This window comes from Macaca nemestrina, chromosome 9 (assembly GCF_043159975.1).
Source record: "Macaca nemestrina isolate mMacNem1 chromosome 9, mMacNem.hap1, whole genome shotgun sequence".
Lineage (NCBI taxonomy): Eukaryota > Metazoa > Chordata > Mammalia > Primates > Cercopithecidae > Macaca > Macaca nemestrina.
In genome coordinates, this window is record NC_092133.1 from 67,015,051 (window position 1) to 67,299,505 (window position 284,455).

At 48.7% G+C, this 284,455-nt stretch overlaps 4 protein-coding genes, 1 long non-coding RNA gene and 1 pseudogene across 26 annotated transcripts in view; 3 read left to right on the forward strand and 3 right to left on the reverse strand.

The window, feature by feature from the left end:
* The first annotated feature begins 19,536 nt into the window (after positions 1 to 19,536).
* LOC105466067 (ADAM metallopeptidase with thrombospondin type 1 motif 14) lies at positions 19,537 to 107,350 on the forward strand. 2 transcript variants are annotated; one of them, XM_011714945.3, is made up of 22 exons: positions 19,537 to 19,915; positions 21,603 to 22,042; positions 47,277 to 47,433; positions 53,767 to 53,957; positions 73,494 to 73,577; positions 74,294 to 74,450; positions 76,440 to 76,545; positions 78,060 to 78,203; positions 79,344 to 79,476; positions 80,862 to 80,975; positions 83,022 to 83,170; positions 85,102 to 85,277; positions 87,519 to 87,652; positions 88,036 to 88,159; positions 89,513 to 89,593; positions 94,777 to 94,940; positions 96,409 to 96,577; positions 97,024 to 97,156; positions 98,718 to 98,925; positions 102,856 to 102,985; positions 103,070 to 103,180; positions 105,260 to 107,350. In XM_011714945.3, the coding sequence occupies exons 1-22, from the start codon at positions 19,834 to 19,836 to the stop codon at positions 105,751 to 105,753; spliced, it is 3,681 nt and encodes a 1,226-aa protein (XP_011713247.2). In that variant the 5' UTR covers positions 19,537 to 19,833; the 3' UTR covers positions 105,754 to 107,350. The 2 variants fall into 2 exon arrangements, with proteins under 2 accessions (XP_011713247.2, XP_011713248.2); XM_011714946.3 differs by having other exon boundaries at positions 74,294 to 74,441.
* Positions 107,351 to 114,511: 7,161 nt separating this feature from the next.
* LOC105466065 (thymus, brain and testes associated) lies at positions 114,512 to 128,948 on the reverse strand. Of its 16 annotated transcripts, none has more exons than XM_024788002.2 (12): positions 128,818 to 128,948; positions 128,215 to 128,341; positions 126,603 to 126,750; positions 125,083 to 125,318; positions 122,876 to 123,025; positions 121,842 to 121,918; positions 120,448 to 120,630; positions 119,626 to 119,686; positions 118,484 to 118,565; positions 117,515 to 117,659; positions 115,818 to 115,870; positions 114,512 to 114,759 (listed from the first exon to the last, which is right to left on the reverse strand). In XM_024788002.2, exons 3-12 carry the CDS (start codon positions 126,641 to 126,643, stop codon positions 114,630 to 114,632), a joined length of 1,158 nt encoding a protein of 385 aa, XP_024643770.1. In that variant the 5' UTR covers positions 126,644 to 126,750; positions 128,215 to 128,341; positions 128,818 to 128,948; the 3' UTR covers positions 114,512 to 114,629. The 16 variants fall into 16 exon arrangements, with proteins under 16 accessions (XP_024643770.1, XP_011713237.1, XP_011713235.1 ...); XM_011714935.3 differs by having other exon boundaries at positions 120,448 to 120,633; XM_011714933.3 differs by having other exon boundaries at positions 121,842 to 121,921.
* A 6,303-nt stretch (positions 128,949 to 135,251) lies between these two features.
* On the forward strand, positions 135,252 to 220,688 carry LOC105466064 (sphingosine-1-phosphate lyase 1). 5 transcript variants are annotated; one of them, XM_011714924.3, is made up of 15 exons: positions 158,662 to 158,882; positions 159,559 to 159,628; positions 185,221 to 185,386; positions 191,813 to 191,880; positions 195,345 to 195,492; positions 198,235 to 198,311; positions 199,994 to 200,122; positions 207,552 to 207,640; positions 208,985 to 209,090; positions 210,581 to 210,679; positions 211,369 to 211,518; positions 212,878 to 213,116; positions 214,917 to 215,063; positions 216,060 to 216,180; positions 216,715 to 220,688. In XM_011714924.3, exons 2-15 carry the CDS (start codon positions 159,602 to 159,604, stop codon positions 216,853 to 216,855), a joined length of 1,707 nt encoding a protein of 568 aa, XP_011713226.2. In that variant the 5' UTR covers positions 158,662 to 158,882; positions 159,559 to 159,601; the 3' UTR covers positions 216,856 to 220,688. The 5 variants fall into 5 exon arrangements, with proteins under 5 accessions (XP_011713229.2, XP_011713226.2, XP_011713225.2 ...); XM_011714923.3 differs by having other exon boundaries at positions 158,662 to 158,851; XM_011714925.3 differs by having other exon boundaries at positions 158,663 to 158,793.
* Positions 137,730 to 138,074, reverse strand: LOC112423896 (putative ribosomal protein eS26-like; annotated as a pseudogene).
* A 2,333-nt stretch (positions 220,689 to 223,021) lies between the features above and the next one.
* On the reverse strand, positions 223,022 to 227,876 carry LOC105466062 (pterin-4 alpha-carbinolamine dehydratase 1). 2 transcript variants are annotated; one of them, XM_011714921.2, is made up of 4 exons: positions 227,771 to 227,876; positions 225,004 to 225,135; positions 224,353 to 224,433; positions 223,022 to 223,553 (listed from the first exon to the last, which is right to left on the reverse strand). In XM_011714921.2, exons 1-4 carry the CDS (start codon positions 227,771 to 227,773, stop codon positions 223,455 to 223,457), a joined length of 315 nt encoding a protein of 104 aa, XP_011713223.1. In that variant the 5' UTR covers positions 227,774 to 227,876; the 3' UTR covers positions 223,022 to 223,454. The 2 variants fall into 2 exon arrangements, with proteins under 2 accessions (XP_011713223.1, XP_011713224.1); XM_011714922.2 differs by lacking the exon at positions 227,771 to 227,876 and adding an exon at positions 227,089 to 227,116.
* Positions 227,877 to 277,705: 49,829 nt separating this feature from the next.
* Positions 277,706 to 284,455, forward strand: part of LOC112423888 (uncharacterized) — a 16,530-nt gene continuing 9,780 nt past the window's right edge. Inside the window, exon 1 of the long non-coding RNA XR_003014469.2 lies at positions 277,706 to 277,846. This is a non-coding gene — a long non-coding RNA (uncharacterized lncRNA). The remainder of the gene's footprint in view (positions 277,847 to 284,455) is intronic.

The following is a 284,455-nucleotide window of genomic DNA, read 5'->3' on the forward strand; positions in this document are numbered from 1 at the left end:
CCTCAACAAGACTTTTTTTTTTTTTTTTTTGGGAGTCCCCAAAACTGATAGAGAGCTCCAGGTGGGACCAAACTGAGCCTAGCTGGTCACAGGGCTGCTAAAACCCAAAGCATGGGGGCATTGCCCTCCCAGCAGATGGACTACCCAAATTCCACTACTGACATTTCTTCAGACTGATAAACCCAATCTGTGTCTTGTGTTTGGCTTTCTGGACATTGACAATGGTGCACTTTTCATTACAAAAGCTACTCACCAGGGATTGAATTTCTGACTCTACCTCCCTCCCCACATGCCCCATCTTAGTAAGAATCTTAGGTCATGGGTTGTGGGAGCCTCCAGAGAGAGAGAGAGAGAGAGAGAGATCTCCTCCTCTCAGCTGCTCTCTAGGCACTGGAGCTGGGGTGGTGTGTGCACCTATTTTGAAAATTCAGTGGTCAGTCACTTCCGAGTAGGAGGAAGCTTCCTCTTGGATGGTTGGAGAGGACTCTGGGAAGCACATAACTCAGGGGCCCTGGTTTTGCATCTCATAACGTGCAATCTAGAGTCCTTTTTTAGCTCGTTCCGGATGTAGGCCTTCACACTGTACTTTACTTCTCTGGGTGCTTTGCTCTTGCCATGACCTTGTCTTCCAATGGCTGTCTGTAGCCCTCCACCCAAGGCCTCTGCTCAGCTCCACTGGCCTGAGGTAGCCATCGGCTGACTGAGTCAGGGGCCCTGGGAGAATTCCTGACCTGGTTCCCACCCCACAAGCTCCCAGCTTTCCAGTGCTGACTTGGCTAATTGATCTGGAGGCCTTGCCAAAAATCATACCCTGCAGGCCTGTGGAACCATACATGTGGAGTGGCTGTACAGCCCGGCTGGGCTCAGCTGCTTGGAGTTATAAAAAGAACCGCAGTCTCTGTGGTGGGTGGGTGATTCATGTGGCCACTTGGGGAGTCGTCATCAGCTGTTGGGTGAGGTGATGTGTATTAGGCCACACTCAGTTCCCAAGCTTCGACCCTGGAGGCTGATCTCCTTTCTCACCCCCTTAGTCCGGGCTGCAGGAGATATTTCTGCCTTGGGCACAGAACTTAAAAAGTGGCTCACTGTCTATCCTGAGATATCCAGCTCTAGGCACAGTGGCAGGCCATGCACTATGAGGAACTGTCATGAAGTGAATGATTTGGTGAGAAATGATATGCTGACAGTTTGCAGACACTAAAGGAGTGTGAGGAGTGAGGAGTGGATTTTGGAGTCTGAAGAGCTATCTCCACATCCCAACTCTGCCGCTTACTGGCTGTGTGACTTTGGGCTGGTTATTTAACTTCTCTGGACCTCAGTTTGCCTTGTCTGTGAAATGGAGGCAATACCTACCCCATTAGGGTTACATGAAAAAACATAGTAGAATCCATTTTAATCTGATCTTGAGTCCTAAGAAAAGGACAAAGGAGAAGTTATCCCGGGCTGGGTGACACTTGGCTTATCCAGCTGTCCCGGGTGAAGCTCTTAGCAGAAGCCCTGTTTTTTTTTTTTTTTGAGATAGAGTCTTGCCCTGTCACCCAGGCTGGAGTGCAGTGGCGTGATCTCAGCTCCCTGCAACCCTCGCCTCTTGCGTTCAAGCAATTCTCATGCCTCAGCCTCCCAAGTAACTGGAATTACAGGCATTCACCACCACACCCAGCTAATTTTTGTATTTTTAGTAGAGACGGAGTTCCGCCATGTTGTCCAGGCTGTTCTCAAACTCCTGACCTCAAATGATCTGCCCACGTCGGTCTCCCAAAGTGCTAGGATTATAGGCATGAGCCACCATGCCCGGTCAAACACAGCCTTTTAACAGCAGCCTGCAAGACACACACTTTGCTCCACAAATAGATCAATATTACTATTGTTATGGTGGTAGGAGATGTTGTCTCCTTGGGGACCTTTTTACTTAAGCCTGGACCAGAAACCATGGTAGTAATGGTCCTCTTATTTGTGGGGCACATCCGTACAGGTGTGCAGCAACCTCAGTTCTTGCCTCTTCAGAAGAAAGAATTTGACTGAGGGGCATAAGTCAGAAGGAGAGACCAAGGCAAGTTGTGAAGCAGGAGTGAAAGTTTATTAAAAAGCTTTAGAGGCTGGGTGTGGTGGCTCACGCCTGTAATCCCAGCACTTTGGGAGGCTGAGGCAGGCGGATCACTTGAGGTCAGGAGTTCGAGACCAGCCCGGCCAACATGGTGAAACCCCGTCTCTACTAAAAATACAAAAATTAGCTGGGCATGGCAGTGGGTGCCTGTGATCCCAGCTACTCAGGAGGCTGAGGCAGGATAATCACTTGAAACTCTGCAGTGGGCTGAGATCGTGCGTCTGCACTCCAGCCTGGGATTCAGAGTGAGACTCTGTCTAAAAACAGCAAGAACAACAACAACAAAAAAACCCCCAAAGCTTTAGAGCAGGAATGAAAGCAAGGAAATTACACTTGGAAGAGGCCCAAGCAGGTAACTTGAAGAACAAGTGCAAGACTTGACCTTTTGTCTTGGGGTTTTATATATTGGCTTGCTTCTGGGGTCTTGCGTCCCTTCACTTGATTCCTTTTTTTTTTTTTTTTTTTTTTGGGATGGAGTTTTGCTTTTGTTGCCCAGGCTGGAGTGAAATGGTGCAATCTCAGCTCACTGCGATCTCCACCTCCCGGGTTGAAGTGATTCTCTTGCCTCAGCCTCCTGAGTAGCTGGGATTACAGGCGTACCCCATGCCTGGCTAATTTTGTATTTTTAGTAGAGATAGGGTTTCTCCATGTTGGTCAGGCTGGTCTCGAACTCCCGACCTCAGGTGATCTGCCCACTTTGGTCTCCCAAAGTGCTGAGATTACAGGCATGAGCCACCACACCAGCCTTCTCACTTGATTCTTCCCTTGGGGTGAGCTGCCCGCATGCGCAGTGGCCTGCTAGCTCCTTTGGAGGGGAGCACGCACAGTGTGTTTACCGGAGTTGTACGCATGCTCACCTGAGGAGTTCTTCCCTTTTACTGGTGGAATGCTCCTGGAAGGTCAACTCTGCCATTTCGTGTCTTAATGCACATGCTTGAGTCCACTCGCCCAACTCCTGAGATCTTATCAGGAAACTGATGATCACCAGTTTTAGGTGTTTTCTATCTGTAGGGAGATTGCCTTTCCCTGGTGCTGGTTGCGACCTAGTATTATTTTAGAGAGGCAGTGTGACAATTGTCTAACCATCACCTAATGATTGCCTGACTTGCCTGGTGGGATGTGGGGGCCCTCTTCTGCCCTGTTCATGTCTGACTAGCTACTCACTGTAACACTCTTGAGCACACTATTGGAGCTGGTGGGGTTTACTTTGCAAATGCCACCGTGTCACCCGTAGCTTGGCCTGCAGGTCCCTGCACTAGTGCCAGTGTAGATATTTTCTTTCCAAATCTAATCCCTAATTTACACACCCTTTGTGATGATGAGTTCAAAGTCTTAGAGAAATTGTTTAGCCCCTTGGAGAGACTGCTCCCTCAGTGTGGAGGGCTGGGGCTGGGGTCACATGTCAATATTGTTCAATGTGACATGTATTTACTGAGCATCTACTCAGTGCCAATCCCTGGTGAGACAAAAGGTGAGCGAGGAATGGCCCCTGCCCTTGAGAAACATACAAGAAATGCTTCAGCAAGAAGTGTGTGTCTTTCTCTCCACCACAATATCAATCTCCTAAAACTGGAGTAGGGTTAAGAAATCGTAAAGAATTAGTTCATGCACGTGTTCATTGCTTCATGAAGCCTTTATAGGGTCTCTACTGTGTCCCAAGCTCTATGCCAGACAGTAGGTAAAGCTGAATTGCAGCTTTTATTTTGTAGTTATTAAGCCTGTGAATAATTTCAGCACAGGAAGCCTATTGTGCCTTTCAGCACAGTTGACTTATGTCCAAGGTACAGATGTGGAACAGAAGAGAGAGTATTGAATTGTTTGCTGGTGGGAGAGCAGGATGGTTCTGTGTCTGGGAGTGCTTCACAGAGGAAGTGGCTACTGAAAAAGGATTCAAAGGAAGACTCAGCTTGCCAGGTGGATGCATGGGGAAAAGGCATCCTAGGCTGAGGAAACAGCCTGTGCAAAGGCCTGGGGGCTGAGTCATGGACCAGCAGGGCTCACAGGCTCCGCAGAAGTGATCTCATCCACCCCCTCATAGTTTAGATGAGGCTGGGATGCAGAGAGCGGAAGGCACTGCCTAGAGCTACTCAGCCAGTTAACCACAGAGTTTTGATTGGAACCTGGCCTCCTACCTCCCAGCCACAGCTGGTGTTTTCTCCTGCTGGGGAAATGCTACACATCATACACAATGCCATCTTTACCACTTGATGAATCACAAGCAGGTATACATTCAAGTCATCTGAATTTAGTTCAAAGTTTGCAAATGGAGAACAGAGTTAGAGGGTCTGGCTGTGCTTTCCATGGGTCCAGATATATAGTGGGTGCTCAGTAAGTGTCTGTGCCCTCCTGTATGGCCAGATGTGGTTGGAGTCGGGGGCGGGGGCAGTAAAGGCAACTCCCTGTTCTAGAGGGATACGTGGATGACAACTTCCAACTTAGGATGACTTGAAGCTGGGCTTGTGAAAGCTCTGAGCAGCCGGGCTTGGAAGGCAATAATTTCTCAGGCAGAGTATGAGTACCTCTCTGTCACCCAGTTTGAAAGGCAGCAGGTCATCCTGAAAATAAGCAAATGTCAGTTCACCACTGACCTAGCTGCCCTTTCAGTGGGCAGCGAATAAGGCCTTCTCAGTCATTCCGGGCTTTCAGTTTATGGGACTAAGAAAAAGGCAGAAATGCCAATAATATACAGTCATATCTTATTTTATTGTGTTTTGCTTTATTATGGTTGGCAGATACTCCATTTTTAAAAAACAAAGTAAAGGTTTGTGGCAATCCTGCTTTGAGCAAGTCTATTGGTGCCATTTCCCAATAGCATGTGCTCAGTTCCTGTCTCTGTGTCACATTTTGGTAATTCTGGCAGTATTTCAGACTTTTTCATTATTATTATATCTGTTATGGTAATCTGTAACTACTGATCTTCGATGTTACTATTGTAATTATTTTGGGGTGCCACAAACCGTGCCACTAAGACAGCAAATTTAGTCAATAAATGTTGTGTGTGTTCTGACTGCTCCACCAACTGGCCATTCCTTCATCTCTCCCTCTCTGTTGGCCTCCCTATTCTCAAGACACAACAATATTGAAATTAGGCCAGTTAATAACCCTGCAATGCCGCCTTTAGTGTTCTAGGGAAAGGAAGGGTGGCATGTCTCTTGCTTGAAGTAAGAAGCTGGACATGATGAAGCTTAGTGAGGAAGACATATGGAAAGCAGAGAAAGGCTGAAAATGAGGCCTCTTGTACCAAACAGTTACAAATGCAAAGGAAAAGTTATTGAAGGAAATTCAAATTGCTACTTCAGTGAACACAGGAATGATAAGAAAGTGAGGCAGCTTTATTGCTGGTATGGAGAAAGTTTGAGTGGTCTGAATAGAAGATCAAACTAACCACAACATTCCCTTAAGGCAAAGCCTAATCCAGAGCATGACCCTAACTCTCTTCAGTTCTATAAAGGCTGAGAGAGGTGAGGAAGCTGCAGAAGAGAAGCTGGGGCTGGGTATGGTGGCTCACATCTGTAATCCTAGAACTCTGGGAGGCTGAGGCAGGTGGATCACTTAAGCCCAGGAGTTTTGAGATCAGCCTGGGCAACATGGAGAAAACTTGTCGCTACAGAAAAAAAAAAAAAATTATCTGGGTGTGGTGGTGCATGTCTGTGGTCCCTGCTATTTGGGAGGTTGAGGTGGGAAAGTCTCTTGAGACTGGGAGGTGGAGGTTGCAGTGAGCCGTGACTGCACCACTGCACTGCAACCTGAGTGACAGAGTGAGACCCTGACACACACACACACACACACACACACACATACACAAAGTTGGAAGCTAGCAGTGGTCAGTTTCTGAGGTTTAAGGAAATAAGCTGTCTCTTTGATGTAAAATACAAGCAGCAAGTGCTGATGTAGAAGTTGCAGCAAGTTATCCAGAAGATCTGGCTAAGACCATCAATGAAGGTGGCTACACTGAACAACAGATTTTCACTGGAGACAAAGCAGCCTTATATGGGAAGAAGATGCCATCTAGGACTTCCATAGCTAGAGAGGAGAAGTCAATGCCTGGCCTCAAAGCTTGAAAGGACAGTCTGGCTCTCTCGTTAGAGGCTAATGTAGCTGATAGCTTTAAGTTGAAGCCAGTGCTCAATGGCTATTCTGAAAATCCTAGGGCCCTTAAGAATTATGATAAATCTACTCTGTCTGTGCTCTAGAAGTGGAACAACAAAGCTTGGATGACAGCATATCTGTTTAGAGCATGGTTTACTGAATGTTTTAAGCCCACTGTTGAGACCTACTGCTGAGAAAAAAAAGATTCATTTGAAAATACTACTGCTCACTGACAATGCACCTGGTTACCAAGAGTTCTGATGGACATGTACAAGGAGATGAACGTTGTTTCCATACCTATTAATACATCATCTATTCTGCACCCATGGATCAAGTAATTTTGACTTTCACATCTTATTGCTTAAGAAATACATTTCATAAAGTGATAGCTGCCATAGATAGTGATCCATCTGATTGACCTTGACAAAGTAAGTTGAAAACCTTCTGGGAAGGATTCACCATTAGAGATGCCATTAAGAACATTCATGACTCATGGAAGGAGGTAAAAATGTCAACATTAACAGGATTTTTTTTCTGGCTGCCCAGTGCATATAAAAGTTATATTTATGCTATTACATGTACAATAGCATTATGTCTAAAAAACAATGTATGGACCTTAATTTAAAAATACTGCTAAAAAATGCCAATGATCATCTGAGCTTTCAGCAAGTCATAATCTTGCTCAAATCTGGAAGTCTGGAAGAAGTTGATTGCAACCCTCATGAATGACTCTGAGGGATTCAACATTTCAGTGGAGGAAGTAACTGCAGATGTGGTAGAAATAAGCAAGAGAACTAGAATTGGAAGCGGAGCCTGAAGATGGGACTGAATTGCTGCTGTCTCATGATCAAACCTGAGTGGTTGAGGGGTTGCTTCTTTATGGATGAGCAAAGAAAGTGGTTTCTTAAGATGAAACCTACTCCTGGTGAAGATGCTGTGAATATTGTAGAAATTACAACAAAGGATTTAGAATATTCCGTAAACTTAGTTGATAAAGCAGTGGCAGGGTTTAAGAGGATTGATTCCAATCTTGAAATAAGTTATACTATAGGTAAAATGCTATCAGATAGCATCGTGTGCTACAGAGATGTCTTTTGTGAAAGGAAGAGTTAATCAATACCGCAAATTTCACGGTTGTTTTATTTCAAGAAATTGCCACAGCCACGCCAGCCTTCAGCAACCACCACCTTGATCAGTCAGCAGCCACCATCATGGAGGCAAGACCCTCCACAGCAAAAAGAGTATGACTTGCTGAAAGCTCAGATGATCGTTAGCACTTTTTAGCAATAAAGTATTTTTAATTTAAGGCATGTACATTGTTTTTTAGATATAATGCTATTGTACATGTAATAGCATAAATATACCTTTTACGTGCACTGGGCAGCCAAAAAAATTGTGTGAGTCACTTTATTGCAATATTTGCTTTATTGTGGTGGTCTGGAACCAAACCCGCAACATCCCCAAGGCATGCCTGTATGCTTTTACTGCCCTTGTTTTTTTTTTTCTTTTTTTTGAGACAGAATCTTGCTCTGTCGCCCAGGCTGGAGTGCAGTAGCATGATCTCGGCTCACTGCAACCTACGCCTCCCAGGTTCAAGCGATTCTCCTGCCTCAACCTCCCTAGTAGCTGGGATTATAGGTGCACGCCACCATGCCCCACTCATTTTTATATTTTTAGTAGAGGCAGGGTTTCACCATGTTGGCCAGGCTGACCTCATGATCCGCCTGCCTCGGCCTCCCAAAGTGCTGCAATTACAGGTGTGAGTCACCACGCCCAGCCGCCTTTTCAATCTTAACTAAGCATTTATTATGTACTGTGGCTGTCACTTTTGCAGTTTGAGGTGTGACAGCAAAACTAGCATGAACTTCTTTTTCCTTCTTCGCAATTTCACAGACAGAAGTTCTCAAGAATCTCACTGTACAATTTTTTTTTCTTTCCTAATTAAGTTGAAAACTTTCACCTTTTCAGTTAAAAGAAGCATGATACGGCTTCTCTTTGGCACAGCTGCATTGTCAGTAACACCACTCTTGCGTCTTGGGGCCACTGCTAAGTAAAGTAAGAGTTACTTGAACACAAGCAAGACTGCCTAGCTGATCTGACAACTCAGATGGCTACTGACGGACTAATGGGTGGGTAGTGTAGACAGCACGGGTACGCTGGACAAAGGGATCATTCATGTCCCAGGCAGGATGGATTGGGACAGTGCAAGATTTTGTCACACTATACTGAACAGCATGCAACTGAAAACATGAATTGCTTATTTCTGAAACTTTCTATGTAATATTATTGGACTGTGATTGACCATGGGTAACTGAAACCACAGAAAGCAAAACCATGGATAAGGTGGGACTGCTGTATATAGAATAGTCTATGATATTATATATTAAATATATCATAAGTAATACATTTTATATTATAATACAATGCTTTATAGTATAAGCTATATATATTATATATTTAAATAGAAATTATATATTTAAAATATAAATATAAAATATAATATAAAGACATGTATTTAATATATATATGAAATATTTCAAGAAGGCAGAGCGTAGTACGATAAACACCCTCCCACTCCATCTTAACAGTTTACCCCTGTTGTCTCTACCCAAGTACACAACTATGATTGACTGTAACGCCTTGATGTGAGTGAGAAATTTGAATGCAGGTTTTACATCTGTAGCTTTTTAAGTCCCAAAGCTGCTCCTGCCTCCTCATAGAATCCTCCAGTGGCTACTGAGAGCCCTCTGGATAGGCCAGACTCCCTCACAGGGTCTTTCAAGGCTTGTGAAATTGGATCCCTGCCCACATCTCCCCACCAGCTCCTCATGCTCTGGCTCCTGTTTTGTTCCTTCCACCAGGCATGTGGCCGTCTCTGCCTGGGAAGTTCTCTCCTCCTCTTCCCCTTGCTAACTCCTGATGATCCCTCAGGCCTTGGCTGAAATGGCACTTCCTCCAGGAAGCACTTTCTGACAGCTCTAACATGGCTATGGCTACCGCCCTCCAACATGGTGCCTGCCCCGGGCCTAGCATGTCAGTCCACCCTCCCCCAGGGACTGCCTGACCCCTCATCTTTGACTCTCACTGTTTAGTGGCTCTGGCACAGGGATTGGCCTGCTAGGGTCACCTCTGTACCCCCGTGTCCATCATAGAACTTTTAACAAGCTGGTGGGCACATCACCTCTACTTGTTACATGTTAAACATGAGCTGGAAGGTGGCACAGGGAGTGTGCTGGAGGATGAGGGGACCCTGAATGGGGAAACCTGCTGAGGAAGGCTCAGCCAGCTCTAGCAGCGGCTGAGTTGGCCCATTTTGAATGATTGGAACCATCCTGGTTTCCCAACTAGTAACCATTCACTTTCTTCCCCTCTTTCTGATAGAAACCCGACTTTGCTCATCTTCGTATGAGCAGCCATATGCTTCCAAAGAGGGGGCTCAGCCCTCATCGGGAACTGGCCAAGGCATGGGCTCGGGGCACTCTGGACAGTAACACTTCAGGGTGATTCTGCCGCTGGGGGTCCCTGAAGCCTCACCGTATTCTTCAAAAGGGACACAGGAATGTGGGGGAATTCTGTAGGACAATGTCTTGGTTTTCTCAACTCAAAAAAAAAAAAAAAAAAAAAAAGATGTTGGGGAGGGGAAGAGAGGGAGAGAGGGAAACTGTTTAGATGAGGGGTTAGTATATTTTTTTCTTCCAAATGCCAAGCAGTAAATATTTTAGGCTTTGTGGGTCATATTGTCTCGGTAGCAATTGCTCAGCTTCGCCTCTAGCAGGAATGAACCATGGAACACATAAACAAGCGGAGGTGGCTGCCTTCCCGTGAAGCTGATTTACAGAAACGTGCGGCGGGCTCAATGGGCCCTAGGTGTAGTTTGCCCATCTATGGTATAGACGAAAAGAGACCTCTGAGGTATACTGGCCAAATGTGATGTATGGACTTTGCTTGGATACCGACTTGAACAAATCAAGTCTTTTTTTTGAGACAGAATCTCGTTGTGTCATCCAGACTGGACTGCAGTGGCAGGATCTCCGCTCGCTGTAACCTCTGCTTACTGGGTTCCAGTGATTCTCCTGCCTCAGCCTCCTGAGTAGCTGGGATTACAGGCATCTGCCAGCACGCCCCGCTAATTTTGTATTTTTAGTAGAGACAGGGTTTCACTATGTTGGCCAGGCTGGTCTCGAACTCCTGGTCTCAAGCAATCCACCTGGCTTGGCCTTCCAAAGTATTGGGATTACAGGTGTGAGTCACCGCATCTGGCCCAGACCAAGTCTTAAAAACCAAACAAGACAAAAATGTTTGTGATAGTTGGGGAAATTTGAACAATGATCAAATGCAAGATGATTTTAAGGAATTATTGTTAATTTTGCTAGGTGTGACAAAAACATGGTTTTCATTGTTGTTGATGTTGTTTTGATTTTGTTTTTAAAGAAGAGAGAGTCTTTACTAGCTGCTGATACTAAATGGGAGATAATGTAGGGGGTTTGCTCTAAAATGACCCCAGGTGTGGAGGGAAGGGGTAAGGATGACACCAAGCTGGCCACATGAGCATAATGATTGAAGCTGGGTGATGGGAACTGGGGGAAGGGGCCTCCATACTCTTTTGTCTTCCTTTGTTTACGTTTAAAAATCGGTATAATAAAGTCTCAGCCAGGCGCGGTGGCTCACGCCTTTAATCCCAGCACTTTGGGAGGCCGAGGTGGGAGGATCACCTGAGGTCAGGAGTTTGAGACCAGCCTGGCCAACATGGTGAAACCCCATCACTACTAAAAATACAAAACAACTCGCCGGGCATGGTGGCGAGTGCCTGTAATCCCAGCTACTTGGGAGGCTGAGGGCAGGAGAATGGCTTGAACCTGGGAGGTAGAGGTTGCAGTGAACTGAGACCATGCCATTGCACTCCAGCCTGGGCAACAGAGCAAGACTCTGTCTCAAAAACAAACAAACAAAAACAAAACAAAAACAAAAAGAAAATCTGTATAATAAAGTCTTTAAAAAAAAGGAGAGACAAGAAAGAACTCCTGGCTGGGTGCAGTGGCTCACGCCTGTAATCCCAGCACTTTGGGAGGCCGAGACGGGCAGATCACCTGAGGTCAGGAGTTCAAGACCAGCCTGACCAACATGGTGAAACCCCGTATCTACTAAAAAAAAAAAAAAAAATTAGATGGGCGTGGTGATGCGTGCCTGTAATCCCAGCTACTCAGGAGGCTGAGGCAGGAGAATCACTTGAACCCGGGAGGTGGAGGTTGCAGTCAGCCGAGATTGCACCATTGCATTCCAGTCTGGGTGACAGAAGGAGACTCTGTTTCAAAAACAAAAAAAGAAAGAACTCCCTCTTCCACTGCCTCTGGTCCCCATTCCCTCTGGTGAATATGTAATGCCTGTAGTTCATGCAGTCATTTTACAGCTAAGAGGGAACAAGCCTGAGGATGAGACTAATCCCCAAGTATGACAGAGTGGAAGAAGAAGGGACCGAGATGCTGGAAGATTCTGTCAGGCTGCCAAATTAACCAGGTCCAGAACTGGCCTGCTTCAGGATTCCTTTTTATATGAGATAATAAATTAAGCCATGTTTAATGTGTTTGGTGACATGTAAGCCAAAATCCCCTTACTGATCTAAAGAAAGGAACAGTATGGAGGTCTGGCCCCTCTTGCTGCAGGATGTCACCCATGGTATCTAAGAGGATGTTAGGATTGGAAGAAAAGCTGGTAAGAAATGTGCCCTGGACAAAGCTCTCTGAGTCCTTCCATTATACCATAGGGGCACCAGGAAACGGGGGGATCACTGCTTTCTGTCTTACTTTCTGGAACCCCAGAGGGCCAATGCCAGGGGCCGCACTGGACTTGCTTAGGAGGATGCCGATGTTGCAATCATAGACCTATAGTTTTTTTTTTTTTTGAGACAGAGTCTTGCTCTGTCGCCCAGGCTGTAGTTCAGTGGCCGGATCTCAGCTCACTGCAAGCTCCATCTCCCGGGTTTATGCCATTCTCCTGCCTCAGCCTCCCAAGAAGCCAGGACTACAGGCGCCTGCCACCTCGCCCGGCTAGTTTTTTTTTTTTTTTTTTGTAATTTTTAGTAGAGACGGGGTTTCACGGTGTTAGCCAGGATGGTCTCGATCTCCTGACCTCGTGATCCGCCCGTCTCGGCCTCCCAAAGTGCTGGGATTACAGGCTTGAGCCACCGCGCCCGGCCATAGACCTATAGTTTTAGAAGAGGGAATGGCAGAAACAAAACTCCCAAAGGACAGCTGGCCTTTCTGGCATCCTTCCTTACAAACACAAGGAGACCTCTTCTCCCTGCACTCCCCAACATTCAGTAACCACAACCACACAACGTCTACACACAGGGCACAAACAGCATTGTTTCTAACTGATCTCATGGTTCAGCCAGTCTCGGGGGCATCAGCTGTTCTGTAATGCATGACGAATCACTGTGGTTAACTTAACCCATCCTTGTCTCCTAGCTACAGTTATTAGACACTTGCCAAAAAATGTGCAGAGGGAATGCTGGGGAAACAAAGGAGAAGGGTCATGTGGAGAAGGCCACGAGGCACAGCCCCTCTCCCGCACATCTGGAGGCTTCTGGAACTCTGTCAGACTCCTGGAGTTCAGATGCAGCACTAGCCCAGGCTTTGGAGACGGGGGGTGGGAGATGAGGGTGGCGGCCTTGAATTAGGAGCAAGTCACAGATCCTCAGTTAGTGAGTTTGCTCTCAGTCTTCATTTGGCTCCAATTTTCTTTTTCTTTCTTTCTTTCTTTCTTTTTTTTCTTGAGATTCAGTCTCATTCTGTCATCCAGTCAAGTGATCATGGCTCACTGCAGCCTCGACCTCCTTGGGCTCTGGTGATCCTCCCACCTCAGCCTCCCAAGTAGCTGGGACGACAGGTGCACCATCATGCCTGGCTAATTTTGTATTTTTTGTAGAGACAGGGTTTTGCCATGTTCCTCAGGAAAGTCTTGAACTCCTGGGCTCAAGCGATCCACTTGCCTCAGCTTCCCAAAGGGCTGGGGATTAGAGGTGTGAGCCATTGCTCCCAGCCTGGTCCCAGTTTTCAAGGCTTTGTTTAGAACAGTGATTCTTAAATTTGAGCATGCATCAGAGTCCCCCAGAGGACAGGTTAAAACAGATTACTGGGCCCCTTCCCCAGAGTTTCTGGTTGAGTAGGTCTGGGATGAGGCCTGAGAATGTGCATGTCTAACAAACTTTCAAGGGATGCTGATTCTGCTGCACAGGGGGACACTGATTGGAGAACCACTGGCTTAGAGCTGCTGTGCATGACCGTGGCTCTCAGGTAGCAGCAGGAAGAGACTCAAACTCTTCTTCCTCTTCCTTCCCTTTGGGCTGAGGTAGGAACTAACAATGAATGACCAAAGGCCATGGTCCTGGACAGGGGGAACCAATATCACCAATGCTCTAAGATCACTGTGAACCAGGAACCAGGAGACTTGAGGTGCTATCCTGCCCCTGAATGATCTTTCTGTGTGGTGTTGCAAAGTCACCTCTGCTCTCTGGGTCTCAGTTTGCCCCTCTGTACAATAGGCAGGTGGTGCTTTTCTGTATGTGTTGTCATTTCCACTACCAAAAAGTTTTATAAAAATAAGGAGGCTGGGCACGGTGGCTCACGCCTGTAATCCCAGCACTTTGGGAGGTGGAGGCAAGCAGATCACCTGAGGTCAGGAGTTCAAGACCAGCCTGACCAACATGGTGAAACCTCATCTCTACTAAAAATACAAAAATTAGCCCGGTGTGGTGGTGCATGCCTGTAATCCCAGCTACTCGGGAGGCTGAGGCAGGGGAATCGCTTGAACCCAGGAGGCGGAGGTTGCAGTGAGCCGAGATTGAACCGTTGCACTCCAGCCTGGGCAACAAGAGTGAAACTCCATCTCAAAATAATAATAATAATAATAATAATAATAATAATAATAATAAACAAGGAAAACAAAATGAGCTAAATGATCTCTAAGAAGGTGGAGGTAGGAGAATCTTTTGGCAGTGTCACCGTGTGCCTGGAAGCCTGGGAGCTGGAATCTGACTTGGGTTTGAATATGGCTCTGATATTTACCAGCTATGAGTGCTGTGAGCACTGGGGGAGCTGCCCAACCTGGCAGAGCCTTGGACTCCTCTTCTGCAACTGGGGATGAGGATGCTGACCTTGCAAAGTTGCTGCAGGAGTGGAGGTAAATGTATAAAGGGGCTGGCCAAAAAATATTAGCTATGATGGTTGTTTTTGTTATTTTTAATATCTTTTCAAGGCTTGGCAACTCAGAAAGGCAACTCGTCTCCTGCATCCGTGCCTGACTGTGGAGCCTGGTGATCTTCGCTGATGGTCACTCAGAACTTCCAAGCATGTGTCTCAAGTTTTCCCCTGGAATGATTATTCTGGAAAATGCTTGACTTGCCAAATTTTCCATGAACTGTTCTTTCTCTAACTTCTGTTCATTTGATTACTAATTTAACTAATATTTATTAAGGGCCTCCTGTGTGCCCAACACAGGGTAGCCACTGGAGATACAATGAGGAGAGAACCCCAAATGTGGTCCCTGTTCCCTGTGAAGCTTACAGTCTGGGGGAAGCAGATGTTAATCTGTGAATCACAGAGAATCAGGAGAAACTCAACAGTGAAAACTGCTGTGCAGGGGCCCAGAGAGGGTACAACAGCAGGCGGATTTGACCTGGTTGGGAGGCCAGGACAGGCTTGGGGAAGAGAGAACTAAAAGGATGATGTCTGAGGGTAGCAGGGGTTGACTGGGAGAAGAGAGAGGGCTGGGCATTAGGGGCAGAGAGAACAGCCTGTTGTGCAAAAGTGCCTGCAAGGAGCTAGGCTGGAGGGCGGTGGAGGTATTACTCAGTGTACGTGACCTCAGTGACTTTTCACCCCATCTTAACTCTGCTTATCTTTAGAAAACAGGACATCTGAGGTCAGAAGTTCCCCCTCGTGACTAAGCAGCTAAGACTGGTGGGATCCAAGATGACAGTTCACTTGACCTCTGAAGAACTTCTAACTTCATTATAATCTAATTTCCAGGCTAAATGACACTCTTACCAGTATGACGACAGTTGATAATCACCATGCCAATGGCTGGAAGAAACCATGAAACGACAAAAAGGAAGGTGGCAACTCTGGTTCCCAGAAGTTCTCCGCCCATTCCCAGAAAAGACATGAATATTCCTCCCCTTGTTTTCAATGCAAAACATCTTTATTAAAGATGCCCTATATCTGTGACTTCCCAGCACTCACAAGCTGAGCAGTTGGTTTGTGAGCCATGCTCCCACTTCTCGATTCCATGGCCGTTAAATCAAGCCTGCACTGCTTGATGCTCACTCTCAGTTTTGCATACTGACTTTGCAGCACCGAACAGAGAATAATACCTCATCCTTTTTCTTGAGAGGACCAGCTTTGTCAGTAACAGAGACAGGAAGGTGGGCACAGTGAGTCTGATCTTTGTTCCAAGAGAAACAGAGCCTTTGGAGGTTTAATAGCAGAGAGGGCCACGTGATGTCTTAAAACATCTCTGGGTGTAGTTGGAGGAGAGATTCCGGGGCCCAGAGAGGAGTGGGGATATCTGTTAGAACAACCTACAGCAGTGTCCAGAGAAAGGCTGCTGGTGGCCTGGTGGGAGAGAGGGTTGCATTTGAAATGGAAAGAAGTTACTGTATTTGGAATATCCTTTGGAGTCGACTCCGCAGGACTTGGAGGGGATTGATGTGGTGGGTGAGAGAGGTGACTAGGGTGGTCCGGCTGTCTGACTTCCTAATTGGCTATCCAGGGTGGATGGTGATGGCTTTTACTGAGCTAGGGTGGAACTCCTCTTCTCCAGAGCATTTCAGAGCCCTGCTGGTCACTTGTCACACCATGGGTTAGAAGACAAGGTCCCTCCTCCCGTGTTTCAGGATCCTCATCTCCTCCAGGTGTGGATAAAACAGGTAAACACTTAGCACAGCAGCTGGTTCTCAACAAATGATAGCTGCCTGCTGGACCCCCTGCCTCTGAGTCACTCTCGCAGAGCTGTTGGCCTCTTGAGACCTGTCACAAGCTGACACTCTTACTTCCTTGTGGGGGCATCTGGGACTCCGCTGAGGTGGGGACATTTTGTCTCAACCTTGAACCTCCTCATCTTTGTCTTGCAAGATGGAGCAAGAGAGGACGAGAGCTGGTGCTCAGCAGAGGTTGTGCTTTTACAGGCAAGAGAGCAGGTGCCTTGGATCTGAAGCCAGGGGAACTGGCCCTCCTCTAAACTAGCTGTGTGACCAGAGGCAAGTCTCTTTTCCTCTCCAGACCTCAGTTTACCTAACTATAAAATGGGGTGGGGCACAGGACTGGAGACTGCCTCTGAACCCTTCTCTCTCCAAATCTCTGCAATTTTTTTTTTTTTAGACGGAGTCTCACTCTGTTGCCCCAGGCTGGAGTGCAGTGGCGTGATCTCGGCTCACTGCAAGCTCCGCCTCCCGGATTCACGCCATTCTCCTGCCTCAGCCTCCCGAGTCGCTGGGACTACAGGCGTCCGCCACCACGCCCTGCTAACTTTTTGTATTTTTAGTAGAGACGGGGTTTCACCGTGTTAGCCAGGATGGTCTCAATCTCCTGACCTTGTGATCCGCCCGCCTTGGCCTCCCAAAATGCTGGGATTACAGGCGTGAGCCACCGCGCCCGGCCAAATCTCTGCATTTTTGTTTATGCTCAAAGGAACATGAGTGGAGGCTGGGACCACCTTCCTCCTCAGGGTCAAATCCTGGGCCATTGCCCAAGCCCCAGCCCACTCATTCCATCTGTTTCAAACTCTTGCCACAGTCACCTTTTGGGGATGGACACCTCCACTTTGTCTTTCTGACCTACCTGTCACAGGAGCCTTCCATGGGCTCTAGCTAGTCCAGCCTTTTCTCCTCCTGCCTGGGAGGCTCATGGCAGGCTGCCCCCTCCTGCCCAAGCTCGTGCCATTCCCAACCAGGAACACTGCTTCCTCTCTGTCTCCCCTGTGGAATCCTCAGCTTGATCCACGGCAGTGAAATCTCCCTCTGAGTTCCTCCTTCCCAGAATCCCCAGAGTCCCTGGTGTCCCCACTGGCGACCTTGCATGTTCATCTAGAGCACATTTCTCTACCCTTTCCTTACCTGGTTTTCAGACTTTCTGTTGCCCATAGCAGATTTCTCAATTGGTTGCTGGCTTCATGCAGCCAACACAGACTTTCTACATCCCTCTCCCCCAGGGCCTTAGACTGAAAGTGTTGTATTAGGTGTTGAGAGACACACCCAAGCCATTCTCTCCCGTGGGAAGACTCAAGGAAGACACTGGAAAACCCGGACCTTGACTTCCTAGGAGGATCCCCAGCTTTCACCTGGGGATTTCTTTCTTTGGCCCTGTTCAACTACAAATCTGGGGCCGCCTTGCCCTCTCCCCACCTTCTGGCCCAGACTCTGAGGTATGCTCCCATGTCCCCTTTTCCTAACAAAGCCTTCCTCAGTGGAAGAGAGCTTGGACACACAATACTTGCCAATAAAAGCAACCATTGTAGCCCCAGGGAAGGGGGTGGGGGTAAAGAAACAGGGAGAGGTTTTGCTCTCTGCTTGCCAAGGCTGGCTCCAGGGAAGGCCGCAGCCCACGGCTGGTGAGGAAGGCTGCTGGGGCCCCAGCTGTGACCTGCCCCTCATGACTTGCTCTCCTTGAGGCAGGAAGAAAGGGGTGGAATGGAGCTGAGGCCCCTGAGTTTTCTAGGGGAGTCTCTCTGAGATGGCCCCACAGCAGAAAAGGGGCAATCTTTATTCCATGACTTTTTCCTTCTGTCCCACAGGGTCCCCACTCTGCCCCTTGGAAAACTGAGACCCTGAGAAGGGAAGCCATTTTATCCTGAGATCATTTGGTGGGCTTGGGTTTGCAGAGGGCCAGAGCTGTGAAGCTCCAGCCTGGTTATCTCCCAGCCTCTCCTCTCTTTCTCTTTCTTTCTCTCTTTTTTCTATCTCTCTCTCTCTCTCACATACACACCCTCTAACTTTCTTGCTCCGTCAGTCCTCACACACAGAATCCTGTCTGGACCTTGACTTTGCATGTCTTTTTTTTTTTTTTTTTTTTTTTTTTTTTGAGACAGAGTATTGCTGGGTCACCCAGGTTAGGGTACAGTGGTGTGATCTCAGCTCACTGCAGCCTCAACCTCTCAGGCTCAAGCAATCCTTCCACCTCAGCCTCCCAAAGTGTTGGGACTACAGGCCTGAGCCACTGCACCCAGCCAACACACATCTTAAAAGACCAGAAAGAGGAGAAAGAGGAACTCTATTCTTCCCGAATTTAATATAGATCAATTTGGTTGTGGCATTTCCAAATAACTGGATGCTCTGATGTAGCTTGGAATGCTTGGAAGATAATATACTTTAGCTTTCTGAACCTGCTTCTTAAATGCACCAGTCCTCCAAAACCTTGGCATCATTTCCAAGATTCTTTATTCCATGGTTATTACCAAAAAAAATCTCCTTCCACAACTCCCACCCCTGGATTGCTTGAAATATAGTTTATTTGCAAGTTATTAGTTACATATTTACAGAGTAAAGCAAGAGCATGGATCTTCTGTTGGGTTGTTTGTACTGACTCCTGACCTGGTCTCAACACATTGCAAGACCAGCATCAAGCGCTCATCTCTGACTCTTGGTTCTTTCCACCTTGGGATGCCACAGTTGCTACTGGCATCAGGGATGGAAGTGGAGGACAGTTATCACTTACTGAGCATCTATTATGTGCCATAGTTAACACCCATTTCACAGATGAGGCAACTGCGGTTCAGAGCTAGGATTTCAATCAGGGCTGTCTGACTCTGAAGCCAGGGTTCTCTCCTCACAGGCTCAGCCCTGCTCTTGGCTAGGACCACAGGTTAGTGGTGCACCCTGGCCTGGTGTCTGGAAAACGGGTAGATCCAAGGGGTCGATGGTTAGTGAGGGCATCAAGACCATAGTGAAAGAAAGAGGGAGGCTCCCTCCACCGGGAGGCTCACTGTCCACCACACCCCCAAATGCAGCCGGACACCCCTTTAGCCTCCTGGATCTGGAACAGAAACAGAGAGCAGGCCCTGCGGCCAAGAAAGGGGGCGGAGCAGCCATAGAAAGCGGATTCGGGCCACCACTCAGGGAGCCCAGGCGTCTGAGGGGACAATCGCTCCGTGCGCCAGGAGCCCCTGCTCTGGCTCCGCGTGGCACTTCCGATCCCCGGCCACAGGCAGCTGCACTCCCCAGCCGCGCGCCCCGCCCCCGGGCGCCCGGCGCCCCAGCTCCGACCCGCGCCCGGCCCCGCCCCGCCCCGTGTGCCCACCCCCGGCCCGCCCCGCCGCCCCCTCGCCCGGCTCCCGCGGAGTCCCGGAGCGTCACTGCGCGGGCGGGCTGACCGACCCACCGGCAGTGGGCACCGGGGGCGCTGGCGCGTCAGCGGCTCCGCTCTCCAGCTTGCAGCCTCGCGCTCCCGGAGCCAGCGGTCCAGGCGGCGGCGCCGCGCAGGGGACCCGGAACCGGCGGGAGGGAGGCTGCTAGGCGTGGAGGCGGCAGCGGCGGCGGCGGCGGGAGCCGGCCGGTGCTCCGACAGCCCGGGGCGCACCCTAGCCTCGCCGCCCTCAGCCTGGGACTTCGGGCTTGGGCGCTTGCCCAGCCCGCTTCTCAGCGCGGCCACATGGCTCCACTCCGCGCGCTGCTATCTTGCCTGCTGCCTTTGCACTGTGCGCTTTGCGCCGCCGCGGGCAGCCGGACCCCAGGTGCGTGCGGGTTGGGCGCGCGGGGGCCCGTGGGGCCCGGGGTGCTCGCGGTCAGGGTGGCCCAAGGTTGCTCCAGTTACCCGGTCAGGGTTCCCGCGGGTGGGAGGCAGTGTGCACACTCTGGGCTGATTTGCTCTCTTTTCTTCCCCTGTGCCACAGCACTGTCCAGTGATTTCTCTCCATTTCTAGCACTAGAAGTAGACAGAGACCCCAGGAGAGAATTTGGGATCATCGAGTCTCTTCTTAGGAGCAGCGTGTCTGTCTCTTTGTCTCTCTGTGTTTCTTCTTTCCCCCCTTTCCCAGTTTGTTTCTCTGTCCTGTGTGTCTTTCTCGTTCAGTGTCTTCTCTGTCTCCAACTTGTGTGAGCATGGGTGCAAGGTGTGTGTGTGTGTGTGTGTGTGTGTGACTGTTACATACCCAGAATAAGGCTAACAGGTGATTGCCTCCTACTGCAGACCGTACAGGGCAGTCATGCTCCTGCACAGAAACACACATCCTTCCACTGCCCCCAACCTAGCATTGTCAAACGCTGCGGACACAGGCCTCTTGCATACAGACCAGATACACTCCACTCCTGCCCTGCAGCATGGGGTACCCTCCTGGTGGCTCTGAACATGGGGAGGAGTCTCTGGTCATTTCCAGGCAGGGTGCCTCCTTTTCTGTGAGCCTTGTTCATGCGCCAGAGTGGGTCCTCTCTTGCAGCAGTCTTGGGGGTCCTCTGCTATAATGGGGATGAAACTAGAACTGTGGGCATGGGGAATTTTCAGGAAACACCACTTTCTATGTTTTATCAGTGACATGAACTGGGGAGACGAGAGGTAGAGCTGTGTGGAAATGAAAATTCCTCCCAAACTCGCATTCATGAATCACCAGGCCTGGAAGCCAGGGAGCTGTCATTCCTGCCCAGCCTGGCTGGGCTCAAGGAGAGCTGTGTGAGGATGGGCCTGCTGGCATGTGGCCTGGAGCATGGGGCCATGACCTCACAGTTAATTCAGCCCAAGTGGGCAGGTCATCCCCTGTATATCCTTTTATTTTTGAAGATCTATATTTATCCAGTTTGGGGCTCGGCCATACAGAAATCTCAGTGGCCCCTGTCCTGCTTTAAAAAGTTTTCTTTCTAACCTTGGAAAAATAGAGAACTGGGCATTCCCTCCCTCCCCTCTGCAGCCCCACCTTCTCCTTGACACGCGCCCACGGTCCCCTGGGTTTCTAGGTGTGTTTGTTTTGCCAGCTGCGTTCTTGGAAGCTTGGGGAGGAGGGCCCTACCCCAGCCTGGGGTGGTGACTTCAGCACGCTGCGGAGTTTGGGCAGATCTGCCCTTCCCTTTATTTGCCCTGTTGGCTTTTGGGGAATTTTAGTCCTTTTCTGGGCAGAGTCCAAGGTTGGAAGTCTTGTCGCTAGTGACCAGGCTCTGTCTGGTATCATTTGCTTTCTTCTGCTAAGTTTAAAAAGGACCTGGGGGCTACAGGGAGTGATATTTGCACAAAGTACCTGCATATCCTTCATCCAAGTGTAGGAATCCTGGAGCTCAGGAAGCAATGGATGGAAAATGGGTGAACTCGGGCTAACGGGGCCATCTAAGGGTGACACTCAGGGTTCCTATCCCTCCCTGCCCTAGTGGGATTTCCGACTTCTCCTTACCTCTGCACTGACTGCATTGAAGTGACTCTTTGTTTACCTCCGACAGAGCTGCACCTCTCTGGAAAGCTCAGTGACTATGGTGTGACAGTGCCCTGCAGCACAGACTTTCGGGGACGCTTCCTCTCCCACGTGGTATCTGGCCCAGCAGCAGCCTCTGCAGAGAGCATGGTAGTGGACACGCCACCCACACTACCACGACACTCCAGTCACCTCCGGGTGGCTCGCAGCCCTCTGCACCCAGGAGGGACCCTGTGGCATGGCAGGGCGGGGCGCCACTCCCTCTACTTCAATGTCACTGTTTTCGGGAAGGAACTGCACCTGCGCCTGTGGCCCAATCGGAGGTTGATAGTGCCAGGAGCTTCAGTGGAGTGGCAGGAGGATTTTCGGGAGCTGTTCCGGCAGCCCTTACGGCAGGAGTGTGTGTACACTGGAGGTGTCACTGGAATGCCTGGGGCAGCTGTTGCCATCAGCAACTGTGACGGATTGGTAAGGGATGAGACTTTCATTAAGTTGCATCCTCCCCCTCCTGTGCCCCGCTCACGTGGTTTTGAGATTGCTATGGGCATGTTTTGCAGTCTGGGCCAAGGCAGGGGTGGTGCTGCCTTCCTGAGGGAGTGCCGCCTGCCCCCACGGGCCACTAGGTTCACGCTCTGCCAGTTGTGAAGTGGCCGAGTTGGGATGGTGCCTTTATCATGCCCACCCCGTGGCTTTTTCTCCCGTCACCCTCCATGGACCCCCCTGGATCACAAGCTGTCTGGCTGGTATCTCTGAGTGTAGAGAAACACCGGGGTGAGGAAGCCAGGCTCTGGAGTCTGACTGCTGGGGTTGGAATTGTGGCTGAGCCGCTGCCTAGCTGTGAGGATTTGGATGAGTTCACCTCTCTGTGGTTCTTTCCCTTGTTTATTTTGCACACATTTACTGTTCTAGGTGCTGGGGGTACGGTGGTGCCTGAGGCAGACGTGGCTTCTGCTCTCCTGGAGCTGACCTGCGGGTGTTAAGGATGTGGCCTGCCTAACTGGGCAGTGCACTGGAGGCTGCCCCTGCCTGGCTCATGGTGCGGGCACAGTTAGTGGCTGCTATTATGTCCTATAACATTGTGATGTCATGTCCTTCCTCTTCTCCTCCCTGTCTCTCCTCCCAGAGCCAGCCTGCTCTTTCCTGGCTGCTCTGTGTGGCCCCTCTCCTAGGACCCTCACTGCTTCCACACTGCTTCCCAGAGTCTGGGGCGCCTCTGCTGGTTGGCTCCACATTGCAAACCAGAAAGCCATGGGGGGCGCTGTCTTTCTTGCCCCCACCTGGGGCTGGCTCTCGTTCCCCTCGCTGCTCCTCCTCAGTGTGCAGGCCCTTGTGAGCTGGCACAGCAGCCTCAGGGTCCTGTTCGGCGGCTCTTCCCTGCCCCAGAGACACCAGATGTGAGCTGATGGGTCCCAGGAAGAGGCCTGCTTGCTCCTCTGCCCTCCAGCTTTGAGACCGAGAACATTTGAGATGGGGAGGGCTTGTGGGTTCCTTCCTCACTGACAGGGCGGGGAGCATTTGTCACCATCGTCCCACGTGTAGGAGAAGTCTTACCTGCTGATTTCGTGGCTGCCTCTGTCTAAACCAGCGCTTTCCACCTTTTATCATGATGTACCCCTAAATGTTTTAGACATTTCCCCCCTAATCATCAGTCCACCTCAGGATGAGGTGGGTATTTTTTTTTGTTGTTTGTTTGTTTTGTTTTTTTAGAGGTGGATTTTCACTATGTTGTCCAGGCTGGAGTGCAGTGGCTATTCACAGGCACAAACACAAGGTACTGCAGACTTGAACTCCCGGCCTCCAGCCATCCTCCTGCCTCCGCATCCCAGGAGCTGGGGCTATAGGTGCATGTCACTGTGCCTGGCTTTCCTCACGCAATTTTAATACCACAGATATACTGAAGATCTGTTTCTACACTGTATATCTATCTGGGCTTTATATGTTTTTACCTTCCCCAGAATCAATTTTCACCCCATTGAAGGTGATAGGGCCCTCATGGAGAGGGCTTATCTACATGGTAATTGGTTTTCGTAGTTGAGCATGCGGTAGAATCACCTGAGCACCTTGTCAGGGGTGCAGAATCTGCCTCTCGGGGGAGGGACCAGGATCTGATCGACACCAAACTCTGCAGGTGAACTGACGCAAAAGTTCCTGAGAGCGGGCTTTGAGAAAGCAGATTGTCAGAGCAGCTGGGGGAGCCTAAGGCCTTGTCAGGTGTCCGGGCTAAGCCTCCGCTGACAGCCCACTTTGGCTCTGTGGCTCTGTGCCACAGGGGCCCTTGGCCACTCCGCTGGCTAGAGCTATGCCATGGCCACAAGTTTTGGTTGAGAATCCCAAGTGATGTCAGGAATCATCCAGGGATACAGTATCCATGCAGATAGAGAGACAGAAAGTGCTGGTGCAAGCCAGCAGCTGAACTGAATTAGATGGTGAATTCCTTCTAAAGTCATCACACAGGTAGGCCGTAAGCTCCTCAGTGACAGGGCTAGGGCTCCTGCTTCTCTGACTGCCCTCCTGAAGTGAGGCACAGAGGAGATGTTTAATATGCTGAGAACCTAAACTAAAGATGACTGTCACTGACAATAAGTAACTCCCCACCCCCTTTGCATCCTGAAAACCTCCCTTGTCATTGAACCAGCTTAGCAGCCTGTTGACAAGTAGTAACTGACCGCTAGGTGCCACAGGGATCAGGGCCATGAAGGGCCCTGAGCTAGCACTCCTGAAGCACGAGCACATGGCTCCATGGTGTAGCGTATATGGTGACAAGTCATCATGCTCTGGTTTTGGGGGCTGGCAGATGGTGGAGGTGGGACTGTTCAGTGGGGCTGGGGCTGGACATTCCTCAGAGGGTGTTGCTGATTTTCGGTGGCCTCTGAGTCAATGTTCTTCTTAGCAGTGTGACCTTGGGCAAGTCACCCCCCATTTCTGAGCTTTACTCTTCTCATTTGTCCAAAGAGGGGCTATGCTTGATGTTCCCTGGAAGATGGGAATCGATTCTGTGTGGCATTTGCTGAAGCGGGATCGGGTCTCAGAGGCTGTCCAGGTACAGGCTTCGGGAGGCTTGCTCTGTAGCTGGTACAGAACTGAGGCTCCAGGAATTGACTTTCCTGGGTCCCCCGCCCCTTGGTGAGGGGCAGAAATGGACTTTACTGGGCTGAGCTTCAGGCTGGACCACAACATGTACCCTGGCTGTTTCCAGAGGCCAGTCCTCCAGTCCAGTATCTGGACGCCTCCCCCTCCAGGCCCTGGGAGTGGTACTCCCTGACTGCCTTCCACTGGGGCTGCCAGCACAGAGGTCACCCCAGGCTGGGATTCCTCGACTTTCCGCCCACTCCAAGAAACTGCTCTGTGTCCCATGACAGCAAGGGGCTGTGTCCCAGTGACCCAGCTGAGCTCACCTTTGGACTCAAAGGCCATGGTGTAGCATTTCTGATGATAAGATTGAATTCTGCATCTTTACATGGTCTCTGGATTTTAATCCCATATTCTCTAACATCTCAAATGCCAAAGTCATTCATTTCAAAAAATATGTACTGAGTGCTGACCATGGACAAGGTCCACAGGGAGATCATAAAAAAAGAAAGTGACACAGATAATGACAGCAACAGTAACCAGTCCTTCCTTTGGCCTAGACACAGCATGCATGTGTGTATGGGCTTTTATTAACTCCATCCATCTGTAGATGAGGAAACTGAGTCATAGGCGGAGATACGAAGAACAGATAGCTTCCATTAGCACAGGACTTTATAGTTTACAAAACTCTTTCGCTTCCTTCAATCTTGTGAAGTGTGTTTGCAGATATTGTTATTACTCCTGCTTTGCAAAGAGTCAGGTCCCTGTCCTCGAGGAACTTGGGTGCCATGCAGGGGGAAACCTACCAGTAGTTTCAACATTCACCTGGTTTTCTAGAACACAGTGGGGATGGGTGCTCAGTAAATGAGAGTGATTGTTTTCTTTAATGTCAGAGAAGGTGACATTTGAACTGGGCTTTGAAGGATGAGTAGAAGTTTGCTGGGGCCAGAGGGTGGGGAGGGCCCCCTGGGCAGGGGGAAGAGCTTGAGCAGGCTAGCGATGGTTGGACAGAGGAAGGAGCACCATGTCAGGTGGGGCTGGGGAGTGGACACTAGAAGACACGCTGGGCAGGGGGGCTTGGTCTCACCTTGAAGGAAGGGTAGGATGGAAGAGGGGGTGTGGGGCAGGGATGCGGCAGCTTGCTCTCTTGAAGAGGCTGGGCTGGGAGTTGAGAGATGTGGCTATGTGTTTCTGAGCAAGCTGGCCCCTTCTCTGGGCCTCAGTTGCCACGTTGGTGCATTAAGGAAGCTGGAATGAGTAAGCTCAGACCCATTCCAGCTCTGGCATTGGTGCTTTGTGGCATGGGGCTGACCTTGCTGGAGTTTGGAACCAGGACTCAGGCCCCTGTAAACCTGTAGTTGGCGGCTCCCTCCTGCACTGCGGTTAATTCATGCCTAACAGTGGGGTATGGGATACTTCATCTTAATTCCCACCCACTGTTCTGGAGGGCCTTCTGTGTGTCCTAGCTGTGGGAGGGGAAAGAGAAAGATTTAGGAATGAAAAAGCAGGGCCCTTGCCCTGGAGGAGCTCGTAGGCTAATGGGGACCCAGATATAAAAGCAAACTTGAGAATCTGGTGAGAGGCAGCAGGAGAAGGACCCGTTTAGTTTGGTTAGGGCACCTAGGAAGGCTCCCCGGAGGAGGTAGCAATTGCTCAAGACTGTTCAGACATTGTAAACATGAAAGATAGTGCCAGGCTCCTGACCGGCAGAAAGAATGACCCAGCCAGTCCTGAGGATATTCAGGGGCAGGAAATAAGGGATGTGGGGGCGGGGCCTGGTCCTGCCTGCAAAGTGCTTCCTCTGGGGTTGGGAGCAGCGAGCTTGGGATGTTGTTAGACTTGAGAGTCCCAGACTGGGAATGTGTCCAGGTATCAGCAGTGACCTGATGGGCCACTCTTCAGAGCCACTAACACTCTGCACCTGGGAGGAACATGGGGTGGGGACCAGTTCTTCGTGGATCCTGGAGAAGTTGTGGCGTGCAAGGATGGGGTCAGCAGAGTGGGGTCCCTGCTTCTAAGCAGAGCTGCATGCTCACTCTGCCCGTCTAGAATCCAGGCCACCAGCCTCCTGAAGGGTTGCTTCTCCTACGGCCCTCTCTGCCTCCCTAGGTCCTGGGGCCTGATGCCCTGTGACGGGGTGATGGGGGCTTGGCTGCACCGTGTTTCCCCCTTTGCCTTCAGTGCCTCTGTGAGTCAGGGCCTGGCGCGGAAGCAGCCACACGTGTAAGATTTGTCACCATCTGGTTCTGTTTTCCACTCTCTGCAGATCTTGCATTTTTGATGGGTTATACGGAGTAGACCCTGGCAGACGGCTTTGGGAGGGATGGGGGAGGCTGCATCCCAGCCCAGCTGCTCACCACTGAACACGTCACAGAAGCTCTTTGAGCACCTCCCTTTTGTCTTTAAAATGGGACTACAGTGTAATGTAGGGTAGGGCTGGGGGAGTTGAGAACTTCAGGGTAAGGGGCCTCTTTATGGGAGGCTGAAAATATTCCAAAATGATGGCAGTGGTTACACAATCCTGTGAATATACTAAAAACAATTACAATATGCACTTTAAGTGGGTGAATTATATGGTATGTTATATCTCAACAAACCTATTACTGGCTGGGTACGGTGGCTCATGACTGTAATCCCAGCACTTTGGGAGGCTGAGGCGGGTGGATCACCTGAGGTTGGGAGTTCGAGACCAGCCTGGCCAACATGGAGAAACCCCGCCTCCACTAAAAATACAAAATTAGCCGGGTGTGGTGGGGATGTCGGTAACCCCAGCTACTCAGGAGGCTGAGGCGGGAGAATTGCTTGAGGCGGAGGTTGCAGTGAGCCAAGATTGCGCCATTGCACTCCAGCCTGGGCAACAAGAATGAAACTCTGTCTCAAAAAATAAATAAATAAATAAATAAAATAAAATAAAATAAATAAACCTGTTACTAAAAGCACCTGGCCTATGGAAGGGCCCCATGAAAGGTGGTGTTCGTAATTCCAAGGAAATAGTCTAGGTTGGGGGAAAGAGCAGGATGTGCTCACTACAGCTCAGACAGCTGTGAGAACTTGAGCGAGCGTCTTCATCTCGCTGTGCTTAAATTCCTCATCTGTAGGAAGGGCAGAGGAACAGCTGTCTATGGGGTTGTTCAGAGGACTAAATGAGATAACGCAAAGTGCAGGACGTGGTTTATGGCAGGGCCTTAAAAAATGGATAAAAGTCTGCAACCTCCGCCTCCTGGGTTCAAGTGATTCTCCTGTCTCAGCCTCCTGAGCAGTTGGGACTACAGGCATGCACCACCGTGCCCAGCTAATTTTTTTATTTTTAGTACAGTCAGAGTTTCACCATGTTGGCCCCACTGGTCTCAAAATCCTGACCTCAGCCTCGGCTGATCCACCTGCCTCGGCCTCCCAAAGTGCTGGGATTACAGGCATGAGCCACTGCACCTGGCCAATCATGATTACTTTGTAACAGTAACTATTAATAATGATAAATATTACAAATACCATCAGAGTCCCTTTACTGCAATGATATATAGATCACTGGTGTTATCCCCTTGGCCAGGTCCTGGGGATGCGGGGATGAAACTCAGCCCCCTGCCCCTGTACTCCAGGAGCCCACGGTTTAAAGGGGAGGCTAAACTGCGCAGTAGACAGTAAAAAGCAACACAGACCATACTAAGCTTCGGTGATTTGTGGGAATACAGGGAAGCATAGTGCATACCAGGGGTGGCTTGGAGGTGAGTACTGAGAAGGAGGGGTGCTCAGGAAAGGCTTCCAGGGTAGGGGACATTTGGGCTGGGTTTTAAAGGATCAGTAGGAGTTTTCAAAGCCATGGAGTGAAAATTGTAGTCATTCTGTAGGGAAGGAAATCCTGTGTCTCTGCAGGATTCAGGAAATGGCAGGTCATTTCAGACCTCCATAGGAGATGGGGAGTGGTGAAAATGTAATTGGAAAATGTCAACCTCACCACGGAGCTTGGCCTTTTTCCTGCTATCATGGGGAGCCATGGAGGTTTGTAAACAGGAGTCACATCAGTGTTTGAGAAAGCCACTCATCCTTCCAGCTCGATGCTGCTGCACAGCAGACTTGTCTGTGGCTTTTTGGTCTCCTGTGCCAAACAGCTGTCCTTGCCCCGGGGGCTGCTCTTGACTGGCTGGATGAGTGAGTAGGTGTCCTGGGGGCGCCTTGGGAAGCCACAGTCAGCTCCACATTCCAGCTTGTTTTGGAGGTGTGGAGTGTGGAGGCTTGGAGTCTCACTGTGACCGACCCCCTCCCAGACACCCAGCAGGCTTGTCCCCTTACATCTTGACCTGCAGGCCTCCTGCCCTCACACGTGTGTGCCTAAAGACCCTGGGAGGGGCAGGGGGCACCAGAGCGTTGTGTCTGACCCCACATTGGTGCAGGCCTTGCTGCCTTGCTGACCTGCCTCTCTAGCCTTATGGGCTCCAGCTTACAGACTACTGTCCCCACCCCTGCCCTGCCTAGGCTGGCCTGCTCTCGCCTCACTTTTCAGCCCCCTGCCTTTGCTGTGCTGTTCACACCTTCCCTGTCCCCTCACTTGATGTATCGCCCATTTCAACTACCAGTTCCTAGAAATCAGAGACTGTGTTAAATGTGTGCATTTCCTGGAGCATTGAGCATAAGGCTGGGCCCCTGGGTTGGAGGGGCAGGAGGTGGAAATTTCAGATGCACCAGGAGTAAGTAGGTAACAGAAGAAAGAGAAGAGGACCGGGTAGTCATAGGGATGGTGGGATTATGGCAGACGGGAGAGGAGCTGCCCACTCCTGTGCCACTCTGATATTGTAAGAGCTTTGAGTATTTTAGGAGAAATGGGAAATATGGATTTTTAGGTTTACTTTACTTTTTAATAAGTGTTCTAATTCTTAAGCCATTGTATGAACCAAACCCAGCAAGGCAGTTAGCTGGAGGCCTTGGGTTGCTTGTGAGCTCAGCAGCACGTGCTGGGGTGAGTGTGACCCTGGAACCAGACCGCCTGGACTGAAATCTCAGCTCTGCCTGTTACATGCCGTGACCCTGGGCAGTTAGCTCGCCTCTGTGTGGTTCGGTTTTCTCATCTGTAAAGTGGGGATCATAATAGTAATCACTTCATAGAGTTGTCATGTGTGTAAAGGGCATAGTGCAGTCCCCCGTACACTCAGCTATTGCTATTACATGGTGTGGATTACTGGTTGGTTGAGTCTACCAGGTCTGAGGGGATGGCAGCAGGAAAGAAGAAGTCAAGAGCACCCCATTTACCATCGTGCTGAACACGGTGAAACCCCGTCTCTACTAAAAATACAAAAACATTAGCTGGGCATGGTGGCAGGTGCCTGTAGTCCCAGCTCTCGGGAGGCTGAGGCAGGAGAATGGTGTGAACCCAGGAGGCAGAGCTTGCAATGAGCCAAGATCAGGCCACTGCACTCCAGCCTGGGCGACAGAGCGAGACTCCATCTCCAAAAAAAAAAAAAAGAGCATCCCATTTTCTGGCTTCCACTCCCAGAGGTGTCTCTGAGTTTTCAGTGGGGCACACACTGAAGTGGGGGGCTGGTCCTGGCCTCAAGCCTGTTAGTTTTCTCAGGGTGCACCTTGCTTCTCCCTCAGTTTGCTGCTGGCCCTGAACATTTCCACTTGTAGTTCCCAGAGGCGCAGGGCAGGGTGTGGTCACCTGTGTGTCCTCGTGACCCAGCACCGGGTCTGCTGGACAACCGTCTGGGTGAGGAGGCATAAACTCCTGTTTTTGTGTTTTTAACCCCAGTTAGATGAGGGGACAGCATCTGTCATCCTCTCCGTGGCTGTCTGGCCATCTGCTCCTAGGCCAGAGGTGGTGACTGCTGAGGCACGCACACTGCCATTTGCCCTCCTGTGCCCTGGCAGGCCCTGCAGGCCTGCTGTGGCACGCTGTCCCCGGGCCTCAGACCCCCCTGCACGTGCTCACGCAGTCACTCTCCGCAGTCACTCTCCATGGTCACTCTCCGCGGGCCTCAGATCCCCCTGCATGTGCTCATGCAGTCACTCTCTGCAGTCACTCTCCGTGGGCCTCAGATCCCCCTGCACGTGCTCACGCAGTCACTCTCCATGGTCACTCTCCGCGGGCCTCAGATCCGTCTGCACGTGCTCATGCAGTCACTTTCCTCGGGCCTCAGATCCCCCTGCACGTGCTCACGCAGTCACTCTCCATGGTCACTCTCCGCGGGCCTCAGATCCGTCTGCACGTGCTCATGCAGTCACTTTCCTCGGGCCTCAGATCCCCCTGCACGTGCTCACGCAGTCACTCTCCATGGTCACTCTCCGCGGGCCTCAGATCCGTCTGCACGTGCTCATGCAGTCACTTTCCTCGGGCCTCAGATCCGTCTGCACGTGCTCACGCAGTCACTCTCCATGGTCACTCTTCGTGGGCCTCAGATCCCCCTGCATGTGCTCATGCAGTCACTCTCCGTGGGCCTCAGATCCCCCTGCACGTGCTCACGCAGTCACTCTCCGTGGGCCTACCGGGCATGCAGGGGAAACCCATTTACCTCCCCGCCCTCAGCACTGCCTTCGTGAGCAAGTCTCTGTCTTCAGGGTGCACACCCTCTCTGAGAGTGCGAGCTGGTTTCTCATGTTTGCCACTTAGATAACCCAGTTTACTGGGAAATACTGGGTACCTCTTGGCAATTTGTGTTTGCAGCACACAAAACAAGAAAGGGACTCTTTGGAGAGAAAGGGGGCTTTTCCTGACCCGCCTGCCAGGGTGACTGTGGGTCTTCAGTGTGGAGAGAGGAAGTCACTGCTTCCTGATGGTGGCAATGTGAGGGCCTGGAGGACACAGAAGGACTGTAGTATGCATGGGAGTGTCTTGACCCCAGCCAAATCTCAGGAGGCGGGCAGCACAGGCTCTCCTGGGGAAATAGGCAGGGTGGGGAAACTGAGTAACCATCAGTTCTCATTCTTGTGTAACAAACCAGTCTAAAACTTGGAACTGAAAATAACATTGTGTCCTTCCTCATAACTCTGTGGGTGGGCTGGGAGGTTCCTCCACTGCCTGCTTCCAGCCCTGTTCACTTGGCTGTGCTCTGCTGAAGGGTGAGCTGGGCTGGAAGGCCCAAGCTGGCTTCTTTTACATGACCAACATAGTGCTGGCTGTTGGCCGGGCGGCCTCAGTTCTCTCTGTGGTCAGTCATCCTCCAGTAGGCAGTCTCAGGGTAGCATTCCAAGAGGGGGAAGGTGGAAGCTGGAAAACCCCTTGAGGCCTAGCCTTGGGAGTTGCATGTATTAGTTCATTCTTGCGCTGCTATAAAGAAATAACTGGGGCCGGGTGCGGTGGCTCACGCCTGTAATCCCAGCACTTTGGGAGGCTGAGGCAGGTGGATCATGAGGTCAGGAGATCGAGACCATCCTGGCTAACACAGTGAAACCCCGTCTCTACTAAAAATACAAAAATTTAGCCAGGCATAGTGGCGGGCACCTGTAGTCCCAGCTGCTCGGGAGGCTGAGGCAGGAGAATGGTGTGAACCTGGGAGGCGGAGCTTGCAGTGAGCTGGGATCTCACCACTGCACTCCAGCCTGGGCGACAAAGTGAGACTCCGTCTCAAAAAAAAAAAAAAAAGAAATAACTGGGGCTGGGTAATTTAGAAAGAAAAAAGGTTTAATCAGCTCACAGTTCTGCAGGTTGTACAGGAAGCATAGCGGCTTCCGCTTCTGAGGAGGCCTCAGGAAGCTTCTAATCACAGCAGAAGGCAAAGGAGAGCGAAGTATCTCACATGGCGGGAGGAAGACAGAAAGGAGGGGGATGCTACACACTTTTAAACAACCAGATCTCACTCACTGTCACAGTAACAGCCAAGAAGATGGTGCTAAACCATTCATGGGAAACTGACTCTGTGATTCAGTCACCCCCTAGCAGGCCCCACCTCCAACATTAGGGATTACAATTTGAAATGAGATTTGGTGGGGACACAGATCCAAACCATATCGTGGAATAAGGTCACTTCTGCACATTCTGCTGGTCAGTGCAAGCCATAAAGCTGGACAAAATTTTCCAAGAGTGGGGAAATGGACTCTTCCATTTGAGGGAAGGAGTGGTAAAGTCTCATTGTAAAAAGGCTGTGTACAGAAACAAGAGGACTGAATGCAGCCATCTTTGCAAACATTCTTCCACATTGCTCCTAGGCAAGTGATTTGACATCTCTAAGCCTCGGTTTATGTATCTGTGAAGTGGGTGTCCCTACCTCATAGTTTTGCGGGTTAGAAATTATGCACTTAAAGTGCTGCCACAGTGCCTGGAACAATAAAAGTTAGCATTTCTTCTTCTTATTGCTGATGTCTTAGGGTAAATAAGGAAACTGAGGCAGGATCCACAGCAGGTGTGTCTCTAGCTTTCTGGGTGCCCATGCCAGGGCTCTTCCCCCTGCTTTCCAGAGGCCCCCTCCTGTCTGGGCTGCTGTGTGAGTGGAGGCCCAGGGCCTGGGTCCTGGGTCCTGGGTGGTTTTCCAGTCCTCCAGCCAGTCTGATCTTGCAGTTTTACCTCCCTTGTCTCCTCATGACCATGCCTCACTGTCTGCCTTGGATTAATAACTTATTTATGATATGGAATAAAAGCCAGACATCACCTCACTGCGGCTCCTCCAGAGCAGAGCTGGCCTCCCATTCCAGCAAGGGCTGGTTTTATTTTTCTTCCTCTGTGTCTTCAGGCACTGGCTGGGGGGAAGGCGGCTGGGGGCTGTTCAGCAGGCTGGTGAGAGTGATGGCTGTGCTTGCCTCTGCATCTGCCTCCCAGCCCCAGGGTGGTACAGGCCCAGGGTGGTACAGCCCCAGGGTGGTACAGGCCCAGGGTGGGCTCTCAGTGAGGGTCCAGGAGATTCCACATTCCCAGGCACTGCAATGGAAAGTTCCCAAACTATCCACCAGGCCCAGCATTCCATTTTCAGCATGTGGGTCTTGCCCTGCTTTCAAAGCCCTAAAAACAACAACAGTGATAATATTTACCTGCTGCTTCATCCTTAGCAACACTCAGGAGGTCCCTGTCAACATAAGCTCAGGCGCTTGCAGATACCCTTGTGTTATGAAAACCTACATGGATCCCAGCTCAGCGTAATTTCCACCATTCACCCTGACTTTGGCCTGAGTTGGAGACAGCTGTGGCTGGAAGAGGCTTTGGGGGCTTCTAGCTCCCTCTTCATTTTCCAGCGGAGAAAGCTGAGGCTCAAGTTGGGGAGGAGATCCAGGGTCATGGAGTAGCAGTTGAGTGTCAGGTGTCAGGGTGCACAAGGACCAAGGTTCCTTCCTCCCAGGCAATGTTCCTCCCGCAGTTCCAGGCAGCCTCTCCTGTCAGTGGAAAGACCAAGTGTATGTGAACAGAGCCTCAAGGTCGTAAACTGTGTGCTGTTCCCTGATACGATAGCTGTGGCAACCGCTTCAGCATGATGAATGCTAAAAGTGATTGGTCTAATGGTGGTGGGGGGTGAAGGGGCCGGGGGCACTGCGTAGAGGTGTTTATGAGGCTCCCACTGTGATGGGGAGGGCTGCTCAACTTCTCATGTCATTGTCTTCCCTGAAACTGGGAGGCCAACTAAGAAAAACAGATGTCAACGGCCCAGTTAGTGGGATTTGATGCTCGAATGGAACCTTCTGGTGTTTCTCAGACTCAAGCCACCAGTGCTGCTGTTTTATCCATTTTCAACATATTGGAGGGGGAGAGGGCTGCTGTTATGTACACATTACTCGTCATGGAACATTTAAAAACCCTGCAGTCTAATTTTCTTCTGCTTTCAGTAACACGGCTGATGGGGCAGTAGAACAGGCCCCTTTTTAGAGAAATGTCTGGAGGTGAGATCGTTTGTTAGGACCAGGTTGGTCTGAATGCAAACTCTGTTCCCAACGGGTGGCTGAAGGCCTTTGTCAGCCTTTGCTTTTAAGCCAGCCACATATTTACACCTTTGGTCTGTCCAGAAACAGCCTGTCACTTTCCCCTCCAAGCCACACTCACCCCCCAGGCAGAGGTTCACATCCACCCCTCAAGGCTGGCAGGGTTCCACACTCAGAGTTAGCTCCTCCAGTCCGAAGAGGCCTGTGTTCCACAGCCTGGCCTACTGCTGGCCTGGGTGCATCGTGCCTTTGAGATGTTGTCACTTCATAATTCATAGTCCCTGCATAGGGAGATGCTAGGTAAAATATGCCGTCCCCTAATCCACGGCCACAATTTTGGGGAGGTGGACCTCTCACAAGGGTGGTATGCCCAAGGGAGTTTGTTTTAAGGCCTGACCCAAAGGATGCTTGTTTAGCATGGTTTCATTCCAGAGTCAGCTGCACAGCATCAACCGGTTCATCCCCCTGAAGCTCATGTCTAGAAGAGGGAAAGAGATACTGGGACAGGGACAGAGCACCTGCCAAGAGCCGCTGCCACGGAGCACAGAGGAGGGAGCAGTGATGGGGTGGCCTTTGAGCTGAGTGAAAGGGGCATTCCCAGTGGGGTGCACAGCAGGGGCGAAGGCACGGAGGCCCGTGGGAACCGTGGCTCTGGTACAGAACCGATCCTGTGTGGCTCCAGTGTGGGGATTTTTGTTGCTGGTAATTCTAAAAGGGAAACAAACACAGCATAATAAGAATAACCACCACTGGGGTGGTGTGAGCCACCTCCTGTCTCTCCCAGATGGTGGCATTCGCTTCCCTGCACTCCCTTGCCCCTGCAGTCTGTTCGCCAACAGCGGCCCGGGCACTCCTGTTACAATCCGAGTCCTCCGTGGTTCGCGGCACTCCTCAGGGAGAAGCCAACCAGTCCCCGGGCCGCCATTGCTCCTCCTCACTGCCTTCCCTGAAGGGAACATTCCTCCCCAGGGACTGCCAGGGCCTGCCCCTCAGACCCCTCAGGCTTTCACTCGAATGTCACCTTCGGACGTCCTCCCTGGCAACCATATTCACAGTTTCAAGCTCCAATCCTTTCTCTTCTCCATGGCTCCTTCCACTTGGTATGTCACATATTTCTAGTTATTTATTGCCTGTCTCCACCCTGCTATAGAACGTTAGCTCCATGCAAAGAGGAATTTTTGTCTGTATCCCCAGCACCTAGATCAGGGGCTTCTCAGTCACCATCTGATGAATGAATGAGTGAATATGTGCTATTGCAGGCAATGGTTTAGGAGAAGCAAGTTACAGAGACATAGGTGAACATGCGAAGGGAGGGGGTCTGGTGGCTGCAGTGTGGGCATTTGTGTTGCTAGTGCCTGGCAGGTGAACTGTCAGAGTGGGGCCAAATCTGGAACCTGTGCTAGTGGTGCTGGTCCCTGGGCAGGGTTAAGTATAGGACTGTACCACCTGTCTGGGGTCTTCTGGCCAATTGTGCTTCATCTGCTCCTTCCACCCTTTGCAGAGGAGACTGGCCAGTGATACCTGGAGGATCATTGTGTCATTAGGAGTCACTCGTGGGGCTAGAGCTAGCCTGGCATTCTCCTGTGCTCACCTACATTCCGGAGGGAACCTGTCTCTCGGCCACTGCCAAGCCCCTCATCAGTGGCTCATTACAGACCAGGCTGAGTATCAGATGCAGTGATAAACATTTACGTGCATGGTCTTACGTGGCAGACATGGTTTAAAACTAGTCAGCGACCCCCTGGGCCAGGCTGCTGTAGGGTTCATTCAGAGGGGAGGCCTCGCTGGGACAGTGACCTGTCGGGCCCTCTCTTGGGCCTGCTTTCCCAAGAGAAAAGCAATAGGTGCTACACCTACTGCCAAGGTTGTAGCACCTTTCCTGGTGCTGCTCACCATCAGCTGGTGTGCGTCTGAGCAGCAGGGTTCAAACTGTAAGGCCTCCATGCAGGGTGCTGTTCCTCCACTCAGGGCCTGGCAGCCACACCGCCTGCTGGCACTTGAGGGCTGCTTCCTGTCTCCTCATCCCGGAGCCATGGCTGCTGCCAGCACTCAGGGCCAAGCAGTGGCCAGGCAGAGCTCCTTTGCCGAGCTTGGTGGGCTATGGTGGTGACAGAGAGGGAAGCCTCAGAGCCGTGTGGCTCCTGGGCACTGGGGAATGGAATCTGAGGGCGGCTGCCGGCCTGGCAAGGTCTGCTCTGAGTCTGGATGGGCTCCAGAGTGAGGGGTTTGCAGCAGAAGGCAGTCTCTGAGCACCTACAGGTCCTGCCTCTGGGCCAGGACATCTGCCGGTTGGCAAGGGAAGAGGAGTAGAAATAAAAAGTGACCACTCCTCCTTTAAGAACTTCAAGCTTTTGGTCGGGCACAGTGGCTCACGCCTGTAATCCTAGCACTTTGGGAGGCCAAGGTGGGCGGATCCCTTGAGGTCAGGGGTTCAGTTGGTCATGGCCAACATGGTGAAACCCCGCGTCTGCTAAAAATACAAAAAATTAGCTGGGTGTGGATGCGCGCCTGTAGTCCCAGCTACTCGGGAAACTGAGGTGGGAGAGTCGCTTGAACCTGGGAGGCAGAGGTTTCAGTGAGCAGAGATCGTGCCACTGCACTCCAGTCTGGGGACAGAATGAGACCCTGTTAAAACAAAAACAAAAACAAAAACAAAAAACAGAACTTCAAGGTTTTGATGATCTGAGCAACTCTGTTCTCCAAGGTGCCAGAGGACAGAGCTAGTCATCACCTTCATCATCAACATCAGCACAGAGGGACTACTAATAATTGTCCTCACTCTCTGCACTGTGGACCCCCAGCTTGGATGGCTGTGACAGCATTGACTGGTCCTTGGCCACTCAGCAGGTCACAGCTGCTCCCTCTACCTCCCGAGGTCTAGATGGCCTAGAGGATACATTATATTTGTTTCCCTTTTTTTAAACTTTGTTTAGGGAATGGGAGTTGATTCTGTGTTCATGTGGTAGGCACACACTCGGTGCAGAATAGGTGTGCCTTTTGAGATAAGGACATCATAGAAAAGTCAGAAAATACCTGAAAGTTTAAAGAGAAAGAAATTGCCTACCATCTCATTGCCTAGAGGCAATTCCCTAACAGCTGGGTATGTTTCTGCCCAACCTTTTGTCTGCAGGTCTTCTTTTTCACCTCTAACATCATCCTCTACCAGTCCCTTTTTGGGGGGTAAGGACTTTTCCCCTTAGGACGTTCACCACTGGTATTCTTTTTTTTCTTGAGGACTTCTTTCCACTTACAGGCAGGAGATCTGGCCATGTGTGGTAGTTCATTTTTATGTTGCTATAAGGAAATATCTGGGGCTGGGCAATTTATAAAGAAGAATTTTAGTTGGCTCATGATTCTGCAGGCTGTACAAGCATGGCTCTAGCACCTGCTTCTGGTGAGAGCCTCAGGAAGTCTGCAGTCATGGTGGGAGGGAAGAGGAGCTGGCATGCCACATGGTGACATCGAAAGCAAAATAGATGGGGGAGGTGCCACACACTTTACGCAACTAGATCTCGTGTGAACTGAACGAGAACTCACCACCAAAGAGATGGTGCTAAACCATTCATGAGGGATCTGCCCCCATGGTCCAATCACCTCCCACCAGGCCCCGCCTCTAACACTGGAAATCACATTTCAACATGAGATTTGGAGGGGACAAACATCCAAACTGTATCAGCATGTCAAAGCCAGGCCATAGCAGAGCCAGGAGCTACATACAAACCCTCCTGTGGTTCCAGAATGTCACCCCCAGCACTGATCCTGTGGGTTCCCTTCCTGAGCCACCGGGGCTTCCAGGCATATTTCAAAGTGACAATGGTGATCATGAGAATCATGGCCGCAGATGCAAACACTAACATGGCCCTCGTGGCATGCTTGGGACCATCCTAGGTGCCTTAGGTGTATTGCTTTCTCAGAACAGCCCTACAAGATGGTTGTGGTTATAATCCTGAAGCACAAGGATGTTAAGTAAGTGTCCCAGCATTACATGATCTGAGAGTGGTAGAGCCAGCATTTGAACTCAGGAACTCTCTGGCTCTAGGATCTCTGCATTTACCCACCACATTGCTTCTCCCCTGAGAAAGACTTTTGCTGCAAATGCACTGGGCTCAGCAAGACCTCAGTAGCCTTTCACCCAGCATCTCCCAGGGTGTGGGACCTGCAGAGGTCATGACCTTGGGAACTGTGGCCATGTGGTCATCCCAGATAACTATCTCCAGCTGGCGGAGGCTCGCTGCTTCCTGGTGTTTCTTTGAGCCTTTGGCTTGTGGCAGCGCTGATGCTGCTGGTATGGGGCGCCGTGCAGATGTACGTGGCAGAGCGTGCCAGTTGTGGACAAGCCTGGCAGCTTTCAGCCCCATCCTCCAAGAGCTCCTTCTTCCTGCCTGTCCCCAAGGCTGCAGCTCAGTCTGAATCAGCTTTCAGACTTTCTTTGGCTTGGGCCGAGGACTTGGCAGCCCCAGCCTCCAGCAGAGCTCCTGTGGCTTGAGGCTTCCACATCAGGTTTGAATTAGATGAAATCTCAGTGTCGGCAGGCTTTCATCCCAGCCTCGCTGACTCCCGCTTCCGTGGTAGCAGGCAGTCTGCGTGCCACATGCGTGTCGTCTCTGCATGAATGTCTGCTGGAGCGTTTGTCGTCTGTGTGAGTCACCCCTTTGTGTGTCCTCTCTGTGCCTGTGTATTATCTCTGTGCGTGTTTCTCGCCTCCGTTCATGCATGTTATCTTTTTAATTAATAGCTTTATTGAGATATAATTCACATACCATGCAATTCACCCATTTAAAATATGCAATTCAGTGGTTTTAAAAATTATATTCACAGATATCTGCAATCATCACTGCAGTCAACTGTAGACCATTTTCATCACCTAACAAAGAGACTATGTGGCCTTTAGCTATTCACCCCCAATCCGACATGACCCCAGCCGCTGGCAGTGACGAATCTACTTCTATCTCTGCGGATCTGCCTATTCTATTTGTATGAAGACACTTCATACAAACAGAATCATGTAATATGTGACCTTTTGCATCTGGCTTCTTTCTACTTGGCATATTTTCAAGGTTCATCCATCTTGTAGCATATATCAGTACTTCATTCCTTTCTACGGCAAAATAACATTTCATCGTATGGCTATATATATACATATATATAGTGTGTCCATTTATCCATTGACGGGCATTTGACTTGTTTCCATCTTTTGACTACTAGGAATAATGCTACGAACAACTTTTTTTTGCGTGGGCATGTGTTTTATTTCTCTTGGGTGCTTACACTTTGGAAGTGGAATAGCTGGATCATGTGGTAATGCCGTTTAATCACTGGAGGAGTATTGCCAGACTGTTTTCAAAGTGGCTGTGCTATTTTACATTCCCACCAATGTATGAGGGTTCCAGTTTCTCCACGTCCTTGCCAACACTGGTTATCTGACTTTCTGATTCAAGCCATCCTATTTCTTTGTGGTTTGGATTTGCCTTTCCCTGATGACTGATGATATTGAACATCTTTTCATGTGCTTACTGCTGTTTGTAGATCTTTCTTGGAGAAATGTGTGTTCAGATCCTTTTCCTACTTTAGAACTGGGTTGTCTTTTAGTGATTGTGTTGTGAGAGTTCTTTACATATTCCAGATACAAGTCCCTTATCAGGCGAGGAGAGGCCGGTCTCTCATGTCTTTTTGCACCCCAACCTCACCCCCATCAAGCTCAGCAAGCAGTGTGTGCTTCATAAACACTTAAGGACATGTTGAGGGAGGAAGAGATCTGGGTCACTCTGAAGAGTCCCTGCAGGAGCCGTGGTTCCAGGGTGTGGGGGTGTGAGGGGTGGGGCTGCCTCTCCTACCTGCCGTGAATCAGAGACAACAGCCCCGGATGACCCGTTAGAGATTCTGGCCACTGCAGGTTATGTAGGGCGTTGCTTTCAGCTGAACTGACTGATGGACCTGCCAGGGTTGGGGGACTTGAAAAGACCTAGATCACTGAGCCTGTCCCTCCTCCTTGATTTTGGGGTAGAGCAACTGGGAAAATGGCAGTGTCATTTACTGAGATGGGGAAGACAAGGGGAGGAGTGGGTCTGGAAGTCAAACTTAGAGTTCTGCTCCAAAGTTTGAGATGCCCAGTGGAGATCCAGTCTCTATCAAGGAGGCTGTTGGATAATCATAAAGGAATTCCAGGAGGAGCCAGGGCCGGGGATGTAAATTGGAAGTCATTTGCAGCCATGCAGTACCCAAAGCCATGGACCTGGGGACGTGCCAGGGAGAGCTGATGATTGCAGGAGCTGTGTGAGACCAGGACAAAGAAGTGATTGCTGGCCATGGCCATGTGGTAGTCACAGGTGAGCAGTTTCCAGGAAGTGGTGGCTCTAGAAGGCCACTTGGGGTGGGTAGAGGAGAAGCCAGGGGGCATGGAGGTGGTGCGTGTAGACAACACTTTCTGCTGTGGAGGGAAGCAGTGACATGGGCAGTGGTTGGGCAGGGATGGGAGGTAGGGAGTTTCAAAGATGGGGGACACTCGAGTGTGCTTGGATGCGGATAGTAATGGTCTTGTAGAAAGGAAAGTGTGATGGAACTGGAAAGGGGGTGCTAACTGCAGGAGCTGAGTCCTTGAGGAGGTGACAGAGAGGTGATCCTGAGCACAGAGTGGAAGGGGGACACATCCAGCCACAGTAGAGGAGAGGGGGCCCAGCTGTGGGAGGACACTGGCACTGGCACAACAGGGTGATGGGAGCCTTGGAGTATGAGACTGGGGGTGGGGCAGTGTTGGGGGTCTGAGCCATTTGGGAGAGCTGGGACACAGAATGTTAAGCTGTTAGTCTTAACAGGGAAGTGCAGCAGAACCTCAGCTTCATGCTCACGTGAGGTGAGCTGCTGATTTCAAGTGAGACCAGTAGGCACCTGTGTGCACGCGTAGAGTAGGTGGATGGTCGGGCTGAACCAGGGTGGAGAAGAATGCAGGGAAAGAGGGTGAGAGAGTATGGGTGTTTGCAAGATAATTATTGTGCAACTAGACCTAGATGTCCAAGGTGGTGAGAAGGGAAGTGAGGAAGTAAGGATCATATCTTGGAGGTCCCGATGAAGTTTAATAATAACTGGAGCCAAGTGCTAGGGTTAGGTGAGCAGGGCAGTGGGGGAAGGGAAGGAGCCGCCTGCGGTCAAGGTTTCTGGGTTGTAGCAGCCCATGTGGTCTAGCCAAGGAGTGTGGCTGGCAGTGACTGGGAACAGTGCATGCAGATGCAGGTGGCCCTATTGAGGTGAAGCGGCCACCCGTTGAAGAATCTGGTGGAAGCCATTTCTGATCCTTGTGTGTATCACTCCGGCATCCAGTTGCTGGGTTTTCTTTTGTTTCCTACAGTGGAACAGTTTCAAGCTGGATTTGCTGGAGGCCTAGAACCTGAGACAGCATCAAGGGGTGTCCGTGGAAGTAAAGCCCTTGTGATAGAAGTTCCAGAACAAGTTCAGGCCCAAGAATACACTCTCCTTGGGAGGTGGTGGGATGATTGGCTGAGAGGTGGCCTGCTCTGCTACTTTCTCCTCTGGGGAAGCCCCAGATAGGCCAGCCTGGGAAGGAGAAAGGAGAGGCAATCTGGCCCACCCCTCAGCTGGCTTCACTGGAGCTACCATCTTGAAATGGACCTTCTGGGCATTTGGCAAAGGTAGGCTGGTCCAAGCAGCAGCAAGCAAGGGGACTCAGGATCCCCCTTTCCCAAGGCCTGCAGCTGTCCCCTGAGAGCCAAGCCACTTGCAACTGTCTGGACCCCAGGCCAGGTCCTTGCTCATTGACTCTGTACCTGACGCAGATAGAGCCCTGCCCATGTCCCACACGTCTCCCAGTCCTTGGAGATCTCTTCTGTGCTCCCCTTGGAAATCTCTTTGTTGGCTCCGGGTACCCTTGCCTCCCAGTTTACATCCACATACATGCAGTTTGAGAATAGATGTACTTTTATGTACGCATGTACACATACATACTGATTTCAAAATAATTTGGCCTCAATTACCTGCTATAATATTTGGGACCTTATCCTGATAGTAGACAGCTGTGGGTGACCCGCTGAACTTGTTCAGTTGTGGTTCACAGCAGGACACAAGGTGATTTCTAAGCCAGCACTCACCTCCCTAGTTGCCATGTGACCATGTCTTCTTTGGGTGTCCTGGGCTTACACTTGAACTTGGGGCCTTCCCCTGAGGGAACCCATACCGGAAAACATGTTAACATGGCCTGGAGGCCTCTGGATGAAGAGGTAGGCCAAATGTGTTACCTTTGCAACCAAAACGATGTCATGTTGGAGAATCCACAGTCCTTCCCATCTTCCACCCTCACCACCATTCAGCCACACACCTCCCAGGGAAGGCACCTCAGAAACAGCCACATTAAAGGGAGTTTAGCCCAGCTGAGAGTGGTCAGATTTGTGCACTGGAGAATTTCCATTTGGGGAAATTGGACAAGGGCCTACGGGTATGTGGCTCAATTGGATGTAATCAACGATTCTTTGTTTTAGTTTTACTGTGTGAAGAAACTTTCTAGTACATGTTTCCTATTTATTTACCGTTTGTAAAAGAATAAGGTATAGGTAGAAATTCAATATGACTGACATTTATTTTCCATCCTACCAGAATTTATTTCTCCTTTTTTTCTTGATTTTTTATACAGAAATTTGATTTGATTTTAGCACTTTAAAATTAGCCACCACTTTTCAGAAATATAAACGTTCTATAAATTGAGAGACAGGAGTACTCTAGTGAAGAGGCAGAAAGCCAGAAAGTTCTCATTGCCAGCCTGTCTACGCTGTGTGGTGCCTGGTTTCCTGGCCAGGGCAGAGATTCAAGGGAACTTGGGCCAAACCTCTCATTGTGCAGACAGGGAAACCGAGGTCTGAGGGGAAGGAACTGGGCCCATCTTGCCTCCCGGTCTGGTGACCAAGCCTGCTTTCCTGTCTTCTCTGTCTAGGAGGAGAGTCTCTGTGCCCTAGGAGGAGCCCAGACCTGGATGAGAGCTGCCTGTCAAGGCCTGGGTGGGATGCACGCAATGGGACAAGGACAATCTCTGGGAAGGTTCCGCCCTGACCCCTTGGGGGCTGTGGGGATCCACAGTCGCAAAGAAATTTAGAAATTTATTTCTCGGATTACGGATTACTCAGGACAGGGCTTGGTTCTGGCTTCTTTGTCCTAAACAGTTTACTGGGATGGGGAAAGACAGATCTTTTAACCCTTTCCTGGGGAGAGGCCTAAGGGTGTGGAGGCTGGACCAGACCCAGGGGCCTGGGGGTTCCCATTCTGCTGAGAACAGTGAGGGTGTGATGAGGATGGTCTGTGTAGGGGTAAGAATCCTTTTAGGCAGGGGAGGTCACCTGGGGAGTGGGAGGGACTGTTTCTTTTATGGGCTGTGCCCTGCCCTTCCTTCTCATATCCTTGGTGAGAGGTGTGCTGGCCTCCATGGGAGGGTTTTGCCCAGAGGTGGAGAGTTGGAGAATGAGTGTCCTTGCTCTGCAAGGTCAGACCAGAGGCCCAGGGATTTGCAGGTGGTACTAGGAAAGCAATGTTTTCTTGCTCCAAGTGGCTCCTGAGGGCAGAAGCAGGCCTGGGGGATGAACCCAGGTAATACAGCATTGTGGTTAAGAGTGCTGACACTTACTTCCTGGGTGACTGGGCCAGTTACTTAACCCTTCTGAACCTCTATTTCCTCATCCATGAAATGGGTCTAACATTAGTGCCTACCTTATAGGGCTATAAAGATAAAATAAGACAATATATAAAAATATGAGTGGCAGGTACTGTTGTTAATAACAGTGATAAGAAGACGATTTATAAACGTTGGAAAGTAGGGAAGTGTGTTCACGCTGAATACAATGTTAGGAGTGTCCCTATTCAGAATCTGTTACATCTTGAGGGAGGGAGCTCTCTGTCACTGGAGGCATCCAAGTAAAAGCTAGAGGTCTCCTAACTGGGGATGTTGTCGAAGTATAATGCTTCAGACTGGGATGAGCACGATGATCCTGAAAGGTCTGTAGCCCATGATTGTGGGCCAGAGGAAGGGGCGGGCTGGAAGGCAGTGGTTTCATTCTGGGAACTGTATCCCTCATATGAGGCACCGAGCCCTCGAGACCCTGTGGAGTCTCTGGGCTGTGAGGCAGGGAGTGCCAGGCTTGAAGGATCCTCTTTGTGGAGCCATTTAACCAAGCCCCAGAACTGGGGAGGGCCTTGACCAGGTGCCTGGTGTGTGGGAGGCGCTGAGTAGAGCCTTCCACTTCTTGCTCTGGAGAGTTTGCCTCTGCTAGGCAGCTTGAGAGGTGTGATGGACTGAGACGGCGCAGGTCACTGCCCTGGGCCAGCCAGGTTTGTGTGCCCGTGACCTGGATGGAGCAGTGGCCTCTGACTCATGCTGTCTCTTGCTTGCTTGTTCCAGGGGTACAAGGGACCCAGGGGTCCCTCTGGGTATCAGACACGGGTATAGAAAGGGGGATGGGATAAATCATGCAGGGCTTGGCTGAGAGTTCATCACAGGCCCTCGTGGCAACAAAGCTGTGGTAGGCCTTGGAGGCGTGTCCCGGGCCTGGAGCCACCAGCTGGAAGACAGGCCTCCCGTCGGGGTTCTGCAGGTGCACAGTGGCAGACTCCTTTGGATTTGGCCACTACTTTTTGTCCAGGTTTGGGTTCAACCTCTGTCCCTGAGCCTGAATGCCCTGGTCCCCTCCCCACACTATCCTTCCTGCATTTCCACCCTTACCCGGGGGCCTTCCCCTCTACCTCGTATGCTCTTTCCTTCTCGTGTTGGTTTCTTTTGCACCCTAACAATTTCTCCCTTCTGCCTGCTGTGGAAACCTGGGCTGACAGTCCCTGGGTGACCATGTGACTCAGCCTGGATGGGACTGTGAAGGGAGAATCTCCTTGTCTCTGATGGCAGAGTGGAGATGTGTCTGCAAGGACAGGGGATGTATAGCTTGTCTTGGAGGAGGGAGGATGAAGCTTGTGTGTACCTGTAGTCCCAGCTGCTAGAGTAGCTGAGGTGGGAAATTGCTTGAGCCCAGGTGGTGGAGGCTTCGATGAGCCAAGATTGTGCCACTGCACTCCAGCCTGGGTGACAGAGTGAGACCACATCTCAAAAAAAGAAAAAAGAAAGAAAAAAAGACATACAAATGGCAACTCAAACCCCCTTCAGGTCAGGGGGTTTGAGTTGAATTTCTAATCCTTGCAACCAGGAACCTGATGGATAGTTATCCTTCAGGACCCACAGATGTCACCTCCTTTGGGACACGTGTCCACACTTTGTCATAGCACCGGGCAGGACATTGGCTGCCCTCAGTTCTTGGGCCTTATTTTTCCATTTCTCCCTGCCCATAGCAGGCACACAGTAGGTACAAAGTCAAACTGCTCTGCATGGATACATGTGTGCTCAGTATAAGGTTTGACATGGACATTTTAACAAGCACATCAGAACTTTTGCAGACAATTGAGTGTTACTTGATAAAATGGTTACATGGAAGCCTCAAATTTGTTCCAATAATGCCATTTTTCCCTGGAACATTTCTTGGCCTCTTGATTGGGCCTGTTGATGAAGCACAGAAGGCAACCGTCTTGATTTGGCTCCAAAATGATGCTTTCTGTCTGATCCACAGAAACAGCTAGAAGGGGCACAGAAAACGTTGGCTGCTGTTGGGGGCTTAGTGGTAGGTGTTCAGTCGGACTTGGAGGGGGCTCCTGAGATGCAGCCTCAGAACAGGAGGAGGTGGGAAGTGGGAAGTGGGTGGAATTGGGTTGTGTTGTCACTGGAGTTCCAATTCAAATGGAGAAGGTCCAGTGAATTTATAGAAACGCTTCCTTCATTCACTGCTTTGTGTTCACAGCTGCGCTCCCAGTCCTTGTTATGTAGTAAGCACTCAATAGATACTTGTTGAACAAGTGAAGGAATTCAACAAATATTTATTTGTAAATCATGCCTATTATTTTCCATCCACTGCGGTAGGTACTCTTAGTACTTTGTAGGATGACATGGTATGTGTGTGTGTGTGTGTGTGTGTATATATATACATGTGCATATGCAGACACACATACGTTAACCCACATCTAGTTGTATGTTTCATTGGCCCCTGTGATGACTGCCTTCACTGGGGGATAATAACACATTTGCTGGGCTTTGCCATCATATTTTTTTGTTTTTATTTCCAAGGCCAACACCTGATTTTTTAAGGGAATATTTGATGTAGGGAAACATTAGATGAAAAACACGCACTCCTGGCTCATTTGTCGTGAATGAGCATTAGCTGCCCTCCTCCCTGCCCCCAAACCCCCATCCCGCCATGTGCACACCCATGTGCTTTCAACCTGAAATAACAGCGCTTCGTATTGAAGTGGGGGACCAGCACACCTTAGGGATAATGAGCCTTTGCCCCTAGGATTTTCCTGTCTGCCTCAAGGTAAAGCTAAACCCTTGTGATGTGCTTCGGGCTGGAGTGCAGTGCCTTGGTGTGTGTGCATGTGCCTGATGGCAGTGGCTTTTGTGCCTCTGCTTTTTGTAAGCAGTAGAAACTCTGATGTAATGAGATTTTATGCAGAGCCCCATGGATAGACAACACAGTAAAAGTGGATCTGCTTTGCTGAAAGGAGGGTGGGCCCCTTTGCTCAGCTTTCCTATCACCTCCTCCCATTCCCCTGCCAGGGCCTCATAGAATGTCATGGAATCCCAGGGCTCCTCAAGGCCCTGGAGGAAGAGCCTGCACACATGTAGGGTCACATATGTGTACTCACAGATGCTTGCCTGTCAGCTGTACTGTGTTCATGCTCTTCTCTCTCTCTTCCCCCGTGCTTGCCGTCCCTGGTTCAGGCGGGTCTCATCCGCACAGATAGCACCGACTTCTTCATTGAGCCTCTGGAGCGGGGCCAGCAGGAGAAGGAGGCCAGCGGGAGGACACATGTGGTGTACCGCCGGGAGGCCGTCCAGCAGGAGTGGGCAGAACCTCACGGGGACCTGCACAATGAAGGTAGGCTGTAGGTAGGGGCCTGTGCGCTGCTTCTCTCCCTACCTCTGGAGTGTTTCCCGGTAACTTCTGTCCTTAAGCTGTCCATGCCTGGCCTCAGTCTTCTTACCTGTAAAACGGGACTGGGCCACATAGATCTGCTGTACTGGCAGAGAAACCCCATTGCGTTCTAGGAGCTGCTGTAATTGGCTGGAGCTAGGGGCCAGAGGAGCCACTTGTGTCCTGAACTGTGGTCCCTGGGACTCCAGAGGTCTCTGAGGAGCTCACTATTTCTTCTCAAGGCTATTTCTGAGCCAAGGCAGAAGGTAGAATGCCTGCAGTGAGTTTTTCCCCCTAAAGTCAACTCAACCGTGTGGGAACCACAGGAAAGGAGTTATTAGGGCACCTGCAGGGAGGCTGCCTGCTGTCAGGGCATGATGGTCAGCTGTGTGTCCTGTAGACCATTTTACAATCCTATCTTCAAGTCTGTCTACTGCATGATCCTAGGCAAGTTACCTAAGATCTCTGAGCCCTCATTTTCCTCATCAGCAAAGCAGAGATGATCCATGTCTACCTGTAAATGTTATATGTAATGGTGATGGTGTCTATGAAAATCCCAGTATAGGGCTTGGCATGTAGTAGGTGCTGGATAAATGGCAGCTCTCCTTACAGTATTATTAAGGGTAACTGCTGACGTGTTAGGGTGGGAACCCCCTGAGGGAAGGGGCGTCCCTGCGCCCAGGTGACCAGTGCAGGAGCCTACACACCAGAGGCACTCAAGACTTATGGTTGGGCAAATAAACTGGATGTGACAGGTGCTGGTCCTGGGCCCGTGGTCAGCTTCACAGTGTCACAAAGCTCCTTTGGCCAAGAAGAGATGAGGAGGCCATAGGTGAAATCTGGTTATGACTGGACCACACACACCCTTGTGCCAGCTCCCTGTGGGACTGGGCTTGGCGTGAGAAATGCCTGAAAGCCAGTTGTCCCTACAGATGGTGTATCCATTGAAGCTCCAGTTGCTCTCCAAGTATCACTCACAAGAGAGCTGTGGCACCAGAGCCAGAGGATTCTGCAGGCCTAAGGTGGGGAGGGCAGGGCTGGTGGGGCGTCTGAGCGCTGGTGTGGATTTCAGGGCACCCTTCCCTCCACCAGGGGTGGGAAGAGGAATGAGTCTCCCATGGGCTCCATTTTTTTAGGCCAATTCTGAATCCAAAGACCATAAGGTCCCCTCTTTTGGGAAGAGATGTTGGGGAAGTCCAGCTCCAGAGCTGTGAGCCTGGAACATCTGCATCACCAGCCACCATGGTGGGCAGCTGGGAAGCTGAGACCACTGAGCACATGGAGCTGGAGTTCAGACCCAAAGAAATGTAGCTGCGACTCTTGCCCCACACCAGGCTCCAGGGCTGGAACTCCAGTGAGGCCAGGCCCTGGTCCGTCTATGGGCCTTCCTTAGAAACACCAGGGGCAGGAGAAGACTTTCTTGGAAAGCTGCGACTTGTACTTCTATTTGAAGGCCAGTTGTGGGGCTGAGCCCAGTGTGGGGAGACGCATTTCTAGCCGTGCCTGTCTCCACTTCACATACTTGATTAAAGCCAGAGGCTTCAGCTTGGCTCTTTGGGTCTGGTTTTCCACACAGAGAGGTGCCTTGGAGGCCTGGCCAGGTGCTCAAAGCCTGCCTAGCAGCCGGCCAAAGGCTTTTGGGGAATCTCCCTCAGACTGGGGACCTCTGCATCTCCACCTGTCCCCATCATCCACAGGTGTCCCTCCCCTTGGTTCCTCAGACCTGGGAGTCTCCTGGGTCTGTTCTCTTCTCTTACCCAGGCTAGGAGTCCTGGAGGACAGATGCCAAGTCTCCATCTCTGTGTCACTCACAGCAGCAGGCCTGTCCCTGGAGGAAGGAGAGCAGGGAGGCATCAGAGGCTCCACTACACGGGTTTGCTTACTGGGCTGAGTCTGTGGAGGGGGTTCCAGCCCCCTGCTCCACTGTAAGAGAGTCTGAGGTGCACCAGTGAACCTGGGGTGGAGGGGACAATTCCTCTTGGCACTCAGTAAGGCCACAGCTGCTGCTTCCTGAAAAGGGCGTGTGGGGGGACACACCCCACCCATACACTCATGCTCACACACTGACACAAACACACACACACACCCCCATACACCCACACTCACAGACACACCCCACCCATACACTCATGCTCACACACTGACACAAACACACTCACACACACCCATACACCCACACTCACACACAGACACACCCCACCCATACACTCATGCTCACACACTGACACAAACACACTCACACACCTGTACACCCACACTCACACACAGACACACCCCACCCATACACTCATGCTCACACACTGACACAAACACACACTCACACACCCCCATACACCCACACTCACACACAGACACACCCTACCCATACACTCATGCTCACATACTGACACAAACACACCCACATACACACTCCCACACACCCACACTCACACACTGACAAACACATACTTATACCCACCCACATTTGCACACCTGCATACACACATATAGACCCCTCTACACACTCACACACTCTCACAACCCCACATCTACCCATGCTCACACACATTGACACCCCCCACATACACACCCCTTCACACACTCACACACTCTCACAACCCCACATCTACCCATGCTCACACACATTGACACCCCCCACATACACACCCCTTCACACACTCACACACTCTCACAACCCCACATCTACCCATGCTCACACATATTGACACCCCCCCCACATACACACCCCTTCACACACTCACACACTCTCAAACACACACACACACACATATACACACACATCCATCATGAACTCCAAAGAAGAGTTACGTGATCCTTTCCCAAGGCTCTGGGGAGAAACTGAACTGTTCAGAGTCCAGGGGAAGGAATTCCCAGTGCTGGGCCCCCAGGCTCGAGCTGGCCCTCACCCCACGGCCCTGCCTTGGCCCCTGAGGCTGTGCCCTGAATGCTCTCCTGCTCCAAATGCTGCCCTCTCCTATTTAACCCATGGTCCTACTCTCCGGAACCCCGTTCCCACCCCCGATTCCCTCCTGAGGATACGAATGGGGTATGTGCTCCTGCAGCCGGAGCTCCAGCTCTCCTTGGGGCTGCCCATGCCAGGGACGCCAGCCGGGCTGGGGCTCAGGGCAACTGCTTTACAAACAATTGAGATAAAATTCACCATTTTAACCATTTTGAGGCATACGATTCGCTGGGTTTTTAAAACTATATTCACAATGCTGTGCAGCCATCACTTCCATCTAATTCCAGAACATTCCCATCCATTAGTTGTAGTTGCTCCTACTACTAATGTAGTTGCACCGTCCAATGCCCCCTGACAACCACTAATCTACTTTCTATCTTTCTAAATAAGATATCTATCTTTCTAAATAGGATTTGCCTATTCAGGATGTTTCATAGGATGAAATCATACAGTATGTGCCTTTGGTGCCTGGCTTCTTTCACTCAGCGTGTTTTCAAGGCTCATCCATGGGATTGCCTGTCTTGATGCTTCTCTCCTCTTTATGGTGGAACTCCCGTCCAGCGTACGGACATGCCACATTTATCATTCATCTGGTGGACACTGGAGTTGTTTCTATCTTTTGGCTACTATGAAATGCTGCTGTGAACATTCGTGTCAAGTTTTTATGTGAACATACGTTTTCAATTCTCTTGAGTACATACTTAGCAGTGGAATTACTGGGTCACATGGCACCTCTAGGTTTAACTGTCAACTGTATTTTCAAAGCAGCTGCACCATTTTCCATTGGCCTGGGGCTTCTTGGGTGGCTCATGGCAGCTTCCCAGTGGCTGGCGGGCCCTGCTCTGCCCTGAGGGTTGTCTGCTCCTGTCATCCTGAAGGATGAGGGACCCACAGAAGAGGGTGCGGCTGGAGCCCCCCACAGCATCCAAGGCTAATGCTGGCTGCTCCTCCCTAATTCCCCAGAAAGTCTGCAGAGAGAGAATTATGGCTGTGCCCTGATAGAGTGTGGTCATGGCTGGGGGAGGCCTGAGTTTACTTTCTGGACTGTTGTCATGAAGCTGCTGTGTGATCTAGGGTGAGTGGGGTAACCTCTCCAGCCTTCCTGTGACATGCCTGGCAGGGAGGGCTGTGAGAGGTCAAGTGCGGCATTCCACTGGCAGGGCTTACACTTCTGGGCACAGCCCATGTGTTGAGGGTGACTGTTATTTATTCTCCCTGCTCCATGGACAGAGCCTTGTGCCTTCCCCTCCTCTGCCAGGGGCGGCCCTCCTCTCTCCCAGGAGTTTGGTGATGGGCTGCTGCGCTTGCCATTGGCTCAGACACCAGGGCCACCAGAAACTGCCTGCAGTGTGAGCTCAGAGCAGCGCCAGCCTCAAGGGTAAGTGAGGACGAAACCCACCCGAGCCCTGCTCACCAGGCTGTGCGTCCACCCAGAGGGCTTTCCCTGCCAGGCCAGTAGCCACACATTTTTCCAGCTCTTAAGTCTAGGGCTTTGTTCCTTTGCACTATAGCACCACTCAGCAAAGAGGAGATAAAAACAAACGGTAGCACCGAGCCCTGTGTGTTCCCTGTTACCCGTCCTCAGATCCCCGTTACCTGAGAACCCGTGTGGGTAGCAGCGTAGAGGTGGCTCAGGTCTCTGCAGAGGTTTCCGCGGATGCATCCATGTGCGTCACCCACGTGTGGACGGGGTCTGCACACACTCGCTCCCGTGTGTAACATAAATAATCACAATGGACTGGGCAGGGACAGGGCCCTCTGCCCTCTGTGCTGAAGTGGGTTTTCTCCTGCTCTCTGTTCAGCCCCAGCTTCAGTGTCCCCTCCTCAGGAAGCCTCCCCCAACAGGTCTGGATCTCCAGGGGGCGCCTTCTCTGATCAGTCCTATGGTAGCCTTTGATATTCTTGTATTGTTACAATCCAATTTCTTATTTGTCCCCTCTGCTAGGCAGTGGGCTCAAGGGCAGAGGCCAGGCCTTTATCACCTACCCTTTGTCCATCCATTGAATAGTGCGGGGCCCCTCCTGCTGCCACAGCCCTGATACGTGCTGGGGATAGCATGGTGGCCTCTTTACATCCTCAGTCCCAGCCTCCTATCTGGGGAGCTCTCAAATACCTGTGGATAAATGAAGGTTCTTAGAAATTAATGGTACGAGTATCAAAACTTCAGAGTGAGATGGGGGGAAGTCATTAAGAGTTAAGGCTCTGGAGCCTTCTTGAGAGACCCCAGCCTCCTGTCCTGCCTTCTTAGCTTTCCCTGCGACGTCTCCACGTACCCTCACTCCATCGCCCCGGCAGAGTTTATCTTCATTCAGGCTATAGCATAGATGACTGACAGCGCTCAAGCTGTTACCCTTGTACATGGCGGCATCGATGGTAATGTTTCAAAGCATGGGCTTTTGATTCAGACAGACCCACACGAGAAGCTACTTAACATCTTTGAACTTCAATGTGTTCACCAGTGTAATAGGGACAACAATCTGATAGAGTTGTTGTAAAGATTAGATTAGATTGGTTTGCGTTAGATTAGATTAGAGGTCAGTAAAGGTAAGGCCCAGGGCCAGGTACAGCCTGGCAGCTGTCTTGTAGAGGAGGTTGGATTGGAACACAGACACACTCACAGTCTCATCTGCGGCTGATTTTGTGCTTCAGTGTCAGAATCGAATGGTTGTGACCGAGAATGAATGACCCACAGAGCCTAAAATATTTATCTGGCCCTTTACAGAAAAAGTTTAGTAACTCTTGGATTATATAATACAAGTTAATAAATGCTATTTTGCTTTTAGCCAAAAGGGCAAAGCAGCGATGGTGAAATTTGGGGTCCCTGACAGTTCCTGGGTGGGATTGGAGAGGCTCAGGGCTCATAGGAGTATCCGAGAGTTCCTCAGATGCCCTGTGAGGCCACAGTAGCCCCATGACTTTTTTCCTTTATGGAGATATTGCCAACTTTGATTTTTACAGCAACGTTGTGGGTTAGAGATAAAGGGTGGTTCGTCCTCATGTTATAGGAGAGGCGATGGAGGCCAGAGAAGCGAGGGATGGGGCCTGGGATGCCCAGAGAGATAGGATGAGTGGCTCCTGGAACCCAGGCATTCTGCTCCGGGTCAGTTCTCCCCACTCTGCTACTCATTGCTTCAAAGACTTAGCCATGGTCTCGTAGCAGGAAAATGGTTCTTGCCCATGAGTTGACCTGGTATGGAACAATGCCTCATACTACTTTACTTACAGAGGCAGGGAAAAGGGTGCCCGTGATGGAGCCAGAGGTAGGTGGGGGGTGATGTCACAGTGACAGCCTCTCCTGTGGGTTGGACCTCACTCTCTTCCTGTCTTGGTTCCAGCCTTTGGCCTGGGAGACCTTCCCAACCTGCTGGGCCTGGTAGGGGACCAGCTGGGCGACACAGAGCGGAAGCGGCGGCATGCCAAGCCAGGCAGCTACAGCATCGAGGTGCTGCTGGTGGTGGATGACTCGGTGGTTCGCTTCCATGGCAAGGAGCATGTGCAGAACTACGTCCTCACCCTCATGAATATTGTGAGTGTCCACGTGTCCTGGGACTTGAGGGGAGTGGGGTGGGGTGGGCCCCAGTGCTGATCCAAATGGAAGTTTCTGGGGCCTGGTATTTTTCAGGTGAACTTGGGTGAGTCATTGCTTACTCCTTAGCCCAGCAGGCACGCCCTTGGCAGCCAGGTTCGACGGTATAATGAGCCTGAATTGGCCTGATCCCAGCTGTACATACCTGGGCTGAGGTGACCCACCTGGCCTCCTGCCTGTGGACAGTGGGTTCTGGGCTTGGACACGTTCAGAGTCTGGCTCAGGCGTGGCCTGGAGCCTTGCTTGTGTTGGAGTTGAAGGGACTTCCCTGGGACTCATCATCTGGAAAAAATGCCCAACCCCAGGCTGGGGAGACTGGCCAAGGAGCTGTCAATCTGTAAAGTGGGTCCTGAGGCCCTGACACGGGCCTTGGGTGTGCGCAGACAGGCAAGGACAATCGGGGATGTGGGCAGATTCTAAGACCATGGTGAAGCAGAGAGCCCGTGCCCTCAGCTGCTGCCTGCAGTTGTCCTGCAGAGATATAGGACTCTCGTCACAGAAAACCTAGTTTTTCAAGAAAAATCAGAAATGTAGTTATTTTTAAAAGTGTTTAAAAATTTTATTATGGAAAATTTTAATCCAGATATTTAAGTGAACATTTCCAGTTTTTAAATGTTAAAAGAGAAACCCACTGTGGATGCCAAACAAAACACACTGTAGGCCACAGGTAGCCCCGAGTGAGCATCCCTGGGCTAAAGGGGCAGAGACAATGAAGAGCAAGAGGGAAAGGGGGGTGAAAGCATGGGGCCTTTGTCAGGGTGCCTGTGGCTGTGTGGTTCTGGGAAAAGATGGGGACCTGTCTGGGTGAAGTGAGACCCAAGGTAGAAATAGTGCAGTCAGGGGTCAGATGCTGGGGATGGGGGCCGGACCCTCAGCCCTTCCCTGTGAAGTGCAGTACCGGAGGCAGGTGACCCACTGGGAAAGACCCCAGCTCAGCATAGGATGCTGTGCAGTCCAGGCGGGGAGAAGGTGGGCAGCAGTGTACAAGGGAAAATGCCACATCAACAGGAGGCAGCAGGGCAGGTGCCCTTCACCTCTGAGCCTCTGCAAGGTGACCAGGTTAATGGCTCATCATAAACATTCATCTGGAATACCAGAGCTAAGAAAGAAGATATGTACGTGGTGGGTCCCGAAGAATTTGAGCGAGGCCTCTTTTGAAGGCCAAAGCTTCCAGCCCCTGCATGGGCCCTCACTGGCCTTGATGTTAGGGCCCTCTGCCCCTAGGCCTGTTTGGAGAGGATAAAGAGGTTGGCTAGTTGCATGATCATCCAGACCGACAGATGACTGCAGTATGCCAGGGCTGGGATAGAGTCGCCTTATCCTCAGTCTAACATGGGCAGTGCTGACAGGCTGTGAGGGGTGTGCAATTGATTGTGCTACTGCACTAAGAGGAATATTAGTGAGTCCACCAAAAGCACACAGTCTGACTCGGCCCCTTCCTGTCTTTGTGACTTTGGGGGCGAGTTAAGAACCCTCTGGAGTATCTCCTTCTGCGCTTTGCAAGCAGCATTAACAGTACTTACTACCAGAGGTTTTGGGGAGGATAAAACGAGTGCACGACATAGAGCATGGCCATGCAGAGCATATGCTGTCGGTGGGCGGTGGTTGGTGATAATACTGTGACCTTCATAAAGTGACTGGTCATGCATTTCTGGGAATGGAACAGTTGATGGGGAGAAATGTCAATCCCACGTCATGTCAGTCCCCCTGGAAACATTGGTAGGGCGTTGCCTGGGTCCATAATCTGGCTGCCCCTTTGATGAGGTGGTCACTAGAGGGACAGCCCCTTAATGTCTCTGTGACCTTGGGCAGGGAACCTGTGTTGCTCATCATAGGATGCAAGTGATGAAAAACCAACTCAATCTAGATTAAGACAAACGTGGTAATTTCTTGGCTCATGGGTCAGACTGGGGGAGGGACAGGTTGGAGCTGGTTGTGAGAGTAATTGGAACTAGAGGAAGTTTTCAGGCTCGCTTCTCTCTCTGTGACATCCTGATTCTCTCTGACCAACTTCTCTACCAGACATTCTGGCCGCTGACAAGACAACGCTGACTCCTATCCCCATCCATGGCTGGAGACAAAAGGAGTTTCCCCTGTGGTTGCCAGGCAAAAATCTCCCAGGGCAGGACTCTGATTGGCCTAACCTGGGTCACATGCCACTCTTTGAAGAGCATCAGTGCTCCAAGGCTGGAGAGGGGTTAGACACAGCCATGGCCGCTGGAGAAATTGTTCTGAGCTGTCCTGGCACCCCAGTTTGTGTCTGCTACAGTTTAGCCCCTTAGAGCCTCTGCTTTTTCATAATAGTGTCTGCTCTTGGGTTTGTGAAGATTTAGTATCCAGGGTATCTAGCACATGCCTCACACATAGTGGGTACTCAAGTAATGTTTTCTGTCATTATTATTGTTACATCGTTTGTTTTTGCGTGTATAAGTTGTTCCTCACCTGAGTTTGGGAAGGTGAGTTCCTTAAAGGCGGGGCTTTGTCTTTTTAGGAATCCCAACAGCACACACAGCACAGGGTCTGAGACCTGAGAGGTGATTGGTAAACGTGGAGGTGAATGGCATCTATGAGAAAAGCAGGGGGCTGGCACCCATTGAGATGGTAGCAGCAGAGAGCAGCAGAGTTCTCTCTGCAATGTCAACATCAACAAAAGAACAGGAGCAGAGATCAGTTCCAATTACAGGAGCCCAGGGAGCAGGTGGGGGGCTAGAAAGTCTGTCCCTGGTCGCCTCTGTGTATGGACACTTCTTCCATCCCAGGAGCTTAGTGTGTGGTTTTGGACAGAAAGAGCAAAGGCTACCACATGGAGTTGTTTGAGAAAGAGAGGGGAGGGAGAGGATGCCTGTGAATCTGAACACACCCACCATCCTGGAACACTCGACCACCCACCCAGTGTCCACAAATCACAGGCCCAGCCTGAGGCCACAGCTGGGGACCGACCCCATTAGTGGGAGGCCATGCTGAGAGCCAGGTTTGGCTCCTGGAGCCAGCAGGTGGGGGACAAGAGGAAGGGCAGGAAAGGGGAAAGGGGCAGGGGAGACCTCAGGATGCCCAAGAGTGGTAGGAGCCTGGGTCCTACTGCCCAAAGCTGGGGCTGAAGACCCCAGGACTGTAAGCCAGGCCCTACTGCAGCCCCAGAATCCTTCACTTTGTTAAAAGATAGTTTTCAGGAAAAGGTAAACTCATGACTCTCATAGAGAAATAAAAGGGAACATGTGTTAAAGATTTGACTCTACTCATTAATGAGGGAACCAGGCAGATGTTATAACTCATTCAAAAGAGAACCCAAGGACAGAAACATTATAGATTAGGAATTTTACAATGAATGTGCAAAAGGAGACAAAATTAGTGTTGTGTAGGGTGGGAGGGAAGGCTGTTTAGCCTCTGCCAGAGAAGATGGAACCGCCTGCGTGCAGACAGGAAAGTTGCGTTGCTCTTAGTGACCCATGGTGCTCTCTGCTGTGAGGGCGCTTTCTCTGCGTCTGATTCCGATAAGGGGGAAAGGTGCACTGCGGCAGTGCCTGCCTTCCACTGAAGTACAAGTTTTTATTCTGTGGTTTGGGGCCTGACCAGGTGTGAGGAGTCTGATGACTTGCCCTACTTAAAAACCTCTGCCCCCATTCCTGGAACCAGCGGAGCGGCAGCATCTCCCAGGCCACAGCCCTGGATTGGACTGGGTTACAGCCCTCACAGCAGTGTGGTGGGATTCTGTCTCTTCCACAGCTCTGTTCTGCCACCTACTCCTCACTTCCAGGATTCTGGCTGGGGTTAGGAGAGTGAGAGTGCTTGGGGCAGTGGCGGGGGTGAGTTGTCTGGGGGGGACCACAAAGCAGTCTTGGGTGATATGCTCCATTCTTTCTCTCATCTTTCAGAGAAACTCTTTCAGAGGTACCCGGGGGGACCTCCACGAATTCTGTTGCTCGGCTCCTTAACTCTTGGTTGGACTGAGGTGTCGGCAGGTTCTGGAGGGTGGATCAGGTTTGCTAGAGCCCTGCTCCCCAGTTGGCTTGACTGCCAGCTTCAGCTGACATCCATTCATTTGTTCGGAGCTGGGTGCTGTGCTACCTCTGTGGGCCCTCCGTGGGGCTAGGTATTGGGTGGGGTGGGGTGGGAGTCAGGGTTCTTGTGGTTACAGGTGACAGACCCAGCTCACACTAGCTGAAACCAAAGAGGGGTCTATTGGCTGGGAGCTGCTGATGTGCCCACAGGTAGAAGCTGCGGGGCAGGAGCCCCAGGGACCACAGGACGAGGGCTTCAGGCTCCTTAGGGCACGGTCTCCTACTCTGCTGGCCCGTGCTTGTCAGAGGAGCCCAGCAGCAGATGGGCTTTCTCCCCATGATGGGAAATGGGAACACCCCAGGTGCTCACACTTAGGACCCAAATGCCAGAAGGCTCTTTCTTGCCCTCCTAGGGAAGACTGACTAGGGTGGGACATGTGGCTATCGCTGTACTAATTGCTGTGTCTAGAAGGTTGGTTTGGGTCTGCTGGGCCACAGCTTGCCGCTGTGTATGGGGGTGAGGTGCAGCAGGACCTGTGCCCAGAAAGCAAGCAGCACAGCAGGCAGACAGGAAGAATGGCTTCCACAGTGGGGAGCACAAAAGGAAGAGAAAACACAGTCCCCGTCCTCTGAGCTTATACTGCTGTGTGTCCGCAGACCACTGCAAAAGATCTAATTGCAAGCCGGGTGCCATGACTCACACCTATAATCCCAGCACTTTGGGAGTCCAAGACAGGAGGATTGCTTGAGGGCAGGAGTTCAAGACCAGCCTGGGCATAGCAAGTCTCCATTTCTATAAAAAATTTAAAAAATTAGCCAGGCAAGGTGGTGCACAACTGTAGTCCCAGCTACTCAGGAGGTTGAGGTGGGAGGATGGCTGGAGCCCAGGAGGTCAAGGCTACAGTGAGCTGTGATTGTGCCACTGCACTCCACCCTGCCAACAGAGTAAGACCCTGTCTCTAGAATTAAAAAAAAAAAAAAAAAAAGAATATCATTGTAGAAATTATTAGCATTGTTTTTGAGCAACCACTGGGAGGGAGCCAGACTCTTTGTAGACTCTACCTCATTTACATAAGTCTCCCCATAACCCTACGAGAGGTCTGAGTAGCCTCCATGTCCTTACATAGAAACTGGGGTACAGAGACAGGCTGTAACTTGCTAGTCTCCCATCTGGTAGGCCGCGGGGCTGGGATCTGAGCACCGCTGTGTCCACTCCAGAGCTCAGACTCTTCCCCAGGCCTGGTGCCAGCTGGTGCTGTCCGTGGCTGGTGACCCAGCTGTTATGGCAGAAAAGCGTTTCCCTACACTCTTATGTTCAGTTCTGGAGGGCTTGTGAGTTAAACTGAAAGAGACAGACTGGCAGGAGAAAAGAGTTGATTTGCCAGTTCCTTGTATATAAGGTTACTCTATGATGAGTACCTCAAAGGGGTGGTGAAAACTGAGAGCTTGGCCAGGTGCAGTGGCTCATGCATGTAATCCCAGCACTTTGGGAGGCTGAGGCAGGCGGATCACCTAAGGTCAGGAGTTTGAGACCAGCCTGGCCAACATGTCAAAACCCCCTCTCTACTAAAAATACAAAAATTAGCTGGGTGTGGTGGTGTGTGCCTATAGTTCCAGCTGCTCAGGAGGCTGAGACAGGAGAATTGCTTGAACCCGGGAGGCGGAGGTTGCGGTGAGCCGAGATCGGGCCATTGCACTCCAGCCTGGACCACAGAGGGAGACTGCAGTCTCAAAAAAAAAAAAAAAAAAAAAAAAGAAAGAAAAGAAAGAAACAAACAAAACCTGGGGCTTATATTCTTAGCTTAATAGGGAGAGAAAGGGAGAAGGGAGAAAGGTTTCTTTAGGAAAGACAGGTGGGTCTTTAGGAGAACAGACGGGAGATGAAGTCTGTGATGTTTACTTAAGCCGGGTCAAGTGGTATTTCTGTCTTTATGACCATGAAATTCCCTTAAGGGGATTTCCAACAACCTCTTTCCCAGATGCTGCTGCTTTTAAGGGAAGCTGAGAGGGCTTCTTTCTGCATCTGTTGGCTTTCAGATGTCTTCAGCTTACACTGATCTGTATCCTAACGCTGGGGTTCCAAATGGGCCCTCACACAGGCTGGGAAAAAGACCCCCGGAGACGGAGTGCTTGCATGCACGTATGTCCTGAAGGGGCCGTGACCTGTGCCAGCTCCTACGGTCTCTGCTTGGTGAGGGGCTCCACATGCGTGGCTTCTGGGCACTGTGTGCCCTCAGCAAGGCCCCTCCCAGACCCACTGGGTGGCCTGGTCTGAGCCCCTGATAAGGGTTCTAAGAGAGTCAGCTCAAATGACGGGGGTGAGGGTGGAGGGGATGCTCTTTGGGGCTATGAGAAAAACAATGAAACCCACCTCTGAGGTGGAGAGCTGAAGGCAGCGAAGTTTGGAAGGTAGTGGGGAGAGTAGACGGGAGCTTGTTCCCCAGGCAGAATTTAGGAGTTTCCCTCGGAAACCGGAAGAGGTCTTTTGATGGGCTATAAGTCGAGACGTTTCTTTCCATCGAGCAAAGTGTACTTTTGAAACTTGGCATTCCAGGGCTGGCCTGGCCTGAAACGTGGTGCATTCAGAAGGGGCTGGGAAGCCCTCCAATCTGGAGCTATGAGACCATGTGGATGGTGGCAGAAGCGGGTGGGAAGTTCTCTCTGAGCCCTTGATGTTCATGATGTGGAGGCCAGCTGCCTACCTATCCTCCTTCCCTGGTGTTCCCCCGATGTCCCCAGGACTTTACTGTTGGAGGAAGGGAGGTTCAGTGACCCATTCTAATCTTCTTGGCCAAATTAACACGTTCTGACTTTTGACCCTTGACCTCTGACTCATGCATGACTCAAAGCTGTGGCCGGGGAACTTTGTCAGCTTCCACTGAAGACGGGGCCACGAGCGGGCCACGAGGGCCTGCCTTGGAGACTGCTGTTTGGATAGTCTTGTTCCTACCTTCCCTCTCCCCACAACCTGTCAGAAAGTGGGTGAGGAGAGTAATGATCTTCTCAGAAGTTCTGGAAGGCCGTTAGAGGCTGGGTCTTCTGCTCACTGCTGGGTTGCCCTGTGAATGTGGGAACAGACAGGGCCTGGGATGGGTGAGGGGCACAGTTGAGGCAGAGCTTCCTCTGAGGGGAGCCCAGTTCCTCTTGGGGAGAGAGGCTCACAGCATTGAGATGGACTGTGGCTTAAAGGAGCTGTGACAGTTCAAACCTGCTGCTGCCATCACGGGTGTGTGGGCGGTATGGGGTTCAGGGTTCCCCTGAACAGGTGCAGAGGACGGACAGCCAAACTTCCCAGCAAGGGAAGGTGAGCAGATGGGGACCGACAGTCTGCCTCCCTGGGGACCAGCAGCTCATCCTGTCCATTGTGTGGGAGCTTTTATTCGGCTAGGATGCTTGATGCTTGAATACCCTTAGGGGATTTCCATGGGGCCAGTAATAACAGCTTGGCTTTGCATTCCCCTTGGAGCACCTGTCTGCTGTGACCATTTCTGATCCTGATTTCCGGGGCCAGGTCTGGCCCGGCGGGACCAGAGAGAGGAGATCTAGTTCCTGGGATGGATAGTCCCATTGTGCTCTTAACCCAGGGAGGAGGGGCAGAAGCCATTAGTGAAGCACCCAAAGTTATCTGACGAGGCCCTGGGCACAGCTGTCAGCGGCAGCTGGAGGGACAGTCCGGGTGGCCCTGCCTTCCATGTGTCTTTTGCATTGACCTGGGGAGATGCTGTGGATATTCCTGCAGCTTCAGATGATGTGACCAAGCTCCCCCCTCAACCTTTCCGCACATGCTGCTGGGTGCTGTCATTCTCTGTGCCTGTTTCCCCATCTGTACTGGGTCATGTTCCTTAAGGCTTCTTCAAATCTCAGGACTAGAGAACCATTGGAGCGCTTTGAAGCATACAGGGGTAGTTGTTTGCAGCATTTAGTGGGCACCGGTTGTGTACCTTGTATCACAGACAGAGGCCCCCGTCCTAGAAGTTTTGGTCTGACTGCAAAAACAAGCCTTAGTCCTGTGGAATAATCAGGCAACCATGGAGAATGGTACCAGTACCAAGGAGCTTAGAGGGGTTGTAGAGAGAGGAGGGGTGTCTACAGGGGCTCATTGCTGAGCCTGCCTTGAGGGAGAGGGCAATTCGGAGAGAGGAGGGCATGCAGATAGGGTGGCAGATAGCACAGCAGGGTTGTGGGGGCAGGGTTGATGAAGGAGACCCAGGTGTGTGGTGACAGGTGACAGAAGCCTGCAGAGACCTCCCTGGCACCCAGGTGTGGCGGGATAACTGGGGAGGCAGCAGCGTGGACTGTGGCGCAAAGAAGAGGCATGAGAACAGCTCCCCATGGTGGCATCCAAGGTGGATCTGCCCATTCCCAGGGCCCTCTCCTGGCCCAGGGGTGATGGACCAGTTCTCTGGGGCGAGGACCCCTTTGGACATGGGGAGATGGGGGAACCTCCTAGGGCCTGGAGCTGGAGCACAGGGAGGGTGAGAAGAGAGACAGAGAGGCCCTTTCATCATTTCCTCCCAGCCAGGTTGTAGCCAGAAGCTTCCAGTCTCTGTTTCCTGTAGGAACCCTCTTGGCAGCCAACCTGTCTGGACGATAGGTGCCTGATCCACCTCCACCCCCTGCCCGGCTCCACCTGCCTGACAATACATAGATGTTGGGGTGGTTGCCGGGACAACCCTGGCTAGCAGCTCTGCCAATGGTAGGGTCCTACCAGCTCTGACCTGCCTCAGAGCCCGTTTCTGAGCCTGGGGCCTGCTCAGATGGACTGTGTAGAAGAGCTCGCTTCCCCTTTTAGACCTGGGAGGTTTTGGCGCAGTTGGCTGTCAGATCAGGGCCTTGGCGGCCTCAGCCTGGAAGGGTGGCATTTTGTTTACCCTTGACAAGCGTTACACATCCATCATAAAGGCTGGTTTGGAACACCACAAAAACTGCTTTCCTGCTGATGGAGAGTATGGCTTTGCCAGACATTCTCCTTCTGGGTAGATGAATCTCTAAGGAGCTTATTCTCCTTGACACTGGAAGCAGACAATCCTCTTCTTCCCTCTCTTTTTGGTCTTTTTCTCTTCTCTTATGTCTGTTCCCCAAAACTGCTTTTGCTAAAAGTAAAAAAACTCATTCACTGTAAAGCAGTAGTTCTTTTTAAAGTTTATTTTATTTATTATATTTAAAAGTTATTTTATTTTATTTTTTTTGAGATGGAGTCTCACTCTGTTGCCCAGGCTGGAGTGCAGTGGTGCAATCTCGGCTGACTGCAACCTTCGTCTCCTGGGTTCAAGCAATTCTCCTGCCTCAGCCTCCCGAGTAGCTGGGATTACAGGCATGCCACCACACCCAGGTAATTTTTGTATTTTTAGTAGTGATGGGGATTCGCTACGTTGGCCAGGCTGGTCCCGAACACCTGACCTCAAGTGATCTGCTCACCTCAGCCTCCCAAAGTGCTGGGATTACAGGTGTCAGCCAAGGTGCCCAGCCTTTTTTTTTTTTTTCTTTTAAAGACAGGGTCTTGCTTTGTTACCCAGGCTGAAGCACAGTGGTGCAGTCATGGCTCACTGCAGCCTCAACCTACTGGGCTTAAGGGATCCTCCTGACTCAGCCTCCCAAGCACCACAGGTGCATGCCACCATGCTTGGCTAATTTTCTTTTTTTTTTTTTTTAATTTTTTAATTTTTAGTAGAGACAGGGTCTTACTATATTACCCAGGCTGGTCTTGAACTCCTGGCCTCAAGCAATCCTCCTGCCTTGGCCTCCCAGAGTGCTAGGATTACAGCTGTGAGCCATGGTGCCCACCCAAGCAGTAGTTCTTAACCAGGGACATTTGGTAATATCTGGAGCTATTTTTTGATTGTCACAGCTAGAGGGGATGGGGTGCTACTGGCATCTAGTTGGTAGAGGCCAGGGATTCTGCTAAACATCTTAAAATGCACAGAACAGCTCCCCCAACTGAGCTCATCCACGTCAAATTGTCCACAGTGGCCAGATTGAGACCCCCTGACCTATGGTATTAGTTCCAATTGTCACACACAGGAATTTTCAAAGCAAACCCTCTGGGCAGAGAATGATGTGCATCACAGAAGGAGGAGTGCTGGGAATCTTGGTGCGAGAGATATGTGATGTGAGCACCCTTCCTGCGAAGAGAGTTTTATGGTTCACACAGCACTTTTGCTTTCATGGACAGCATCTCACTCCACACATACACACACACACACACACACACACACACTTTTTAGAGGTAGGGTCTTGCTTTGTCATCCAGGCTGGAGTGCAGTGGTGTGACCATGGCTCACTGTAGCCTCGACCTCCTGGACTCAAGTGATCCTCTTGCCTCAGCCTCCCAAGTAGCTACAGGCATGGCTGATTGTACCCAGCTAATTTTTAATTTAAAAATATAGATATATATAGACAGGGTCTCACTATGTTGCTTAGGATGGTTTTGAATTCCTGAGCTCAAACAGTCCTCCTGCCTCAGCCTCCCAAAGCGCTGGTATTATAGGCCTGAGCCATTGTGCCTGGCTGAAATAAGTTTTAAACTAATGGATGCTGTTGATCGAGCACATGCTGTGGGCCAGGCCTGGTTTCAAAGCCTTGACGTCTGTTTTTCCCTCTATCCTCCTGCCTCGGCAAGCTGTTTCCTCCACACCCACAGATGAGCAGAGTCAAGCTCCAAGAGGTAAGACCATGCAGTGGTGAGAAGCAGCAGAGCTCAACCTTCCCAGGCCTCCACACTGCCTCTGTTTACATACAGGCTGCCAGCCTGGGACGTCAAGGCTGCTGCGTTTCACAAATAGGTTGTGGGGGATAAATGCTGAGCACTGTGGGCTTGTGAAAGAGACTCTGTTGGGCTGGGTGGGTCCATCCCTGTGCACCCTGGAGCCACTCTGCACATGCAGCCTGGGCATGAGGTGGGCTGAGCAGCCGGATCTCTGGAGCACCACCCAGACCAGCCTGCAGGCTCCAGGGAGCTCCAGAGACAGCCACCCCTTTAAGAGGTGTGCCGATTAAAAGGCAGCTAAAAGTGCTCACTTGGAACCCACACCAGCCCTTTAAAATATAGGGCATGATCATGAGCTTAGCAGAGAGGGGAGATGGAGCAGCTGAGCCTGCAGCAACTGAGAAAGAAGTCAGGAGACTCAGCGCTCTCCTTCCACTCCCCTGAGAGCAGCCTCATCCTCCAGACCTCATTAAACACCTCCCTAGTGACCTCGGAGGCAGGTCCGTGGCATAAAATCATGGGGAATCTGACCGTCATGGAGTCTTAGATTTGATGAAATATGGTACACATGTGAACTTGTCTGTGTGTGCACACCTGAGCATGGCATCTTGGTGAGGTCTTAGTGTCCCAACCCGAGGTAAACCAGACCCAGCTCTGCCTACTGTGAGGGTCAGCCCTGGAGGGCTGGGGAAGGCAGAGAGCTCAGACCACAGGTAGTAGTATATTGCTGTTAAACATCCACATACATGCACATGTGTACACACATACAACACAGGTACCCACACACATGCACATGTGTATACACATATAATATGGGTACCCAAACACATGCATATACCTGTACCATGTTTAATCACCCACATGTGTAACACAGGTGTGTTTGTATAGATACATGCACCCATGTGTACCACACCAAATTAGATGTGTGCACACAGACAAATTCACATGTGTACCATATTTCATCAAATCTAAGACCACACTGATGGTCAGATACCCCATTATTTTATGTCCTTAAGAACGAAAAAGTGTTACCAATGAAATTCTGTTCATCTCTTAGCACTGTAGACTTATTAGAAGAGAGTTTTTTTTTTTTTCTTTTTTTTTTTTTGAGATGGAATCTTGCTCTGTCACCCAGGCTGGAGTGCAGTGGTGGGATCTCAGCTCACCACAACCTCTGCCTCCCAGGTTCAAGTGACTCTCCTGCCCTAGCCTCCTGAGGAGCTGGGATTATAGCTGCATGTCACCATGCCCGGCTAATTTTTCTATTTTTGGTAGAGACAGGGTTTCACCATGTTGGTCAGGGTGGTCTCAAACTCCTGACCTTGTGATCCGCCTGCCTCGGCTTCCCAAAGTGCTGGGATTACAGGTGTGAGCCACTGTACCCAGCTACAAGAGAGCTTTTAACCTCAGTTAGACTTAGGTCTTTATCATATGTTACTCTTTTTTTTTTTTTTTTTTTTGAGACGGAGTCTTGCTCTGTCACCTAGGCTGGAGTGCAGTGGCGCGATCTCGGCTCACTGAAAGCTCCGCCTCCCAGTTTCACACCATTCTCCTGCCTCAGCCTCCCAAGTAGCTGGGACTACAGGTGCCTGCCACCATGCCAGGCTAATTTTTTTTTTGTATTTGTAGAGAGATGGGGTTTCACCGTGTTAGCCAGGATGGTCTCAATCTCCTGACCTCGTGATCCACCTGCCTCGGCCTCTCAAAGTGCTGGGATTAAAGGCATGAGCCACCATGCCTGGCCTATCATGTTACTCTTGTATACACACAGATAAGGCAACATGAACAGGTGAGGAGTTCCCCTAACTTCTTCACATTCAGAGCAGTGCCCTTGCAGGTCATGTTCCGGCATCATCCTCAGTGTATGACGTTTCCATGCAGCATTGTCCTGCCTGCCATGGAGAGCAGGGGTGGTGCCACCTGAGGGCTCCACCGGCATCCCTGGATTTTCACAGAACCTACGGACAGCATCCTGTGGATTTGATGCTGGAGCCATATCGATTTTGCTGCAAGGTGTCGATGGGACGTTTTCAGACAACACCCAGGATTCACATTCCTGCCTCTGATGGTTTGTTACCTGAAATGATGAGGGCTGTGGTTGTGAAGCCACCAGGAATGACAGAGGCTCTTGCTTGCACTGGCAGTGACAGTCACACCTGGGCTGCCTCCTGGCCAACAGTGATTGTAAACGTGAAAAAGAGGAGCCTGTTGGACTCAATGGGATGCAGCATGTGTCTCGGGGACGCTGGGGGCTGGAGCACGTGGTCTGCAGAGTCACCTTGTGCCTTGTTAGAAGGGCCAGGGTTGCGCACCAAAGGGCTGGTCCAGGGCCTGAGACTCCATGTTGCTGTCGTCTCCTGAGGACTGAGAAAGGACAGGAGGGGTCATTGTGGCCGTTCCTCTGTCTTCAAGCAATGGTGCTCACATCTGCCCAGGTTCAGAGGCAGTAAGTGATCAGGGAAGGCGCATGAGCAGGTGAGGTTTTCTGAGGCCTGGGCTTGTCTTCTGACCATGATTGCTGTCCTCGGGCAAGCTTCTGTGTACCTTTGGGCCTGCCTGTATCCCTGAAAACAGGGATAGCATACCCTTCTCCTCAGAGGTCCTTGGAGAAACGTCTGACACTGGGACTAGGGCGGGGAATATGCAAGATGACCCCGGAGCATCTCCTAGAGCCAGAAAGTAACGAAGTGTTAAAACATAAACCCCAAATCCCCAAACCATGGGGGTGTGTTTACGGGACACAGGAGCCAACTCAAAGAGCTCTCAACCACCAAAGCTAGGACAATTTGAGCCACAAAACAAATCACAGAGAATTATAGCCCAAGGTGTAAAATAGATAAAAGTCCATACTGATAACATAAATGATGGAATAAATAAACAAAGAAGGGACAAATCACCCATGCAGAGTAATTCCAGTTTATTCACGTCCGTCTTCAAGGAGGTGGATTTTAACTCCTCACCCCCTAGATGTGGCCCGCACATAGTGACTTTCTTTAAAAGAATTCAGTCCGGAAATCAGGGAGCAGAGGGTAACTCTCAGTGAAGAAACCTGACAAACACTCCGTCAGCTGGGTGATGAAGGCCAACAGCAACAGTGATGAGTCATGCTGATATCATGCATCCTTGGCATGGCCTGATGAGGATGCACCTTACCCCTGTGGGCTTCCTCCCCTGTAGCCCCCATCTAACCATGAGAAAACCATCAGACATACCCTAATTGAAGGACACAAAATACCTGCTCAGTGCTTCTTAAGACTTAAAGTCATCAAAAACCAGAAGGCGGGAGAACCTGTCACAGAGAAGAAACAGAGCAGAGGGGCTAAGGAGACAGGAAGATTAAATGGAATGTGACACCCTGGATGGGACCAGGACATTTGGGGGAAACTAGAAAAATCTGAATAAAATGTAGACTTTAGTTAATAACAGTATGTCAATATTGGTTCATTAACAGTGACAAACATACCATAGTAATGGAAGATGTTAACATTTGGAATAAATTGGGTGTGGGGAGTTTCTGTACTATCTTTGCAACTTGTAGCTGAATCTAAAGTTATTTTAAAATAAAGTTTATTTTTAGAATAATAGGAATTCCAGGCCGTTCACCATGAGGATTCAGTAAAGTGATGTGGGGAGGCGCTTGTGGGCTGTGCCAGCCATTAGTGGCGATGAGACCACACCGTTCCGCTTCTGTTTGAGCGCGGGTGGGCTTAATACCCCCAGGGTCTTTTTCAGCACTGGCCTCCACCTCTCCCTGTTTAAGACCTGCCTGAGCCTGGCTGCCAAGCGGTGGGTGGACCTTTTACAGCCTTCTTGAGTTGTAAACTCTCCTCATTCTCTCTCCTGGGCCAGACAAAGCCCACCCCAGCCACCCTGCCACAGAAACTGGTTCTGGACAGCAGCTGAATGTAGTGGCTAAGGAAGGGGGCCTGAGAGTCACAAAGATCTGAGTTCAACTCTTGGCATTCTCACTTCTAGCTGCGTGGCCTTGGGCAAGTTACTTACCCTCTCTGAACCTTGGATGTCTTGCCTATGAGACGGGAATAATTCCTCTCTCCATAAGGTGGTTGTGAGGTTGTATGCCAAGCCCTCGGCACAGTGCCTGGCACACAGTAGGTGCTTGGGAAGTAGAGGTGCCTCCCTCCCTCTGATCCCAGTACCCTCTACCATCTTCTCTTGTGCTGCTTTTTCTCCCCTTGGCCAGAGAGAGTCCTGACCTTTGCTTGTTTTTCTGGTACATACCCAGTGGTTATCTCAGGTCAATATGTGGTACTGAATCCTAATGCAGGGGTCCTGGCAGAGGTGACTTTGAACTTGGCGCAGAGGTGAGAAGCAGAGAAGCTGGACACACTCTCTGTTCTGCCCTGTGAGTGTGCCTCATAGCCATCCTGCCTCATGCCCAACCATGGGAAGCGATCTGTGATCTCCCCTGAGCTAGCTCCCTGGCCTCACCTCTGGCTTTGGGAGGCAGCCATGGAGGGCCAAGGCAGACAGGGCCAGGCCCTGGGTGCACAGCCAGGCTGGAGGCTGTCAGCAAGCCGCCTGTGCGTGTTCCAGAGCAGCTGGGGTCCTGGCTGTGGTGCTATGTGTCACATGGTCTCTGCAGTTCTACCAGACACGGCAGCCTTGTCCAGCCACCTCCTTGGCCCATGCAAAGCCTCAGGCAGCTTGAGCCAAATCAAAGATGCTGAGGTCCCTACTCAAGGGCTGGGGATGGCAGGGGTGTGTGCAGATGAGCATACCAGGGCCCCAGAGGACTGGAACAGGGGACTTGGAATGGAAGGGCTAACTCCACCTTTTTTTAATGGGGGAGAAAGGGAATAAAATAAAAGCAGTTTATTTTTATCATCCTTATTTAGTATAAGAAAAGACCCAACTGTTTCTCATTGCCGAGCTCCTTTTCTATCACAGCCTCAAAACTCTTCACTTCTCCTTGTGCTTTAGGCTTCCTTTTTGGGATCATTTTCCGTCTTCCCTGACATTCCTTTAGTGGGGTCTGTGTAACAGTGTTTGTTTATCTGATAATGTCTTCATTTCACCATGGTCCTTAAAAGATGGTTTTGTGAGTTCAGGATTCTAGATTGATGGTTTCTTTATCTTGGTGCTTAGATGGTGCAAATTCAGGTTTTCCATTTGGTAAGTGATCTCTATTTTCTTTGACAGAGGTGTACTTCGAGGGAAGTCCATAAGAGACTGAGATCACTGTCTGTCCCCAGGAAGGGAGCAGACATGCTCAGTGAAACTTCCAGCAGGAGACTGAAGGCCAGCAGAGGACGTGGGTAGGAAGGCTGAACAGGGCTCCTGCCCCAGGGAACTTTCCAATGATGAAAAGCTCCCCGCTACTGGGCACATGTGAGCGCTGGCTGGGAAGAAATTCCCTGTCAGATGGAGGGGGATGGCTTCACCTGTTTGGGCTGCTGTAACGAAATATCCTAAGTGAGTAGCATAGAAACAATAGAAATTTATTTCTCACAGTTCTGAAGGCTGGGAAGTCCAAGATCAGGACACCAGCAGATTTGGTGACTGGTGAGAGCCCACCCACTTTCTGGTTCATAGATGGTGCCTTCTCACTGTGTCCTCACATGGTAGAAGGAGTGAGGGGGTCTCTCAGGGGCTTCTTTTATAAGGACACTAATCCCATTCAGGAGGGCTCTGCCTTTATGACTTAATTACCCCCTAATGCCCTGTCTTCCAATACCATTCCCTTGGGAGTTGGATGTCAACATATGAATTTTGGGGCAACACCAACATTCAGACCAAAGCAGTTGACTTTAGTTATCTTGGTTGCCAGTGACCCTGGAGTTCTCTTGGTGGCTTCACGTGGCTCTTGCCTTCCTCTCCCCTGCTGCAAGCCTCTGCCCCTCTCCTTTTAAGGGCCCACAGCCTTCTTGGTCCAGGGATCATTCCAGCTCCTCCACTGAGACTTCCCTGAGCCCTCCTGCCCAGACACTGTTTCCCTTTTCTCTAGATCCTGGAGCCGGGTGGTGGGGGTGGGGGGCTTGTGCTGCAGACCTCAGAACACCAGACACCTGAAGCCCTTGGTTTCAAGTTGCTTCTTAGTGGTATCTCCAGATGGGCTGTCCCTTTCTGTTTACATAGCATTTGCATCTAGGCCAGTTACCAGGGAGTGGGAGGTGGCATCAGGGGCCCTCACCCCACCTTCTGCCAGTGTTGGACAGTTGAGCTGTGATTCTATCTCCTGCTCAGAGAGGCAGCAGCCCCCTGCCCAGTCCCGCTGTAAGGACCTCTCAATGTCCTGAGCTGGAGATGGCAGCTATTGGAGCAAGGGTCATTGGAGGCTTTGATGAGTGGGTTTGGCCTGTTGAGTGAGGTACAGAAATGAGTAATATGGAAGGATTCTGGCAGCAATTCACATGGTCTGCCCTACAGGAGAGACATGTGGAGGAAGGCAGCAGCCCTGGGCATTTCCAGATGCCCAGAGGCCCAGCAGATGCCCCCGCTGAATGTCCCAGTGACTCCTTTCTTCTCCTGCTCCCGGGATAACCGATGGGTTTACATATGTGTGCGTGGGGCACAGATGGGGCTGTGCAGAGCGTGCATTGCCTGTGATCCTGTCCTTAGTCTGCTTATAGTGCACTCAGGGAGGTCTGCGACACAGACCCACCCCAGCACAGAAGGAAGGCCGTGATCCAGTGTTGGAGGGGCTGGGAAGTAAGGATTACTTAAGGGTCACCCTACTGCAGATTCATGATCATCTCAGCAATCAGCAAAGACTCCTTAGTTTAGAATTCCACCAGGGAGCCTATGTGTGTGTGTGACTGATTGAGTGCCCCCCACTCCACCCTGAAGTCCCTCCTAGGATAAGTCTAGGGTGTGTGGATTGAGGAGGACATTGTCTCTATGCATGGGAGCACTTTACTCCCACTGGGGAGGGGAAGAGGTTGGGAAGGAAGCCCTGCTGCTCGCTGGACTATCATCATTTCTTGTGATGGGCATTGGCATTGTTCCTTGTGGTGGGGTGTTGGCGGGGAGCTGCTTTCCCATAGCGGCTGCTGGTCTTTGGTCTTGCTACTCAATTGGATCCAGATATGGGTGCCAGGAAGGCCTGTGGCAGAAGCCTGACGCTGGCTGCTGTGAATTCCGTCCATTCATGAACTGGGGCAGCTGCCAGTTCTGGGCACTGCGGAAAGTGGCTTGGGACTGGGGATGGGTGATGCATGCAGCTTCTGCTGCCCACAGTTTGCCCACAAAGCGTACGTCTCCTGATCCCCTCCTGGCTCACCCCCTGCCATGGGACTCTCACGCCTGTATGGTTGGAAGTGCTATTCCTCTTCTCCATTTGGTGGACAATGGTTGCTTTGTGGGTTGTAGGTTGATCACTTTGCTTGTGAATGGAAAGGAATTGATGGCTGAAGGGCATGGGGAGATGGAAGTAGTGAGAGCAAGACTATGCAAGGAGCTCTGGTCCAGCTCCTAGGAAGCCATATGGGCAGGAGGCAGAGGCTGGGTTCCACTTCTGCCGGCATCGCATCCCTGACTGCGCCGGCAGCATTGCATCCCTGACTGGGCTGGTGGCATCGCATCCCTGACGGCGGCAGTGGCATTTTTTTGTAGAGACAGGGTCTCGCTATGTTGTCCAGGCTGGTTTCAAAGTCTTGGCCTCAAGTGATCCTCCTACCTTGGCCTCCTAAAGCACTAGGATTACAGTCATGAGCCACTGCGCCTATGCCCAGTCGAGATTAAGCTTTTAAATGTATTGAATAATGTTCTATGAAACAAGCAACATAGAAACAGTATATTCAGTATGATTCCAATTTTGTAAAATAAGATGCATGCATGTACACACGTGGCAGGATACAGATTAACTGTGGTTATTATATATCTGTCTAATAGTAGTGTTGGTGATTTCATTTTCTTCTTTTTTTGTAGTTTTCAACTTTTATTTCTAGTTAAGGTGTTTTGTATTCATAAACAAGGTTATTTAAAACAAAAAAGCTGGAGTATCCAATGGGACCACTCGGTGAGCTCCCTGTCCTTGGGGGTGGACAAGCAGAGGCCGAGAGTCCACCTCACGGACACTGTTCAGGAGCTTCCTGGCGGAGGAGTGCGAAGGGCTGGAGTCTTTGATGAGCTGTGCAGGACACTGCCCCACAGTCCCGGGCCTGTGAGAGAAAGGAATTGTCTAGAGCAGTGCTCCTCAAACTTGCCTGTGCCTGCCAGTCAGCTGGGGATCTTGTTCAATTGCAGATCCTTATTCAGGAGGCCTGGGGTGGGGCTCAAGGCTCTGCATTTCTCACAAGCTCCCAGGTGCTGCTGCTGCTCCAAGGCCCTGGAGTATGTCTCCTGGAGGAGTGTCCACTGCTGCCTCCCCAGGGCCAGGGCACTGTAGGGCAGACATTATGCCAGTGGGAACTGGAAAGGTACACAGGGATATTAGGGCGAGTGGCCTGGGGTTCCCTGAGCCAGGTGACGTGTCTGGAAGAGGCTCTCCAGACGTGGAAAGATGAGTCTTGGTCAGAGTTGCTGAGTTTGAGACCAGGCCCTCTACACTGTGGCTTTGTGGAAAGAGCTCAGGGTTGGGATTACATGGTCTGGGATGTGAATCCCAGTTCTGCAGCTTGTTAGCAGCATGTCCTTGGGCAGGTCATTTTGCCCCCTCAGCCTGAGTTTCTTTATCTGTAAAGTAGGGATAGGTATCTTGCCTGATAAGGTCATGGTGGGGATACCGTATGTTAGGCACCTGCCCAAGTACCTGGCATGCAGTAGGCCTGTGATGAATGTTTCCTTCCCTTAAACTGTATTTTCTTCTTGCAGGTAGATGAGATTTACCACGATGAGTCGCTGGGGGTTCATATAAATATTGCCCTTGTCCGCTTGATCATGGTTGGCTACCGACAGGTAAACTACCTTGTCAGCAGAAGGGTTGTGGAGCCAGAGTGTTGGACCAGCGATAGTGTGGGCTGGAGGGACAAGCATCCAGGAAACTTTGTCTCCAGAATCAGAACCTGAGGCTATTAGAATTGTGGCTTCAGGGGTGGAGCTTTTGGAGGTGGTAAGCAGTAATTGATGGCTTCCTACAATCTGAGAAACTGATAATTCCACACCTTTATCACCGGGAGATCCCTCTTCTTGGGGAAATTGGGGCTTACAGTGGGGTGGCCATCGAGACAAGTCATGTTCTAGTTGAGCCCTGGTGCCCTGTGCTCTGCAATCTTAGACCACCAGTCACTTATTATTAAATGGGTGTAGCAACCAAACTTTCCTGTAAGAGCTATTGTGAAGATTAAATAAAACAATGAACTCAAAGTATAGAGGAAATTCTCAGAACAGCAGCCGCCTTGCAGGTTAGTTGAGGGGATTGGAAATTGTGTGTGTGAAGTTCCCAGCAGAAATGCATCTCAGCATGGTTCTTGAACCATGGCACGTGAACGTCCCTGAAAGCAGGCAGGGCTGTGTGCCAGCAGCAGCTGAGTGGGGACAGCTGGTGATCTTGGGGTGGGTCCTGCAGTCCTCTGGGCCTTAGCATTCCCATCTGTAAGTGGGAGCAGAGAGGCCTACTGTGTCCAGGGCCCTGACCCTCCATGTGGCTGTTGGTGCTCTCCCGGCCCCTGCAGTCCCTGAGCCTGATCGAGCGCGGGAACCCCTCACGCAGCCTGGAGCAGGTGTGTCGCTGGGCACACTCCCAGCAGCGCCAGGACCCCGGCCACGCTGAGCACCATGACCACGTTGTCTTCCTCACCCGGCAGGACTTTGGGCCCTCAGGTATGCAAGGTACTGTATTTGCCATGGCCAGGTGTGTGCAGGTTGCAGGGCAGACAGAGGCTGGGCCTGGAGGCAGATGGGCTCTCCCTGGGGCCCACCACACGGAGATTTGAAGGGACAGGACCTGGACAGCCAGGGGTGAGCTTTGCAATGGTTTATTGGGGACCATGGGAAGTACAGAGGTCCCTACTCTGGTCCCCGATATTTTGGTGGAGGCTGCAGGCAGCTGTGAGTGGTCAGGCCCTGGGTCCTGTGCTTAATGTCCCAGAGCCTGGCTGCTGGAAGACCCTCCATAGGCTTCAAGATGCTTCTCCCCACACTGTGTCCTTCTGTCCTCATTGCAGACTGTGGGACACCTAGGATGGGCCTTGTGTAGGCTGCAGAATGGGAAGTCTGTGCTCTGCCTCCAGCTCCATGCCTTGCTAGCCCAGTGGTCCAAGATCTCTTCATCTCCCTGGGTCCTCCCAATTGTGGAATGGGGAACATAATAATATTTGTCTCCCCCCATTCCAGGGCTGCTAAAGGCCCTGGGGGTGCATGACATGTGTGTGACAGAGTATTGACAACTGTAAGTACTCTGCAAACATGCAGCTTTGATACCCATATGAGGAAACTGAGCCATGGGGTGGTGAAGTGACTTGCCCACGTGGTTTAGCAGACACGAGGCAGATCTGAGACTCAGACTGGATCTCCAGTTTCCATGTTGAAGGCTTTCTATTTTTTTCTGCTTTAATGCTAGAAATTAGTTGGTCAGCCCTGCCTACCCAAAAGATTTCTTGTCTGAATGACTGAAGCCCCAAATGTGGTTTTTACACACCACACACACACACACACACACACACTTACAGACATCCACACACATGTACAGGCCCATGTACACACAGACACATGCACACATGCAAATAGACATAAGCCGGTGTGTACATGTACAGATATACAAACACACGTACACACAGACACACAGAGACACTGCATACATGTAGAGACACAAAGACACATGTACACATATGCACAGGCACTCACATGGACACAGACATGCACACACATGTATATACACACAGAGCATGTACTTATATCGCATGTAGAGCAAATCTCAGCTTTCCAGGACAACAGAGGCCGCAGAAACCTCCTTCCCACTCAGCCTCTTGTTATACTCCCCAAACCATGTCAAATAAAATAACATTTCAGCCCCTCTAACATGGAGAGGGGACTGCAGGCCTAGGCAGGGACATGCCCTTTGTCATCATCCCCACCTTGCAGGCCCCTAGGACACAGGCTTCATACATGGTAGTGCTTAGCCAGTGCTGGCCCCGCTGCACTGCCATGATTCCTGTGTGGCCTGCCTGCACCTTGGCCGGTGTCCTCCCCACCTCCGAAGAGTTGTCTCAGCTGTCCCTCACTGCCCTCCATCAGCCGTTCCTGGTCCCCCTCAACTCCTTCCAAACCATTCCCTTTCCCCTTCCTCCAGCTGCCTGCTGCAGCCTGTCTTGCTCCTTGAATTCTAGCCCTTCTGGCCCACGCCTCGTCCCTGCTAAACCACAGCTCTTTAGCTGTGGCAATGGGTGGGTAGAGGGTGTTGCAGGGTCAGGGGTAGGCTCGGATCTGAGTCCCCTGTTTTCCCCGTGGTACCTCACATAACGCTACCCCCTACTCCTGCATAGAAAGCGTTTAGAGCTTGTTTGCTGATTGACTGTGGGACTGGAGGGAGGCATTGTGGAAGTAATTGTTTGCAGGCCTGGGTGTTCTCTAGTTTAGAGGGGCGCTGATAAACCCTGGGAAGCCGCAGGCTGAGAGGGAAGCCATCAAGCCCTAGGATGTGAGGGTGGCTTGGCCCAGGTTTGTTCGGCTGCAGGTGGGACTTTGTGAGCATCCTTCTTCCTCCAGGAACGTCCCCGCTCCAAGCACTGACCAGAGGGCTGGGCTGGGCACAGACCTCAGTGTGTCCTGCCTCACCTGCCCTCCACCTCGCTCTCCACCTTTTCTTTCTCTCTTCGGCAGGGTATGCACCCGTCACTGGCATGTGTCACCCCCTGAGGAGCTGTGCCCTCAACCATGAGGATGGCTTCTCCTCGGCCTTCGTGATAGCTCATGAGACCGGCCACGTGTAAGTGGAAGCAGCAGGGTGGGCGGGACTGGCAGCTGTGCCATGAGCTCCAGGGAGTTCTGTGACTGTGGGAGACTTTGCCCAGCTTGGCCTGGTCCTGTGTCCTGGGAGGTGTCAGAGGAGCTGGCCTGCCACTGAGGCATGGCCTCCTGCAGTTGCCAGTAGAGGGAGGCCCTACCCTGAGTTGGGAGGAGCCAAGGGGCGTGGGTAGCAATTTGGGCCTGCCTTGGGCCCAGCCTCCAAATCCCAGGGCCATAGGGGACCAGATGTGGCCCTGCCTTTGGGTGGGTCAGTGGCAGTGTCCCTATCACATGCAGAGGGCTGCTGTTTCTGGGTGGTCTTGATCTCTGGCTTCCTTCCATCATGTCCACATTTGAGGCCTTTCTAAGACTCCATCCAGCCCACCCTGATACTCAGCACTCACTGGAGTGCTGGCCTGAGCCCATTGTAAACAGGTGCACTTAGAGCTTAGGCGGTGGGCCAGGCAGAGGCTGGCTTGCCTGATCTTAGGGCTTTGGGTTTTGTTGAGAGTGTGTTCATTCATTCAATATTTCTTGAGCACCTACCATGCACCAGGCCCCATTCTAGGAATGAGGCTGCAGTGGAGGCCAGGACAGAGAAGCCCTCAAGAGGCTACATGCTGGGTGGACACAAATGAGCTACTGTTCAGTAGGTCATGCCATATCACAATGGCAGAACCAGGGGACACCATCAGCCCCGTCAGATTTTATCCCAGCTTTGCTCCTCCAGGCAGGTGAGACCTCCTCTTCACACTTGCAACATGGGGCTGACACCAGGGGAACCTCTGAGCCCCTCCTTGTGGAGATACAAGGTCAAGCTTATAGGCCTGCATATCTACCTAGCAGTCAAAGCCAGATGCAGCCATCTGGGAATGTTTAAGAACTTAGAATTCTTGGGATTTGGCATTAATGACTAATTGTGAAGAGCAAACTTTTAAATGTAAACTGTTATTATAGTAGGTGCCTACCATGTGCAAAGTTCTGTGCCCAGCCTTGCAGCGTCTTGGAGAGACTCAAGATGCAGGCACCTACAGGGGCTCAAGAAATGAGGTTGAGTTGAGTTGAATGAAACCTGGTCTTTGCACTCAAAGGCTCTCGGTGGGAAGCCAGCAAATGACTGTGAGTTTTTAATGGTGGGATAGATGGCTCCTGCTGTGGACGTGAGCCCACAGGTGAGACAGCTAGGACCAGTGGCCAGGTGGGGCTTGATCTGGCCTTGGAAGCTGTAAGAACATAGGTGGAACTCATGGAAGGGGTGGGTGTCTGGGAGTGGTGAACAGCAGGAGCGAAGGCTTGGAGGGCAGGATGAGCCCAATCCCAGTGGGAGCAGCCTTGGAGAGAGGGTTGGTCCTCCCCACTGCATGGTTGGGAAACTGAGGCCAGGAAGAGCAATCTGAGCTCAGGACAGGGTCTCCTGCTGCTGATCTGCCTGCCTGCCTGCCTGGGGCAGAGCCCCTGGGATGTATCAGGACTCCTCTGTCTTCCCCATTCCAGGCTCGGCATGGAGCATGATGGTCAGGGGAATGGCTGTGCAGATGAGACCAGCTTGGGCAGCGTCATGGCGCCCCTGGTGCAGGCTGCCTTCCACCGCTTCCATTGGTCCCGCTGCAGCAAGCTGGAGCTCAGCCGCTACCTCCCGTAGGTTATTCCTGCCCTCAGAGCTGGGATAGGGGAGCATGCGATCTGCCACTCTGAGCAGACATCACACAGCTGGCTGGTTTCCCTAAGTCTCCCCCGGCATGACTCTTCCGTGACTCTCGCCTCTCTGCCAAACCTGGCCTAAAACATACCCCATTAGCATCGCAGGTGGGTTAGCCTAGTGTTTCGGAATGTGTTCAGGTGACCACTTACATAGAATTCTTATTAAAAATGCAGACCCCCTGGCTCATGGAAGATGGTAAGTTAGATTCTGCTGGGGTTGGGTCTAGGAATCAGGATTTATCAAGCATTGCAGGTGATACTTATGCATGCTAAAGGTTATGAGCCACTGGGCTGAGGCTGGGGCTCTAAACCCAGTGGCTCCTAACGACCCCTTTGAACCCACCTGGTTCCAGCCCGGGATCGACTGCCCGGGATCGACTTCTCAATGGATGAACAGTGCTACTGTGGCTTTCCCCTAGGCCCCAAGGAAATGGGCATGCTGAGGAGGGAGCTCCTCCTCTCCCCACTCCCATCCTTAGCCCCAGCAGCACACTCCCAATTCTGGTCTGGCTGGTCAGCTCCTGGGTCTTTAAGGATGTTCAGGTACAGAACAAGTGTTAGACTCAGGACCTCGAGGCCTGAGAATGGGAGACCAAGTGGATTTAGATGGGGGCAGGTGGAGGCAGAAATGTGGTCACTAGCCCCATGCAGGATCTGGCCAGGGCAGCTCACCCAGGGTCCATCCTGCACGGTAGGCTGGTTTTTCTCCTTTCAGTACAGAGTGAGTCCTCAAATTGTCCATGAATCAACTATTAGTCTTGGCCATAACATGTCCCTCTAAGGTGGGCAAAATGACCTCCTAATCCAGCTGCGAGCTGAGTATCTAATCCCAGTCTGGGTACCCTTGCCTTTGGCTGCAAATGGAGCCCTTCCAGACATCGTCACTGGTGGGAGTGAGGTCCTGAGTGAGGGGGCTGCTCAGGGCAGCCCATCCTCCCTGGAAGAGACAGCGCTGGGCACAGGATAGCGGGTGCAGATTCCTGCAGGCCTTGCTCATGAAAACCCCAGCCCCTGGGAAGGGAAAGCCTGGGACTTCCCGCTGTCAGCCTGGCTCACCTTCCTTGTTTCCACTGGCAGCTCCTATGACTGCCTCCTCGATGACCCCTTTGATCCTGCCTGGCCCCAGCCCCCAGAGCTGCCTGGGATCGACTACTCAATGGATGAGCAGTGCCGCTTTGACTTTGGCAGTGGATACCAGACCTGCTTGGCAGTAAGTAGCCGTCTGGCCTCTGCCAGGCAGTGGGGGCCAGGGCAGTGTCCTTCTGTGGCCCAGGCTGATCATTCATAAAGCACCTTCTGCCCAGCTGGCCAGTGGGCCTGGTGATGGGCCCACAGACACAGTGCCAGGCACCATGCAGGGATGCAGAGTGAACACCTGTGGGGGCAGGTGGGCGCAGTGGCTTGGGAATGCATTAGCCCTGGGAAAGATGAAAACAGCAGAGCAGAGAGGGTGGGCACCTGATGGGATCCTGGCTGGGCTCATTCCCTTCAAGGAAGCCCAGATTTCAGACAAGGTGTTGGGCTTCTGGCCTGGTGGAGCAGCAGGTCCCACACCCTCAGGCGATGTGCCAGGTCTTTCAGTCTAACTCCCCACCTGCTGCACCTGCACACCACCTCTCTCCAGAGCGTCAGTTCCACATCTCTGCTGCCTGTGCCTGAGGACATAGATACAAGGGAGCATAACTTTGTCCCTACCCTGCAGGATGGGGCAGGGGGAGAGCACTGAGCCTGAGATCAGCTAGAGTGCCCCAGGAGAGAACCCAACAGCTGCCACCCAGGGCCCAGGCTGAGCTGTCAGAGAATGGGCCATCTCAGGGGTAGGGGGCTTTCTGAAGGAGGCAGGCCTTGGGGACCCGAGTGTTTCATACTACCCATCTGGGGAATGCAGCCCTCTTTTCACCTCCTCGGAATGGGGAGCGCCCCCAACCATGTGTGGACAGCTTCCCCACTGTCTGGGACACGTGATGTGACAAAGCGCCTGAGTTGTGGGCAGAGGACCAGGATGTGGGATTTCAGGGCCCAAATGCTGTACTTATAGGATGCTTGTGTGGCTGGCAGGGGATGATAAGAGGGAATATTAAGGAAACTATGGCTTTTCTGGACAATCTGAAACATAAAGTCATCAACCTCTGGCACAGCTGGGTGTCCAAGTTACAGGGAGGTGGAGTCCCAGCCTCGTCGGAGTACTGGGGGGTCTGGGTTGAAAAGCAGCAGTTCCCTCAATTCTCCTCATGTGCACAGGGCTCAGGGCAGGGGCACTGTGAACCTAGACCTCCCCAGAGCCTGACACGCTCGTCCCAGCTCAGTGACAAATGGCCTCTGTAAAGCGGGGGAGGGAGGCCTTGGAGAGAGAACGGCGAGAGCATGGGCCATGGCTGGGCTCTTTCTCAGTGCCCTGGGGGAAGGAGGAGTCCCTAGAGGCTGCTGGCACTTGGGGTAGAGTTGAACCTGAAGCAGGTGAGGGGCTCTGGCTGCCTCCCCTGCAGTGCCATGGGTGCCTGCACCCATCACACCCTCTTTTCTCTCCATCACTGCCCTTTGCTCCTTGGACAACGAGCCAGTCCAGCCTGGTGACCCCATTCCCTTGCCATGCAGTTCAGGACCTTTGAGCCCTGCAAGCAGCTGTGGTGCAGCCACCCTGACAACCCGTACTTCTGCAAGACCAAGAAGGGGCCCCCGCTGGATGGGACGGAGTGTGCACCCGGCAAGGTACCTGTGGGGTGTGCAGCAGGAGTGGCCTTCCTGGGGTGCAGGGCATCCATCACTGGCATGGGGCAGATCCCAGGGGGAACCCTGACCCCTCCCTCCAAGTGCTTATATGAGTTGGGGGTGATGCTAAAGGACAGTAGTGAGCCCAGTGTGTGGGTACATACACGTGGCGTCTTCCCATAAACTCATACCCTTTCTTCTCTCCCAGCCCACTGTCCTTTGCCTCTGTAATTGGCTGAGGATAGCATGATCTCCTAGCCCATCTGACAGGAGGGCTTACTTCCATTTTACAAATGAGAAGAATGAGGTCCAGGCAGGTTAATTAAGGAACTTGTTGGGGTTCCACAGGGAGTGATTAGAAGAGAAGGGATGCAGGGAAGCCTCTGTGTGTCCTGCCTACTCACCCACCCCCATGCTGTCGCTGAGCACGAGACACACGTGTTCTCCCCACACCAACCTTCATGAGTGTCCTGTGTTTGCTCCCTCATGCATGTGTGGGTGCCAGGACTTCATTTGCCCGGGGGACCCCGTGGCTGGGTCTGAAACCCAGCTCTGCTCTGCTGCCGGCCCTGCCGTTGATCACTGTGGTGACCTTGGGCCATTCATTGAAGTTTTCTGACTCGCCAACACCTGACAACCTCAGAGTTGTTCTGAGGTTACTGACTCATGTCAAGGCAAGTGAGGGAGGGGGGAAGAAGCCAAGTACAGGAGAGGTGGTTCCCCATCATCAGCAGGAGCCCAGCCCTGGGGCCACCCCACCATCCTGCCCCCTGCCTCCTGCCCTAGCCAGGCTCCCCCTATTCACACCTGTCCTGCTGAGCGGCTCTGGGGCTTGTCTTATCACAGGTGGATGGAGCTTCCCCTGGCCTGGCGGGTCCTTGAGGGGTTATAGCTGTTCCAGGTCTTTCCACTTCTCAAGTTTTCCCAGGTGTTTTCAAAGTTCCAGACCCTCCCCAGCTACAGTTTCACAGGACAGTTCATCAGTGGTTCTTAGTCTGGGCTGCATATTGGAATCATCCTGGGAGCTATAAAACCCCTCCCATAGAACAAAGAGTAACTGCAGATGGGCACAGAGGATATTTTTGGAGTGATAAGAATATTCTCAAATTGGATTTTGGTGACGACCGGGCAACTTTGTGAATTTATGAAAGGTCATTGCATTGCACACTTGAAATGAGTGAATTCTATAGTATGTAAATTACACCTCATTATAGTGCCTCCAAAAGTTCCTACCCCTAGTGATTCTGACTCAGTTGGTCTGGGGTGAAGATCAGGCATCTGAAGTTGTAAAATCTCCCCCAGGTGATTCCAAGGTTGAGAACCACTGAGTTCATCTCTCGGGAGATGAACTTTGCCCAGAGAGCTTTGTGCGCATTTTTTTCGTGCTACCCTACGGGAAAAGGGAAGGGAGTTGCCTCTAGTTGGGCCCTCCTCTATTTCCTGGCCCTGTGCTAAGGCCTGTAGAGATATTAGAACAGTCCCACTTAACAGGTGGGTAAACTGAGGCTCAGCAAGCTAAAGTAGCCACACATAGCTAGTATTGCTGAGCTGGGATACAAACCCAGGAATCCTTCACGCATACCCTCCTTCCACTGCATGCACAGACCTCCCCACATGGCTGGCCTGCCTCCCAGAAGCACATCTTGTGATCCCTGGAAGGTAATTTTGAGATACAGAGCCAAGATCAACTCTAGCTAGTGTGGGAAGATCGTGTTATCTCTCTCCTATCAGCCTTTTATTACTCCCGGGAGTGCAAATAATTGCACATTTATTATTGTTCATCATAAGATCTGCCATTTCTGGAGGGCTTTGTATACCCGGTATGACCTCATCAGATGCTATGAGCAGGTACAGTTACCCACGTTGTCCTGTTGAGGAACAGGCTCAGAAAGGCAAGCCCTTTGTCTAAGGCTGCTCAGCTCATGCTAGGGTGGGATTCTGCCTAAACCCAGGCTCATGCTCTTGCTATCCCTTTTTCTGGCTCCCTGGGTGGGCTCAGCAGCAGCAGCAGCCCAGGGTGATCTCATGCGCTCTGCTCTGCCCCAGTGGTGCTTCAAAGGTCACTGCATCTGGAAGTCACCGGAGCAGACATACGGCCAGGATGGAGGCTGGAGCTCCTGGACCAAGTTTGGGTCATGTTCGCGGTCATGTGGGGGCGGGGTGCGATCCCGCAGCCGGAGCTGCAACAACCCTCCGTGAGTGTGCTTGGCAAGGGTGGGGAGGGCAGGGGCTTGAAGGGGAAGGCACTGGGGAGACAGTGCAGGAGAGAAGGGCCCCTGTGGGTGGTTGTGTATGCTAGTGCGTGAGGACACAAAATTGCTGGTAGAGGCAGATCACTCCTACCTGCATCCACTAAGGACTCTCAGGTCTGCCTTCTGTGCGTTTGTCTGAACCAGTGGTTCTCAAGCTCATGTGCAGAAGATTCCCCAGAGTCTGGGTGGCCCTACTTCTTCATGTATGTAACAAGTCCTCTGATGACCCCGATCCTCTGGCTAAACTTTGAGAAACACTGATCTAAGCTCTTTGTTGGAAGAATCAATTCTCTAACTTTGTTTTCTACCACATGGAGAAAATCATCCTTTAATTTTTCTTAACTTACCTCTTTCTAACATCAAAGGTCCTTCCTCTCCTCCCCACTCCTGAGTTTTAGCATTCTGGGGGAGATGTCCATTCTCCCTTCTCATCCCCTCTATGGGGATCTTCTCCCCTACACCATGGTTCTGGGACATCTGAGCCCTAGTTCTCCATCTCCATCTCCAAGCTGAAGCAGCCTTTTTAGAACAGCACCACGAGAGATGGGGACTGGCCAAGGCTGGCTGCATGGGTCGGTTGGCTCTTGGAATGCAGGGATTCCAAACCCCCACAACGACGAGGCTTGGCCTGACCCCTCACAGCACTGAGAGGTATGATGAAGACTGTGGAATCGCAGCATTGTAGGGTCACAGTGGCTCTGGTGTCCTCAGGAGTGGTCATTCATACTCTGTTATTTATCTCTAGGGATGGGAAACTCACTGCCTATTGAAGCAGCCGTTTCTTTGTTTTAGATAATATAGCCATATAGTTAATATAGACGGCCGTATTGACCTTCTACACACATGAACCAAAATGGACTGCCTTGTAACTTTCCTCTTTCGGAAATACAAAGACTGTGGTTATAGTAAATCACCTTGCAGGCATGACCGACAATTATCCCTCAGTATAATTGGTATCAAAGCTACCATTTATTGAGCTCCTCTGTAATAACTATTTTTATTTTATGAGGCTTAAATGAAATAATATGTGTGCTCTCAGCATCATGCTCACACAATTAAATGCTTAATAGAAGACAGCTGCTGTTATAATAATCATTATTATAGTATGTCAAGCATTTTGTGCTAGGTGGGATGCTAAGCACTTAGGTACAAAAATCTGTGCAGTTCTCCCACATGTCTATGAGTAGGGTACTGTTAACCCCAGCACTTGGACACTTTGTATCAAGTCTTACCCAATCCTCTTGACTTAATGGAGAAGAGAGCATAGATGATTATAAAATACCTTTTCTTACTATTCTTCACAGACACACCAGGAGGTATGTAAAATAAGAGGGATTATTATTTTCCCCCTTTCCACAGCAAGGCTAAGTGGCCTGGCCAAGGTTGTACAGTCAGGACTTGGAAGCCAGCACGTCTGATTCCAAATCCAAGTTTCTTTTACCACTCCTTAGTTTATGATGATGTTAAGTGGAAGTGGATGCAAATGGGAGTGGCCGAGTTGTTTATGGGGGCCTGCTCTATGCCAGGGCCTGCAAAACAGTTGAAGGCACCCACAAAGGCGAATAAGATGGATTTCTCTTCCAGCCCAGCTGGAGAGGGTTAGTCAGTCCCTGTGTCAGTCTGTACGTCTGTCCATCACACTCACCGTGGAATAGGTGGTGTATGTCGGAAGGGTAAAGCAGGGAGGAAGAGGGACCTGGAAGGCTGAGTTCCGTAGCCCCCACCCTGGGAGCCATTCTCTGGTTTATGTCAGTGGAGGGACCTTGTCATGCTATTGTGAATGGCTGAGCTGCTCCTGGTGGCCATATGGGAAGCCTGGCCCTCCCCAGCCTTCCCAGCCAGCAAGGTCACCCATTTCTCTGTGCCTGTCCCAGCCCAGCCTATGGAGGCCGCCCGTGCTTAGGGCCCATGTTCGAGTACCAGGTCTGCAACAGCGAGGAGTGCCCTGGGCCCTACGAGGACTTCCGGGCGCAGCAGTGTGCCAAGCGCAATTCCTACTACGTGCACCAGAACACCAAGCACAGCTGGGTGCCCTATGAGCCTGATGACGGTAAGCGGGCCCCACCCCCCTCCCACCCCATGTCCTTGGGCATCTGCGGGGGCTGTGTGTGCCCAGGCAGGGCCTCCCACCCCCGCACCCACCAGTGAAGGTGGAGGGACAGTGGGGGTACCAAAAGGGAGACTGCAGTCAGCAGGCTCGCCATATACCCTTGTGTAGGCCTGTTCCTGGCATACTTCTGGGGTCATCATCCCCATCAAGGCCATCCCTGATTTGTGTACTTATGATGACAGTTTTCTGGCAGATGCAAGGAAAGCGTCTTGAGGAAGGGACACTTCACACACAGGTGTTGCCATGGCCGGTAGCAGTGTTGGCTGTTAGGGTTGCCTGCCTTTCGTCTTTGTCCTTATCTGCAGGGAGAAGAATCACACAGGTGCAGGCACCCTTCCCGTTGCATGACCAGTGTCCTGAGGAGCTCAGTCCTATTACATGCTGTGTTTTTAGGTTTTACTGACTGGGCTGTGGTTTCTGCAGAGTCAGTGAGATGATTTTGGAAGGCAGGCAGTTGGATCTGGTGGGATCTTCATACTGACTCTCTAGGCTGCCCTGGGACATACACAGGACTTCTGGACTCATGTAAAGAGTCTGAATTTGGGGACCATAGTGGTGCCAGTTCCCGTCTGTTTTTGAGTGTTTCCGGTGATGGTTCCATAGCGGCAGAGCATCCAGGGAAGCGTTGGGATTTGTGGCAAGTCAGAGCCTCGGCTGGAAGGGCCCTCAGTGATCCTCTGATTCCAGCTTTCCCCTGCTAGCCTCTCTGTGGGTCCCGCATGGACAGATGCTCATTCTCCATCACACAACCCTTGACCCAGACAGCTCCCATCAGGACGGGCGTCCCTCCCCGGAGCCCGGGCTCCACCCCGGAACCTTCAGCTCTGCAGCTCTGTCTAGAATGACAGACTCTTCAGGTTGGAAGGGACCTCAGAGGCCTGTCGTTGCCAGATTCTTTCAGAGCATCCCTGCAGGGGGTGTCTTCTCTCTGCTTGGATTCCTCCCACTCTGGGGAGCTCCCCACTCCCTTGGCACTATTGGCTGGCTTCCGTTGCTGCCCAGAGAGCTGCCTGCCTGGGTCAGGATCCTGCCTGTGCTGGATTGGAGCCCCCTGAGACCCGGGTCCCTCCAGGAATCTGGTTCCTGTGCATGAAATCCAAGGTGGTCTTGGAGGCTGTGGCTCCAGACTTGAGCCCTTCCTGCTGGAGACAAGGAGTCACCAGCTGTCCTGGGAGCCCAGGGACCAGAGCAGAGCCCAGCAGGTTCCTTAGTAATTGGCTGAGGGAAGCTTGGTTTGAAAGCCTTCCAGATCTGTTCAGAAACCAAACCAGCAACCACAACATTGGGGAGAGGAGGGACTGGGAGGCTTGTGGGGCAGCTGGACTTCGGGTTTTTCCCAGGACTGTTAGACGAATTCCAGGAAGTTAGCTAAGCCTCCAACCTCCTTTTTTCTAAGAAGTACAGTAAGTGTTTATATGTTCTCTGGAACCTCCTTTTTAGGACATCTATAACCCACATAAAGAAGGAAACATTTAATTGTTAGGACCAGAAAGGACTCTCTTTCTCCCTGACTGTTGCTCCATTTTGCAAACCCAGATACAGACCCCTTTTCTGCCTTACTTTCATGCAGCCTTCTAATGTTTACAAACATGTTAAGACACATGTCATACATGTGCACAGTGAAGTTTTTTAAGGGTCAGAGCAGGACTCAAGCCAGACTGCTTGGGTTACAATCCAGGCTGAACCACTTACCATGTGGCTGTGTGGACTTGAGCAAGTTCCTTAACCTCTCTGGTCCTCAGTTTCCTCCTCTGTAATGCTAGCACCTACCTCATTGAGGTATTGAGAGGGTTAAATGAGTTAATTCATGAAAAGCCATTAAAGCTGTATTTTAAGGGCATATGAAGGTTTTAGAAATATCTAGTACATAGTAAGCATTCACTAAGTGTTGGCTTATTATTACTTTATCACTCGATTTTTCTCAATAAGCTGATGTGACATTTTACTGATTAGGGATAATAAAAATAGGGAACAAAGGCTGGGAGAGGTCGGAGCATTTACCCAAGGTCACATGGCTGATAAGTGACACAGCAGGGATTTTCAGCCCCAGCACCACACTCAGTGCTCCCCCAACTGCCCAGAGCTGGCCCCGGAGCTTTCTGGCTGGACCACGCACTGATCTGTCCTGGGCCACTTTCTCTGAGCCCAGCTGGGGACTCAGCACAGTCCCTCTGCCTACAGATACGCAGAAGTGTGAGCTGATCTGCCAGTCGGCGGACACGGGGGACGTGGTGTTCATGAACCAGGTGGTTCATGATGGGACACGCTGCAGCTACCGGGACCCATACAGCGTCTGTGCGCGTGGCGAGTGTGTGGTGGGTGCACCCCGGGCCACCCCGACTACCGGCAGAGGGGGACTGGAGGGCTGCACTGCAACTCCTCCTGCCTGGGAAGATGAGCATTGCCTCACTGGCCCACTCGCAACACCCTGTTGGTCCTCAGCGTAGCCCTGGGGAGCTGGAAGGGGTTAATTATTGCTCAGCCCCATTGGAGGGGAGAGGAGATGGCAGGAATCCTCGTCATGCCGGGTTTAGACCTCACCCAGGTCCCACGGTGAATTTGTGCCAGAATCCTGTCCAGGGACACCTCTCAGGCCAGAGGTCTTCTCCTGACCAGGGCCTGGGGATGGGAATGGGAGCCCCAGGGTGGCGGTGGGGGCAGGGGAGCCTCCTCCCACTGACCTCACCTCTGGCCTCAGCCTGTCGGCTGTGACAAGGAGGTGGGGTCCATGAAGGCGGATGACAAGTGTGGAGTCTGCGGGGGTGACAACTCCCACTGCAGGACTGTGAAGGGGACGCTGGGAAAGGCCTCTAAGCAGGCAGGTGAGTCGGGCTGGGGCTGGGGGCATGATGAGGGCTGACTGGAGTTCTTGCCGTCCCTTGGGGGGCCCTCCCTCCTTGAACTGTGCCACAGTCTGGGGTGGGGAGAAGGGGTCCTGGGGCCCATCTCTAGGCCTTCCTGGGCTGCCCAGGCTGGTGAGCCAGGTGCTGCAGCCAATCACCTCATCTTCCAGGCAAGCTCCTCCCTGAGTCTGGGGCCCAGGAGCTCCAAGAGGCATTTTCCCGCTAGGCAATGTTTTGTCATGGGAGCTTGGCCATCCCTTGGACCCTGGGGTTACTGGTGGGAGGGAGAGGTCAGACAGGTCTAAAGGGGTAGCCAAGACTGGACTGATAATTTTCTTTTCCTCTCTTTCTCATTTTTTTTTTTTTTTTTGAGACGGAATCTCGCTCTGTCGCCCAGGCTGGAGTGCAGTGGCCCGATCTCAGCTCACTGCAAGCTCCGCCTGCCGGGTTTACGCCATTCTCCTGCCTCAGTCTTCCCGAGTAGCTGGGACTACATTAGCTGGGACTACAAGCGCCCGCCACCGCGCCCGGCTAGTTTTTTGTATTTTTTAGTAGAGACGGGGTTTCACCGTGTTCGCCAGGATGGTCTCGATCTCCTGACCTCGTGATCCGCCCATCTCGGCCTCCCAAAGTGCTGGGATTACAGGCTTGAGCCACCGCGCCTGGCCTCTTTCTTATTTTTTTAAACCTGCGGCACTTGCTGCTTTGAATTCCTGGTATCTTTGAGTCCCTTGACTTTCCTCTCTACCTCCAATCTGACCAAACTTGCTGTGGAAAAGAACCCAATATCAGTCATTCACACTTTAGTGTAAAGGGGACCTATTTTCCCTTGGGAGATGTTACACTTTGTCTCACCTTTGATTGTTGGGGACAAGATTGGTGGCTCTGAGAAAGTCCAGGCCTTGGGTCGGGAGGGCCATGGGGGCTCAGGACAGTCATGTGGGGTCCTCACGGCCTTTATCATTAAATTCCATCAGTAGCAAGTAGTTTAAGGTCTGAGAAGAAATGGGGAGAGAGAGTCAGAGGAGCAAAAAGGGAGGGGGGAAGGGCAGAAGTGAGAGGTAGAGGAAGAGGGTCAGGAAAGAGGGAAGTAATAGCCGCTCTCACACACACAGAGGCCCTTAGAGTTTACAGGACACATCTCATTAGATCCTCCCAGCACCCTTATGGAGAAGGTCTCATCCTCAGTTTACAAATGAGGATACAGAGGTTCAGAGAGGTTCTGTGATCAAATGAGATGTTCCTGGGTGCCCAGCAGGGGAGTGGGGGATGCTGGGCAGTGGGACCACCAGCTTAGAATGCTCACGACTTCTGGATCCCCTTGTGTGGCAGGAGCTCTCAAGCTGGTGCAGATCCCGGCAGGTGCCAGACACATCCAGATTGAGGCACTGGAGAAGTCCCCTCACCGCATTGGTGAGTGCCGGGGTGCTGGGAAGGGACAGCGGGGCCCCAGGCCCTGCCCTCTGATTTGGGGGAGCTGGGAGAGCAGAGGGCAAGATTCTAGTACAAGTGGAATTGTAGTAACTGGAATAATGGGCAGAGATCCCCTTTTCATTTTATTTTAAGTTTTTGCTGCATGGGTAACCCATTCCATGGTTTACATTTCAGAAGGTCTAAAAGGGGACCTAGTAAAGAGTCCCCTTCCTACCCCTGTACCCCGGGGGCAGTTTTCTTCCCCAAGGGCAACTACTGTTAATAATTTCTTGCGCATATAGATGGCTGTTAAAGGAAAACCATTTTCTTTTTTTTTTTTTTTGAGATGGAGTCTTGCTCTGTCGTCTAGGCTGGAGTGCAGTGGCGCAATCTCGGCTCACTGCAAACTCTGCCTCCCGGGTTCAAGTGATTCTCCTGCCTCAGCCTCCCAAGTAGCTGGAATTACTGGTGCCCACCACCATGCCTGGCTAATTTTTGTATTTTTTTTTTTTTTTTTTTTTGAGACGGGGTCTCGCTGTGTCGCCCAGGCTGGAGTGCAGTGGCCGGATCTCAGCTCACTGCAAGCTCTGCCTCCTGGGTTTTTACGCCATTCTCCTGTCTCAGCCTCCCGAGTAGCCGGGACTACAGGCGCCCGCCACCTCGCCCGGCTAGTTTTTTGTATTTTTTAGTAGAGACGGGGTTTCACCGTGTTAGCCAGGATGGTCTCGAACTCCTGACCTCGTGATCCGCCCGTCTCGGCCTCCCAAAGTGCTGGGATTACAGGCTTGAGCCACCGCGCCCGGCCTAATTTTTGTATTTTTTAGTAGAGACGGGGTTTCACCATCTTGGCCAGCCTGGTCTCGAACTCCTGACCTCATGGTCCGCCCACCTTGGCCTCCCAAAGTGCTGGGATTACAGGCATGAGCCACTGCACCTGGCTCAAGGAAAACTATTTTCACAGAGTACATCAGTCAACTTTTGCTGCCTAACACTCCACTCCAAAACTTAGTGACTTCAAACAAGAATTGCTTCTTAGCTTGCAGTCCTGTGAGGCATCAGTCTGGGCTGGGCTCTGTGAGGTGGTTCTTCTACCTGTCTGCCTGGACCGACTCATGCAGATACCCTCAGCTGGTAGTTCTCTGGGAGCTGGTTGGTCTAGGATGGCCTCACTCACATGTCTGGTGGTTGGTACTGGCTGTCAGCTGGGGTCATGGAGGTGGCAGGGCCACCAGGCTAACCCAGTATTATTCACATTATGTCTGTCACATAGTCCTCAGGAACGGCTTGTGTCATGTTTTCTAGTGTGCCACATGGCCAATCCCAGATTTAAGGGGTAGAAAAATAGACTAGCTCTTGATGGTAGAAGTGGTGAAATTACAGTGCAAAGGAGCATGCATAGAGGAAGAGGAGGAATATAGAGGCATTCTGCAGTCTACCACCCATTATTCTCATTATAATTATTACATTATTCTCATTATAATAACACTCAAACACCAAGCCACTAAATGAGGTGACATCCTTATGCTTGTAACAGTTATCCAACTATGAAGCCAGGCTGGATTAAAAATGAGAACCCCGCAATAAATTAATAAATTTAAATTAAGGCCATTAATATAATGTGATAGATGTTTGGTTTCATTTTTTGCTGAAACTAAATTGGCTGTCAAAAAATAGACATGTCCAGAAAGGTAAATCCATAGAGAGAGAGAGAGAGAATAGATTAGTGGCGGCCAGGGGCTGGGGAAGGAAAGAGGCATGATGGCTAATGGGTATCAGGTTTCTTTTTGGGGTGATGAAAATGTTCTGGAATTAGACAGTGACGATGGCTGAATCTACTTAAAAATCACGTCGGGTGCAGTTGCTCACGCCTGTAATCCCAACAACTTTGGGAGGCCAAGGTGGGCGGATCGCTTGAGCTCAGAAGTTTGAGATCAGTCTGGGGAACATGGCAAAATCCAGTCTCTACAAAAAAATACAAAAATCAGCTAGACATAGTGGTGCATGCCTGTAGTCCTAAGCTACTTGGGGGGCTGGAGCGTCTCAAAAAAAAATTTCACTGAATTGCACACCTTATTCGAGTGAGTTGTATGGCATGTGAATTATATTTCGGTTCAAATCCCGTGAGCCTGGTTCAGAGCAGGGTCCCAGTGGCAAGTGGGCAGCAGGCTGCTTCTCCCACACTGGGCAGTGGCGTCTGTGTTCAGACCCCTTTGCAGAGGACATACAGGCCACAATGTCCCCTTGAAATGTCACAGAGGCCCCTCTTACCTATTACGTCTGCCAAGTCACACTGCTTGGCACCAATTTCATCATAAATGGAAAAACAAAACACATATCTCTTGGCAGGCTCACATCACACACGAATGCTGCCATTCATATTTTTAGGTTATCGTCAAAACAGCAATTTGTAAATATCTTCAAAGTTTCCTAGATAACTTGCATTTCCTGGAGAATGCATCTGCATTGGCACCTCCCCTTAATACAGCTGCAGCGGGTTCCTAAACTTACATTCTTGAAGGCACCTGAAAGGCATCGTCCCAACAGACCATAGGCACAAGGGGAAACTGAGAACCAAAGTGGATTGGGGGCCTCTGTATGCCCTGATTCATCCTTGAGGGATGTGGGCAGAGCCAGTCTGGGCCCAGGTCTCCTGCCTCCCAGCCCTGTTCCCTTGCCAGCCATGCCACTCTACCACAGCGAGCCCAGGTAAGAGGACATTGGTTCAGACAAGTCCTGCCTGCTATGCCTGCCTGGCTGTGGGGAATGTGCTGGAGTTAGGGGCCGGGGGAGGGAAGGGGCAAGGAGAGAAGGGACATCTATTCCAAAAAGAGGTGAAGCTCACTGACACTGCATCGCCTGGGGATGATTGCAGAACATTAGCAGCCCCTTCCACCTTCTGCTGTCTCCAGAAACCTAGTTCTTCGATCCCCTCGAAGAACTAGTCTTCTGTGGAGGTCATGGCACAGGCTGCTAGCATCGGGGGCAGGCCGAGTGCAGGCTTGCTTGCCTGTTTGTTGGGTGAGTTCCCTGAAGGGTTAGAGTTTTCCGGGGAGCCTGGTGGGGAGAGCGAAGCAGGGGCAACCCAGGAGCTGAACTCTGAAGTTGGCACAGGTTGTGTGTTATACAGGTGTGAGGCACACAGTGGCCTTCAGTGAAAACGTGTGAATATGTGTATGTGAGTGTGAGTGTGTGCATGTGTGTGCATGCCTGTGTAGGGGTGCGTGTACCCAACAGGATATGTAGAGGCCCAGGACAGGTGGCAGCTCTGGCAATGAAGGGAGAGGCTCTGTCCATTGTCATTAGACTCTCCTGGAATTGGGGACATGGACTCTCTGAAAGGAAGGGTAGAGAAGAGAAGGAGAACTCATGCTGTTTGTGTCTCCCATGCGCTGGGCCATGAGTTGCCACTTTTCATGCATTATGTTTAGTAAGCCTCATGGCCATCTATGAATATTGTTATCCCGTTTTGCAGTTAAAGGAAACCGAGGCTCTGACAGAGGTTAGATACAGAGCAGGTCAGTGGTGGAGCCTGGATTCAGGACTGGGTCTGGACAGTGGAGAGTTTATGGTGGTCCACCCCCCACTGTCTGGAATGAGGGGTGCATAGTCGGGGCTCTGCTACAGTGAGGTGCAGGAGTAGTCAAGGGCAATAGGAGGACTGGAGTCTGCACCTGGCCTGAGGAGCTGCCCAGCCTTAGCCTAGACAGTCTGAAGCTGCTGGGGGCCGAGAGCGGTCAGGGAGCCTGAGGGAGAGGCCTGGGGTGGGCAGGAGGCGAGGGGCATCTCTCCAGCAGCCTCCCAGGAAGGAGCAAGGCTCTTCTTTTTCTACCCCTCTTCCCCAACCCCTCCCACCCCCACATTGCTGCTGTGTCTCTGGGCACCTGGGTTCTGGCCCAGCTCCAACTGTAGCCCACTGTGTGTCCAGGACACTGTGTGTCTAGGAGCCTCCAATTCCCCATCTGTATTAACAATAGCCCAGCCCTTAGGATGTATTTAAGGATTGAACTGAAGCAGTTGGCAGAGTGACTGACACATGGTTAGTGTTCTCGGATCCTTAGCTCTTATATGACAGTTACGACCATTTACATCTGTCCCAGGTAGGAGCTCTGTGGGCCCTTCCTCCTGGACACCCCAGGGCTCTGGAGACTTTGCCCTCCCTACTTGGCTAGGGGGCTTGGGTTTCAGGCTGCTGGGCCCTAGGAAGTTCAGGGTGACCAAAGGTACCACTCAGGGACCTTGGCCAGTTGTCGGCATCTACATGTCTCCCACCCACCTGCCTCCTGGGGTCTTTTGGTAGTAAGTTGTGAGTTACTCACTGACTGGGACATTTAAGGGGTAGAAATTTATGGATTTTTAAAATCTCTGCCTCTGTGCTAGGGCCCGTGCTAGGGCCCGTGCTGGGCCGAGGACACCAAGATGGAGATGAGCCAACAGGCTGCTGGAAGAGGCATGGCATCTGCAATCACAGCAGTGCCAAAGGCCAGCACTTTTCTGGTGGTCTAGCGATAGTGCCCACTGTACGTCACTACTTGCCAAGCTGGCTATGTTTCTGAACTCTTCTCATTGTCCTGAGAGCCTCAGTAGTGGGGGGCGGGGATTTCTATTATCCTCCTGGGGCAGCAGCAGCCCTGTGAACTGGGTACAGTTATCATTCCCATTCTCCAGATGGTGAAACTGAGGCAACACAGTGGGGCTGAGTAGTTTCCTCACCATCAATCTGACTCCAGAATCTGTACTCTCAACCTCTATGCTCTGCTATAGAAATTCTAGGGAGGGCAGAATCCCTGAGGATTGGGAAACCAAAGAAGACTCCCTGGAGGAGAGGGGATTATGCTGAGCCTCAACTATGGGTAGAGATTAGTTAGGCAGGAAGAAAGGAAGGCAGTAAGAGTGGGAGGAATGGTGTGCACTAGGATCCAGAGGCAGCAACGAGAGTGTGTATGTGTGTGTGTGTGTGTGCGCGCGCGTGCGCACGCACCCAGAGATGGTGGCAGGTGTGTGTGTGTGTATGTGTGACGGGGAGTGTGTTGACCTGTCTGACTCAGGAGGGCTTGGGTGGGGAGGAAAGGCAGGTGGACAGGAGCCCAGACGGCTCACTGGGAAGGCCTTGAATATCATATTTGGGGCCCGCCCCCTGTGGAGAGGGACAGAAATCTGTGTGACTCTCTCTCCTCACCGGCCAGTGGTGAAGAACCAGGTCACCGGCAGCTTCATCCTCAACCCCAAAAGCAAGGAAGCCACAAGCCGGACCTTCACCGCCATGGGCCTGGAGTGGGAGGCTGCAGTGGAGGATGCCAAGGAAAGCCTCAAGACCAGTGGGCCCCTGCCTGAAGCCATTGCCATCCTGGTGAGTCCCACTCTGTGTGGTGGCAGCCCCTGCCCAACCCCCTTGTCCCCTTAGATCACTACATCTGCTGCCAAGCCAGCGTGGCACCATTTTGGTGTCTTTAGGAGCCTGGGTGAGGGCAAGGCACCTTCCATCCTGGGGTCAGCTCCTCATTTGTACTTAAAAGGCTGCAGGATGGCAAGTGAGGAGAGATAAAGAGAGTTATCTTCTCACTGTCAGACCCCAGATGCTACATGCAGGGAGCCTGTCCTCTTTAAGGCAGTCTTGGACATGGAGCCTGGAGGGAGGCTGGGCAGGGCTGGGTCATCCTGGCATAATCCCACATCTGTGTGCATCATAGCATGGCTGGCAAGGGAGTCCAGGAGCAGCTTCCTTGGGCTTTAAGGCAGCTGATCCAGGGGCTCCAGCCTCCTAAAAAGGGAACAAGGAGCTGACTGGGGCCCATTGCTGCCCATAACCCCCTTCCTAGAGCATGGGCCAGGGCTTGTGGAGCAGGGATTAACCCAGCAGATGAGACCAGGAGGAGCTCTGTCCATGGTGCCCTCAGCACTGGCTGGTGGCAGGGATACCTTGGATGGATTTTGTTCCTGGTGTCACCCTCACCAGCTAGGGGGCTCCTGGAGGACAGGCTCTGTGGCCTATTGGTGTCAGTATTATCAGTTCAATCCAGCACATATTTTTGACTCACCTTATATTTGTTGACCACTCATACACTTATGGCCAGGTGATTTTCAACAAGTGTACCAAGGCCATTCGATGGGGAACGAATAGGGTCTTCAAAATATGGTGCCAGGACACCTGGATATCTACATGCAAAAGAATGAAGTTCGACCCCTTCCTCACACCATATACAAATATTAACTCAAAATAGATATAAGAGCTTAAACCATACAACTCTTAGAAAAGAACAGAGGGGCAAATCTTTATGACTCTGGATTCTTAGATATGACAGGCACTAAAAGCATATACAGCAAAAGAAAAAATAGATAAATTGGACTTCATCAAGATTGAAAACTTTAGTGCATCAAAAGACATTATCAAGGAAAGGAAAAGACCACCTTCAGAATGGGGGAAAATACTTGCAAGTCATATATTTGATGAGGGTCAGTATCCAGACCATTCTTATTAACTGCCTTCTAGAGCCAGGCAGTGTGGCTGCAGTGAGCAGAACAGACAGACAGACAGCCCTGCCCTCCCGTCCGAACTTAGGTCTATGAAAAGAAGAGCATTCCTAGGTGCACCAGCTGCCCTTGGGCCTGGCACACGGCAAGTGTCCAGCCTGAGTTTGTCCCATGGCAGCTGATCTGAGTCCAACCTCCTACCGCACCCCAGCCATGCTGGGCACTACCTCATTCCAGCTTTCACAGGTTCTCCGACCCTAAGGCCTTCTCTTTGGCCCCTCCCCTCCCAGTGCATGCCACCCTTGCTTCCTTCTCTGGTCCTGTGCCAGCTCCCCATCTCTCCTCAGGTGCTCCCCCCAACTGAGGGTGGCCCCCGCAGCAGCTTGGCCTACAAGTACATCATCCACGAGGACCTGCTGCCCCTCATTGGGAGCAACAATGTGCTCCTGGAGGAGACGGATACCTATGAGTGGGCGCTCAAGAGCTGGGCCCCCTGCAGCAAGGCCTGTGGAGGAGGTACCGATTCCCTGACCCACCAGTGCATTGTTGGGGCAGCCCAGGATCCCTTGAGAGGCAGGGGTGGGGGCTAATGTTGTCTCTATTTGATGTGTCCTTGCCTATGACTCAGTTTCTCCTTGAAGATCTCCAGTGTGTGGGACCCCGTTTTGGGCAGGGCCTTTGGGATGAGGCTGGGGGTGCTAGAGCCATATCCAGGCAGAGCCTCTGCCCTGAAAGAGCTCACCCACTGTGAGGACAGACAGCTGTCTAAAGCCATCTTTTCACCAGCGAGATGGAGCTGATCAGGAAGGTGTCCCTCAGAAAGTGACATGGGCAGGCGGGGCATAGGCAGAGGGAGGTGGGATTGGCCCACAAGGCTCTCCATGGGTACTGCCCCTGAGGCCCCAGCAGGGCAATGGGGGGCCTGGCCAGACTAGGCCCACGGCAGCCTGCCCACCCCATAGGGATCCAGTTCACCAAATATGGCTGCCGGCGCAGACGAGACCACCACATGGTGCAGCGGCACCTATGTGACCACAAGAAGAGGCCCAAGCCCATCCGCCGGCGCTGCAATCAGCACCTGTGCTCCCAGCCTGCGTGAGTGCTCCCGGGGAGGGACAAGAAGTCTGGTTCTATGCCTAGCCCGGGCCCCAGGCAGTGGGGCTGCTGAGCCTGCTCCCCTCAGCACTGGGTTATGGAGACACGACCATACAGGCAACACGGGTTTCAGTGCTTCTGGGCTCCACGCCCAGGCCAGGATGCTGATCTCTACCTCTTCTCTGCCCGATTATCAGGTGTCTAGGGACACGGCTCAGCCCACCAGCCCTCAGCCATGGTCCAGCCCCTAATTGGGATTCCCTGGCTTGAGGCTACATGCTCTTCTGAGCACAAGGATGACCTTGGGATTATTTGGGGGAGAGCCTTTGGGGAGAGGAGAGAGCTGTGCCTGGTGGAGGGCTCATGGCCAGGCCTCTGAACCTGTTGCAGAGCCAGCCTCAAGACCTCCTCAGCCTCCACTGGGCTCTCCTAGTACATCCCAGGCAGACTGAGGCCGAGGGTGGCTGGCGGGTAGCAACTGCAGAGGGCCTTGCCCATCCTCCTGCTTCCCCAGGAGTCCTCCCTGGCAGGGGTAGGGTGCTGCCTGGGTCTCGTCAGCTTCTGCTCCCCTGGGCTGGGGGAATCCCAAGGCCAGGCATGTGATCGGGGCAAGGGTGGGAACTAGCTAGAGGTTGCTGTGGCCTCCTTGTCTGTGCCCAGGCCAGACCATGATACCCAGCCCCTCCTCTGCCCGACAGCTTCATAACCAGCCCCCTGTGCTTCTCTTTCACTCATTCCTTTGTATTGTTATTCAGACTGATTTTCCCACTAATGCCTGTAATCACAGAGCATGCAGGGTTAGCTCTGCCTGAGCTCCTGGCTGGTGTCCCCCAACCCCTACCCCTTTGGGCTTTTAAGGAAGAGCATGACTTAGCAAACCTGCCTGCAAGCGACTAAAAGATGCCTTGGGAACCCAAGGAGGAGTAGGAGTTGAGGCTCTCCCTCCTTCCATCCCCACTAGAGCAGTTTTGTTTCCTCTAATGCACCCAGTGGGTATGTGCTTAAGATGCTGTTGGAAGTTGCTCAGTGGCTAAAAGACACTTGCAGGCCACCAGCATAGCTACTCTGTGCGGAAGCTGTGGGTGATGACGGTGACAGTAACAGTGTTCTTGTCCCAGGAGCCCCATGGAGATTGGGGGATCTACCTTGAAAGTGTGGCTTTGATCTGTTTTGTGCTCTGATGCTTCTCAGCACCCAGGACAGTGCCTGCACCAGTAGGTACTCAAATATGTATGCGGCTTTGAAGTAATCATGATGTGAAAATGGGATAACTGAGGCTTAGAGGGCTAAGAGCTTGCCCAAGGACACGAAGGGTGCTAGGATTTAAATACGCATCATGCCTGTTTTTCAGACGAGACACAGCAGGAGAGAAGAGTGCCCTCCCTGAGGTCACATACCCAGGTAGCTGCAGAGCCAGGTGGACAGTTGTCCTAAGCCTCAAACATTCTGAAACCCAAACCCACTCTCTGGCTCCTGCCTGCAGCTGTCTGGGGATGGGAAGTGTCCTCTGGGATGAAGTGTCCCCGTGGTCTCACCTCCTCTCCTTTCACCCTGTTTCCAGGTGGGTGATGGAGGAGTGGGGTGCCTGCAGCCGGAGCTGTGGGAAGCTGGGGGTGCAGACAAGGGGGATACAGTGCCTGCTGCCCCTCTCCAATGGAACCCACAAGGTCATGCCAGCCAAAGCCTGCGCCGGGGACCGGCCTGAGGCCCGACGGCCCTGTCTCCGAGTGCCCTGCCCAGCCCAGTGGCGGCTGGGAGCCTGGTCCCAGGTGATTGTCCTCAGGAGGTGGGAGGGGCTTGAGGAGGAGGTGGGTCTGAGGGATTTTTTGGTGCTCCCTGCAGGCAAGAGAGTTTCTGCCTGAATTGCTCCCCCTACATCAAATCTTGTTTTTCTTAAAGTAGAATAGCTCCCATAGACCCCAGGCCATGGCTCTGTGCTAGGCCTTTCTGTTCATTCGTTATCGCCAGTAAGCTTCACACAGTGCCGGGAGGCATGGGTTCATGTCCCTGTGTTCCAGATGAGCAGATCGAAATACACTCTTGCATTCCAGAAATATTTGCTGAGCACTAGCACAAGGTGCCAGACCTTGTACTAAGAATGTGGGAACCCAGCATCAACCAGACAGAGCTGATTCTTGCCCTCGTGCAGCCCACAGTCCTGTGAGGGAAACGTATTAGACCATCAGTCAACCCACAGCCAAGCACTGACAGACTGCAGTCGGAGCTGGGTGGGGAGTAGCGGGGCAATGTGGTGGAGGATGAACGGTGGTCAGAGGGCTTCTCTGAGGAGGTGTTGCTCAAGCTGAGACCAGAGGGACAAGCCACAGGAAGAGACCAAGGCAGGAACCATCTTACAGTGTTCCAGAAACCGACAGGACAGTGGGGCTGGAGCTGACTGGGAGGGATAGGGGCTGCAAGATAATGCTGGGGAGGCAGGTGGAGGCAGGTGGGGGTCCGTGGCTACAGGCTTTGCAAGGACTTTGCATTTTTTCTAAGAGCAATGGGAAACCAGGGAAGCCTTTTAACGCAGGCATTACAAGCTCTGATTTCAGGTTGTAAAGACCACTCTGGCAGTGCTGTAGAAGGTTGTCAGGAGGTCAGGGTAGCAAAAGGGAGACAGCAGTAAGCCTGCTTAGTTATCTGAGTGCTCTGTGGCTTAGACCTTGGACGTTACCTAGGAGAAGTTGCCTCGAGGAAATTGTCTTGGGTTTTCTTTTAAATACTCATTTGATGTGAACATTGAGAACATCATGCCAAGTAAAACAAGCCAAGCTGGATGCAGTGGCTCGTGCCTGGAATCCCAACACTTTGGGAGGCTGAGGTGGGCAGATCTTTGGGAGGTTGATGTGGGTGGATCGCTTGAGCCCAGGAATTCGAGACCAGCCTGGGTAACATAGCAAAACCTCGCCTCTACAAAAAATGTAAAAAGTTAGCTGGGCATGGTGGTGTGTGCTGTAACCTCAGCTGCTCTGGAGGGTAAGGTAGGAGGATTGCTGGAGCCCAGGAGGTCAAGGCTCCAGCGAGCTATGACCATGCCACTGCACTCCAGCCTGAGTGACAGAGCAAGACCTTGTCTCAAAAAAGAAAGAAAGAAAGAAAGAAAGAAAAGAGAAGTAAAGAAATAAGCCAGACATCCAGATATGTAAGGACAAACACTATATGAGGGCACTTTGCTGGTGATTTCCAGGGGCTGGGGGAGGGAGAATGAGGAGTTAGTGTTTAATAGGCATGGAGTTTCAGTTGGGAAAGAAGAAAATGTTCTGGAAACAGATGGTGGTAATGATTGTACAACAATGTGAATGTGCTTAATGCCACTGAACCGTACACTTAAAAATAGTTAAGATGGGCTGGGCGTGGTGGCTCACCCTGTAATCCCACCACTGTGGGAGGCCAAGGCGGGCAGATTGCCTGGGGTCAGGAGTTCAAGACCAGCCTGGCCAACATAGTAAAACCCCATCTCTACTAAAAATGCAAAAATTAGCCGGGCATGATGGCGTATGCCTGTAATCTCAGCTACTCAGGAGACTGAGGCAGGGAGACAGAGGTTGCAGTGAGCCAAGATCACTCCATTGCACTCCAGCAAAACTTCATCTCAAAAAAAGAAAAAATTAGTTAAGATGGCAAACTTTTTGTTATATAGATATTACCCCAATTTAAAATCCTCATTTGATCACAATGATGTTTATTGTAATAGCAAAACATTAGGACATATCCCAAATGTTTATCTATAGAAGATTAGACCAAAATCATGGTCTGTTCATACAATACAGTACTATACAACAAGAAAAATGAACAGGCCTGAACTGTACTTACCAAAATAGATAAACTTCTATTAATAGAGGATATATTTAGGTGAGAAAAAGCACTTCAGTATGAAATAAAAAAGCACTTCCAATGGATGTCATTTCCTTAATGTTTAGAGGGGCACAACGCAATTTGTAAAAATTCCGGGATGCTCATTTATTAAAGCTGGTAGTGGCATCTGGATAGGGTTTTGTGAATAACTCCATACTTTTCTGTATGCTTGAAATATTGCATTTTGAGTATTTGTAAAGAACCAAAAATCCGCACACAACGCATGCATTTTATATCCATCTCCATCATATATAGCTTCATTTGTTTTGATATCAAATAGAAAGATTGCTGGTCTTCAAAGGACTCCACAGATAAAAGTAACAGAGAGATGGCAGATAGTGGAAGATACTGGCCCTGTTGCAATAAGCAAAATATAGAGATGAATCTCTAAATGTAACTCTGATTAAGTAAGAATTGCAATTCAAAGCACACACAGACACTGGATGGTCTTCAGTATGTCCAAAGAACAGAGGAAAGGTTGGGGGTTTTATTAGAAGGAGACATAATATGTATTGTGTTGAACACAAACTCCTTGGCACTAGACAAGCTTTTGGGAGCTGGCAAACTCTGGCTGGTGAGTGATGGTGCTATGTAAAACCAGCCTTGGAGTCACAGTAGGTTGTTTCGGCAGTTGCTAGGTAAAACTGGTCTTGGAATTACATCAGCCTGTTTCAGCAGCTGGCCTTGTGGAAAATTTAATTCTTGGAGCAGGTGCTAGGTGCCCTGAGTGCTTTTTCCCCTGGCCCTTCAACTCTGATTTAGTTGGGCGTGACAAGTATGACCCTATTCATGTAATCAACTTTCACAGCCCCTTATGAGACTGACTGAGCAGTCAGGAGCTGTTAACTGCTGTTTGTAATGATTCATCCTGGGAGGATGAGCCGTGTTTGTGTGGCCCCATGACCCTTGTGTCTCAGTGGTCACATGCTCCAGTGTGGGAAGTGGGGTCCTGCAAGTTCCTCTCCTTCCAGCTAGGTAAGGCTATGGTCAGCACCTAAAGAGTAACCCAGTCACAATGGGCAGCGCTGCTTTCCTGGAGTCCCTGCCCCTCCACTGAGGACCTCCACAGGCCCTGTTTGTCAGAGTAAGAGTGGGTCAGGTCCAGCGGACGATGTGTGTGGCCACCCCCTGCAAACGGTGGTCCTCTGCTGCCTCCTGCTCCTTGTACCTGCATGCACCCTTCCCCCTCAGGGAAGAAGACACTTTTGAACATACTTCTGCAGGCCCATGTTTGGTAAATCAAGTCACAAGATTATTGACTATCAGAGCTAGTCAGAGAAGGGTCCATGGAGACCCTGTCGCCCAGCTCTCTCAGTTTACAGAGTTAGACACTGAGCTAGGCGAGGGGGTAGCAGATGCCACAACCCAGGCCCCTACATCCTGTTAATAGGATATCATCACGTCAATCCACCTGCCCCAGGTCACACCATGTAGTGGACTGCAACAGGGGAGTTTGCTAAAGTGATACACAAAATATTTAAGAACCCAGGCACAGACCAGACACAGTGCATGCAGGTGGTAGTAGGGAATGGGGTCCCAGAGGTTCCCTCCTGAGCCAGAGGTTAACCATTTAGATTGTGGAAAGGCCCATGGGGTTATAGGCTCAGGGCAATGGCTCTTCACCATTGGTATCAGGAATATTTGACAATGGGTGTGATGTCCCAACGAGGTTACTTAGAAGCAGTCCTTGCATGTCCCTCTGGTCAAGTGAAGACTCGATGCTCTGTTTCATACCCTTTCTGTCCCCGGGCATTGGCTGGGCTCTGAGCTCACTGGCTCGTCTTTCTTCTCTCCACCTGCCCTGACCCCGGCCGCTGTGCCTGGCACTGACCCACCCATGGCAGTGCTCTGCCACCTGCGGAGAGGGCATCCAGCAGCGACAGGTGGTGTGCAGGACCAATGCCAACAGCCTCGGGCAGTGTGAGGGGGATAGGCCAGACACCGTCCAGGTCTGCAGCCTGCCCGCCTGTGGAGGTGAGCCAGAGGGGATGGGGAGGCCAGGTCCAGTCCCTTGGGACCAAAGTCCCAAATACTAGAATTGCTTCTCCCTGCTCATAGGAAATCGCCAGAACTCCACGGTGAGGGCTGATGTCTGGGAACGTGGGACGCCAGAGGGGCAGTGGGTGCCACAATCTGGACCCCTACATCCCATTAACAAGATATCATCAAGTAAGTACAGCCTGTGGACCCTACCCGGCTCCCCAGACCTTTCAGTGGCCCTCGTGTTGCAGCATGGGCCACGCAGTGGAACAAACCCAGCTTGTAACTGTGTGTGTGACCTTCACCTCCCTGGGCCTCAGATTCCTCAGCTGTGAAGTGGGGAGGAGGCTCTGCTGGTCCATGACCCCTTACCTGCAATTCCAAAATGTTTATTTCTAAGTTTGGTGCAAACCTACCTGGCAGCAAAATCTGACCTGAACTGATGAGATCATTTATTCTTTTGCTATAGAAATGTCACCATATTTAGTTACAAGGTGATATCTCAGGCTCCACTGAGGATGTTCTATAATATAAACACAGAATATTAATTTTCTGATCCCCAAAGTTCTGAATTCTGAACTATATCTGGTTTCAAGATTTTCAAACAAGCAATTATAGATCTGAGCTGCCTTTATAGGATTGGTGAGAGAATTGGATGAGAGAACGCATGCACTCCTGTCTGGCTATCAGCTTCCAGTAACAATAGGCCTAGCAATTTCTCTCAGCCCCATGATTCAGTTCATCCTCCCATCTTTCCATTCATCCACCCACGGATAAATATTTACTGAGCATCTGCTACGTGCCAGCCTGTAGATTCTTCACCCCTTTCCTAGGTTCCATCTCTCTTTTCTTTCCTCACCCTCCTCAGGACCAGGGTCTGGCAAGATGAGTAGCAGAAAGATCAAAGACCCTAACTCCCAGTTAGAGGACCAGTTGGCTGCAAATTTCTTAACCTCTCTGAGCTTAGTGACCTCATCTGTAAAATAAGGTTCTGACTAGATGTCCTCAAAGGACCTTCTACCTCCCGTCTTCTACTTCTCTGCTCCTAGGCTGAGGTTCCCAATGGGGGAGTCCCTGGGTTTCCTGCCCTTTTCCTTCCCAAAGTTAAAGGACGAGGCCCTGATTCTGGTGCCGGAGATCTGGTGCCATCTAGAGGCCACTGGCTTTCCATTTTTCTCTGCTCTTTCTCTTGTTCCCCTAAGCCTGCCCCTCCACCTGTGTCTCTCTCTTTCCCTCTGTTCCTCCCACTCTTCCCACCTCCCTCTTTCTCTCTCTCTCTCTCTCTCTCTCTCTGGCAAAAAGTAGTAGAAAAAAAAGCTCCTGCCTTCACATTCTGTCTGGAGAAACCTACATGGAGTTATCACAGAAAGGTGTGATATTTTGGGCAAAGCCAACTAGTGTAGTGAGCACTTACCTTTGCCAGGTACTTTAAAGATGTTATCTGCAATGTGATTATTCATTGGTAAGGGTCAGCATCAGCCCCATTTTATAGGTGAAGAAACTGAGGCTTGGAGGGTTTAAGTGACTTGCCAAAGGCCCCACACTTTTAAGTGGTAGAGCCTGGATTTGAACTGAAATCTGCTTGATTCCAAATTAAGCAGTAGCAGTCTTAATGTCCGGATGTGTGCTGACTGTGGCAGGATGGTCAGTCTGCCTGTCCCAAGCATGAGTTGCCTGGGCTCTAGCCTGACCCTGGCTGGAGTGGGTCAGGCATCTTGGGTTGTTTGGGAGGGGCTAGGGTTCCCACTTCTATCCAGAGCAGCTGCAAGTTAGAACCACCTGGTGGTAGGCCACACCCTAGATTGTCCAGTGTGTGGGTGAAGGAGACGGCATCCCCAAGCATTCCAGTGTGCAGCAAGGCTGAGGGCGAATGGTGAAGGGCCAGGGTTCTCAGATGCGCCCACACGTGGAGTCCCCTGGAGGGCTTGTGAAAGCACAGCGCTGAGCCCCAGCCTGAGTTTCTGATGCAGTAGGACTGGGTGGTGCCGGAGGATGTGCATTGCCAGCAAGCTTCCGGGCGATGCTGATGCTGCGTGTGGGGACATCACTTGGAGATCTGCCGCTCTAGAGGATTTTAGTTCCTCTTCCACGTAGTCAGAGCTCACTGTCCTGTCAGGCGGCTCCATAGCCCACCCTGGGAAAAAGCTTTACAGTGGGTCCAGCAGGGGCGGGGGGTGGAGGGCAGGCAGTCAGTGGGTGAGTGGGAGGCGAGGCCACCTGACTGACAGGCATCCCCACGTTGCTTCCATCCTTGTGCTGTGTGTGCAGCGGAGCCCTGCACAGGAGACAGGTCCGTCTTCTGCCAGATGGAAGTGCTCGATCGCTACTGCTCCATTCCCGGGTACCACCGGCTCTGCTGTGTGTCCTGCATCAAGAAGGCCTCGGGCCCCAACCCTAGCCCAGACCCTGGCCCAACCTCACTGCCCCCCTCCTCCACTCCTGGAAGCCTGTTACCAGGACCCCAGGCCCCTCCAGATGCTGTGGAGCCTCCTGGAAAGCCAACGGGATCAGAGGACCATCAACATGGTGGAGCCACACAGCTCCCAGGAGCTCTGGATACAAGATCCCCAGGGACCAAGCGCCCCTTTGCCCCCGAGACACTGATCTCTGGAGCATCCTGGAGCATCTCCCCTACCACCCCCGGGGGGCTGCCTTGGGGCTGGACTCAGACACCTATGCCAGTCCCCGAGGATAAAGGGCAGCCTGGAGAAGACCTGAGGCATCCAGGCACCAGCCTCCCTGCTGCCTCCCCCGTGACATGAGCTGTGCCCTGCCATCCCACCGGCACATTAACACTCTGTGTACTGCCCCGCGACCCCCAGCTCAGAGGACACACACCGCAGGGCAGGCGCAAGCACAGACTTCATTTTAAATCATTCGCCTTCTTCTCGTTGGGGGCTATGATGCTCTTTACCCCACAAAGCGGGGCGGGAGGAAGACAAAGATCAGGGAAAGCCCTAATCAGAGATACCTCAGCAAGCTGCCCCCGGCGGGACTGACCCTCTCAGGGCCCCTGTTGGTCTCCCCTGCCGGGACCAGGGTCAACTATTGCCCCCTCCTCACAGACCCTGGGCCCGGGCAGGTCTGAATCCCGGCTGGTCTGTAGCTGGAAGCTGTCAGGGCTGCCTGCCTTCCCGGAACTGTGAGGACCCCTGTGGAGGCCCTGCCTATTTGGCCCCTCTCCCCAGAAAGGCAAAGCAGGGCCAGGGGAGGTGGGGGGCTGTTCACAGCCAGGCCCAGAAGAAGGGGGCCTGGGAATGTGGCACGAGGCTTCCCAGCTGCAGGGCCGGGGCCGGTGGGACACAAAGTGATGTGATTGCAGGCCCAGCCCTGGCAGCCGAGAGCTCCGTGCAGTTCCTCCAGCCGAGGCCAGGGAGCAGAGGCCAGTTTGTCTTTGCTGGCTGGAAGATGGTGCTCATGGCCATCCTCTGGCCCTGCAGATGTCACTTGTGTTACTTCTGGTGACTCCAGATTACAGACTGGCCCTCAATCTCACCCCCAGCCCACCAGAGAAGGGTGCTCAGGACACCCTGGACCCCAAGTCCTCAGCATCCAGGGGTTTCCAAACGGGTGCTCACCCCCTGGCTCAACCAGGATGGCGACTTCAATGATCACTCTCAGCCTGGAAGGGGACTCTGTGGGACACAGAGGGGACACGATTTCTCAGGCTGTCCCTTCAATCATTGCCCTTCTCCAAAGATCACTACTGCTGGAGTCAGGCATCTTCGTCTCCTACCTGGCTCAAGCTGGGCCAGAGTGTGTGGTTCTCCCAGGGGTGGTCGGATCCCAGGACTGAGGACCAGAGTCTACTCATAGCCTGGCCCTGGAGATGACAAGGGCCACCCAGGGCAAGTGCCCCAGGGCAGGGTGCCAGCCCCGGCGCAGTGCTGGGGTGGGGAAGACACACTGACCCACGGTGCTGTAAGGGCCTCAGCTGGGCTCAGCTGCTGGCCATGCTACCTCCGAGGGACAGGTAACAGCCTTAGATCCTCTGGCTCTCAGGAAGTGGCAGGGGGTCCCTGGACACCACCAGGGTCTTGGAGGATGTCTCCTAAATTCCTGCCGGGTGATAGAGGTGCTTCTCACTTCTTCCTTCCCCAAGGCAAGGGGGCTGTTCTGAACCAGGCTGGGGGAACACGAGCAGTGGGTCCCTGGCCTGTAACCCGTTTGGAGAGTGGAGGTCCTAGGGGGCTCCCTGCCCTCCCCCTGCTGCCCTCCCCTCCCTGGGATGCTGGGGCACACACGGAGTCATTCCTGTAAGAACCAACCTGGCCTGTGTTAAACTCTTGTGCCTTGGAAATCCAGATCTTTAAAATTTTATATATTTATTAACATCGTCCTTGGACCCCAAAAAGTTGTGTGTGTGTTTCTTTTTCTCTTTCTGATTTATGGGAAGGGGATAATGAAGCCAGAGCTCGAAGGCTGAGGGCTGGGCTATAGCAAGAGAACTGGGTGTGGGGGCACAGCTCACTGCGGCTGTCTCCTGTCCCTCCACCTTTCCACCCATGCCCTGCTGCGGCACTGCCAGGTGGGACAAAGGGTTGCCACTGGTTTCTTGGCTACTGAATCTCCTGCTTCCCTGAGGCCCAAGTTGCAGGACAACACTTCATTTCAGGTTAGTGCTTCAGGAGAAAACAAATCTTTTGTGATTCAAATTTGTGAAATTCTCAACCTGTTTAAATGCAACTAGAGGCCAGTGGGGCAGAGTGGCTCATGCCTGTAATCCCAGCACTTTTGGAGGCAGGAGTTCCAGACCAGCCTGAGCAATATAGCAAGACCCTGTCTCAATGAAAAATAAAAAGAACATTAGTCAGGCGTGGTGTTGCACGCCTGTGGTCTCAGCTATTTAGGAGGCTGAAGTGAGAAGATCCCTTGAGCCCGGGAGTTTGAGGCTACACTGAGCTGTGATTGTGCCATGGCACTCCAGCCTGGGTGACAGAGTGTGACCCTGTCTCAAAAACAAAAAAGAGCAACAAGAGGGGCTCTCTAAAGGATTCCTAACAACCACAGAACAAAGAGATCATCATTGAAAGCAAAATGACTACAACCACTTTTGCCTTCTAAGCAGTGGCAGAATTTGTGTCATGGAGTAAAAGAATCTACACCGCTGGGCACTGAGAAAAGGTGAAGCCAGCAAAAGGGCCTCCTGTCATTATATGGAGCCTACTCCTCCCCTTAAGGCCGAGGAGAAAATGGTTTGGAGACTCCTACCCCTGTAGGGGTGGGAACACAGAGAGGGCAGCCTCTCCCTCCATCTTTGGCTGGGGGCTTTTTAGGATGCAGGTTGTCTAATATGTCTAAGGTTCAATTAAATTTGTGTTGCCATCTCCCCAAACATCTGGAAATGTCCACTCCCCAAATTAAGGGCTTTTTATGGGTCAGGATTTTTGCTTGTTTTGGTGGAAACTGAGAAAATGAAAGGATTCACGGGTGAAGATAGAGGAACAGCACCAACGGCCCTCTTTCCATCACAGCCTCTGAAACATCCCTCACTTCCCATAGGAGCCCACTGGGAAAGGCCATATGGGAATGGTTTTACCCCTTCCTGCCCTAAACTGTGTCCTGTTTGGAGTCTGGTGGGTGCAGGTGCCAGGGTGCCAGACTGCCTGTCTCTTCCCTGGAGGGGATTCTCCAGGCCTCTCTGACTTCAAGGCTGTATCCACACCTGCCCCACGCTTGGCAGAGCCCTGCCGCAGTGACAGCCAGGTACCCAGAGTCTAGCCTATCAGCCCCCACTGGCTTCCAGAGCCCTTGCCCTGGTCTGCCAAGCTTCCTCAAGCCATAGCCAGGGGCCAGCACACCTGTCATTTTGGAGGAAGCCCCCTGAAGTTCCAGCATCTCCTTGCCCTTGGGGTCAGTAGGGACAGTGCTGCACAGAGTCCTCCTTACCCTCTTGTCCAAAGAGCCTGGGAAGTCCTCACCATGGCTGTCCTCTGTGTCCAGATGGCCTCCTTGAGGTTCCAGCCTATGACTTCATTTGGGCTAGTAAGGCATGAAAGCTCCTGGAGGGGAAGGGATCGGGGGATGGCCAGGATTCAGGGAGAGCAGGAGACTTACCTTCCCATTCCTCCAGAGGAGAAGAGGCGCAATTGGAGCCTCGTCATGTTCCTGGAAAATAGACTGGCCCCTGGGCCCTCTCTTGATTTACCCTCCTGGTGAACCTCCAGGCCTTCCACCTGAAATGACACAGCAGGCAGGGGAAGAGAGGAAGGCACAGAGCCTGGACCATCTGACCTGGAACTCTGTGGGCTCTTCCAAAGAGCCCCTGCTCCCTACCTGGCTTCAGGAGACTGAAGGCTTGGGGGAAGGTAGGGGTGTGGGGGAGGAGGGAAAGAGCAAGAAGCGGTGGAAATGTAGCTGGGGCAGTCCCAGGGACCCAGCTGCCATGGATTAGAAATCTCTGGGGCCTACACCACAAATCTTCTCCTTTAAAAACTTATGCAAGAAATATATGCTCATTATTGAAAAATTTTACAACCTGAGAAAAAAAATCTATAATTCTACCTAGCAATAACCACTGTTAATAATTTGGCTATCCATTCCAGATGTGTGCATGTGCAAGATTGTGCGTGTCTATACACACACACACACACACACTGGGTGGATATTATTAATACTATATGCATACACGTCATCTGGGATCTGTTCCCGCTTCTACCACCCCTACAACAATGTAATACGAACACCTTTCCACAGTGAACTATGTTGAACTACGTTTTTGGTTTTTTATTTTTTTTTGAGATGGAGTTTCCCTCTTGTTGCCCAGGCTGGATCTCGGCTCACTGCAACCTCCACCTCCCAGGTTCAAGCGATTCTCCTGCCTCAGCCTCCCCGAGTAGCTGGGATTACAGGCATGTGCCACCACTCCTGGCTAATTTTGTATTTTTAGTAAAGATGGCGTTTCTCCATGTTGGTTAGGCTGGTCTTGAACTCCCAACCTCAGGTGATCCGCCCACCTCAGCCTCCCAAAGTTCTGGGATTACAGGCATGAGCCACCATGCCCAGCCACATCTTTTTTAATGACTGCACAGTACCCCACAGTATGGCTAGATGACCATTTATTTAACCAAATCCCCCAGTTCCATAAACTTCCTGTACAGCCTGTGGAACCGTGAGCCAATTAAACCTCTTTTCTTTATGAATTACCCAGTCTCAGTTAGTTCTTTATAGCAAAGTGAGAATGGACTAATACAGAAAACTGGTACCAGAGAAATGAGGCATTGCTATAAAGATAACTGAAAATGTGGAAGCAACTTTGGAACTGGGTAACAGGAAGAGGCTGGAACAGTTTGAAGGGATCAGAAGAAGACTGGAAGATGTGGGAATGTTTGGAACTTCCTAGACACTTGTTGAATGTTGTGACCAAAATGCTGATAGTGATATGGACAGTGAATTTCAGGCTGAGGAGGTCTCAGATGGAGATGAGAAATTTATTGGGAACTGTAGTAAAGGTCACTCTTGCTAGGCTTTAGCAAAGAGACGGGGAGTATTGTGCTCCTGCTCTAGAAGTCTGTGGAACTTTGAACTTGACACAGATGATTTAGGATATCTGGTGGAAGAAATTTCTAAGTAGCAGCGTTCCAGAGGTATCCTGGCTACTTCTAACAGCATATACTCATATGCATTCACCAATATATGGTCTGAAATTGGAACTCACATTTGAAGGGAAAGCAGAGCAGAGCAGTTTGAAAAATTTGTAACCTGACCGTGTGGTAGAAAGACCCACTTTCTTGGGAAGAATTCAAGCCAGCTGCAGAAATTTGCATAAGTAGAGGAGCCAAGTGTTAATAGCCAAGACAATGGGGAAGATGTGTGGAGGGAGTTTCAGAGGCCTTCATGGCAGCCCCTCCCATCACAGGCCTGGAGGCTTAGGAGGTAAAATGGTTTCATGGGCTAGGCCAAGGGCCCCACTGCCTTGTGTAGCCTCAGGACATGGCACCCTGAGTCCCAGTCACTCCAGCTCCAGCCATGACTAAGGTCCCCAAATGCATCTCAGGCTGCTGCTCCAGTGGGTGCAAGCCATAAGAAGCCTTGGTGGCTTTCATGTGGTATTGGCCCAGCAGGTGCACAGAGGGCAAGAGTTGAGGCTTGGGAGTCTCTGCCTAGATTTAAGAGGATGTATGGAAACGCCTGGATGTCCAGGCAGAAGTCTGCTGCAGGGGCAGAGCCCTCATGGATAACCTGTACTAGGGCAGTGCAGAGGGGAAATGTGGTATTGGAGTCCCCACACAGAGTCCTTACTGGGGCACTGCCTAGTGGAGCTGTGAGAAGAGGGCACCATCCTCCAGACCCCAGAATGGTAGATTCACTGATGGCTTGTGCCACGTGCCTGGAAAAGCTGCAGGCACTCAATGCCAGCCTGTGAAAACAGCCAAGTGGGCTGTACCTGGCAGAGCCACAGGGGTGGATCTGCCCAATGACTTAGAAGCCCACTTCTTGTCTCAGTGTAGCCTAAATGTGAGACATGGAGTCAAAGGAGATTATTTTGGAGTTCTAAGATTTAATGACTGCCCTTCTGGGTTTCAGACTTGCATGGGGGCCTGTGCCTCTTTGTTTTGACCAATTTCTCCCATTTGGAATGGAAGCATTTACCCACTGCCTGTACTTCCATTGTATCTTGGAAGTAACTAACTAACTTTTGATTTTACAGGCTCATAGGAGGGAAATTCTAACATATACTGCAAGATGGCTGAATAGTGAGGACATTATACTAAATGAAATCAGCCAGTCACAGAAGGACAAATACTGTATGATTCTACTTAAGTGAGCTACCTAGAGCAGTCAATTCCATAGAGGCAGAGCGTAAAATGGTGTTGCCAGGGACTGGAAGAGGAGAGAATGGGGAGTTATTGTTTAATGGGCATAGTGTTAGCTTTGCAAGATGAAGAGTTCTGTGGACAGATGGGAGTGATGGTGGCACAGTGATGTGAATGTACTTAATGCCACTGAACTGTGTATTTACGATGGTAAATTTTATGTAGAAAAATACACATAAAAATCAACTATTGGATGGAGAAGGAATTTCATTGCTTCACATATGGGGAAGGGTGGAGAAGAATCAGGAGCCTTGAGTGCGACTATATCCAGGACTTTGTCCCCATGGAACAATGATGGAATCCTCTGAAACTCCAACCTTCCTTCCCCCACAAAAAACATTTCCAAGGACAGAATGTGATTGGCCCAGCTTGGGTTACATGCTTATCCTACCCCTGACCAGTCCTGTTAATACAGGAGGTAGAAAGAAATTATTTAGGCTGATAGTGAGGGCAAAAGAATCCTCGGCAGAGCTTCCCTTTTAATAAAAAACAGCCCAATAAATTTTTTTTTCTAACAAAGAGCAGCCTGAAAAATCGAGCTGCAAGCATAGATAAGCAAACTGGAAGCTTGTACAGGGGAATGCTGGCAGCTGTGCCAATAGAAAAGGACTACCTGGGAGCCAGGCATGTCCAACATGGAGGCTCCAACTTCCCTTTTTTTGTTATCATGTGTACAGTAAAGGAATGGGCAACATGGCACAGGCCAGGCAGAGTCCTGTGTAATAAAAGATTAGGGTGAGGGTGGCCAGAAATTATCACCTTATGCAAGTGGCACACCTAGCCCTAACCAGTTTTTCGTGCCCTATGCAAAGGCACACATGGTCCAACCAATCTTTCCCACTCTGTGTAAATCAGACACCACCTCCTCAACCTCATCTATAAACCCCCCTGCATTTCACCATGGAACAAGCAACCCATTTCTCTGGGACCCCTGTCTGCAGCAGAGAGCTCTTCTCTTCCTTTCACCTATTAAAACTTCCACTCTTAACCTCATTCTTTGTATGTCCGTGTCCTTGATTTCCTTGGCTGTGAGACAACAAACCTTAGGAATCACCCTAGACAATGAGGTTGCTTCACTGTGCGAAGGGATGGGGGGTTCTGGTTGGACAGTGCTAGGTTTCACATTCCTGGACAGCCAAGAACAAGGGCTACCTCCATGGCTAAGGAGATGGGGTCCCAAGTAGGACCTAGAGCCTTCAGAGAAAAGGTGAAAGGGAAAATCTGTCTCCATACTTCAGGGAGAGAATCAAGGGAAAGGGAGAAGAGAATCTCCAGGGCCTGGAGACACAGAAAACTTAGGAGTGACTAGGAAGTGGCCATGGCATCCTGAACCCAATGAGAAATCACTCGGATACCCAAGAGGACAGGGAGCACCCTGGGGAGCAGGGCGTAGAGACTGTCCTGAACATGGCCACAACATTCTTACATGCACTACCACTGGGGAGACAACCCCGGTAGAAGAGGGGCGAGGGCCTTTAAAAACAAGGTGGCTTAATGTTGAATGTGAAGCTGTTTACTTAATAGCAAATCCCTATCCATCCACTAATCTTGATTGAAGCCTGCTGCACAGAAAAGTTTTGTGTGAATGGAGTATTTGGGAAAACCCAGAGGTACGGAATCCATCTGAGTGAATGTAAGGTAGGGTAGTGTTGCCAAGAATAGAATGTAGCCACAATCCATGGAACTAAGTCCACTTACTTCATGATCTAAGCCAGTAAAATAGCAGCTCAGAGCCACAGGGGACCATGACCTTGTAAATCCTCAATGTCTCCTCCCACCCCAATTTTCCAGGGAATTTGCAGAAATGTCATGGAAGACATTTGGACTTCCCAGAGAGTCTTCTCTAGATCTTATGATTTCAGAAATGTAACCACAGCTTTTGGCTAGGATGGGTAAGGCAGTAGAATACAGTTTTGTTTTGTTTTGAATTCTGAGACGGAGTCTTGCTCTGTTGCCCAAGCTGGAGTGCACTGGCATGATCTTGGCTCGCTGCAACCTCTGTCACTCAGGTTCAAGTGATTCTCCTGCCTCAGCCTCCTGAGTAGCTGGGATTACAAGCATCCACTACCATGCCTGGATACTTTTTGTATTTTTAGTAGAGATGGTGTTTCGCCATGTTGGTCAGGTTTGTTTTGAACTGCTGACCTCAGGTGATCCGCCCACCTCAGCCTCCCAAAGTCCTGGGATTATAGGCGTGAGCCACCGCACCCAGCCAGAATGCAGTTTTTAGGAGCAGGGATTCTGGAGCCAGACATCCAGGCTTTGGATCCTGGCTCTGCCACTAGCTAACTGTAGGACTTCAGACAAGTTGTTTGACCTGCATGTATGTAGATATGTACTGCATATAAAGCACATATGTGCTCATCACCAGCTTTTACCTAAGTCGCTACCTCTGTGGCCAGCACACACAAAAACATAACTCAATAATTGGCAACAGTGATCATTCTAAGGAGGCCTGCATGTTCCCTGACCTCTGCTCTATCCTACCCAGAGTCCTGTGTGTCTTAGCTCCAGGAGGGGCAGAGCCCCTTTCTCAGGGTGCCCCAACTGCCATCTGCCCTTCAGTTCTCTAGAACATAAAAGAACCAGGGAAGCCCCAAGTGGAGGTAGCACTTGGGCTTTCCCATGGGAGTGGGGAGTGGGGATGGTTGCCTGCAGCCCATCTCTCTCCTGGAATCAGTGACCCCAAGCACAGGCCTCCCACTGCTAAGAAAGCAGAACTGTCTTTTCCCAGGGAAGACAGGTTTTATTCATTAGACTTTTCATGGTAGGGAATCAGGTACTGCTATGAAGGTGGTGGAGACAGAAACACCCCTGAACCCTTAGGGCTGCTCTTGAGCAAGACAGGGGAAGGTGTTAGGGCTCCTCAGCTCTCTGCCCTCGGCTTCGATGTCTTCTCCTCTGTGTTCTGGCTTGAATGCATCCGGAGGACTTGAGCTTCTCCAATGTACTCTAGTGGGAGGAGAGACAGCAGGCAGGAGAGGACCGGGAAGGCGGGGCCCCCACCTGGGAGCTGCAGGTGGATGTGTGGATGTGTGAGTGCTGAGGGGGAAGGCCTGGGTCATGCCCAGCTTCTGCTCTCAGCTCTGCTGGTGACTGAGGAGGGAATTCAACCTGAGAGGAATGGAGCGAATGGAATCCAACCTCTCTTCTTTCAACATCCAAGTAGCAAATATCAATGAGATGCCTACTCTGTGCCTCTCTGCCAGGCATTCTGGACTCTTGATGGTCTAATCAGGGAGAATAATATACATTGAGGATGTGTTTCCTCTTCTCTCCCCTCCAGCCTGCTGCCACCCCTGCCCCCTACTCTAGTCTAAGGCACTGGGATGACTGCAGCAGCCTCTCCTGGTCTCCCTCACCTATTCTTGTCCCCCATAGTCCATGCTGCACACAGTAGCCAGAGGGGGCAAGCGCACCCTGCTCATAACCCTTATGCACCCATGCACACACCTGGCCTTTACCGCAGGCCAGCTCCTCCCACCTGTCTCATCCCTTCCTTACCACTGTCCCTCACCCAGAAGGCCCCAGCCACCATGGTCTGCTTGCTTTTCCACCAGCACACCAAGAGGTGGGAGCTTTGCTGGTTGGCTCTTCCTAGACTTGGGCAGAGCTGTATCTTTCCTGCCGTTCAGCTCTAGGAGCCCTCTCCCCACCTGCCAGTCCGTCTCACTACTGACCACAGAGCCCTGTTATTCTCCTTACAGTATCTGTTGCCACTCCTCCCCAGGTGTTTTAATTTGTTGTCTGTATTCCTCCTTGCTGGGATGTAAGTTCCGTGACAGCAGGAACTTGTCTGAATTCTTCTTCAATGATCCCCAGAGCTGAGCACATCGTGGGTGCTCAATAAATATTTGTTAATGAATGAATATGAATAAGTGAATGAATAGAGGAAATGAGCAGCTTTCTTGGGCAGGGACTCATCTCCAAGTTGACTGGAATCCCCTGAGAAATCCAGCCAGAGTGGGCCTTGGTGAGCCCCCCGAATGACCCACTACTTGGAATCTTACCTGGTTTTTCGCTTTTTGAAAAAGGTGACATCTTCGTTTTCTTCGGGGATTGACTGTGACCAAATACAAAGAAGGGGCTGGGAAGGTCATGCTGGAAACCTGACCCCACAGGTGGCAGGGGAGACAGGGAGGTGGGGAGGTGGTGCAGGTGCAGTCAGCTGTCTGCTCCAGGGAGAGGCAAGAGTCACCCCTCCTGGAGGACCAGAAAACATCTGTCCATGGCTAGCACCCAGGTGGCCTTCCTGTGTCACCCCAGGCCAGACCCAGACAACTGCGGCCCTGCTGTCTGCAGTTAGTTCCACTGGGAAGCAAGGCCCTCCTGTCCCTGGAACAATAAGGCATGGACTCTGCACCAGCCCTTCCCCTAGTCCTCACTCACTCGCTCCACTGGTTTCCTTGTGGACTTCCCTTTGAGTGGGCAAGACAAGAACCCTGCGTCTCGAATGAATTAAAAGTATGAAAGATGCTCTTTTGTCTTGTATTGGGCTTTACATCTCCCCCTGCCTCTTTATGTGCCTGATGTTATTTTCTCTCCCTACAACTCTGGGAGGGGGCTTCTGAGAGATGGATGAAGCCGACGATCGCAGCCGGGAGGTGGTTTGCCCAAGGTCACAGTGGAGCCTGTCTTCCTCACTATGCCGTTCCTCCTCTGCTCTCTCAGAGTGGAAGGGAACGCCAAGTCCAAGGCCATGCAAGAACCCATGCCTTCAAGAAACCTCAGTCCACCCCTACCCTTGCTTCTTCTCAGCAAGCCCACCCATGCTCCAGACACCCCAAACTTGGCATTCCCCAATTGTATACCTTCTTGACTTCCATGCCTTCGCCCCGGCTGGTCCCACTTCCCAGGATGACCTTTTCCCACGCTTTCATTTACTCAATCAAATCCTACCCCTCCTATCAGTGTTTCCCAAACTCTGTTGGATACACTCAGGTGACTGTTGAAAATACAGGCCCCCCTGCTTCACCCCAGCCTGCTACGTTAGAATCTTTAGGGGTCTGCATTTTTAACAAGCCCCCAGGGCAACTCTGAGGGCTGCTGGCCTTGGGAGTCAGTCGGGTTCGAGTCTGAATCCCAGCCCTTCTGCTGACCAGTCAGGTTACTTTGGGAAGGCCATTCTATTGTTCCTGAGCCTCAGTTTTCCCATCTGTAAAATGGAGCTAATACTGCCTCAGTGGGTTGTTGGATGGACTAGAAAAACGTGGAACACCCAGCAGTGTCAGGCAAACTTATTGCTGCTCAGAGTGGCCTTGCTGACTCTCAGGCTCCACTCACCTGCTTTGTGAGGCCTCCTCCAGTTTGTAATTAATCTTTCTCTTCCAGCCACCATGGCACTTAGTACTAGTATAAAAGCACTGCCTTGTGTTAGCATTTTGTCTCCACTCATGTCTTCCCATAGACCAAAGAGCTTCTGAAGGACTAGGTGTGGCTAGACCAGCCCTATCTGGTTAAAACTGACACTAGTGGCCCCCTTGGGGTCTCCCCACCCCTGGCAGTTTGGGGGCTGGTCTGGCTGTGTCGGCCTTGAAGCAGCTTGGGCAGCACTGGAAGGTCCCTGGGGGAGGGGCTGAGCCTCTGCCTCCAGGACAGACTGTCAGCCCAGGCCCTGGCCAGTGCCAGGCTCCCTTCTCTAGGTCCCACTGGCCTCACCTGGGAGGACAGAAGGCTGCAGAAGGGCAGGGGCGGGGTGGGGGCCCACCTGCAGGGTGGCTCTTGCTTCTCTTGAGGAGGTTGGTGCACATCTTGGAGCTGGTTTAGGAGCTTTTCTGTAGGGATGGAGACTAGGGGCTGGGGAAGGAGCTGAGCCACTGCTGTCTGCAGGAGTCCCAGAGCAAGGTCTTTTTCTGAAAGCACAACCCGGGGGCAGAGTCCTCAGCCCCCAGCCTGCTTCCTGCCCCTGTGGTGGGGCCAGAAGCAGGGCCTCCATCCAGGGCAGCTTTCTCTAAGCATCCCACCTTCTGCCCTCGGGTCCCCTCGGGAGAGCTCCCTCTTCTCCCCTGGCCCGTGTGTGCAGAGCCCCTAGCCCTTTCACATCCCTGTCCTGCCACATGAGGATGTGTATGCCTTGTCCTCGGCCCTAGCTGGCCCTCCTGCCCACCATATCCCCAGGCCCACGCTGGGAAGTCTACTGGGGACGTGCTTTCCTCCTCCTCCTTCTCCTGCACTCTCCTGTCCAGGAAGTCTTCTCCAATTAGCTTCCTGGTTCTCATCACTCCTCACCCTTCTACTCAGATGCACCCCCCACCCACTGTCCCAGTGTGTCCATGTGTGTATTCATGTGTTTATGTGTATACACGTGTGTAGCCCTATGTGTGTGCACTTGCACCCGTATGTGTGGGTCTCCCACTGCAATGTGTGAGGGGCTGTGTCTGCTAAGTACAGTCTTTGGATTTTTTCCTCCCCGGTGTCTAGGCCTGGGGTCAGTGTGAAAGAGGAGCTGAGGTAAGGAGCAGGGGTAAGGAAATCCTGCTGAGGAACTGGGGAGGAGGAAGCAGAGATGCTGTCCAGCTGGGAAGGGTTAGTTTGGGGCTAACCAACTAGAGAAGGCTCCGTGGAAGGCCCCCTCCAGGGTAGGAGCTGAGTGACATTTGAGTACTGTAGAACCAGAGATCAAGGGCAGGACCTTGGCAGCCTCCACTGAGACAGCACTGCGGGGCTGTGTCCTCACCCTTGGGTGGAGCGTAGAGCAGCCAGAACTGGATCGCGCTTAGCGAGTCTGTTTCCAGGATCTGACACAGGAGCTCCAGAACCTGTGGGCAGGAGGCCAGCACATTCCAGCCAGGAGTACAGGCACGGAGTACAGGCACATGTAGGTTTGGAGGGCACCAAGGGGACCCTTTCCCCAAAGTGGGCTCTCAGAGGTGTCTACTGGGCTGAACTTGCTCCTACAAGGTCCATGCCTTTCCTCCACATTGGCCTTTGCACTTAACAGAGGGCTTTCTCTCACGACTTAACAGAGGGCTTTTCTGTCCAGGTTAAGAATCTTCCTCCTGGACAGGTGGAGAATCCGAGGCCCTGAGAGGGGATGCTAGCAGGAAGCTGGTGGTAGAACGCGGCCTCAGTGGAAGGCTCTGTGGACCCCACATCCCTGAAGCCTGCTTGGCTGGTTATTCCCTAGGGCCCCTCACTGGGAAGCCCAAGGTCAGAGCTGGCCAGTCAGCTCCTCAGAGACACACCAAATCCCACATGCCCAGGGCCTTTGTGTGGGGATTTCAGGAACCCCACGGTATGCCACACCCCAAAAGTCCCAGAGTCTGGGGATGTTGGAAAAGGGGTGGGGGAAGCCCAGAGAGCAGCCTGAGGGGCAGCACAGGCCAGTTCTGCAAACTGCTCAGCACCGGGCTCCCTCCTGCAGAGCTGTGGGCATGCTTGGCTCCTTGCTGCATCCTCAGCCTTTGACATCTTTGCTACCTCTGGGCTCATTTTCCCCTGCGTTCCCCAGTCAGTTAGCATCAGGAAAAGATCCAGCTCTGTCTCGGATGGGCTATGGGGGCTCCCTAGGCCAGACTGCTGCTGGTGGCTGTGGCTATGGCAGGCTGGAGTTGGGGCCCGAGGTGAAAGGTGGAAGCCCTGGAGTCCTAGGAAAGTGAGGCCCCCTCAGCTCTTGGTGGTCAGTCATCCCAGGACCTGGAGGGGCCTGTTGGTCCCCAGCAGGTCGGCCTCATCCTCAGCAGAGCGGAATCTGGGCTGGGCCTCTCTCCAGGCCTCTGCCTGCTTAGGGGCCCACCCTCGCCCCCAGATGCCCACCCGCTGTGCTAACCCACCCTGACCTGCCCCTGCGCCCTTCTCCATTCTCCATATCCAACTTACCTGCCCTGTGCCCCCTCCCCACAGGACCCGAGAACCTAATTCCAGGCGAGGTGAGGATGCCCTATGGTGGAGAAAGCACCTTAGTCCTGGCTATGCTGCTCCGTCTCAGGGGACCTGGCCCATGGACTATCACTTGGCAGGGCCTCAGCCTCCCCATCCGTGGCATGGGGGTGCCAGGCCCTGTCTGCTCTATCCACTTTGCTGCACTGTGGCAAGGTTTCAGAGGGAGTGTGTGCCTGACAGCGCTGGTCACAACGAAGGTGGCAGGATGCTGGCTCTACCTCTGGCCTTTCTTGGAGGACATCCATGCATTTTCACAGGGACCTCTGATGCCTTCACCCACTGGGATGAGGCATGGACTCATCTCAGGCCTTGCTGGGGAAACATGAGCATGGTGGGCTCTGTGCTTACTGAAGTGCAAGCCAGGTCCCTCTCTGAGTGTGGACACTAGGCTGGGCCTAGCCGTGCAGGCTGTGGGGTGTGGCCTGCTGTGGTGGGCAGGACCTCCTTCTTCAACCCACCATTGCAGCTCCCTTCACTAACTCAGCAAATGCCACAGCAGGAAGGGACCCTCGATAGCAATGCGTTCGTGCTTCCAGTGGCTAGATCACAGAACTAGGGCCCAGGGAGGGGCAAGGACTCACATGGAAACCCAGAGGCAGCAGAGGGTCATAGCCCTGGCTGCTGGCTCCCCAGGGCTGGAGTTTTCTGGTCTTAACAGTCCTAGGCATCAGTAACCCTGGGAGGGGCCTTGCCCTAAAGCGGTTTGTAGGACTCCTAATGTGGAGAGCCAGGAGCCTGGGAGCAGAACTGGGTCCTCACCAGCAGCTCCTGATCCTGAAGGGGGAAGGCCTGGACTCCTTCATCTCTGCTGGAAGACTGACTCTGCTGGCCCTGGTGGGATCTGCGGCGGCCAACAGCCCGAGTGGAAGCGGGGATGAGCCTCCCAGTCTCCGCTGAGTACTTTGCGCCCTGCTCCCGCAGAGGCTCCTCCTCCTCCTCCTTCTGCTGAGACAAAAGTGGCCAGAGACTCCAGGCAGTCAGCAAGAGGGGAGGAAGAGGGCCGAAGGAAAGAGAGGAGCAGGATGCCGGGTCACAATCCCAGGGCACTTTGCCCTCCAAATCCCAGCATCACAGCATTGCCAGCGTCCTAGGGTATCATCCAGCTCTGCCACTCACTCCCTGCCACCTGCCTTACATCCCCTCCTTGGGCATCCCCAGCCCACTCTCTGGCAGTCGGCCCTTCCACTATCAGCTATCATGCTCAAACTAGCAAAAGCTCTTCCTCCTGAACTCAGTAAAAATGAGAACAGGTGGTTCTCATTCTTCCTCCTAGGCAGGTCCTCCCTGCGGCTCCTCCCCATAGCCATCAGAGATTTGAAAACAGCATCCTGCACCAAGGGCCCACCGCCTACCTTAATTCCCAGCTCAGCTGCCCCCAGGTCTGTCCCAGAGAGGCCTGGGGCCTGGGGCCTCCTGCTCTTGCAATTCCAGTTAAGACTGGTAGTATCCTTCCCCCCATTTTAAAGATAGGAAAACAGAGACGCAGACAGCTTAGCTGAGTTGTCCTGAGTGCTGCAGTGAGTAGCTGTGAGCAGGAATGAGAAGCCGGGCCTCTGCCTGCCCACTCTGGTTGCCCAAGACAAGGGGCAGGACCAGACTGTCCTAAGAGCAATTCCAGTCACCTTCGAGCTGCCTCTCAGGTGAGTTTACTGTTTTATCATCAAATGGCACCCATGGGGTCACCTCTATCATGTTTGAAAACCTTCTGAGATTCTCTGCTCCTTATGTGATTAGATATGAAAAAGTTTGGAGATTAAGAACAAGCTGCTCCTCCCTACATTCAAAGTCTGCACCCCGCCCCTGCCACCTTTCCCATTGCTGCCCACTTACAGCCTGGTTTCTGACGGTGCCCTGCATTTGCCAGCTTTTGAGCTGCTGTGCTAGGTGCCTCTGCTCGGAACTCCTCAATCCCCTTGTGAACATCTCACTTAGATATCGCAGGCCCCCAAGTGCTGCCTGTCCTAAAACCCCTGCTTGGATTTCTCCACCTAGGTGTGCTCTCTCCCTCACTGTGACGTTTCCCCTGATGTTTGTAAGAATCAGTGCCCCCTACCCCACCTCTGGTAGGCTGAACTGACCCGGGAGGGATCTCGTTACTCAGAGAAGGATCCGTTTCACCTCTTCCCAGACTAGCTCCTGTGTTCCACACCCACCTCTTTCTTCTTCAGCTCATCCTCCTTGGTGAAGAAGGCCACCCGGGAAGCCAGGTCCTTTAACTCCTTCTTCCAGGCTTCTGGGAGGAGGGGACAAGGTCCTGCCAACGGAAGTCAGAGGCCCTCCTCCCCTCCCTGTGCCACCAGGCCTTGGTAGAGGAGTCTGCTCTCCTTCCTGGCCTCCCTGCCTGGATCTTAAAGGGAAAGGGGCAGGTGGTGCCCTGGAGGGAGAAGGCTCTGGATTCACACCATGGGTGGTGGTTGTGGCAGTGGGTGGGGTGTGGGGATGGGACGTTGCTTTCCTTCTAGCAAGGGCTGATGTGGATGTCCTAGCCTGTGCATTTCTAGAGGATGCTGGAGAACATTTGGTTACCTGTGCCAAGATGCACATGGTTTCATCTAGTTTGGTCTCTTTTAGGTCCCTGAGGCCAAGACTGAAGCTGAGGAGATAGGAACGGGCCTGTTACTAAGAAATCCAACTAATCCCTGGAGAGGGTGGCTAAGAGAGCTGCAGCCAGCCTTCCAAGTCTGTCTGCCCTACACCGGCAGCCCCAGTCCCTTCTCCAGGATCTCTCCCCTGTCCCCACCAAACTGGCTTCCAGTACCTCAGTCAAGGAAAGGATAACGCTGGGCAGAGCGGAGACCTCTGGAACGCCAAGCCAGCACTGTGGCTGATCGTTCTGGTTGGCGAATGCCTGAGCACACCAGTTACTGAATATTTTCTATAGCATTCTGGCCTACAGCTGCCAGTCACACGACTGCAGGCTCAACATCTGCTTGCCCTCTGCGTGTTATTACTCCTCAAGCACCTCAAATCCAAGCAGGGGTGCATTTCTGCTGGCTAGGACTTGCTGGGTAGGGAGTAATGCAGAGATTAGGCTATCCAAGGAAAGGGGAGAAAAAGTGGGTTCCCTCAACAGACCTCACTGACCTAAGAGCGATGGCCCTTTCCTTCTGGGCACCCACCCAAGGGAGGCAGCCTTGGGGAGAGGCATGAGCCCCAGGGTAGAGGGAGGTATGGTCCAAGTACCCACCAGAAGAAAGCTGGGGGTTCCGATTAGACTGTGGGTCTCCAATGGGGGCAGAGACGGTTGGCATCCCCATTTGACAGCCGGAAAAGACAGTTGACTTAGGCAAGGGGGCTGGAGAGTCCCTGACGACACAAACAGGCTTCCCGGTGAGATCTGCAAAGGGTTAGAGGCTGTGGGAAGGGAGGCTTAGGTGGATCTTAAGAGTTCCAGGAGGCTGGGAAGAGGCTGAAGGGCAGGGTGATTCCAGCTCCACCTCTTCCAGTAACCACAGGCTGATAGATTATCAGAGCTGGGAGGGCCTTGCAACCACCTAGACCAGAGACCACCTCACCCACAGGGGGAACTTAGAATGGACAGGGGAAGGACCTGTTCAGGGCCACACTGTGAGTTGGGCAGAGGTGAGACAAGAACTTAGGCTTCCTGGGCCCCCAGTCCCGAGGATCTTCTGATTTCCTATGACAGGGCAACAAACTGCTGATGTGAGTACACAGGGGTAGGTAGGCAGCTTAAAGATGAGAATGCTGGGGCAAGGGCATTAAGTCACAGTTCGTGATGGGCGAGGCCCGGGCTCACATCACAGGGAAAGAGATTGAGCCACACCCTCTACAGAAAACTGCTATCAGTCAGCCTGTGCAAGGCTGCATGCAGGGCAGCCTGGAGGTAGTGGAGGCCATTTACACATGAGGACCCTTCTGGCTAACCCTGGGTGATTATTATATCAGTATTGATAGTGAGGCTTGAAGACCGGCCTGGTGAGGACCTAGCAGGGCTGCTCGCCCCTCCCTGAAACACTTCCCTTTTGGTGCCAGGACCCCTCGCTCTTGTTCCGGCTCACTACCTCTCCTCATCTCCCCTGCTGACTTCTCATCTTCTCAACCTCTTAATCTTGGGGTCCCCAGGGACCTATCCCCAGGTTTTTCTCTCCTGTACCTACAGGGACTCCTTGGTGATCCTACCCAGGCCCGCCACTTAAAACACCCCCTCTCGAATGACTCTCACGTCTGTGTCTCTGCCATGAACTCCAGATCCGACTGCACCCCTGCACCTCCACCTAGAGGTCTAGAAAGCATCTCACGTCACCCATCTCCCACATCCAAGACCAAACCCCTGACTCCCCGCCAGCCTGCACTGGCCTTTCTGCAGATTTCCCTGTCTCAGTCAATGTACTCCAGTTTCCCAGGTGTTCAGGCCAAAAATCTGTCAGTCTTGCCTCTTCTCTTCCTCTCACTCCACTTTTAATCAATCACCGAGTCCTACTGACTTTACCTTCCACGTATCTCCAGGATAGAGCCATGGAGTCTTCCACTTCTAGCCCCTGGTCCAAGCCACAGTTAAGACAGAGGCCAGGATGACCTTGCTATAACATCTCACTTCCGTGCTCTCAGCCTTCCAAGGGCTCCAGTTGATTCAGGAAGGTGGCTTAATGGTGACAATAGTGGCCCAAATGCCTAGCTGACTTGGGCCCACTGTCTCCCTGATGCCTTCTCCATTCTTCTCTCCTACTTTACTCCAGCCAGACCAGCTCCTGCTTCCTTGCTACTGCTCCAACAGAGTGGGAGCACTCTTGCCTTCCGGCCTTTGTTTTTGCTGATATACCTGCCTGAGACATCCTTCCCCCTGCTGTGTGCACAGTTCCTATGTAGTTCTTCGCTCAAATGTCTTGTTAATGGCCATGTCTTCTGTGACCACCTTTTAAAAACAGCAATCTTCCCACTGCAGCCTGGACACTTGACACCTTCCCCATCTCCCATCCCTCCCCACTGGAGGTCAGTCCAGGAGGGCGGCCACCATGTCTGTCTTGTTCACTGTTGTATCCCCAAGACCTAGAAAAGTGCCTAGCCCGTAGTTCACACTCAAGAAATATTTGATGGCTGGCTGGGTGGCTGAGTGGCTGACATGGCCTAAGTTAGAGGACTTAGAGAACAGAGCACTGCTCCAGGACAGAACTTATCCCTTTCTCTGATTTGTAAAATGGGAGAATCCAGCAGTCAGGGGAATCCTGTAGGGAACCTGTCACCCACCCTTGGAGGGCTTCTCTCCTGCCCACCAAGTGCAGTCCTGGCTGGGTTCTTGGCAGCCCTGGGATCCTGGCCCCCCTCTTCTCTGGGCCCCAGCCTGGAAGCGGGCTCTGCCATCAATTCTTCCTTCCCAGTTCTCAAGACCATTTTGTGATACTCCCTCTGTTTCCACCCCAACCAGCCGGGCCTTACCTTGGATGTGGGTCACATGCTGAGGGTGTGGGTGGTGCCGGGAGAAGAAGGAGTGGTGACTGAGGCGTCCAAAGCAGTAGGTGCCAGGAGTTTGGGGCTTGGGGGTCCTCAATGCCTGGCGGATCCGCTCGAAATCCACAATCCCTGGGATCACCAGTTCTTTCTGTGGCCGACTGTCCCCGGGGCTCCTTGGCTTGCGTCCTGACTTCTTCTCGGGTTTCAGCTTAGCCTTTGGACTGAAGGAAGAGGTTTCGGGAGAGGCTAATGGAGCCTCCTCTGGCAGTGGGCCCACCTGGGCTCAGAGCTCAGTGCTTATGACAGAGCCCCTTCCTGAGGAGCTCTGAAATCTGGTTTCCTGGGTTTCACCACCACCCCCATAGCACCAAAAGCTAGGCCTCCCCTAGAGTCCTTTCCTAACTGCTACAATCCTGTCCTGGTTAGTCTTCCTTATCAGGGAGCTAGCATCCATTTGAGGGAACTCAGACTCTTCCAGCACCCCAGTTTTTTCCCAGAGACCATATCTGAAACCAGAAAGAGAAGCTGCAGACCCACCTATTCATCAAAATACCCAGGATGGAGCAAAGTCACCTTATATACATCCCTGGGGATGGGGCTGGTCCCAGCAAAGGCCTCCCCCAAGCCAGGCTATGGACAGCCCAGAGGCCAGCTATAGGCTGCCATCCTCCCGCACACACTCAGGAGCGGCCTTGGCTCAGACTCAGCGTCCAGAAGCCAGAGCTGAAGCTTAGGCCAGACCAGACCAGCAAGTTCTGTTCCCATGGGGGTCCGTCCTAGGAAAGGAAGAGATGATGCAGCAGCTACTGGGGCCGCGACGCTGAGGGAAGCTTCAAGCTCTGTTTTGCTTTGCTGGAGACAAGCCAGCTCGGGTCCTCTGTCCTCTACCCCACACCCCTCCCCTTCCTGAGGATGCTGTGCATCTGCCCTTGGAGGAAGGTCAACATCAGCAAAGGTGGCCCACTCCCCACTGGAGGCCTGCTGGGACCACCTGCCTGATCGCTGTCTGCATGCCCTTCTCACGGTGGCCCTGGCTGAAGGGAGTCCTTTTGGAGTACAGATGGACTCTGGATGTGCTAAGCAAGGTGTGCTGCCCCTGGACCCTCTGAGGACTCCACTGACCTGGCCCCTGAGTTTCCTGTTCCATTCTCCATTTGCCTCTAAGGGATCTGGGGCTTAAAGAAATAAAGCAAACCTTCTCCGAAAGTTGCAGTTAGCTGTCCTCTTCTACCCCCAAGTGACGGAGGAAATCACCTGCTGAGAACCCCTGGAACTCCTCTGCTCAGTGCTTCTGGCCCCTGCCCAGGAGGGGAAAAGCCCATTACCTGGGCTAACTTGGGCCTGAGGATCCACTGGGGGGTCTGGCTGACTGGCCGCAGAAGTTCAGTAAGAACCACCTCTCTTGAACTCCTAATCTGTTGAGATCCCCCAAGGCCACCTTTGTCTTCCACCCTGCCCTACCCCAAGCCCTCCTCAGTCAGCAGGGTGGGCATTTGGAGCCTCACCTCATCAGTGGATATTCAGCCAATTGAACATCTGTAGCCATTATATGCTTTCTAACAGACTAAAGGCCAGTGCACTTAATACTAGTGTTGAAGATGCAGAACAGGAACTCTCACGAACTGGTGGTGGAAGTGTAAACAGGAACAGGCACTTTGGGGAGAGAAATGGTAACATCTTATAAAATTGAGCATTTGCATACTGTATCACTCAGCAATTTCTTTCCCAGACATAAGAGAAATTCTCACAGATGTACAACAGGGGCTACTTGTAAGAATATTCATACACACACCGTTTAAAATAGCAAAATCCTAGTGGCAACCCAAATGTCTGATGGCAGAAGAATGGATAAGTAAGCTCTGGTGCATTCAGACAGTGGGATACTTTATTGCTATGAAAATAAATGAGCTGGCCGGGCGCGGTGGCTCAAGCCTGTAATCCCAGCACTTTGGGAGGCTGAGACGGGCGGATCACAAGGTCAGGAGATCGAGACCATCCTGGCTAACACAGTGAAACCCCATCTCTACTAAAAAATACAAAAAAAAAAAAAAACAACAAACAACTATCCGGGCGAGGTGGCGGGCACCTGTAGTCCCAGCTACTCGGGAGGCTGAGGCAGGAGAATGGCGTAAACCTGGGAGGCGGAGCTTGCAGTGAGCTGAGATCCAGCCACTGCACTCCAGCCTGGGCGACAGAGCGAGACTCCGTCTCAAAAAAAAAAAAAAAGAAAAGAAATGAGCCATAAATGAGCCACAGCTACATGTAACAACATGAATGAATCTTATAATCAGTATGAGAAACCTTACAGTTCTTGGTTTTGGGATGTTATATTTATGCAATCTTATTAACTCAATTTGTTTTTTATTAATTACTATTAATAGGCTACAGTATAACAAGATATATGCATTTGAAAGAACACAATTGTTGTCATCCACTATATATAATGTGTGGATAATATAAAGTAACTGCTAAACTGTATAAATGATGTGTTTAAAAACATATTATTTCTCTTTCATAAGTGGTTTAGTTTATGTGTGTTCTGGAGGACCACAAGTTCCAGAGGACCACATAGCCTGAGATCCTTTCTAAAAATAAAAGTTTAAAAGCAAAGTAAAATGATCATGAACATGCGATAAAACGGCAACAACAGTATCAAACAAGGAAATGCTAAGCACGAAATTCACACAGTGGCTATTTCCAAGGGAAGGCGGGGAGGGGAGGTGTGCAGGAGAAGCGCATGTAAGGAGATGTGTTAGTGGTCATGTTCTTGTTCTTGGTTTGGGTGGTGTATTTGCTTGTGTTTATTATATTATTAAATAAACTAATTAAATGACATAGATGAAAGATGATAGGTGTCAAAACCAAGAATTGTGATTAAATCTATGGACCTGAATATATATATCTAGCCAAAGTGCTAGGGATGGGGTTGGGACAGGACATTAGTGCATTCTGAGAATTAACCCTCAGAGTCACAGAATCTGCAAGGGACCCCGGAGATCTCCCAATGCCAGCCTTCATCAGGTAGTGGGATGGGTTGGTGTTGTCTGAGATGGGGGAAGCAGGGGAGACTTGCTGAGGTCACACAGAAGGAACCAGAGCCCGGGCAGTCTGACTCACAGTTTGCTGATCTTTTCTCTCCTTAAAAGGAAGCTCCAGACATCCTTGATGTCAGGGACTGGGCTCTAGAGTACTTAGATGCTACAATCTTGAGAACAGGGTATCTGGAAGCCCCAAATCCTCCTGCCTATGGGAAAAAGTACTCTTTAGAACAGAGACTTGCAAATGTGTTTGGCTGTGATGACAGTAAGAAATTCTTTATGTCATGACCCAATTCACACACGGGTTTGTATGTGTGTGTGAAACTAAAACAGTAATATCCCGAAGCAATATTTATCAGTACTACATATGATGCACACTGATATTTTCACCCTATTTTTGGTTTCATTTCTTAAATGTTAGATATGATCCATTAAATTGATCTAATAAGCCATCGGGGGTCATAATCCACAGCAGCTGTAGAGAGGCCGACAGGGACTCTAGTAGGCCAAGCCTGCCTTGTCCAGAGCTTTCTGTCCCTGCTGTCTGTCCCTGGGGCTCCAGCCGGCCAGGCAGAGGGATCTGAGGGCTCCCACCAAACCAGCCACAGAACTTCCCTTTCTACCTCTGCCCTTCTGGGCTCTCCAGTGTCCATCTCCTCTCCCAAGAGGTCCCTGGACTCACCAAGGCAGTGCCCGCTACAGCATGTGTGCGAGAAGCCCTGCTGTCCCAGCAGGAAGGAGCAAGAGGACAAATTGAGGGGAAGGCTGTGGGTTCTGTGTGCAAGTCTGCCTGCTTTGTGACAGTGAGCTCAGTGGTTGCTAGGTTACCCCTTTCCCACAACTCCAGAACCTCTGCCCAGCACCCCTCTACCACACCCCCCACCAGTCTCCCCCTCCTGGAAGGGTAGACAAGGGCTGAGGACCTTCTGCCCCTCCTGACTTCCTTGCTGCTTCCCATCCAACACTTTCAATGGGGGCCAAGGGAGAGAAGGAGAGTCTGGGGCTGGTTTTAGCCAGCGAGCAGCGGATGGAGGCGGAACACTGGCAGAGGACGTTGGTGGGCTGCGTCCCAGCTCTGTCAGCCCACCTGGCCTGCTCCCACCACACAGGGGTCAGCTTCCGCGCATCTTGGTTCTGGGGACTCATTCTCTTGGGGGTGGCTCTTAGAAGGAGAAAAGGTGACAAACCATGTTACCCAGAGGGACCCCAGTCCCTCTCTCTGCATGATAGCTGGGTGGGAAGATTCTGGGCTTTCATTTGGACAGGTGCTCTAATCAGATTTCAACATCCCATAAACCTGTTACCTTGGGTAAATCACGGGGAATGCCACAGATGTAAAATAGTGGGAAGAATCCTTGCTTCGAGTCCCTATTCTGCTACTTCCTAGTTGTGTGGCCTCAGACAATGCACCCGCCTTCTCTGAGCCTTAGTTCCCATGTCTCTAAAATGGAGATGATGATATTGACTTATTCTCACAGGATGTTTGAGAACATTAAGTGAGTTGATAAATATTAAAGTGTTTCAAACAGTATCTGCCCCAAGTATAATTTCTTACTATTATTGCCTTCTCTGGGTCTATAAAGTAGGATATACTCGCCTACTTCTGTGGTTGTTCTGAAGACAAGCTAATGGAGGTGAAGCCCTTAGTCATATGTCTGGCACACAAGAGATGCTCAAAAAGGATAAGAATCATCATTATTGCTGGTAACTTGATGGTGGTAGTGGGATGAGTCCTTCATCTGAGAACTATCTTGGATAGTTCACTTTATTTCTGTGAGGCTCAACTTGGACACCTGTCAAATGGGGGTAAGGACAGTTCTTGGCCGACAGGGCTGTAACTCGGTCAGATGCTGGGAAGGGTGTAGACAGGCTCTGTAAACTATGGGAAGGCTTGCAGACAGTGCTGGGTGCTGTCCCTCAGAATGATGGGGTGGGCTTTTCCCAGGGCCTTTGCTGTCAGCACCCCTGGCTTCATACTGGTGCTCTGAGGCTTCCAGACTCTGTGTCTTTTCTCTGGGGAGCAAGAAAAGGAAGGTGGGTAGCTAGAGGCAAACCCAAGTCCTTCAAAAGTTTTGCCCTTCTGGCTAAGGGGTGGGGATCCATACCACTGTGGTGGCCCCATGAGGGCTGGCCTCTGGGTCTTGGCCTACTCTAAATGCCCACTCATCCTTCTGCAGGTCAGGATGTTCCCTGGCTTTTTCTGGGCCTGTCTCTGCAGGAACGAGGTGAGTCTTTTGAAATCATACTGAAAACCCCCTGTTCCTTACTTCTGGGCATGCTGGCAGCTGTGAAGATAGATGATATAGCGTTTGCGAGAAGAGAGGCTTTCTTCCCCGTGACAGGCTACTTCTCCCTCCTGCTTTCAGCACTCTTGGGGCATTTCCCACCACGTGAGCTGACTCATCTGAGATGAAAACCCACTCTCATCCTCCCCACTGGTGCCTTATAATGCTTCAACTATGTTATTTACAATCTAGCATGGGAGTCTGCATAGGGACTGCAGCTGGGGGGGGATGAAGGTGTTCCTCAGGAAATGTCTTCAACACTGGTTTGTAAAAGAAGAGCTGAGGAAACTCTTCTGACTTCTTTGTAGAGTGTCAAAAACTGGAGAGAGATCTGTCAGCCTGGGAGTGATTTGAGGTACAGTCCTTGGCCTGGATGACTCAGTTATAGCAGAAGCAATATAAACTTCATGGAACACTCCCTACGTGCCAGGCACTGTGCCAACCTCTTAGATATATTAACTCCTGTAATCCTATAGATGGGGAAATTAATGATCAGAGAAATCTTTAGTTGTTTGTGTTGCAAATATATTCTCTCCTTTGTGTCTTGCTTGTCTGTGTCTACATGCAGTCTTTTGATAAAAATAATTCCTAATTTTAACATAACCCAATTTATCAATTTTGTCCTTAATGGTTAGTGGGTTTTGTGTCTTAAGAGATCTTTGCCTACCCAAGGTTATGAAGATAATTCTCCTTTATCATTTTCTGAAGATTTACTGTTTTGCTGTTCACATTTAGATCTACAATCAATATGGAATTGATTTTTGTGTTTGGTGTAAGATAGGGGTCAAAATTTATATAAATTTTTTCCATATAAATATCCATTCAACCCAGTACCATTACTTAAAACATTGTCCTTATCTCTGCAGTACCATCTTTATCAAAATTCAAGTATCCATATATGTGTGGGCCTGTCTCTGGACTTTCCATCTACCATTGTGCCAACATTATATTCTCTTAATTACTGTAGCTTTAAATACATCTTGATGTCTATATAAGTGGTATAAGACTTCCAGCTTCGTTTTTTAAGATTGTCTTGGATATTCTAGTTCCTTTGTCTTTCCATGCAAATTTTAGAATAATCTTATTGACATCTACAACTTTTTGTTTAGATTTTTATAGGAATCAGGTTAAACTTCTGTATCTATTTGGGGAGAATGGATGTCTTTACCATGTTGAGTCTTCCAGTCCATGAACATGGTATGTCTTTCCATTTATTTAAATCTTCTTTGATTAATTTAATCAGCATTTCATAGTTTTCAGCATAAAAGCCCTGGACACGTTTTGTTAGATTTTCACCTATTTCAGTTTTTTTTTTTTAAAGGAACTGTAAATAGTATGACATTTTAAATTTTGGTGTCCATTCTATATACTAGTAGCATATACTATATACATATACTATATACTAGTATATAGAAACACTATTAATTTTTGTATGTTAGTTTGTATCCTTCAACCTTGCTGAACTCTCTTATTAGTTTCTGGAGATGTGTTATAGATTCCCTGGAATTTTCTGCATAGATAATAATATCATATCATCTGCAAATAGGGACAGTTTTCTTTCTTTCTTTCCCATATATATGCCTTTTCTTCTCTTCTCTTGTTTTACTACACTGCCTAGAACTTCCAATACTAAGTTGAATAACAGTGGTGAGAATACACATCCTTGCCTTGTTCCTAATCTTAGGAAATAAGCACAGAGTCTTTAACCATTAAATATAATGTCAGCTGTAGGTTTTTTATATACACTCTTTATCAGGTTAAAAAAGTCCCTCTCTATTCTTATTTTTCTGAGCATTTTTGTCATAAATGGGTGTTGAATTTTATCAAATGCTTTTTTTCTGCATCAACTAATATGATCATGTGATTTTTCTTCTTTTGCTTGTCAGTACATTTATTTTTCAAATATTGAACTAGCCTTGTATCCCTGGAATAAGCCCCACTTGCTCATGGTGTATAATTCTTTTTATATATTGCTGGATTCTACTTGAAAATATTTTGTTAAGGATTATTGCACCTATATTTATGATGAATATTTATCTGTAGTTTCCTTTTTGTACTGTCTTTCTCTGGTTTGTGTATCATCAGGGTAACACTAATTTCATAAAATGAATTGGGAAGTGTTACCGCTTTTTCCATTTTCTGGAAGAGATCGTGTAAAATTGATGTTAATTCTTCTTTAAATATTTGCTGGATTTCTCCAGGGAAACTACCTGGGCCTGGAGATTTATTTTTTGGATGTTTTAAAATTGAAAATTTAATTTTCTTAACAGTTATGGGACTATTCAAGAGATCTATTTCAAAATGGGTGATTATAATAGTTTGTTTTTCAAGGAGTTGGCCAATTTCTCTTATGTTGTAAAATTTATTTGTGTAGAGTTGTTTTGTAATATTCTCATATTATCCTTTTGATATCTGTAGAATATGTAGTGACACCTTTATTTCATTACTGATACTATTAATTTGTGATTTCTTTCTCTCTCTCTTTTTGCCAGTGTTGTTAGATAGAAGTTTGCCAATTTTATTGATGTTTTCAAAGAACCAGCTCTTTGTTTTATTGATATTTTTCCTATTTTTTTCTGTTTTCAATTTCATGAATTTCTGCTCTTATCTTCATTATTTCATTGTGCTGCTTGTTTTGGATTTATTTTGCACTGTTTTTTACAGGTTTGTGAGGGGGATGCTTAGATTCTTGGTTGGACACTTTTCTCTCTCTTTTTTTTAGCGGGGGGATGGAGTCTTGCTCTGTCACCCAGGCTGGAGTGCAGTGGTGCAATCTCGGCTCACTGCAACCTCTGCTTCCCAGGTTCAAACAATTCTCTGCTTCAGCCTCCCGAGTAGCTGGGATTACAGGTGCCTGCCACCACGTCCAGCTATTTTTTTTTTTTGTACTTTTAGTAAAGACGGGGTTTAACCATCTTGGCCAGGCTGATCTTGAACTCCTGACCTCGTGATCCACCCGCCTTGGCCTCCCAAAGTGCTGGGATTACAAACATAAGCCATCGCGCCCGGCCTCCTCTTTTCTAATATATGCATTTAGTGCTATAAATGTTCCTCCCAGCATACTTTAGCAGTCACCCACAAATGTGATGTGCTATGTCTTCATTTTCATTCAATTATTATGTATTTTAAAAATTTCCCTTGAAACTTCGTCTTTGACCAACATGAATATTTTTAAGCAGCGTGTTATTAATTTCCAAATGTTTGCAGATTTCCCTGTTATCTTTTTCATTTATTTATTTTTTAAAATGTGACAGGGTCTCACTCTGTCACCCAGGCTGTAGTTAAGTGGTGGAATTACAGCTAACTGCAGCCTTGACCTCCCAGGCTCAAGTGATCCTCCCACCTCAGCTTCCCAAGTAGCTGGGACTACAGGTGTACATCACCATGCTTGGCTAATTTTTGTATTTTTTGTAGAGATGGGGTCTTGCCCTGTTGCCCAGGCTGGTCTTGAACTCCTGAGCTCAAGTGATCCACCCACCTTGGCCTCCCGAAGTGCTGGGATTATAGACATGAACCACCATGCCCACCCTCCTGTTATCTTTGCGCTATTGTTTTCAACATTGATTCAATTATGCTTGGGGAAGGTACTCTATATTATTTTAATTATTTAAAAGTGTTGAGGTTTGTTTTGTAGCTCAGGATGTGGTCTATGTCGGTGTACATTCTATGGGCACTATAAAAGAATGTGTATTCTGCTGTTATTGGGTGAAGGGTTCTATAAATGTTAAAGTCTATTGGTTAAAATTGTTGTTGAGTTCTTGTATATTCTTGCTAATTTTTTGTCTAGTTCTATAAATTGTTGAGAGAGGGTTATTGACGCTTCCAACTATAATTGTGAATTTGTCTATTTCTCTTTTCAGTTCTGTCAGTTTCTTCACACATTTTATGACTCTGCTCTTCGGTGCGCATACATTTAGGATTGCTAGATCTTCTTGAGAGACTGGTGCTTTTATTATTATATAATATCCTCTGTGTCTCTGTCATTTTCTTTGCTCTGAAGTCCACTTTATCTGATATTAATTTAGCCACTCCCTTCCTTTAATTAATGATTGCATGATTTATCTTTTTTCATCGTTTTACATTCAATGTTCCTGTGTCATCATATTTGAAATGAGTTTCTTACAGACTGTGTAGAGTTGTATCAAGTTTTAAAATCCACTCTACCAATTTATGTTCTTTTTTTGCTTTTTCCTGTCTCACTGTGGGTTTCTTGGACATTCTATTAAGAATTCCATTTTGATTTATTTACAATGTTTTCGAGTGTATTTCTGTATGGTTTTTTAGTGGCTGCTGTAGGTATTTTATTTTATATATATATATAAAAAATGTATCACAGTCTACTGGTATCCTTGTTTTACCAGTTCATGTGATGTATACAAGCTCACTTCTCTTATGTTCTTTTATCTCCCTTTGTTGATAATTGTTTTAAATATTTCCTCTACATACATTTAGAGCCATATCAAGTAGTATTGTAAGTTTTGCTTCAACTGTCAAACACAATTTAGAAATCTGAAGAGAAAGAAAGTCCATTGTATTTACCCATATTTTTACTTACTGGGCTCTTCCTTCCTTATGTTCCAGACTGTCTTCTATTATTGTTTCCTTTCTGTTTAGAGAACTTCCTCTAATCATTTTTTTACAGCAGATTTGTGCTGGGTGAGGTGTCAGAGCCCCTGCATCAGGAAGTGGTTGACTTATGGGCTGTTAAGAAGAATTTACCGACAGCAGTATTGATTTGAAAAAGGCAAGTTTGATTACAAAGAAAGAACGCTGCAGAGGAGTGCAGTGGGGCACCTCAGCAAGAGAGGACTGAGCACACCAAGGTGGATTTTCCTTATGAGCATTTATGGACCTTAAGGTGGGAGCTTAAGGGTCATTTGGACCATATTAGCCATGTAGGTCATGATAAATGATTACATGTGTTGACATTTTGGTGCCCTAATGTCAGCAAGGGTTGTACAATGAGTTTTGGCATGGCATTCTGGAGATGTATAGAATTTCTATTTACTTACAATTTTTTTTTTTGAAAGAGACCTGGAACCAGATGACAACTTTAGGTACTAGGGAAGTTTAATTATCTCTAAATTTCCTAGATTATGAGTTTGCCTCTGAATAGACTGTTTGATGCTCACTGGGTGGTTTTCACTTCTTTCATTATACTTCTAAATTCCTCAAATAAAGAGTTTTTTTTTTTGTCTCTGGGGCCCGCTCGAGGCTCACCAGGCGACTTTTGCTTTCCTCATTTTTCCCCTGACAAATATTTTGGTCAAATCTTTGACCCTCTATATTCCCCCATGCTCGTGTCTACCTGCTGCCTACTGGGGTCTCAAGAAAGGGAAAATGCCACAGTGAAAAGGGGCATTGAGTCCATCTGGCTAACCCCTACTGAAAGGGAGCATTGAAGGTATAGGTTGTATTTTTCCCTTCCTTGCTCTCTGTCGTGAAGGGAATGAAGGAAATGAAGGGTCATGAAAAACTCATTCATGAAGAGGTGGGGAAGATCAGATACCATCAGGAGGCCGGGGTTGGGATTACATAGTCATCTGTAGGTGAAACTGTTGTCATCTGAAAGATATAAAGTTAATGAGATATAAGTTAAACTCAAAAAGTTTAACTTAAAAAGTCAGGGACAAAATTTTAAAAGAAGAATGACAAGGAATAAAGGTCCCAGGAATGGGAGAAGCCAAGTGATTTTTGGAAGCCAATCAGTAGAGGTTTTGGCCCAGTCTTGGTTACTTTGGGAAAGTGTGTGTAGCCATTTGGCTTGTTTGAAAATTTCTTGGACCTTAGTTTCCACTTTTCCAGATGCATTAATGTAGGTGTAGCAGGTTTTCTCAATGACAGCACGGACTTCTCCTTGTTCAGCTAGGGGGTAATCTAGAGCTTGTCTATTATTAAACCCATTCCTGCCAGTGAGTGTAAAGACTTTTCTAGTGCTGATAGACTTGTGTCAGTTTCTGCTAAGGCTATTTCAAGGGAGGTGGTAAGTTCCCATATTGAGATTTCATGGTAAGTAAAAGGGTGAGAGTTGCAATAGCTCCCACAATTCTGGCCACGCTAAGTCCTAGGGCCCTTTTTCTTCTAGAATGGAATTCTGAATTGGAAGTTATGCTCAAGACACTGATTTGGGTATGAGCTATTGTTGCCAGAGTACAATCACCAAAATGAAGAGAATTATTAAGATGGGATAGGGCTGAAGTTTGAAACGGGCTTAAATAATTATTAGTAGTGCTGCAAAGTCGTGAGAGCCCACGTGGGGCAGGTAACATATTTTTGAGGCTTCTTGGACTAAGAGGGCCACTGTTGCTAATGCTCTTAGGCTGGGTTGAGGGGGAATGACCTTTCTGGGATACTAGGTCTAAAGTTTTCAAAAAATATGCTATAGGGCACTTAAAGGGCCCTAGATCTTGGGCTAAGACTCCCAAAGCTATTCCCCTTCATTCGTGTACATACAAAAATAAAGGCCTAGTCAGATCTGCTAGGGCTAAGGCTGGGACTAAGATTAAAACCCGTTTTTAAGTGTTTAGAGCATGCTTCATAACATTAGTCTAGGACAGAGGTTGCTCCTCAGTTCCCTTGAGGGATTCACATAAAGGTTTTGCTATTAATCCAAAGGAAGGAATCCATATTCTGTAAAACCCGGCCATACCGAAGCTGTTGTTTAGTTCCTGGAGTTGTTACGTTTAAGATAAGATTTTTATAAATGCTTGAGATGCTCTTTGTACTGAAGGTTAAAATAAGACCCGAAATTGAACCCTTTGTGTGGATATTCGTACCTTAGAAGGAGATACTCTGTAGCCACAGTCAGCAAGTTTATTTAGTACTAATATTGTATTTTGGTCTAAAACAGCCTTGTTAGGACTAGGATTAGCAGGTCATCCACATACTGGAGTAGATTGCTATCTAGGAGAAACCGCAGGGTAGACAGGGTTTTAGCTAGGGCCTATCCAAAATGGTGGGGCTATCTCTGAATCCCTGGGACAGAATTGTCTAAGTTAACTTTGAGCTAGTTGAGTATCTGAGTCTTGCTATTCAAAAGCAAACAAAAATTGGCTGTCTGGGTATACAGGAATGCAGAAAAAGGCATCCTTAAGATCAAGTACAGTAAACCAAGCTGTGATGGAGAAAAATTGTCCAAAAAGAGTGTAAGGGTTTGGGGCAATAGGATGAATAGGAATAACAGCTTCATTAACAATTCTAAGGTCCTGTACTAGTCAGTAGGAGCCATTTTTTTTTTTTTTTAAGTACAATTTCCATTTTAGTTTTCTCCGGAGAATAGTCTGTCTTCAGTCTTTAAGGACTCAGCTCCTTACATGGGATTTGGTGGGGGTCATGGGGCACCACCTACAGGTCTAAATCAGGGTGAGGGTGTTGGGTCCTTGCAGCCTTCACGAGATTGATTTCGGACTACTTTGCTGTGAATTGCACAACTCACACAGTAACGCTGCTTCACATACTGCTTGGAAAGCACATAGGCATTGAAGACGCTCGCTTCAGAAACGTCCCCGACTGCTGCGGGCTCCACTATGTTTCAAATGACAGATTTCTCAATAGCCTTGTCCTTGGGCACGCATCAGGCACAGTTCATGCAGCGAATAGGCTGCATGTGGCTGTGGCACTTTTTGGCGAGACTGTTGTTCCTTTTCTTTATCATCTTGGAGGCACGGACTGGAGAGAGGACATCTGGTTTCTTTACAGCTAAAATGGGAGTGTTGCAAGGTGAGTTGCATGGGTGCAATAATCCATGGGTTGAAAATTTTGTTACTAGGGGCTGTAACCCTTTTTGTGCTTCTAGTTTCAAGGGGTATTGGGGGGTTCTGGGGGAACTTATTGGGATTTTTAAGCTGAATGATGATGAGGGCAGCTGATATTGAATGACCAGGAATAAAAATATTCTAAACCTCAAATGGCACTTGTTTTAGAATGTGAGGTCCTATAGACTACAGTGGTTCTTTTGGTGAAGTGTGAGTTAATACAGCTGCTAGAAGATGAGGTCTTAGCTGTAAACTGCTTGTAACTTTGTAAGTCGCAATCTAATAATGAAATGGGATGGCTTGGCAGGACTAAAAAGAAGTAGGTGGGTAAAGGAATAGCCTTCCATTTTACACTGGTTTGTGTACTTTGGTGTGTTTTTGTAGTGGCTGGTAATGCTTTTCCTTTCCACATTTAGTGCTTTCTTCAGGAGCTCTTGCAAGGCAGGTCTGGTGGTAATGAATTCCCTCAGCATTTGCTTGTCTGAAAAGGATCTTATTTCTGCTTTGCTTAGGAAGCTTAGTTTGGCTGGATATGAAATTCTGGGTTAGAATTTCTTTTCTTTAAGAATGTTGAGTTTTGGCCTCAATCTCTTCTGGCTGGTAGGGTTTCTGTTGAGAGATCCACCGTTAGTCTGACAGTTTCCCCTTGATGGGTGACCTGGCCTTTCTCTCTGGCTGCCCTTAACATTTTTTCTTTCATTTCAACCTTGGAGAATCTGATAATTATGTGTCTTGGGGGTGATCTCCTCATGGAGTATATTTCTGGAGTTCTCCGCATTTCCTGAATTTGAATGTTGGTCTCTCTTGCTAGGTTGGGGAAGTTCCCCTGGATGATATCCTGAATCATGTTTTCCAAATTTGTTCCATTCTCCCTGTCTCTTTCAGGTACCCCAATCATAGATTTGGTCTCTTTACAAAATCCCATATTCCTTGGAGGTTTTATTCATTTCTTTTCATTCTTTTTTTTAAAATTTTTCTCTGCCTGTGTTATTTCAGAAAGATAATCTTCAAGTTCTGAGAATCTTTCCTCTGCTTGGTCTATTCTGCTATTAATACTTGTGATTGCATTGTGGAGTTCTTGTAGTGTGTTTTTCAGCTCTATTAGGTCAGTTATGTTCCTTTCTAAACTGGCTATTTTGGCTATCAGCTCCTTCATTGTTTTATCATGATTCTTATCATTATTTACCCAAATAATGGGTTACAACATGCTCTTTTAGCTCTTGGTTCTTAGTATTACATACTCCTTTAGCTCAGTGAAGTTCCTTTTTATCCATGCTGAAGCCTACTTTTGTCATTTCAGCCATCTCAGCCTCAGCCCAGTTCTGAGCCCTTGATGGAGAGCTGCTGTGGTCACATGGAGGGGCACTCTGGCTTTTTGAGTTTTCAGTCTTTTGGCTTTGATTCTTTCTCATCTTTGTGGGCGCATCTACCTTTGATCTTTGAGGTTGGTGACCTTTGGACAGGGTTTTTATGAAGTCTTTTTTTTATGTTGTTGTTGTTTTCTGCTTGTTTGTTTTTCTTTTAACAGTCAGGCCACTCTACTGTAGGACAGTCAGGCCACTCTACTGTAGGACTACTGTAGTTTGCTGGGAGATCTGCTCCAGACCCTCGTCGCCTTGGTTTTTCCTGTACCTGTAGGTATCACCAGTGAAAACTGCAAAGCTGCAAAGCAGCAAAGATGGCAGTCTGCCCCTCCTCTGGAAGCTCCATCTCAAGGGGTTACTGACCTGTTGCTGGCCTAAATGCACCTGTAGAAGGAGACTAGAGACCCCAGTTGGGAGGTCTCACCCAGTCAGGAGGAAGCAGTCTGGGCTGGGCATAGTGGCTCACCTATAAACCCAGCACTCTGGGAGGCCAAGACGGGCAGATCTCCTGAGGTCAGGAGTTTGAGAATAGCCTGGCCAACGTGGTGAAACCGTGCCTCTACTAAAAATACAAAAATTAGCCAGGCGAGGTGGCCTATGCCTGTAATCCCAGCTACTCAGGAGGCTGAGGCAAGAGAATCACTTGAATCTGAGAGGCAGAGGTTGCAGTGAGCTGAGATCGTGCCACTGCACCCCAGCCTGGATGGCAGAGTGAGACTCTGTCTCAAAAAAAAAAAAAAAAAAAAAAGTATCAGTTGCTTTTTGCTGGTTGCTTTTTGAAAGAGCAGCTATGCTCTGTGGGGGATCCCTTCAGCCCCTGATCGATTTGGGCTCTCCAAGGCCCACAGGCTGGACTGGTTGAGACACTGGAACAGCCAGGGTTGCAGCCTGCCCTGCCCCCTGGGCACTCCATCCCAGGGAGATATTAGAACTCTGTCAGCCACACAACACAGGCAGGGGTGGCCAGAGGCCCCCGTTGGGAGGTCCTGCCCAGTACTGAGAGTTGAATTGGAGTCCTGCTTAAACAAGCCGTCTGGTCACACCTTGCCAAAATAGCCTTGTCATGCTGGAGAACGGCCTCTGCCCCTGTCAGTTTGGACTCTCCAAAGCCCATGGGCTGCAATGGCTGACTTGTCTAAACAACCAAGGTGGCAGCCCACCCGTCCCCCTGGGCACTCTGTCTCATGGAGAAATCAGAGCTCTGTCTGTAGAATACGTGTGGGTGGGGGTGGCTGGAGGCCTTGGCTGGGAGGTCCCACACAGTGATGAGGAATGGATCAGGGTCCCACTTACAGAAGCAGTCTCGCTATGTTCTGACAAAGCCGCTGTGCTGCACTAGGGGGACCCTTCCTCGTCTAGACTATTTGGACCCTCCAAAGTGCACAGGCTGGAACGGCTGAATCAACCAAACAGCAAAGATGGTGATGCACCCCTCCCCCAGGGAGCTCCAGCCTGTCTCACGTATGCTGGACCTTATTGCCAGTGGCAGGCTAAAATACCTTGTGAGGTGCCATGGAAGTGGGTCGTGCAGACCCGTGTGGCTTGACTCCCTGAATTCAATCCCCTTCCTAGGGGCATGTATGGACCCCCTAATGATACAGGAGTTAAAAAGAAATTACTTAGGCAGATAGTGAGGGCACGGAAGTCCTCGGTAACATTTTCCATTAAATGAAAGGCAGCCCCAAATCATTTATCTTCTGAACAAAAAGCAGCCTCTAAAATCAAGCTGCAGACATAGATGCCGGCGGCGATTGTGCTAATCATGTTCAAAATGGTGGCTCCATCTTCCCTTCTCTTTGCCAATCACGTACACAGTAAGGAGCAGAAAAGATGGCGCTGGCCAAGGGGAAAGCCCATTTGCATAAGATTGGGGTGGAGTGGACAGTCTTCCCCATGCGCTATGGAAACATCACACCTGATCAAACCAATCCGTGGGCCCCACGTAAATCAGACATTGCCTCCTCAAGCCTGCTTATAAAATCCCGCACACTCCATCACCAACTTGTCTTTCCTTTTGGAAGCTCCTGTCTCTCACTCTCTCTAGAGAGACAGCTGTTCTCCTTTCTCTTTCTTTTGCCTATTAAACCTCTGCTCCTAAACTCCTTGTGTGTGTCCATGTCCTAAATTTTCTTGCCACAAGATGATGAACTCTGGGTTTTACCCCAGACGTTAAGTCACTTCACTGCCTTGCCTGAATTGCAGATACCTTTGTTGGGGATCCGGGGGCTGGAGTACCTAAAATTCCTGGGTCTCTCTGTGTGCCTGAGCAGCTGCTCGGCCAAGACTACACAGGTCTGTGTGTTGGACCTCAGGCCCTGGTGGCGTGGACTCATGAGGGGAGAATCACGGTTTCTCAGGGTTGCACAGTCGCTCACCACTTCCCTTGGCTGGGGGCGGGGTCCCTTGGCTCCGCGTTGCTCTTGAGTGGGTCCTCGCCCCACCCTGCTTTTCTTCATTCTCTGCGGGTAGAATTGTTTCCCTGATCAGTTCCAATGTACGACCTGGATATTTCAGTTGAAGGTGCTATATTCACTTGCTCCTTTCGTTCCTCTCCCTGAGTGCCCCAGACGGCAACTGCTTCAAATCGGCCATCTTGGCGAAGGTTCCACATGAACTCAAATCGTCCACAAATCTCCATTTGCCACCACACAGGAGGCAAAATATTTTGGGGATTTTCTGAGGACTCTGTACTACTGGCATATGTGACTCCTGTGCGAATATGTGAGGGGGATAATGTATCTGGATATGGAGGGACTGACTGGGGGATGGAGCAGATGGAGAGGGTGTAGATGAAGTAGGAATAGGCTGAGAAGAAAGTGACAGGCAAAAGGAAGGATCATCTAAGACATCAGAATTGGGGAGAGAGAAAGTTCCTTGGAAGCAAACGTGACAATTTTTAATGGAATTCTGGGTTTGGGAATAAAGCCAAAAAGACCTAAGGGACCTCTGAATCCTTTCCGGGGTTCTGGCAAAATGAGTCTAGTTGTAAAATAATATTCCAATCCAGGGTCCCATTAAGAGGACAATTTAAATTATTGGGGAGTTTATATTGAAACCTTACAAAAGAAAATCATATACTTCTTTTTGAGAGTTTGTGGGTCAAAAAGGTACCGCTTTTTAAGAATGCAAGCCAAGGGCGAATCAGATGCAATGGAAGAATGAATTGAATACATGTTGGGTTTTGATAAGCACTACAAGATCTCTGAGGCATCCCTGAGGGATTTGGACCTCCCTTTTCCCTTTGGCTCACTCTATTCGGGGGTGTCTTACCACAAATAGAGGGCCTGCCCTTGCCTGGATGACCAGTCCAGGCATGCCCTTGTTTGAGTCGTCAGCTTGAACCTAATGTGAAGCAGAACTCGCTCGTAACTTGGGATGTGGTGCCTGTGATGAAATTGAATCCAAAATGGGGTCCACAACCAGTAGACCGTGTCTGTGCAGAGTTGAGATTGCTGCTGCTTGTTTCAAGGCATGGTTTAGAATGCTAAAGTGAAAGTGGACTTGCCATCCTAGCAGGCAGTAGTGAATTCACTCTTTTGTCTTGGACTTCAGGTAACACCCAGGAGTGCCCTCAGCCAGAAACCCTCAGTTGCCAACGAGTACTCAAGCTGTTTCACTGGCAATCTGAAAATAGAAAAGAACCCTGGGCCAGGCGCGGTGGCTCATGCCTGGAATCCCAGCACTTTGGGAGGCCGAGGCAGGCAGATCACCTGAGGTCGGGAGTTTGAGACCAGTCTGGCTAACATGGCAAAATCCTGTCTCTACTAAAAATAAAAAAAATTAGCCGGGTGTGGTGGTGTACACCTGTAATCCCAGCTACTGGGAAGGCCGAGGCAGGAGAATCACTTGAACCCAGGAGGCAGAGGCTGCAGTGAACTGAGATCGCACCATTGCACTCCAGCTTGGGCAACGAGTGAAATTCCCTCTCAAAGAAAAAAAAAGAAAAGAAAAGAAAAGAGGCCAGTTTTTTCTCCTAAGGGCAGCGACAGACAGATATCCCTTCTCTAGGGCTTCAGAATCCCACTGAAGAGTGACCTCAGCCAAGGACCTTCAGTTCCTAAGAGTAAAGAAGCAGACTATTAGGCCAGGTACAGTGGCTCATGCCCGTAATCCCAACACTTGGGAAGCCAAGGTGGATGGTTCACATGAGGCTAGGAGTTCGAGACCAGCCTGGTCAACATGGCAAAACCCTGTCGCCACAAAGAACAAGATAACAAAAATGAACCAGTCCATCGAGGGAAGAAGGGAGAAAAAAAGAAGGGAGAAATCCCAGTAAAGTCCCCAATGGGTCACCAAGATGCTGGGCGAGGTGTCAGAGCCCTGACATCAGAAAGTAATCAACTCATGGGTTGGTAAGAAGAATTTACTAACAACAGTATAGGTTTGAAAAGGAAATTTTTATTAGAAAGAATGCTGCAGAAGAGTGCAGCAGGGTGCCTCTGCCAGAGAAGACTGAGCACACCCCGGTGGATTTTCCTGAGGGGTATATATGGACCTTAAGACAGGAGCTCAAGGATAATTTGGGTCATATTAGCCATGTGGGTCATGGTAAATGATTACATTTGTCAACATTTTGGTGCCTTGATGTCATCAAGGGTTGCACAGTGAGTTTCGGCATGGTATTTGGCGATGTATAGAAATTCCAGTTACTTATGAGTTCTTTTTTTTTTTTTTTTGAAAGAGGCCTGAAAACAGAGGCCAACTTTAGATACTAGGGTAGTTTACTTCTAAATTCTCCAGAAAAGGAGTTTTGCCTACTGATGGCCTGTTTGATGCTCACCAGGTGATCTTTGATTTCCTCATATAGGATTCTGGGTTGACAGTTTTTTACTTTCATCATCTGAAAAATATTCTTACCAACTCCTGTGATTTCTAGTGAGAAAACTGCTGTCATTCTACTTGTTTTTCCTCCTATACATAAGGAGTTATTCTCTGGCTGCTTTCAAGATTTTTTTTTCTTTGTCTTTAGTTTTTAGAAGTTTAATAATTATGTGTGTTGTGACATGGATTTCTTTAGGTTTATTCTGTTTGGTTTGCTCATCTTCTTGAATCTGTAGATTTATGTCTCTTCCCCAATTTGGGAGCTTTTCAGCCATTATGTCAAGTACTTTTGCAGTCCCGTCCTTTTCCTGTTATTCTTCTAGGACTTTGATGACACAAACGTTAGATCTTTTGCTATAGTTCCATAGGTCCCTGAGGTTCTGTTTTTGCATTGTTCTAGTTTGTTTTGGTTTTGGTCTAGTGTTTCTTTTTTTTTCAGATTGGTTAATTTCTATCTCCCAGTTCACTGATTCTTTCCTCTGCCTCCTCCATTTTGCTGTTGAGCCCATCCATTGACTTTTTATTTCAGTGATTGTATTTTGCAGTTCTAAAATCTCCATTTTGTTCTTTATATCTTCCGTGTCTTTGCTGAGGCCTCCTATTTTTTTCATTTGTTTTAATTGTATTCCTAAGTTCTTATTGAAGCAATTTTGAAAAAATCATGGCTGCTCTAAAATTTTTGTCAGATAATTATAATATCTCTGTCATTTCAGTGTTGGCATGTATTGTGTTTTTCTAGGAATTTTTTCCATATCATCTACATTTTCAAATTTATTGCATAAAGACCATATCTTTGTTTCTAGGAACTATAGTGACATCTTCTTTTTCATTTTTGATACTGGACTGAATTTGTTCTCTCTCTCTCTCTCTCTCTCTCTCTCTCTCTCATCCCTTTCTCTCTTTTTTCTTTATCAGTCCTGCCAGGGGTTATTACTTTTAGTAGTTATTTTTAGCAAACCAATTTTTCATTTTGTTGATCCTCTTCATTGTTACCTTCTACTTTCTCTAGGCTTAGTTTACTATTGTTTTTATAATTTCTTGAGATAGACATTTAAATCATTTACTTTCCTTCTTTTCAAATACATTACATGTTTAAGGGTATCCCACAAGCTTGTCAAGTTTATAGGAGACCAATGCTACATTAGTATAGCTTTTTTTTTTTTTTTTTTCAGACAGAGTCTCGCTCTGTTGCCCAGGCTGGAGTGCAGTGGTACAATCTCGACTCACTGCAACCTCTGTCTCCCGGGTTCAAGCAATTCTTCCGCCTCAGCCTCCTGAGTAGCTGGGACTACAGGCATATGCCACCACGCCCAGCTGATTTTTTGTATTTTTTTAGCAGATATGGAGTTTCACTGTGTTAGCCAGGATGGTCTCGATCTCCTGACCTCATGATCCACCTGCCTTGGTCTCCCAAAGTGCTGGGATTACAGGCGTGAGCCACCATGCCTGGCCAGTGTAGCTTTAATCTGCATTTCTTTACTGAGTGAGGTTGAATTTTCATGTGTTTAAATGCTATTTGTATACATTTTTGTGACCTCTGTTCATTTTTCTGTTGGTTTGTTAGTTCGTATATGGATAGATGGATTTATGTATTAGAGAGATTATCACTTTGTAGTATGAGTAATTAAAATACTTTTTTTTCTAGTTTGTTGTTTTCCTTTTGACTTTGCCTATGCAGTGAACTCTCTTGCTAAACTGCTACTCTGCTGAGGACTTACTCACCTGCCTTTGGAGGTCAGAGAGGGTAGCTCATTTAAACCCACTCTGCTTTGGCGGGCTCTCATTAAACCTCATGAAAGATTCCACAGAACAGAGGCCAGAAGCCTGAGCTCCAGACATACTCAGGCCTGCCATTCTGTATGTGATCTTAAACCAAATTTTGATAACTCCTGACATCAGTTTCCTCATTTACAGAAATAATAATTATTCTAACTTTATGTAGCTGTTTGATGATTAAATAAGATAATGCATATAAGGTCATCTAGCACAGAGTGTGATCCACAGTAAAGGTTTGATGCATGGTATTTGCTTTTTAATTATTAGTGTTTACCAAGATCAAGCTAATGTTTTGTGAATGGCTGCTATTTTATCCTGATGCCACTCCCCATCAGTGTACAAGAGAAAATTCTGTGACCACATGCCGTGGCTCACCTGTTATGTCTGGTTTGCTTTGTGCATGGAGTTCTGGATTGCAGCCAGTACCATTGAGTGCTTTGATGAAGGTTGGCTGCTCTGAGAGTTTGAGTTTTTGCCAGGCTCTTTGGGTACATCTACCATAGCATCCTTTGTGCCTTTATTGTCCTGAGCTCTGCATGATTAGCCTTCTGATGGTCTTTCAGAAAAGAGAAAAGGAAAGAATGGAGGCGTGGTTAAAGACCCCACATGGCTCACTCACCTGTTTCCCCTGGGATGATCAAAGTTACCTAGTTACCTGTCATCTGACCAGGACTCACAGCTCTGGAGCTGACAGGTATAGACTGGTCTAAGCCAGCATTCAGGAAGGCCACTCAACTGGAACAGCAGGCATCAGAGTAGAAAGAATAAGCCTGAGCTCTCCAGAACATCCAAGGTCATAGAACAAAATGACCTTAGGGGAACAAAACTGGGTCCCTGTACCTAGTTCTCCTCCTGTACTGTCTCTTAGAACCCAATAATGCTTACAATTTTATATATCTCTTCTGCAAGTCTGTAAGTTTCAAGAGGTCAGAGACCACATTTGTCTCGTTCACTACCAAGAATAGGGCCTTGATCTATGTGGTGGTTACCTGGGTATGTTTGCTTTGTGTTAATTCATCAGGCTCTTGGCACAGTGCCTGATGCCCGGTATTCACTGAATGGATGAGTACGTGAGTCATAGAGTCTCAGGTATTCATTCAGATCATTCATCTACTACATGCTTGAATCCTTGCCTCATTCCTACCAAGAGTTTGCTAGCATTTATCATTTAAACACCTCTAATGACAACAAGCTCTCTACTGCTCAAGGCTGCCTGTTCATTTTCTGTTTAGGTCTCTTGCCTAGAAAGTTCTTCTTAATATTGAACTGAAATATGCCTCCTTGAGGCTTCTGGTTAGTATTCTTGTTCTATCCTTTATGGCCACACAAATCAAGTCTGGGTCTTCTTCACCATGACAACTCTTCAGACATTTGTGGTTAGTTCTCACACCCACTTCTTCTCTAGATAACCACAAAATCATTGAATATACACACATTTGTTGAATGTCTGTAACATGGAACAGATTAGAGAACATACAGGTGAAAAGATATAATATCATCGTCTAGTGGTTACTGGTCTTGAGGGAGCCAGAGAAATTAAGACTTAATGTGCTAAGTGTTAGGGAAATGGAGACACAGGAAAAGAGAATTCGAGCCTACCTAGGGGTCTTAGGGAAGGTTACAAAGTAGACCAAGAAGAGAAGGATGTTCCAAGAAAAGGGAATAGCACATGCAAAAGTCTGGAGCTATAAAAGCCCAGGGCATGTTATGGGAACTCCAAGTTGTTCTAGATGACTAGGGAGACCAGAAGACCCAGATTGTTAGAACAGATCAATTTATGCTTGCTGTCCCAGAAAACTTAATAGTATGTCCTTAGTTTCAAAATCATCCCAGATAGTCACTGTAAGTATGGTTGGGACATAAAGTCTGAGAGTGAGGTGGAAATGGGAGACATGAAGATGGAGAGAAGCAGTGGCTGATCATAGGGGTCGTTGTGGCCAAGTTCAAGAAAGGCATTCAGTTAACCGGGCTTCTTATGGTGTCTTTCCCTTCAAGATTATCTTCTCCAGATATGATCTAATTCACAGATAGATCAATACAGTCATTGACAGATGATTATTGCCGTGGATTGCCATTTACAGAGCAATTACCAGGTAAGTGCTTTCTATGTAGGCTGGGGTGAGGCCCAGGTAACCTCTGCTGACTTAGTTATGCTTGTCTTGTAAATGATTCTCTGCCAATAGGCCTTGGGTTTTGATTTGTTTTTACTCTTGTGAGGTCATGTCCTGAGACAACATTGGGCAATTCCCAAAGGGCCTTCTGTTCCCAACTAGAAACTTTGTAAGCCTTCCCTGGAGGGGGACAGCGGAGGTCAGGAGATGGCTTCTAGCCATAAACAGTTTGTTTTAAAGGACTTGTATGATGTGTGTATTGAAGGGATTCACATAAATATTCAAATGAAATGAGTTGAATTTGTTCTAAGATGATGCAATAGCTAGGAATATTGAGTTAGGTGTTTGGATGGGCAGCCAGGGCACATGGTTTAAACATTTGACACACTTGAATTAAATGGATAGTGGATAGTAAGAGTGGGCATTTGAAATATGTCTGAGTGAGTGGCTTCCTCTGCAGCACTCCTGCAACAGCTCTCCCTAAGTGGCAGGTATGGGTTTATATCCTAAAACTGAGTGTAGCAGTGCCCTCAAGCAGACCCACAAGGACTAGCTTGAGGCTGCTTTGTCTCCCAGAAAGCCAGTTGGCAGCAGCTATGGGAGGGCTCTGCAGGCTTCCAAGTCCCCACCACTGCCCCAACACTTGGGTGCTCAGGGGGAACATGAGGCCACTGAGAATGGTCATGTCACCCTGCCCTTCCCATTCCTCCATTGCCAACCTACTGAGATTTGGGGCTAGCATGAGAATCTATTCGTATTAGCTTGCTAATCAGGCTGTTCTAAACAAAGTGCCACAAACTGGGTGGCCTGCATAACAGAAATGGATTGTCTCCCATCTCTGGAAGATAGAAGTGTGAGATCAAGGTGTTGGCAGGGCTGGTTCCTTCTGAGAGCTATGAGGAAAAACACGTTTCATGGCCCTCCCTTAGCTACTGGTGGTTTGCTGGCAACCTTTGATGGTCTTTGGCTTATAAAGTTATCACTCTGATTGCTACCTTCATTTTCACATGGTGTTCCCCCTCTATGCATGTCTGTCCAAATTGCCCTGTTTTATAAGGACACCAGTCATATTAGGCTAGGGGTGCCCCCTATTGCTACCTTCATTTTCACATGGTGTTCCCCTCTATGCATGTCTGTCCAAATTGCCCCATTTTATAAGGACACCAGTCATATTAGGCTAGGGGTGCACCCTATTCCAGTAGTACTCAATCTTAACTCATTACATCTGCCATGACCCTATTTTCAAGTAAGGCCATATTCTGAGGTACTGGGATTGAGGACTTCACCACATGGATCGTTGGGGGACACAGTTCAACCCATAGCATTTGGGATAAATTGAAATAGCATCAGCATGAACACAGTCACTCTACTGGTTACTTCTGCCAACCAACCTTCAAGTCAGAAAGAATCCTGTGGTTAAGGGAAAGGTTCTCCAATCCAGTTGCAACAAGTTAAAGGTATAGCCCACTAGATATGGGTTAGTTTGCCCTGAGCTCTGAATATGACTTCTTCCCTGGGAATCTTGGCTTGAGGGCACATGTGGGAGCCTGCTTGCCAGGCACAGGGTAGCCTATGGCTTTGGGAGTTTTGTTTTAATCTGCCCTGTCACTTTCCAAAGGTCCGTCTTCTAAGCTTATGCCATTGTTCTATCCTAGAACCAACTATTTTCATTCTTTGCTGCGTACCTTGTCTGCCTATATGAATTCTCTCCTAGCCATTCTCCATACCACACAGAGGGATTGTTCTAAAACACAAATGTGATATTGTCAGTCCCTTGACTGACAAGACTTCAATGGCTGTTGTTCTTTGGATGGAGATCAAAACACTTTCCGACAGGACCCGGAGGTCTCAGACAGGAGGCTTGCCATCTGCATTTGCACTTATTTAAAAAACAATTGAATTGGTGACATTCTGTTTCTTAATCTGGGTGGTGCTGAACAATGGTGTTCACTCTGTCAATATTCGTCTAGCTCTACACTTTGATTTGTGGATGTGTCTGTGCATACAGTATATTCCAATTTTTAAAAATCTTCAAAACAACTGAATGAGTTGCCCAAAGTTCTGGGAGTTCCTTGGTGGTATTATACTTTATGATCTTTTAGATCTCTTGACCGTCACCATTCAGCTAGAGATTTTTTTCCCCCTTTCTATCCTGGGAGGAAAAAGATGGAATTAACAAACAGAGGTGATTCAGTGAGTTACACTGTGTCACAAGGTCACAAGATAAATTATGCACATTGTGACAAGAAAACCGCATGCTCCTATAAAATTATGTGCTCTTTTTGTCCAGAAATTATGCTGGCTTGCTATTTCCTGTTGTTAACTAAGAATAAAGAGGGACCTGCCTGTTGCCCCTGCCTGCAGTGCCTGGAGGAGAGACAGAAGTCATGACTGGCCTCCTTTCTGCCCCAGGGACTGCATTATTCCCCTCTGAAGCAACAGTCCTCCTGCTAGAGCTTGGGCAAGGAGAGGGGCTGCAGGCAACCCCTGTGTCTGCCCCAAGAAAATGGGAGTTCTGAGCAACTTGGGCATATGGAAAAAGGAGCACTCTCCACAGATGGCTGAAAAGCATTGTTGGTAACATCTGAAGCTTGAATCTAGGGGTCAATGACAAGCCCTTTAAGTTGGCTCTGTCTCTTGGAGTGCTGAACTGTTCCCACTGTTTAACATAAAGAACCAAAGTAGCCCTTGCAAAGAGAGTGAGAATAATCTCTGACTCTGGCAGGCTCTTAGGACATCATAATTTTAAAATTGAGAGAATTTTAAAAAATCTAGATTTCTGTCTTTCCTTGGAAAATTGAGATGTTGAACTACCCCACTATTCTATTTAAATTGCCAGGGGTGGTGGCTCATGATGGTTATCCCAGCACTTCGGGAGGCTGAGGTGGGTGGATCACCCAAGGTCAGGAATTCAAGACCAGCCTGGCCAACATGGTAAAACCCCGTCTCTATTAAAAATACAAAACTTAGCTGGGTGTGGTGACGTGCATCTCTAATCCCAGTTACTTGGGAGCCTAAGGCAGGAGAATTGCTTGAACCTGGGAGGTGGAAGTTGCAGTGAGCCAAGATGGCGCCACTGCACTTCAGCCTGGGTGACAGAACGAGACTCCATCTCAAAAATAAATAAATAAATACAATTGCAGTATCCATGACATCTTGTCCCAAGCCCCATACTTTGTGCTTCCCTAACATTGCTTTGCTTCCTCTCTTTCCATAGCCCCAAGCATCTCCTAACTTACCATACAGTTTACTTATTTATTATGTTTATTGGTCTGTCTCCTTCTGCTGGAATGTAAGTTGCATGAGGGCAGGGCTCTTTGTTTTGCTCAATGATCCATCTCAGGCCGTGAATATTGCAACCTGGCATTGAATAGTTGAATGTATGTATGTTGAATGAATGTAGCCTGAAGCCTACATTCCCAATTTGTAGCAGTCACATTACCTGCCTGGGCCCCTGAAGGCATGTGTATTTGCTATGCCTGCCCCTACTGACCTGCATGCCAGCTTTTCCCTTCTGTCCCCCTCAGGCTTGTTTCTCTGGCCACACTGGCCTGGCCTCTCCTACCCCACCACTGGCCCACTGCACTTGCTCAGCCAGAACGCTCTTCCTGCCCCTCTCTGCCTGGCTAGCTCCTGCTCCTGTTGTGTTCTCAGCTCAAGCTGTCCTTGATCCCTTTGCCTAGGTCACTACCCCAAGCATAGAGAAGATTCTGCCCTTAGTCACTGACTAGAGAAAATTCCTCTCATTCAGTTTTAAGACATAAAAAGCTCTTCATCCCTTGTGAATTAGTGTGCCCCCACCGGGCTACCCTGACCTCTGAGCTTAGGATACAGGTACTGCCCACGCCCCTCTGAGTCAACCCTGGAAACCAGTTCTACAGGGCCAGGCAAGGAACAACTCTGGGCCAAGGGCTGAAATTACCCCACTGGTCCTCTGTCTACCTAGGACTTATATAATGCTTGGCCTCTTCATCATGTTCTATCTGTGTCAATACTCAGGAGGGTGGTGAGAGGGCCTGGCCCCCCAGGGCATTCTGGCAACATGGTCATCCTTCACAGCAGGGCCAGGACAAACACTCCCCAACCAAGTAACCACATGACAGAGGGCCCTTCCTGGGCACCTGGAGGCAGACAGATGGAGTTACCAAACAGGGGATTCTGGGAAGGGTAACCCCAGTGGGCCAAAGAGAGCTCTAGACTGACAGAGGTGAGGAACAGCTTCCCCTCTCTACTCAATTTTGAGATTAGGAAATTGAAGCCCAGAGAGAGTTAATGGTGCATCCAAAGCCCCACAGCACAGTGTCCCAACAGCCCCACAAGAACCCACAAGCTTCACTACGTTTTCTGGGTCTGGGCTTCTGGGGCTGGAATGTCAGGAATTCTAGGTTCTGCCCCCATTAGCTGCAAGACCAAGGCTTAGAAAGAGACGAGAATGGATAGAATGTTGCAGCTCTTATCCAGGCATATACAAAATACAGATGACTGGGCCTCACACCTCATTCACTCCATCTGCAGGAGAGCCCTGACATGTGGATTTTGAAAGGCTCCTTGGAGATGCTGACAATCCATGCTAGATGGGCACCTGGATGATGCTTAAGTCCCTTCTAGCTTGACAAGCCCTCAGCCATAGATATGAAAATGAGGCTTGTGCTGGAGTGTATCCCTGTCATCAGTCTACAAGAGAAGCTCTCACTGGGGCAGCTGAACTCCCTAGGGAGCATCCTGGAAATTAAAAAAAAAACCTTTTGGTTGTCATAATGATGAGGCCGGTGCCTCTGGCATTCATTGAGGAGAATAATGTGGTCCCTGGGGCAGAAATGAGGCCCATTATGACTTCTCTCTCTCCTCCAGGCGCTTCAGGCAGGGGCAACAGGCAGGTCCCTCTTTATTCTTAGTGAGGGATGCATCCCATCACAATGAAGAATTGTCCTGAGTCCTGTACATCTTTGGAATGCACTGTCAGAATATTCATAGAGGGGAAAAGCTAGTTGATAGTCACATGAGCCATAGTCAACTTCTTTTTACATGTATGTTTAAAATAAAAAAAAAAACAAACACCCAGGTGCAGTGGCTCATGCCTGTAAGCCCGAGGCAGGTGGATCACCTAAGGTCAGGAGTTCGAGACCAGCCTGGCCAACATGGTGAAACCCTGTCTCTACTAGAAATACAAAAATTAGCCGGGTGTGGTGGTGGGCACCTGTAATCCCAGCTACTCGGGAGGCTGAGGCAAGAGAATCCCTTGAACTGGGGAGATGAAGTTTGCAGTGAGCCAAGATTGTGCCACTGCCCTCCAGCCTGGGCGACAGAGTGAGACTGTGTCTCAAACAACAACAACAACAACAACAAAACCCCCAAAAAAACCCACCTACCTGGTGGTTTTATTATACAACCTCCTTGGAGTACAACTACCATGTTGAGAGCTGTGTGTAAATTGTCCTGCATTTTGTCTGGAATGTTATCAACCTTAATCCACAGTTTTGTAAAATCACATCATCCATGGCAATGCCGCTCACATAGTAATTGAGTCACTAAGACACTACCTCTATACTGGTCTGTGTCTGCAGCTTTCCTATCCATGATGATTGTATCTAGTTCTGTGAATATCCTAATTGAGTCCTTATTTCAAAATGTCAAATATAAAGAAAACAGTGACAGCACTATTCAATTAAATATTGCCTTCCCATAATGCAAGCATATCCATTGTAAGTCCATGCCTCTGCCAACTTCATGTATTATTTTATTATCATGACATTCCCTTTTAAAGTTATAGTGCTATATTGATTTCTAGACAGTAAAGGAGAGTTACAAAGCAATATTTGTTATAAACAGGGGTGTTGGATCTGGTTGGTTTAGGACTTACCGATCTACAAGCAATAAAACCTGCAGGAAAACAGTAGATCTGTAGCTCTCAGAAAAGCCTTACAAAGGCCTAGCATGCCCTAGAGAGGGCAAGGGGCATGTTGGAAGGACTAATCAACTTGTTAGGATCAGGTTCTGATGGGGATAGAAATCAACCTACAGCAACAAGGTGAGAGGGCTGGGCTGGGCTTAGTCAGTCACAGGCTCAGATTGGAATCTTATCTGGGCACACCCTGGATGTATGTGGAGGGTGTTAGACCAATAATTCTTGGCCGGGTACGGTGGCTCACACCTGTAATCCCAGTACGTTGGGAGGCTAAGGTGGGAGAATTACTTGAGTCCAGGAACAGCCTGGGCAACATAGTGAGGCATTGTCTTTATAAATTAATAATAATAATAATAGTAATAATTATGGAGCGCTTATGGTGGATCAGGCCCCATATGTGATGGGCACACACATACATCTCTTACAATTGCCACAGCAATTTACAAAGGAGGAAGCCCAGGCTTGGACAGTTAAAACAACTTGATTCCTGGGTAGAGACCTGTCTCCCTGCCTTCAATCTACTGTTTTCCTGTAGGCCACACAATGATTTCTGGGTAGAGACCTGTCTCCCTGCCTTCAAAGCTATTTTGTCAAAGGAAGTTTATATTTATTTGGTGTTTGAGAAACAGCTGCTCTCAGTTTTTGATGTTTTGCTAGGAGTGATTGTGCAGCCTGGATAGCAACAATGGTGGGTGTATTAGTCTGTTTCACACTGCTATTAAGAACTTCCTTGAGACTGGGTCATTTATAAAGGAAAGAGGTTTAACTGACAGTTCCACATGGCTGGGGAGGCCTCAGGAAACTTACGATCATGGCGGATGGTGAAGGAGAAGCAAGCACCTTCTTCACAAGGCCGCAGCAGAGAGAAGAACGAAGGAAGAACTTTCAAACACTCATAAAACCATCAGATCTCATGAGAACTCACCCAGTGCCACGAGAACAACCATGATTCAATCACCCTCCCTCCCTCAACACGTGGGAATTACAATTTGAGATGAGATTTGGGTGGGGACACAGAGCCAAACCCTATCAGTGGGCTTCTTTAGGAAAGATGAGGTTTCTTTGGGAAATAACTCTTGGCTCTCTGAGGGCTTGGCCACTCTGACTTTGATCAAACTGGCAACTGGGGCACATACCTGGGTGAGGCCAGGGGGCCCATGATAACTTGGTGACTCGCTGCCCCTTGCTCACTCCAGTTGGCAATGTTGGGGCATTTGGTCCCTGCTGTGGCTGCTCCCATGTCTGTCTGGCCCTTGGCCTCTCCTCCCCTGGTAGCCAGTTCTGCTGTGATCAGCCCAGCCCGATCTCCAGCCCAGCTGGAGCTATGTTCTGGTTTCCTGCCTCTTCTTGAGCATTCTGGGCTCCAGGAACTGTTTGTTGGTTTCCTGTGGGCCATTCCTTTCCAGGACAGACCCAGAGGCTGCAACCCTCCTAAGACCTGCCCACACCCCTGTCCTGAGGTGAGCTTCTCAAGAAGGTCCCCGGCTGAGCAAGGGGTGTCAGGAACAAGATTGGAGGCAGGAGAGTGTGTGCGCCTGCTTTATAGAGTGGGAGTGTGTGCTCATGCATGATGGGGAGGCTGTCACTAACTTGGCCAGGGATGGCTGCCATTTTAAGCAGAACCAGATTTGCTGGCATGAATTGTTTAAATGATGGTAGACACAAGCGCTGCAGGGAGATCCTCCCAGCCTAAATTAAAGAAGTCAACAGAGGGAAAAAATCCTGGGCCATCTTGCTCCACACCTCCCTCCCCTGTCCCAAGCCTTCTGTCATCTGTGGGAATTTCAGTGCCTCACTGACACCTGAATAACAATCTTTTGTCATCCTGGAAGGCACCATTATGGTACCAAAGGACAACTGGGGAGCATTGGTTCCCTCCCCAGCTCCACAGAAACTTGTTCTTCATCAGCCTCCTTAAGCCATCCCAGACAACCCACATGCTTAATACAACTATCATGCCTTCTATCTGGGCAAAGTGCCATGTGTCTGTAGACACAGCTACTCGGGAGGCTAAGACAGGAAGATCGCTCAAGCCCAGGCATTTGAGGCTGTAGTGAGCTATGATCATGGCTGTGAATAGCCACTACACTCCAGCCTGGGCAACATATTGAGACCTGGTTTCTAAATAAGCAAACAAAAATTGTGCTTTCTCTGCAAACGGAGTGTCTAGGGAAGTACTTCTTACTTTCTTGTGGATTAAGATCATCTGGGGACCTTGTTAAGCTGTAGATTCTGATTCAGGAGGTCTGGAGTGGGGCCCCAAGAACATGCATTTATAAAAAGCTCTCAGGTAAAGCCAGTGTCGCTCTCAGGGAAATCACACTTTCAGAATGGAAGCTCCAGACAGCCCTCCTCTGCCTCTGACCAGCCAGCTAAGTGCCTTCTAATGTCATTCTGCTGTCAGAGAGAGTGTGGGGTAGGAGAGCAGGGTGGTCTGAAGTCTCTCTCTCTCTCTATCTGTCTCTCTCTCTATCTGTCTCTCTCTCTCTCTCTCTCTCACACACACACACACACACACACACACACACACACACACACACACACACAAACAGCTGCATGGGCTCACAGAGTTGCAAACCCAGACCCATGTTCTAGGCTGGGCTCTGCCAGGAACTGCCAGGAGTCACATCTCTCTCTGGACCTCAGTTTCCTCATGTGTATTCTCTGGGGTGGAGCTGGCGAATAGTTGAAGATCCCTCTAGCTCTACCATTTTTTGATACTAATTAACCAACAAGCATATTTGAGGTTCTCCCTACAAAGCCTGAAGCCTTGACTTCCCATCCAAACTCCCATGCAAACTCCACCCCATCACGGCTGTGTGTCTTTGGGAGGATCATTTCCTTCTTTGGTCTTGGTGTCCTTGTTTACAAGTTGAGGGATGATAAGAGTCACCTGATCTGGGCAAGTCAGGCCATAAATAAGGCTTGTATGTAAAGGTGCCTAGCATAGTTCTTGGCAGAGTAAGGATCCGTTCAATATGATTGAATCGGTTTGTGCATCTGGGAAGAATGAGCAGACTGCATACTGTGTATTAGGGTGTAGGAAGGAATCAGATGTGACCCTTCCCTCTAGTCATCTGGGTACACAGATTCTAGATTAAAGGATGTGGGGGTGGTAACTAACAAGGAGACGGAGACGAGGTGTGCAGTTCCTGGGGGATCTGATGAAGAATTAAAGCAGAAGGGTAGGAGATGGAGAATGGGAAGGCATGCCTGAAACCCTAAAGCAACTCTTGATGAGTAGGCAATGGCAGGAGGCCCCAGAACATTTTCTGACCCTTAAACACTGAGAATGCATGTCTGCTGGGGAACAGCAGTGAGAGGGGTAAGGGCATGGGGGTGTTCATGCCTGAGTTGGGGGCTCTGGATGGTAGAGACGTCTGGGAGTTCTGACGGAATGGGGGTGAGGAGGCCTAAAGATAACCTGTTCATAGTCTTTCAGGGCCTTAACCATTCTGGCGGGGGAATTGGGAAGTGCTGTTGGGGTACGCAGAGGAGGGCAGCTGTGATAGTACATTTCATCCCGAAAGCACTACATGATGATAATGACAGTAGTGATGATGATGCCCTAATTTTAGTGTCATGGCAACATTTTCCAAGGGGATGGAATTGGGTACCCTTATTAGTGTCATTTTTGTCTGAGAGATTTCAAGAGTCTATCTAGGTGTCATTTTAAGATCTATTGGAAAAAAAAGTCTTGAATGCAGGTCACTGGCCAGTTGGTTCCATGTAACTGCACTGCCTTCTGCTTCCGCTAAAGCCATGTTATGACAACGTGGACAAGTCATGGGAAACCTATTTGAGACTTAGTTTTTTCTTTTTCTTTTTGGAGCTGGGAGTCTCACTATGTTGCTCAGGCTGATCTAGAACTGCTGGGCTCAGACAACCCTCTCGCCTCAGCGTTCCAAAGTGCTGGGATTACCGAGGTAAGCCACTGCACCCAGCTGAGACTTAGTTTTTTCATCTGGAAATGAAGGTGACCTTTGTGATCCCAGTGGCCCCTTGCACTTGTGTATAAGGAGATTCCCAGCACTGTTCATGAAAGTAGTGATGGCAGAGTAGCCTCTGGGGCGCGGGGGGAGGGGGGGCGTGGTGGAGGGGAGGATGAGGATGGGATTTCCATTAAATGAGTTTCCATGTTGCTTTTCTTCAGGCACCACTGACCTCGATGGAAAAATGAAGTCCCCGGCCCAGGAAAGAGACCCAACTCTGTGGCTGTTTTGGATTAGTTTGTACAATGCCCTGCAGCCTTACTTTCTCAGGAGGTTCCAAGTGACCAAATGTGACCAGGAAGTTTTTTGTTAAAGGCAGTCTGGAAGAGAAGTTGTGACTGTCGGCATCCCACAGCCGCCCCAGGACGGCCTGGTTGAGACATTCACTGGAGGGCCTGGGTGCAGCCCGCTGCCTGGCCAGTAGGCGGCGCGCACACGCCGTGGGGCCCGGGTCCGGGCGTGCGCGCGGCTGGTGGCAGCGGGGCCGCGCACGCCAGGGTCCGGGAGCCGGGCCGGTGCCCCCGGAGCCATTTCCGGGAGGGGCGAGGCCGGCGGCTGCCGGGCCTCCAATCTCGGCGGCGGCGGCGGCAATAGTGGATTCTGGTTCTCGCGGCCTGCGAGTCTGTCGCGCGCTGAGGGAGACGCGGGAGGTGAAGCCGGCCGGGTGCTCGAGGGAAGGAGACGGGAAGCTGGTTCCGGCGTGAGGAGGTGGAGGGGCCGCCGCGAGCTCCGGGGGGCGGTGAGGGTCGGGACGGAGGCGCCGCGGGGTGAGGAGAGGGCAGGGGCCGGGTGAGCCGGGGGCGCGCAGAGGCGGAGTAGGGGCGGCTGCGGCCGGGGCGGGGGCGGGCTGAAGGCGTGGGCACCTGCAGCCGAGGTCCAAGCGAGTGGACGGCGGGCGGGCGCGGGGCCGCGGTGGGGCGAGTCTGGAGCCCACGCCTGCCGCGGGGTAGGAGTGGGCGTGGGCGGCCAGGATTTGCTGGTCCTCCGACGGGACGGGAAGGCTGTGAGGAGGGAGGGGGGACAACGAGAGCGAGGCCGTGCTGCTTCTAAAGGGAGTGCGAGGAGGCAGGACCCTGGCACCCTCGGCACCTTCAGCCCGGGTTAGGTGGCCTGGGCTGGGCTCCGCACCCCCGTCGCGCGCAGACGGGGCGTTTCCCCTAGTTTCCACCTGGGTGGAATGCTTTGTGGGAGTCTGGGTCTGGATTAGTTTCATCAACTGTGGGAGGGAAACCTAGTTGCAGCAGGATTTTGATTCGCTGGTTTGGGGTGCTGGGGGTGGAGTGTGATATCTGGGAGTGAAATCTGAGCCTTCAAAGGAGGGAGAGAACCATAACTTGGCTGCTCTGGCGAATCTAGGCGGGCCGGCGAGACAGTTTAAAGCTCTAGACGTAAACAAACCTGGTTCCCTTTTACAGAGTCTGAAGAAGGGGAGCACGGAGAGGAGGCTGGAAGAGGAAGATGCCTAGTACAGACCTTCTGATGTTGGTGAGCCTTTTGCAGACATCCTCCTGGTTCGAAGGCACTTGTCTCCGTTTTTTTTTTTTTTAGTCCAAAGGATCCCAGTGTGTAGATTTCACCTCTGATGCTTACTTTTGGTAGCTGAGCATTTCTACCACCTTTTATTTTGTTTTGTTTTGTTTTGTTTTTTTGGAGACGAATTCCCACTCTGTTGCCCAGGCTGGGGTGCAGTGGCATGATCTCAGCTCACCACAACACCTGCCTCCTGGGTTCAAGCGATTCTTCTGCCTCAACCTCCCAAGTAGCTGGGATTACAGGCGCACGCCACCACACCGAGCTAATTTTTGTATTTTTAGTAGAGACAGGGTTCTCCATGTTGGCCAGGCTGATCTTGAACTCCTGACCTGTGGTGATCCACCTGCCTTGGCCTCTTGAAGTGCTGGGATTCCAGGCGGGAGCCACCGCGCCTGGCCAACCACCTTTTATTTTGGATGAATGATCAGGATGAATAAATAGCTGAATTAAATATATCAATACAGTATATGTAGAACTTAAATTATTGAAGAGTCTTTTTCAAAATTATTGTTTTTTTAATGAGACGGGGTCTTGCTATGTTCCTCAGACTGGAGTGCAGTGGCTGTTTACAGGGATAATCATAGCTCACTGTAGCCTGGAACTCCCATTTCAAGTGATCCTCTTGCTTCAGCCTCTGGAATAGCTAGGACTAGGAGTACAAGTCACCTCTCCTGGCTTTCTTTTTCATAATTCTTGCAGTTTTAATCCCTCCCTTCCCATACTACCAGAGCAGTTTTGAAACCTCTATTATTACGTTTTATCAGGGTCTGCCATATATTGGTTTATCTGAGTGTTTGTCTTCCAGATTAGAGTTATGGTTCCTCAGTAGGCAGATAAGCATGTCTTCTTTGTTTAGAGATGTATAAACACCTAGCATGGTGCTCTGAATATAGTAAGTGTTTAACAAATGCTTGTTGGATTGAACCAGTCTGAATTTAAGTTCTTTTGTTGGGCAGAGAGGTATGCCTGCTTTAGAGCTGTTTCCTCTACTCCTGAGATCTTTCTGTGCTGTTTTACTGAGCAGGGAGGAATAGCGTTGCTAAGTGCGTTTACCAAAATGACATTTTATTTTTGGGACTTTTATGATTCCTTACGGGCTTTTTAGTGTGCGAGTTGTGGGGAGTTTATAGCTTTGAAATGGTGGTATAGATAGTGTCCGGGTTTAGTTTATTTTTTATCTTTTATTTTTTTGAGATGGAGTTTCGCTCTTGTTGCCCAGGCTGGGGTGCAATGGCACAATCTCAGCTCACTGCAACCTCCACCTCCTGGGTTCTCCTGCCTCAGCCTCCGGGTAGCTGGAATTATAGGCGCACACTACCATGCATGGGTAATTTTTGTGTTTTTAGTAGAGATGGGGTTTCGCCATGTTAGCCAGGCTGATCTCAAACTCCTAACCTCAGGTGATCCACCTGCCTCGGTCTCCCAAAGTGCTGGAATTACTTACAGGCGTGAGCCGCCATGCCCAGCCAAGTTTGTTTGTTTTTGTCACTTCTCTGAGTGCAAAATCAGTGGTTTAAAAACAGTTCATTTCTCTCTTTTTATCTCACTATCCCAGAGGGTGGGTTGGTGTCACTGGGAAACTGACAAAAACTGGTAGTGAGATTCCCTTATACTGGGTACTGACATCGTAGTGGCGTTACCTATAAGGTCTGCAGGGTGGATAAAGAAGAGAGAAACTAAGTTTTGATCCATTGTGATTTGAGGCAGGGAACTAGGATAATTTTAGGTAGTATGTGAGAGACATAGATGAATACTTAGGTTATCCACAGATCCCCATGAAAAGTTCATCTAAGATAGTTTCTTGCCCCAAATTTCATGGATTTTTCAGTTTTAATTAATACCCTTATATAACTTAGAATTCTTACTAAAAGACCACTATGTTAGAAATACTGGAAACTATAAGTAAGCAAAAGGAAAGGGGATTTGGTAATTTCCCCTATCTCCTACATCCCCTTCATTCCCCTCTACCCTGTGCAATAATTTATCACCCAGAAAAAACCGCTGTGAGCCTCCTGGAAGGTTAATGCAGAGTGACTTGTGGCAATTGACAGTTTCTGTTTATCCTCTTACAGAAGGATATGTTTATGTAAATTGTAGGTTTTAAACATAAGATATTTCCCCATGCACAGAGATATGCTTATTACTTCTAGGGTCTATGCATTTACTTTAACAGTCAGAACGATGACTGCTTTTACTCGGAATATTAACTTTGGAATCATTTTTGTTTTGAGGTATTTCTCTAGCTGTTGCCACCACCTTTCACCTCCTCACCTGTTAATTTAGAATGTTTAGGAGTGTTGCTTTGCTTGTTGCTGTAAGGAATTAATCCACATAGATGTGAGTGACCCTAGGCAATCATCACTTTCTGAAGACAACATACGTGTTGCATGAAGTGCTTTCACTGGAAAAGTTGTCATTCATTCCTTGACTGTAATGTATAATACTATTTGGAACTAAATGGTAAATAACCAATAACCAAGGCTGGGTTTTCAGTGGCACACTAAATCATCATTCTATGAGGTGTTTCTCTAACTTATATGATATGTAATACACATTCTTGGCCCTCCAACTGGGAAGGAAGGACCTAAGTGAATGAAAAAATAACCTCAGTGCAGTGCAGCATCTCAGAATTAGAAATAATCTTAGAAGTCATGTGATGCAGCTTCTTTTTGTTTTTTAGAAACAAGGTCTCATTCTGATGCCCAGGCTGGAGTGCAGTGGCATGATCTCAGCTTACTGCATCCTTGATCTCTGAGGCTCAGATGATTGTTCCACCTCAGCTTCCTGAGTAGCTGGGAAAACAGGCACACGCCACCATGCCCAGCTGATTTTTGTATTTTTTTGTAGAGATGGTAGTTCGCCATGTTGCCCAGGCTGGTATCTAATTCCTGGGCTCAAGGGATCCACCCGCCTGCCTTGGCCTCCCAAAATGCTGGGATTACAGGCATGAGCCACTGCACCTGGCCTGTGGAGCAGCTTATATTATACGTGAATCTGTTGAAGAGTGTCTCTGATAAATGGATATCCAGTCTCTCATCTTTTCTGCTAATGGAATAAGTGAGCAAAAGCTAGGAAACAATGCACGGTGGATTCAGGAATAGTAATGTTAACTCTGATAGCTAACATTTATTGAGTGTGTATTACATGTTAAGTGTAGGAATACTGTACTTACTTATTTTTCACAAAAACCTTTGGCATCATTCTTTTACAGGTGAAAAACTCGGCCTGTAGAGGGTAATCACAGCAGTTGAGTGGTGGAGCCAAGTTTGACCTCAGTTGGTCTGACTTCAGATCCCTCCCTCTTGCCTACTTTGTGTCCTTACCCCTGGTAAGGGTAGAGGTTGCTGACCATTAAGACTGATGGGAGAGGGTCTGTGTGGAGCAGATGGGGTAGGATAGCTCCGCCCTCTAGGGGGCACTTTGGGAGTGGGGGACTGCGGGAGGAGGGAATCTTTTTTCTTCTAGTGTAGTCTTGTCTGAAAATACATGTTTTATTATTAACTCTTGTTTATTGGGTCAGGCGTGGTGGCTCATGCCTGTAATCCCAGCACTTTGGGAGGCTGTGGCGGGCAGAGCACTTGAGGCCAGGTGTTCTAGACCAGCCTGGCCAACATGGCGAAACTCTGTCTCTATTAAAAATACAAAAATTAGCTGGGCATGGTGGCACACGCTTGTAATCCTGGCTACTCGGGAGGCTGGGGCTAGAGAATTGCTTGAACCCAGGCGGTGGAGGTTGCAGTGAGCTGAGGCTGCACCACTACACTCCAGCCTGGGCGACAGAGCAAGACTGTCTCAAAAAAAAAAAAAAAATTGTGTTTTATTTTCCTTTGTGTCTCATTTAACGAATTATATTGAAATTTTAAAATTTGTGTCTGCAGATATAGTATTATAATCTTTAAATGCTATTTCAGAATAGCAAAAGGGCATTACAGAATATTTGTTATAAAAAAAGGACTTTGGGTCATAGGGTTGAAAACTACTTGTGTGGACAGTATGCTGTGAGAGAAGACCTGGAGATGACCTGGAGTCCACATATACCAAGCCTTGAATCCAGACTGACGGGCTCAGGCTATCAGCCCTCAGTGTGTTCCTGCCCTCAATTTTGTCCTCATTTGATTAGTATCGTTTGCTTGCCTTTTTCCATTTGCTGTATGTGGGATGTCATAGACTGCAATACTTTCCACCTGTGTCTCATAGAGAATAAAATGAATATGTTCTTCTGCTGAGAGTTGTGATGATGTCAGAGGGAATTCAAGTCAGGTAGCTTTGTAGCAGCCTTTCTCCCCACTTGGCAACCATTCTTTTTATTCATACTCTCTTCCTTGGTGCTAGAGGGTGGTATCACTTTACAAGTTGCCAAATATTTGTAGTTTTTAAGAAAAACGTACTTTATAAAACCAGTCTACCCCTTAGGTGGCTTTTTTCTTGTCCCTTCGGAAAATGATGAGTAAATTAGCTGGTATTCATAGATGAATCAAGATGAGCATGTGCAGCCTGGTAGTGCTAGGTGGTGTTTGAATGATAATTACTTATCTAGGGCAGTGGTTCTTGACCAGGGGCGATTGCCTTCTGGGTGACATTTGACAATGTCTAGAGACAGTTTGGGTTGTCACACCTGAAGGGTTCTGCTGGCATCTGGTGGGTAGAGGCTAGGGATGCAGCTAAACATCCTACAATGCAGAGTTTCCCGCAAACAAGAATTATCTGGCCTAGAATGTCAATAGTGGTGAGAAACTGGTCTGAAGTTTCTTACCATAGATACCTGGATATCTGTGTAGTCTATGCTTTCATATGGCTGGGGGAATGATTCCCTTTTTGGAGGTTAACATGTCTCTTATTGTCTCACTTGGGGTTATTTTGCCCATGGGTCAAGCCCTGCTGCTCAGGAATATATATTGGAGATGGTGCAGCATGATCTTCTATAGCAGTGCAGAATTCTTTTTTGTTGTTGTTTGTTTTTGTTTTGAGATTTGTTTTGAGACGGAGTCTCGCTCTGTCGCCCAGGCTGGAGTGCAGTGGCGTGATCTCGGCTCACTGCAAGCTCCGCCTCCTGGGTTCACGCCATTCTCCTGCCTCAGTCTCCCGAGTAGCTGGGACTACAGGCGCCCGCCACCACGCCCAGCTAATTTTTTTGTTTTTTGTTTTTTTCTAGTAGAGATGCAGTTTCACCGTGTTAGCCAGTATGGTCTTGATCTTTTGACCTCGTGATCCGCCCGCCTCGGCCTCCCAAAGTGCTGGCATTACAGGCGTGAGCCACTGTGCCTGGCCAGCAGTACAGAATTCTTAAGAAATGCTTTCCTTTGCAACATTTCTGCACCACTCTTTTCTTGATTTGCAAACAGCAAGCTTCCCTCAGTTTTGTTTTTGGGATTCAAAAATTGAATCTTTCCAGGTCCCTGAGCATCTTTATCTGTGACCCTTGAATCTTTTTCAGGGATGCTTTCTTTCTGAATCTCAAATGGGATTTAAGCAATAAACTGAAAGATTGACCTTAGTAGCTCTGTTCTATTATTTGAGCCTTGTGTCTTGTTTGTAGGATTTGGTAGAAGAAAGGGAAAATTCATTGGGATTGTTGATAGGACGTTAAAAAATTTGTTGACATTTGAGTGGCCATTGCAGGGTGAGCACTGTATTTGGCATTCTCCCAATGTTGTAAATGAAACAGATCTATAATCATTTCCACAGCCTTTGGTTTAAAGGAAAAGGGAGTTATAAACAGAATCCGAATCCCAGTATTTGACTTAGCTTTTCAGTCTATGTGTCAGGAATTTTTAGTAGTATTTACCTTCTTAATTAGGTTTTATACAATGTAATATTATATACAGTTTGTGCACATTGGTGGCAGAATTGAGAATCAGCCTGGGTTTAAGAATTTCCATAGGGAATTGATGTGAATCAGTCTGTATGCGTAAACGTACAGAACCAAGTTACTGAGAGAAAACCATGCTGTGGGGAAAGGGGAGATAGGGGCCCTCTGAGAAGATGGAATAGTGAAGACTGCGAGTAGTTTGTGGATATATCAGTCATATCTTGGCATAATCCAACAGCGTACTAAGGGATCAAGGCACTATTTACAAGGCTGAGCAGATTTAAGGAAAACATCTAGGTGAAACATCTAGGGGCTTGCTAGCAACAGGAGAGCCATTATCGCTCTTTTTTTTTTTTTTTTTGAGATGGAGTCTTGCTTTGTCACCCAGGCTACAGTGCAATGGCTCAATCTTCGTTCACTGCAACCTCCGCCTCCCGGGTTCAAATGCTTCTCCTGCCTCAGCCTCCCGAGTAGTTGGGATTACACTCTTAAGCCTGTGAGAGGGCAAGGAAGGGAGTAGTTTCTGGAACTTCTAGAGAGTTGAAATGAAGGAGAAGGTAACCTGTAGGAATGCCAGCCAGTGACCCAGCAGGAAAGGAATCAAGGGGAATAAATACTGGAAACTCTTTTCCTACCCTCTGATCTCCTGCTGTAGCCTCCCATTGGTCTAACACAACTGGAAACCAGAGGTTAAGGAGTCTGGTTGATTTAATTTAGAGGGTGGCATCTGCAGGCACATAGCCGAGCTGGAAAACGCTGGATGGAGGATCTGGAGGAGGAGGTCATCTGGAGGGGAGAACACCCAGCATGCTGGAGTTGAGGTCAAATTTGTCTTAAAAGGCACAAGTGAGGAGATAATTCTTGAACAGAATGTTGAAGGCGGATAGGATATGGATTATTATAGAAAGGGAATGTTCCCACTGATTTTAACAGGACAGATTCAGAGGCACACAGTTGCCACAGCTTTGGCAAGCCCAGAGCTGCTTTGTTCCAGTAGTAGCCTTAGAATCTTAATTGCCTGAAGGGCCTTTAGAAGTCCTGCAGCCCAGCTTTCTTGCTGCCTAGGGATCCCTCTACAATGCCCTGTCAGGAGTGAGGGCTACATACTTTCTCAGGGAGTTCTTTCCACTGTTGGACAGCTTTAAGTTTTAGAAAAGTTTTCGTGTGTCCAGATCACTGAATGCATCAGCTAGAATTAGGTTTGAGTGTATATAACAGAAAAACCTAAAGTAATAGAGATTTTTTAGAAGATACAAATATATTTCTTTAAGAGAAAACTGTCCCAGCGTGGTGTCTCAAGCTTGTAATCCCAACACTTCGGGAGGCCAAAGTGGGCGGATCACTTGAGGCCAGGAGGTCAAGATCAGCCTGGGCAACGTGGTGAAACTCCGTCTTTACTAAAAATACAAAAATTAGCCGGGTGTGGTGGTGGGCACCAGTAATCCCAACTACTCAGGAGGCTGAGGCATGAGAATCGCTTAAACCTGGGAGGTGGAGGTTGCAGTGAACCGAGGTCACGCTACTGCACTCCAGCCTGGGCAACAGAGTGAGACTCTGTCTCAAAAAAATTACAACACAGTACAATACAATACAGCACAACAATACAGTACTACAATACAATAGAATACAATGCAGTACCAATACAGTTCCATGCCATGCCATGCCATGCCACGCCACGCCTTGCCACGCCATGCCGATAAGGCCATTCCTGGGTCTTTGAGGCACCAGGCTGCTTCTGTCTTGTCATTCTGCTATCAGTAGTACATCACCTCCGGGGCCAGGGTAGCTGCCTGGGGTTCCACCTGTCAGCTTCGTGTTTCATTCGTGAAGAGGAAGAGGAAAGGGAAAAAGAAGGGCTTGCCCTCCATTTTAATTAAAGAAGGGCTTGCTCTCCATTTTAATTAAAACTTATTTTGGAATTTATTATGTGTACAGAAGAGTATAGAAAGCACATATCTACATTTTAATGAACAATAATAAAACAACGATACCAGATTAGGAAATAAATCATTTATCTCTAACTCTGTACGCTCCACCCTGTTACAGATTCTTTCTTTCTTCCCCTCTTGGGATAACCCTGTCCTGACTTTTATAATTATTCCCTTGCCTTTTTAAAAATAGTTTTAACCACCTGTGTATGCATCATAAGTTTAGTTTGTTTTTTTTAAACTTGATGTAAATGGATGCGTATGTATTTTTATTTTTGTGATTTTTCTGTGTTGCTCAGTATTCATGAGATCCATGTTATTGCATGTAGTTTAAGTTCATTTTTATTGCTGTATATATAGTATTTTATTGTGTGACTAAACTGCAGTTATTTATCCATTTGGCTTTTAATTCATATTTGGGTTGTTTCCAATTTGAGGCTTTTTCAAACATTACTGTTATGAACGTTCTTGTATAACAAGTGATCACAAGTACAAGAGTTTTTCTGGGATTTATGCCTAGGAGTGGAATGGCTGATTGTAAAGGCGTACATGCCTAACTTCACTAGATATTGTTAAGCTTTTCTAAAGAGGCCAATACAATTTATACCACTATCAACAATATATGAGAGTTATATCCACCCAACTTGGCAAACCTGATATTTATAAAGCTTATTTTTTGCCAATCTGGTAAGCAGATAAATGTAATTGTAATTTCCATATGCATTTCCTGATAATTGATGTGATTAAGTACCCTTTTCAGTGTTTACCAACCACTTGGATTTTCTGTTTTGTGGCTGCCTCTTCAAGTCATGCCTTATCAATTATTTCTCCTTTTTAGTTCTATTATTAATAGATTTTTCTGTATATTTGCTGAGGTTTTGTTACTAGGTGCATTCAGATTTAAAATTGTTACATCTTGTAAGTTGAGCTTTTCATATAATTTGCTTTTTGACATAACGTAATATAGCTACATCAGCTTTTTGTCATGAAATAGGAAACTGCAAATGTATGACGAATGAGTTGCCTGTTAGTATAGGCAGAAACTGCAGAACAGTCCTAGCTCGTTATTCGGGCTTTATGTATCAGTGATTTGTTCTGTTATCCCATAAAGTGAATGAGTCATTTTTGAGTTTAAAAAAATCATAGGGCTTTTTTTTTGAGGTCCAATTTGCATACAGTAAAAGGCATAAATCTTAATTATCCAGGTCAGTAAATATTTATGTATGAATATACTCCCACATCAAGATATTAAACATTTCCAGCACTCCAGCTAGCTTCTTAATGTCCCTTCCCAGTTGAAACCTACCAAAGATTTTGCTTAGTTTTGCTTATTTTGAACTTTACATAAAGTGGAAACATGCAGTATATTCTCTTTTGTGAGTGGCCTTTTCGTTCAACATTGTGTTTGTGAGATTCAGTCATGTTCTTAGGTGGCATTAGTTTTTCTTTCTTGTTGCTGTGTAGTGTTACAATGTATAACTGTATTGTAATGAATTTGTTCTGTAGTTGTAGAACATTTATGTTTCTAGTTTTTTGGCTATTGTGAATGACACTGCTGCCTTCTTGAACATGACCTGGTAAACATAAAACGTAGAGTTGCTGTGTGGTAATGTGTGCTGCCAAACAGATTTCCAAGGTGGTTGTACTAATTTACACTCCCAGAGAGTTTTAATATATAACTTACTGATTTAGCTTTGGGCAGCAAATGTTAAATTTCTGTCATCTGCGTACCATACATGGAGGAGAGCACTGAGAACTCTTTCCTGAAGCTGTATAGACACTTTTATTTTATTTTTTATTTTTATTTTTTTCTAAGACAGAGTTTCACCCTGTTGCCCAGGCAGGAGTGCAGTGGTGCGATCATGGCTCCCTGTAGCCTTGAATTCGGGGGCTCTTACCATCTTCATTGAGAAGCCTTGGCTTCCTAAAGTGCTGCAATTATGAGTGTGAGCCACCGTGCCCAGCCTGTACAGGCAATTCTAAAATGTGAAATGCCTTTCCTTTTCTGTAATTTCCCCAGAGAGTAAAGCCTACTGCATTCTTGTTTATCTAGTCTATAAATGTTAATACACAATTGATGGGAACAAAGCAACCTTAGTTCTTTTTAAGTATGAAAAGGGCCCTGTTAAAAGGCAGAATTTAAAATATTTGTAGTAGTTAGTTCTCAGGTTAAAATCATAATCTTCTAGAATGCTTTAGATTTTAAGTGGCTAATGTAGTAACACTTTATACTCAATATTGGGAGACCATGTTGTTTGGAGGCTTTCGCTGAAGCATTTAATTTCATTCTTTTGAATCAATTCATTTTGGCAGATGGGTCTAAAAAGGAACAGATCAGTTCTGTATTGAGTTCCAGCCTTAATGGCACCGAGTCTTTGAGACAATTGAGGCAAATTGAAAGTTCTGTTTTCACATTCTTCTGAAAGGGGATGTAAGGCAAATATGAGGATGCCATGGTAAGTCTGCTCCCTGTCTGGCTGTATTGGGCCAGTGTGGAAGAAAGCCTAAGACTCTGTTCCCCAGCCCTTTCTGAAAACGTTTTCAAATGCTTTCCCAAGAATCATGACCATAGGAGCCAACAGTCTATTTGGATGACTGAAAACACAGAGGTTTATGATCTGTAAAGGTAGTAGGTAACTGATTTAATCCTGTTTTTATAGGTAGGCCAGAGGGCACTTGAAGCCTTCTGATTGGTTTAATAGATTGTTGAAGGTTAAGAGTTGACTTAACATCTTTCTTAGAAAACTGAGAAATAGCTCATTACTAGGTGTGTTTTATTACCACCATCTGTAAGAAAATGCAACATAGGCATGGGAATCAAACTACCTAAAGCCTCTTCCAGGTCCTTTGTAACTGGGAAGGTTGCTTTTCCTTGTTGCTTATTGAAGAGAAAAGGAAAATGTTTATCATCAGAGAATTCAGGTTCACTAAATATTTAATCAGTGTTTATTATCTGCAGTCATTTTCTTATTACCTTATCTCATTTAATATTCAGAACAACCCTGTGAGTGGATGGTGGTATCTTTTTTTTCCTCCTGCACTTTTTGTTGAATTATCCCAATGGCATCTATTTTTGCAGATGAGCAAAATCCAGTTGCATAGAGGTTTAGTGTTGTGCCACACATCACACAGCTTCTAAGTGAGAGCTAAAATTAGAGCCGAAGGTTTTGATTACCAGTCCAGACTTTCTAGGACACCACAGCTGCCTTTCTGTAGAACACATTAACATGACTCTCAAAGTCCACAAGAGTAGTGGTGAGGTGACAGTTCAGGGGAATACTCAAAGGTCACTGTCCTTTTCAGATATCTGGGTAGTTGCTACAGTATGTGCTTAGGAATTGCTGGGAAAAAAATAATATTCTTTAAAAGTTCATCATTTTAGCAGTTAATAATCCTGGTTATAGACGTGTAAAAATATACCTTTAGAGAAGTTATTCTTAGGTAGTTATGGTTGCTTTCATTTGGAGTCTAGAGGTTTACTCTCTGTTTCTGGAATTGCACTTTCTGCTGTCCTTGGCACATTTAGAAACTTTTTCAGAAGGCCTTTTAAATTTTATTTTTTATTAAAAGAGAGCCTGTGAATTAAAGAATCTTAGGTGGTTTCTTAGCTGAAGGGACATTTGGTGAACACAAATGGAATTGTTAGGTCATGATGCTTTTTTAAGTGTACAGCTCTGGTGTTTTGTACATTCACAGTTGTGTGTATGTTCACAGTTGTGTGTATATTCACAGTCGTGCAGCCATCCTCACGATCAATTTTAGGACATTTTCCAAAGAAACCCAGTACTCAGCAATCACTTCCTTATTTCCTTCTCACCAGTCCTCGGCAACTACCAGTCTACTTTCTGTAGATTTGCTTTGTCAGGACACTTCATGTGAACAGAATCATAAAGTAAATATGTGATCTTTCCTGATTGACTTTTTTCACTTAATGGTTTCAAAGTTCATCCGTGTTGGAGCATGGATCGGAGCTGCAGTCCTTTTTATTGCAGTTAGAGGGCTTTTCCTACAGAATTTTAAGTAACGGATATGTCTAACAATGTCTCTTGTTCTCACCTACAGGAGACACAGGGTCATGGGCTTACTTTACCTATATAGGACCTTTGGTAATACTGAGGCTATTTCTATGATTTATTGTAGAACATAAGTTATTAACTGGGGAATATGGACCCTTATGACTGGCCTTTGGGATGTCCTGAATTCTTTGTAATTATATAAGATTTTATGTTTGCAAGCATTTTCTGGGGGTTAGAGGAGTCTGTGGAACAGCAGAGATCTTTAGCTTTTGTTAAAAGATAATTTTCAAAACTAATATCCTGACTCTCATACAGATGTAAAATGAACACATGTTGACTATTTTATTTTACTCCAAAAGAGGAAACCAGGCAGATGTTATAACTGGTTCAAAGGGAAAGTCCAAAGAGCTGCTCATTTATAGATCAGGAATATCAAATGAATGTGCAAATAGAGGCAGAACAACTCTCTCTCCTAGGGGGAGGAACGTCAGCTGAACCTTTCCCTGGCAGGGCGGCATTTGCATATTTAGGGATCTAGATTACTTTGCACTGCTGTCAGTTATCTACAACTTTCAGAGCTGTAAACGGCCTCCTCATAATCAGAATCTGGTAACCCGGAGGGGCATCCCAGATAATGCATAATTTTTCACTGGAAGCCGTAGGGAAAAGCATTCTCTCTCCTGTACTCTCACACCCCGACAATCAACGTGGAAGACTTCCGTGACCAAACATGTGGGATTTGTTTCCCCACACTCCAAGCAGTAGACATCACTGGGTGTCCTCTAATTCAATTCTGACACCGTCTACCTGGAGATAGCGTCAGATCTTATGGGTTGAGGGCTCAGTCCCCAAGACTTCCCCAACCTCAACCTGTTGCAAGTCTAGTCCTTTGAAATGTCTGACTGACTGTCTTCAAGGTGAGGTTCCCACGACCTCCTCTTGGATTCGATTAATTTGCTGGAACAGCGCACAGAACTCAGGGAAACATTTACTTAGGTTTACAGGTGTATTTTAAGGGATACTGCAAAGGTTACAATTGAAGAGATGCATGGGGTAAGGTATAGGGAAAGGGGTGTGGAGCTTCCATGCCTCCCTGGGTGCACCACCCTCCAGGAACCTCCATGTGTTCAGCTATTCAGAGGCTCTCTGAACCCTGTCCTTTTGGGTTTTTATGAAGGCTTCATTACATAGGCATGATTGACAACCATGTAGAAATGTGACTGGACACAGGAGGCATGATCTCATACTAATAGACTGACTGGAAACCCAGCACGGCCTGTCTGTTCAGGTTCTTGTTGGCCTTTCTGTGCAGCCTTCCTTCCCCAGAATATGGGGCACAACCCTCCCAGAAATGAGGGTTTTTTGGCCCACAATTGGACTAGAGTCTTGCCTTGATGCGGGTAAAAGGAGCACAGGAGAAGGTCGAGAGAGATTCTGTTTCCTGAGGCCCAAGGTGCCCCAACATTATAAAAGAAGACTGTAACAAGGGCTATGGGGTTATGAACCAGGAACCGTGGATGAAAGCCAATATATACCTATAACATCACAGAAACACGCTTTCCCGCTCACTTTCAACAGATATCACAAAGTTTGAAACTCTTCCAAAGATTAATTTTAAATTAAATTTACTCAGCTGCTTACTTCAGCTTTTAAAAGTAGGTTCTTGGTAATTTTGAAGGTGCACTTTCCAAAGGACGTTTATATAGGTTGAAGGTCAGAGACCTAGGGATAGGTCCCTGCTTATTCTTTTGGGCAGGCTTACATGTTGGAAATCTCCAGAGAAATAGCTTTAGTTAGGTTACACTTCTCTGCAAATATTCAGTATTTCTCATCTCTAATAGCAGCGTGACTATTGTAGGGAAGGAATTTCTACAAACGGTTATGAAAAGTCTAAGTGTCTTAACTGCGTGACAAAGATAGAGAATTCTGTTAGTAAGATAAGTATGGGATGGGAGAAGTCAACTAACCTCTGCCCTTTTTCCCCAGTCTTGATATGCTCAGAGAAGTTAAGACTTCTTTCTGTGTGAGAAATACGGGATCTTTTCCACTAGATCTTGCTTATTATCCAAGAAATTATCATTTCTAGGTTTTAGAGAATGATGAAACTCGTTTGTACTTTGAAGTATAACCTCTATACATGTGCACAGTAAGTCATTTAGGTATTTATTGTCGGAGACTCTGGGAGTTCCTAGCAAACTTAGCAACATTCCATGTGCAAATTTGTATATTTTTCCCCCCATGTCTTACCTGCTTGCTTTTGGCTGGGAGTCTATTTTCCTACATAACTGGTAATTGCTCTTACCTCTGTGTCCTTCAGTGTGTTCCTCTGCTTATTGAATTCAGTTTTATGCATTTTAGTCTTCTCTCCTAGTATAAGCTCCTCCTGATACTTTTAAAAATGTATTTCAGAAGAGAGGTGCTCAGAATTGTTACTTAACAGAATCAGCATCTGCGTTCACTTGTCTTGACCACAAGTAAATTAATAAAGGGACCATTTAGCAATGTTTCGGGTTCAGCTTTTAGGAACTTAAAAGCTTTGGTTTTCCATGAGTGCACTTCTCATGACTTGGGAACATTTCATATGTGTGTCCTTTCTGTGGCCAAGATGTTTTTCTTATTTCAGGGATGGAAAGATGCTTTGGCTGAATACTCCTGTGCTAAGTGTAGAGCAGTTAGTGCTTGGGGAATGGTACCAAGTGTACGTATCTGGCAAGGCCTGGCTAGAAGGGAAAATGTAGACTCTTAAGCTTTTTGAAACAAACTTCTCAGATACTGGATCTCTTGACTCACATAGTGGAATTTTGGGGGAAGTATGTGGTTTTCTTTTTGTCTCCTAAGAAATGATGATTCAGTTTCCTCAGACATTTCTCACAGTCACTGCTGGTTGCTTGGAATGGCTGTCTGGTTTTGTTGCTCAGTTCTTCTTTAATGACCCAAGGGGATTTTCCCTTTCGGGTTGTGATGCGTTTTTGATGATAAACTTTAATGCCTTTGGAGGCTATAAAGACAATAGTGTTTTCTTACCTGTTTACTTGAGTTCTGTAGACTGTAATATGAAAGAAAATCAGATTAAATTAGCTTTGCTTTCTGTGTTTTTTTGGGGGGTGGTGCAGAAGTTGGTAAGAATAAATATACTAACTCTCTGAGTCTCTTCTGTATTTTAACTTCACTCCCTAACCTGAAGCTTAGTCCTTAGAGTAACATTTGAACTGGGTAGAACAGATTTTTCTTTTCTCAACAGCCCGTTCCCGCTTTAAAGCTCAGATTTATGGTCCTTCTGGAAAAAGTATTGAGTGTTGAATAGTTCAGGAAAACAAATAACAAATTCTGTCATCTCTGCAAGATTGTGGGGTAGAAGATTTTGATTTTGATTAATATCTGGCCAAAGAAAAAATATTAGCCAGGAAAAATGATTTGATATCTAGTAGAGTGACGTGACTGGGCCCTGACTTCTAACACTTCCCAGGAAGGCTTGGTGGGTATCTTTTCACCACTACCTGAATACCGGGTAGCCATTACATTTGGTGATTGGGTGTCAGTAGTATGTTAAGTCAGCTACTGGGTCATCTTTTAATGAAAGAAAAGGATGGGGAAGAGAAGCAATTCTTAAGCAGGGTTGCCTATCAGAATCACCTGAGGGAGGTTTACAAAACACACATTCTGTGCTCAGTGACCCTCTGGGTGGGGTATTCTGACCAGGAAGATAATTCATTCCAGGAATCATGCTTCTTGGATGATATCGATGGACCCCACTGGCTTCATGGAAAGAACATTGAAGAAGTAGTTAGATTCTCATGGGGGCTGTGCCTCTGGTTTGAAACCAGGGAAGGCACATTTTGGTATTAGTCTCTGGCCTCAGTTTCTTCATCACTGAAATGAGATTGGATGATAGGTGGTCTCTAAGGTTCCTTCAGACAGTAACATTTTATGATTTTGAAGACAACTCTTCTGATACTTTTCAAACTAATTTCTTTCCGTCTTTCTTTTGTAAGCAGATAAGTAGTATGAGTGTAAGTCTCTAGCTTAGAGAAGAATGAAGTTTGCTGTTCGAGGAGGCCGTACAATAGCAGTTCACTTCCCCAAAATGCTCAGCCCTTGTAGGACGCTTTTAGGTCATCTGGAAGTTCTGTATGCCTTCATTGGGAGTGTAGTGAAGATGAGAGCCTTTCCTTTGGCTCTTGGAGTAAACTAGCTGACAGGACTGTGAGAACTGTTGGTCTCCTGATTTGTGCCACTGATAGTTTGGCTCTGGAAAACTAGGCAGTGGAAAAAACAATGCATTTTGAACCAGAAGATTTGAGTCCTGGCTCCACTATTTCCGAGCTTTGTGACCTGTAGGCCTCAGTGTCTTCATCTGTGAAGGACAGATTCAGCTCTGATGGCCTATGATGTGATGAACCTTGTGAACTTGTAGGCAAGTGCCCCTGTGTGCAGAGTCCAGTTACAGTTAGCCAGCCATTCTCCTCTGCAGATTCAACCTGCCACTGTGTCTTGTTAAGCTTAAATAGGCCAGATGTGGGAGAGGGGGCAGAAACATCCTAGGATCTTGTAAAACAAAACTGTCAAAAATACAGGCAATATCATAATTACTTTACTTTATTTGAATAAATGTTGAGTTTCTGCTGTGTTGAAGATGCTGTTTTAGGCAGTGTAGGAGATATAAGACTTATATCCTCCTCCTAATTTGTACTCTTGTCAGCACCTGGTACCATAGAGAGTTCATATATTAAAATTATTTGGTTATTCTCCCTAACCAGAGTTGAATTCTTTCCTTCTAGGACAAATTAACTCACAATGCAATAGGCTAACGCAGTTTGGCCCTGAGTGACTCTTGAGAAATACCCTGATTTGAGGCACACTGGAAACGTGGCACATTAGAAATGCCAAGAAGAGGCCGGGCACGGTGGCTCACGCCTGTAATCCCAGCACTTTGGGAGGCCGAGGTGGGTGGATCACGAGGTCAGGAGATCGAGACCATCCTGGCTAACATGGTGAAACCCTGTCTCTACTAAAAATACAAAAAATTAGCCGGGCATGGTAGCAGGCGCCTGTAGTCCCAGCTTCTCCAGAGGCTGAGGCAGGAGAATGGCGTGAACCCGGGAGCTTGCAGTGAGCCAAGATTGTGCCACTGCACTCCAGCCTGGGTGATAGAGCAAGACTCTGTCTAAAAAAAAAAAAAAGAAGAAATGCGAAGAAGACATTGTACAGGAGAGTGAAGGGGAACTTTCTGTAGTGAAGTAGCTTTCCCGGAAACTTGACTCTATAATGAAGCTATAGATCAGTGAAATCATTAGGGCATTACTGTTTTGAACATTTCCTCAAGTGAATAACAGACTTACCCTCAGGGCCCTATGTCTCTGTTGTGGCCCAACAAGCCACATTCAGACAAGGAGTCAGTTTGAGAGGTACAAGTTGTTATGGAAGCCCGAGGAAACTGGTTTGTGTGCACTTCAGTTTTGACCATACAACCTTCACTCACTTAGCACTGTGCAATAATCCACTGAGCAAAATTGCCACATTTTCCTTGGCAGGGAATCTGTGTGCCTGTGGCAGTTCAAAAATTATTTGTAGAGTGGGTCAGCCTGTCAGCAGGAATGTTTTTCTTTGATCTTCAGCCTGTTTTTCTTTAATGTGAGCAAAACAGTAAAGAGAGAATACATTGGAATATCTTGTTGGTTCCCCTGTTTGGCTTTACTTACAGTTCTTTGGTTTTCTTCTTTTAGGTCATACTTTTCCAATTAGTATGTAGATATTTATAATGTTTTGAAGCCTGAGAGATGGTTCCAATATCTTGTGGAATTCAGCTCTGAGTGTGAAGTCCTGACTTTGCCTCTTTCTGTAAGTTTGACCCAGCAAGTCACTTAACCTTTCTTGACTTCAGTTTTCCCCATCTATAAAGTGATACTGCACATAATGGTTTTTTTCTTTTCTTTCCTTTTTCCCTTTCCTTTTCCTTTTCCCCTTTCCTTTTCCTTTTCCCCTTTCCTTTTCCTTCCCTCTCCCTTTCCTTCTCCCTTTGCTTTTCCCTTTCCTTTTCCTGAGATAGAGTCTCACTCTGCTGCCCAAGTTGTATTGGAGTGCAGTAGCATGCTCATAGCTCAATGCGGCCTCAAATGCCCGGGCCAAGTGATCCTCCTGCCTCACCCTGCCGAGTAGCTGGGACTACAGGAGTGTGCCACCATGCCTGCTTTTTTGTTTGTTTGTTTTTTAAATTTTTTTTGTAGGGATAGGATCTTGTTATGTTGCTCAGGCTGGTCTTGAATTCCTGGCCTTAAGGGATCCTCCTGCCTTAACCTCTCAAAGTGCTGGGATTACAAGTACTTTGTAATGTGTAAATGACCTGTACATTCTTAATCTAATAGCCTCATGAAGTTATAAAGTACAAATAAAATAACATGAAAGCCATTTAGAGTTTTAAAGTTGTATAAGGCTATGTATTCTCATTAAATTAAATTTTAATAAATTTAAAAGATAAAATTATTTTTATAAAATAAATTTATTTTAAAAATTTTAATTACGTTAAAAAGTTAATTTTTTTTTTTTTTTTTTTTTGAGACAGAGTCTTGCTCTGTCGCCCAGGCTGGAGTGCAGTGGTGTGATCTTGGCTCACTGCAACCCCCGCCTCCCAGGTTCAAGTGATTCTCATGCTTCAGCCTCCCGAAAAGCTGGGACTACAGGTGTACACCATGTCTGGCTAATTTTTGTATTTTTAGTAGAGACAGGGTTTCCCCATGTTAGCCAGGCTGGTCTCAAACTGCTGACCTCAGGTGATCTACCCGCCTTGGCCTCCCAGAGTGCTGGGATTAAAGGTAGGAGCCACTGTGCCTGGCCAAATTAAAAAGTTAATACTTTTTAAGTGCTTCACTCTTTCCTGTGCATGTTGTCATGGCCTCTTTTTCTAAATTAGTTTTATTCTTTCTGTAATCAGGGGTCACCAAATCTTTGAGTTTTAGAGGGAAGAGAAAGTTTTTAGTGAAACAAGTGGATGAACTCTGATCCCTATAAAATATTGCCTTCATGCAGTAGGCACTCCAAAAATAATTGTTGAATGACTGAAACTCTTAAACAGCAGTAGGCGTATGTATAGCAGAGACAACATTACAGAGCAGAGCTCTTTCTAGGTTGCCATGGTAGCTAGCTTTGAGGGACTACCTGAATGGAGGTGCTGTTGCTTTTGAATAAAACAAATATACAGGGTGTCTTAGTCCATTTTCTGCTGTGATAGCGGAATACCACAGATTGGGTAATTATAAACAATAGAAGTTTATTTGGCTAATGATTCTAGAGGCTGGGAAATCCAAGAACATGGCACTGATATCTAGTGAGGGCCTTCTTGCTGAATAATAACATGGCAGAAGGGCAAGTGAGCACTCGAGCTATAGGGGATGGGCCAAGACATCATCCTTTATCAGAAGCCCACTCCCAAGATAATTGCATTAATATACTCATGAGGACATAACACTCCTAATCTAAATCACCTGTTAAAGATCCCACCTCTCAACACTGTTACAGTGGCAATTAAATTTCATTGTGAGTTTTAGGGGGGACACTCAAATCATAGCAGGTAGTTAGGTTGAGTAATGGAGAAAGGATTGTATTAGCTCCAAGGAAAGATGCATCATCCAGTGTGGGTCTGGAAGTGTTTGCCAGATGGCTTTTCTCTTTTAGTAATATTCATTTGTAGAATGTTTCTTTAGGTATAAATTGAAGCTGAAGTAATTTAATAAGGAAAAAATATCACTGCCTAATTGGTATTTGGTCACGAGCAGTACCAGTTCTTAAGATTTTTTTGGAGGTAGCAAGGGGTGGGTAGTGCTACTATTGGAAGTTTGCTTCTGGAATCTTTTGCTCTCTTGAAGTGATTTGGAGATTAAAAGAGTTTAGTATCATTGGGGATAGCTGTGGTCTACTGTCAGGAAGTAACTCATGACTTGAGATCATATTCCTGACCTCACAAAAATGTTAAGAGAATAAATCATAAGTATAAAAAGCACTGAGATTGTGTAGAGTGGAAAATAACATTAGTGTTAGCTCCCTCACACAACCACATTCTAAATTTAAGGAAGCAAGAAGTAAAATCACTCTGAAGCACTGGTTTTAAAACTGTAGATTATGATCCATTTAGAGGCACACAAAATCAGTTTAGTAGATCAAGCGTTAAAGAAGGAAGAAATAGAAATGTGAGTACGTTACAAGTAATAAGGTGCTAAGTATTATTTTGGAAACTTTTGGTTTTATATCTTTCTGTTTCTACATGTATTAGATTGTGTTGTAAAATACATTTACAACACAATCTCATACACGTAGAATCTAATACACATGTCGGAACAGTTTGAAACTCAGTGGTCTAACAAGTAGCATACCCCAAATTTACAGTATTTGTAGCCTTCTGCTGTTGATTACATTCACGAAAAGGTCTTGCACCCTTAAAGTGAAGGCTGAAAGAGTTTTATGTCATTGGGGAGAGTGGGCTACCAAGGTCCCATAAATTCTAGGAGCTGCTTTTTGTCTAATGATTAGGATTATTGAGTACTATTTCAATGCCTTTTGGGTATCATCTGAAATCTAATCATTGGATTGGAAATGGAATAAACAAGAGAAAGGCTAGTTTACTCATTATTTGACAATAGCTCTTTAAAGTAGTTAAAATTATGAATATTCCTACTGCTAAGGTTTATCAGAGTTTGTTTTTTTCCTTTAATATTACACTTATAAAAATATTATTCACTGGGCAAATAATTTTTTGTTTGTTTGTTTTTTTATTCTAGAGGAATACCTTTCCAATTTTATAACAGTGAAGGAAGGAATGTTTTACTTGTAGAAACTACCAAAACTACTGTTCTGTTAAGCAAGGGTTGGAGATAAACTCCCCTGTCCCCTGTCCCCACCCAGGCACACACATATACAATGCAGCTTATTTTATGACTGTATTGTTCTTATGTTTCTTCTTCTACATAAAAACATAAAGGTTGGTGAAATAATTTACCTGGAGTTGCGCAGTAAGCTAGTGGCCTTCATGGATGACCATTCACAGTTCTTGTATTTCCAGAGACACAATACATTGATAAAGTTGAAATAAACAGAAGCCTAAGAATTATAAGTATATATTCAGAGATATATAGACAAAAAAGTACTGTACTGCTATAAGTAAAAAGACATAGTGGGAATAGTAATTATAATCACATTAACTTCTGTGCCATCTCTGTCTAGATCAGGGGTGTCCAATCTTTTGGCTGTCCTGGGCCACATTGGAAGAAGAATAATTGTCTTGGGCCACACGTAAAATATACTAATGATAGCTGATGAGCTTAAAAAAAATAAAAGTTGCAAAAAAAAATCTCATGATGTTTTAAGAAAGTTTACAAATTTGTTCTGGGCTACATTCAGAGCTCTCCTGGACTGCATGTTGGACAAGGTTGATCTAGATGTTTATCTATAGTCATGACCTAACGGTATAGTTTTAGTATGTTATACATGGTACCATGTATCCAAGGTAGATCCTGTCAAGAACATAAATTGTGAAAAGAAAATTCTTGGGATGCTACTGGATTGTCATGTGTTACTCCTCTGCCTATGAATACTGAAAATCAAGAATTGAAAGTGCTGAATACTGAGTCAAGAGGCACGCGTTCCTAGACTCCACTTAAACACAAGCATGTCTGTATGAGCGTAGTCCTGTCATTTCACTTTGGGGTCTCTGCTTGTAAAATGAAAATGTTAGACTTGATCTTCCAAGTTCCCTTCAGCTCTTAGATTCTGTGCTTCCCAAGGGCTGGAGTATTGCATCAGGGCCCAGGCTGGGGTTTGTGCTATTTTCAAGGCCCTAAGGAACTGCATCATCCTTTATTCCAAGGAGATAGGATACATTACGCCACAGAGCCCGATAATTCAGTGAGCTGTCAGTGTTGTGAGTTGCATCTACATTGGGGACTGAGCCTAGGTTGTTTGTAGTAACCTAGGAGGACCTTAGAATGATGCCAGGAGATGTAATTTCTGTGATCAACTAGTTGACTACTCAAAAAGCTTGTCAGGACTCATCCAACTACAGTGTCATTCTGTCTTTGGTGTTAAAGAATTTATATATATCTCCTTTTAAAGGATCCCCTTTGAATTTAAGAATTGCCATTATCTTTGTAAGAATCAAAGCACATACAAAGAAAATATATTCTTGCTAAATATAATTTTTTAAATGTTAGTGAGGAATGTCTTTATATCTTAATTTTAAGGCTTTTAAAAATTAGTTTGCATTTGCTGGTTCTTTGCTGTCACCCTAGTACTAGTTATATTACTTTTTTATTCAGTGCTGTGAATTGTTCATATTATCTATAGTCATCTTTTGACATTGGTAACCTCTGTTTTCTGGGTGAATTAAGAATTAGTATAACCAGAAGAAAAGCTAATCTGAATGATTGTTCTTTCATCATCTCGTTCATATACAGTATTTAACCATCTGGTTTGACCACAACTTTCACACTAGACGAGTCTTTATAATGATAGAAATCATGACATACTTTTGATGATAGACTCCTCTGGTCTTTCCCAGGTTTTGGCTGGTATTGCCGTTGCTTTGGATTGAGGTAGTTGATGCAGCAGTGGGCTCTGGGGAATGGCCACCAAGAACTATTGGGGAATTGCAGATAAACTGTCTCCATGGGTAGCCCTCCAGGGAACCTGATAGTTGTCTAATGTTAATTACCTTATAACACAGTCTAATTACTAAGAGTATTGTCTGAGTCCATTCAGGCTGCTATAACAAAACGCCATAAAGGTGGTGGTATATAAACAAAAATCCATTTCTCTCAGTTCTGGAGGCCAGGAAGCCCAAGATCAAGGCAACAGCAGATATGGTGCCTGATGAGGCCCGCTTCCTGGAAGGTGGCCTTCGTGAAAGTGGTTCATAGAAAATGTCTTCTCACTGTGTCTTCACATGGTAGAAGGGGCAAATTTGCTCTCTGAGGTCTCTTTTATAAAGTCACTAATCTTATTCACGAGGCCTGTGCCTTCATGATCTAATGACCTCCCAAAGGCTCCCTCTTCCTCCCACCATCAGCTTGAGGGTTAGATTTCAACATATGAATTTTGGGAGGATGTAAACATTCAGTTCATTGCAGGTATAAATGTTTTCAACAAACATTTGTTGAGTATCTGTCCTTTTTCTAAGCTTTCATGTTCCTACTAGAACATTGGATGTGGATATCCAATAGGAATATATTTAAGTCAGTATCATTATGTTTTTCTCAAAACATCTTCTACCTTCTTTATCTTCCCTTCCTCTTCTAGTCTTACCGTAGTTAATAGTGATATTAACTATTAACATCAGAGTTAACCAGTCTCTTGAACTTGAACTTGAAAATTTTGAATGATCTATACCCACAACCGACAAAATTACTCACATACTTAAAAATCCATGCCCTTTGTTTTGTTTTATTGCTATTGTTTATAATTTACTTATTTTTACCTGATACTATGTTCTGGAATTTTTTCTACGTAGTTCATGTAGATCTGTCTTCTTTTTAATGTTTCATAGTATGGGTACATAAAATGCACATATTACAGTTTATTTAACCATTCTTCTGTGGGTGGACATTTACATTATTTTTTCCCTTCTGTTATTAGAGAGAATACTGAAATGAATATCCTTGAACTTGTTTATTTGTATACTTTATTGCTTTAAAAAAGTTCCTATCAGTTTATATATCAGTTTTTCTAAGTCCTTTTTAAATATGGACTGGATTAGCCCATTCTTGCATTGTTGTTAAGAAATACCTGAGTTTGGGTAATTTATAAAGAAAAGAGGTTTAATTGGCTCACGTTTCTGCATATTTGTACAAACATGGCTTCAACATCTGCTTCTGGTGAGACCTCAGGAAGCTTACAATCATGGTGAAAGGCAAAACTTGAGCAGGCACGTCACATGGCAAGAGTGAGAGCAAGAAAGAGAGAGGGGGGAGGTCCTAGACTTTTAAACACCCAGATCTCACATGAACTAACTGAGCAAGAACTCATTTATCACCAAGGGGATGGTACTAAACCATTCATGAAAGATGCGCCCCCATGATCCAGTCACCTCCCACCAGACCTCATCTCCAATACTGGGAATCACATTTCAACATGAGATTTAGGGGATAGGTATCCAAACCATATCATGAACCTAGCATACTTCTCCCAGCTTCAGGTCTCTGATTTAAGTGTTCACTCATTTACTTGGTCACTGTTAGTTGGGCACTGTCAGCCACTGTCCATGTTTGTATTCAGTATAAATTGTGTGCCAGGCACTCTGCCACATGGTGGGGATTTAGCACTGGATGAGACAGAAATGGTCCCTGCTATCATGTAGCTTACACTTTGCCACATAGAACTTTTGCCATATGCAGACTCTTTTTATGCATTTGCAGCTACTATCCTCTCTTTCTGGTGTGATTTTTTTCCTTTTAACTTTTCTACCTAGAGAATTTTCTTTCACCCTCTTAACCGGCTTAAATTTTATCCTCTGTCATTATCTTTATCCCTTCAGAGTTAGATAGTCCTTCGTCAGTGCTTCATCTTGGCACTCATATGTTGTTTGTGACTATTCCCCTGAGAAGTTTTAGTGATTTGTTTATATGTGTACGTGCCTGTGTGTGTATATGGACACACATCTACCTCTTGCATTAGATTGTAAATTCAGTATAGACTTGGAACTATGATATGTACCTGAACACTTCCCCAGCTTACTGCCTTCAACCCTGGAGATGCTTAATCAATGTTGATTCAGTGAATGAATAGTAAACTATAAAACGACCTTAGTTTGTACAGGGCATTGTAGGGGATTGTACATATTAATAGAACTGGTCTGTCTTCAAGGACCTAACCATATAGTCAGGGAGATAAGAAACAGATGAGTAGACTGCAAGGCAGGTTGTGTTAAGCTCTGTATAGGACTTACCACAAATGAGTACTGGAGGATAATTTAAAGGGAGAGAGGAATTCTTGTGAATGAGATACTCTGGTAAGTTTACAGAGGACATGTTTTTTCTTGCTTGTACCAGGTGTTGTGAGGAATACACATGATGATAAGATATGGTTGCTAAGAGTCAAGTAAGGCCTTAGAGCAGGCGTTGGTAAATTGTGGTCTACAAGCCATATCTGGCTCTTGCATTCTTTTATGTGGTCCTTGTGCTACGAATGATTTTTACATTTTAAAAATTGTTAAAGAATATTTTGTGAACATGAAAATTGTATGAAATTCAAATTTTGGTGCCCATAATTACATTGTGTTGGAACACAGCCATGTTCCTTTGTTTACACACTAACTGTGACTATATTTGCCCTCCAGCAGCAGAGATGAGTAGTTGTAAAGGAGGACCTTTGCTTCGCAACACCTAAAATATAAAATAATTTAGTATCAGGCTCATTACAGAACCAGTTTGCTGACCACTAGGGTAGAGAATAGGAAAGATTCAAATAGAGAAGAGAAATGACATTCATATTGGGGGTATTAGTTTGAGTTAAGAGAGTGGAACAGTGATTCTGGCAGTCATATAGAAACTTTAGGGCTGAAGGGACGATCTGGCTTAACCCTCTTACTGTATAAAATAGGCACAAGATCAAAAATAGTCTCAAAGTCCACTAGCTGCTAAGTGGCAGTGGAGTGCTGCTGGAGTGACTGGTACAGAAGCCTTGAGGGCTGCAGATGATAATAAGATTATTGCTGACCTTGCCCTTGAAAAATGAGAGTTGAAGTACAAACTAAGAACAGACTTCTTTTCTCTCTCTAAATGGAATATTTCTATTTTTCTCTTGTATTTCTAGAAGGCCTTTGAGCCCTACTTAGAGATTTTGGAAGTATACTCCACAAAAGCCAAGAATTATGTAAATGGGCATTGCACCAAGTATGAGCCCTGGCAGCTAATTGCATGGAGTGTCGTGTGGACCCTGCTGATAGTCTGGGGATATGAGTTTGTCTTCCAGCCAGAGAGTAAGTATGCTGTCTCCTCTGTAAAGGTGTAGTGGTGTGTCACTAGCCTCAAACTAATTGCTGACAGATAGGACTAATTTATTGCCTTTGGTTGTTTTTTTTTTTTTTTTTTTTTTTGAGACAGAGTCTCAATCTTTCGCTAGGCTGGAGTACACTGGCCTAATCTTGGCTCACTGCAACCTTTGCCTCCCAGGTTCAAGTGTTCCTCCTGCCTCAGCCTCCCGAGTAGCTGGGACTACAGGCAGGTGCCACCACGCCCAGCTAATTTTTGTATTTTTAGTAGAGACAGGGTTTCACTATGTTGGCCAGGATCGTCTCGATCTCTTGAGCTCGTGATCCACCTGCCTCGGCCTCCCAAAGTGCTGGGATTACAGGCATGAGCCACCATGCCCGGCCCTGGTTTGGTTCTTATTTTTAAAATCTGTTTAAATGTGAAGAGGTACTTTGTCTTCTGATTGGTCACGTTACAACAGGACTCTTGTGTAACTAATACTCTTTACATTGATTTTTTTTTTGGATTTGTAGTTTATGTAAAAACACCTTAGAATTAATCATTGTAAGGATCCACAGATATCTCCGTATGGCTTAAACCTTTGGTACCAGTTTCTTTCCTAGAACATAGTTATGTCACCTGGAGTTCCCAGAGCAGGAATTTATTGCCTTCCATTTTGTGCTATCCTTTTCAGTAAAGATTAGGTGAAATTGGAACAGCACTTATATGGTGACCACTTGAGTGCTTGTTATGTGCCAGGGACTGCATCAGGCTGTGGGGATATCTGCACAAGTGGTACCGGATCTCTCTCCTCTTAGAGTTGAACTTCTGGTGTCAGGGGATCGTATACTTTGAGCGTCCTAGAAGTGACTCAGTGCTAGATCAACATGGGGAAGAAGAGGCCACTTCTCAGTGATCTGCTTCTGAATCTTCCACCTTTGCTTAGGATTAAGCCCCTCTCCTGCCCACCCACCTTTTTCCCACCTAGAAACCTGGTTGCGTGTTACCTTTCTTATGAGTTATTTTCCTCTGCAGTCTGCGCTTGGTAAGTGTTGTTAGTACATAAATACAAGTAGTAGATTTGGTGCTGGATGTTCTGTAACACTCCCCTGCACCCTTTCCCCACTCTTAGTAGGGTATCGGAGTTAACTTCCTTGAGATAAGTAAACAGTAACATTGAAGATAATCATTAGCTGTTTCTCATTTGCTTGAAATTTCCCCACCACTTTGCTTCCCTGATAACACCTGTTTAAAAGGGCTCTTTTACTATGTTTTTTCTGCTTTTCTTCTCTTGTTCAAGGAAAGTCAATTTAGAAGCCAGATTCCATTTTTATCTCTTTACCCTGCAAATAGCTTCTTAGCTGTTTATGGCGCAGTAAACATTGCAAATCATGACAACCAAGAAGCAAGTTCCAACTGCTTAGAGTTTTTAAATTAAAGTAGAAATGAGACGTGACTCTCCTGTGTAAATCTGTAGCTCACCCCGGCTTTAAAAAACCTTGTCCTCAGTTGCTGCTCCTAGTCCTTGCAAGATTTTCTGATAAACTCTGAGAAATTAGACTGGCCAGCCCTTCCACTGCATCTGCTCAATGGTTTGGATATGGATGTAGCTCGTGTCCTTCTGCTCATGCTTATTCCTTTCCTAGGAGGTATTCAATTCAGTGAGTAAGCGGCCCATTTTATAGGACTCTGAGGGTGGCAAGAAATGTACTTTCTATTTTTTAACTTTTCATTAAAAAAAAAATCAGTCTTTGCTTATGCATCTTTCTATTATAATAAAATATATATAACATAAAATTTACCACTTAACCATTTTTAAGTGTAGAGTTAGTTGTGTGGCAGAAAGTACATTCACATTATTGTACAGGCATCACTACTACCAGAACTTTTTCATCGCCCCACTGGAACTCCATTTTAATAAACATCAAATAATAACTGCCCATTACTCTCTCCCCCATCCCCTGGCAATCACCATTTATTTATGGTACCACTTTGTTTTACAAATGTACGACCATTCAAAGGTGGTACATTTATGAAACAAGGCTAAGCTTAGAGATCTGAGATTTATATGTTACTTGCTATGATTAGTATTAACTTTAGGTATTTACTTCTTTTAAAATTTTAAAAAATTAATTGGCAAATAAACATTGTATTTATCATGTACAACATATTGTTTTGAAATATGTATACATTGTGAAATGGCTAAATTGAGCTAATTAACATGCATTACCTCCCATTTTTTCATTTTTTTTGTGGTTAGGTATTTACTTCTGTTTTCAGTTCCGCAGCTCACTGTGCCATACATTTTGCTTAGCTAATAGTAGAGACACAGCCATCTTAGGTTCTGATACTTACTTGCTTTTAGTGGTCAAAGGAATATGCTGGCCTCTGAGAGGCCAATTTTCCATGAGAATATTGTTAGTCATAGTATACTGATGAGATATGCCATTTAAATCCTTGTGGGCTGACCTCCAAGCCATTTGAGGTTTTTTTTTGAGACGGAGTCTCGCTCTGTCACCCATGCTGGAGTGTGGTGGCACGATCTCGGCTCACTGTAACTTCTGCCTCCTGGGTTCAAACAATTCTCCCTGCCTCAGCCTCTTGAGTAGCTGGGATTATAGGCGCCCACTACTACGCCTGCCTAATTTTTGTATTTTTAGTAGAGATGTATTTTTGCCCTGTTGGCCAGGCTGGTTTTGAACTCTTGATCTCAGGTGATCCGCCTGCCTCGGCCTCCCAAAGTGCTGAGATTACAGGCATGAGCCACCATGTCCAGCTGAGTTGTTTTGTTTCTAAAGATATATTATAAAACAAAAGCAGTACATGTTCACTCTGGAAAAGTTGGACAATATGGATAAATAATAAGAACAAGATTAAAATCTTACTACTGAAGGATACCACTATTTGTATTTCTCTGTTTCTATATCTGAATCCAGTTTGAACCATACAAAATGTAATTTTGTAAAATCATCAAATGTTGACAATTTTGTACAATTTAGCACATACACACACAGCACACTTTCATTTGGTAACTTCCAACTTGAATTTTAGATACAGATAAGAATGTCTTCCCTCCAGAGATCAGGGATAATTTTGATAGAATATTCACTTTTTTAGCACTCGCTCACTTGCCATATGTTGCTGAACAATCGAGTTATTTTTAGTTACACTGCACTAGAGGAGTCTGAAGTCTGGACTAGTGATGAATTTTGCTGATCTTCCAACACTGAATCCCTCCTGAGGGAAGAGAGTAGTTCTGGAACAAAGGATGGAGCCTGGGGTAGAGGAGAAGTGGGCAGCAGCATGAGCTGGGCAGGGGTTTAGCAGCCTCTTCCTTCAGTCTGCTCTGTGATTATCAGCTCACAGTTTATTACTTTTACTTTAACATTGATTTTAACTGTGGGTTGTCCATGGTTTACCAACAGAAATCAGCTTTATGTCATGGAGGAAATGATAAACTCTCAGTTTCTTGTTGTGCCACCTTGGGCGACACCCTTAAGCTCTCTCAGCCTATTTCCTTGCAATAAAATGGACATCATAATAGCTGCTTTACCTTGTCATGGGTAATATGAGGACTGAATGGCATCTTTTGCATAAGTGGAATTTGTAAACTGTTAAGAACCATGCATTGTCCTTACACTGGCATTTTCTATTTTGTTATCTTAAACTTTTTGAATTCTTTTTTTAAATTAACAAATAAAAATTGTATGTTTATGGTGTACAACATGATGTTTTCAAATATGTGTAAGTTGTGGAATGGCTCAATCAAACTAACACGATTACCTCACGTACTTTTTTTTGAGATGGAGTTTTGCTCTGGTCATGCAGGCTGGAGTGCAATGGCGCGATTTCGGCTCACTGCAGCCTCCACCTCCTGGGTTCAAGTGATTCATCTGCTTCAGCCTCCTGAGTAGCTGGGATTACAGGCGCATGCCACCACCACCAGCTAATTCTTGTATTTTTAGTAGAGACAGGGTTTCACCATGTTGGTCAGGCTGGTCTTGAATTCCTGACCTCGTGATCCACCCGCCTTGACCTCCCAAAGTGCTGGGATTACAGGTGTAAACCTCCACACCTGGCCTCATGTACCTTTTTTAATGGTGAGAACACTTAAAATCTACTTTCTTAGCAATCTTTACGTACGCAACACATTTTTATTTACTGTGTCACCATGATCTCTTGAACTTATTGCTTCCATCTAACTGGAATTTTCTGTCCTTTTGACCATCTCCCAATCTTCCTTCTTCTCCTTACTCTCAATCCCACTAAAAAATTCTAATTACTTTTCTTTCTGTACCTCTGGGGACTTCTGAGATAATCCTTTTAGGTCATGACCATGGGATCTTTTTATTTTTAGTTTCTTCATCTCTGACGCTGTATTCTGTTCTTTTTATCCTGTACCATTTTTTTCTCACAACTTCCACAAAATTAGTTTTTTTTTAATCCTTCACCTAGTCACATTACTATAGTTCGGGACAGCTGGCCCAGTTTGCTGATTTTTGGACTACTTTTTACCTCATTAATTACTTCATCAAATAAGGAAGCAGCTCTGAATCTGTACAGCTTTAACAGTTAGAAATAGTTGAATAACAAGAAGCTAAAATATCCAATATTACATTATAGTCATTTGATGGACTATTATAACATTAGAAAATATGTTTAGAAAGAATTGTTAATAATGTAGAAAGTGCTATCCATGAGGAGGATACAGTTATTTTACATTATACAGGATCTCAGGTATGTATTACAGTGTGTAGAACATAGGGCTAGAAGGAAATACTCCAAAATTTAAACAAAAAGTAACCACAAACAAGCGGTTTCAGTCCCTTTGTCGTCTTATTCAGTCTGTGTCTTAGTTACCTGGTTTTGTCCCAGGCGTTTACAGAATGTGTACTCTAGGAAGAGTTAGAAAGAGGGATGCAGCTGAAGCAAAAACAACTAGCAGAGATATAAGGCATGATGTGGTAGATACAGAAAGGGGGTACAGATGCATCCCGTGGTTGTTGAGTGAAGAGGGAGTTCCTTCTGGCCAGGAAAGTGGGAATTCCTAGATCTCCTAGGAATGCAGTAGAAGTTCATATTCAGTTCACACCTTGTATAAAAAAGCCAGGCTTAGATTCTTACAGACTCAAACAGAAAATTCCTGTGGTACATTTGAAGCAGTGTAGAGTCCTGGGAATCCTGGACTGAAAATAACAAGACTTCAGTTAAAACTTTGCTCCGTCACTGATTTTATCTGTGGCCTTGAGCAAGTTTTGATGCTTTGATCTTCCATTGCCTTTTATGTCACTTGTGGATTGTATATAATGCCTTCTGTGCCAGCCTCAGAATGCTGTTGTTATAGTCAGTTGAGATACATTGATTGTGAATGCATCAGAAGGTCTACTAGTCTATTTAGATGCCATGTATTTATGATTATTATAATTGACAGGATTAGCATTCCCTATTTGTACTGCCTGACAGAGTGGACTCTGGCATCTATGATTTTTCAAACTTTTTTTTCTTTTTGTTGAGACGGAGTCTCACTGTGTTGCCCAGGCTGGTCTCACACTCTTGTGCTCAAGCAGTCCTCCCACCTCGGCCTCCCACAGTGCTGGGATTAGAGGTGTGAACCACGGTGCCTGGCTAGCATCCACAATTTTGGGGGCATTTGTAGGTCCAGAAAATGTTAGAATCTGTGTTGGATGAGAGGCTGGACATAGATCCAAGCAAAACAAGCTAAAAACAGGGGCTGGCCTTTAGTCTTGGGGGAAGGAAGAGAAATGTTGAATATCTAGAAACCTTAGGAAGGTCAAGAATTCTGGAATACATATGTCATATGACCTAGTAGTTCTGCTTCTGGGAGTTTATCCTGTAGGTGTGCAGTGTGGTGTGTGTTACAAGGTTATTTATTTCAGCCTGATTTTTAATAGCAAATATTAGAAGCAACCTATATATCCATAATTAAAGGGCAGGTTAAATAAATTTTGGCACATCCATATAATGGAATACTCTGCAGCTATAAAAGTGAATGAGGATGCACTGATCTTTACGATAATACTCCTAAGTGGAAAAACAAGGTCTACCACAGTGCTAGAGTGTGCTACTTTTTGTGCAAAAAAAGGGAGACAAATAATATTATAGCTTTACTGTTGCACATGTATGCATAAAGAAACTGGGAGGTAGCGTGAGGGTCGGGGGGATAGGTTCGAGAGAGGGAAGCTTCACTACTTTACTGTGTGTGTATGCGTTTGTATTTTTAAAATTTCGAACCATGTAAATATAGTACTTATTCACAAATATAAATTTAAAAGTTTTTTTTTATTTTTTAAAGGAAAGAAACTTTTTGCAATTGGAAGGCAAGTGAGGTTGTAGAAGACATGTTGAATGGTTGCTATATACAGGTCATATCCATGGAAATTTATTTGAATAAGAGAACCATTTGTTTCTTTTAGGTTTATGGTCAAGGTTTAAAAAGAAATGTTTTAAGCTTACCAGGAAGATGCCCATTATTGGTCGTAAGGTAAGTAGAATCTGTATGTCATTTTTTTCCCCTCCTGATAATCATGCCTCTTTCTTTCTATTTACTAAACCTAATATTCTCAAAGTAGAGGGGCGATTTTGTCCCTTACCTCCAGGGGACACTTGGCAGCGTTTGGAGACGTTTTTGGTGGTCACAGCTTGGATGGAGTGGTACTCTTGGCATGTAATGGATGGTGACCAGAAATGCTGCTAAACACTAAATATCCTACAATGTACAGGACAGCCCCCTGCCCCCCAAACAGAATTATCTGGCTGGAAATGTCAAAATGGCCAAGGTTGAGAACCCTGACTTAACCCTTTCTCCAATGTAACTGGCCAAAAGAGAGGTGAGAAGCCTGTTAAGGAAGTAAGAATTTGAAATGAGAAAAGCTGACTGTATCGTTAGTTGCTTTGGAACAATATGCGGCTGGCTGACTTTAGATATTTATCTGGGAGTTGGGTGCTTACACGGTTTAGGTCAGGGGTTGGCAAATGTTTTCTGCAAAGGGTTAGATATGAAACATTTTGGGCTGTATAGGCCATATCATTTCTGTTGCAACTCCTCACCTCTGCCCTTGCAGACGGACAGCAGCAAGAGGTTCAGGAATGAGCCTGGCTGTATTCCAGTGAAACTTTCTTTACGAATTCAGATAGGCCTTAGTTGGTTCCTGGCTGTAGTTTGCTGATCCCAAGTTGCACAGCGCTGTCTCTTGCTCTTTGCAATTATCTGTATTGTGGTACGTCCCCTTTGGTATGTCCCCTTTGCCCTCACCCATGCTGAGGATAAGGTAGGCACCTCTGTACCTCCCACAGGTTATCACAGATGAAGATAAACAGGGCAGGCCGCTTGACAAGCTCTAAGGAAGGCATATGAGTCCTTGGACTCTTCATCTCCTCCAGTGCCCTCCCCTAACCCCCCTTTGGTCTTTCCCAACTTTACCTGCCTTCCAAGTTTTCTTTTACTTTTGGCTTTCAGTTCCCTTTCGTGGCTATACCAGGGTTCGTTTGCCAACCCCTGACCTAAAGTTTGCCAGTTATCTTTAACCTTTGGCTGAAATCCATTCAGACAGAGATATGTATCTTCAGGTTCATTTCCTGTAGGGGAGTGGAAGCAATAACAGGTGGTGAAGGGGAATGTGAGCACATAGGCTTCTGTTTGCTCTCCAAATTATATTAATCCCTAAAAGTAAATCTAGTCCTTACGGAATATTAGGGATGGGGACAGGGAAGGTATTGTAGAAGATGGACTGTAGCACAAAGAACATTAGGATTTCCCCTTATCTCCTGATTTTTTTTTTCCTTCTCGCTTCTTCAGTTTCCAGACTTTGAGACAAATAAATGCTAGGGTTCTAGAACCTACTCTTAAACTTATAAAGTCACGGAATTGGAAGATCCTTAGCTTGCTAAGGACTATCTAATCACTCTCCATTTTTCAGAAGCAGATTCTGAGGCTTAGAGACAAAAAGTTACATGTGTATATGTGTATGTGTGTGTGCGTGCGTGTGTGTGTGTGCGCGCGCATGTGTGTATACCTCTGTCATTTATTCACTTCACACATGCTTATTGAGCCACCTGCTCAATGTCAAGTACTTTTCTGGATGCTGGGGATATGGTAGTGAAGAAGACCAAATCCTTACTCTCATGGAACTTACATTTTAGGTTAAGACAGAAAGTAAAGAAGTAAACAAATATGTGGAATTTTATTTTGAAATAAATGCTTTGAAGAAACTATATTAGGTAACATAATACAGGCTTTGAGGCAAGAATTGGGGGTAAGGAAGTCCTTGCTGTGCTTTCTAATATACCTCTCTGTCACTTTTTGTGTTTCATTTTATGGCAATAGCATACTCTATGCATGGAAGCTCAGCTTTCATAGCCTGTTCTGTTGCATGAGTCACCATTTATGTGAATTAATTTTTTAATTTACAACTTAAAAAATATCTTCACGTCCATAGCATGCCCAGGCATTGCTCAGGAGTGTAGCCTCTGCTCCCTGCCAATGTGGGCCTGTTAGACCATTGCAGACAGACATGCTTGAAAGGAGTGGCTTTCCCTGTGGTTTCATTGAGGGCCATATCTAAGAACATCCTCTTGTATTCTAATTATCCATGGCTAGAGATGAGAAAATCTTAGTGTGGAGCGAGTTCTTAAGTTCTATAACAAATATGTTGCTGAAACAATAGCACTGTGACATGAACAAATCGTGACATGTAGCTTCTCTCCCCAACCCTACTGCCCGAGAGTCTTTTGCTATAAGTAGTAGCCCCTGCCCTTCTGCCTCTTTACTATTTTTTTTCCCTCAGCACTTTTTGTCACCTGACTTATTTTCTGTCTCTTCTGCTGAAAATAAATGTCATGAGGACAGGAGATTTTTTTTTTCCCTGTGTGCTCCATTGCCTAAGTTTGTTTTGTTCACTATGTATCCCTAGCCTGCATATTTGTTGAGTAAGTGAATAAAAGAAAACAGCTCAGAAGCTGTGGCTTTGACGATGGAAAAGAAGAGAACCGTAGTTGATAAATCGCCTGGCAGAAAGGACCTTAGTTTCTCTTAACATTTTGGGGTCAGACAGTGCAAGCTGTCGACAGCAGCTTAAGGAGATACATTGGAGTGTTCCTGGCAATTCTTAGAATGCCCTGTGCTTGTGTTGTATGGGGCCTCCAAATTCCTAGTGTGCTGTGTGCATGTCTGTTGAAGGAGCTCATCACTTGCACAAGGACCAGAATCCCTTTTACTGTGGCATGGCCAGTTTTCTGGCTACTGTTTCTAGTTCTACCTTTGATTCTTTTACACACACACTGTAGCTGCTGCCAAGGCAGGATCAAAGTCCAAATATTGCCCTCAAGGATGTGCTGACTTTAGCAATGCCAACCAAGTGAAGCAGCAGTGATGTCAATGTGGCAGAGAAAAGGGTTATGGGGAAATTGGGTGCATCTTTTTTTTTTTTTTTTTTTTTTAAGACAAAGTCGTGCTCTGTTGCCTAGGCTGGGTGGAGTACAGTGGTGCGATCTTGGCTCACTGCAACCTCCACCTCCTGGGTTCAAGTGATTCTCATGCCTCAGCCTCCCAAGTAGCTGAGATTATTGATGCCTGCTACCACACCTGGCTAATTTTTGTATTTTTAGTAGAGACGGGGTTTCACCATGTTAGTATCAAACTCCTGACCTCTAGTGATCTGTCCACCTCGGCTTCCTGAACAGCTGTGATAATAGGTGTGAGCCACCGTGCCCGGCTGAGTGCATCTTGACCTTTAGAGAGAAACATCGCTTTTCAAATTTTTAAGAGGCTGTTGTACATGCCAGAAAGTAGCTGACCAGTCAGAATATCACCGTATATCTTTAAGAAAAATGTTAGTCTAGTTACTTGTGCAGTGTTCAGCATTGAGCAGTTGCTTGAATGTCATAATGATTCTGCTGTCTCTGCTGTATGCTTCCATCGGGATAACTTTGTCTTTCTTACCTTTGGAGATTCAAGACAAGTTGAACAAGACCAAGGATGATATTAGCAAGAACATGTCATTCCTGAAAGTGGACAAAGAGTATGTGAAAGCTTTGCCCTCCCAGGGTCTCAGCTCATCTGCTGTTTTGGAGAAACTTAAGGAGTACAGCTCTATGGGTATGATGCTTGGCATAGACATGCTCTCTACTTCCTTAAAGCGACTGTTTTGTCATTGTTTAATGTTCACATAGGTTAAGAATAACTCATCATTGGTTCTTACATGTTTAGGAAGACCTACTGTTTCACAGGTCGAATTTCATATTTTTAAAATTATGTTTAGATTCATCCATCATCCGTAAAGCAAGCAAATCTCAGAGACAGTGGAACTTGGCTTAGGTACCTTTTGTAAGCATGAATAAAACATTTAGTGTTTAAGAAGAGAGAATATAAGATATATAATACAAATGAAATATAGATTCATGTAAAAATGTGAAATCTGCATAAAGGCACAAAAGAAAATAAGTCACTATAATTCTACCATCCAAGATAAACAGATGGTATCTATCTTTCTGCATGTAGCTATAGGTAGAGCTGTCTGTATAGTTTACATCTATCTATATATGTATATCTATCTGTTTCTGAAAATGCTAATAGTGTTTGTCTGTGTGTATACACATATGCATGAGCATATATGGGATGGATAAATACACCAAATAGCTTGGTGTGCTTAAGAGTGTAACCCTGGAACCAGCCTGGATTCATATCTTGGTTTGCCACTTAAAGTATGCCTTTGTCGAGTTACTTCTGTATGTCACAGTTCCTGTGTCTCTACAATGGGCATAGTAATAGTAGTACAGTACTTACTTGAAAATTTGATTATGGGGATTAAATGAGATCATACATGTGTAAATGTTTTATAGTGCCTGGCATATAGTAAATGTTCAGTAAATGTTAACCATTATTGCTATTATTAACTCAAACAGATTCATGTTTGTTACTGATTAAGATCATATTACAAGTACTTTTTAAAAATAAGCTTTTTAGTTTGATATATTTACAGAAAAGTAGCAAAGATGATAGAGATTTCCCTATACCCAGCTTCTCCTGATGTTAACATCCTCTATAACCATGGTACGTTTATCAAAACTAAAAAATTAACATTGGAAAAGTGTTATTAACTACACTACAAATTCTATTTCTAGTTCATCAGGGTTTTTTTTTTTGTTGTTTTGCTTTGTTTTGTTTTAAACTAATGTTCTTTTTTCTATTTTAGGAGCCAATCCAGGAGCCATGTTGCATTTTGACAAATACCCTTATTTTTTATTTTTTGAGACAGAGTCTCCCTGTGTTGCCCGGGCTGGAATGCAGTGGTACGATCTCAGCTCACTGCAACCTCCACCTCCCAGGCTTAAGCAATTCTCGTGCCTCAGCCTCCCAAGTAGCTGGGATTACAGGCATGCGGCACCATACCCAGCTAATTTTTTGTGTTTTTAGTAAAGATAAGGTTTCACCATGTTGCCCAGGCTGGTCTTGAACTCCTGAACTCAGGTGATCTGCCTGCCTTGGCCTCCCAAGGTGCTAGGATTATAGGTGTGAGCCACTGTACCCGGCCTTGACAAATACCCTTACAGTTTCTGAGTGACATGTGTTGAGGTCTTGACATTGAATAGTACAAAATTTGATATAGTCTAGGATGTAGGTGAATGAAGGAGGGGTTAGCACTCTAAAACCTGTGTGTTAAAGATTTCCATGATTATGAGAGCTGGTTACCACCACCATATTGCCTTCTCTTTAATGTTTAAGTCATTGTCCATTGCTGTATTCTCTAGCATGAGTAAAAGAACAGGAAATGAAACCAGTTATCTTATTTTCAAAAGGCTGGTGACCACTGGTCTGAAGCTGTGTATAGTACAGAGTAGTGTCCTCTAAGTCAAACGGGCAGCAAGTCAGAGCTTGGCAGATTGCTGTGAGAATGAGTTTGTCTGTATATTTACCACTTAGTTTTCTGTTCTCAAGAGCTGAAGATCTTTGTTTTGGAGAGCCCATGGCTCCATGCAGTTTTTAGTTGGTGTGTTTCTGTAATGGTTTTCTCACTACCCGCTTTCAATAGGGCATAGCTGCATTGTAGCACAAGGACCTGAGACACCCACATCAACAGATTGGTGGGTAAAATGAAGAATGTCTCAGGGAGAGAGGAAAGTGGAAAGTCAGATCTTATATTCTAGTCAGGAACTTTACTTTTCTTTCCACACTGGGATAAAGGAGGTTTATCCCAATGTTGACTGTGTTCCTGATCTTGAATGCTACAGCCTGTGCTGCTGGAAGCAAATAACTAGTTGTATGTGGGTTTCCAGGCTTGGCTTAAGGGAGCCAGTGTCTGAGACCAGGGTGCTCATGGTTTATTCCTCATTGTGGTTTGTTTGCTGGTTTCATCTGTGATGATAGTGTGCTGACATTTCACACTTTTCATCTTGGTTTCTTCTGCCAACTCTGCCCATAACAGTTCTCAAAATTCCTAGGACTGGATAGGAAGGGAGAGAAGAAGGAAGCTATTGCAGAAAAAGGCCACTCCAAAGCCATATAGAGAATGAAAAATAAGTATAGACAAAGACAAATGTTCCTGCTGTTAGAAGGTAGTTGAGGATGAGGACAACATTGTTATCAGACTGCCTTTATTGTACCTAAATGTTATTAATATCTTTTTCACATTGCTGATAATAATGATTTTTCATCTTTATTTTATTGTGCTAACTCTTTATTGAACTTTTTTCTTGACTTGCTGTAAGAATGCTGTTGAGTTTCCACTCAACATTTTTTTCTTTTGTACCCAGAGGGGTTTCTTCCTGTTTCTTCTTTATTAGAACCTGTCTTCCCAGAGGTTCCTGCTTATTGACCTAATGACCTTACCTTTCTCTGCAGACGCCTTCTGGCAAGAGGGGAGAGCCTCTGGAACAGTGTACAGTGGGGAGGAGAAGCTCACTGAGCTCCTTGTGAAGGTGAGCGTCCAGTTCTTGAGGAAAACCTACCTATGAGGTCTGTGCCAGTTTACATGACCTCCTTTTTTCTCCTTACTTTTGTAATTAGAAAAATTACTTAAGGAAAGCTTATTGTTACAATAAAACCATAAAAGTTTCTCTTCACACAGACATAGGCAAATATGTATAATATTATCAAAGACATCTTCAGTCTGTCAAATAGTAAAACGTTATTTATGTTTTCAGTCTTTGCAGATGTCCTGTCTAGAAGGCAGATTACTAGGGAAGATAGTCCTGTCAGATGAGATTTGTTATGGTGAGACAGACTTTGTTTGATAAGGAGAGAGAGGATAGGGAAACTCTTTCATAATTTTCTCAAGTCCTGTGACCCGAGATGAGCAGTGGTCTCATGTAACTTCAAATCATTCTCATTCTTAGCTGCTTCCATTTCTCATCACATTTATTTTTATTTTATTTTATCATTTTTAGAGACAAAGTCTCACTCTGTCACACAGGCTGGAGTGGAGTGGTGTGATCATGGCTCACTTCAGCCTTGACCTCTTTGGCTCAAGTGATCCTCCCACCTCAGCCTCCTGAGAGTCTAGGACTACAGGCGTGCACCATTACACCCAGCTAATTTTTGTATTTTTTTGGTAGAGATGGGGTCTCACTCTGTTGCTAAGGCTGGTCTTGAACTCCCAGCCTCAAGTGGTCCACATGCTTCGGCCTCTGAAAGTGTTGGGATTACAGGTGTGAACCATTGCACTCAGCTGTCATTTTTATTTTGGAAACTCCACTTCATCATTTAAAATTGGGGTTGTACTGATGATCTCTAAGGTGTTTATGTTCAATTATTATAAATATGGAAGTGTCTCTTAATAAATATGACAGATTTTGCATAAGTTGGTATAATGCTCTGATCTTCTGTGCTTAAAATCTTTAAGTAGTTTCCCATTATCTACTGGATGAAACTCAGGTTCTTATGCAGCAGAGAATACAAGTTTCTTCATGAGCCAGCTCCCACTTATTTTTTCTTAACTGCTACTTTTTATTTCCCACATAAACACTAATCCTGCCTCTTTTCTTTACTAAATGTGTCGTGCTCTTATCATGTTGTTTTCCTTCCCTTCCATCATTCGTCTTGTTCCAAATGATGATTCCTACTCCTCTCTCAGAGTTCCACTCAGCAGACACCTCTAGACCACCCAGGATGTTAGTTGTTCCCTCTTCAGGGTCTCTTAGCACTCTGTACACAAACCTGGTATTGCAGTCGATAACAACAGCTGCTTTGTGCCAGACACTCTACTAAGTGCTTCACATGCATTATGTTATTTAATGACTGCTAGAACGCTAGAAGATAGCTACCATAACTACTTCTGCGTATGAAGAAACAACCTTAGGTTATGTGACCTACACAGCTGAAAATAATAGGCAAAGCTTAGACTTCCTGCTGGGTCAGTTTAGTGTTATAGTCTGTGCTTTTAATTATATTTATACTTCTTTCCTCACCACATTGTAAAATTATTTATTTACATGTCTGTCTCCTCTGCTGTGTTTTGATCTTCTTTAGGTTGAGGGGTATATCTTACCTTTTTTTCCAGTTTCTATTGTGCCTATACTTAGAAACTGTTGTTTAGTGCATGATTCTTTGTCCTATATAGTGTAATAGTTTTAATTTCACCTCTGCTTGCATTTCTTTACAGGCTTATGGAGATTTTGCATGGAGTAACCCCCTGCATCCAGATATCTTCCCAGGACTACGCAAGATAGAGGCAGAAATTGTGAGGATAGCTTGTTCCCTGTTCAATGGGGGACCAGATTCATGTGGATGTGTAAGTATGTGCAAGGGGCATCCAATACCTTTATTTTTTAGGTTAAAATAGAAGAGTTTTTAATAAATATTAATTATATTTTAATAAATAAAAATATTAAAATATTTTACTACACAAGTAATATTTGATCATTGTGGAAAGATCATTTTACTACACAAGGAATATTTGATCATCATAGAAAGATCCTAATTAACTGCAGTTTTAAATTTTAAATTTAAATTTTGTAATTTTGTAACCCAGAGAATGTCAACATTTTGGTATATATTCTTCTAGATGTTTTTCTCTTCACCTTTTTATTTTGAAAAACTTTGAACCAACATTCAGTTTCTAGGATAGCTTAAAGAACACCTTAGATTCACTAAATGTAAATATGTTGCTATATCTGCTCTCTACATTCCTTCCCTCCCTACCCCCTTCTTCCCTCATCCCTTACCCGCACACTTACCATCCCCCTATTTATCTATGTATACTTTTGTTGTACCATCCAGCAGTGTTTTTAATATACTTCTGGTTTTACCTGAGCCAAAGTTTAATTTATTATTTTGCTGTAAATGGAACCTCATTTAGTTGCTATTAGGCATAAAGAAAGGGGGAGGACATCATTATATTTAAAGAAACACATGAAGATTCTTTATTTTACCTGTTCTTTCAAGTAGATGGTTGTTAGTTTTTCTAAACTATGATAAACTTCTCTTTAAATCTGTTGTCTTTAGAAAAAACGAAATCTCAGGTTATGTAGGATAGATAGATTTAATTCAATATGCTGTAATGGTATCTTAGAGGTGCTAATCCTATCAGATACTCATCACATTCGCAGTCGTTATAAAGACTGCAGATAGAATTATTGAAGGGCCCATTCGAAGACAAGAACACCTGATAGTTTAGTTTCTTTTTGTTTTTTTTTTTCCAGGAAGCATTGTTTTTGTTTTATTTTGTTTTTGTAATATGTTGGCGCCATGAAAATCATCATGTTCAAGTATTCAGTAGTAATAAAGGTGATATGCCTGGCATTCATTTTGAAAACAAAACTGTTAAAAACAGAACCACCCATAATATAGCAGCAGTTTCCCTTAGAGTATTGAGGTGAACAGGGTGGCTTTCAGAGGGAAGATAATAATGTACTTACAGTATATTCTCCTGTGCCATTAGACTCTTGAAGAACTTGTAAGAGGCCACAGAGTAAACAGCCACAGAACAGTGTGGCCTTATCTGGTAAATTTGAAGATGTGTATATCTTATGACCCAGAAATTCTGCTACTCAGGACATACTCTAGAAAAATTAGTACACATAAATATCAGGATATATGGACATTAATATTCATAGCAGTGTTATTCATGGTAGCTAAAAACTGAAAATAATTCAAATGCCTATCCATAGGACACAGATGGATAAATTGTAGAATGGTGTGTGTGCCTCAATCCATTGTAGCTGTTATTCAGATTGATGCACAAATTACTTCATCCATCTTTGGCCAGTGGGAGCATCTTCATATTGGCTCCAAGGTCCATTTACATGACCCAAGTAATCTTTGAAAACCTTTTTTCTCTTTCTTTCCTTTTTTTTTTTTTTTTTGACAAAATATTCCTGGTTCAGGTTCACTTTGTCCATTTCCTGCTCCAGGGCTACAGTCAGCCATTTGTCCAAGGAGACCTGGTTTATTTTAAAACTAGGTAAAATAATTACATAGCTCCAAAGTCACATTTATGGAAAAAGACAGATTGAATAAAAAACCAGAATGCAGTCCAGAGAGACAAAGAAATAGAAAGTGTGAAAGAGAGGCTAAGAGATGCAAAGGATAGAATGAGAAGGCTAACACGCGTCTAATTGGTGTTTGACAACAGCCAGAGGAAACAGATTACCTACAAAGGCATAACTGTTAGGACAACTGATATTCTCAATAGCAATGATGGCTAGGGTGGTTAGGGGTAGATGAAAGATTGGCTGTAAATTGCAAATTACTAGAGCCTGATGATAAGTAGAAGCCCATTGAGCTTTTAAATTTTATTTACTCTAGTTTCATTCTTAAGAATTCTGTTTTGTAGTTCTCCTTTTATTTTATTATTATTATTTTTTGAGACAGGGTCTCAGTCTGTTACCCAGGCCAGAGTGCAGTGGTGCCATCTCAGCTCACTGCAGCCTTGACCTCTCTGGGCTCAAGCGACCCTCCCACCTCAGCCCCCTCGAGTAGCTGGGACTACAGGCGTGCACCACCATGCCTCGCTAATTTTTGTATTTTTAATAGAGATGGGGTTTCACCATGTTGCTGAGGCTGGTCTTGAACTCCCGAGCTCAAGCGATCTGCCGCCTTGGCTTCTCAAAGTGCTGGGATTACAGGCGTGAGCCACCACGCTTGGCTGTCTTTTTTTTTTTTTTTTTTTTTTTTTAATCTGCTTGATTGTTTTTTATAGTCCCTTTCCTTGGCTTAACTTTTGTTTACTTAAATATATTACACATAAATATCTTGTATTCTATGTCCGGTAATTCCAATATCCATGAGCGTTACCTGATTCTGCTGGCTTCAGTCATGGTTCTTTGTTTCCTTATATTCGTGTTTTATTTTATTTTATTTATTTTATTTTTATGAGCCACTTATTTTTCTGGGAACCTAGGGATTCTTTGAGGCCTAGATTGAAGTTAAGTCTGGAAGTTCTCTTCTTCCAGAGAAGATTTGTCATACTTTTGCGAGTTGTTGGGGATTGCCACCACACTGGAACCAAATTAAGTCAAATCCTTAGCTTGTCATTTTGTACCACAGAGGTAGTGTGAATTCTGACCTCAAACTCACATAAAGGCTTCCTTGGTACACATTCTTGAAAGATTACTATTTTTCTTTACTTGAACATCAGGGTTGATAAAAACAGTTTTTCTTTTTCTTTCCTCTTTTGCAGTAGTGGGATTTATTTCTTGTACACTTGAGAATGTAGTTTTTTCCAGTCATCTCCTGTTGGACTCCTTACCTTGGGCAGTCTCTAATGTATCTTCTGGTGCATCCCTTGCTCATCTGTCAGTGTAGCAGTTTGAAGTCTGTAGGGGTTGGTGCCACCCTCAGGGTGAAATCTAGTTTTGCCACTTACTTATCTTGCAGGATTCTTGACTTTGCTTTGTTTGGGGGTTTAGTAAAAGTTTCTTTATGTTAGCTTAATGATAGGTTTTAAATTTTCTTTTGATGTTTTGTCAATTTTTTTATTTCAGTTAGGAGGATTGCTCAAGGTATATAATCTATATTGCTCAAAATAGAAGTTCCATAATTGTTTTTTCCGTGTGATAGACCTTTGTGTATTTGAAAGCCCCTTTGTCCCTGAATCTTCTCTGCCCCACATTTTTCTGGGTTACTCAGCTGTTCATATGATTTCACAGACTTCCAGTCATTGCAGTCATTCTCTGAATGACTTTTGGTTGCTTCTGGCCAGATTGAACACAGTTCTCCACATGTGGAGTGGCATTGGTCTTTCAATCTGTCTTTTTAAAATCTGGGTTCAATAAACTTATCTCAGACCTTTTCCTTGAAGTCAGCGTTTTTATTCTCGGCAATGTTTATTTTATTCCCTGCTGTTCCTAATGTCTTTGTTAGTTCTGTATGGATGCTACTGGCTTTGTTTTTTTTTTTTAGGTCTGTAGCTCATTCTCTTGTTTCATGGTCTAGGTTTTGAACTCTTTGTTTTCTTAAATTCATGTTCTTATGATACTTTCCTATAGTGAGAAAGTTATAAGGGGTTTCCTTCTGTCCCTTAGCTTGTTTCCTTCTGAGTCGGGTTTTTATTTTGCGTGCTACGTACTACCTTTTCCCCTGCCTTTTAGTATGTTTGCATAGTTGCCTTGCCATTTTCTCTCATCCTGGGGTGGCATTCTCCAGACATTGTTTTTTCTTATGCACTGTGGGTGCTGCTTGTCTGAGACCATTTGGTTGGGGACAAAGCTCAGCCAAAGCTTTGTTCTATCTGTATTAGAATATCTGGGTCTATTCTGAGATTCTCTTCAGTTACCTATCAGAGTTCACTCTCTTATTTGGAAGAGATAATACCCTTTGATTATTTAATTCACTGAAGTCTTCACTCTAAAGAGCCAATCCTGATGTTCTCTCTCCCATTTTGCTCATTTCTCCCTAGCAGCCATGTTTACCACTCACTCGTGAGAAGAGGAAGAAGATAAGGAAACCCCCTCAGCTTGCCTCTCTGCAGATTTGGGGGTATAAAGGAAAATTCTCAGGATTTTGCTGACTTTGCAGTATAGTTTCAAGGGCTGATTAGAAACTAGTGTTTTACTTACTTCTGCTCTCTGCTGTTTCACTGTTTCTTTTGTTTTTGATTGCCAATATTTGAAGTTTATTACATTAGATTATCTCTCTTTCCTTGTTTGGTTGTTGTTATTGTAGGTTTTGACTCTCTTTCTCTCCCTGCCCTCACCTTTTTTTTTTCTTCCCATCTTATTCTAGAAGTCCAGGCCTAGGGGTTTTTTGCATTGCTGCAATTAAACCATATCTCTATTATTATGATCTTCTTCAGCACGTGTGTGAGGGATCAGAAGAAGGATAGAGTCTGATTCCCAGGCTCTTCTAGTATTTAGACTTTTATAAAATAACGAATCAGCACTGGTGGTGTCTTTTTCCCTCTCCCACTCTGTCTCCCCCACTCCTCCCTTAGCTTCTTATTTTTCTCTCTGGATGAGCTGCTTTTAGTGAAGAAAGAGTTCAGTGTTCAGAGGTGGGAAGCCAGAAGATAAGACCAAATGGCTAGGCAATCTTTAGGCTCTTGCTAGCTAAGAGTTGTAAGCTCTCTCATTCTTTGTTCTTCAACCTTAAACTATCTTTCCTTCTATTAACTTTATTTGTCTCAGTTACAATGATAGAGGTAACTTCACATACTAAAAGAAATTAGGTTACCATGTGAAACACTCTTCTTGGCTTGTGCTAATGTCATCAGATCCAAACAGCATCTGAAAGAAAATTTTCCAAGAAGATGATGTTCTCTTGTTTTCTGAAATACATATCGTATGTTAAAGTGAGAGTTTTTATACATGTTGAAAGAAGTTGAATAACATAACAAATAGTTACTGAGGCCTCCATTTTCTTACTTCACAGTGAAAATTCCTGTTTTTCTTTGGGTATAGGAGGTAGAAAGAAGTGGGAGAGTAATAGCATTTTAAAACACAGAACCAGAAATACAAATTAAAAGTAGAACCTAGGGCCAGGCATGTTGACTCATGCCTATAGTCCTAGCACCATGGGAGGCTGAGGCAAGTGAATCACTTGAGCCCAGGAATTTGAGACCAGCCTGGGCAACTTGGTGAAACCCCATCTCTACAAAAAATACAAAAGTTAGCCAGGCATGGGGTCGTGTGCCTGTAGTCCCAGCTACTCCGGGGAGCTGAGTTGGGAGGATCTCTTGGGCCTGGGATGTGGAGATTACAGTGAGCTGAGATCATGCCATGGCACTCCAGTATGGGTAAAAGAGTGAGACTCCGTCTCAAAACAAACAAACAAATAAAAAAGTTGAATTTAGGTATTCCTACTTTTACAGTCAAAAGTACACCGGTGTTTGCATAATAAATAATGATGTTTTGACTAGTTATTGAACTAAAAATAGGACACATGAAGCAGGTGACTAGGAATTTGGAAATATTATTGCTTAGGTCATTACTGGACCTTACGAAGAGATTGACGCACTGGAGACTTGGACTTTGCTGGTACCTCCCCGACTTTCTTCACAGCTGGCCTGGCTCCTCTTGTGACATTCTGAGGTTTTATGCTAAACCACAGGACATGCTGATGTGCAGAGCTGACCTCAGCTATAATTACTTTTGTCTTCTGCAGCATAGAAATGTAGTGATCTACAAACAAGCGTCCCATGCCCAAGTTCGGTGCATTATTTTGTGGTGTTGGTCACATGTTTCATAAAGACTTCCTGAGTCAAAAAATGGCTTTTCTCAGTTCATCTTCCATATAACTCCTGGCCACAGGGATTTTGTATCCAATGGTATTTTTGTCCTGTATGTGGATATTATCTTAGGAAAGTTCAGTGGTTACTTTATCTGATTCCGTCTTGTATTAAGCTACACTAAATATGAAAATGTAGCAAGTTTTACTTCTTGTCAATAGATGCTAATGTATGACATTGAGTGAAACACTTTTAATTCCTCAAGGGCTCAGTTTTCTCACCTATAAATTGAAAAAACCTTTCAAAGATTGTATGAATCTTCAGAGATGGTAAGTCTAAGAAGTTGTCCAGGTAGTTTAGTACTGCGGCTTTTTGTTTATTTTAGAATGATTCATTCTTATATATTATTTTTTTTAAAAAAATAGCCAGATGGCTATGACATGCCTGTGTTAGTCAAGGTTTACTGAGAGTCAAGTCAGGCATTAAGAAATGTGGAGGCCAGGTGCAGTGGCTCACACCTGTAATCCCAGCTCTTTGGGAGGCTGAGGTGGGCAGATCACTTGAGGCCAGGAGCCTGAGACCAGCCTGGCCAACATGGTGAAACCCTGTCTCTGCTAAAAATACAAAAATTAGCTGGGCGTGGTGGTGGGCGTCTGTAATCTGAGCTACTCAGGTAACTATGGCAAGAGAATCGCTTGAACCCAGGAGGCAAAGGCTGCTGTGAGCTGAGATCATGCCCCAGCACTCCAACCTGGGCAACAGAGTGAGACTCTGTCTCAAGAGAAAAAAAAAAAAATGGATTGAGGGTTTGTTAGGTGTCAGCAACTATGTCAGGTGCTAGGAATGTTGTCATGAACAGACTGGTCCCTACCTTCATCAGTGTATAGTCCAGTGGAAAAAATAGATGAATAAAAAGACCCTTATGCCTTTTGTTTGAACTCTGGTAAAGAAATGTGTTTATCAGAGGGGCTAGGCCAAACATTAGGAAAACATTTTACTTCATTTAAAAAGGATTAGGATTTTTGTTTTATTTCAAACAAGGCAACAAACTTCCATCAAGTAGAAACTTCTGCTTTTCTCTTTCAAACTTGTCGAAACCAGCAGTTTACTTTGGAAAGTCTGAATGTCTCTTAGTGTATTGCACAGTTTACTAGAATTGTAATCACAATTTCACATTCTTTAGCAGGCATTGAAAATTTAAATTAAAATTCTGATATTTTTGAATGACATAAAATGCCCTATCTTATCTGAAAATTGAAAAATTAATACACAAACGCAAATGGGTTGTGAATGGGTGGGATCTGGGCAAATGTGCATTTTTCTAGACAGTGCTGAGTTTCTGCTCATTATTTAGTAGCTTTCATTCTTCTCCTGAGCCAAAATTAGGCTTAGCCAATAAAGCCAAATTTTCCTTCTGGAAGACATGGCAGTGTCTGCCTTGCAGCATGCATCCAAGACCTTACCTGTTTCTATATCAAACATTGTCAAGATCAGGGCATGAAGAATCGGGGCATCCCTGACTCCCCCAACAGATGGCATCTCTTCTTTATTATAGGTGACTTCTGGGGGAACAGAAAGCATACTGATGGCCTGCAAAGCATATCGGGACCTGGCCTTCGAGAAGGGGATCAAAACTCCAGAAATGTATGTATGTGTGGCTGTTTTGCCCCTTCTGAATTTGTCTGTCTGGAGTACTGCTTTATGAAACTAAACCAGATAATCCATTTTCCTGCTCCTTCTCTTCCTCTCATAATTCTGGCCCCCTTCCCCCCTGTCCTAGCCCCTCTGCCCTTACCCTTTCACATTCAGTAAAATTCTAAATGGATCAGCCAGTTATTTTTCAAGATCATTCCCATCCTGCCCCACCCCCAGATCATACATAGTATATACTACAAGCAAAAATAAGATCCTTTTTCCAAAAGTGAGAGTTTGAGGACTACATCTTTGAATCCTGTGATATTGGCAAGTTATTTGGAGCCTAAAGAAAGCTCTCTAGGTACTTTACTTCTGCTTATCTTAGAAAGTGACTTAATATTATAGGCTGCCTCAGGATATTCTCTGGGAAAACTTTAGTGTGAGGGCTGTTTTCTGGGAGGAAGAATAAAAATATCTTTTTGAGATTTACCCACATTGCCTTCCTTGGACATAAATTTGATGTTTGGTTACATTATTTTTCCTAGACTGTTCCCTTGTACAGTATGTTTATCTTACATCTTAATATTTTTACTGCAAGTATCACTGACAAAGGGGATTTATTGCATATGGTCTCATGCTGTGGTTCATATGTAGCATAAGAGAATAAACCAGGCCGCCATTCTTTCTTCATACGTTGATCTTTGGTGCTTGCAACTTCCTCAGTAGTAGAGATTTTTCTCCTTAAAGGGAACAGATTCGTTGTATGAATGGACTAGTTGAGGAAAGTCTTAAAGCAAATACGCGTGACCTCGTTTTCTCTTTCAGCACTATTTGAAATACTATTTCCAAATGTGTAGGAGAAATGGGGATTTTAGTTTCTTCAGGTTTGTGGTCTTTCAGAGTTGGAAGGGGCCACTGAGCTGATGCTTGGCCGCTGTGTTCACATTTCTGCTTGAACACGCATTGTGCCGGGAAGCCTTCTTCTCATTCTCACTGAGGTGCCTGTCTTTGGTAGGCAGCTGTTAGCCTGCTCTGCCTTGTGTTGCTCTCACCCAAAGTCTCTGTCCCCCAGCTTTCCGCCTGCCAGCCTTGCTTTATGCTTTGAATCCCTCACTGTGGGATCACTTCTGAGTCCTCTTCCTATTGCCAGAATGATTTCCTAAATAGGAGGGAAGTTTCTGCAGAAAATCAGTGGGCCTCTTTTTGGGTGTGCTTAAAAAGAAAGCAGTATGAACACTTTTAATTTGGGGGAAAATAATCAGAATTTACTCCTGGTAATTTAGATTAGCTGCTAATGATGTTTTCTATTATTTTGGTCTGAATTTCATTATTATTCTCTTCCCTGTCATCTAGTGTGGCTCCCCAAAGTGCCCATGCTGCATTTAACAAAGCAGCCAGTTACTTTGGGATGAAGATTGTTCGGGTCCCATTGACGAAGATGATGGAGGTGGATGTGCGGGTGAGTCCCTCTGGAGGGCCCACTGTCTGTGCTGGGCTCTGATGGCAGAAAGGTCCTCTTGTTGACTAGCCGTTTCCAGTCACACTTAGACGGGTCTGACTGCCTTTGATTATGGCAGCCAGAATATGAAAAACTACACTGATAGTGGTGATTGCAGCTTCAGTCTTTTCTTTTTTTTCTTTTTCTTTTTTTTTTTTTTTGAGACGGAGTCTGGCTCTGTCGCCTAGGCTGGAGTGCAGTGGCTCAATCTTGGCTCACTGCAAGCTCCGTCCCCCAGGTTCACGCCATTCTCCTGCCTCAGCCTCCTGTGTAGCTGGGACTACAGGTGCCCGCCACCACGCCTGGCTAGTTTTTTTTTTTTTTTGTATTTTTAGTAGAGATGGGGTTTCACCATATTAGCCAGGATGGTCTCGGTCTCCTGACCTCGTGATCCGCCCATCTCGGCCTCCCAAAGTGCTGGAATTACAGGCGTGAGCCACCGCTCCTGGCCTCAGTCTTTTCCTAGGTTCATGAATTCTGAAAGGGAGGTGATCTAGTCACTAACTTGGGACTTGAGAGACACAGGTTTTGCTGTCAGCACCATCACTTTTCCTTTCTTTTCTCTATTTGTAAAATGAACATGGACTCAATTCCCTTAAGACTCTTACCATGGCCTGGGCATGGTGGCTCACATCTGTAATCCCAGTACTTTGGGAAGCCGAGGAGGGAGGATTACTTGAACCTTTGAGCCCAGGAGTTCGTGACCAGTCTGAGCAACATAGTGAGACCCCCGTCTCTACACAAAATTTTAAAAAGTAGCTGGACGTGGTGGCGTGCACCTGTAGTCCTAGCTGCTCGGGAGGCTGGGGTGGGAGGATCACTTGAGCCCCAGGGGGTTGAGGCTGCAGTGAGCTGTGTTCACACCACTGCACTCCAGCTTGGGTGACAGAGTGAGACCCTGTCTCAGAAAAAAAAAAAAAAGACTCTCACTGTGGTTTAGATTGGCTTGAATTAATACCATTGTCATTATAATAGTGATTATTTTTATGCCTCACGTTTGTATAGAGGAATTTTCTAGTTTCAGTGTTCTGTCAGAATCCCATTTGAGCTTTATGACATTCCAGAGAGGTTGATGAAGCTGTTACATTTTTGTAGTTCACAGATAACAGACGAACAGACTGAAGTAGTGTACTGAGGGTTTCACTGCTGGTAGGTTGTGGGGCTGGGGTTCACGTTTGGCTCTTTGGCCTCTTAGCTCAATATTGTTTTCGCCCCCACAGCGATTCTTTTCTTATTTTGTGCTCTCAGACTATTCTCCAAATGGACTTACCTGGACTCGCCCGTGTCCTGTCACCATGGTGGGATTCAGTCTTCTCCCAGTTGGAGTGGTGAAGGAGGGGGTACTAGTGGAACTGGAACTCTAAGCTGGCAGCCCAGATTGCTCTTGGCAGGAGAAGAGAAGAGTAATAGTGACATAGATTCTCATTTTCCTTTAAACTTTAAATCCCTAGGCAATGAGAAGAGCCATCTCCAGGAACACTGCTATGCTCGTCTGTTCTACCCCACAGTTTCCTCATGGTGTAATAGATCCTGTCCCTGAAGTGGCCAAGGTATATGAGAGAAATGGGCTGCTATGGCAGGCAAATGGATATTTTAAAACAAAGCCTAATGGGGCAGTACTTGGCAAAAAGAAGTGATTTTTATTTTCCTGTTTGACCACAGTAGTGATGAGTGACTCTCATCAGCCCTAGGGGAAGCCGTGCAGCTCTGTTCGAAGCCTCTAAGAGTTGCTAGTCTCTGCTGTGGGGGAGGATAGTACAAGGCTGAGGCCTTTTAAGCTGGATATTCTGAAATAGTATTGCCTTTTAGATTGAGATCTGGAAATAATCTGCATGTAGGAATGTGCCCACCAAAGGGTGATATTCCATAAGCTGCCCCTCAGCACCTCCCTCTCCCTTGCGCCTCATCTTGTAGTGACTGAACAGGACCTTTCCCTTGCGCCAGAGGCAGCCTAAGTCAGAGCTCTACTCATTTCCTGCTTGATTTTGCAGGGAGTTTGAGGTCATGCATATTTAAATACAAAATAGATACCATATTTCAGATGAATTATTTTGAAGGGAAGATACATTTGAAAGATAAATTTTGTTGGGAATGTTAAAAATAGCCATTTTTTAAAAACATGGGAGGCATAATACAAAACAGCCTTGTGTTTATAGCCCATCTTTCCGCCCATGTCTTGCAGTTTTTATTATAGGGCTATAAAGGAAATTCTCTTATGTTCTTTGTTTTTTGGTACAAGCTGGCTGTCAAATACAAAATACCCCTTCATGTTGACGCTTGTCTGGGAGGCTTCCTCATCGTCTTTATGGAGAAAGCAGGATACCCACTGGAGCACCCATTTGATTTCCGGGTGAAAGGTGTAACCAGCATTTCAGCTGACACCCATAAGGTGAGCTAAGGAGGAGATCAAGTGTTACCAGTTGATTATTTTGACTATTATTGATAAAATAAATTGGTAGCTTCTCCCCAAAGTATAAAATTAACTATAGAATTCTCATCAGAGGCATGTTTTGAACTCTCTCTTTACTGTCACCAGATCAGCTGGTTCAGGTGATGGGGTATAGTGGTAGAGGTGACAAGCAGTAGTGAAAATGAACCTATTACCTTTATCTCAAATTGGCTAGGAGAATTTCTGTATACACTGACTGTGTGTAACTAGAGCACGCTAGTGTAGTGGCCCTTGTTTAAAAAGCTCCCTGAAGCCTTGAGCTGATTTGAGGTGGAGGGTAGAGGAGTGTGAGGGTTGGGAGTGGAGTTCCCATGCTGGTAGATAACATTAGAGCTGCTGTGCAACTGGGCTGAGCCTACATGACAAGCGAATGTTGACGTAAGAGTCCTTTGGGAAAGGGGAAGAACCTGTGTGCTCAGGAACATTCAGCATTTGAGATGGCCATGCCTGCCACCCTTGGTGGACTGAGACAAAGTCTCGATCAGTTGATAATGCTATCGAATATACATCCAGATGTAGAAGAAGTATTAGCAGCCTCAGGAATGTGTACCTTGTTTTGATTGCATTTTCAGGGCTTGTTTTAAACTCAAGTATATTAAAGACTTGTTTTTCAAAATCTGTGTGATCTGCAGCCGATTTTCGGTCAGCATCTGTTTTTTCCGTACCACCCAGATAGCGCCTGTGTCCTTTTCCCATAACCATCCGTTTCTGGATGGTTCAGGTAATGAAATTAGCTTCATATTAGTTTTAGTAAGAGTTATTAGGGGGTCAGATGTTCTATAAGGAAACCAGTTACATAGTTCATTTTAAAGCTGGATTAAGTAGCTTTTAGATTCTGAGCACCATTATGTTCTTATAAGCATAATATTCTTAGTAATACTAAGCAAAAAAGATGGGAAGGGGGTCAGATGGTGATTTTAACTCGAAGTGTCAAATTCCATCCTTTCCTGGCTTCCACTGCAAACTTACCCTTGTTTTTATCCTGACATATGGCCCCCAGAGAAATACTTTAAATAAGGTAAACCACATGCTGGGCAAGAGAGGGAGTAAACCGATTAACTGGGCACTGTTCTTCCCTGGGTCTCAGATTCCTCATTCCTAACATAGAGAATTTAAACTCTGTCTCTTAAGTTCCTACTACCCTTTAGCATTTTAAGTTTGAATCCTTAATGTGAGTGGGAAACATAACAGAGAAACTGAGAAATATATAGGATTTCCTTTGCATGATGAGAGTTCTGGGACAAGATCTGCCAGACAGAACCGTACTCTCACTTTTCTTGTCTGCTGCTTCTTCCACAGTATGGCTACGCCCCGAAAGGCTCATCATTGGTGTTGTATAGTGACAAGAAGTACAGGAACTATCAGTTCTTCGTTGATACAGATTGGCAGGGTGGCATCTATGCTTCCCCAACCATCGCAGGCTCACGGCCTGGTGGCATTAGCGCAGCCTGTTGGGCTGCCTTGATGCACTTCGGTGAGAACGGCTATGTTGAAGCTACCAAACAGATCATCAAAACTGCTCGCTTCCTCAAGTCAGAGTATGTGTGGAAGACTGGGGTTCTGCCTTGTCTGTTGCTTTTTTTTTCCTAGTAGGCTCAAGGCACCTGCCTGGCTAAGTATCCATAGCCCTAGCCCACCTGTTGTCTCCCGCGAGACAGAGGGTTTAGGGCAGCAGCTAAGGAGTGTGGTGCTGGCCTGGGAGGATAAGCTCCCTTTCTCTGCCCTGACTTTTGGAGGGTCTTCAGAGACGGGGGCCTCATTTGTAGGTTGTCTCATCTCTATGAATGTCTTAACAACTTGCAGCTCTTCCCCTAAGGCAGCTCTTCCCCTAACCATTGTACAATTTAATGGTTAGAACAGTGATTCCCAAACTTGAGCATGCATCCTAATCACCTGAAGGGCTTGTTAAAACACAGATAGCTGGGCCCACCCCTAGAGTTTCTGATTCAGTAGAACTGGGATGGGGTCTAAAGACTTCCATTTCTGGAGATACTGATGCTACTGCTCCAGGAATCATACTTGAAGAATCATTGGAATAAGAAAATAATTAGAAATGGGCCAGAAGGAAAGAGGAAACGAGGACAATGAAATCTTGGGTTAAGCCAAAGCCAGAACAGGCTGCATGCTTTGTCTGATGTATCTGTTAACATCTTATCTGCCCATCTCTCTATGTGTCACTTGGATTGGGGAGGCTTTTTAAGTATATTGAGGGGGAAGGAAAGCTGCCAGCAGGCATTTCTCATTTGAAAAAGGTTCTTGGCCAGGTGCGGTGGCTCAGGCCTGTAATCCCAGCACTTTGGGAGGCCAAGGCAAGAGGATCTCTTAAGCCCAGAAATTAAGGACTAACGCGAGCAACATAGTGAGACATTATCTCTACAACAAATTTAAAAATTAGCCATGAGGCCGGGTGTGGTGAGTCATGCCTGTAATCCCAGCACTTTGGGAGGCCGAGGCGGGCGGATCACCTGAGGTCCAGAGTTCGAGACCAGCCTGACCAACATGGAAAAACCCCATCTCTGCTAAAAATACAAAATTAGCCAGGCGTGGTGGCGATGCCTGTAGTCCCAGGAGGCTGAGGCAGGAGAATGGCTTGAACCCGGGAGGCGGAGGTTGCAGTGAGTTGAGATGGCACCATTGCACTCCAGCCTGGGCAACAAGAATTAAACTCCATCTCAAAAATAAATAAAAATAAAAATTAGCCACATGTGGTGGTGTGCACCTTTGGTCCCAGCTACTCAGGAGGTTAAGGCAAGAGGACTGCTTGAAGCCCAGCAGTTTGAGGTTACAGTTAGCTATGATCACAACACCACTGCACTCCCGCCTGGGTGACAGAGCAAGACCCTGTCTCAAATAAGCAAACAAACAAATAAAAATTATATATATATATATAAAAGGTCCTCCTATAGCTCTGATAGGGCCATTGTTAAGACCTGCTATGCTGTTTCTTGCTTTAGGGATTATATATGACTTTTTAGAACTGTGGAGATGAGCAGATTATTTTTCCAGAAATTTTTTTTAGTACATCTTTTGTGTCTCAGAAACATCTAGGGGAGTATAATTGGTAGTTGGGTAGACAGGTTTGAAGTCAGTGATTCTGAGTGATTGGATCTAGATGGGGTTTGGGCCTTGGAATATTTTTATTATTCCGTCTATAATTCTGATCTCAGTGAGAACCAGTGATCCCAGTGTAGCCTTCTTTTTGAAGATGAGAAGACTAAAGCCCAAGGGGTTAGATTGCATTCATTATAAGGAAGACTTTGAATGATTAAAGAGATAGTGACCAGAGGACTATATGTGACTGGGTTTACTTTTTCTTCCTTTATTTATTTTTTTTTAAGACTGGAAAATATCAAAGGCATCTTTGTTTTTGGGAATCCCCAATTGTCAGTCATTGCTCTGGGATCCCGTGATTTTGACATCTACCGACTATCAAACCTGATGACTGCTAAGGGGTGGAACTTGAACCAGTTGCAGTTCCCACCCAGGTAAGCTTGAAGAAGCCTCTTTGCCTTGTTTTGCTCCATGACTTTGGAAGAACTTGGGTACGGTAACCTGAAGTATAGAGTTTGACTGCTAGAGGCTAGCACTTTAGTAGCAACTGTAATATCTAAAGGATTTCTCTCTTATCACCTGGAATTATTAGATACAAAGAACAAGACCTTTAAACTCTGGCAGAATTAGATACAAAGAACAAGACCTTTAAACTCTGGCAGAATTAGATGACAACCTCCCTAGACCAGTGGTTAGTCATGAGGTTTTCTCCCACTCTCTAGCCTTTCTACTCTCCAATCCATCTTGTACACAGCCATTATAAAATACTCGTTGCCTGGCTAATATTTAGTTCAAGACCTTCCCAGGGGGTCTCTGATCATTCAGACCTGCTACTGCCTTCTTTAGTAGACTTTTCTAACCTAATCTTCCTTGATACCTTTGCGTAAATGCACCACTCCAACTGAGTATAGGTCTGTTTATGTCCTCTGTGTACAACTTAGCCTTCCACACGTTGGTCCCATCTGGACTATCTTTTTCCCTCTTCACAATTCCACTAAACCCCACTAAATTCCTTCAGGGCAAGGTAGAATTTCTTCTGTGCTCTGAAGTCCTTTAAGACCCCAGCCATGTGACCCTGTCCCCACGAGAGCACATGGGGGCTGATTATCTAAGATAAAAGTGTTCCATTGATGGTGATGTGGTTGAAGCAGTGGTGGTGGAATTTGTGAGGGGATGGGTGGGACAAAGCAGCCAACCCTGTTCATCCTCTTAGCTTGGTTCTCAGTCGCGCTTAGAAGCTCTGAGGCCAGCCCATGCCTGACACCCCAAGCATCAGACAGCCCAGATTCCCGGGACTGGGAACAACTTGGATGACTACACTTGTCAGAAATAATGTGAAAGGGCAACCAGGACATTCCCATATTTGGGGCTGTATTATTTTAGAACATTTTTTCTTTCTTCAAGGTTCATCTCTCTCTCTTCTTTCCTAGTATTCATTTCTGCATTACATTACTACACGCCCGGAAACGCGTAGCTATACAATTCCTAAAGGACATTCGAGAATCTGTCACTCAAATCATGAAGAATCCTAAAGCGAAGACCACAGGAATGGTAGGGACACTTGGAGTTTTTTTTCTTCTCTTGGAAATTTAGGTGTTGGTGGAGAGTTTGAAAGAATTAAATGACTTGGAGTCTGTTCCTGGTTCTGCCCCTTTGCCACAGACATCTTTTATTTGTTGACTGGAGCTGATGATCTCTGCATCACCCACCCCTTAGGGTTGCTGAAGTCTCAAATGAGCTACACTATAAAGCACCTTGTAAGTTAGAGACCTCTGTATAAAAGCAGCTGGTGGTAGTGTCCATTTGAAAAGAAAATTTTGACACAGGAAAGATAGTAAACATGTTTTCTCTGGAATTTTCTTAGGCTAGTCCCTTTATGCAAAAAGGCCGACTGGAAAGTCCCTGTGAAAAATTGACTACGCCACCTACTTTTCTGATAGAGTGATGGGATGCCTAAGGTGGAAATGGGGTGGGGCAGTGCACACGCGACGCTAGGATTCGGGGAGAAGGGGCTCACTGCCGCAGTTTTATTCTTGCTCCTGGACCCAGCCTCACTAATAAATGTCTCTTTGTTTGGATTTGTAGGGTGCCATTTATGGCATGGCCCAGACAACTGTTGACAGGAATATGGTTGCAGAATTGTCCTCGGTCTTCTTGGACAGCTTGTACAGCACGGACACTGTCACCCAGGGCAGCCAGATGAATGGTTCTCCAAAACCCCGCTGAGTTTGGACCCTTTCTAGTCTCAAGGGGCTTCCAGCCTTCAGAAGGTTCTTGGGTATGAAACAGGCCGTGCACAACTTTGACATCTGGTCTTGCTCCATAGAGCACAACTCAAGATACACCATGAGACAGCTTGAGCCTCAGGATTCTTGTTCTTCCTCTTGTCTTCCTTTTGTGGTTTTTCATTTGAAGACCCCGGAGAATTCCATTACATAATGATTTTGCCCTTGTTATAAATGTTAGCCTAGGAATTGTTTTAACTATTTCCTTTTCTAAACTCTACCTTTCAACTTCACTTAAACATTGTGTGGTAGCTCTGACCTGTCCTGATTCTTTAGAGAAGCTGGGGTACAGTTTCTGAGATAGCTAGAGTTTCTTTGTTATCTCAGGCAGGAGGCATTTACGTAACAGATGTTTCCCCAGCTGGGTGTGAGGTGTACTTTAAGCAGGAGGCTTTTACAGCCCTCTCTCTTTTTTTTTTTTTTTTTTTTTTTGAGATGGAGTTTTGCTCTTTTGCCCAGGCTGGAGTGCAGTGGCATGATCTCAGCTCACTGCAACCTCCACCCACTGGGTTCAAGCGATTCTTCTGCCTCAGCCTCCCAAGTAGCTGGGATTACAGGTGACCGCCACCATGCCTGGCTAATTTTTCTATTTTTTTTTTTAGTAGAGACAGGATTTAGCCGTGTTAACCAGGCTGGTCTTGAACTCCTGACCTCAGGTGATCTCCCTGCCTCAGCCTCCCAAAGTGCTGGGATTACAGGCATGAGCCACCGTGCCTGGCCCTCTCTTTCTTAAGAGTAGGTTCGTTGTCTCTCTTAGAATCACTTCTATTGCAACTCATTTCTTTTTCCAGGACACAGATCGACCAAGCTGCTGTTCCCTATTCTGCAGGACAGGATTATTCTAACATACCTGCTTCATCCACCCAGGCAGGGTTTGGGGTGGTCTCTTCTGTGCCTGCAGTCCCCATTTGACACTTGGTTGCCACCATCTTTGGAGATTATTGTTGGAATGATGCTCCCATTGGCTTGTTCTTATTACCATGGACTAGGAAGAAAACATGGTTTCCAAATAATGGAGGAGCTTTTGGCCATGGTGCTGCCTTCCTGAACTGGCAGTGGTCAGAATACATCTGAACCCTGTCCTGGGCTGGTGATGAGCAGACACCAGGCCTTTTTCTATGCTTTTCTGAATATCAGAGTAGGATGAACACCCAGATTCAAATATGTCACCAAAGTTGGTGGTGATCCTTCCCTGTACCCTTAAGCCATTATGTAATGAAAATATGTTTGCTTGAAGGAACAGCTCAAAGCACCTTCACAAGTTGCCTTGACTTACCCTAGGTGGGTGTGAAAGAGCACCCATAGCAAGGAAAATTTTCTCTAGTAGTGTGTTCTTCTGCCTCTTCCCCCTTGATTCAGCTTTCAGAGGTACTATGGCAGTTTTGCCTCAGTTGCTGGACAGTTCTCAGCCCTGGCTAAAAGGGAGCAGTACAGGGAGAGAAACAGGATAGGAAAGCAGAATGGCGAGCAGCCTATGGCCCAGGGCCTGTAATCCCTTCCCAAGACTAGCTGCTCAGGGTGGTGCAGGGACAGGACCAGACCCCGCGCCCACTTCCTGCCCTCTTTCCCCTGTAGGGAACTCTCCTGTAGGCTGAGCCACTGTCTTGCTCTAATGACATCATATCATGTGCCTTTCTCCACAGCAGTGAGCAGTGAGCTACTCCTGGCCCAGGCCCTAGGGGAAATGGATCAGTCTTTGAGGTTTCTATTTGGGGAGGGCAGTACTTAAGACGAGTCAGGAGACACTTTCCTCTGTTCCTTTCCCCATCTCAGGGACTCCTGAATATTCAGCCTCCTCAAGCTGGTATCTTCTAGTTTCCTCCACTGAGAATGCTGGCTGGGAGAGCCGTGACTACCAGACTTTTCCTCAGGCTCCTTGGCATGTTAGTCTGAAGTGTTCTTGAGCACTGTACTACTAACCCAACAACTGTGACTAGCTGGTCATGCCATTCAGGGCTGGTGTGGCATTCGTGTGTGTGTGTGTGTGTGTGTGTGTGTGTGTGTGTGTTTCCTGTTTGCCCCGCAGTGCATTGTGGGATCCAAGAGTGGGTTTTTTTTGTGTGTGTGTGTGTGTCAGAGGGAGATCTGGCAGGTACCTCTTTGAGAGTAGCTGTGGTCAGAGCTGTGTGGTCAGTGCATTATGTTGGATGAGGTCCAGGAACCCAGAGCCACCCAGCAGACACCACTGTGGCTTGCCAGCCGCCAAGATGGAGAAGCTTGTGCCCCTATAGAGTGTCTCCCCAGGACCAGACCCTGAGCCACTCGCTTCCTCTGTGCTGTGACAACATTGGTGCCAGGGGAGATGGTGTTTTTCAAAGGGACCTACTGTAGCCACTTTAATTTACAATTAAGAGCCTTAGTTTGACTTAAGACTTTTATAGGCTTTTCATTTTGTATTTTTGTGTATGCGTGCATATAGCAGCTACTCTGTAGCAGAGGTGGGTAGAGAGTCTTAATAGTATCATGTTGTATGCAGATGTCACATCGGCCTCTGCAAAAACTGTACTGTCTTGTTTCTGCATCAGACTTAAGTAGTCATGTGAATACACTGCTGAGTCACTTTTAATATTACGAGTTTTATACTTGGAAAAAGGTACTTGCTTCTTTTAAATCTGTCTTCTCTAACCTCCCCCTTACCATTTCAATACTCCTTTCCTAATTTCAGCAATAATCTCAAAAAGCAATTAAATAGTTAAATGACCCTAATTGTAATTACTGTGGATGGTTGCATTCATTTGATTACTTGGGCACACACGAGATCACAAATGGGGCAGTGGCCATGCTTGAATGGGCTCCTGGTGAGAGATTGCCCCCTGGTGGTGAAATGGTCGTGTGTGCCCACTGATACCACGAGCAATGAAAGAGACACAGTTAAGCAGCAATCCATCTCATTTCCAGGCATTTTAATAGGTTGCTGATTGGTCCCTGTACTGGGAGTGGTAGTCGTACCTATTTCAGAGAGGTCTGAAATTCACGTTCTTAGTTTGCCAGGGACAGGCCCTATCTTACATTTTTTTCCATCTTCATCATCCACTTATGCTTACAGTTTGCTGCTTACAATAACTTAATGATGGATTGAGCTGTCTGGGTGGTCTCTAGCCGTCTGGGCAATGTGGTTCTGTCTAACCAAAGGGCATTGGCCTCAAGCCCTGCATTTGGTTTAGGGGCTGACAGAGCTCTTCAGATCATCTTCACACACATGTAACTGCTGGACATCTTATTCTATTATGAATAAGAAATGAGAAGTTTTTCAAAGGGTTAGTCAGGATCTGAAGGCTGTCATTCAGATAACCCAGCTTTTCCTTTTGACTTTTAGCCCATTCAGACTTTGCCAGAATCAAACCAAGGACTGCTTTTTTTGCTACAGTTTTCTGCCAAATGGCCTAGTTCCTAAGTACCTGCAAACCAGAGAGAAGGAGGATCCAGGATATGCTTGGATGAGGAGGCCTGGCTCATCTAGGAAGCCATGTCTGGGGTGCTTATTGCTGCTCCATACAGCTGTACGTAAGCCCCTTTGCCTTCTCTGTAGGTTCTTGGCAGCAATGAGCAGCTTTCAGCCAGTGACACAAGTAATTACTGAGTCCTAATTTGATAGCCACCAACTATACCTGGGTAGGCAAAGTCAGATTTTTGAGAACCTTTTCTTGATTTGAAGTTTTAATTGCCTTATTTTCTTTTATGCTTTCCTCTGTCTTGTAATCTCTTCTCTTCTTAATATCTTTCCCTAGAATTTCAATTATTTGGATTAATTTTAGAATAAACCTATTTATTTCTTAAAAAAAAAAAAAGTGTTACCTGTGTCTTTGTCTCACATAAATGTGCTTCATACAGCTGCAGTGCTGCCAAGGTTGGCTTTATTTTTTGGAGACGAGGTTTCGCTGTCACCCAGGCTAGAGGGCAATGGCATGATCATCACTCACTGTAGCCTTGACCTCCTAGGCGTAAGTGATCCTCCCACCTCAGTCTCCCGAGTAGCTGGGACCACAGGTGTGCCACCATGCCTGGCTAATTTTTCTGTATATTCTGTAGAGACAGTTTCTCTATGTTGCCCAGCCTAGTCTCTAACTCCTGGGCTCAAATGATCCTCCCTCCTTGGCCTCCCAAAGTGTTGGAAATACAGGCATGAGCTGTCCCTGCACTGGGCAAACATTTTTCAACCCTTGACACATGAAAATAAGCAGAGGCAGGAATGTAATGTAACAGTATAGTCCATACCTCGGCGTCTGGCATCTGTCCTCCAATCTGCCAGTCATCAGATCAAAGCACACTTGGAAAAATTTAAGTCAGAAGTGGAACAGATGGGAGACCACTGTCTGAATCTTGTTTGTCATCAGCATAGGTATTGATAATCCTTTACTAGCATATATGCTAGGAACGGGGTCCTACTAATCCCTCTTATGAACAAGAACATTACGCTTGTTTCTCAACCTCCAGCCTCTGCCCCTTTCCTGGCCTTTGCTGGGGGACCAACTCATCCAGGTTGAGTTGTGACGTTGCTAGATTCCTGCTCCAAGGGACCCTGGCATTTACAAGTCAGCTTAGTACTTGGGTTAGGAGACACGGGTGAGAACTATTAGGAAGAAGGCTTCTCAGTCTCTCTGCATAATGACACATATGAGGTGAAATTTGTGTAGCATGCAGTGGGGGTAGAGATGAGGCTGCTCTCAGGGCCCCCTTCTTCATGACACAGCGTGGGAATATTCTGTCCTAGAGAGTTCCTGGCTGGGGAACTGACTTTGCAAACCATCTCTTTAACTGCTCCAGTGATACATAGCCTGCCGGCTCCTAAGCTGCCTATGTCTTCTCTTGTGGAGTAAAACCAGGCAAGCCCTAAGAACTTTGCTAAGATTTTAAGAAATCTGAAGAGACCATCAGGATTTGAGATCTCCCGTATCTGATATGATAGGCCTGTGTATTAGGATTCTCCAGAGAAACAGAACCAGTACACAAAGAGAAAGAGATTTGTTATAAGGCATTGGTTCATGTGATTATGGAGGCTGACAAGTCCCGAGGTCTGCGGTTGGCAAGCTGGAGAACCAGGAAAGCAGACGGTATTGTTGCAGACCGGAGGCTTGCAGCCTTGAGACCCAAGGAGAGTGGATGTTTCAGTTTAAGTCCAAAAGCAGGAAAGGACCAATGTCCCACCTCAAGGCAGTCAGGCAGGAGGACTTCCCTCTTATTTGGAAGAGGGTCAACCCTTTTTAGCCCTTTTATTCTATACAAGCCTTCAGCTGGTTGAATGAGGCCACCCATGTTAGGGAAGGCAGTAGGCTTTACTCAGTCTATTGATTCAAATGTTATCCTCATTCAGAAACACCCTCACAGACACACCCAGAATGCTTGACCAAATGCCTGGGCACCCCATGGCCCAATCAAGTTGACATGCAAAATTAGCCATCACAGCCAGGAAGAAAACACAGGTTGAGTATCCCTTATCTGAAAGGTGTGAGACCAGAAGTGTTTCAGATTTTGGATTTTGGAATATTTGCATTATACTGACAAGATGAGCATCTCTAATTTGAAAATCAGAAACCTAAAATGATCCAATGAGCACTTCCTTTGGGCATCATGTTGGCATTCAAAAAGTTTCAGATTTTGGATTTCCAATTTTCAAATTAGGAATGTTCAACCTGTAATATGGCCCCAGACTACCTTTCTAGACATAGGTTCCACAATGCATATAATACCTGTGCCCTTACACACCCTTATCTGTGTTCATGGTGTTCTCGCAGCCATCTCTGCCTCTCAAGAATCCTACTCAGGTCTTCAAGCCATAACTCAAAGCCTCCAGATTTGCCCTTTTCACCATTAATCACTTGTGTTCCCCTTAGCTCATTTTTTATCCTGCCATCTAGCATTAATTCACCCTAGTAATAGTTAATTAGTACTAGTTAATTGTTAATTGGTAATAGTTAATTTGTGTTCCTGTGTGATGATAATCAAATGATATCCCCTAGATGATAATGAATCTGAAGGCAAGGTGGTCTGGTCCCTCTCTTTTCCCAGTACCTTGAACAGTGCCTAGCACAGAGGAAGTGCTTTCATTTAAATGCCTATTGACTCCAATTTGGATTGACCTGTGGAAAATAAGTTTCTAGAGTCTGAGACCAAGTGATATAATAGTTTTATTTGAGACATAAAAGCACATGTGTTTCTGTTACATAGTGTGGGGTTTAGGGTCCTGGTTTCTAAGACAAGACTTTATTTCACCCTGTATCACAGCTTCCTGGGAAAAGAATTAGGGAGACACAGCCTGGCAAGAAAATCATTGTTGCTGGGGAGTTGAAAAGAAAGGGGAGAACTTATTCAAATTAGTGTAACAGAGCCCCCAGGACGAAGAGAGTGGTGCAGGGAAAAGGTCTAAATTCCTGGTGTTGGTGGGGACGCTGGCACATCCCACAGCAAGGACTCACCCCTCAATGGAGGCAGCTGGGTCTTGGGAGGGGAGCAGGGGGAGGCCGGGGGCTCCTCAGCTCCCTCCCTAGATTCCCAGTTCAGTCACCCCTTCCCCCTGAAGAATTCAAAGAGGAAGGGCAGGGTCTACGTCATGGACACTGCTACTTGTTCGATGAAGCTAGCCAGGTTTATGTCCCGTTCTGAAAGGCCAGCACACTCATGGGTGCTCAGCGTGATGTGAACCTGAAACGAAACCAGAAATTCTGCTTCTGCTGACTTAAGAACAGGAGGGAGTCACCAGCTGCTGGGCTCAGCCCCGCTAGGAGCTCCAGAATAGCAGCTGGCCACTACAGTCTCTCCTGGGGACTCCTTCCTGACATGTCTGTAACAACATCATCTACATCTCCCCTTTGCTGTCTTTCAAAAATAATCGTGACTCAGCTATAGAATAAACACTTAACATCCAACTGTCAAGAGCAACCTAAAAGCTAAAGACAAAACCAAAAACCAATGTCAGCTCCTAAACACTATCCATTCACAGATGGCCTCTTCCACCCTTACTGTTTTTACAAACAGAGACTGCAGAGCTTTTGGCACATGCTAGATATTTAATGGCTGTTTCCATTCATTAAGCAAATAATTTGATAGGTTGGCTATGTGTGTGCATTCTTAGTTCATTACTTTTTCATTCTTCCATACCTCCAGCAAGATTAAAGCCATTTAGAACTATGAACACTGAATAAATATGCCTGATTCCCACAGCCTTTCCTTTCTTGGGTTTTGCCTTCTTAATGTCTACTTTAACCACAACTATCTCATGCATCTTTTAATTTGCATTTCTTTATAGTAGACTGATTTTTTTTCCAGGGGTATTTTTGTTGATTCTAGGCATGTGCAATCTCAGTGAGATTGGAAATGAGATGAGTGGATGACCTATGGGTCAGAAAGCTGCATTGTTAAGTCCAAAAGCCTTCAGAATGTGTCAGAGTTTGCAGTATTTGGACGGGGGCAGAGCACAACAGAGGCACACAGCATCACTCACCTTATTGTACACGTTAAACCATTCAGGATGGTGGTCCAGTTTCTCAGCCTGCAGGGCCACTCTTGTCATGAACCCAAAGGCCTATTTAAGTGGAGCGAGAGCCAGGTTAGTGTTTTAAGAGAAAGGACTTCTGGACATCACCAATTCAAGGCCTAGATGAAGGAGGATGAATTAACTTCCCCCCAGGAGACTCCTTTATCTTTAAATCATTTCCCCCTTGACATTCTGTCACTGGTTCTCAGGCTTGAGTTAGAGATTGTCCCTGCAGTAGGAAGAAAGTCTTGCTATTTAGGACGCCAACAAGGTGGAAACACCACAACAGGCTTTTGGTCTGGCCAGTCTTGGCTGTTGGTTCAAATGTCTTCAGCTGTGCATGTTTTCTACTTGAACTATCTCCTCAGAGGACTGCTGCTACAAGTTCCAGGAAGGCAGAGCCCAAGACACATCCTCCTACTCTCCAGTCCCCAAAGATGATACTTTCTGAGTTAGGCAGGAAAATAAATATCCCCCCCGGCACAGTTATCCAAATAACTGGATGAGTGTGGGGTCTCAGAGTCTTGGCTAACGAGACGTGAAGGGACAGAACATGCTTTGTAAGGTGACCCCATCAGCCTCAGTCTCAGAAAACTCTGTCCCGCCCTGGTGCCATACCCTGTTGAAGTCTTTGAAATGAAACTGCTTGAAGATGGCATCGCGGCCTTCCAGCTCGTTCCACCCCACGGCCCTCAGGTTTGGCAGCAGCTGGTCCCTCTCCTCAGCACTCAGCCTGTGTGCTTTGCCAGCCTAGAAGAGGGGAAAAAACGAGGCCCAAGAGCATTTCTTTTTATAGGTCAAAACAGGGGCTCCAGCCTTTAGGGGAACTTAGCCAGCCTCCACTGGCTGCTTTGGACGTGGGTGACCAAGGGCAGCAGGTCTTTGAGCAATAAGCTGGAAGCCCTCAAGGGTGGCACTCTGCCCAGGAGGTGGGGTCCAGGCTTGTCCGCTGATAGGCTCTCAGGTCTTGGGTTTTACACTCCACACAGAGAAAGGAAATCCCAAAAGCAATGCAATTCATATGACGGGGACAGAGACACACTCTTCCCCTACCCTGCCCTCAAAGCCTTACAGACCTTCCCCTCCATAAGATCTATTACATCAGTGAGGGCGTAAAAGCAAAATAAATCCCAGATGCAAATATATTACTCCACAACCTCTGAGGAAGAATACCATGACTGTCCCCCCTTCCTTTTCCTATTATGTACTTTATCATATGCACCCCACGTCCCTACGGTAACTTTCATGTGTATTGAAGAGCAAACAGGCCTAGAGAGGGGAAACGACTTGTCTGCTGTTCTTTCCTGCCCTCCCCTAGCCAGGGATGGCGCAGTGTTGTCTGTGTGTCAGCATCCCTGGGGCTGGACAAAGGAGCTGCATTTAAAATAAGTGTCCAGCCCATTCTTAGCCACACTGTAGCTGACCGTGTTGGCACTACCTCTAGTAGGTCCTCAGTCATGCTCCCAGGCAGCCTCTGGTCCTGAGCCGCCAGGGCTAGGTTCTCCCGTTTTCCATCTGCTTTTCTGGCTGGTTGGGAAGCTCAGGCCACAGAACTCAGTCCCCAAAGTGGAAGGAACTTGGCCAAAGGCAGCTGGCAAACCTAGTGCCCTGTCCTATTTACCTAATGTGCAAAGTGCCCTCAACGCAGCCCAAATTGGCACAATTCAGGCCATGAGTGGAACCTCAGAGAATGCAAGGAAGCAAGGGTCAGTTTCATCCTAGGAGGATCCAGGTCTAGGACCTTAACGGATCCCAGAACCTAGGCTTCTAGAGTAGCACCACCCCAGGGCAGAAATAGAGTGCTGAATTGAAAAGAAATACTTAGGGGTGAGGAGGGAATGTGAGGGAGGTTAATTTAGCTTTTATGAGGCAGCCTGCAGACTGAACACCATGTGTTGATTGGCAGGAAGTTTGAGCCCCGCTTTCACCATTTACCAGCCAGGTGGCTGTACCTCTCTTGGCAGAACCTCTACCTCCACAGATCATCATGAGGTGCCAATGGGACACTTTAGGAAACTCCACTGCTATAAAGCAAATGTCATCTGCATTACAAAAAAATACCTCCTAAGGCAAGTAGGCTTGTGATGGGCCTGGTAGCATTTGTGGTAGCTGAAGCATCGCAGTGCTTTCCTAAGTCCGTCTTTTTTCCCTCCTGTTTCCCTCCTGAAAACGTGAGCTCTCTCCGGACTGAGGGAGCTTGGCCCCTCTCCTCTCCTCGGCTCTAGATGGCTACAGGGATTGAATGGCAGCAGCGATTTGCATCATCTGCCCAGTAGGGAGGTCTCTACTCCAGAGCTGGCCCTCTCCCCGTGGCTGACTGCCTGGTCCGTGTATCCAGACAACCAGAAGTCAGCCAAAGCATCAGAGCCCACTGTTTACTTCCTTGGCTCTTAAAGGGGTGGGTGAGTCCAGGTGAGCTCTTAGGAGGCTTCCCTTTCTCGGTAGAGCCTTCTGGAACCCCCCAAGTCGCAGAGCCTGGGGCTGAACTGACAAATCTTCCAGGTGCCGGCTCTGGAGAGGGGGACGGTGCCCTGTTTGCTTAGTAAATCCCCGCCAGGTCTTGCCTCCTCTGGCGAGGTGTGGGGAGTGGTCGCCGATTTCCCAAGCCTGCATCTCTGGGGGCCTCAGCGCCCCTCACAAACAGCCCCACTCATCCTCCCTCCCCCAAGTCCCTCTCCCATCAAATGGCCCTCCCAGTCTTGCCTGCTCCGAAGGCCTGTGGGCCAGAAACGGTCTGATGAAGCTCCCGAGCTTACAGCAGAGCAAGGGGCCCGCCCCCGCCCCGGGGGTAGGTGGGGGAAGCTAGCCCGGGAGGAGGGCTGCTCCTGCGCCACCAAGCCCCCGCGGCCGGGCACGGGCCTCAAACCGGCGCGGGGGCTGGCTCTGGAGCCCGGGACCGCACACGGGCTCAGAGCGTGAGTCCCAGGCGGACAGACCCTGTATCCAGAGTGCGAGCGGGAAGGGGCGCGGACGGGTACGCCCAGGAGCGCGCAAACTCAGCCTGCCTCTCGCTCCCACCCCAGTATAAAGCCGAATCGGGCCACTAAGGGGACGAGATCTGCGGACTCTCCCACCACAGTCCTCCCCGGCCCTGTAAGGTCGTAGGCCCCGCCCCCAGCAGGGTCCGGGAACAAGCACTGGCCTGGGTCAGGGCAGGCCTGGCCTCCCAACTGGCTGGGACCGAGACCCGCCATGCCCCTCTCAGGGCCTCAGCTTCCCCTCCCCGCCGCCGGCGACAGGGACCCGGGCAGAGACCCCACTCTCGGACCCCGGCGGCTCCGCAGGAGGCTCGAAAAGACCCTCCCCCGCCCCGTCCCGCTCCCACCTCGCCCGCTGCTGCCCCGGCCCCGCTGCCCCGATCGCGGCGGCGCACCCCTGGACTCACCATGGCGCGGGCGGCAGCAGGTGGCCGGCGGAGAGGGCAGGCGGCGGCCGGGCGCTCAGGCGGCGGCCGGGCGCGCAGGCGGCCGTCCCGGGGCGGGGCCGCGCTCGGACCGCCCTCCGGTAATGATTAACGTCCCCAGCCAGGGACGCGCTCGGCCTGCTTCCTTCCAGCACTTTCCTCGCTGCTCAGAGCCAATCCTCCGAGCTTGTTTCAGGGAGCTAGGGTGAAGCATGAGGGCTCCAAATGCCCACTTCAGGGTTGGAATCCCAGCCCGCCGCTTACAGCTGGGTGGCCCTGGGCGCCAGAATACCTATTTATTTCTTTATAAAAATCTTTTATTTGGATAGAATTGACATGCAATAAGTTGCACATATTCAACGTGTACAATTTGATGAATTTTAATGTTTCCCTCGTGAGACCGACACTGAGATCAAGATTATGAACATATCAAGTTTCCTTGATGACTAATGATATTGAATATCTTTTCATGTACTTATTTGCTAAGGATAAGTCTTTTTTGGTGAATAGCATGTTTGAATTTCCTGCCCATTAAAAAAGAAATTGGGTTGTTTGTTTTCTTACCGAGTTTTGAGGGTGTTTTTTTCTGGATATAAGGACATGATCAGGCAGTGCTTTTCAAATATTTTCTTTGAATTATCTTACGCTGCCTTTCAAAGAGCAAACGTTCTTAATTTTGATGAAATCCAATTTATCAAATGCTTCTTTGATAGATTTCTATTTTGATGTTGTACGCATAGAAATCTTGGCCTAACACGAGATCACAAAAGTTTTCTCCTATGTTTTAGAGCTTTGGGTTTTACATTTAGTCTGTGATCCACGTTGAGTAAATATTTTTGTATGCTTCAAGTTATAGATCCAGATTCACTTTTGCACATGGAGATTCAGTTATTCCTTTCTCCACTGAATTGTCTTCGCACCTTTGTAAAACATCAATTGATTATATATGTGTGGGTTTATTTCTGAGCCCTTTCTTCTGTTCCATTGATCTGTTTGTCCATCATGACAGGACGCTACCTTGTCTTGATTGTTATAGCTTTATAATAAGTCTTAGAGTCAGGTTAGAAAAGTCCTCTCACATTTTACATTTTTTCTGTTACCTTTTATTCTTGTACTCCATTTTTATTCCCCCCCGCCCGCCGCCACGGCCCATAGCAGCCTCTCTAATGTGTTAATGTGTATTTTTGTTTGCACATGTTCTTGCAAAATGTGTGGTGTTGTTTCGTCTATATGTATTTTTAAATTTATGTAAATGGTATTATGTAAATATATTACATTTCTCAGTCTGTTTCTTACAAAACAGAGTATTTAGTGGAAAATTAAGATCTACCCATGTCGCTATATGTATATTCAATCTGTAGCTTTTAACTGCGGCCTAGTATTTTGTAATGAGAGTCTGCCGTGGTTTCTTGTTCTATCAGTGATGGATACTTAGGTTCCCTCCAACTTTCTGCTGCTACCACCACCTCCCAAACCCGTGAGTATGTGGGCACACACACACATACACACACAGAGTTAAACAACAATGCTGCTGCAGTGAACATCTCTAATAGCTCCCGGGGCTGTGGGCAGTTTCTTAAGTATATTCATACCCTATGAATCCAGCAATTCCCCGCATGGGTGTGTATCTCAAAATAGTTCCAGATAATGTCCAGAATGGGGACACCAGTCCTCATTCTCGCCCGCACAGTGTGAGGGGGTACTATTTCCATATGCACCTTACACATACATACTCACACTTCCTGTTAGCCAGCTTTTTATTTTTTGTCAGGCTAATAGCTATAAAATGAGAGTTTATTGTGAAGCAGGATTTCTTTTGACCCCTTTGCTGGGGTTGCAGCAGGGAGTGCCCTATGTCTTCAGCTTGCAGCCCACATCTGGTTTGCGTTCCAGCCCACAGCTCATGTGGCCACCGCAACTGCATGCTCAGCCCCTGGCATGAGGGAGCATCTGAGCGAGTGATGCAGGGTTTGGCCAGCTGCATCGAGCCATGACACGGGAGCAGGCTCCGTGTGGCGCCCATGGCCGGACCAGGTGTGTCACCCCAAGGAGACTGTGGCAGCACCCAGGCAGGGGTGCCTGAAGCCCCAGAGAGGAGTGTTACAGAGCTAATTAGCTCTTTTTGCTCCACCATCTGCAGCCTGATGGACAGCAGCATGTTAGCAGCTCTGTCAGCCCCTTTCTCCACTCTGGCCTGTGGCTCCAGGACCAGCTTGGCCCTGGTGCTGCTTCTGTTCTGTGGGGCAGCTGCCTCCACCAGTGAGGGCAGACGGCCAGTGTTACAGCGTTTGTGGGTGCCGTTTGGTGGGTCCTGAGCTCTTGTCCTGCATCCAAGAAGAAAGAGGTCATGCTGACAATTGAAGGGTAGTGAGGATGGAGAATTTTATTGAGTGATGAAACGGCTCTCAGTGGAGAGGGAACGAGAAGGTCGCCTTGTCTCCCTCAGTGTGGCTGAGTCTAGGGAGTTTTATAGGCACAGGATCCGGGCAGAGCAGGCTGTAGGTAGTATTAGAAAAGGCAACATTTGATTTGTTAAAAAGCATTATTCAGAAAGAACCAATCAGGAAAGAGTGGGCAAACAGGAACAAAAGTTCTCACCCTGGGTTGAGGGGTTTCATCCCAAACCAGCAGTCCAGGCTGTTTTTGGCTTGAATGTGGGGTTTCAGGGGAGACCCGCCCTATCTGCTTAGGTATTTGTTTGCCTCCTGCTACTCTCAATTGTTTTACCCTACATTGTTTTCTGATGACTAAGGAGTTTGAGAACCTCTTCATATGCTTGTTACCATTTGGGGGTTACTATTTGTGAATTGCTTTTTAATATCCTTTGCCAATTTTTGAGAATTTACAGTGCTCTCTTTTTATAGTTGGTTTGTGGGTGTTTATATAAAATCTAGACATTAATTGCTTGTCAGTTTTGATATTGCAAATATCTCCTCCCATTCTGCCATCTGTATACTAACTTATTCCATGAGATCCATGATGTCTGTGGGCATAAATCTTATATTTTGGTGTAATAAGATTTATCTTTTTTCCCTCTGCCTTATAATTTTGTGCATTTGAAAATTTCTTTGATAAGTCCTCTCTCCACCCTGCTACAAAAATATACTCCCTTTTCTTTTGTTAACTTTATATTTAGATAGATTTAAGACCTAAATGTGAAAGTTCCCTTTTGGTATGTAGTGTTAGGCAGGATGTTAGTCTCCAAAGATAGCACCCAATGAACCATAACTCCCAATATTCACACCCTGCATAGTTCTCACCCATGTTGAATCTGGGATGGCCCAGTGTGACCAATCAATGGTCAGAAATGTCACCATGCAATTTTGTTTTGATACAGTGTCTTGCTCCGTTGCCCAGGCTGGAGTGCAGTGGTACAATCATAGCTCATTGCAGCCTTGACCTCCTGGGCTCAAACGATCCTTCTGCCTCAGCTCCCCCAAGTAGCCACCATGCCTGGATAATTCAATTTTTTAAATTTTTTATAGAGGCAGGATCTTTCTATGTTGCCAGTCTGGCCTGAAACTCTTGGGCTCAAATGTTGGGCCTTGGCCTCCCAAATGTTGGGATTCCAGGTGTGAGCCACCACATCCAGCTATAACTTCTAAGACTAGGCCAAAGAAACCCTGGGATCTGTTAACCATTCTCCAGCCACGTGAGTGAGCCTTTTGGATGCCCAGACCCGCCAAACCTTCAGATGACTTCAGCCCCAGGAGACATCTGACTTCAATCCCACGTGATGCTGCAAGTGAGACCAGTCAACCCATGGAACCATGAGAAATTATAATTTTTGTTATAAGCCACTCAGCATGGTGATTTGTTCTGCAGCAATAGGAGCAAATGGCAGGAACAAAAATTGGTGCCTGGAAGTGGAATGTTGCCATAAAAGCAACCTAACACATGTAGCATTAGGTTGAGAATGGGTGGTGACAGTAGAAGGAAAGATTTAAGGACAGCAAGAAGGCAGGAGGCAGAAAGCCTTGCTCTCATACATAACAATGAGAAAAGACTGCAGGCACGACAAAGTCATCACTTTTCTTGAGCTCACCAGGGAGCTGAGCTCACAGGGCAACCAAGTATCCTGAATTCCAAGAGGGCAGGTCCCTCCAAGGAGAGGCAGGATGTGCAGTCTGGCTCACTTGGGCAGCACTTGGAGGAAGGGGCAGCCTTCATTAAAGTGGGTAAGAAGAAAGAAATCAGTTCAGTTTTAACAAATTGTTGGGAGCCAAGTGTGGGCTGGCATGTCGGTCTGAGATAGCAGGGGGCCCAGACAAGGTGAGAGTTTGTACACACTGACCGCCTCCTCTGTGTGCATGCTCGCAGGGTGCTCCTCCGGTGAGGGAGTGGGGCAGGATGAGGGAAGGAGAGGGACCCACTCAGTGGTGTGGGGACTGAAAGGGCTGTTTTTGCTGTGGGAAAAGTGCCCAACCCCCTGTCCTAAGCCCCCTGTTCAGTGGTGCAAAAGTCTTAAGCCACAAGCTGAGGCCAACAAACCGTGTCACTCCCAGGGCACAGCCCCATGGTGGCTTCGTTTCTGGTAGGAGAACCCCCCTACCCTTGGGGGAGGTTCAGGAAACTGTACTGGGACCAAGATCCTATGTTAATATCATTCAAGATCCTATGTTAATATCATTCCCACTCCCTCTGGGGCAGAGTGGGAAGTTCTCCCACGAAGGACCTGCCCCGGATATAAGGCAGGGTCCACTGCACTGAGGCGGATGGGTGGGAAGGCTGAGAAAGATCCACCGTCCCGGGCATCTGAGAGCCTACGCTTACCTCCCCACCACGAACCTGGTGGTGGGCAGCAAACCTGGTAGTCGCCACCGGGAGAAGGGCAAGAGTATGGAAAATATGAAGAAAGAGACCTCCTTCCTGTTGGGCCACTGGGGACGTGGCAATTAGTACCACAGAGAGATTACTGTACACCTCCAGAACAACTGGATAAAAGGCCACCTGACCCTACCATGTGCTGATGAGGAGGTGGCATTGCTGCAAGTCTCATATTTTGCTGGTGGACATGAAAAATGCTTCAGCCACTTTTTTTTTTTAGTACAGTTAAATTTTCCGTATATTTTGTGGTTATTTGACTAGTGTCTGCTGTGTTAGCTTCCTAGGGCTGCCATAACAAATGATCACAAACTTGGTGGCTTATTATCTCACCATCCTGGAGGCCAGAAGTCCGAATGGAGGCGTCAGCAGGGCCATGCTTCTCCTGAGGACTCTAGGGAAAAGCCCTTCCTCATCTCTTCCAGCTCCCGGTGGCTCCTGGAGTTCCTTGGCTTGTGACAGCATCACTCCTATCTTTGCCTCCGTCTTCACATGGCCTCCTTCCCTGTGTCTCTACATCCTTTTTTTTCCATGTCCAGAGCCCAGGAGCACATTCTTCACTGAAATCACTCTCTGCTGCAGCTTTTAGAATCCGGTCACTCTTGAAAACACCAAAGGCCACTGGAGCCTGCAGCTGCCCATCATGTCAAGATCCGCTGATATCATGGTAGCACTCAGCAGTGGCAGCCCATTGCTTCAGCTGCTGGAAAAACAAGACCATCTGCTGAGTCAGAGGTCCCACCCGAAGCCAGGTCAGCCACTTCTGAAAACCATTTGGCAATTCCAATTTCTTATGAAGTGGAAGAGACACTTACCTATGTATCAGCAACCCCACTCCGACAGAAATGAAGACACATCCACACAAAAGCCTATGTGCTAATGCTCATGTTTGTGGCAGCTATGCTTGAAAACAATTCAAACGTCCATCAACAGGTGAATGAATACACAATGTCGTATGTCCATAAACTGGAATACTAATCAGCAATATAAAGAAATGAACTACTGACACCTTTTACCACGTGGGTGGATATCAAAAGCATTATGCAGGGAGTAACAGCACAGAAGGCTATGTACTGTATTATTCTTTTTCTTTTTTGTGGGGGGCGGGAGGGGGAACGGAGTTTCTCTCTTGTTGCCCAGGCTGGAGTACAATGGCGCGATCTCAGCTCACTGCAACCTCCTCGTCCTGGGTTCAAGTGATTCTCCTGCCTCAGTTTCTTGAGTAGCTGGGATTACAGGCATGCGCCACCATGCCTGGCTAATTATTGTATTTTTAGTAGAGATGGGATTTTGCCAAGTTGGCCAGACAGGTCTCAAACTCCTGACCTCAGGTGATCCACCCACCTCAGCCTCCCAAAGTGCTGAGATTACAGGCATGAGCCACTGTGCATGGCCTATATTATTCTTTTTATATGACATTCTGAAAGCCACAAAATAGGTATAGGGAGAGAAGAGATTAGTGATTGCAAGGGGCGAGAAGGGATGAGAGGGAAGGAGTTGACTATAGAGGGGCACAAAGGAAATTAATCAAAACAGTCTATGTATCTTGATTGTGGCATGATCACATGACTAGATGCCTCTGTCAAAAAGATGAATATGTAAATTATATCTCAACAAACCTGACTTTAAAAAGAAAGCTAATCTACCATGCTAAGTCTGCAGATAATTATTACCACTGGGGAGTTAGTGCTGGAAAGAGACTATGAATGGGTTTCTGGTAGTACCCTGTATCTTCATCTGGCAAAGTTGGTCTTTGGGTGTGTACGTCTGTCAGTTTACAAAAATTCTTCAAGCTGAATCCCTATGAATAATGTGCTGTTATATATGTAATATTTCAATAAAAAGTTTTTTAAAAGACAGTGAGAAAATATTATTGGAAAAAAAGATTCAAGAACAAGTAGGAACACTGTCTCTTCAGTAACTTGGAAGAGACGAGTGGTACCTACTGAACTCATGCTTGGCTTCTAGCAGCCTAGAATACCATTGAGAAGACGGAGAGCAATGAGCTAAAAAGAGGGCCTTTTTAGCTTCTCAGTTACCAAATGATTCTAAAGGTAAGAAGTGGCTTCATGGTAAAGATCAAATCAAGGGGAAAGCTGTAAGTCTCCTGTTATGACCTTAGAAAGATTTAAGACTCTGTCTTACAGATACTTTCAGGTAAACAATAGGGCTTCTAAGAATCTTCTTGATATGCCTCCTAGACCAACTTTGCCAGGCAGGAGGGCTGTTAAAGACCTTAAGAATTTTGTTTCTCAACACCCTGACTCTTGGACCAAGGTACACAGGGGCCTCTCTTCAAGAGATTTGTGGCTGTAATTCTTGTCCAATAGAAGGAACCTCAATAAGGTCTATAGGAACCTCACAAAGCTTTTAGTAGAATTGTATTGGTGCTGGCACTGCCAACTTGAACTAAAGACAGAGACAATTCAAAACAAAAAGAGTCCACTGTGCCTCCTACCTTTCAGAATCAGACTGAAAAGCTACTCCACTTCAAACATGGACATATCTAAAAGAAAAGATAAGTCAGATTTCAGAGATAAGAGCTTGGCTTTTTGAGCCAAGAGCTATAATCACTTCCAGGGGGCAGGACTGGGCTATCAATCACTGGGGAACTGGCAACATGTGCCCTGCTGGATTTTAGAATTACCATGGGCCCAAAACTGCTACGTGCCGTCTTCCCTTTTTTTCCTTTTGAACAGGAGTGTTCAAGTTGTCTGGGGCCCCATGTTGTGCTGAAGCAGCCTCAACTTCCCTCTTTTGATGCCTCTGTCTGTCAGGATGGGCTGGGTAATGCTGCAGTAACAAGTAACCCCCAATCTCAGTAGCTCAACACAACAAAAATTTCTTTTTTTCTCTTATAACATGTTCAATACAGGTAGACAGAGGGACTCTATGCCTTGTAGTTACACAGGAACCCAGGTTGATGGAGGTGTCATCTCTCATATATTTGCATAATAACTGCAAAAGTGGGGTGGGAACATGGGGGGGTTAGCAGCAGTGGATCTTAAGTTTTAGCTCACATGGCTGTGCCTAGCTTCAAAGAGAGTGGGGAAGTACAAATCTACCATGTGCCCGAAAGCCGAGTGCTGGAATTCTGCATTTGATGAATGACATGAAGGACTTTCATAGGGAGCCACTACCCTGTGATGAAGCACCTAGTGAAATCTGCTGCTGGCCCAGGTAGAAAGAGAAGTCACCCTTTAGGCTACACATCCTGGGAATGGGGACCTGGGCCATGTGAAGCTCTAGGGTGTGGTCTGGTCTAGGGAAACTATTGTCCCCCAAGGGACTCCTGAGCCACCCTAGTGGAGTCTAGAGGCTGGTAATATCTAGATTTCTTTAGGCCATCTCCTAATCATCCCATTCTACCCCCTAGAATTTTGCCTCTCCATTAAAATAATTAAATAGTCACCTCTTCCGAGGGGCAGGAGCAGACCCAGAATTTGTATGAGCCTGATGCTTAATGGTATTTTGGACACCTTCTTTAAGAGGAAGAACACAAATTACAAAAACAAATTAAAGTACAAATATAAATATTTACTTAGAAGGAGAAAGGAATTAACAACAAATTGTAAGTTCAAGAGAACTTTTACAAACATCACAAAGTTTAGAAAAATAATATTTTTATGAACTGCCTGACGCACACCTGTAAGTTTTCCTTTCCTACGGTTTTGGCTACATTTTCATGGCCTCTTCATATGATGATGATTTGGCATTAGCACTTCTAAAGAGAGAATAGGATGGTAAATTTTGATAATCAAAAAAGGAAATGAATGCTAGAAGGAAGACTGATTATTTTTATTTTTGATAGTTCGAATGTATAAACTTGATGGCACACACATACATGCTTGCTGGTTGGACCTAATGAAAGGTGAAATTCTGATACATTCTTTTTGTGCAATCAAAAAAAGAAAAAAGTGATAATGTATTTACCATTGAATATGTTACATTATTAGGAATATTTCTTGGCCAGGCCCACGCTGTAATCCTAGCACTTTGGGAGGCTGAGGCAGGTAGGTTACTTGAGGTCAGGAGGTCAAGACCAGCTTCACCATGTTAGCGAAGCCCTGTCTTTATCAAAAATACAAAAATTAGCCAGATGTGGTGATGGGTGCCTGTCATCCCAACTACCTGGGAGACTGAACCAGGAGAACTGCTTGAACCCAGAAGGTGGATGTCGCAGTGAGCCAAGATCTCGCCACTGCATTCCAGCCTGGGTGACAGAGTGAGAATCTGTTTTTTTTTTTTTAAAAAAAAAAAAAAGAAAAGAATACTCCTAATAAGAGGGACCATCTATTTTGACTAGCTGTTGATGAAAATGAAACTGTCTGCTTAGAAATATTGCACACCTGATAACTGGGAGCATTTTCCAGAGGTCCAATGCCAGCTCTGTACATATGGAGCCTTGTTTCCCTGCGTTACCCATCTTTCTCTGCCAGAGGCCATGGGACGTATCTTATAAGTGTGTATATTCCTAGAAGGCACTTCTATAACCATGATGGCTAGCAACAAACTTAGATATGGTAGTGACAGAGAATGGCATAAATGTATCCCTCTAAACCCAAATGAAGTGTATCCTCAACTCACCTGGCCCTCCACCAGGTCTGCACACATGCCCGGCATCTACTCTGACACCACCCAACGGAAGGGGTGTGACGTGGGGAAAGTTGGAGTGGAAAAACAAACTGGGCCTGACCTAGTCACTGGGCCTACACTGAAACTATCTTTCTTTAGAAAATTTTGCAAAAGCGTATGACCATATTGGTCCCTAGGTAGGACCCATCAGGTGAAGGCCCCTGAGGCTCAGACTTTATTTGCTTCCCAGGAATCCCACTCCTGCCTGGGAGCCTTCACTGCTGAACCCGCTCGATTCCTGCCCACCCTGTAGGTCTCTTTCCTCAGTGCTTCATTTCCTTTTTCCCTTGCTGAAGGGTGAAGAATGACATATCTTTGAATCCCCCAGGGTATCTGGAAATCTGCCCCGTACTTAATACATTCTCAACAAATGTTTCCCAAATTCATGTTTGTGTATTTCTGCAGGGAGCTGAGATAGCTACTTAGCACCATATAAACTGTATTCAAGAAATATTGTTCAACAGTGACAACCCTGAAACGCTAACATTTATGTAGTATAATCTTTTGCCAGGTCCCATGCTAAGGATCTAAAAAGGTTTAAAAAGCTTTTTTTCGAATTATAGAAGGAGCATGTACTGATAGTAAAAAAAGAAAGAAAAAAAAGGTGGGCCCATATGGTTGGTATAAAGAGAAAGGTAAAAACCCCCTCTGCCACCCTGCTCTGTACCCACCCCAGGTCGCCAGGCAGAGGTCACCACGGCCTCTGGAGGCAGTGTCTGCCCTGAGGTCTGGCTCCTCCGCCTGCTTAACTGTGGGATCTTGAGCAAGTTACTTAACCTTTTGCAATATCAGTGTCCTCAACTGTAAAATGGGGATAATAACAATAGCAGCCTTGTGTGAGGTTGTAATGATTAAATGAGACATTTCATGTTGAGTGTCTGGCACTGCCCCCTGTATCCTCTCAACCCCACCTTGAAGGTGACCTTTAAGAGTAAGACTTTCTGCCCCTCTCTGCCCATTGAACATGCTCTGCCCACATGCTGGACAGGCTGCAGGTGACAAGGAGTTAAGACCCTACTCTCAACCAATGTAGGATGGGGGTTGGTGGATGCATATCCACTTCCTTACCCCTCGGTGGAAGGATTCTGGTGTGTTTACGCCATCGCTCCGAGGGTCCCCAGCAGGACTGAGTGATAACCTGCTCGTTCGTGCTTACTTACTCAGCTCTCCTCCCTCCCCATCCTAACCTGCTTTTTTTTTCTTCTTAATTAAAGGTTGTCCTTTTGTTATTGGTTTGTAGAATTACAACCCCTTGTTGATTATCTACGTTGTAAATATTTTCTCCGAATCTCATTTGGTTTTTAGCTTGGTGACATAAAGAAATGTTTAGTTCTTAGATAGCCCAGTCTGCCTGACTTTTCCTTTATGGTTTCCTTATGGTTTTGCTTAGGAAGGACTTTCTCACCTCAAGATTAACAAATAGCTGTCTCTATTGCCTCTTAGTACTTTTTCAGTTGATAAAAAGTTGGTAAAAGATTTGTTAATCTCTTTGGAATTTACTTTTGGGTATGATATGAGATATAATAAGAATAAGAAAAGTAACAATTATTTTATTTCCGAATAGATAAACAATAATCTCATACTATTTTTTAAATACAAAGAATAGGCCATCCTTTCGTCACTGATTGGAAATGCTACTTTTGTAATACGCTAATTTCCCATAATCCCCATAGCTTGGTTTCTGGGTTCTTTGTTCTGTTCCTTTGATCCATCAACTCCATCCTGTTTTAATTTCTCTAGCTTTATAGTTCATTTTGATATCTGGTACGTCAAGTCCAATCTCATTTTTCATCTTCAAAATGTTCTTGCCTCTTCTCGCTTGTTTACTCTTTCAGATGGGCTTGAAAATCAGCTTGTCAAGTTCTATAAAAATCCCTTTAGGATTCTGATTGCGAATGCATTGAATTTTTGGGAAGAATTGACATCTTCATATTATCAGGTCTTTCCATCTTGGAGCATGATATATCACCCCATTTATTCAGGCCTTCTCTATGCCCTTCAGTAAAGTTTTACTGTGTTCCTCATGCAGGACTTGGACATGTCTCGTTCAGTTTATTCTCAGGTGTTTTGTAGTTAGAGTTGGCTGCTGTGCACGGGATGATTGCTTCATTACATTTCTAATTGGCCTTTGCAGGTATACAGGAGAAGTGTGGATTTTGATATGGTGTCTTATCTCCAGTCATGCTGATAAACTCTCTATTTAGTTCTAATATTTGTCAGTGGATTAGAAAAACTTTGAACCAGTCATGCCTGTCACACACGGGATGGGCCTCCAGGGAAGGGCAAGGAGCTCCGCAGTGCTGATGGCTGCTATTGAATCTGCGGATCCTGTTAGGGCTGCTGTAGAGACTGCTGTGTGTATGGGGCAGAGCTTTGGACAAGATAGCCTTTAGATCCCTTCCCATTCTAAGCTTCTAACATTCACAATTCCGGTGCCTGTCTGCTTCATGCACTGTCTCCCAGTTGCATAACGACCAAAGCCACGTTCCCTTCCTTCCCTCCCTCCTTCCTTTCCTTCCTCAACTATACTTTTATTTCTACCCGCCAAGCTCTGTGTCAGGTTCTGGGAAGGTGGGGAGGGAGAGATCATGATGATCGTTGCAGAGATAAGTGCTCCACACCTTTGGGATGCAAGCAATGTTACTTAAATCGTCTCAAACTAGAATGTGGTAGAACCCCTGTGCCCCGCCATGGGCTGGATATACAATCTACACTTGGGGGCCTCCTACCCCATCTCTCTAAATGGTTCATGAACCCTAGGGTTTTCCCAGTCCCAAAGGAGGGCTTCCACTCTCAAGGAACCCAGAGCCACGCTGCCTCTCCCCACTGCTGTCCTTGCCTTTGCTGCGCAGGCTGCCGCCATCAGGTCCTGCTGTGCCTCTGCTCAGGGAAAGTCTCCCAGGCTGCTGCCCAGGGGTGGCAGCTCTCTGAGCCGCCAGCCTTCTATGCAGGTGCCCCCAGGGAGGGCCCCATCCCTTGGCAACCAAGACTGCTCCTCAGGGGCCCTCTCTGCAGTTCTCCCAGGGCATTGGCCCCAGAGCTTGTGGATCAGGATAGCAGGGTCAGGCCCCTGTCCTGTGAACCTTGAAACCAGTCACCTCTGGCCCCCTTCCTGGGCCCACAGAGCTGCCCAGGGCTGCTGCTCCCCTCCCTGCATCCCTGGCTCTTTCCACCCATCTCTCACAGGGGACTGTGACGACTGCCCATCAGAAGGGCCCAGAGCGGTGGCTTTCTATCGGGGTGGCAGTGAATTTGTCCCCCAGGGAATAGGTGGCAAGGTCTGGAGACATTTTTGGTTGTCACAACTGGGGATGGCAGTGCTGCTCTTATCTAGTGAGTGAACCAAGGACACTGCTGAACATCCTACAGTGCATGCAACAGCCCCTCACAAGGAAGAGATGTTCAGCCTCAAATACCAGGAGTACTGAGGGTGGGGCCCTGGTCCACTGTAGCACTGGCCAATAGAAATATAACGGGAGCCACAAATGCAGGCTCCGCATGTGAGTTTACACTTCCCGATAGCTACATTTTTTTTTTTTTTGAGATGGAGTTTCACTCATGTTCCCAGGCTGGGGTGGAGTGGCACAATCTCAGCTCACTGCAACCTCTGCCTCCTGGGTTCAAGCGATTCTCCTGCCTAGGCCTCCTGAGTAGCTGGGATTACAGGCACGCACCACCACGCCTGGCTAATTTTGTATTTTTAGTAGATACAGGGTTTCTCCATGTTGGTCAGGCTGGTCCCGAACTCCTGACCTCAGGTGATCCACCTGCCTTGGCCTCCCAAAGCGCTGGGATTACAGGCATGAGCCACTGTGCCCGGCCAGATAGCTACATTCTTAAAAAGTAAAGAGAAATATATGAAATTGCTTTTAATTTATTGAATGTTATTTAACCCAATATATCCAAAATGTTATCATTTCAACATGTAATTGATATAAAATTGAGCTGTTACATTCCCTTTATTCATATAAGTCTTCAGAATCCACTGTGTATTTTACCCTATGGCACACCTTAATTGGAACACTAAATTTTTATTGGAAACACTTGATCTGCATTTAGATTTCATAAAATTTATGGTTGAAAAAGTAGATTTACATGTCAAATTGTTTATCAGTGTTTAAATGTAAATCAAAATGAATTGAAACGAAATAAAATATCAAAATAAATTCCTCAGTCACAGGGCATATTTCAGGTTCTTAATGGCCACAAGTCACTAGTTGCTACCCTGTTGGGCAGCACAGGTCTAGACATTAGAAATGGTAAGTTCCAGTTTCTTCCTTAGGGAGGCAGAACCGGCCACCTCTTCCTCTCTGATGGGCCAGACTGCCTTCCCGTCAGAGAAGGGCAGAGGGAGCTTTTGGCAATAGTGGTAGAGACTCGACACATGACTTCAGTTCTTAGTGTGTCCCTGCTGTCTTCTCTCAGGGACCTTCTGATCTAGGGAAAGAGATGATCACACCAATGCTACAGGTGACAAGTGCTCTAACAGAGCCCGTGAGGCCAGGCTGCAGTGGAGTGACAGCAAGTCTACACATGGGAAGCACTCACACTGGAGGGGGTGCTTAGAGTAAGCTTGAAGATTCATTAGGAGCTGGCCAGGCAGAGGCAAGATCGGGCGCGGGGGATGACCTGGATGGGCACCCGGGCAGAGAAAGTGACTGAGCAAAGGCCAGCCGGTCTGCGAGGGTGTGGTGTGCTTCTCTAAGCGAAGACCTGAGAGCACTGAAGAGGTTGGAAAGGCTCATGGCAACAGGCTCTGCATGTTTCTGTGTAGGTTCCCCTAGGGAACCCAGTTCCCAGCTCTGCTCCTTGAAGGAAGTAGACTTGGACTTGGGCCAACTTGCTTCCCACCCTCCCTGCAACACTTCTGTCCACCAGAAGGGGGCAGGGCCACCTCAGGAAACCAGACCCATTCTCTGGCACTCAGCCAAGGTTCAGTCCTGAGTTAGGGGAGACCTTTCAATCCTCAGTGGACAGGTACTGAGCTTCAGGCCCGTGCCAGGACCTGGGTGCACTAAGACGAGCCCCACCCCTTGCAGCCTGTGTCCGCAGTGTCCCAGGCCGAAGGGATTGTGGGGGTTTCGAGGAGGCAGTGGGCAGCTCTGCCTGGGGGGAGGCCAGAGGAAAATGAGGACCAGCTCTCTAGAGGAGGCAACTCTTGAGCTGAAGCAAGAGAAGAAGTTGCCTTCTCGGCTGACAGGGTTGTGAGCTGTGCCACTCTGAGGGGGCGCAGCAGGCGGCATGGAGGTGTGACTGTGGGCGTGACTGGTTGCTGGCTATGTCCTGGATCCTGGAGCACAGGGTGCAAGGGGCTGGGGTGACCGGCCATGGCTTGTGGAGGGCCCTGGAGCCACACACACAAGCTCCATCCTGGTGCAGCAAGGAGAACAGACAGAATTTCCTTTTTAAAAAACAAAAAACCGTTTCCTTATGAAAACTATCAAATAGGCACCAAGTACAGAGAAGAGTTCATAGACCCCTATGTACCCAGCACCTGGCACCAACAAGGATCTACCAGCTTCTCATCCATTCTCCCTCCACATTTGTACAAACCTTTTATAGACAGAAATTGTTAAACACACGGAAGTAGGGAGACTGGCATAATGATCCCCAGACGCACCAGCCAGCTCTACCAGGAACGGTTTCCAGGCTGGTCTTGGCCGCCCACTCCTTCCCACCCTCAGATTATTCTGAAGCAAATCACATAGCATTTCATATTTTAATATTTCAGTGTAAATCTCTAAAACTGAGAGGTTCTTTAAAAACACAGACTGCACTACTATGCTCACACCTGAACAATGTGCACGCCATCCTTTCACACCACGCCATACCAGTACTGACAGATTTCAAACCCAGGAATGGCCAGGTTCAGAATGGCTTTGCAGACGGTTGCCCTGGCAGGGCGTGGAGGAGGAAGCCAGGGGAGAAGGGGCGAGGCAGGGCGTCTGCAGGAAACTTTGATGAGGGTCTGGGGGAGAAGCAGCGAGGACGTGGACTTGGCTAAGGCTGAGCTGTGGAGGGAGGAGGTGTGGAAAGCTTACGAAGTGCCAGACACTCTGCACACATTGTCTTAATTAATCCTCACAAATACCCCACGAAGGAGATTCTATTATCTTCCCCTTTTACAGACAAAGAGACTATGGCTCAGAGAGACGAAATTGCTCAGAGTGACATAGCAAAAATAACAGAGCAAAGTTGCAGCGCTGGGCTTCAAACAGGCTGGGTGATCCCACAGCTCCGAAGCACGGCCTCCTGCAGCCTGGGGGCCACAGAATGGGAGAAGGCACCTGTGCAGGGCTGGTCCGGAGGCAGCGCCCACAGAACTTGACGCCTGCTTCGACGTGAGGGCTGAGGTGTGGTAGCTCCACCCTCGGCTGCAGCCCTGTGGAGCCCAGGAGCAGGTTTCTGAGAGGCAGCCTTGGGATCGCCCTCCCTGCCTCAGCCACTTTCCTCATCTTTCTTGAGAATCAATCACGTCTTCCTCTCCAGCTCCTGCCCCATGAACAATTCCACTAGTCACCAGCCCTGCCCACCTTCCACCTCCCCTCCACCCCTGGCAGGCCTGTTCATCTTCGTTGGGGCCTGGGAGGAGCAGCCCTTCCCGCCTGAGCCTCCCAAGGCCTGGGCATCCCGGGCGGGAGCTCTGGGCCCTATGGCTTTGAAGGGAGATGGACATGGCCTAATTGGTCTCTCTTTGTAGCCCAGTGGCCCCCGATGAGGCCCAGGAATCGATGCTTCTCGATGTCTGAATCAGACTCCTGCACACCCCAAACCAGCCCGAACTGCAAGGGCTGCCCTGTGGGAGCCACAGGGGATCATAGCCACACCGGGGCCAGAAAGCCCACTAGGAAGATTCACTTATTCTCTAGAGGAGACGGACAACCAGAGAGTGAAGGACTTGCCCAAGGTCACTGCCAGCTAGGGGTGAGGTGGGCCAGGGCTGGAATCTGCTGCTCTCCTCTTCCTGCATCCTGCCTGCCTGGGTCCCTCACTCCACAGTAAGCACCCAGACAAACAAGGGCTGGACGGGGCTCCCTGGCCTGAGATACCTAGAGGGGCTCTGGTGGTTTGGACTCTGCTGCCAGACCCCGACTCTCGGAGACCTCAGCTACCTCAGAGCCAGAGAGCACTTTAGATCCCACCGTGTCCAGCCCCTTCCTCATGTGACAGTGGAAGGGGTGGGGCACAGAGAGAGGAGGGGTCTACCGTGTCCATGAACCCACCGAGATTTCCTGTCCATGGGGGCCATTCTATTTCTTCTTATTCTCCTCCTTTCCAACCACCTGTGGGCCAAGGGAGGGAGATGGCCACCGCGGCTGCCCCAGGAAGTGGGATCTCAGAGCAGAGTGGCTTTGGCTCTGCCCCGTCCCCATTTCCCTGCAGGCAGGTATAACACGAAAAAATCTCCCTCCTCCTGTTAGGTACTGGGCTCACCTCAGTGCTCCTTCTGGAGCCTCCCCAACTCAGCTTTGGGGTGGTTGGGGTAGCTGCTGCCCTGGTTAGAGCACTGGATGGGAAGTACAGAGACCAGGATTTTAGTCCTCAACCTGCTCATTGCTGTGTGATCTTCAGTAAGTCACTTCACTTCTCTGAGCCTGCACAGTGGTGATAATTCCAACAGCCCTGCCTCGTCAAATGGAGTCAAATCTGGATAAAAACCCTGGACAAGTGTAAGGGTGGGCCTGTCCTGAGATGGCCACAGAGAATGTCCCGAAAGTGGTCCTTCCTGGGCCCCAGAATACTAATTCCAGTTATGTTGCTGATCTGCTGTGTAGCCCTGGGCAGGTGGCCAAATCTCTCTGGGCCTCAAAAAACGTGGAGATAAATGCTTCTCTCTGCTGTGGTATTGACCTCCTGGCAACAAGGGGAAGTTAAATGTAGAAGAGTTTTAAGAGCCTTAGAAGAAAGGCTGTCTGTAAATGTGAGAGGTTATTAACACCATCCAATAATCACGCTGTCTGCTGACAGAAGTAACGACCCCTGAAGCTGGGCACGGAGGCACGCGGCGGCTCTGAGCAGGCTTCCTCTCGGCTCATGACACTCTGTATCTGTTTATGTGGAGTTCTGCCTCTACAAACCAACCACGAATTAGTTCCTCCGTGGGCATGCCCAGAAGGGAGGCAGGAAGGGCAGGGGATGATGAGAGCTGGATCCCCAGGAAGCGGCGTCTAGCCCGGACGCCCAGCCAGGTAAGGACGGGTGGGGCCGGAAACAAAAGGTTCTCCTGGTTCTCAGTGCCCACTTCTGCTGCTTGCTGTCCTGAGCACCTGGGCAGATAGCGTTTCCTCTCTGGGCCTCAGTGACCCCACTAGGGCTGCCAGTGCAGGAATGTGGGGAGGCATTATGGATGTGTGACCTCAGATCACCTTCTGACTTGCCCACTCCCCCTTTCTTCTCTGTCCTGCTGGAAGCTTGGTGTTGGCACAGGGGGGTACCCTTTGCACTTTAACTCCGAGCCTGGGGAATCCCGCGGTGGGTCGTCTCTGTGGCCACAGCCTCTTGGCGGTGCCCAGGAGCCAGTAGCATGTCGTGGACTCTCTGAGCCTCTGTTTCTCACCTGTCCCCACCCTGCCAGGTAGGAGTGCCCAGACCCTGAGTGCAGGGAGTCAGACCTGTGCGGCCTTGGGTGGGGTTATTATTCTGCAGCCCTTCCGCAGGGCCCAGGCTGAGCTGTGGGACGGTCCTCGGCCCAGCAGGCCGACCCACGGGTGGCAGGGAGGCTGCCTGAGTGGGAAAGAGGCCGCGCCTTGTGGCTGTCATTTTTTATCCTCGCTGAGGCCTGCAGGGCCTTTCCCCCATCCCCGGCTCCGCTGCCTTCTCTCTCTTTAGACAACTGCCCTCATTCTGTCTCCCGCTCACCACGCTGCCTATTTTTAACTTTCGGCTTTGGGGGAGGTGGAGGAAGGGAGACCGGTGGTGTTTTCTCCTCTGTCCTCCTCCCTGGTCTCATGTCCTTTCTGGGTCCTCCTCGGGAGGTCCTCCTCGCAGTCTGCCCTCCCCAGGCTCCTCACAGCCCTCCTGTCCTGCCTGCCTCCTCGCCTGCTCCTCTCCTCCTCTCTCTGCCTCTGGTCTCTTCTGCCCAGGCCCCTCATCTGCTTCTGTTTCTGCTGCCCCTCCCAGGGGACCCTCACAGACCCCATCCCTGTCCCCGTGGCTTCTCCTCAGTGGCGGCAGTTGGTTGGAGCACTTGCTCTTGCCACGATCCCTCCTGACAGCTAGTGGCGGCTGACACAGGTGACCTCTCACTTTTTCTGGAAACCCGACCTTTTCCTGGAGTCCACACCCTTCCAGGTGCATGTTTGTTCGGGACACTTCATTCCCCCATTAACGCTGGTGCTGGCTGGTGAAGTGGACAGCTGTGGGGGTGCCTGCCCAGCACCCTTCCACCTTCTTTGGCTGCCAACACCTAGATTTTCCTCGGACCCCCTCCCCACTCACTCACCCCATTGTTTGGGTGGAGCTTATCCACCTCCTGGCTTCAGAGATGTGCTGTCTCCAGGCCAGGCCAGGGTGAGCCCAGCCTGGTTTCTGCCAGATAGGAAAAGGGGTCTTCCTCTTGATTATGTGGTGAGAGCTCTTGGAGCTGCCTGGGTGTCTTGGCCACTGTAGGGAGAGCCTGCCTGAGGAACAGGCTAACGGGGAGGAGAGCACAGCCAAGTGACAGATGGAGAAGGAGAGATTCCCGAGCTCTCAACAGCACCTGGACCCAGCATTCCCTGATTTTGATGTTTCGGTTCCATGAACTGAGGTTTTTTTCCCTTCAGCCATTTGAAGTTTGTTATTTGACCCTGAAAAAGTCCTGACTGTTCTGCTGGGATGCCGTCTGCTCTCTTCCCAGTCCACCCTCTGCCCCGCCGCCCTGCTCCACTCTGTGGCTTCCCCTGTCCTATGGCTGCTCATAGTCCTAAGTCCGCAGCCCAGAATGCGCTCCTGGAATTCAGGCCTGTGCTGTCAGTTGCCCCTAGACACTTCTGATGGGGAGCCTTGTGGAGCCCTCAAAATGCAACATGTCCCAAACAAAACTCATTCTCTGTCCTTTTTCTTCCAAGGTTTTCTAATTGGCAATGAATGCTTCCTTCATTCCACCCATCTTTCCACCCATCTTTCCATCCATCCACCTTCCTTCCTTCCTTCCTTTCTTCCTTCCTTCTTTCCTTCCTTCCTTCCTCCCTCCCTCCCTCCCTCCCTCCCTCCCTCCCTCCCTCCCTTCCTTCCTTCCTTCCTTCCTTCCTTCCTTCCTTCCTTCCTTCCTTCCATCATTACACCCACCATGGTGTAATGTTCCATTCATTCATTCATCCATCCATCCATCCATCCATCCATCCATCCATCCATCCACACACTCACCCATTCATTTCACCTCCTTGTCCTCATAACAACAATGATAATAATAATAACCTATGTTAATTGAGGGCTTACATGGTGCCAGACACTGTTCTAATCAATTTACACATATACATTTAACCCTCACATACACATTTAACCCTTTACACATACACATTTAACCCACATTACACTCATATTACACATACCCATTTAACCCTCAAAACCAACCTGTGCAATAGGTAGTCTTACTGACTTGGAGGTGAGGAGCCTGAGACACAGAGGGGTTAAGTAGCTTAGTGTTACTAAGTGCACAGCCAGAGTTTCTCATTGCTGAAGCCAGAGACTTGGGAATTGTCCTCATGTCCCCCCATCATCCTGAGCATTTGGTAATCACATCCTGCCGACTCTGCCCCCAAAGCTCCTCTCAAACTAGCCTGTGTCTTTCAACTGACCTACCTCAGGGCACCCCATGTCTTTCTGAGATCACGGTCCCAGCCTCTAGGCTCCCATCCCCCTCCACTACCCCATTCCTTCTCAGCCAGGCCCACCCTGCTGGGTACCCTCCGTGAGAGCCCATGGCACAGGCAGGTGGGCCTTGCTGAGGATGCATCTGCTGCAGGGCCGAGGCCACATCTGGGCTTTCACCGTCACATCCCCTGAGCTCCGATCAGCCTCTGGCTCAGGCCAGGCACTTAACAAATGTTGTTGAGTGAAATAAGGCATGGACGGCAGCTTGGGAACCGCCCAGGGGTCCTGAGCACACGTGGAGTTGGCCACTGGCTTTCAGGACGACATGCCCCCGGTGTACACTGAAGGCCTCAGTCACAGGTTCTCGCCTCTGTCCATTCCCTCCATTCTGGGGTGGCTCCAGCCGCCTCAGCAGAAGTTCTTGCTGATGGGTGAGGGCTATGTCAGGAACAGCTGAATGTCTCCGGGCCGTTCTTCAGCTAAACACTTCTGTCCACCCACCTCCAGACAGTCTCAATCCCTCCACCCCCACTCCCTCTTTGATGACTTACGGGCCGAGAGCATCCGGAGCTAGGTGGGGACAGGGGGACTCTGTGGGCCTGCTGCCACCCCTCACCTCAGGTGGGTGCCCCCTGTGTTAGGCCATTTTGTGTTTCTATAAAGAAATACCTGAGACTGGGTAATTTATAAAGAAAAGAGGTTTAATTGACACACAGTTCTGCAGGCTCTACAGGATGCATGGTGCTGGCATCTGCTCCTGGTGAGGCCTCAGGAAGCTTCCAGTCATGATGGCAGGCAAAGGGGGAGTAGGCGCATCATAGGGTGAGAACAGGAGTGAGAGAGAGGGGAGGTCCCAGACTCTTAAACAACTAGAGCTCAGGTGAACTCATGGAACAAGAGCTCGCTCATCACCAAGGGGATGGCACTAAGCCATTCATGAGAGGTCTGCCCCCATGATCCAAGCATCTCCCACCAGACCCCACTTCCCACACTGGGAATCACATTTGCATATGAGATTTAGAGGGAACCAACATCCAGACCATGTCACTCCCTAAGGAGGGAGCCATCAGCAGATGTGGTGCAGAAGGCTGAGGATAGGGAAATCTGGGGTGACCAGAGACCCTGAGTGGGCTACTGCTTGCGGTCCACTGCGGTGAGTCTCAGGGCTCCTTCTGGGGTCTGCAGGAAGGTGTGCCTGAGGCTGGGGGCAGGTCCGGGAACCCCATGTCCTCTTCAAGGCTAGGCTGCCCAGTCCGTCAGCAACACTGCCTTGGGGTCTGTCCCTGGAGAGGAGATGAGGCTGCTGAGCTGTGCCAGGGCTGCCTCAGCAGGCCTAAGCGTGTGGGAGGAGGCTCACATTCCTGGGTGCGCTCCCACAGCATGTGGAGTGGACCTGTTCAACCTGGAAGGACTCTGGCCCTAAGAGGTCAGAGTGGCTGCCACAGAAGGACACCTCTCAGGCCTCCCTTCAGGAGAGGCCACCCCAAGCTACGTGGCTGACCATCCCAGCTGCCGCACCTGCAGGCCCCGCTGCTGTACTCACTCCCAATGCCTCCTCTCCCTGGACTGCCCCTGCTGGTGGCTGAGCCTGAGAGGTCATTAGTAGATGTGGGACTCCTCCGGGGAGAGTCTTTGCCTGGGTCTCTGCTTCATCTGGCTGAGGCATCCCTAGAGTGGTGCAGGCTGAGGCTCGTCCTCCCAATTCTCTTTTCTGCCCCCATCCTTGCAGCTGTGACAGCTGGATGCCAGGGTCTGAAGGCTCTCCTGCCTATTCCTGCTCTGTCTCCCCTTTATCCTTCAGAGGTATTTCTTGGAAGACCCCAGATGACTCAGCCTGAGGAAGGGACAGACCTGCCAAGAGCCAAGGGGCCCATAGCACCACCCATAGCCCCGGCAGGTGTGTCTGGCATTAGATGCTGCCTGGAGACAGGTGGAACCGCCCATGGCAGCACCCCCAAGTCTAGCCTTTGAAGGGGCTTTTGGGGCAGTGCTTGGAAGGCTTCAGTTCCCACACAGCCTTGGGCCTGACTCAGCTTCACCCACAGCCCTCAGTCTCCCCATTGGCAAATGTGTGCTCATCTGGGCCCCTGCCTGAGATCCCTGCTAGCCAAAGCTCTGTCTCGGTTTATCTGGATCATCTTCTCCCAGAGCCTCCTGGCCCCTTGTGGGGTTGAAAGGATGTCAGGGCAGGAGGGCCTTCAGACTCTATCAGGCTCCACCACTTAAATCTACAGAGAGGCACAGAGACGGTAAGTAACTTGTCTGAAGCCACACAGTAGGTCTGAAGCAAGCTAGTCAGGACCATGGTTGTGTGATAGTCCGTCCAGGGCTCTTCTCACCTGGATGGGTGATTTCTTGTGGCCTCAAATCAAATCAGAGGTTACTGCCTCCAAGGGCCACCCGTATGCAGCCCAGACCTCTGAGGCCAGGGCGATGGGCCTCAGCATCTGCCTCCCCAGCCTGCAGACCAGACCCCTTCACTGACATTGCTCGGGCATCCCCAGCCTGGCTCAGCTGCCTCTCCTGGTTCTCCCAGGCCCACCTCAGGCTTTCACTCACTCCCTTGCCCTCCTGGGGGACCTTTTCCTCTTGACCCAAGTATTAGTCTGTTCTCACGCTGTTAATAAACACATACTCAAGACTGGGTAATTTATAAAGGAAAGAGGTTTAATTGACTCACAGTTCAGCATGACTGGGGAGGCTTCAGGAAACTTACAATCATGATGGAAAGGGACGCAAACATGCCCCTCTTCACATGGTGATAGCAAGGAGAATGAGAGCTGAGTGAAGGAGGAAGCCCCTTATAAAACCATCAGATCTCGTGAGAACTCACTGGCTATCATGAGAATAGCATGGGGAAACCGCCCCCATGATTTAATTACCTCCCACCGGGTCCCTCCCACCACACATGGGGATTATGGGAGCTACAATTCAAGATGAGATTTGGGTGGGAAACCATATCTCTTCGAAGGTTTCCACGACCCCAGCCTGAATAGCCTGCCCTGGGCCTGGGCTTCTTGCTTGGCCCTTGGCATAGCATGGTCCCCACTGTGGTCTTCGCTTCACGAGCATCTTCTGCCTCAGAACCAGCCTGAATGCACCTTGAGGGCTGGAGGTTTGAATCCTGGCTGCACCTAGCCCAGGTGGCTGACATCCTCAGCTCGTGAGGTGGAGGTAAGAAAGTGCATGGGCTTTGGAGTTAGGCAGACCTGGGTTTGAGCCGCAGTGTGGCTGGGGTGGTCTCCTCACATCTTTGTGAATCAGTTTCTTTGCATGTAAAATGGGGAAGCTGAAACCCATCTTGGATATGTGAGGATGACCCGGCTACTGTATGGAAAGTGCTTGCGATGGCAGTTGGCCCAGCGGCTCTCCCCAGCCATCTGAGCTGCCTCTCCTTCCCTCCCTGCCTTAGGGTCTGGCTCAGGGCTGAGCACCCAGGAGATGTTTCAAATCCAGAAGTGCAATTGTGGGGAACTAGTGGAGGAGGCCTTCTGGGAGGGGTCTGCTGGGGAGACAGTGAATTCCTGTCAGTTCGCAGTGGAGCTCAGAAACACCGATTCAGCACTGGCTTCCAGAGTGAGAAACTCTGCAGGGCTGGGAGTTGTGGGGAGAGATAGAGGAGACGGGAGGTGGTGGGGTGGGGGTGGGGGGAATGAGGGAAAGAAGAGACAGAGAGAGACAAAGAGGAACAGAGGCGGAAAGAGAGGAGGTCAGAGATACAGACAGACCCAGAGGGAGAGACACCAAGCGACTGGCAGAGAATGAATCAAATAAACACAGAAAGATGGAGAGAAATCCAGACAGTTAGAGAGGCAGAGAGCCAGGAGAGAAAGCGTGCAAGCTCAGGAAATGGAGACAGAGAGGGAGAGAGAGAGAGGGAGAGGGAGGGAGGGAGGTTCTGGGGGTATGGTTTACAGGCCAGGTCCCCTGTGCCCTGCCTGAGCGCCTCTCCACAGGGCAGGTGGGGAGATTTCCTTTTGGGTGAGGACCTTTCGGGCTGTCTTTTTCCTGGTCAAAGGCCATGTCCACTCGTGACCCCTGTGAGTGCTGCCCTGCAGTCCTGCCGCCTGGGGCCAGCAGCAGAGTTGGCTGTGGCCTGATCCATGGGGGCTCTGAAAACCCTGGAGCTTGGTGATGAGCCGTTCAGAGAACACCTCCAAATGCCAGTGCCCCCAGTGTAGGGGCTGAAAGCAGGGCAGGGAAGGGACATCTGTGGCCTTGTATTTCAGGCTAGCAGGCCTTGAGGTGAATGGAGGAGGAGGAGGGCGAATGCTCAAGTGTTTAATCTCTCTGGGGTGGACAAGTCCCCTCTGCCTCATTCCACTGTCTTGACTTGAGTGCCTCTAGGGCCGGGTGGCTCCTGCACTCCCTGAGAAAACCTGCTCTGAGAGTGGGAAGGTCTTCACTAGGTTGGTGCTGCCACTCTGGCCTTGGTTGTGGGGTGTGTGCGTGCTTGTGTGAGTGTGCACGCAGGTAGAAGCTAAAAGCCAGCAGGAGACCACAGCGCTGCCTGTAGGGAGAACTTTTCTCTGCTCCCGCAAAGGAAGCAGGGTCATTTCTCTTTGGGTCCCTTAGTTGACTTCAAGCCTCTTCAGTCTCAGAAAGAAACTTTTGATAGATTCATTTATACGGAAACGCCAAGAAATGACTTTATAGTTTCCTCTAAAGGGGCAGTTTTAACCTAAATCATCACTTCTCTCTGGGGCAACAGCAGGCAGTGGGGTGGGGAGAAGTTAGTGAGGGCTGCTCCCTCTGGCTCCGGTTGTCACCAGAATCCCTCCTCCCACCTCTACAGCAGGCTTTTGGCAAGTGGGGACCATTTCTTCTGTTTCTTCTGAGTCCTTCCCAATCACGGCACAGTGAGGTCCCTCCAGAGGGGCTCCCAGTGAGGGGCAGAGATGGAACAGCAAGAAAAGCCTTTGTACCCATAAGCCACATCACCAAGCAAAAACTAAGGTGTGAGTCCCAGCTGTGGGTGGCTGCTGTGTGGCCTTAGACAAGTCATCACCCTCCCTGGGCCTCCATTGCCCACCTGGGAAAGACGAGGTTTGGGAGAGTGATGGTCATTGAAGGCTCCTCTGGCGGAGGTGTCTGAGGTTCCGGGTCTTTCACCCTCCTCAGGTTGCTGGTCAGCACCTGGGCCAGGCACTGATTGCCACAGGGCCGGGTGATGGACTCTAGATGACCCAGTGGCCCTAAGACCAGCCAGGCAACCAGACTCTTCCATCTGGAAATAGTAGAGACACTCTTTAGACAGCCCCTCGTGTGACTCCCTCAGTGACAGGTGGCGAGACCGAGACCTGGGTAGAGGGCTGGCTTGCCGGAGTCTCACATCATGTGAGCACTGGGTCCGAATTACAAACGTCTCCTGCCACTTTGCACAGCTGGTTGAGTCTCAGGGGTAAATCCTGGTGGGCTCCCTGATAGAAGTGAAAGCTAAGGTATGTTCTGAAGGAAAGTGTGAGTGGAAAGAGATGGGAGCAGTGGGTATAATTTGCAGGTCTTACAGAGAGGGGCCCCATCTTCTGCCCAGAAGCCAGTTGGGAAGGGAAAGGGGCTGGGTGATCCACCTGCCCTTGGCCTGTGTATCTCCTGCACCCTAAGGCTCCAGAAACCCCTGGCAAGGGCTGGTGTCTAAGCTGGCTGCTCTGCATTTGGTCTCTGGTGTGAGTAATGGAAGACGCCTCTCTCTGTGGGCTGCCCCTGGGCCAGTGGCTAGACTGGGCCGGCCACCACCGTAAATTACCCAGGGAGCTGCACTAGTGGACACGGTTTATGCATCCCAGGCATCCACCCTGCAACTCTGAGAACGGGCGGCAACATGTCATTTTAACAAGGTTGCAAATTTCCTTGTCACCCAGGAGGTGAACAGCCATGGCCAGCACCACCTCACTCACCCCCAGACCCCTCCAGGACATCCCCAGCCTGGGCAGTGGGTGCAGAAGGTGAAGGCTGACAGGTCTCATCGCTAGATCGGGGAGAGGCACTCACCTCCCCAGTTGAACTGGACTCTGAGATTTGGTCCCCCCTGACCTCCCACTCTACCTCTTACTCTCTTGACCATCTCTCAGCGGGATCTCAGCAGATCCCACTGTCCCTGAGCGTGCTGTGCCAATTTCTCCCCCAGATGTACTCACACTGCTCCTGCCACCTGGAACACATTCTTCTCTTCCCCTCTATCTGGATTCTTCTTTCAAGGCCTAAGTGAAGACTTCTGCCTCCAGGAAGCCTCCTGTGGTTGTCCTAGCATAACCCTTAGACCTCTGAGAGCAGGTGAGCCCGTTTTGCTTGCTAACTTTGGTGATCAGGCTGGTTGCTGGCTGGAGCACCTGATGGAGGCCGCATTCAGGCTCAGCTGGAAAGAGTTGCATGGATTGGCGAGGTCTTCCAGGCTCAGAGAGAGGGAGGCTGGGGTGGCTTATGTTTGCTTTCCCTGTTGATGCATCTGGGCCATGTGGTCACTGTTCATACCCTTTGTGCACGCAAAACTTCTCTCACCTCTTTACCCCCTGTCTGCTCAGGGGAGACATAGCCCCCTGATGGCAGGCACCCTGCCTCATGCTTCCTCTGTGCCCCTCATCATGCTGGGCACCCATAAGGCTCCATAGACCCGAGTCAGATGGAGGGGCAGAGCATAAGATGCTATCACGTTCCATGGGGAAACTGAGTCATAGAGTTTCAGAGCCATTTACAGGGAAGGGACCTGGGCTTGGAAGGGGAAGGCACTTTCTCACGGCTCCAGAGGGAGTGCTGGGAAGGCTCCACCAGAGACTGGCGGTCGAAGCGTGGCTTCCCTGCCTGAGGGGTGACTGGCAGTCCAGGTGGAGCAGGGATCCCGATGCTGCCTCCCCATGCCCCCTGGCCCTGCAGAGGCTCCCCTTTTTTCATCGAAGCTCTGAGAGCATTAATTAGTGCACTTTACTCCCATGTGGGGTATCCATGCCTTTCATTATTCCTATTTTACAGATGAGAACATGGAGGGAGCACGGGGTTCATGCCTGGACCCCAGGTCCCATCTGGCAGGTTGCCAGTGGCTATAGTGACTCTGGCCCCAAACATGGGCTGACTACGACCCTGGCTCAGGTTGGGCCCCAGGCTTTTTAAGGAGACTTCTCCCCTTAGGGGATCCCAATGCAGAGAGTGTCTGAGCTAGAAAGTCACTTACAGGTTATAGATTCTGAGCCCCTGGTGATCCAGATAGAGAAAATGAGTCCCAGAGAAGGTCAGGGGCTGGTCCCAGACCTCACGGCTTCCCTTCATGGACAGGCTTCCTGACAACCAGGTCTCCCCCAATCTTCCCAGAATGCAGAACAGAGGGAGAGCTGTGGCTGTGTATCTGGGTCCTTGCTGGAGCTCCATCCTGCTCAGGCCCAAAAGCACTGGAAAGGAGACCTGGCAGGATGCTCCAGTAGCCTGCCCTGGGTCAGCGTGGTACTGAATCTCTGCAGTCTCAAGTTCTCACTATAGTGTAAATGACTGATGGCAGAGCCTTTCCTGCAGCCATGTTGGCAGCAGGGGAAAGGAGCCCCTGAAAGAGGAAATGGGACGCTTCTAGGTGTTGCAGGGATGCGTTGTGATGTAGTCCAGAGAGGGAGTCTGGGGGCCTAGACACTCAACTTCTTCTGAGCTCCACTCCCAGATTGGCCCTCCTCCTCTCCCTCCTCTTCCTCCTCAGTCTCTGTTTCCCCTCCTCTTGTCCTCCTGCAGCAGCTGTTAATGCAGCCTCCCCTCTGCATGGTGCATTGTAAAGAGCTGGCCCTCCGCCAGATTTGCATTCGTGGTTTATTGATTTAATTAAGCAGGGGCCGTAAACAGCACCCCCCTCCTCAGCCTGAGGAGCATCCGCAGGGCAGCTGCCTGGCATGAAAGACCCTGGAGGCCGCTGACTGTGGAGGCAGCCTGATTTAGGGACCTGTGATTCTCGTGACCTTCCTTCCTCCATCCCTCTTGGATTCTATCAGAAGTGCCATCACAGTGGCAGTGATGGCTTAATCACAGCCCAGCGCCTCTGCCAGGCAGAGAGGGCCTCAGTGGACAGCAGGCAGAGGGTCTTGGGAGCCCTGGTTCTCAGTCTGTCCCATCCCCTCTCTCTGGCCCCACCAGTCCGGGGCCCACCCCAGCTGTTTCCGCTCCTGCTGCTGCCCTGCCCAGCGCTCTGGGAAGGCTGCTCTTTTGTCGTCAACAACAGAGCCGCAGTTCCAGAGGCCCATGGCGGACTTTCCCATGCCCACTCTTGCCTGGCATCTCCAGATGCCACCATAGAGCAGGCATTTGCTGCATCTGCAAAAGAGTCAGGAATGACTGTAGGTGACCGCTGTGCGCCCCACTCCCTCCCAGACCAGGGAGTGCTGGCCTGGGAGACAGAGACCTGGGGTAACTGTCCCATCCTAGCCCCAACTCTGTAGCCCTGCCTCCCAGCTGACTCCGGGCTGCTCCTTCTGGTTGTGGGTAAGGGGATGGAGTTGGCACTATCCAAGTTCCCTTCTAGCCTGCTAGTCACCTTTCCTCTTTCATGGGGAGATGTTCTTATGCCAGGGAAGGCTGGGCACTGGGCCAGGCAGGATTCTCACACCTGTAGGGTCAGCTGATCTTCATACCAGCTCTGCAAAACAGTAACCTCGTCCCCCACCCGCCCCTTAGAGATGAGCAACTCAGATGTTGAATGACCTGCCTCAGGTCACTCAGCCCTTAAATGCAGAGCTTGGTTTGAGCTGAACTAGTGCTAGGAGAGGTGAGGAAGACATTGCTGGATCTCCCCTGGTATCTGCCCCCGACGCTACCTCTCCAGTCAGTTGTAAGGCCCCCTTCCCCAGAGCCCCAAAGAGAAGTCTGACCCGGAGGAATGGAGCCTGGGTGACAGAGAGGCTGTAGGAACACAGCCTGGGCAATGGAGAAGCAGCAGGAATGGAGCCTAGGCAACGGAGAGGCTGCAGGAATGGAGCCTGGGAGATGGAGAGGCTGCAGGCATTCTTTGGCCCCTTCCATTGCTGAGGAAGACCCAGGCCCAGGTCAGTGTTTCGCAGTTGGCCATGCTTCCCCTCCGGAGCTAGGAGGCTGGGCGAAAGGGGTGGAGCATCTTTGCAGGTGTGGGGCTGGGTGCAGGGGACATGCCTTGTGGCTCAGAGCCTGATGGCTGTAAGAGTCCTTGGAGGCCCACTGCCCAGATGAGAACACTGAGGCCCAAGGCCACGCAGGCCGGGTAGGGGTCTCCCTGGGAGAGGCTGGCCCTCTCTCTGCTGATCCTCCTCCCATTTACAGCCCTAGGCACCTGGACCAAGGTGGGCAGAATCAGCTTGCTGGGCCTCGGGGTGGCGTGTATGGGGGCAGCAGACAGTGACGGGAAGGGAGGAAGAGGCAGGTGGGAGCTGACGGTGGCAGGGACACGCCCCGCAGGTCTGTGTTGGCGGTGTTTGTCTGGAAGTTCACAGCTGCTGGCAAACATCTGCTCTGTCTCCCACCTCTCACCACTGCTTCCCGCCTCACCGCCCCCGCCCAGCCTCTTTCTGGGGCGTTTCCTGTCGTCCCTCCTCTCCCCAGCCGTGCCCTACCTGATTTCTGCTTTTCTCAGTTTTGTTGCCTCTCCATTTCTTTCTCTCTTCCCTCTTTCACACTATGGGTCTCTCAGATTTGGTCCTCCCTGCCCGTCCCCTGGGAGGCGAGGCCCTCCAGCCCTCCAGGCCTGGGGAGGTGTGGAGGTGAATGTGATCAGCTGGGCTTGGGTCTGCAAGGCTGGAGCCTTTGCCATTCTCTGGCTGGCCTCTCTGAGCTTCTGCTGCCCCATCTGTAAGATGCGGACTGAGAGGCGGGAATAGTGAGGGCTGAGGACAGTGCCTGACATCTTACAGGGCTCCCTCTCTCCCATGTCCAGGGGCAGAGTTACTGCCACAGTCATCCAACCTGCCGGTTCTCAGGAGACCTGGAGGAGCACCAGGACTCCTGGGAGCTCTGAGAGGTTACAGATTCCCCAGCCCATTCTCCCAGCGCCATCCAGCCTGGTGGGCCCCACCCTCCTGCATCCCTGCCACATTGTTCCTCACAAGTGGTCATCCACTCCTAGTGTGACATGGTCATCGCTAGGGTGAGTTGACAGACTGGGGTCCTAGCACCACCACTCAGCTCTCGGAGCCTCAGTTTGCTCATCTGCAAAATAGGAAGAATAAGGTCTGGTGGGTTGCAGTGGCTCACGTCTGTAATCCCGGCAATTTGGGAGGCCAAGGTGGGCGGATTGCCTGAGGTCAGGAGTTTGACACCAGCCTGACTAACATGGAGAAACCCCGTCTCTACTAAAAATACAAAAATTAGCTGGGCATGGTGGCAGGCGCCTGTAATCCCAGCTACTCAGGAGGCTGAGACAGGAGAATTACTTGAACCTGGGAGGCAGAGGTTGCAGTGAACCAAGATTGCACCACTGCACTCTAGCCTGGGCAACAGAGCAAGACTCTGTTTCAGAAAAAAAAAAAAAAAAGAATCAGGCCTGCTTCATAGGCTTGATGGGCACTCCCCATTCTGACCTCTGTGGCAGTGCAGGGTCTACCATGGACCTCAGAAGACTCAACAAATGGGGCTGACTGTTCTTGTTGAACTCCTCTGGGGTGGGGAGCTCACCCTGTGTGAAGCTGCTCAGAGTATTGGAATAGGATTCCCAGGGTGCCTGTTCTAGACCGTACCTGGGCGTGTTGAAATGCTTCAGTGCCCCAGGGGGTTCCTGCCCAGCCTGCTCCAGTGGAACCCCTCTTCCTCCTCCCAGCACCTCCCCCACCACCTGCCCATAATGCTGCCACCTTCCTCTGGCCTCCCACAGCATGACTGGCCCCGCCCACACCTGGCACCTGTTTCCCGCTGGTTTACTCTGGTGTACTCACTCTCCCTTCCTCATGTTGCAAAAGCCTCCCAAGTGGTTATGCTGCTTCCCTCACCCTCTCCGCTCCAGTCTCCACCTCCACCTGGAGGGATAGAAAAAAAACCCACTTTATTGGGGTATTTCTTAGTATAAAGTGCTCACATTCAAAGTGTGTGTATATATATATACACACACACATATGTATACACACTTGATGGATATATATATATTTATATATATACACACTTGATGGATTTTCACATGTGTGCACAGCCATGTAAAACTCTCACAGATCAAGATATAGAACAATTGCAACAGCCCAGGCAGTTCCATTGTGTCTTTTCCAGTCAGTAACCTGCCTAGAGGTAACCTCTATTCAGGCTTGGATCTCCAGGGTTAATTTCATCTAACCTTGAGCTTCATATGCATGGAACCATTCAGCACACACTCACTTCTGTCTGCCTTCCTTCCTTCAGCATGCACACTGTGAGATCCATCCACATGGCTGCATGCATCTGTAATTTCTTCTTTGTCATTGCTGCATAGTATTTCATTGAATGAATGTACCATGATTTGTTTATTTATTCTACAATAGATGGGCATTACAGTTGTTTTTAGTTTTGGGTTATTACAAATAAAGCTTTGAGGACGATTTTTGCACATGTCATTTGGCAGTCACTTGCTTTCATTTCTCTTGGGCAAACACCTATGGCTGGAATTGCTGGATCATATGCAGGCATGTGCTTATCTTCAGTAAATATTGCCAAATCACTTCCCAAGTGGTTGAAGCAATTAACACTCCCACCAGCAATGCAAGAGTTCTGGGAGCTCCAAGCTCTTGCCAAAATTCAGAATTATCATTTCTCTTTAATTTTAGCTTTTTTGGTGGGAGTATAATGGTATTTCATTGTGGTTTTAATTTGCATTTCCCTAATGATTGATAACGTTGACAACTTTTCACACATTAAGTGGACAGCTGGGTATTATCTTTTGTAGATGGTCTATTGAAGTTTTTTGCCAAAGTTAAAAATTGGATTGTCTATTTTGTTCTTGATTTGAGTTTTTTCCTCTCATTCTTTTTTTCACATATTCTGGATTTGAGTCATTTTGGGATATATGCATGGGTGATGTGCTTCTCTATCTTTATTACCTACTTTCCTACCCTCTCAAAACTCCTCACCCTGTCTGAAAGCTCACTGAGCCTCAGCCTCTGAATGTAGGGTTTCCTCTGCCAGGAGGGACCTCACCCTCTTCTCTCCTTCATCAGGCCTTGCTTTTCAAGACCCCAATCAAACCCCACCTCCTCTAGAAAGTCAGCTCTTCCTCTCACAGCCCTGGTTGATATGCCCTGGTTTTGGAGGCAGCAGTGCATGTAGCCCATGGGATGCCGTGAAAGAAAAAATCTTGCAGGCAGGGACGGTGTCTTCTCTTTCATATCTGCCCCTGTCTCAGGGGATGCTGGAGCTGGATCAGCTCTTGTGGACTTTTGAAGGTAGGATCAAGGTGTGGCCCCGTTTGCCTGAAGACAGTCCCAATGGCCACCTATTGACACAGCATGGTTAATAATAGCCCGTCCTGAGGCCCAGAGGAGAGGGGAGCTAAGATGGGAGCCAAGGGGCTGACTGGGAAGAGAACACTTGTTTCAGGGACAGACCTGGGCCTAGTCCTGACTACCTTCTGTGTACTGTGTGCTCTCAGATGAATCCCTCATCCTCTGCGCCTCAGTTTCTTCTTCTGTACAATGGAGAGAATAAATCTTCACCTGTCTCACCGCGCAGTTATGAGGGTAAATGAGAGGTCAGATGAGGCTGTGACAGGAGACAGTGCAAATGTACAGAGAAGCTGCTCCTGTCCTCCCACGGCCCTGCTCACGATGGGGAATGTGGTCACCTACCCCATGGCAGTCCCATGGGCCCTGGGAGAGGGGCATTCAGCATGCTCGGGGGAGGGACTGGCGTGTCCCAGTGGGGGAAACCTGGCCAAGTGTTAACATCAGTTCAGTCCAGGTGGTGACTAAACGTTCTTTTTTGAATGTTCAAAATATTTCGTGAATAATTTTTTTTCTTTGAGCTATAATTGACAAATAAAAGTGTATATATTTATGCCGTACAATGGGATGTTTTGATATGTGTGTACATTGTGAAATGACTACTGCAGTCAAGCTAATTAACATATCCATCACCTCACATAGTTATCTTTTTTTTTTTTTTTTGGTGATGAGAACATTTAACATCTACTGTCTTAGCAATTTTCAAGTATCCAATGTATTATTATTCACTATAATCACCATGTCATACAGTAGATCTTCAGAGCTAATTTGGCCTGCCTCACTGAAACTTTGACCTACATCTAAGTTTAATTTAAGTTTAAAAAAAAGTATTTAAAATATATTTTTTAGTTTTTTAGAGACAGTGTCCCACTTTGCTGTCCAGGCTGGAGTGCAGGGCTGCAGCCTCAACCTCCCAGGCTCAAGCAAGCCTCCCACATCAGCCTCCTGAGTAGCTGGGACTGCAGGTGAGAGCCACTGTGCCTGGCCTAATTTTTTTTTTTTTTTTTTTTTTGAGACAGAGTTTTGCTCTTGTTGCCCAGGCTGGAATACAATAGCTCGATCTCAGTTCATCACAACCTCAGCCTCCTGAGTAGCTGGGATTACAAGCATGGGCCACCATGCCCGGCTAATTTTGTATTTTTAGTGGAAATGGGGTTTCTCCGTGTTGGTTAGGCTGGTCTTGAACTCCCGACCTCAGGTGATCCACCTGCCTCAGCCTCCCAAAGTGCTGGGATTACAGGCGTGAGCCGCCGCGCCTGGCCATTTTTTTTTTTGACTGTTAAAGAAGTGTTGATTGGGCTCTTCCAGCGCTCTTGGTTGCCGTGTCATTCAGGCGTGGTGTGTTTATGGAGCCGGGCTCTGTGCAGGATGCTGTATCTGCACCATCAGGACCCAGCTCCCCGGTCAGAGGATACATGCCCCCATGTGAATTAACTGTGTAGACTCCTCGGATGACAGCTGGCTGGGGACAGGTGTGTGAGGGGTTGAGGGAGAGTGACTCAGCACCTGGGGCTGTGCCAGGGCTGGGTGCCAGTCCAGGTCAGGGCGGGGCTGGAGGTGACAAAGGCAGGCGGGGTCGATCTCATGGCCAGAGTGGGGCTTCCTGAAGCTCACGGCCCTCAGGTCTCTCATTGTACAGATGGGGAGACTGAGACCCAGAGGGCAGAAAGAACTTGGTGGAAGTCATGTGGAAAATTTGGGGGCCCGATCTCCACACTGACTTTATTTCCTACTTTTGCCTACTCTTGCCAGGGACATCAGGAGGCATTGTTCTGGGTTCCTTCAGTTTTCAGAAAGCTCCAGGCTTGGATTGGCCTTTGTGTCTTTGGCCTGTGCTCTAAAGCTTAGAGGTCCTTGGGGTTCTGGGGAATGGGTCCCCAGAAGAGCCCAGGATGTGGGATGGGCGCTCTGGGTGCTGGAGCTGGCTCCCTGGCTTGTGGAGTTTGTTATGCACATCTCTTCCCAGCTCCGAGCTCAGGGACTCAGCTGGCACCTGAAATGGCTGTGGAGGGAGTGTTTACACCACAGAAATTGGCCGATGCTACAACCCAGAGCTTTTCTTCTGAAGCTGGGAGTGGAACATTCAGCAGCACACCACTGTCTGGGCCCCATCCCCCTTCAACCAAGGCAGCTCCATGTCATCTGTTTTATGCATTGGGTCTGGGGGAGATTTCATTTGAGGGAGGGTTTAAAAAAATTAAAAAAAAATCATTTATTTGTTTTAATCAATCCTGGGTATACCAAGTCAACCTATGCACTATGGACTAACCTGGGCTCACTTGTGTGTTTTGAACTGACCTCTGGGCTAGCAGGTATTCCAAGCCAACCGAGGTATTCTGGGATACCTTGTGTTTCTGAGCTGGCTAATATGTGTGGTTTGTATTAAAGTGTGACTTCTAGGCTAGTCTGGGCTAAGCGATGTATTATGAGATAATGGGCATATTCTGAGATAACTTGTGGGTTCTGGGCTCCCCTAGGAACTTGTTCCAGGTCCATCTGTAGACGAGGAACAAACTCCAGTCCCAATCCCCTCTTAGTTTTTTAATGGTGGAGAGAGGCCCTCAGGTTTCCTTCTGATCAATGAGAACTAGAAGCTACCAAGAAAATTGGAACTCCTTTGAAAGTGAGTGTCTGGGGTGACTTGGAAGGTCCAGAGCCAGACTCCTCCTGGACTCCTGTGGGAGGGAGAAGATACAACTGCTCCCGCCTGGGTCAGCAAGGCCGGGCTGGGTGCATGACCCACGGTGGGACCATTGTGGGCTCTGGGGAGGATGCCAGACAACAGGAGAGCTCTCTCCCTTTCTGAGTTTTCTTCCAGAAGGAAGGCAGGGACCTCTTTAAGAATGTGGGTTCACCAAGTCGAGGATACATTTTGGAGTCATTGGTGCATATATGGAACTTAGAGCTATGAAGTTAGATGGGCTTAGAGATGTTCGAGGCCTGCTACCCAGGACATTCGACTTTAGGAGCTCGAGGATATGAGGAGACAGGGGAGCAGCCACAGGGCAAATCGAGGGGACAAGGCACTGGGGCAGGTGCCTGGAGCTCAAGACAGAGGAGGGCTGGGACAGGTTCCGGGAGGCTGGGGCACAAGGGGCTTAGAAAGGTGGAAAGGCGGAGTCTGGGAAGTGAAGTGTGGGCTGTTTCACAGAGGGCTCTGAGTGTCAGCACAGGGAAGGATTACTCCATTCTATCAGCAATAGGGAGCCATCGAAGGTTGGTGAGTGGAAGACAGGCATGAAAGACGTGGTAGGCCTGGGGGCCCACTTGGTGACTGCAAATAGGAGAGAGGGAGGGCTGGAGGTGGGGACTAGGCTGTGCCCAAGCTAGGGTCTCGACATTAATTTAGGTTTTGGGGTGATCTTGAACGTCAGTTTCCTTTTATTTCAAGTGGGGTAACAATTCTAACCCTGCCAAATGGGCCGTTTTGTGGCCGGGGCGCTGACCTGCTCCGTCTTCTCTGGGCGTCACGACCTGCCATTCCGACTCTGGCCGCTGGGTGGCAGCCGGCCCCCAGCAGCCCCACCCGCAGCCCGAGGACTGGGTCAGGGGGACTTCCCTGCGCCGTGACCGGGCTCAGGGCCACCCCCAACCCAGCCTAGTTTCCAGGTGGAGCCTTCGCTCCTTACCCTCCCACCAGCTCTTGTCCACTTGAAGGTTCTAGGGGCCTCGGGCCATGAATCAGGAGCTCACTGTCCACACTGCCCGTCCACACTGCCCATCCACACTGCCTGCGTGGGGCCTCTCTTTGGGGCAGCTCTGTGCCAGGCATGGGGCATAGGGGATGCTCTTCATAGGGATGCCAGATTTAGCAAATAAATGCAATAATTGGGATATAATTGTACTAAAAATTATTTGTCATTAATCTGAAACTCAAATTTCTCTGGCAACTCTGCCCCTATGCCGCTGGTCCCTGTCGGAGGAGGCCAATCATTCTCACATCCACCCTGAGCACAAGGTGCCTGCCAGCCCGGGCTGTCAGGGCCGAGGACTGTCAGAGAGGGAGCTGGCACAGTGCTGCGGGTACCAGCCTCCGCTCACAGTCAGCTCCCTGGATGCTGTCCACCCGCCCGTCCACCTGTCTGACTCCCCTCTCAGGACGGGCTGGGCTCTGAGGATGCAGAGACCACCGCCACTGTCCTCACGTTCTCTTGGGCTCTATTTCTGTCCTTCCAGGTCCCAGCCACCCGTCTTCTCTGCAAGGCCTTTGCAGAGTCTGGTGTGGAGCCAGACGGAACCCATAGCTCCTGCCTGCTCTGGGGGCCCTGCCCTTGGCTCAGCCTCTGTGGTGCACTCTGCCTGGGGTCATGCACTCCGCTCACCACCCCTCAACCAGACCAAGGTAGCCAGAGGGTTGCCTGGGTGGCTCAGTGTCCCTGGGAGCATTGGCAGTGAGCCTTCACCAGGGTAGTCACGTGCCTAAGCAGGACTGGGCGGGGTTGGGCGGGGGCAGAGAAAGGAAATGGGGAGGCAGGGGCTGGATTCTGAGACACTGAAAATCAGCCAGGGAAGAGGAGAGATCTTTCTAGCACGTGGAGACATCATCCGTCTCTCTCCTCACCTCAGAAAACATGAGGCTCTGAATCCAGAAGTCCAGCTCTGGGACGCTTCCAGAGACCAGCTGACCTTGCCTCCTGCTGGATGCTAGATGTGGAAACTGAGTCCCAGAGATGGTTAGCAAGCAACGCAAGGGTTGTCCGGCTCCCTGTCTGAGCGTGGTCCCTGCCTCCTCCAGGCTGGCATCTGCCTCTGGCTCTTGGGCTTCGTGAGGCACTTTCTGTCCCTTGGGGTCCCCAGCAGACCATCTGCAGTGATGCAGGCCCGGTCCGGAAGACGTGGCCTCGCCCACCCTCTTCACTAGGAAGAAGATTCATGAGGCAGGTGAGTTGGTTTAAAGGAACCTGCAGTCTTTTTATCACCTTGATGGCTACGATGGATTTTGTTTCAGGGAGTATCTGTAAGACTTTAATTAAATCAGGAACTCAGGCCCGGCCAGCTTCCCTGCTGCTTATCAGCTTCTTAAGGCTGTGATTCATTACCCAGTATTATTTTTTTTTCACCCCTGAAATAATCTTTAAAGGCCTTCTATCAGGGAGATTAAAGCCATAAGTCATACACGCCCACGTGGATGCTTTGTTTTCTCTGCACTTGGGCGATGTAGAGCCACCCAGAGGACTGGGCCATGGTGCTACCCCAGCCTCCTGGGCTCCTGCTGGGCCCTCTGCTGCTAGGACCGGGAGTAGGGGGAGTATCTGGTTGGCATGGCTCTCTGGCTGGGCAGAGGTTCGGCCGTCATTGTCGGGGCTGAGGTAGCCTAGGCAGGTGGGGAGTGGGTGAGAATGGAACTCCCTGCTTTATGATTTTTCTCCTTCTTTCATCTAACAAATGTTCATTGGCCCCCGAGCCACTTCCTGTTCTGGGTGCTGGGCAGAGCAAGACAGATGACACAGCTTTTGGGGATACAGACAAGTAAGTGAGCAATGACACCACATTTATTTCTTACTCTGCCTCCAAGCCTCTTTATCTCTTTGCCTTGACTCTCTTTCCCTCTGTCTTTCTCTCAAATCACAGAAGCAAGGCTTTCTTTTCCAATGGGTGGCAGGATTGCTTTGGAGGTAGTGGCTTTTGATCTCATGTTGAATTATTCACTGTGAATCTCCCTTGAGCCAGTTTCAGGGGCAGGATGGTCTCAGTCTGGATCGCTAGGCCCTTAAGAATTAATAAAGCCTCCAGTTCAGCCTCTAATGGGGACAAAGGTAACTGGGGATTTAGAGAGAGGAGGGTGGGCTGCCTGGAGGAGGTGGCCACGGGGACTTGGAGGTTGGACTGCCAAGAACTTGAACCAAGAGCATGACCCCTTCTCTGGTTGCAGAAGGAGCCAAGTGGATCCTAAACCCTTGGGCTCAAGCGCCTGCCTCACCTCTTTTTGAGGTAAAATATGTGCTGCTGAGGTTCAGCCCTTGATAGGCCTTCCCATGTGTTGGAGCCCTGTGCCCACTGTCCATTAAGTTGCTAGTCACACGGCCAGAGTCCATGGCTTCGGAAATGTTACTGTATTTGTGCAGTGTTGTTTTGAGTCAGTTGCTGGCAGGGTCAGTGGGCTGCCGCTGATTGTGGCTGCTGTGTGTGTGGAGGGGAGCAGGAGATGGAGCTGGGGAAAGCCTCCTATGAAGTCCCAGGGGACTCAAGAGTCCCACTGCACCTGCTAGACAGTGGGGCAGTAGTAGCCCCAGGCACTTGCTTGCATGAGCTGATCTTTGAGGAAAGTGTGTATGGGAAGAAGAAATCTCAAGCATGGTTGTGGGTGGACAGAGACAGGGTGAGGGGTCTAGGGAGCTGGGGATCTGAGATGAGAGTTGGCGCCTTCCCCCCAGCTCAAGGCAGTGTCAGACTCCGTACTCCAGCATGTGACTTTCCTTCCTTTCCTTGAATGTGTCTTGTCTTCTTTCCTTGCCTGGTCTCTGCGCATCTCTTTCTACCGCCACATCGCCTGGGGTCATCTATCCGTCTCAGTGTGCCACACTGCCAGATGAGGTCAGGCCCTTGGAGTGGCTTTGTGCCATGACTTTGTGGGGCCAGGCTGCCTTTGTGGTTGTCAGTCCCATGAGACTTGGACTGTGGCTGTTGGTTCATGGCTGTGCCCCTCTACCTGGCACAGAGCAGACCCTCAGAGAGTGTTTGCCAAAGGAAAAGATGAGCTGAGGGAGGTGCGGTCACACTGGAGGGCCTTTGGAGACAGGAGACATTGGGGTCCCTGCTTTAGGTCCCTGGTGGTCCAGCATGGCTGGACCCAGGGAGAGAACATCCCCCAGCCCACTTCTGTCCAGAACACAGAGGGCCTCATGACGCACAAAGGACTGAAGGGTTGACCTGGGAAAGGATCAGACCTGGGACCCCAGCTCCTTTCTCATGAGGCTACACATGAGGCCTGGGCATAAGCACATAAGAGAGGTCCCTCCCTTACCCTCCCTGGGCCCCCCACATCTTTCTGGGGTGGGGCGGTGGCTGCAATGAAGCGGGTGGAGACGGTGCAGCCCATGATCTGGGGGTGGACACTCTGTGACCTCTTTATCCCACACTGGCCAGGTTGGAAGACATTTATATTTATATTGATTTGTGTCACCCATGATGACTTCACTTTCCGAAACAAAACTCTGAAATACATGCAGAATTGTTCCAATCCAGGCCATCCAGATTTTCTATAACATCTGCTCCCAATACTGTGTTGCACGGTGTGTGTGTGTGCGTGAGGAGCCCCGGGATTTTATTAGACAGTGATTGAGTTTTGGGGAGCTGTGGGCTGACCTGTGGTTCAGCCAGGAGTTGGGGGGGAAAGCCGACCATGGAGAGGCAATTAACTGGCGATTCTCCAGAGGCAAAGCCTCTGTCATCCCAGCCCCTCTCACCCACGCCCAGCCTGCCTCCGTGTTCCAGGCTGTGTGTGCGCTGCTCCCGACAGCCTCCCAGCAACCTTGGCGGGTAGTTGCCACTCTCCCATTTGACAGAAGAAAGAACGGAGACCCCAGGGTGCCTCATTCATTCATTCATACATGCATCCATTCATCAAAAGCTTTATTTGGATCCACTGTGTGCTGGGCCCATGCGTGGAAGCGAGGGAGCTGGGCTAGAACTCAGCCCCACTGGGACCTGAGCTGGTGCCCTGCCCTGTCACAGGCCTTTCCTCTCCCTGCAATGCTGCCACCCAGAAATGGGCACCTCAGAGGCGCCTGATAAAAACCCGGGGACTGACCGAGTTAACAAGCCAAGGAGATGGCAGTGCAGGTAGATGGGGCCTGGGTGGCTGGGCTGGACCCGGGCTCAGAGGTACAGGCACTGGGGTCTGGCCCTTGGGATGCTTAGAATCAGCCCTGTGCTGGCCCCAGCCCTGTGACACCTCCTTTGCAGGCTCCCCTCCCACTAAATCCTGCTGGAAAATGGAAAACCTTAACAGTCCTTCATCTTCCTGCCTCCCCTGAGCCCTCGATTCCCCCTGATCGTCATCGCAGCAGCCCAACCCCCTCGGTCCCTGCCTTGGATACAGCACGTTGAGGTTCTCAAGACTGTTTTTGTCTTGTGTTAGATCAACATAGCAGGAGCGGGGGCAGCAAGGATGATGAAATAGTAAGACTGCTTATGTGTTAGGCTCCGTTTCCTAGCCACGATCTCAGTCTACCCAAGGACCGTAGGAAGGGAGTGCTTTGATCATCACACCCATTTTCAGCAGAGGAGACTGAGCAATGACTTTCTCTTCCCTGCAAAACGTGGCCACAGCAGACGCTGCTTTGGCTTAATAGCCGGGGCAGGAGAGCCGAAGGCAACAAAGGCTTAGAGCTGAGAGGAAAGAACAGACATTTGGAGTCCAGTCTTGGTATTGAACCCTCAACTGCTCGGAGCCTTGGTTTCCTTGCCTGAGCAATGGGCCAATGAGCGCTCCCTCTTCATGCAGCTTTTGTGAGGTTCGTGAGATGGTGTGTGGAAAGCCCCAGGCTCAATGCTGGCACAGAGCAGGTGGGGACAAAAGGCACCAACCAGGAGGAGAGTGGAACAGAGAAGGCGAGACAATGATTCTCTTTCTCTGTAAGACAAGCCAAAAAGCAGTTCCCGGTCCTGCGTTTCCAGCCCCGGAGGGAAGGGAGACCCGAGGCACCAGGTGCTAAACCGGGAGTCCTGGGGATTGGGCTGTGTGGTCTCAGGCCGGATCATCTCCCTGAGCCTCAATTTCTTCCTTTAATGAAACAGGACAGGCTGAGCCTCATTGTCCACCTCTTTAGGGCATCCCAGTGGCTCGAACAACGTCAGATAGGAAAGCTCTCTGAGAAGTTCCTGGCATTGCTCAAATGGGAGGGCAACTGGCTTTTCCAGCACTACGAAAAATTTACTCTGTTCTACTTCTCAAGTGGTGAAAAAGAAACTTCTGCAAGAGGATGCTTCCAGTCTGAAATGATTCATCTCCTCTGTGAGATCCCTGTGGCTTCCTGACATACCACTGCACCTGCCTCCTGACACCACCACACCTGCCTCCTGACACACCATTTCACCTGCCTCCTGACACCATCTCACGTGCCTCCTGACACACCATTGCACCTGCCTCCTGACACACCACCGCACCTGCCTCCTGACACACCATTTCACCTGCCTCCTGACACACCACTGCACCTGCCTCCTGACACACCGTTTCACCTGCCTCCTGACACACCACCGCACCTGCCTCCTGACACACCATCGCACCTGCCTCCTGACACACCACCGCACCTGCCTCCTGACACACCATCTCACCTGCCTCCTGACACACCACCGCACCTGCCTCCTGACACACCATCGCACCTGCCTCCTGGCACACCATTTCACCTGCCTCCTGACACACCATCTCACCTGCCTCCTGACACACCATTTCACCTGCCTCCTGACACCATCTCACGTGCCTCCTGACACACCATCGCACCTGCCTCCTGACACACCATTTCACCTGCCTCCTGACACACCACTGCACCTGCCTCCTGACACACCATCGCACCTGCCTCCTGACACACCACTGCACCTGCCTCCTGACACACCATTTCACCTGCCTGCTGACACACCATCTCACCTGCCTCCTGACACACCATTTCACCTGCCTGTTGACGCACCATTTCACCTGCCTCCTAAGCTGCTGGGCCTCGTTGGTCTTGGGTTGTCCTGTGCTGTTTGAGACCCTGGGGTCCAGTGCTTTGGCTCCTGGAGGTCACAGTGCTACCGGCTTGTTAGGTGGCTGCTCCCACCTCAGAGCCTCCTTTCTCAAGTGGCTGGGATTGTCTGCAGGATCCAACGTGATGGTGTACAGACACGGTGGCTGGTATGCGGCTCACAGGAGGTGCATAAGACAAGTCAGGCCGCTCTTTCTTAACTCCTCCGCCCAGTGCCTTCCCCTCCTTCCACATCAGCTTCCTCATCTATAGAATAAGGAGTCTGGAACTTGAACGACGGCAAAGTGTGAGGCCATACTTGGGGCTGCCTCACATTCTCTAAGGCCAATGGCAGCCATCACTCATCAGCCTGAAGCAGCTACAGAATCCTTAACCCAGGACCCAGAGAGCCTCAACCCAACAGTTCATGGAGGGCTGGAACTTCTAAGGCATGGATTTCTAGGGTCTGAAACAGTTTTGAGGTGGGATGTTCAAGGATTCCATGTGGGGGAGAGGATCTCAAGCTTGCTAGAAGGAGGAAGAAGAGTGGGAGAAGGAAGAAAATGATAATTCCCCTTGTGTATAAGCCTTGTGGTTTCCAGAGCATCCTCACCTCAAGGGTGCCCTGTGATACAGGAGAGCCTGCATGGCAGGGAGGTGAGAGATGGGGCTGAGAGGCCCAGGCCTTGTGCTCTGCACCTTGTGACCCTTCCCCAACTCATGGCCCCAGACGGGCTCCAATACCTGTCATGGCCACCATCCTTTACTGAGGGCCTACTGTGCACTCAGCCCAGAGCCAGGCATGCCCATCTATGATCTCACGACTCCTCACAGCCACCTGCACCCCCATCTTACAGACAGGCAGGCAGAGGCTGAATTGCCATGACTTGGTCATCAAAGGCTGCACAGCTAGATGGGAGCTGAGTGGGTGAGCTCCCATCTGTTCCTGCTGGATTTGCCCAGGCCATTAGCCAGGTCCCCGACATCAAATGAATTCTATAATTTGTAAACGCAGCCGAGTGGCTTTTACAGAGGAATGTCGGGAAGTGATAAAAAACACCTCTGATAGATTTATGGAGCAACTGAATGCCAGCATCTTGCCTCTCTCCTGCTAGCTCCAGGAGCCACGTGAGGCCGGAGCGGAGGCCCGAGCAGGCTTTTGTGGCTGACAGCCAGGCCTTTCATCGGCTTTTACAAGACAGGTTTACAGCATGGAGATGGGGGCACAGGGTGGGAGGAGGGAGCTGCCTCCATCTGGGGCTCAGGCAGAGTAGATGACAGATCAGCCTCTGAAGCCTAGGGGGTGAACAGCCCTTGCCCTCCCCCAGGGTTCCATACCCTCCCTGCCAATGCCTGGGGCCTCAAGGGCTGGGGGCATCTTGGGGTAGGGCTAGGAACCTCGGTCCTGACACATGGTGTGACCTGGGACCCTCGGTTTCCCTTTCTGGGCCTCAGTTTCCCCATCTCTAATGTAAGGGGGTTGAACTAGTGCAGTGGTCCTCAACTCCCACCGAGCATCAGACTACACGCCAGCAGGCCTGCCCAGCAGGGATCTGATTCAGGAGCTCTGTGGGGTGGGGCCTGGTGAGGGGTCTGCTGTGACTCTGATGGACAGCTGGGGCTGATAACCACTTCCATAGGGGGAGGAGCTCCAAGACCCATGGGCCAGTTGACTGGTGAGTTCAGGAGGCTGCGATGCTGTCTGGGGTCCCATTCCTTTCCTGAAAGCCACCTGCTGGGAACAGAGTCACCTGGGCCCAGGAATGGTGGAGGGCAGGGAGACATGTCCAGCCCGCAGGCCTGAAGGTGGCAGCTGCACTCAGGATGCTCTTTCCATCCCCACCACCCTCCAGGCTCAGCATCAGCTGATGTCAGCTGGGAGTGTGTGGAGCAGCACAGGGGACCGGGGACCCCCCTGTGTGCCTCCTTTTCCACATTACTGTGTTTAACCTACTGCCAAATCCTTCAGAGTCCACCTTCTAGATACATCTAGGATCCATACTGTGCTCCATCACTCCTGCCACGCCCTTCTCCAAGCCACCACCATGGCTTCTCCTGGATGCCAGCAGGAGCCTCCCCAGTAGTTCCTACCTCCTGAGGTGGCCTGTTTCCCCTACAGTGGCCGGAATGAGCAGCTGCAGACACAAAGCAGCCCCTGTGGCTCCCCCAAAGGCTGCTGCTGCACTCAGGATGCTCTCTCCCTGCCCTGCCCTCCAAGGCCCAACTCTGCTCCCTCTCAGGAAGGGGTGGCTGGCGCCTGATAGAATTCACAGACAGAGCTCCAGAAGGCATGGAACAGGGGAGGGGGTGAAGGCAGCAGGGTGAAAGTGGGGCTGTGATGTCCCCTGGTGTCCCCTCTCTGCTCATCACCAGCTTATCAAGGCTGGAAATCACTCGCTGGAAAAGACAAGCCCGAGGTGCCCCAAGGGTGTGATCACAGCCTTCCAGGAACTAAAGGGTAGTGGCCGAGAAGAGGGGCAGGCACTTGTGTTCCGGGAGCTCTCAGAGCACGAGGAAGAAAGAAGGCAGGGGGAGAAGGGGAAGGGAAAAGTGACTGAAGAAAGGCCACTGTCAGCCTACTGTAAGAACTTTCTAGCCCTTTGAGATGGTCCCTAATGGAACAGGCTGCCTGGTGTGGAGGGGAGCTATGAGGAGCTGTGGGCACTGGAGCAGAGGCCAGTGACAGTGAGCTGAGGGACATGGTGATGAAGTTGATGGCCTCTAAGACCCCCCCAGCTCTTTGGTTCCACCTTGACTTCATCATATATGGAAGCCATTGGGAGGGCCACCAGGAGGTTAAAGAGTAGGGTGACCAACTATCTCAGTTGGCCTGGCACTAAAGGTTTTTCAGGGGTGTGGGACATTTCGTGCTAAAGCCACGAAAGTCTTGGGCAAATGGGAATAAGTCGGTCACCCTATGAAAACACGTCTTGTGGGAATGCGCCCCTCCCAAGCTAGCATGGCTCTGGCCCACACACTGAACTCCAAGGCTGGCAGAAATGCCCTGGACCCTCCCTGCCTCCACTCTGCCTCTCCCCTTTCTGCCCCAAAGCCAGGAATAATGGAGCCTGTCTCACTGGGAGGGGCAGACACGGAGCCCCCTGGGCCGGGAATGGTTGCTAATGACAAGCCAGGCCACCTAGAGGCCCTCACTTGCCTTCCCTGGGCCTCTGTTTCTTGTTCTGTGAAGTGAGACCGTGTGGGATGGGTGACTGGAGAGGGTGCTCCCATGGGTACCTGTCAGTCTGACAAAGGGCCCCAGTCCCACCTCTCTTTTCCCTGGCCCGAGGCCACCTTCCCAGCCCCTTTCCTGCTGCGCATGGGTGCGTGGGGAGAGGGTAAGTGGCAGTTTCCCCCCTCTTCCTCCAGCAGGCAGGCTGGGGAGCAAGGGGCCTACTCACGCCAGTTTCCTGTGTGTTGCCTGCCTCAGCTGTCTCTCTGGCCCCAGCCAGGCACCCTTTGTCACTTCCACCCAGCTTACTGTGCCTAGGCAGGGAAGGGTAGAGGGCTGGCAGGAGGGGTGGGCTCAGGCGAGAGCCTCTGCCTGCTCATGGCCTATGGAGGGCACACACAGAGCTGCACCTTCAGTCCTCAGTCCTCAGAGGGTGGCTGAATGAGGGTCCCAAAGTTCACCATAGCTGAGCTTCAGCCCTGGTGCTACCTATAACCAGCAGAACCTGGGGTGTGGAGCAGATGGCACAGGGCAGGGGCAGCCTCAGTCTAGGAGCCAGGAAGCTGGGGCCCCATGCTGACCTCCCACTGACCTGGGCAGGCCAGTGATGAGCCTCAGTGTCATTCCTGCCAATTGCTGTGGCTTAGGCAGCAGGCCCTGCAGTGCTGGCACCTCGGATGGATACAGACGCTGACTCTTACCATGAAATCTGCTCACAGGGCTAGTTGGTGCCCAGCTCTCCAGGAGCCGTACTCCCAGCATCGCTCTTCCTCACATGCCCCCTGAGCCATCTATAGATTCCCTCATGGCTGCCATGCCCGAGTATGCACACTTGCACACACACATGTGCACACACACCTTCCAACAGCCTACATCTTCAGACTCCCCATCTTCACACAGCCCCTGCCTCCACCCCCCACATACACACCTTCATATGCCCCTCACACCTTCACACGCTCACACACTCACGTGTACCCCCAGCCCCAGAACTACCTGGGAGGGAAGGCGATGGAGTGACAGCAGGAGATCATATGTTAAGAAGAAAAATTGCTGGAGAGGTTTGCTTGGGGGCACCTGCATGATTGGCAGAGGGATGGGCCAGTAGGGCACCCAGGCCCTCCCTGTACTTGAGGAGTCCTGAGCTGATCGCTCGGTCCAGGCCCCAGGCTCTGGTCTCCCTCTGTCCAGCCCTCCAGGGTGCCGGTCACCTGACAGTGCCTGAAAGGTCACCTGGCCCTGTGCCCCTACCACAGCCTGGTTCCAGGCAGCGGCTCAGCTCTCACCACTCCACATCCCGGATGCTGAGCTTTAGGCCTCCTTAAAATGCAGGAGGAAATGAAGTGGGGAGACCAAAGGTGACTGGCCCAAGGTCGTGTAGAAACCAGGAAGGAAACTGGATCTCCCCAGAGAGGCTGTGAGATGCACTAGAAACAGCAGAGCCTCCTTCAGGAGACGGGACTGTGCCGGCCCCACCCGATCCTCTCCACCCTTGGCCTCAGCCACCCTCCCTGGACCTCAGTGTCCTTCTTTGTCAACCATGGAGGCTGGCCAGGCCACCCTTCCCAGGCTTTTTTCCTGCCCCAACATGCCAGACAGATCTGCAGCCTCACTCCAAGCCATGACTGGGCCTCAACTGCCCGGACTCCTGTGTGCACTTGGGTGTGAGGTGGGAGGGGCTCCTGGGACAGGAGACCGGATTCTGGGCCTCAGCAGCTAACCCTAACGGGCCCCGGCACTGGGCCATGAGCCCGTGAAGACCCGTGTAGCATGGCCTTCCAGATTGCTGGTGTCTCAGGCTGCCAGTTTCCTGAGCTCTCTCATCCCACAGAGGGCCCTAGGGCAGTGGAGGGAGGAAACCCCGAGGGTTCTGTGTTTGTGTAGGAGCCCGCAGGAGGAAGGGCATTCGTCTGTTTGGGGCGCTAGAATCCTTTACTCAGTAATTCCAGAGGTTCATCCAGGTGGCCTTAAGATAATGAGGTTTACTGGGAGGAGAGATGGAGTCAGGAGCCAGGCAGCTCCTCCCTCCAGCCTCTCTGCCTCCTTCCTGCCCTACCTTCGGGGCCTCTGTCTCTCCTTCTGCTTGTCTGCTCCGTCCTCCACCCTCCTCCTCTGGCCTCTTGCTCTAGCTTTTCTTTTTGTAGAGATGGGATCTCACTGTGTTGCCCAGGCTGGCCTTGAACTCCTGTTCTTAAGTGATCTTCCCACCTCAGCCTCCCAAAGTGCTGGGATTACAGGCATGAATCACTGTGCCCGGCCCTCTTCCTCTAGTTCTGTCCAGAGCCCTAACTGATGGTCTATTGCCCATGGGGCAGAGCCCTTGGTGCCAGTCCACATGATGGGCCTGGCTGCCCATGGAGGGTCATTTCCCCGTCCAATCAGTGCCATCTGGCAGATGTGGGCAGGACCATCACAGCTAGAAGAGGACACGGCACCCTGAATGACATGGCAGTACATAGGGATGGTGTTCAAGGCTTCCTGGAAGAGGAGAAGTTGGGACTTGATCTTGAATGAGAAGCAGGATTTTAAAGTGTGCTGAATGTTCTGTTCGTAGCTCAGGGAATGCTAGAAATGTGGGCTGAAGAATGATCCGCCTAGAGAAGTCTCAGAAGCCATGGGGTGAATGGATCAGAGCGAACGCGGGGAGAGGAGGAGGAGGAGAGGAGGAGGAGGGATTTGCAGGCCAAGGGTGCAAATCTGTAGAAGGTTTGCATTGCAGGAGAAGCTCAGGGGCGAGAGCCACTGGGACTGGGACCAGAGTTGGAGCAGGGCTGGAATGGGGCTGTGTGTCCCAGAACCAAGGGGAGTGCGTGGCAGCTACGAGAGAGTCCAGAGTGACAATTGGGAGGCTGATGGTGACCCTGGTGAGAGCAGCTTCTGTGCTGTGGTGGGGCATCGCCTGACTGCAGGGGTGAGGGTGTAGACACAGCAGGCATAGGCCTCTTTGGATGTTCATAAGTGAGAAAGGGCCCCGACACCTGAATGCTTTGCATGCCCAAGGTGAGCAGTAAGAACAGTGAGTGGCGATGCTCATGCCTGCCCCTCTGGGGGAACCCTTTGGGGTTGGCATGGTCTGGATAGAACCAGAGGGCGGGCGGTGGGAGAGAGGGTGGAATGCCCTAGACCAGGGTGTGGGAGGCTGCCCTCCTAGGAGCTAGACACCCCTGTCTTGGCTCTCTACTCTCTCTCTGGGTGACCACAGGTTGCTTCTGTCTTTGATCCTATTTCCTTATCTGTAAACTGGGACAATGATTCTGCTCTACCCCTGCCTCCCATGGTCATGGGGAACAAAATGAAGAGTCATGGTTTAGCCCAAGTGCCTATTTGTGGATGGGTGGGACTGGGGAGGGAAAGGAATGACCATGGCTTCATCATTCACCAGCACTGAAGGCAAGGGGGTGACCTGGGTGCCCCTGCAATGTAGGCTCAGGGCTCCTTCCTCAAGGAAGCCGCAGAACAGAGGTGACCCTGCATAGCTGCTGGGAGAAGGTGGGTCTTGAGTGAGTCTGGCCCCAAGAGGCAGGGTCTTGGTGGAGTGACCTGTTGGCTTTGCTAGGCCTGGGCTCCGTAGGTTGACCTGCCCTTGCACAGCATCTCCCCTTTAACTAGGAGCCTTAGCCGGAAGGAGGCCGTGGCTGATGGGAGAGTTCCTGGCATCCTCAGGTGGGCAGGTGAGTGAGAGGTAAAGTCCTGGGTGAGGCCCTACTGAGAGATCCCAAATCGATCTGAGGATCCAGCAGCCCATTTCGCAGGAGGCTCCTATTGCCCTGCTTCCAGAAAATTAGGGACAGTGTGGGAAGTCGAAGGATGGTTGCTGCAGTCTGGGGTGTTGGGCAAGTCTCATGGGAAATGGCTGCGTAAAACAGGGGCATGTTTTGAGTCCCAGGCCCTTGCTTTCTATGGGGTGTTTGTGGGGGCTTCTGTCTATCATCTATAAGGACTGCCCACTGCCTCCATTCCAACTGGGAGTGGGTGGGGCCCTCGCCCAACAAGAACCAGAGGGAGGAGGAGAGGCAGCTTCTGTTGAGGTCTGGGCACTCATTCGGGGGTTATATCTCCCTGGCAGCCAGGAACAGTTGATCCCCCAGACCTTGGTCCCTTGTGACCTCTCTGTACCCTTAAAGTTGCCCATGCCCCCAGGTTCTCCACCTGCTTCCTGGGCTCCCGGCACCTCCTTCTGGACCTGTGGACAGGAGCAGGTTGGGATCAGACTCAGAGGCCTTGGCTCACTTTGGTGTTGTGCTGAGGGGCTGGGGTCCCTGTTTGCCAACCCCCGCACTCCCGCTCCACCAAACCAGTTTATGCAACTGCAGAACCACAGTAAACTCCTTCCCCTGGCAAGCCAAGGTGGTTGGGCGGGGTTGGGGTGACAATATGTTTCCAGGGGTCCCAGGGTTCTCTCTTCCCAATTACCCTGCTAGAGACAGCCTCTGATGATCCAGTCTGGGCATGTCACCAGGCTGAGAGGGACGGCCCACCCAAGAGAAGCCACAACAGGTCCCCAAAGAATTTCTGCAGGCTGGGACACCTGAGTGAAATGAAGAAATGGGATTCAACAGAGAGAAACGTGAAGTCTGCCAGCTAGGTATGAAGGGCCAGTGGCTCAACTTGAGGGAAGTTTGTGCAAAATCTACTTGGGAACGTTTGTTGACATCACATGAACTGACACTGTGAGCAGCCGCCAAAGCCCTGGCGGGTCTGAGTTGCATTAACTGTTGACATCGGTCTGGCTGTACAGAGACCACAGCCCAAGTGAGGAAGCCTACCCTTGGATAAATGTTGGTGAATTGCCCTGTGTCTTTTGGAGAGGAGTGGGTGGTGCCTGGGCTGCAGAGTCAGGCCAGGGCAGGACTTGGAAGGAACATGATGGAGTTCTCAAGGATCTGAAGGTCTATCTGGGGGAAGGAGAATTCCACTTGCTCCAGGTGATTGCTGAAGGCAGAGCTAGCTCCTGAGGGTGAGGAGGGCCAAAAGGTAATTTTCAGCTCAAATGAAGAGAAGTTTCTAGGTGACCACTCTCCCCTAGTGGCTGCTGGAGGCACAGGGGCAGGAGTGAGTGTCTCAGCACCAGCAGCAGTATGAGCAAGGGATGGTGTGTTGTCACGTGTCTTGCACATCCAAAGTAACCAAAGGACATTTAGTCCAAGGGATTCCTAAGAAAAGGATGACTGAGGCCTGCACCTGGGGGCTGACAGTATTGTCTGGGAGACTTGACTCAGACAAAACACACAGAAGAAACGGCAATCAGTGGCAGATTGGTTCCACCTTTCTAGAAGAAGTTGGTCTCAGTTAAAGCTGCCCTGCAGTGAGCAGTAGCCTGTCCTTGCAGGAGTGCAACTGAGACCAGATAACCTTGAGCTGGAAAAGGGATTCCAGTTTCGGGCATGAGGAGGGGGTTGGATGTGAACAGATGACCTCTGCGGTTCCTTTGAGACCAAAGTTCCTTGGCAGAGAAAAACACCCGCAGAACTCTGAGCGGCACACAAGGTTACGGAGGACGGAGCAGAGATCCGAATATAGCTGGCGGGAGGAAGGAGGCAGCGGGCGAGGGAAAAGTAGGTCCTTGGAACAAATGAGGTGGGGCATGAAATTAACGAGGCTGGAAAAGGGCTGAGCTCAGGGACTCCTTTTTAAAGACTGTCTTTTAGCAAGAAAAATGAGGAAAAGAAATGTGGGCAGTGGAGATGTAATGGAGATTGTAAAGGTAGCTATGGACAGCTGGCCCGTTGGCTGGAGAGAGGGGCCTCTTGGAGAACAAGGAAGAGATGCAGATCAGTGGGTCTGGGGTGACCCCAGCATGACATGCAGGGCGGACAGGAGTTGGCTGCTGACATCAACTGCCCACACCTTGAAGGCTACTGTGTTCCAGCCCTTGAGCTGGGCCATTCTGTCCCCCTACTGTCATGCACTGTGCTGTGACCTGCTTATCTTATCCCCTGACCTTGGCACATACTCATCCCTCACTGGGCATGCCACTTTTCTCCTTTTTGCCTTTCTGTGTTTCACCCCAATCACTCAGCTGAGTCCCTACCTCTCCAAGAAACCTCCCATGGGCTCACAGCCCATCCCCAGTTCCGCTCTGAGCATCTGGGGGCCATTCGACCCACTTGGCACTTGGATGGACACACTCTTAGGGGCTCAAGCAGCCTGTCGTGCAATGGGGGAGGGCCTGTGCACCAGGCTTGGTCAGCAGGGTGGATGGAGGACATAGGGTGGACAGTTATTTGCCCCCATGGTGCTGGCCCTCTGGAAATTTAGAGTTCCTAGAAGCCCCCGCCATGTCCTGCTTCTTACCTGCGATGTAGGGGTGGAGATGGGGGGGCTTAAAAGGGTCCCTAGTGGCTTTCCCTTCCCTGGCCAATAACCCAGGCTGCCTGCTCCCTCCTTCCAGCCCTGCCAGCTGGCCAAGCTTATCCTGTGGCCCTGTCCAGGTGACAAGGCCCTGGAAGAGGCCCAGCCAGCTGGACTCCTGCAGAGCTGTCACCAGAGCCCCAGAACACGGGGGCTGGAAGGAAGCACAGAGGCAGCAGGGCCCCTTCTCTGGGGAAGACAACCAGGGACACTGGGAACCTGAAACCAGAGCCATTTCACACCTTGCCTATTAATTGCCAGATTGATTTTGGATCCGAGTCTCCAGGAGGACCCAAAAATCAATCCCCTCCACTCCATGCTTCTCTGGGCTCAGGAGTTATTCTTAAAGCGGCAGCTGTCCTGGCTGCTGTGGCTGAATCCTCCCGTCCAAGAGCAGGCTGTGGGTTCCAAAGCATGCTCAGGGCTGGGTGGTGGCTGGTGGCTTTATTCCAGATCCACTGATCCTGTGTAGGAAGACTCTTACCCTGAAGGGGAGCCATGGGGTGTGATTGGAGGGGTGTTAAGAAGGCTCTCATTCTCAAAGCTCCCTCCTACCAAGATGCCCAATATCCGTAATTCCACCATTAGGAAGTATTTCTTTGGATACATTTAGGTCAACAGTCCCAGCTTCCAAAATATGGAGGCCCAGAAGAAGGAACACAGATTAGGGCTGAACCATTGCCGTTCCGTGTGAGTGGAGGCACTGGAGGCCTCGGGGCATCAGGAGAGCTCCGTGTGAGGGGTGAGGAGCAGGAGGCAGATGTCAGGGCATGGGGGAGGGGAAGTAGAAGTTGAAGACCAGCCCAAGAGGAGGCTGTGGAGGGGTGGTGAGCAAAGGAACAGTAGGTACCCCCAAGGCACTTCCCATGTGGGGGGCTGCTTTGGAGCTGTGGTGCTGGGAGACTGGCTGTGTGGCAGGTGAGAGAAGATGAAGGAACGCCCATTGCCTGGATATCTTCTGTGCCTCCAGCCCTGAGCCAAGCACAGTGGCAGTCTGATGTCACCACCACCCTGTGGGAAGGGCTCCCACAGCCTCGTTTCTTAGATGAGACACTGAGGTGCATGAGGCTGGGTGACCTGCCCAAGGTGACACAGCTGCTCCGGCAGCGTGGGGGCTGGAGCTCGGGTCCGCCACCTCTTCACGCCGTGATTTCACTGCCTCCCGCCTCCTCTGCAGAAGGGGCCAGGGGTTGAGGAGGTTTCTAAGAATTTGGGAGAGCCGGATGGAGGGGGCACAATGGAAGGGGTACCTGAGGTCAAGCATGCCATGATTTCAAGAACCTGAGGCAGGAAGTTCTATGAACTGCTGATGTTAGAAGCTGGGGACAGCCCCTGGGCTTCCGTTCCTCAGCCTCCCTGACATCCTGCCCCGGTGCAGAGCCCCCACACGTGGGAAGGCCTGGTGGGCAGGTCTCCTGCGGCCTCAGCCCAGTGGCTGCTGACTGCTACTCCATCATGGCTGTGGAGATGTGGGCTTTAGGCAGGGTCACTGCAAGTCAGCCTGTGTGCCTGGGGACATGGGGACATCATTGCTTATCCCCTGCCCACATGGACCCAATTACTGATGCAGCACTGCATGCTCCCACGGCCACCAACAAGGGCCTCTTTCCTGATAGCATCACAGATGGACAGAGAGGTCCTGGGCCTCCCTCCAACCCCTGCCCACAAGCCCATTACCACAAGCTAATTTCAGGTGTGTCTCCACTTTGCTAGCTTGGAGGGTGGAGTGTGTGTGTGTGTGTGTGTGTGTGTGTGTGTGTGTGTTGGGGAGGGAATGAGGCAGCAACTGCAGACCATTTGGTGCAGTTACAGGGAACAACTCTCATCTTTGCCCAGCCCGTGAGCCCCTTGAGATTTGGGGCCATGTCTGTTTTCTAATAACTGACCCCGAGGGCCTGGCACGGATGTGGGTACTCAGTGCATGTTTGCTGAGTGACTGAATGGCTGAGTGAGTGAATTAGGCATCTCTTGGTGGCCATCTCAGTCCTCGCCCAGCCACAGCTGTGCTGTGTGGCTTTTGGTGAGTTGCTAGATGTCTCTGTCTGCAGATGCCTGGGAACAGTGCCAACTGGGAAGAGTGGCTAATGACAGGAAATTGCTGAGGGGAGAGTGTGGCAGGAGGGCCCTGCAGTTTGTGGAAGTTGCCCGCAGTAGAAACTGCTGGGGACACTGGGGCCTCTCTCTTTCTCCCAGGGCAAGGCGAACGTGGGTTGGAGCACAGTGTAGTCCTGAGGGGGAGGAAGGGGCTGTCCTAGGCTTGGTTGGGGTTTGGAGCATGTGGACTTGCATTGGAACTGAAGGGTGACAGGGAAGGCTGGATCGGGGTTTGGCCAGGGGTCGAGGTCAGGGGCTGGCTCAGGAAACGGCTGGGGGCTCATGTGGGTCCTGAATGAAGAAGTTGGTCAGGCCTGGGCACAGCTGGGGTTGGCTTCAGGACCTCAGCTCAGGGCTGGACCACAGGTCTCTCCAGCCTGGGGCCAGTGCAGATTCTGTCCAATAGGAGCACTGGGAATGGCTTACTGTCCTGGCCTCATTTGCTCTGAGCACACCAGCTAAGGGGTGGATACCCAAGGCTTTCTGAGGATGATGGCCTTGAAGAAGTCCTCCTGTCTCCAAGGTGTCCTTGGGGAAGCTCAGGGATGCCCAGGGACCCAGGGGCCATTTCACACCGTCTGTGTGTTGTCAGGGGAAGAACAGAATTGCCCAGCTAGCACGGACTGGCAGCGGAAGGTGGTGTCATCAGCATTTCTCACACATGCATGGCACTGTATAGTTTATGACCCCTTTCCTACCCTGCGTCTTCTCATCCTTTCCACAGCCCTGAGAAGCAGGCATGACAAGAGAGGATACCTGTGTTACAGATGAGGAAAACAGAGGCCCCGGGAGGAAGCTTGCCTAATGCCACTCAGGAGTTAGAGGCAAAGCTGGGAAAGGCCCTGGGTCCCCAGACTGCCCCTCTGGAACTCCACATGCGGGCACATGGCTGTCCTGCCCGGGATGCCATCCCCAGGCTAGGCTGACACTCACGCCCATGCCCTGCTGCCCACTGACACCCCGCAGAGCTTAACACCCCGCTGAGCCTGCCCTGCAGCCCTTGCCAAGTCTGTCCGAGTGGCCTCAGTCATTGGCAAGTCACATTGCTGACATCACAACTGCATAAAATTAATTTATTTAGTTAAGGGAGGTGTTAATTAAGAGTTCTCGTTTATTGTGTCTTTTCAGACAGCTCTCAGGGGCTTCTGAGTTGTCATTGCTGGTGACAGCAAAAGCTAATGGCATCACAAGTTATTAATAGGATGGTGTAAGAGGCGGAGGGGCAGGAGCTGAGGCTGTGGGGGATAGGAGAAGGGGGAGCTGGGGGAGGGGAGAGGATGGTCCCCTACTTTCTTCTCACCAAGTCGGGCTCCCCTCTGCAAGTTGATGCAATCACAGGCATTTTCTGGGGGATCTGGGGTTTTCTGCCAAGCCCCGTGATGCCCAGGATTTTGTGAGCCCTGAAGGAAGTGTCCCCAGGCCAGTGCCCACCCACTCCTGCTGCTGCCCTCATTCCCACAGTTCCTGATGTTTGCCTTGAAGAGTGTTGGCTCTCACATAAGGAGCTCATTCTTTGCTTGCTTTGTCTCCTCACTTACCTTGACCCTGAATATCTTGGATTGCATATAATGACTGGTTTGGCCTTGCCTCCCCAAAGCTTAGCATAGAGCTTGGAGCTTCATGGGAGGGCAACAGACATTTGCAAAGGAAATGAGGGGTTCTCTGCCCTCCAGGTGGTCTCCAGATCTGGCCTTCTTGCTGAGAGACCTTGGGGTCATGGGTGGGGATGGTGGGAGAGAGAGGGCAGGTGGATCCAGGACTTCCCAAGTCCCCAGCCTCTCTCAGTGTCTTCAGTCTTGCAGCCCGGGAGATCCACAACCTGGGGAGTGGATAGACCTTTGCTGATGAAGGTGGGGTGTGTGCAGGTATGAGCAGCCAGGTGTGGGGCAGGCTTGCTAGGGTAGGGTAGTGAATGGGGAGTCCAGTGAAACTCTGCACAAGGACCCACCATGGGGAAGAGGGAAGAAGAGATTTTAAACTATTTTTAGCCAAACAATGATGGCTGCAAATCAGCCACTTGGTGCAGTGGGACAAACACAGCCAAGGAACTCAGACCTGCAGGCCTGTCCCTGACAGCCTCTGTGACTTTGGGAAGATAATTGCTCTCTGGGCCTTGGCTTCCCATCTGTGAAATGGAGGACTGGGCCAAAATTGACACATTTCAATGCCCAGTGTGTTCCTCACCTCCCATGTCCTGCACATCTCACCTTTCAGTAGATGTGCTAGCCCCTTCATGGTTATCATCTCAAATGCCTACAGCTTCTCTGTGGGGGAGATAGTCCATCATCCCCTATTACAGTTGGGTAAACTGAGGTTCAGATGAGAAAACAGAGGTCATTTAATTTGCTCAAGAACCCATAGTCAGTGGAATTTAAACTCAGGTTGGTGCTCTGTCCAGAATATCAGCTTATCTCCACTGATCACCTGGGATGGGACTGGTACAGGGGAGACTCTGCATTAGATGCGGGCTCGCTGACCAGGACAGGCAGAGTTGAGAGAAAGGAGGAGAACAGAGCACCTATTGGATTCAACGGGCCCAACCACTGAGCTCCTGGGGCATGGGGGGCCTGGTATGAGACCATTATGGGACTAAACACACCCTGCACCATGAGTTCCAGCAGCCGCCTACCCCAACTGCCTCCTGCCTGCCCTTCCTCTCATCTCAGAGACACCGTCATTCATTCAGGACACATTTGTTAGGGAGCTGGCCTGACAGCTGGGAGATGAATTAGACTGTCCCCTGCCCTCA

What these genes read in the sequence shown, in the direction of transcription:
- LOC105466067 (XM_011714945.3), top strand. Translation starts at nt 19,834, where the DNA reads ATGGCTCCACTCCGCGCGCTGCTATCTTGCCTGCTGCCTTTGCACTGT. An exon ending in TCATGGTTGGCTACCGACAG is followed by an intron (nt 73,578 to 74,293) that starts GTAAACTACCTT and finishes CGGCCCCTGCAG; the next exon opens with TCCCTGAGCCTGATCGAGCG. An exon ending in GAAGTCCCCTCACCGCATTG is followed by an intron (nt 89,594 to 94,776) that starts GTGAGTGCCGGG and finishes CTCACCGGCCAG; the next exon opens with TGGTGAAGAACCAGGTCACC.
- LOC105466065 (XM_011714928.2), bottom strand. Translation starts at nt 126,643, where the DNA reads ATGGCTACAGATGTTCAATTGGCTGAATATCCACTGATGAG. An exon ending in ATGAGCTGAAGAAGAAAGAG is followed by an intron (nt 120,634 to 121,841) that starts GTGGGTGTGGAA and finishes CTTTTGTCTCAG; the next exon opens with CAGAAGGAGGAGGAGGAGGA. An exon ending in GGGGAGGGGGCACAGGGCAG is followed by an intron (nt 118,566 to 119,625) that starts GTAAGTTGGATA and finishes TCCTGCCCACAG; the next exon opens with GTTCTGGAGCTCCTGTGTCA.
- LOC105466064 (XM_011714924.3), top strand. Translation starts at nt 159,602, where the DNA reads ATGCCTAGTACAGACCTTCTGATGTTG. An exon ending in GTTTGTCTTCCAGCCAGAGA is followed by an intron (nt 185,387 to 191,812) that starts GTAAGTATGCTG and finishes TGTTTCTTTTAG; the next exon opens with GTTTATGGTCAAGGTTTAAA. An exon ending in GACCAGATTCATGTGGATGT is followed by an intron (nt 200,123 to 207,551) that starts GTAAGTATGTGC and finishes TCTTTATTATAG; the next exon opens with GTGACTTCTGGGGGAACAGA.
- LOC105466062 (XM_011714921.2), bottom strand. An exon ending in ATTTCAAAGACTTCAACAGG is followed by an intron (nt 224,434 to 225,003) that starts GTATGGCACCAG and finishes CCACTTAAATAG; the next exon opens with GCCTTTGGGTTCATGACAAG. An exon ending in GGTTTAACGTGTACAATAAG is followed by an intron (nt 223,554 to 224,352) that starts GTGAGTGATGCT and finishes GTTTCGTTTCAG; the next exon opens with GTTCACATCACGCTGAGCAC.